This window comes from Botrytis porri, assembly GCF_014898465.1.
Source record: "Botrytis porri strain MUCL 3234 chromosome Unknown BPOR_005, whole genome shotgun sequence".
NCBI lineage: Eukaryota > Fungi > Ascomycota > Leotiomycetes > Helotiales > Sclerotiniaceae > Botrytis > Botrytis porri.
The window spans coordinates 467,238-755,595 of NW_024066079.1; the positions used below are offsets into that span (position 1 = coordinate 467,238).

Sequence of the window (288,358 nt, forward strand, 5' to 3'; positions counted from 1 at the left end):
ACAGAGATTCGTAGAATCTTCGGGAACTCCAATGAGCTAGAGGGTAGCGGAAGATAAGATCTTCAACCTCAAGCAGACAGGATCAGCATTGAAGTTATACTACGGAATTTCGAAGATATGCTGGAACAACCAAGTGGGACGAAACCGCCATTATGAGTCACTATCGTAAAGGACTCAAACCGAAGTCAGACTGGAGTTAGAAAGATCTGCCGAGAGTGTAGACTTGAACGACCTAATCCAGGACTCCATCGAATCAGATGATCGTCTTTACCGATATCGACAAAGTCAAAGATCATACAAACCCCAGGGAAATCAAAAGCAAGAGCGTTACCGCAAGAATGAGGGAAGACCACGTTACAATCCACAGAGATATGGAGACCCTATGGAACTCGACGCTACGCACCACAAAGGTGGGAATGATGATCCGGAAAAGAAACGAAGACGAGAAAATAACTTATGCTTTGAATGTGGGAAAGCAGGGCATCGGGCAGCAGAATGTCGAAGCAAGAGAACAGGGGGTAAGAAGGGCAACTTTAGAATAAGTTCGGCAAGGGCCAACTTAATGCCACCTTCACGCCACAATTGTGTGCTGTTAGCATGACAGGGCTAGCCACGCCACCACCAGCTTACGAAGAAGAAGAAGAGGTCGAAGGCCTCTCATGGGTAAACAAAGACCCGCAGTTAGGAGAATCATGGTCTATTCGGGAAATTGACCAATGGAACCGTCGTATCTGGAAATTTGGAGATACAGACGAAGGAACTATGAACGAGGACCTCAGCGTAACAGACGCTGAAGAGGGCGAATCGTATGAGGTTCGGTACGTCGATCAGCATCGAATTCTATGGTTTGGAATCACTACGAACACATCATTCATAGAAAGGATCAGTACCGATCACCTCCAGTGGCCAGACAGAGGAGAGCTATGGGAAGTGTTTTATCACCACACATCTGAAAGAAATGAGAATCAGGTTCTATTTTTATGCAGAAGAGTAGGGGAAGAACACCGGGTCCAGGCTCAAGCCATATTACCACACCACCAGTTGTGGGTACGATAATGAAAGTCACTCAAGGGAACTACCGGTACACCCTATGGAGGGATTTACTTGATGACAGAGCTAGATCAGGGACAAGCGCTGTCTATCTAGAAGAGAAAGAGCCTCGACGTGTAACATTTGCCGATGAAAGCATCCAGGAAAACGGAGATGAGCAAATTACACCACAGCTAAATGCTACAGAACAAGCAGGACAAATATACTGCAGAGTCAAGATAAATGGACAAAACACAGCCCAGCCCATGATAGATTTCAGGGGCTACAGGAAATTTATTGCACCAGAAGCTGCAAAGTACCTGGGAATCCCACTCCAGAAGAAACAAAACCCCTACCAATTGCAGTTAGTTGACGGACAGCTAGCAGGATCTGACGGGAACGTTTCAACAAGAGACACGACCAGTTACGAATGAGCATAACCCAACATTCGGAGGTTATACAGCTTGACGTTGTGCCATTGGGCCAACAACAGATCATCTTAGGGATGCCATGGTTGAAGGCACACAACCCAAGAATAGATTGGTCACAAGAAACAGTGACATTTGATCAGTGCAAGAACGGTCACGATGACACGTTCAAGGCGTCCGCGAGACGTAAACACGCGCCAAGGAGAGTTGTGAACGCGAACAAACACCGGCGACGTAGGACACCCAGTCCAGGGTCCTCCATTAAGAGCGAAGGGACAGTACACCTCTCTACAAATGCAGAAAGCCAACGACACGGCATGAATCGCAATCAAGGCAAAGGAGCCTATGATACCCGAACAGTACAAAAAATATAAACATGTTTTTAGAGAACCAGAGAACCATGAGGCCTTTACCAGAACACAAGGCCATGGGATCACGAGATAATATTGGAGGAGGCAAGATGCCTGTGCACACCCCAATTTACTCAATGTCAGCCGATGAGCTAAAGACGCTCAAAGAATATATCGCCGACAACTCAGCCAAGGATGGATCAGAGAATCCACGTCCCAAGTGCAAGTCCAACTATGTGGGTACCAAGAAGGATGGTACTAAGAGACTAGTTGTGGACTACAGAAAGCTCAACACGCCTTACCAAAAGGATCGATATCCACTTCCATTAGCTACGGAACTAAGAGATCGATTAGGCGGAGCAACGATATTCACCAAGATGGACCTACGAAACGGGTACCACTTGATTAGAAATGAAGAAAGGCGAGAATGGAAAAACCGCTTTTTAAGACAAGATACGGGCTATACGCATATCAAGTTATGCCATTCGGGCTAACTAACGCACCAGCTACTTTCATGAGACTTATGAACAATGTGCTGTCACAATACTTGGACACCTGTTGTATATGCTACTTGGACGATATTCCTAGTATATTCAAACGACGAGGTCCAACACATCAAAGATGTCAGCAACATTCTTGAAAGTTTAGCCAAAGCGATTTGCTATGTAAACCAAGCAAATGTGAATTCCACGTTACAGAAACAGAGTTCCTAGGATTCACCGTGTCAAGCCAAGGGCTCAAGATGAGCAAAGATAAGGTCCAAGGCAGTGCTTGAATGGAAGCAGCCAAACACCATTAATGGAAGTACAATCCTTTTTGGGATTTGTCAACTTCTACCGAAGATTTATCAAGGGTTATTCAGGAATACTACAACACACCCTTGACCACGTTAACCAGAAAAGAATCAGGAAGCTTCGAATGAACCGCCAAGGCGCAGGGAGTCCTTCGAAACGCTCAAACAGGCAAGTGGCCGAGGAGCCAATACTGTTGACATTCGACCCTGATAAGCAAATCATAGTGGAGACGGACTCCTCAGATTTCGCTATAGGGGCAGTTCTGAGCCAACCAGGTCAAAATGAGAAATAGCAACCAATCGCATTCTACTCTCGAAAGCTATCACCAGCCGAATTGAACCTACGAAAATAATGACAAAGAATTACTAGCAATAGTCGACGCATTTAGAGAATGGCGAGTATATTTGGAAGGATCAAAATACACAGTACAGGTGTATACGATCATAAGAACTTGGTTACTTCACCACAACGAAGCAGTTAAACAGACGACAGGTCAGATGGTCGGAAACCATGGCCAACTACAATTTTAAGATTTCATATGTCAAAGGATCAGAAAACGCTAGAGCGACGCTCTTAGCCTGAAAACCAGAATATCAAGAAAATAAGTCGTACGAATCGTACGCTATATTCAAGAAAGAAGGCGAATCACTGGTTTACAATGCACCACAGCTCGCAGCTACTCATATATTGGAAGAACACCATCTCAGGAGTCAAATCCAATCACATTACGACAAGGATGCTACAGCCTATACGCATACGCAAGACAATAGAACCAGGATTCACGATAGAAAACGAAAACCATATACTTTCATGGGAAAGTATACATTCCGAGTCAAATGACCAAGGAATTTGTGACGGAACAACATGGGTTACCGGCACACGGACATCAAGGAATTGCAAGGACGTTTGCAAGATTACGGGAAATCAGTTACTTCCCCACGAATGAGAACGATAGTTGAAGAAGTTGTTGGAAATTGCGATACCTGCATACGGAATAAGTCCTCTAGACACGCTCCGTATGGTCAGCTCCCAGACCCCAGACATGCCTTCTCAGCAATGGAAGTCCATTACATGGACTTTGTGGTCAACTACCACTCTCGAAAGACCCTACTACAGGAATCGAGTACGACGCTATACTCAACGTAGTAGACAGATTAACAAAATTCGCATACATGATACATGCAAAGAAACATGGACTGCTGAACAACTAGCATATGTATTCTTCAGGGTCATAGTAAGCATACATTGGAGTACCAGAGAGAGATAATCTCGGATAGAGACAAGCTCTTTACCTCGAAATTCTGGACTACCCTATTAGCACTAATGGGTATTAAAAGAAAGCTGTCGACAGCTTTCCACCCACAGACAGACGGTCAAACAGAAAGGACCAATCAGACAATGGAAGCATATCTTAGATGCTATGTAAATTATCGACAAGACAATTGGGTAGAACTATTACCTATGGCACAGTTCGCATATAACACATCGGAAACGGAAAACCACAAAGATAACACCAGCACGCGCTAACTTTGGGTTTATCCTAAAGCATATCAAACACCGATACCACAAGAAGTCAATGCCGAATCAGCAATAATACAAGTCGAACAGTTAAAAGATTTACAAGAACAGCTTGCTCTTGATCTAAGATTCATATCATCCAGAACAGCAGCGTACTACAATACGAAACGTAGTATGGAACCTACGCTTAAAGAGGGGGATAAAGTTTACTTGCTACGACGAAACATTGAAACCAAAAGACCAAGCAATAAACTCGACCACAGGAAACTAGGACCATTCAAGATTGATAAAGTAATAGGAACGGTTAACTATCGATTGAAATTACCAGACACAATGAATATTCACCCAGTATTCCATATATCCTTGCTCGAACCAGCACCACCAGGAGCGCCGAATGCGCCATTAACGGAAATCGAACCAGTTAACCCGAACGCCATATACGATGTCGAAACAATACTAGATTGTAAATACGTCAGAGGCACAATCAAATATTTAATCAAATGGTTAGATTATCCACACACCGAAAATTCATGGGAACCAAGAACAAACCTCAACTGCCCTGAGAAGTTGGAGGCGTTCCACCAGCAATACCCGGGTCTGCCCAGAAGGAGGGAGAATCCATTGAAGCAAGGATCGAAGGATCCAAAGAAGAAGGGTCGAAAACGAAGGAATTATCACTGAGACCAGCGACAGAGGCAGACGCCATTTCCTTTTCTTTTTCCACACGCTCATTCTCCAACTTTTCTCTTCCCTCTACTTCTTCCAACTCATCCATTGTTTTCAGACCTCGGCGAATTATTTCAGAGGCGCGATGCGAAGGAAGCGCTGTTGTTTGTCCAAACGAAGGAGTTTAGATAAAGTAGCCTCGCGCTCTTGATCTAATCGTTCTTGCTCACGAATAATACTCATCATATCGCCAGCAGAGGGACCAGCTATGTCGCACTTCTGCCCACGACGAATACATTCGCTACAGCGAATAGAATTTTCCTTGGAAATTATACAACGACGAGAATGTTTGTCGCAATAAGTACACGAAGGCATAGTGATGCCACAAGCTTCAATCAGTAAAGCTAATTCAACACGTTCTTATACTTTCGGGATCGAATAGGTGGCATAATGAGAAGGAAAAGGAACAAAAGCCATATAGGAGGCTATAATCCCAAGTGGGGGTAAATTAGTACTATATAACGCTTGGGGGCAAGCGCTAGGATAGGAAGGGGATAGTGTTACGCCGGTCCATCCTCGGTACCGCGTCACATGACTCTTAGCACGTGATGGACCCTGCATGACAGGCATAACGGAATGTAGGTCCATACAGACCAAAGGTCCAGGACCTCTCTAGGTCCTGAACGCTCCAGTACAGTACGAAGGTCTATATAAGGGAATGGGATTTCATTACAATGTAGAGCTTCGTGCTCAAGAACAATCATTAGTTTCATTACTATAGTTACGAGAATTGCAACCAGTTACCAACCTTATTGAATTCCTACTTGAAGTTTAGTCTAAACCACCTCGAGAGAACTCTAGACACTTCCACGTGACCCTAGAGGCAGCTCCCGTAACATTTGTAGAGAGCTTTTTGAAAGTTATAAATACGATTAAAACATGTTTTTAATTTGATTCGATACTTTACAAATCGATGTGCTTAGAGCTTTCCAATATGCTTTGCACTTTTCGATTCGAGAATAGGATTTGCTATATCTTTTATATTTTTAATTTAAATGAAAATGGAAAATCCTTTTATATCTATATTGATTATATATTCAGAAATGATATTCTTTTCTAATTCTAAAAGATTATTAGATTAGATCGATATTTTGAAATGAGGAATAGAATTATTGATTTTATACTGTAGTATTATATTCAGGATATTATACCTCTTTGTAGCTTTTCGAATACTTATTTTTTGTCTTTTTGAATAGCTTCAATAATAAGGAGTATATAGGCTTTTGAGTATTCGAATTTATTATAAGTTGTTGATTAAAACGTATGTGAAAGAAAAGAGAATGAATTGAGATGAAAGTGATTTATTATTGATATAACCCCCTCACTGATAAACACGTTAAATTTATTAATAATTTAAGAATAGATTTAAATAAAAAAGTTTTAAACATATTACTATCAATCAAGGAATTTCTTGAGAAAGCTTATTAATTATTATATATAAAAGATTAGTTTAAAAAGGATAAAGAATATAAGTTTTTACTAATAAAACAAATTAGATATTAAAGTAATATTTATATCGAATATAAATTATTATTATATAAAAAGTTATAACAAAAGTTTTTTATATATAAGCTTAGATAATAAACAACCTTTTAAATATATATATAGTTTTAATAAAAAAAATGACCAATTAATATAAATAACAAATTAATTTAAATGTAATTATCTTTATTAAGCTTAAACATAAAGAATATTTATTAATTATAAACCTTAAATTTTATTTCTTTTTATTAATAGAATAATATTTGTATAATAAGAATTACTTAGAATAAACTTAATTAGATAGTAGAATATTAAATCATAAATAATAGGAAATTTCTTATATAATTATTTTATTATAAACACTTCAATTTTAATAAAGAAAAATATAAAATATTCTATTCAATAAAAAAAATCTAATTAAAACTCTATTTTAATTATTATTATACTTATAAAATTTTGTTTATAATTGTTATAAGCTAATTTATTTATATAAGATCTTAAAAATAAATATCTCTAAGTTTTTAATTAAAAAATCTGAACTTAATAATATGGAGATTCAATAAAAACTTTCTCTCTAATTATAAAATAAGTTACTTACATTCTTTTCATATTATATAAATACTTTACTATTATATTAAATATAAAATCATAAGATTAAGCTGATACCTAAAAAGAAGTCATTATACTTTAAAAACCACCCGTTATTATTATTAAAGCTTAAAGTTATATATAAATAAATTAATAATAATCTTAATAAAGATTTCATTTAGGAATCAAGATTATATTGTTACGACGGTATTCAACATACCGCGTCACATGGCCAAACGGTCACGTGATGGACCTAGAGGATCTAGGGGATCGAAGAATAAATGTTTAGATCTATAAGATCTAAAGGATTCAAGTAGAATAAAGTCTTATGGTTTTGTAGAGAATGAAGGTCTATATAAGGAATAGGGTTTCTTTATATATAAAGCTTTATACTTAAGAATAATTATTAGTTTTATTACTATAGTTACAAGAATTATAATTAATTATAATCTTATTGAATTCCTATTTGAAGTTTAGATTAAATTATCTAGAGAGAACTCTAGACACTTCCACATAACTCTAGAGGCAGCTCTCATAACATATATAATACTATACTCTTACTTTTAGCTATTAAGTTAAAGGGCGGTATACGTATATATTAAGATTATTAAGAATTAAATAATATTATAATAAAAAATCATTATTTACTTTATATTATTCACGAAATTCTAAATATTCTTTATAATACTATAATATATATAAAATTAAATATTATTATTACTTTTAATAAACTTTATATTATAAAAAGTAATGAATAAAAAATAATTTTTATTATTCATTTTAGTCTTTTAGAGTTATTTGTTATACTCTTTAATCTTTATAATATATTAATATTCTTTTAACATTATATTAATTATTGTGGCGGGCATCTTAATGATTATGGTAAAGCTGTTCTATTCTTCTTATCAAGGCTACGCTATTATATACACACTTGCTTAGGTAAGCGACGCTACCGGGTAGCGTGCTACAATTATACTCTATTTAATAAATTGAATAAATATTACATAGTATATTTAAATAATATTTTTATATATTTAATAGATAAATTGGAATATAAAAATTAATAGATATTAAATTATAAATTGATATAAACAAGTACAAACTTAAAAATTGTTTTTATTTATTATTTAGAATTAATAATTATAATTAAAGGTATATAAATAGATTCTGAAAAAGTTATTGTAATTATATTCTAGGAATAATTATTTTAATGAAAAATCTATAATACTTTTTAAGATTTGTTAATTCTATTAATAATTTATAAAGGACTTTTTAAAGATTTATCAGCCTTTTTATAATTTATTATAAAAGAATATTAGTTAATCTTGAAATATATTGTATAAAAATACTTTCATTATATTTAAGAATGTATTCATAATAGTATTAATTTTTATATATTTTAATTATAATAAGCAAACGATCTTGAAAATAAATACTTTAAATTAAGTATTGGGGGAAATACTTTTTTAATATAATTCTAATAGTTTTTTATAATTAATAACTTATTTCTTAATAAAATATTTTATAATAGAATATAATTATAGGATTTATAATAAAAGCTTTTTATAATTATTAAGTTTATGGAGAAATAATAATTAAAACTTTAAAGTTTGTAATAGAAATTTAAGATTCTTATTAATTATAAAAACCTAAAGTATTTTATTATAATAAAAAGTTTAAATTAACAATAAATCTATTAATTTAAATTCCTCTTTTATTATAATTTTTATATAGTTTATTAATCAGGGTTTAAAATTATTCAATTAGATATTTTAAGTTGAAAAAATAAGAATAAATCAAACTTTATAATTAAAGATAATAAATATTTAAAAAATAAAAAATATATAATTTATTAGTAAACAAATTCAATATTAATCTTTATAATAAATTAAAAGCTAATATTTACTTAATTTTAATAGACCTTATAATATTTATAGAGAATAAATTAATTAATGAATTAATTAATAATGTTTATAAAAGATTAAATATAATTCATTAATTTATTATAGTAATTGAGGATTAGTATATATGTAAATAATTAGTAGAATTTAGGAAAATACTTTGAATTATTATGTAAGATTGTTATGTAATAAATAATAAAATATATTATTGAGAGAGATTATGGATTTTATTAAATAATAAATTAAAAATACAAATCATTTATAGAATATATTTATTTAATTCAGCTGGGCATTTAGGTTGAATTAAAACAATCGATTTTATTTTTCATATATATTAATAATTATAAATATATTAGAAGATTATTTTATATATATAAATATATGATTTTTATATATATATAAAATTATTAAAATTAATTCCAATTAAATTCCTATATTTATTATTAATTCTCTTTCAACCTAATGTAATATATTAATAAATTATATTATATTACTTTTAGATTATATTTATTATAATTTTATATATAAGTATATTTTAATTATTTTTTATCAATTAACTAAAATAAAACACTTTATAAAAATTAGAGTGTTTATAATAAAAAAACTTATTGATATTTTTATTAATTATATTTATATTTTATATAATCTATTAGATAATATTATTTTTAATTATAATATATAGTTTATATTTGATTTTTGGTTTTAATTAATTAAACAATTAATTATAACTTTTTAACACTTTTTAATATTTTATTTATAAATAGATAGATAAATCGAATAAATAAATTTTGTTTTTAAGTAATATTTATAAGTATTTTTAAATTTTTATTAGAATAATTAAATATAGTGGTTATCTTTTATTAAATTCACATTGAATAATATAATTTTGAAGATTATTAACTATTGTTATTCTTTATTAATTATAAATTTAATTCATATATTAGTATAAACCTAATAAATCTTACTCATCAAATATAACTATAATATAAAAATGAGAGTTTTTTAAGGATAATAAAATAATGAATAGAATAAAAAGAATTCTATTATAACTATAAGCTTTTGCTAGGCAAATAATTATAATATATAAAGAAAATGTAAATCAGCATTATATTAACTCATCATATTATTATATAAACCAAAAAATGTTTATAAATATTAAGAATATAAAAACCTTTTGAAAAGCAAAGAAATTAATAATTAATAAATAAAACCATATAAGATTATAAAAGTTTATCCTCATTTTTATCTTATTCAATTATTAAACAATATTTAAATATTTCTTGCTTTTCATTATTCATTATTTATTTTTATAATTAACAAAATATATTTTTTAATATAAATTATAATCAATAAATTAAAATCAATTATTATTAAAAAAAAAAATTTAAAAAAAAATAATAACGAAAATAAATTAGTATAAAAATAGATCTTTAAAGAAGTTATAGATAATTATAATAAAAATGATCATTATTATTTAATCAAATAAAATTATTATACTTTTATTTAATAATTAATAGTAAATTTGAAAGAAAATAAAAATTATTAGTAAAATATTATTATATATACCCTAAAAAGTCTGATTTATTAAAATAAATATTGAATAATTCTAAAATTAAGGTAATTTTATTATCTATATTAAAATACTTAGAGAAGGTATAGAAAGCTTAAAGATCAATTTATAAAAGAAAAGTTAAATTAATATAAAATATTTAAGCTATTAATTTAACAAATTTAATTATTTATTTAATTTATATATAATAGTAAACTATATAATGATTTAATTTGCTTAGAATAAATAAGTCCTTAAAAGAAGGTACTATTATAGAATTAATATATAATTATATAAATATCTAAGATATTTATTCTTTATATAATCGGCATCTCTTTATCTTTTTCTTTACTCTTTATAGAATATTATATATTTTATCTAGTACCTATCTCTTATATTGTGATATTATATAAAAAGTTTTTGAAGAATTATATTAACTAATAAAGAAAGTGTATGGTTATACATAGACGAATTCTATATATAAAATAAAATGACTCATATAGTAATATAGTCTATATACTAATGAACTAAGTTAAGTTCTTTAATTAGAATCTATTAAAAATTACTAACTAATCTTTTTATTATATTTCTATCTTAAATCCTTTATTAAATTTGAATTCGAATTCTTATTTGAATTTATTTATGTATAGATTAAAAACAAACTGAATTCCTATTTATTAATATATTTAATATTTATAGTATAATAACAAAGCTTGAAAACCTTAGTGACCGTTGTTGACAGAATCGGTAGACGAGATCAACAAGTAGAAATGAAGTATAGACAATGAGTACGCCAATGACAGTGAAAGAGGCATAGAAAGTTCGGAAATATCATTCTATTATATCATGTTATTATAAAACATCTGATCTTATCCTTGATAATCATTCCATCCAATCGTGGCGTGTCATGAGCCCAAAACTGCGATACGTAAATTGACAGTATCCTGCCCATTTTTGTTATTTCTTGAGGTGAAGTTCTAAACATCTCTCTAATTGTTCTTGACGATCAATTTATGATCTTCTCAATGGCAATCCACGAATTATATGCCTCACTGGCCACTATAGATGCCATTCTTAATTCTAACTTAGGTGTATCTACCACCTAATACTTTAACCCATCACCAGAATTTAAGACCCACCAACAACGGCTTCAAGGCTCCAAACGTCAGCAACATATCTTCCCTCCGCATAGTTCTTGCAAATTGAAAAACCCAAACGGGACTAGACCAACAAATGAACACCAATACCCAAATAAAACCAATTATCTTCCCCAACAAAGTATTCTTCTTTCCGCCCATAAGTCTCCAAATTTCCTGAACCTCATCTTCAATCATGATACCTAGGGACTGTGCACAGAAAAATGACATTGCACCGGATTGTGCTGGGCAGATACCACTTCCATAATCTGCGGCTACATGTGTTGCGCCTGAGACTGCAAATGTAAGGAATATCTTGAGGTAGCGAGCGATGAGGGTTGATCGAGGAATATGGAGGATGGTGTGAGTGATAAACTCGGCGGGACCTTTGATGGTGAGTTGGATATTTTGGTGCCAGGATTTGCTGCATGAATGTTAGTTTGTTTTCTCAGTATTGGAACTTCATCAAACAAATCAGAAAACTTACGCCCAGAATCCTCTAATCGTGTAAGCATGTCTGGCTTCCCCAAAGAAAGGTCTCCACTGCCTTACCTCTCCACCACCAAGTCCAACATCCAATAACGCAGCGACCGAGAAGAAAAACTGAAGATAACAAAACTGGCACACCCAGTAAAGAATACTGATGGTGACTCTGGTGATAATCTGGTCTCGAAGATTGTGGATACCGTCACCAAACATTTTTCCAAACCATGGAATATTTTCATCGCTCATCCATTTCTGATTTACATTTAGTTGTCCATCAATAGCAGCCGTATTCAAAAAATACAGGGCGACGATTACAGTAGTATGATGTAAACAAAATCTCCATCTAGTCGGGCCAAGAATAGTATCCTTTGCATTGAAAAACGGGACATTGGAAACCTCCAGCGAAGTGCCGATATATCTAGTATTTCCGACTACCATTTATCCCCATTTCGATTTTGTTTGTTTCTTCTCTTTCCCTTTCATTTTCTCCTCCGATGCTCTTGCGTCTCAAGTCGTCTTTTCCATATTGCCAGTTTCGAATAATAAACCGATCGAATATAACATTGGGCATATTAAAAGAACCACTGGCTAGAAAGCGACCGGCCCAGCCTGTTGTATTGACATGTTCATTCCAGTTTGACAGTGCGATGTAAGAGAGGAATACGCTCAGCGCGAAAGCTAGAAGGCGTTCACTGCGAGTTGTGGTATGGACTGCGGTCAGGTTGGCGAGAAGAATGTTAGCAAAGAAGAGGGGAAGAGGATGAGTGAGGAGTGTTACGATAGTCATGATGGGATCTGACAAAGTTCGAACTTTTTTTTGAGAAGGAAATTGTAAGAGTGTCGCAAGGCAAACTTGATCAATAAATGAGTATATGCTATACGCTTAGCTATCACGTGAAATGTATGTGGTGATCATTTTCGGGACGAGAATACTGCATTTCTGCTACGAACCCTAATATTCAAACGTAATCGTCCCATTTTGCTGTGCCAAAAGTCACTTCAATCTTTCAAACTCATGCTACAAAATCCAAGACGAAATTCAAGGGCAAAGCTTTCTCTGTTTTTCACAAGCGAGTTACGTCATGGTAGTACCAACGCCCCTTAGCTCTGATCCTTAACAGACGATGTACGTGATCTCACATGTAGGAATTTCGGTTTATTTAAAGGTTAATCCGTGATTATATATAAGATCTAGAGCTTCTCATTTCGCACGATACAAAGTATAAGTGACTGAGCTTAATGATTGGTGAAATCAAGAACAACTACTTTCTAGCTGACAACGTAACTCATTGGTGCCTTATTATTCTTAAGCTTCACTTGTATTCCCTTAGAGCATTTCTCCTTGCATATTCGGTGAGTGGTTTTGCAACGAATAGTTCACTTTCTATAAGATTCCACGACCCCGAAAAAACATTCTAACATTATATGGAGTTAGATGGTTTAATATTATTAAACAAAATCGAACTCTGCTTTTCTTATTCGTCACTCATATCTCTCTCATTTCTTCCCCTCAAACTCCAACCTCGCCCAAAAATCCTTTACTAATTCCTCCTCATCAATCCATTCATCACCCGCTCAAATATAAAAGCTCGGCAAATTAGCCACTATATAATCAAAGCTCGTACTCCTGAAATTATCACTTATGAATCCCCCGAAAGTCGCATACAAATTTAGCAACTTTGCTCCATTGCTATATTGCGGCCAATTCGCATATGCACTACTCGTCCCATTGTTTGGGTTCAAAGTATTTACAAAACTCAAATAATATGCTTTACTAGCACTAGCCGCATAATTTGGGTTGATACCGTTGTAGACCTGTAAAATATCTGAGCCGTGGAAGGTGCCGAGAACAGGGGTTCCGTAATCATAGGATGAGAGATAAGACCAGGAGGGAACAGTTGGTGCGACTTTCAGTGCGGTTTGAAGAAATACACGACGAGTGAGAGTGAACGTGAGATCTCCGAGGATGGCGGCTAGACGTTTGAATTGGGGATACCAATTGTTCAACAGGAAGGTTCGGAAAGGGGAACCAGAAATCAAGTCATTGGGGTATGTGTTGAGAAGCCCGGTGATAACGGAGGTAGGTGCGTTATGGAAAAAGAAATCGGAGAAATAGGTTGTAAGTTGAGCGGTTGTGGAGATGTTACTCTGGAAAAGAGCAAAGATTGTTCCTTCATCCTCTTGGTCGCCAATTATAAAAGGGACCTTTGCCCAGTTTCCTGACGCGAGGAGAAGGTCGGGGGATTTGGTGAGAGCGGTACCGTCTGGACGAGGAAGATATGATAGTGCGATAGACGAGTAACTAAGGAGGCCAGGAACAGAGTTTGTAGCATTGAGAAGTGTGGAATAGGGCACGCCTCGTAAGCAAGTTAGAGTATCGGCTGCAGCTGAACATCCTGCTGAGGCTACGACATTATCGTAGATGATTTGTCCCTTTGGACAATCGACTGGGTCTGCTGGGACGATACTTCCTGAATTCATAATTGCTCCGCGGAATAATGATTTGCCCTTGTATGTGTTGTCACCTCCATATAAAGCCATTTGATCAAAGACTGAGATTGCACCAGCTGATTCTCCCCAGATAGTTACCTTAGATGGATCACCACCGAATGAAGCAATATTATCAGCCACCCTTTAGAGTCTTCGTTAGTATGAATCTAAGACTCTTCAACAGAACAACATACCATTGCAATCCCAATCTCTGATCCAACAATCCCAAATTCGCACTACCATCCGCCAAAATCTCCGCTCCAGGCAAAAATCCAAATCCACCGACCCTATATGCCACTTGGACGAAAATAATCGGTTTGCCCTCCGCAATACTTTCGGCTACCCATGAAGATCCATCGTACATCCCTGTTCCTCCCAATTCGAATCCTCCTCCAAAAATCCAAAACAAGACTGGTAATTGAGATGAAGCGGTTGTACCAACTGGTCTTTGAATATTCAGATACAGACAATCTTCTCCAGCATTGAGAACTTCTTGGAAGACTGGTGTATTAAGGAGAAGGCCTAGTGCTGATGTAGGAATTGCATCGTTAATAGTAGTACTAAAGAAGAATTGAGGACAAGAAGCTGCTTGGGCTGTTGCTTTGACTGTGCCCAACGCAGAGGTGATGGGTTGAGGTGGTTTAAGTCGAAGTGCACCAATGGGAGGTTTGGCAAATGGAATACCAGCAAAGGTTTCGACAGTTACGCCAGCACCTCCAATGATTGTAGCTGCTGGTGATGCAATTGTTACTGTTGGAGCTGCAGCTCTTTCTTCAATTGGTACATCCCGCTCGACATTTTCGACTGGAAGAGCAAATGCGGTTGACATAAGAGCATAAATTGATACCAGCGAGAGCTTCATGATGATTGATGAATTGGAATATGGCTCTACCGGAAAGAAAATAGGATAATGAGTGAAGACAACCGAGAATGGAAGGCCACCACTGCGATCCTCCCTCGAATTATAACAAACATCAGAGTTCCATTATTTCTCATTTTCAGAAGGAAATCTAGTAAATTTTTTATCTCTTCAACATGTGCTTCCTCGGTCAGTGACTACAGGATCATCCACCTGACCACTTTCTTTTCTTTTAACTTGATCTCTCATAGCTTGACATCTCGAATCCATCGCCGAATGGCCATAAGAATGGTGCCTTACTTGATGGCACACAACCTTTTTGCATTTGCCGGCGCCAAAGAGATAAGCTGGCCAAATCCGAAATAGATTGGTCAATGTTCTAAAATTGAACTTTAGAGTGGATGGGAAAGTTTAATAGTGGTCTTGGATTAGTCGGGTCCTGAGGTCGTGTGAGAGATCATTTCCTGTTATGAAAATGAACCCCTGGTACCTATATGCGTGTACGACCGAATATATTCCCATTACGGGAGCAAGTGTGATTGAAAGGTATGGAAGTGTGGGGATGCGGGGTGAGGCTAAATTGACATACCGTTCTAATAACTCAAATCCCATCCATCAAAGTCCGAATAGAGCGTAAGTACGAACTTATGCGAGCCCTACATTGTATATTTCACATGTCTGAGGACCAAAATAAATTTAATGGCCTTTGATCTCATTCAGGTCGTGTAATACAGAAATCGCCAAGCAATGTTTACCAAAACGGTCATCAACCGAGGCCAAATACAAGTACAAGGTTCCCCGCATCAACACAGAAGGATCTTACAATCAAGAAATCCTTCAATAATTAATTTATTCCTTGCTTATGCGTATAAGGAGTGGATTATGTGAGTATGTGGTGGTACCTTCGTACCATGAATGTAGAATTATTTTTCCGTGTGATCTTGGCAACTTTGCTTAATGAGGATTTTGTCCCGAGAAATGCCTTGTAGATGCCTACAACGTGACTATCTCAATTTTGTTTGAGAGCTCCAAGGAAATGATAAGAACTTCAGCCCAGCAGTCGCTAGTTCTCGGCAGATTCTTGGAGAATGAAGCCCAGCATGCGAGGGCTTTCAAATCAAGTATCACGAAAAAAAAAACGAGCAAATAAAACACGCGGCAGTTATAACCCGAAAATTGTTCAGTTCGTTGAAGTCAAAGATACTAATCTTCGTTTGCTAAAGTGGACAAATATGGATCAACTTCGGTATAACGGAATGCCGAAGCTTCAACGAAGTCCTAACCTACCCTACGTTCAAAAGTCGGGGATCAATTTTGAACTTGAACAAAGAATGTTATCGGTGTGCATTTAAAGCAGCGCAATACTGCTAATGATACCAGTCACTTCTATATCTCATTTGTGTCCCCAAATTCTTCATGCCGATTCACACTTCTTTCTTTATCTTTTGCAGCCTTAGAGGCGTTGCATTTCTTCAAGTAGTGGCGTTTATCACCAAATACCACAAGGAAAATCATACCTACCATTGCACTCGCAATAATACAGGCCTTCTTCGAACCGTCCATGTAAGACTTGAAAATGGCTGGTAATTGTTCAGCAGTGAAAACATTTCTCCATTCCCTGGCACCAGTTGAGACAACCTTCATTGGTGACACCATTGAATCATAGACTGTGACGCTTTTGATCAGAATTTCAGCAAAAGCAGGTTCAGCGGCAAGGTCTTCCTGGGGTCCATGAGAAAAGAATCATTGCTATTGCCGGATAATATTTCATTTGAAGACGTCAATGCCTGCACTGCAATTGTGGACACTTGAATACCAAAGCCATAGCTACGCCCGCAAGAGGTTGATATTAGATCTACTTCGAGCTGTGGGTACCGATGCCTTGGGTGTAAAAGAGAGCGGCGGTGATAGGGCTCAGAGCACTACTAAGAGCATGAAAGCAATGCCACCGCAAACCGTCCTGTCTTTCAACAAACCATTGCCTAACATCGCACGTCCCCCCAGCCAGATCCGGACAATCATGAAGATAATGAAGAGAAGGATCGAGCCACGAGAAGTCCATTTACCACGGGTGACTACCAGGGGTATGTAATTTTGGTTTTCTGAAGAGTAAGTAGATATTATATGACGGAACAGATGATCGCGATAAATTCGATCATATTCGTATTGGGGGTCTTTTCGCGAAATGTTGCTTTCACTGCTTTTGCTGTATCGGGAGCAATAAAGACAAGTGCATTTATTACCACCGAGGCTCCACCAAAAGAAAGATTTATAACTAAGCCTAGACAAGATCGGTTATTCCTTGGCCTTTTGAAATTCAGAAATATCTAACATACACCATCGTCACAATACATGTGATATGTGTTGGCCTTCTACCAAAAGGCCAATCACACTAGCAACACCCCACGCAGAACCAGCAAGTCCAGTATATGCAGCTCCTCTCTCAGGAATTGCAATAGATACAATTACGGTGAATGAGCCGGGAATAAAATCGCCAACTGCTAGACCAGCCCGTGGATGACGAGCGATAAATATGGTAGTGTCTCGAGGAACACCTAAACACGATACTTAACGCTCCATTTGTCAAATCTGGTCGTTAAGGACCTGGATGTCATAAAGTGTACGGAGAGGGGAGCATACCGCAAATGAAACTGCCGCACTTAAAAATAACAATTGATACCAAGGTATGTTCATTTCAACAGAAAACATTTGTACGCCTCGCCCCAGGCGGACTGAAAGTTGGACAAGGCGAGGAGAAAGCCACTTCAATACTATCCGACGACCCAGGTGCCATGAAAATTATCATGTTGGGTACCTATAGCTTGTGATGTGGCGTTCCGCGAATATAGGAATGTTAATATACCCAGTGTAATATCTAGAGCGCAAAGGAATTCTATCGTAATAGATCAAGGCATTTCAACCAACAACTTCGATACTTGACGTGAAATTCAGTGCCTGGCTTTGCATTCTATCGCCAACAACATCAAGAAGATTGCCAAGCATAGCGAGTCGAGAATAAGAGCCAGTCTTGCGCCTGTGGGATACTCGTCTCTTCGAACAGCAGCACGTACATTCTTTGGTGTCACGGTTGACTTTTCACCATTATCGCTGATTGTTCTGTTGTACTTGGTATTCTGCCTGCAACTTTAAATCCGTTCTTGGTCGTTTTGCGTATAATGCTCATATCATGAATAGACCTGGAGAGAGCTGGGAGGACGATTTTGAAACGTGGGGATGTATTGTAGTGTTCTGTAGAGACGACGGATGACTTGCTTGGTGTGAAACCCTGCGAATACCAAAATGCTTTCGGGGAGCAGATGATTATTGAAACACAAATAGCGACTATTTCCAGCCAAAAGGTTGGTGATACGCCATCCCAGACCATGGCAAGGTTGCCGAGTACTCGGTAGGATTATCTTTCTGATGAACATTTCTGAGCCACATGGCATTTTCTTTAGATGGGTTTTCCATCTACGATAAACGCTCACGTTGGCAAGTATTAGGAGCGCATTTTCCCGTCATATTTCAACAATACCACAAGGATTGATGCATCGGGAGGTTTATCTATCTGCTCCATTCCAACATGCTGTATATGTTGTATGTTTTTTGATTGTGATATAAAAGGGGACGAAACAGATGCAAATGCATGTAAGAATGACGCATGAAAGAGAGATCGAACGCACGTGCACGTGCATACCCAGTTTATTTTGTTGCGCTTGATATTTCATTGGTTAATTGAGTATCACATGTGGTGGCGGGGGATAGGACCCTTGAAAACAAACATCGTATGTATCTGCCAATTCCCTGGATACCTGTTTTGAGTGACGGATTTGATCCTTTCCATTGTTGACCTATCTTTTATGTTACTAACTGCGAGTGGTGCTTATACTCCCTCGACACTTCGTAGATTGAATTTCCTAGCACTCAGACCCGATCCTCTAATAATTCGCACAATTCACTTACTTCTATCTATTTCTTTGCATCCACCAACCCACATCACATCTACTTCCAAGGTTCGTAAAGAAGAAGCAAGAGAAGACTAATACGGCTAGGAGACAATCAAGAATCTTCTGCGATCCACATCCACAATAGCTAATAAAAGTGGCATTCAGCTCCTCGAAGGTGGGGTAGTGCTTTATCCCACAATACATGTGAGAGAGAAAAGCGAGAGCTTGGGATTTGGAGATATTGATCGACGAGCGATTCAAAGCGCCAAACTTCAAATAATCCTCCCTTACACAAATCGAATATTCCATTGATTTCATAATAATTACTCGTATCAGCATCATCATCCAGCAAGATGAATTCACCCCCAGATGTCAATAGTCCGACGGTGCCTCGCAGACCAGCATTGAGAGCAGATACAGATGACATTCATAGCCCCAAGAGTGGACCAACTAAAGGTTAGCAATTGCAATTATTTCTCACAATTATTCAATACTTTCATTGACCCTAGCCTTTCGCTAACCTCTTATCTTTTTAACTTCTCAGTCGTCTCAATTGCGGAGCCAGAACCAGAAGACATACAAGAATTCGAACTTCCTCCTACCGACGAATCTTCAAGAATAAAACATTTCAGTGCCGGTGTTGCAAAAAGAATGACAGGCCGACCAAACATGCCTTCTGCCAGTTCCTCCAAACTATCTCTCCGAAGTCAGAACAGCCTAGAAGAACCAAGTCGAGATGTTCCTTCCCCAGAAGTCTCAAAATCCAATGATGAATCAAAGCATCATCATCACCGCGATAAACTTCTTTCTCAAGTTGCAGAATGGCTTCACTCAGAGAAGGCGAAGAGAACTTCCCGAAAAGCAAGCAAAAGGGAATCCAGAGAGAACGAGGCTCAGGCTGAGAATTTGCCCAATAGAGAAACAACGTCAAAAACAAGAACAATGTCTGATAGTTCCACTTCAAGCGCTCTTTCTTTAGAAAAATTGCAAAGGATCCTGGAGGATAACATGCTAGATTTTGGCCACAATCAACTCCCGCACCTTAGTTCCCCCAAGCGACAATCGAGAAAACGGTCCCTCGTTCGTCCTTCATTGAAACCTTCTCCATCATCTGATACCGAATATAATGAAGGAGATATTGTGGTTCCATCTTGTGATGTGATTCTTGATAATTCAAAAACCCTTGCATATAGTGGTGGCGCTGGATCTTCCATGGAAACAACCACATTAAGCAATGCGAAACGTGTGGAAAAGGAAAGAAAGGCATGGATCCAATTTAAGAATGAAATTGTGAGATTGGCGCACACACTCAGATTGAAAGGATGGAGAAGAGTGCCATTGGATCAAGGTCATGAGATTGAAGTGGAAAGATTAAGTGGTGCTCTCACAAACGCAGTTTATGTTGTTACTCCACCTGCAAATTTACCACCTTCTGCGAGCAGTACGAACATTTCAACCAAGAGTCAAAAACCTCCCCCAAAGTTATTGCTTCGAATATACGGTCCTCAAGTTGAGCATTTGATTGATAGAGAAGCGGAATTGAGTATCTTGAGAAGATTGGCCAGAAAGAAGATTGGACCTAGAATGCTGGGAACTTTCAGAAATGGTCGATTTGAAGAATTCTTCAATGCTCAGACTCTGACAGCTCAAGATCTCAGAATCCCTGAAACTAGCAAGAAAATTGCGAAACGTATGAGAGAATTGCACGATGGTGTTGAATTGCTTCAAGAAGAAAGAGATGATGGTCCATTTGTGTTCAGAAATTGGGATAAATGGGTTGATAGATGTGAGAAGATTATCACATATCTTGACAAACAGATTCTGGAAGGAGATTCTAGTAAAAGTATCAGAGGCGAAGGTTGGAGAGATAGAGGATTAGTTTGTGGTGTCGAATGGCCTGTTTTCAGAACTGCTGTTGAAAAATACAGACAATGGTTAGAGGAGAGTTATGGAGGAAAAGAAGGGCTAAGTCGTAGATTGGTATTTGCCCATAATGATGTATGTTCTTCACTTGATTCTTTACGGTTCCGAACTAATCCCGTTTTCTAGACGCAATATGGCAATATTCTACGCTTGGTACCCGAGCCACCTGTCAATGGATCAGCCCCCTCCCCTCTCCTCCTTCCAATGAATCACCACAAACAGCTGGTAGTCATCGATTTCGAATACGCAAGTGCAAATACCCCTGGCTTAGAATTTGCCAATCATTTTACAGAATGGTGTTACAATTACCACGCGCCTGCTCCAATGACTTGGACTTGTGATACTAGGAACTATCCAACAGTCGAAGAGCAGAAGAGATTCGTCAGAGCATATCTCAACCATCGTCCACATTTCAATCCTCACGCCAACTTGACTCCAAAGATGGAAGGCAAAGATGCACCACCAGGCAGTATCAAAGAATTCATGTTGGATAGTCGAACACCAGGTGGCGAGAAGGATACCCCACCTAGCAGTAAAAGTCTATATGCAGAAGAAGAAGCAAGAAGAGAGCAAGAGACAGAAAAACAAGTCGAGGAGATGTTGAAAGAGATTCGGATGTGGAGGTTGGCCAATAGTGCGCAATGGGTTGCATGGGGAATCGTACAAGCTAAAGTTCCCGAGTTGGATGATGCGCCGCCGTTTGTTGTGACGCCGGATGAAATTGACGGGCCTCAGGATGGGATTCTTGAACATGCGAATCCTGAGGATATGAAGATGAAAATGGAAGATGAGAGGGAAATTAAGATAGAAGAACAGGTCGAGGAGGAAGAAGATGAATTCGACTATCTAGGGTATGCGCAAAGTAGAGCCCTTTTCTTCTGGGGAGATGTAGTTGGATTGGGCATTATGAAGAAAGAGGAACTACCTGAGGGGTTGGCAGAGAGGATTAAGCTTTTGGAATGTTAGAAATAGTATATGGGGTGACCAGAAGCTCAGGGATGATTGTACAATTTGACTCCAAGCAGGTGAGGGTGAGGATGGGAGTGGGGGACGGGAGCTGCTTCTGAAGATCAATGTGTGTGGGAGTTTCACCATGTGAACGAGCGAGATTCACACATAACGAGCTACGATACCTATATATTTGAAACTTAGACATAACAAAGAATTTGGGATGTATTAGATTTGACGAGCGATTGTCATATCGGAGTTGGAGCGATGTATGCTATTTGGGTACAGATAGATAGTGAATAGAAAATGTACTATGCCATAAGGAAATTGAGGGTCTTCATCTATTCGTCTTCCCAATTAATCTTTCATTCTGTATCTCCATTACTACGCTTGGAAGTCCAAGGTAACAATCATTTCTTTCAACCGTGAACCATTTTTTCCGTTCATTGATTAGTATTCTTCTATTTGTATAAATCGATGCTTCTACTTATTGTGTAAAATGCCAAGATATATGTAAGCATCGGATTTAGCATTCATTACCGATTGTTTATTGGCTAATAATATATGCTGTGGTGATGCAACTTTTCAAATCATGTCAGCTGAGAAGCCTGTTCCAAAACAACACCTCAAATATATTTTTCATTCGGCATTTTCGCTTCTCATGATTGCCTCGAGATCTAAAATTCCTAAAGCCCGCTATGTTTCAATTGCTCGAACTTAGATCTTGATCATATAGCATGTCCTTACTTCCCCGAGTCTGGAGCCTATTGAGAGGGGTCAAAGTGCGATGGAATTGACACTTTCCATTCCTAACGGCAATCCAAACCCAAGTATCGAGACCTATAAACTTGCCTTGCGACATCTCGAAAACGCCATTTCGAAGCGATCTCTTAACAATTACTCTTCAAATTCCTCAGGCGGTGGTGGTAGTGCGCTCTGCAATCATTGCGTTACAGTAGACGAGCGACTGAAAGGCGTATGTTATAATGATGATACAGCTCAAAAATTCGAGTTCGACGTGAGCGCCAGAGATGCTTCTGATAATCTACATCTGGGTAGTTTGAATGAAATATTCGCTGAGCAAAATTGCTCTTTTTGTTCTTTACTTGCAAGACAATTTTTGCGGAAGAAACGAAGAGAGATTTATATGAATGCAGGATCGAGGGGGATAGATCTTCATAGTTTGCCTCTGACTGGGCTCCTTGAATTGGCTTTTACGGAGGAGCTCGCCGGAAGTGGGGATGGGGTAGAGTGGATCATTGATCCGTTCTTCGAATCCCTTCAACTTTCTCTTAGTACTATTATAAGTGATGGAATGTTATCGATCTGGTGGCCTGAAAATACAGTGGAAGATATCAATGATGAGCCTACCCAGCTTCCAATGCTCGCCGCTGATCACGAAGCTATATTCACCGGTGTAAAAAGACCCTGGATCCCTTTGCCGAGTGGTGAAATGAGTAGTGAAAGAGATCTTGGCATGTTCTCAGACTGTTTAAATTCTTGTTTACAAAATCATGAGAAATGCCGAGCAACACAAATGACCGGAGCCCTTTGTTTAGGCTTTGGACCAAGTCGATTGATCGATATCGTGGATATGAAGATTGTGAAATTGGGGATCCATGAGGTTCCAAAGTATTTCATTTTGAGTTATGTATGGGGGCATCCACCATTTCTTCTTCTCGAGAAGAAAAATGAGAATGAGTTCTCCACACCAGGTTCTCTTGGAGCCCAAAGAATACCGCAAACGATTTTAGATGCAATTGAAATTACTCGACGCTTTGAAGTACGGTACCTGTGGGTCGACGCCCTTTGTATAGTGCAAGATGATTTCGAAAGCAAAATGCATGAGATTGATCGAATGCATACTATCTATGCACAAGCGGAAATGACCATCGTAGCAGCCACAGGCGATGGTGCAAATTTTGGATTACTGGATCTCGTTCCAATATTCACAGACGCAGAAACGCACTTGATAAACAACATCAGATTCACAGTTGACTCAATGGAACTCCGTGAAGTGATAGAGTTTTCAACATGGTTTACCCGCGGGTGGACATTTCAGGAATTAGTATTTTCAAAACGAATTCTTTGTTTCACAACGGAAAGAACTTATTATTCGTGTGAGGAAGGGAGTTGGAGTGAAGATTTTCCACTGTTGACTCGGGCTGTCAATGAGAATGGAGATACGGATGAGATTGAAAACATATTCTATGATGAGAGTCTCAAAACGGGCTTCGATTTTCGGAATAAACTGGATCCATTCGAAAATTACATGGAAATGGTGTCGAAAATGTCTACAAGACAATTTACCCAAGAAAGCGATTGTCTAAATGCTTGTCGGGGGTTTTACACAGGTCTTCTTTTGAAAGGTCTAGGGGGCTCAGTATGTGGAATACCGGCTATCTGTTTTGAGTTCGCTCTGGCTTGGCAACCGGAGGGGATCCTCACGCGCAGAGGATGTCAAGATTTGAGCTCTGGGAACTTTCAATTTCCGACTTGGTCGTGGGCAGGTTGGAAGGGACATATTGAATATCCACTCCTTGGAAGTCCGGAGAAGTGTGGGGTAAAAGGGGAGGTGAGGTGGGCGGTCTATGAAGCTTATAAGCCAATTTCCGGCGCAGATGGTGAAGTAAGAATAAGACAAGCGAAAAGATACAAACAGGTCGTCCCCACAATCAAAGTACACACCTCGCCATCACAAACACATCAAAGTATGAGTTCATGGTGTACGCATTCTTATTCACCCACACTAGGATCAAAATCTCCCAAGCAGAAGTTTAAGGCTCTACTTGATGTAGAGGGCGACCCGGACGCGAGCTCCCGGAAAATTATGTCAAGTAACTTCATCGGTCCAAGTATTTTGTTGTTCCAAACGTATTCTATTACATGTCAAATTGATATGAATGAAATCTCACAACCGCCACTTGCGAGACACAAAGACTTGAGATTCTTCGCCGTCTCTTCTCTTGCGAAGACTGAAATGATCGGAGAATTAAAAATCGATTCCGCCACTTTGAATACTTTTCTCGAGTCACACATTCCCTCAGACTCGACAAGTACAACTCTACAAATAGAACTTATTTCCCTGTTTGAAATCGATTTTGGGAGCTCGTCAGTACAGAATTTGATGTGGATGAATGGGCATAGTTCGAGAGGTACGTTTTCGAAAGACTTTATGCAGATGGTGGAGAAGAGGGAGAGTAGGAGAATGAAATGTGTTATGTGGATTGTGTGGGATGAAGAGGAGGGGTTAGCGATGAGGGTTGCGGTAGGATGGGTGAGCGTTGAGGGGTGGCAGAGAGAGGGTCCGAGGTGGAAGGAGGTGGTGCTCGCGTGAATAGGTACAGAAGAAGATATTTGCGAGAGAATCAGATGGACGTGCTACAGAGGGAGTATTAGGGCAGTAATCGCGGCGGTGCAGTGGATTGGGATCGAAAATGAGTAGTTTCGTGGACCAAACTGACCAGTTATGTTGATCATTCGTACCATTCTATCTCATTGAGTATTCAACAACTTATTCATGTATACACTATCAAGAATAAGTATTAAAGCTCAAAATTCGATATCTTTCAGAAACACAAACGTTTCAAGCCTTAATTCTACCGTGAGATCGGCCATGCATACTCAGATAAAATAGGGAGACGAGCCGCTAAACGCTGTCTTTTTGTGGCGTAAGTGCACGTGTAAGATTAATGAGGGGCAGTCGGATGCAAGAGTTTGCATAGATGGGAGCGGAGGGACTTTACTCGAAGATTCACGAGTTTCAAAGGTGCGAGTGCACTGGTATACCTCAGGCTTGCAGATCCTTTTGAGTCTCATTTGATATTTCTGCTAGAAAATCTTCAAGGCAGACATTTGACATACTAGTATTACCGCAGCTTATTCTAGCTCGCATTCTCGGTTCTGAATTGAATAAGTCAAAGTGCCAAAACCACATATTAAGGTTTCTTGCAAAGGTATCTCTGTAGAGACCGCTCACCCCCAGAAGCACACAACAGAATGTCATGTACAAGACAACTATACCATCCGCTAAAAGATGGTGGAACCAGAGTTCTCGGAATAGAGCCGGGCACCTTCAACGAACCTATTCACTGTACTCTATCTCCACATCTACTTAATGAGAATCCTACATACCAAGCACTTTCCTACACATGGGGAGATCCATCAATTCGTGCTCCGATTAAAGTAGATGTTCATCTATTCACAGCGACCACGAATTTAGAAAGTGCGCTGAGATATCTTCGGGATTCCAAAATCCCTCGCGTTTTCTGGGTCGACGCGGTCTGTATCAACTAGGGAGATATTCCCGAGCGGGGTATGCAGGTACAGCAGATGCGTCGCATCTATAAGGACGCTAGAGATCTGATAATATGGCTCGGTGCACCGGAGCTTCCAACTAGAGAAATGTGGGGTGATGAACATCTTGATGTGGAGACTGAGGATGCTTCTTCTAGCACTTCGAATCAATTTGATGCCTTGAGGTTACTTGCTAGTCGGTTTCAAAGCGTCGAACGTGGTGAAACAAAATGGCCTCACCTAGATTTGGAGAACAAAGATAAATGGCGAGATGCATTGCAAAACGAGTTCTGGACACTATCGAAGAATCTTTACTGAAGCAGGTTATGGATTATCCAAGAAGTTGCTCTGGCGAAGAATCCCATCGTTCATTGTGGTTCACATTCAATCTTATTTGATGATTTAATTTTTGCCATTCATTATGTTTCTTCTTGTGGGACGCATTATGCTGTGTCAAGTGGCGAAAATCACTGGTTGTATGAGTATTCGTATGGTATCAAAGGACTTGTTCATTCTAGATTCAACGTTGCCACGAATAAGTCACTTCTACTCAGTGAAGTTTTGGAGATAATTGGTCCTCAAATTGCAGTCACAGATCCCCGCGACGGAATCTATGGTCTGCTTGGACTTGCAGATAGCTACAATATCATACCAGATTACACATTATCGAAGACTGAGGTCTACACGCAAGTTTCGAAGAACCTACTTAGCAAGGGCAATTTTAATTATCTGGAAGTTTAGCGGATAAAAAGATAGCTCCAGCAATGAATCAACATCCTGGGCCACAGATTTGGACATCATAGCAAAGCATTCTTTTGGGGTCAGACCGCTTGCAATATACGACAACGGTGTATATTATTATAAAGTTGCAACCGATCTGACTTTATTTTTGAATTTCATGACAACAATCGTGTTCTGAACGTCAAAGGCGTGTTAATAAGTGACATCGACAGATGCGGTCAAGTCATGGACGCAGATACGTACTCGCATTTCGGAATTCTAAGTCAGTGGAAAGATATTATGATACGCCAATTTCGATGCGATCACCAAGTAACATCTGCATTCGACAAATCAGGTACGATTATGGATGTGTGGGATTCCTGGAAGACCAAGAATTTGCAGTGCGAATTTTTCATGGCCAAATAATCGGGGACCAATCAGCGATAAAACTTTAGGTGGTTGGAGCGAGGGAACCATAGACACAGATGATTGCAAACTTCTATCTTGATTCCACGTCAAGCGAGAGCATCAATGAAGCACCAAGAATTTTACAAGGCAGGGGGTACTTTAATGGAAACATATTGTCGCACCTTATTGATGAATAAGATTTTGTCCAAATCAGATACCCTCGAAAGGTTCCACGACGAACATGTTTCCGAATACAATGAAGATATGGGTAGACCAACACCAACAGAGCTAGAGGAAATGTCTATGCTTCGTGAAAGTAGAATGTTTGACAAGTATCTTGAAGAAGTGACTAGAAACCGAAGACTCTTTATCACTTCAGACGGATATATTGGGTGGGGCCACCAACAGGTAGAGAAATGTGATAAACTGTATATTTTGCATGGGTCACCGGTGCCTTTTGTTTTGAGACCATGTGGTGATTTTTGGATTGTGGTTGGTCAATGTTATGCACATGGTCTTATGAACGGGGAGATTGGAAAGGCTTTGGAGCGTGAGGAAGTGACCTCACAGATGTTTGAGGTTAGATGATTTAGGATTGATAGGAATACATTTCGCTAGATTGACACTAAGTTATCTTTACAATAACTACACCAGCGAGCGATGAATTTACATGCGTCTCCAATCTCGCCTCTTTTCTACCGTTGGTGGTCGACTTCCACTCAGTCTCTAATAGCTCCGCTTTGCACGTTGCAATTGTATGAGATTACTACTAGTTCCCTAGAATGATAATAAACACCAATCAATATTTGATAGTGAGCGTTTCCAATAAAAACGAATCAAAAACTCTACTGCCAAAATGCGATTCTTTTTGGCCCAGTGACAGCAATTCCAAATCTTCAATGGCGTTAAAAGGGTCGACGGAAATTTTTCTTTGGTTTCATTGGCGACCGTGACTTTACCATCAATTTCGATTAATTCATAGAACTCGGAGCTCAAATGTACGAAATAATTCTCCCTAACTCACTTCGAATAAACAATACACACTCTCTCAGATCGTCCCCAACATGTGAGGCACTATAACACAGGTGTTTCCAGATTACAGAGGAGCAAAAAAGAAGAAGAGCAAAGGTCTCCTTTATACATCGAGAATAAACCAGTGAGCAGTGAATATCTTATGAAATCAACCCGATGCTTGGTGTTCGTGTTCGTGTTCGTGTTCATACTTTCACTGTCAATTTTAGTGATATCATAGCAATCGGTTTGGCTTCGTCATTTTGATCCTCATTACCAGCTGATAAGTTTGACCTCATCCGGCGTGCCATATCAAAGCCGAATTTGTATCAATACGAAGCCATCTCTTTCACAAATTTCGCATCCTAGCCTTTTCGAACGAACTAACTAGTCGATTTCTCGCAACTGAGCAAAAGGAACGAAAATCCGAAACCCCCCGGAGTTGAGTCGACGTGAAGATGATGATTACTTCTCAAAAGAAACTGCTACCTCTCCTAACCGGCTCTAATTAAGTGCTTTATATTCTGAGTATAAAGTCTGGTCACTCTTTCCAGGTATTGCTCGCTGTATCCACAACCTTTGAATGATACCATTTTCCTACAGGGAGCATTGCACATAGGAGTTCGGTTTGTTATACAGCCTGCAAGACTGACATATTATCTTTACATCAAGCCTTTATCTCATTATCTAATAGTTCTCGTTGTACACCACACCCGCCGCTCAAGTTGGATGTCGATACTGTTCTCGTTGTCACGAAATGTATTGCTGCTCAAAAATCTTCAAAGCGACATTTTTCTCGGCATGTAGTTCTCGTTGGTATTTCAAATGAATCGCTCTGAGGGAATGCCTCGATTAGAAGTACGATATCGAATGATAGTAGTACATAGGTAGTCACCGAAGGATTTATGGCACACTGTAGAAGGCTTCAGGTATATGTGCTCTCTGCCTTCTCTCGAAGATTCACCCTAGTGAAAATTGGTCTAGAACCTGACTATTGAGCGTTTCTTGATTCAAGATCAAACCGTGACCTATTTTTTGTCACTGATTCCGTAAATGAAGTACATAAACACCTATCTCATCGAAACTTTTTCACAATACCAAAGCAAAATAATTTGGAGTTGTTCCAAGGGAGCATGTAAATTGATATTTGATATTGAAATGAGAATTGTGGTGCATTGAGTATTCCATACAACACTCATGGTTCATCAATGTCTACAGCAAGGAATGCTGAAGATAGTAGAGCTTATGGAGTTCTTGCTGTCATGTATACCTGTCGTTAACTGTCTCCATATCCGTCTCCTCATCACTGTTTAGGAAAGTATTCGCATCGTCACCGTATATCTCCCGCTATCAATATCCCACCCAAAATCAATCCAACATGCCTTCAAAAATTTACGAATATATTATTTCACAAATATATGCTAGGACATTCCTCAAAAAATCAGTAAGATCAAGTTTTCGGGTTCAAGATCTCCTGATCACCTGCTTAGGGGCTTCTAAACGCAGTACCTGAGGAGGAGAGGAAAGGAGGGAGAGGGTGTTGAATTTATACCACTCGAGTCTAAAAAAGTGAGGTATTACATCATTTTCGACTATTGTTGAGACCACTGAATTTGATCCCATCAGATCTTTGAGCAGTCAAGAGTCTCTAATTATGGAAAGCCATGAGCCATCGGAAGAATCTTTGATGCTGCTCCCCTCAATTCATTCCGCTCTTCTCCTTTCACTTTGTCAATCTCGACTATCTTACAAAACATGAAAGAAACCTCATCATTTACTCCGTTATTGCCATAATACACGCAAAGTCCACCAACTGTGTTTTGTGACACAAGTTACCTAGGAATTCCGCATTTTATCGTCACCATGTTATTGCATTGCTCCAGCGAAAGAAGGCGGAGGATAAAAATATATGAAAACTATTTTCACCAGGCGTCTCCTCTTTCTAAGGAGTAATAGCAGAGTCTAGAATGACAATAGCACAATTTCCCACAATAACCGGGAGATTTTGACAATCAACGTATCGAGAAGTTGTTAATATAGTGGAAGATGAAAGCGGACACTCATATCAAGCATTACTCGTTCAAGCCCCGAAACTGAGAGGATTTGAGCATATGAATTTTTGTCATTAACGGGAAATCAAATAGGTACCCTTCAGAATGGACACTCATACCATTAAGAAGTTGGGAATAATTTCAACGACCTGCCAAACCTTCAGACGTAACTGAGGGTCCCGTACCCCCAATCAAAGAACCATAGGTTTTGTTCCGGCCCCATCCATAACTTCTATTTGTCTCTCGACACCTGATTGTTAAGCCATGAAATGCGCATGGCGACTGAACCATAATCATTTCTTTCAAATAGACCTGACGCGAAATCAACGATCAAATCAATGCTCACAGAAATTATAACCCGAATTATGCCATTCCTCTCCAGCCGTTCTCACAAACGCGCCACGTTCCTCCATTAGTTTGAGCCTATGCTCCTTGGCCTCTTCAACCCCCATAAGTAATGGATCACCACCGGTTCTAAAGTGCTCTCGCACCATTTCCATCAACTCCGGTGAGAGTTTCATATCTTTTGTCGAAGTATCCGCATTTAAGCCATTCTCATTCAACAGGATTACTAACTCCGCAGGAAGCTTCGAAATAGCTACTCTGCGAGCCTCGGGGGTATTTCCAAACACGGATTCGACCCACCAATCCAATCGTTGCGGTGGAACGTTGGCGGTGGAAATGATACGTAAGGTTGGGTCTACGAGCCATAGGGCGATGAATCGTCGACAGCCTGGTTTGGTCGGATCTTCTAAGCGAAAAGATGAAACTTTGTGTTGACTTTTATGCGTTAGCACCCAACGAACAAAGAATCGAGTGATTAACTTACAAGACGTTAGGAAAAGCAAGTAGTCTTCCCTGACGTGTTTCCACACTATCATAATTTTGAAGACACGGAGAATTCCCTTGTTTCAGACTTGTTCCAAAGACCTGCTCTAGCCAACAATAGGAATCTTGCCTAGCTCCGAGGTCATCGTCATTTTCCTCCGGTGTCTGCATACGGAATGAAAGGTCATTCGAAGTGATATTCTCACTACCAAGATAGTAGAGCGCAGTACCGGCAATGTGCTCATTCATGTGTCCCTCAATCTTGAGTTTTGTTAGCGTTAGACTCTTTTCGGATAAGAGTTTTTCACTCACATGCCAATTGCCCGCCGGAAATTCAGGCTTTTCCGGAGTAAGTTCAATGGATGCCATCTTAATGATGATTTGGAGACCTGACTCTTGAAACTGGTGTTCAAGGCGAAGCTTGATTGAATAGTCAACATCTTAGAAGAAAGGCTCTGGAATGACGGGTTCGCCCGTCTCGGTCCATTTTTCTTCAGCTTCTCTCTCTTCTATTTTCAATTTCATCTTCATCACCAGTGTCAAAATCGAATTTATCTTGGTCAACTACTTGCTCAGGGCTCGGAGAATTCCATAGCTCCGTATTTTCGCCGCTGGAATCTAGTCAGACTTAAGATACTTATCCCGAAATGATTGGGGGAGACACCTACTCCTGGTCATCAGGGTATGGGAACCGAGGCTCTAGTCTTCCCGCACCATATTTTTTTATCGTAGTCGATATCAATAGCAAGACATTGATTCCATAAGGGAAGAGTGGTCTCGACTAACTTTTCAATTGTGCGGTAAATCTCAGGGTACTTGGTTGGATGAATGTTGTTGATGTAACTGGTAAATTTGACTGTTCCATTTTCTTGGAAGGCTAAATTTGCAGGCAACCATTGATACTTGTTTGACCAGTAATGCTTTTGTCCTGCGCCCCAACTTTGATATCCCTTAGTGGCACTTGTTTGCTCGTAGCTTGCCCCTCCCAACGGGATGATTTCACCTTTTCCTGCCCATTTCTCGATGGCGTCATTGACTCCAACGACTTCATCCTTCATGACTCGACTACGACCGTAGATTAAAGGGTACATTGAAGGATGTACGAGATCTTGAACCATGTCACTCGAGTTGGGATGCCAGTCAAGTGATGAATATTGATCCCTCTTAAGCGTATCAAACGCCTCGCGCAGAGATCCATGGAGCTCAGTAGAGACCAAATGATCGGATTTGGCAACAGATGCACAGGCGTCAAGAGTTGGAATGACACTGGTTTTTTCATAATATTTGGCCTTACTTCGAAGTTCTTCGATACACTTTTCAACATCAGATTAGTAGCAAAAGCCATTATGCGGAGAGGCACTTACACAATCAAAAGTACTGGTGTCCATGATATCCTCTATTTTTCTGTCAAGGTTATCATGACTCAAGTGAATCATGCCGTCGTAGTTCCGAGTTTGTTGCTTATCACGAATTGCCATCATCCAAAATTGTTCGTCTGGGATGTCTAGAGCTTCTGCACGCCACTTGGACACAATGTACTCGTTGAAGATTTTCTTATGCCACTCTTCCTTATCCGTGAGACGTTCCATAATGCTCATCATGGCAAGCTCTCGGACATGAATTAGTTTCGAATTTGCACCCCAACAGCCTTGATGGGCACCAATCGGATAATGACTTGTGTTGTCGGAGACTCTCTGTGGATCATAGTGTAGGGGAAGGCCGAGACCTGGATAATCTGGCATGGTGAAAAGTTTTCGACAATCTCTTTGCTTTTTCTCGTTTTGATGGTTGTAGGTGTGTGTAGAGATAATGAATCCAATGAATGTGTTTGATGTTTAATATGAGAATGGTCGTCAGAATTTATATCTCATTGCTCAGATTATGTGTTCAAACGAGATGAAATGTCTGATTGATAATTATTTAATCCTAGAACGCTCTACCTATTCTGTCTAAGAAAGAACCAGAGAAAACATTATAAGATTAGTCAAGATTGTTCAAGATTGTTCAAGATTTAATATTATTAATATAAAATCTAGATATAACGTGGTTTATCATTGAATAGCCTATATCATTAAGTGGCCCACTTTTATTTCAATTTATACTTTCAAATTCATATTATTCAATAATAATTGAATCAATTAATTAAAACTATTAAGAATCTAATAATCTAGAATTTATTATATTATTTTAATAGATTCTTATATTATATTCTATCTTTCTATATTTATTATAATATCAATTAAAAAATACTTTCTTATTAAAATTCCCCTCTTTTTGATACTTATTATATCAAATCTGAATATCAATTTTTTATTGAAATAATATATTAAAAGCCTTTTGTTTAATAAACACTCCTTTTTAATATAATTAAGTTTTTTATATATATCGATGTTTACTTAATACCTTATTTATTGTTTAAAGTATACAATTCTTTATATTTAAAAGTGTGTTCTTATGAACTAATCTCTCTATACTTTTAGTTAAAATTAGTACAATTTCGAATATAAATATAGGAGAGCTTAATTAATAACAAGTTATTTAAGATTTAATTAATATTGATTAAAAAAGAGCTTCTATTAGATTACAAGGGATTTGAAAGATTTATTGATTTAGATTAAAAAAGAGAAGGGTAGGTATACGAATTTGAATATCTAATTTCGAGAGTATAGCTTTAGGATTAAATAGGATTAAATTTATTCCTCGAAATCTTGATTTCATATTCTGAAAGGTGATTGATTCCTTATATATAGCTTTCAAAGCTATAAAGAATTTAATCTTTGAAATATAATTAATATATACCTTGATAAATTCATCAATTTGATTATTATATAAATATTTTAAATTACTAAAACAGTTAATATCAAATAATTAAATTAAATGACTTGAATACAATAGTAAATATAAATATATAATATTATTCTCTTTATAGTATATTTGAAAAGCTATTGATTTATGGTTTTCATGTTTATCCAATACTAATATTCGATATTTACCCTTTCTTCAATTCTTAATATATTTATTAAAGTATTTCAACCATTCTAAACCCGTATTATTATACATTCACCCATTAAATATAAGTTTAATAGCTCATTCTATAAGAAGATTTATTTCAATATACCAATTAAAAAAATGAATTTGTTCTTAAACTACTAAAAATAAGGGAATAATTTCATCCTTTTCATTTTCATATATTATTACTATAACCCATTTTTGATTACTTAACTATATTGTCTTACTTTTATTATTTCGTTCAATACTAATTATTATCATTGCTACACATATAATCCCCATTATAAAGTCTGTTTTATCGAAATTATAAAAATCTTTATTCAAAATATTATATTTCGCTTATATATTCACAACTAGTCGAAACTATTCTTCAAAAAGCTTAAGATTTTTATAAAGAGCTTTTTGAAAATTATAAATATAATTAAAATATATCTTTAATTTGATTTGACACTTTACAACTCAATACATTTAAAACTTTTCAATACATTTTACACCCTTCAATTTGAGAATATCATTCATTATATTTTCTATATTTTTTAATTTAAATGAAAATCCTTTTAAATTTATATTAAATATATATTAAATAATTATTTTTTCTTCTAATTCTATAATTTTATAATAATTTATTCAAGTTTTTATATAAAGAAATAAACCTTTCATTTTATATTGAAAAGTTGTATAAAGAATATTATAAAATATAATAACCTTTGAAATACTTAATTTTTTATTTTTATAAATAGTTTTAATAATAAGAAGTATATAAGCTTTTTAATTATTTGAATTTATTATAGGTTGTTAATAAAATATATATTGAAAGAGATAGGTGTAAATTGAGATGAAAGTGGGCTACTTGATGATATAGGCTATTCAATAATAAACCATGTTATCTAATATTGAATAATTAAAGCTAATTATATTCGAATTAGTTTAGACAGACCTTAGGAACTAGACCTTTATCTTCATTCTATAATTTCTTAAATAGGAAGAAGTGAATATCAATGAACAATTTATCTGATATTAATTACTTAGGTTAAATGATTCCTCTAATGTCAATCTTTCATTTCAATCGAATATGAATATGATGCCTGGAATTAGGAAGTGATCACGTGGCGATATTATCACGAGATCACTCAGGGCATGATATTGAGACCGGCAACGAGCATTTCACCGAGGTGCTTCGCCATCAGGGCCAGTCCAATGGTGAAATGCTGGATATGAATCTCGAAGCGTTTGCTTGCATGATCCAAAATGTCCCTGCCAGGAGAGTTTAGTGAGTCTAGCCGGTCTTTCTGTATATTTGAGACTTCTCTTTTCGAAGATGATACCTAGGTGATTAGTAGGTAGTGTCACAATATATGTATGTATCAACGACATACAGAAGTTGTTCTTAATCGCTCATATCAGCGATGATCAGCACTTCTTTTCCATTCTTTTCCAAACCCTTCTTCTATTGTCGTCGCCAGATCTTCCGTAATCGTGGTACACGTGTTTGCACCTCGTTCCTCAAGTAACGAAATCACTACCCCCCTCCGAACTTAATTGCTATCATCTTCGCTACCATTCACCTCTACTCAAACACTTATACCCTCAGTCATCTTGAATCTAACTTGCGTTCAAGCAACACTGCATGGATTATAGGCATCTTACCATCACGCCCACAGGAAAGCGTATATCTCATTACCATCAAATTTCAATGCAACCTCGAGATCGAAGCTTCCTGCCCTTTTCACCTGAAAATTCTCGCTGTCACTTTCTCAACCGTTACATAATAAAATTGTTCGTGGCCGCTTAGAGATATACAGAATTGTGTAAGTATTGCTTCTAACTGATCATTACTCGCAGTAAATGGGAACATGCGTGCCATGAAACCCTACTCTATCTCCCCTTGATGCTGCCCCCACCACTTATATGTGCAACCTATACACACCTACTCTTAGGTTGAGGGACGATGCTTTATATAACCCGCTTGGATTCTCACTTGCTAGCGATCACAATGTACCATGTAAGATCTTACATCCGATTCTATACCCCTACCTTATTCCCTAGCCTCAAATGTCAACACTCGAAAGACGGACACATGTCATATAATAAATTTCCTTGATTATTTCTCCTACTTGTGCTTTTCTAATTCAATATTTCGCTGTCATTCCATTTCTCTCCTCCCAATTATACCCACACCCCATTAAAGTCCACGAGATGTGAACTTCTCATAAGCCTTGTTTATGAGGCCAATAACGAAAACTATTTGTTTCCAATGCATCGCTAATTCACCTTCCATCAAGCCAGGCTTTTCTCCTCTTGATCCACAACTCTAAAATCTCTTCCCCGGCTTCTGCAAATCCCCCCAAGCAGTATTGACTTGTTTCTTAAGCTCCTTGAAACTAACAATAAAGCAATTTTCTCCATCTCTACTTGTCAATTGAATCTTCTCATCACTCCCTGCATCTAATTTATTCAAACACCTTAAAATCCACGCCATATCCGTAACTGGTCTTCCTTCCGGATCGACTGAATGAAACACATAATCTCTGAAAAGTTTTAAAGTATATTGATTTCCGGTTTCGCTCCATTGGGGATTATTTTCATATTCTGGTCTTTCATTAATATTGCCGAGTTTAGCCATTAGGCGAACGAGTCGACCATTCTCGAGCTCACGACAAAGGTCCGAGGTTAATTCGTCCTTCGCTTGGAGGGAGCTATCGAAGGCAGTGGCCATACGGCCGGAGATTCCTCGCATGAAAGTTTGTAAGTCTTTCGTTTCCGGGGAAGAAGGCGTCGAGAGAAGCCATGCTATTGTATCGACAAGTTCTGCAGAGTAAATTCGGCTAAGACTATCAATGTTGGTTTGCAGAATTTGAGGGTTGGTTTGAGGTGTAATTGATGAATTGACTGTGGCCAAGGATAACATAAGTATTCCGAATAGATGTAAATCTTCATATTGAAGTTCCTTGATATCCCGACGTTGATCGTAATGTAAGATGTCGAAGATAGGGCATGCATTAAGACGAATTCGATTTTTGTCTGTGAGAATAACTTTACTCAAATGCATACATCGTACAGCAAAATTGGCCTGATGAACAGCCTTAATTGCAACTGTGATCTGTACTATATATGCCCAAAGAACATCTTCAGATATCCGAGTAAGTTGATTTCTATAACGGCTTGAAGTTGTGGTAGAAAAGTGAAGCTCTAGAAGAGTTTTTGAAAGTGGGTGGTAATTGGTGACAATGATCAATGAACTACCATCTTTGAATTGTCGTGTAGTAAAAGCATCAATAAATGATACTACACCCGCACTATTGACTTCACTCCATTTCTTGATTGCTCGAATGGCTTTATCATTGGCAAGAGTGTAACCTATCATTCGTTAGTCCTCGTTCACAGGAAGGAATGTATTTAGCTGTCTCACCTTCTAGTCGTCTCAAGCAATAATAGTTGCCATTCTTTTCTGCACGCGCTTTGTATACCCAACTTGTGCAACCAAAAACAGCGATGCTCCTATTCTGAGTTGTGTCTAGAGCGACGAGAGAATGGTATGAATTCGGTGATGTACCAATGTTCGGAAGGGCATCTAGTTTGATTAGTAATGAAACCATCAAAATTTTTCTCATGCTTACTTGGCATTACTTGAAGAACAGCTTCAGACTTTCTTTGAAGGTCTTCACGAAGCCGGTCGGATAGGAAAAGATCATGGATAGATTTTTGATAAGGCATCAAATTATCCGTATGTGGACCAATCGGGGCATACAAGTGGTAATTTATAGGCTGGACATTATAGCTTTGTTGTCCTTGAAAGTAGGTTCCACCTGTTCCTCCACCTGCTACACCTGCTCCTGCTAAAATGCCAAGGTCTTCAGAATAGTGGTTCTGAAAAGTGGTGGGAATCGCTTGAGAGACATTTCCCATCGAGAAAGGATCATAAGTAGCTTCAGGTGTGGCACCGTTGGTGGGTAGCTTATTTTACATCAGTACTTGATTCAGTATAACTAGTAAATACTCTCCTGCCTAAGTCGGACATAGAGATAATAATCAAGGATAGCTGAAGTAGTGCGCTTACAGTCTGAGAGAGATCATAGTTCTGTGGAGCAAAGTCTCTTTGTGTTGGATTAAATTGAGGTATCTCTGGGTCAAGTGGTGCATTTGGTGTAGCAGTCCCACTTGTGAGTCCTCGAGGAGTGAATGGAGCCGCATTTGCAGCTTGTGAAGTGATTGAAGATGCTCCTTTATTGGATGAGGATATGGTTGCTGGTGTGAAAGAAGGCGAATCTACGTTCAATACTTTCTTTGGCCTGTCATCGTTAAAGTTAGTATTTGACAATGGAAGTCTTTGTCCTGGTCTCTCATTCGATCTTAAATCTCCACGATGATAAGGTATTGCAAAACATCTCGGTTGTTGCGGATTGATTGAAGAATAATTGAATTCTGTCTGACTGCTAGTTGGGGAATAGTCTGTCGAATCCGAAGTGTTCCTATCTTTCCGAACTCTTTTGCGAGGACTTTTCATGGGGCTAACGCGTTGTTTTTGAAACCCTATATTTTTCTTTTGGTCTTTGACCAACCGTGTCTTCTGCCATGGATTATCCATCCTTCGTGATCAATTTAGATTTGGCAATATATCGAGTCCGCACAATCCATACCTGTAGGAGGTGATCTTGGGGCTGCTTTCCTGAGATTTTCACTGACTAAAACCTGCATCTCAATAACATTTGGTGTTCTTGATGTTACAAGAGATGGTTGTGCAATGAGGAGTAGAAAGATCGTATCTGGTATCATAATGATCTGCGATTCGAATAGAGTCGTGATGAAGACAGGATAGGCAAGTAGCAGCCCCATGAAGACCCAATCACAGCAGGAGCCAACCACAAGACTGGGTAAATTGCCAAAAATGAGTAACCATGGTTCAATACCCCCGAAGTCAGACAGTTTTTGCACAGTGGATAAGAAGTATGACCAATTGCAAAATCAAGTATAAATACGGAGATAGGCGTTGCGTAATATTCGAACCGACGAAAGCGAACTTCGGGGGACTCTCACAGCTCTAGATCATTTCTCTCTCTTACTGAAAAACAGCGACTGCCACAATTTGCAAAGTATATTGTGTCAACGACTTGAAAATCATTTAACAGTCCGCTTGTTCAAGGGCAACACATAACTTTCCCAATAAAGGGTCGAAATGATATTTTTCACGGTTGCCATCGAAATACATCTCAGATTTAGCTGGAATGGGGCTCCGCTGGCTGTACAAAGGCCACTGCTGTGGAGGCAGACTAATTCGAGGAAAGGGATCATATCCAGCGCAGCGAGTCATGGGATTTAGGCGCTTGGCCCCATGGTAGTGAACAGAGCGCCAATTCACTCGGAATTCAAGTCCATTGAATTCCAATACCGATGGCGATCATTCCAAAGTCCAAGGCGAAATTTATCTGGAAGTCCAAATATTTGGCGAGATCGAAATTGAAGAGGAGCGTATCCTTTATTTAAATCCGAAGAAACTGAAATCAACTCACTGATCGATTATTCCTCCAAATCCCTTGTTAGGATCATGATTAAAAGCACAACCTTGATCCTCATAACGGCAATGCCCATATATCAGAACATTTCGGCATAGTGTATCCTTTGCGTTTTCTAGGACAGCTTCATCAATATCCGTTTTCATTTCCTATGTATATCAACCAAAGAATGCGCCTAAAACATACCACGTCCTTTCGGCCTCGGAGAACTCGTCGGTCTGCGAAGTTCGGGTTGATTGAATCTTGTAGCCGCCATTGTATTATATTATATCTTATATTCTTGCTTCACGGTGAATAGAACTATCTGCCGGACCCCAATGACACTTTAGGAAGCCTAGTGAAAAGAAATCATGTTAGCTCGGTTCAATTCAACTCATGAGGTAGAGTTTCAAGTATTATCTAGCGTTTTCAAAACAGTATTGACCGCAGTGACGCGTAAAAGGGATAAAATGAAGGGGGTAAGTGATGGATACACTTTCTGCTCACTTGAATCTGGCTGACATTTCCTAAAATCCAACAAAACGAAGATTGGCCCTTGTATGAAGTTTAATAAGTAGAAATGATTTTCAGCATGAGAGCTACACAAAGAATCCTGCCAAGGAACAGACAGATCAAAAACAATGTGACGACTAGCACATTCAATGAAAGTTTAGACTAATAGTCGTGTTGAGGCTGAAGATATCAATAATATATATGACGCGGGGTGGAGGTTCCTTTGGAGGTGGGAACACTGGCTGGCTGGTGGTGATGCACTAGAAGTTAATGCGATCCGATAAAGAGGTGGATCCAGATTTTCAGCCTTGTTGTGGCTTGAACGGAATCCCAGTTTATCCGATACCGATATGTGGCTCAATCATTGAACGATCATCATTAATTCTAGAACTGTAACTTATCCGTAGTTCTGAGCTAATACCTACCTAGTGAATCGTGAAATCCCACCAACTCGAATCTGAATACAAAGAACAATTTACTATTATCTGGCCATTACTACGGCATTCTTCATTTCCCCCGAATATGCAAATATACTTCAACTAACTTCTGTCTTTTGGACAACACGACAAACAAACCGACAACAATGGCTACTCCAGATACCGATATTAGCCAGCTGTCCGAAACACAGCAGGCAGCTTTACAACAATTACTTGCGGTAACTGGTCAAGAAGTAGATCAAGCAGTCCCTCTATTGCAGAGATCACAATGGAGTGTTGAGGTAAGAATCCGAGCTTTACCCTTCAATGATCCCATGTCCATCTGTGTATTAATCTATAATAGATTGCAATCGCAAAGTTCTTTGACGGCGAAGATGATTCTTTAACAGCAGCAGGACTAGCAGCTCAAAACTTTCCACCTCCTCGAGCTTCGAGACAAGAAAATCTTCAATATAGTCTTCTCAATGAATCCTCAAATCGATCGAGAGCTCAAAATGTGGACTCGGCTCCAAGAATTGTTCCTCAACCGGAGGATCAAGTAATTCGAAGGCCAAATCTTATTTTCGCCATACTTTTCGCACCATTCAGTGTACTCTATAAAATTTTCTCGATGGGATATAGAGCCTTTGCATTTTTGTTTCCTTTCCTGCCAAGGTTCACACCTACCAGCGCATCAAACACAATGGGACGGAGGTCACTCAAACCGAGAGATGCAGCAACACGCACAAAGCGGGAATTCGAGGAAGAATACGGACCGAATAATATACCATTTTTCGATGGGGGATATGCACAAGCATTGGATCTTGCGAAGAAAGACTTAAAATTCCTTATTGTTCATTTAATGTCTCCGGAACATGATGATACATCCGATTTCGTGCATCAAACTTTACTCTCCGAAGAAGTCACCTCATTTCTGGGGGATGAAACCAATGATATAATATTTTGGATGGGAGATGTACGCGATTCAGAAGCATATCAAGTCTCTGCAGCTTTGAGATGTACCAAATTTCCATTCACAGCCCTAATTACCCATACACCCGACCAAGGAGCTACATCAATGTCGGTTATTGCTAGAATTTCTGGACAAGAGGCACCTGGCGCATTCGTGGCGAAATTACAAAGCGCAATGGGACAGCATTCCGAGAAATTAGCTGCAGTTCGTGCACAACGTTCAGCGCAAAACTTCGAGCGCACATTAAGAGAAGAACAAGATTCTGCTTATGAGCAATCTTTAGCACAAGATAGAGAACGTGCTAGACAGAGAAAGGAAGCAGAAGCCGCGGCTGCAGCAGAAGAGAAGAGGAGGAAGGAAGAAGAAGAAGCTGCTGCCAAATTAGCCGAAAATCGAAAACAATGGAAACAATGGCGAGTACAAACTATTCAACCGGAGCCTGGGCCAGGAACCAACGTTGTTCGAGTTGCATTGAGAATGCCAGAAGGTGCTAGAATTACTCGACGTTTCGAAGCCAATTCAGGATTCGAAGAACTTTACGCATTTGTTGAATGCCATGATTTACTTGAAACTGGCAAGGAATACAATAGGCAAAAGCCGGAAGGATACGAACACAAATTCAATTTCAGATTAGTGCAAAGCATACCAAGAGAAGTGTATGAAATTGAAGGGGGAGGAACAATTGGGGAGAGGGTTGGCAAGAGTGCGAACTTGATTGTAGAATCTATTGATGATGATGATGAGGATGATAATGAATAAATTGGGGCGGTAATTTAGTTAATGCTGGTATACTATGGTATATTATACCTTTGGCGTTTGGATTGACTCCGGCTAGAGTTTTATATCTATAGTAGTATTAAAGCATCACTGCGTGGGTGGCATAGACTCTTTACAAATAAATTCATCTATCATCAAGGATAATTCTCTCTGGAAAAGCATGATTTGAAGCTTCCAAACATAGAGACCTCGTTAACCATCATATCGCTGCTCACCAGTCAACTTTATGCCCATTCGTTATCTGTTCGTTCAACTCCTGTTTGAAAGTCGACACCCTTCCTGTAGCTCTCTGATGTTTTCCCCCATTACCTAAGATTTCCAACAAACTCAAAAGACGTTATCTAGTATTAAAATCCACCCCCCGTCCTTTCCCCTTTTCGCATTTCCCACATCATAATAAGTCTGCATCTCCCTCTGATCTCAATTTTTAGGGGAAGAAAGCGAAGCGAACACTTCAGTAAGATGGGTATTGAAAACTAGGAACTTCCGAGCATACTGTAAGGTATATCAGTATACTGGATGAGCTTCATGAGTTCGAACTATGCTTTCACGTGTATAACGATTGAAATCTTAAGGCGTTGGTTGTTTGAGGCGGATATGGTTGTGCTTTGTACTTTTGTGTTTGAGAGATTGGTGTTAATAGATGAGTAGAGATTATATCAAAAGAAACATACTTAATTTAATTCAGCCTATTCCTCTTCCTTCCCCTTTTTCCACATTTCGATATCTCGCATCAGTCGTTTCCCAACATCGAGTACCTAATATCGCACCACTTTCTTCCTTCTCTTCCCTTCTCCTCCTTTCACCCGGATCCTCGAAAGCTCCGTCCATGTGAAGTTTAGACTACGCTTTCTTCTTTCTGCCTTACACTTAAGTCTTCACAATTTTCATCACTCCTTTCGCTCAGCGTCTTACGCTTTCTATTCTCATAGAAAGATTCACTATCCTCCCGAGTTTCCCACAAGGTTCTCTATCGAAGAATGAATTATCTATACACCATTTCCCCCTAGAATTCTACATTTCAATCAAATACAGCCTCAACAGTGTAAGAGAGACTTTACAAAACCGCAACTACAAAAGATATCTAAATAGTCACTCCCAGAAGAAACTCAGATTGAGGTCTATCAGAGACGGGAGGAAGGACAAACTTTAAAATGAGGCATGTGCTGTATAAGACTACATAATAATAGCTAGCCGAAAGATATAGCAGCAAAGAAACAACTCAAGCTGGGGCGAGAAGCTCGTTTACTGTGACTTTTGATTGATTCTTGGTAACCCATGTGTGTGGTTATGTGCTTGCGATGTGTATTTTGTGAGGATGGGAAAATTAGACGTTTGAAACTGAAAGAATTATTAATGTATATATGTATAATTGAGTCATACAGGATCGCCCAGGGGCTCTTAATCCTAACAAAACAACATTTTTACATGCCTACTACACTAAAGGGGATAGAAAGCAATAACCGAGATAATCAGTTTTTAGTCGTGAATCTGCCCATGTAGTCTAATACTCAGAAATCATTCCCAACCTAAATTCTTACTTTATCAACCTACAAGGTTAATTCTGTGGTCATTTCTACGCCATCTATCGATATAATGAAATAGAAATATACACATTAAATATTCCCTCGCTTCTCCTCACATCAACCCCACATTCTTCCATCTGACCTTAGCGAACAGGCTACTATACACTTATTAGTTTTCAGCTAAACAATCAAGATGTATTAGACATGGCTAAATTGACAAGTGACAAGTCACACATGTCATCCTAATGCTGCTTTTGATCATTGATTACCTTGTATTGCTTTAGATATATATACAAGAATCAGAGCAAGGTGAGGTTTAAAAGTTATTCTCGAAGTTCCAATAATCAACCAATGGATCTACTATTTAAGTTTGTGTAAATAAAATATTGGAGGACAGACATCCCTAGCGTGGCTTTTTCAAAGATCCAAGACCTTTCCTTTCTGCATCTTGTGATCAATATGCTCCGCTAGTATCCTTCTCACGCTGTGGTTCATATACATATTCTCTCGACTCGGGCAGCGTATAAAACTTGTGTGTATTTTTTGATTCTCGAAGCACATCTTGACTATCCAGTCTGTAAACATCAGATCGATCCATAATATACCTAAGTCGTTTCATTTCATCATATCATCGTCTGATGCTGCGTATTTGGAGAAGTTGAGAAAAAGAATCGAGGTGGAGAAACGGGACTAAATGAGGAATAGAAACAAAAGAAGACATGGAGAGGTATTTTTTAAGTGATATGAGAAATCAAGAGAAAATAGATAAAACAGCTGAGTGGAAGCAGATAGAGAAGGATGATCAATGTGAAATAGCCATTCAATAACAAATTTGGGATGAATGTAACCTATACAAAATACACCTTCTTGAAACCATTCCTAGAAACAGAAGGAAACTCAAAGCAAACACTCTTTTCCTCATACAGACCCCCTTACTTTCATCATAACCATCTTGATCTCCATCTCCACCTCCTATTTTCCCCATTCCCGTTGACCCCCTCCTCAATACATCCCCCCCTCCCATCCACTCCGTCTCGCTTCATCCCATAACCTCGCATCTCCTATTCCCCCTCCATATGCATACCCCGTTCCATAAGCTGTTCCGTTACTACATACGGATTGTTGTTAGCTCTGAAAGCGACAGTACGAGTAAGTGAAAGGGAAAAGGGGGTTAAGGTTTTAGTACTAGGTGGGGGTAAGGGGAGTGTGAGGGGAAATAAGTAAGTGGGAAAGGGAGAGTAAAGGGGAGAAAGAGTGAAGTGAGAGATGGGAGAGAATGATATCAACTCTACAGAGCAGGAAAAGAAACAAGAAGGTGTTGAATCAAATTCACAACTCAAGAATGAAACGACGCAGACATCTCCATCCATCTCTCCATCCACATAACAAGTGTCCTCACTTCAACCCCCTGAATTAGACCCCCAAACAAAAATCTCGATACTCCTCCCACCATACATCATACATCAAATATCAAATTTCCCCTCCCCTATCCCAAGCCCTCAACCCCCAACTCACAAAACATGGCAAAACTCAAAACAAGAATAAAACCAAAAAAACAACTCACCCCACAAAACACCCAACCGGATCCTCAATCCACCCCACCAATCGAAATCCACTCCTCATACTAAAAGGATGAAGGCAATATTTCCTCAGAAAAGGTCTTACTCTTCTCTCCCGCCTTTCTTCTTCTTTCCCATCTCCCTTTCTTGATGCATTTCTCGCTTCCTCTCCCGCTACATCCTCATCTCCATCCCACGCCCTCCGACTCTTCCCCCCCAAAAATCCCCTCACCATCCCAAAACTTTTCCATCTCTGCATTCGTGAATTCGATACCGATACACCCGATTCCTCGTCGATTTTCCCCAGCGCATCCAAAAACGAAGTATCAGGATCAGAAACCGAAACCGCAGATGTTGATGTCGAGGTCAATGTCCCGAGCGAAAGTTCCGGAGTCGTCGGGAAAGAAGAACAAGAGGTATATGAACCATCCTCAGCATTTGTAGTTGGATATCCAAGAGTGCTGATAGAATATGCACTACTAGGATTTGGACTAATATCTCTTCCCTCGATCCCTCCTATTATATTTTCGCATCGGAGAACGTGAGATTGAGATCGCGATTGCGATTGGGACGTCTCTCCATCCCCATTTCTCGTCCCAGTCATCTCATCTCGACATATCGTCACCATAACCGTAGGATGAAAAGTAACAGAGTGTTTATCCGTATCCACATTTCGAATCGAAAAATTCTCTTTCTTCCATTCCAAGATTTCGGGATTTGATAACTGAGACTGATTAGTATGAAGAGGAGACTGGATCTCCGAAAATGATCTCAAAGAACTCGAACCCGATGATGTACGACGGAATGAAGTACGTTTGAACGGCGATCGACGATGTCGTTGATGAGAAGGTGGCATTCTCCTTTTATTTTAGCTTTTCCTTTTCCTTTAACAAGAGATGGAATGTATAAGTCTAAATCCTCCGTCTTCAATTTCTTCTCTGTAATCCCATCCGTATACTCACGCCTAGACCCAAAACCCGCGAGAGAAAAGTCCAGAGGATATATCACCATATCACCATATCATATCCCATCCCCCACATCAATCCAAAATACAAGCATGAAACCACAGATGGAAGCACCAAAAGTCTCATTTAATTTATCTCAACCCAAATCCAAATCTACCGTCCTTCACGCAAATATGAGTCTGCGTTCAAGACCTCGACTCAGACTCAGATTCAGACTCAGACTTCTATTTCATCCGAAACTAAAATTGGATCTCTGGAATTTGGTACAACAAGACGATGCGATACAATCCATCCATCCATTTCCTCATCCCCCCCCTTGCCTCCCCCCCTCTTTTTCTCAAATTTCAAGTGAAAACATACAATGCAACACACACACACCTCATCGATCCAAAGCTTTAAAAACTAATACCACTAGAGTAGGGTAGCAGCCAGCAAAGAAAAAAACAAAGAGAGGAAGAATGATACAACATCAAGAAAGCATACTCCAAGATTAAGAACATCCCTAAAAATACAAGAAACATGATAAACCAGACATTCAGACGAAATGGTATTTTTACGATTCACGCTGAGCAAAAAGAAAGAAAGAAAGAAAGAAAGAAAGAAAAGAAACGAAACGACGATTGAACAAATAAGAATGATCCAACCCAACAACAAAACAGACGACTAATTAATTCTTCAATTCCCCAAATCTTCAATCCCCCCCCCTCCTCCTCCACCCGCCCTCTTCAGCCGCAAACATCCCAAGAACCCCAAACACCCACCCCCCTACCGCACTATCTGAGTACCCACAAAGCAAACCCCATAAACCCCAGCCTTCCTAGTTTCTCATCTTCCATTTCCCATCTCTTATCTCTTCCCATCCACCCATCTTTCCGATTCATTCATTCTTACTTTCTTTCTTCTCTCCCCTCATCATCTTTCCACTCATCTCTCCAGACAAACAAGATATGCCAAAACATGAAACATATAATTTGCTTACTATACACTTACACGACCAATTCCATGCTCCACAACCTCGCTCCAAGGATTCACATCCACGTCCGCTCTCGCCTCCCACTGCTCACCAATCCCGAACTCAAACTATTGTACAATCCTTCATGAAAGTTCATCTCGGCTGGGGAAGAGAAGCAGGTATCACATAACACCACATCCCCGATATTGTGTTTTGTTTTGCGGGGATGTAACGACTATGTAGCTGTGCGAGTATGACAAGTACAACTATGTATCACATACCTACGCACAAGCACGACCACAAACAAAAACACAAGCACATACAACTCAAACCAATACCAAAAGTCATAAGTATAAGACAAAAGCACGTATTTTTTATTTACTCCTTCCACCTCCCCTACTATCACCACCAACTATCACTCATCCTGCATCCTCCACTTCCATCAAAAATCATCATAATTCATAAAACCACCTCTCATATCCATCTCCATACATACACACCTGCATCAATAAAGCAAGAGACGGGTATAATGCTCGCATATTTGCAAACAATGTAATGCAATGGAACATCGCAAAATATGTAATGCAAATCAAGCAAGAGCCACAGTAAATACAAATGCAAATGCAAATGCTCAAAAATATGATAGAAATGTATACAAAGTTTTGGTATCCATTAGACATGCTAGAAGACTATCCCCCCATTACATCATCATTATTAGCTCCTCCATTTAGTTGTCATTTTGTCCAGTATTAGTAGACATTCTTCACATTCATCCACTCGATTCTCCACCGTAATAAACCCTTCACTTATTCTCTCCTTGTTCATAAATATCCCCCAACTGCAACGACTCAAAATTAAAAGAGAATAATTAAGCCGCTTGTTCGTTCTCGGCTTCAGACTTAGCCTCAGGAGTAGCATTTCCTGATGCGGCCGCAGCGGCAGCAGCAGCAGCCGCCTTTCTCTTCTTCTTCTTAAGGGTAGACTTTGATGGGGATGTCGAAGATGATGGGGATCCTGGAGATGTTGGGGAGGTTGGAGTTGTTGGTGAGGTTGGTGTAGCTGGTGACTTCAACTCAATAGTCTTAACATTGTCCTGGATTTGAGCAAGTCCCTTCTCATTCAAAGAAACACCCTCCTGAGCAATCAACTCAACCTTGGTCAAAACTTCCTTGGTATCAAATTTCTCAGTTGTAGTCTTAATTTCAGTCAAGACACCATCTTGAGCAGAGATACTTGTGATTATTTCTTTGACGGAAGATTCAAGACCAGTGATGTCAGTTTCCTTGAAAGATGGAGCTGGGGTAGATTTAATTTCATCAACAGTAGTCTTGACAGATGCAATGGAGGATTCGATATTGGAGAGATCAACCTTTTCTGGTGCAGATGATGTCTTGACTTCTTCAATAGCTGCCTTAATTTCTAAGATGGATGATTCAATTGAGCTGAGATCAACCTTCTCTGGTGCTGGAGCAGCCTTGATCTCATCGATAGATGACTTGACGGCAGCAATAGATGATTCAATGTTAGAAAGGTCAGTAGCTTCATGAGTTGGGGCTGGGGTAGCCTTAATCTCATCCACTGTAGCCTTAACAGCTGCAATGGAAGACTCAATGTTGGAAAGATCAACTGCCTTTTGTTCTTGAGCTGGAGTAGCCTTGATTTCGTCAACAGTACTCTTGACTGAAGCAATGGATGCCTCAATTACACTCAAATCAATCTTTTCGTGAATTGGAGCCCCCTTGGCCTTGATTTCTTCAACGATGGACTTGACGGACTCGATGGAAGTTTCAATCTTACTCAAATCAACTGATTCTGGAACAGGTGATTCTTTAGCCTTGATTTCATCGACTGTGCTCTTCACAGAGGCAATTGATGCCTCAATAGCGCTTAAATCGATCTTTTCGGCAACTGGGGTCTCCTTAGTCTTGATTTCCTCAATGGATGCCTTGATAGACTCGATCGAAGACTCGATTTGACTCAAGTCAACCTTTTCGGCAGCTGGGGTCTCCTTGGCCTTGATGTCCTCGATGGATGCCTTGATAGACTCGATCGAAGACTCGATTTGACTCAAGTCAACCTTTTCGGCAGCTGGGGTCTCCTTAGCCTTGATGTCCTCGATGGATGCCTTGATAGATTCGATAGATGATTCAACGTGGCTTAAATCAACCCTCTCGGCAGCTGGATATTCCTTGGTCTTGATTTCCTCAACGGATGCCTTGATGGATTCAATTGAGGATTCAACATTGCTCAAATCAACCTTCTCAGCAGCTGGATATTCCTTGGTCTTGATTTCCTCAACAATGGTCTTAATCTCGTTAACGGAGCTCTCAATGGTAGAGAGATCAGTCTTTTCTGGTGCTGGAACTGACTTAATTTCGGTGAGAGTACCGGAATGAGATTCGAGAGCTGCCTTGATTTCGGCAATGGAGGATTCGAGAGAAGAAAGGTCGACTGGTCCAGAAGCGGAAGACTTGATCTCCTCGAGTGTGCTCTTGTGGGATTCGAGGGTAGATGTGATTGGAGAGAAGTCAACTTCCTTAGGAGCGGCGCTGGTAGAAGTCTTGATATCTTGGAGAGTAGCGATGATTTCCTTGACAGAAGATTCCAAGCCCGAGATATCAGTTGGTTCAGGAGTAGTAGCTGGTGTAGAGGTAGATTCTTTAATAGATGCAACGTTAGAAGCAACTTCCTTAAGTTGAGCATCAATTGGAGAGAGGTCGATGGTTTCGTGAGCTGGAGATGGAGTAGATTTGATCTCATTGACAGTAGCAGAGATTTCTTTGACGGAAGCTTCCAATCCAGAAATATCAGTCTTCTCAACAGCGGCAGCTGGAGCAGAAACAGTTTCCTTGACTTCACCCAAAGTGGAAAGAATTTCCTTAACAGATGATTCAAGACCAGAGATATCGACAGTGGTTGGTGCAGGGGCGGACTTGATTTCCTCAATGGAAGTAGCAATATCCTTGATGGAGTTCTCGAGACCAGAAATATCAGTTGGGGCAGAAGCAGGAGTAGATTTAATTTCTCCAAGAGTGGTAGCATGTCCTTCAGCAGCAGACTTAATTTCGTTCAAAACAGCAGCATGGGAAGCATGAGATTCGTTGGAAGAGTTAACAGCGGAGAGGATATCCTTGGAGGTAGCACTTGAATCGGATTCCTTGATAGCGGCAACATCACTCTTGATAATAGCAAGGTCGGATGTGATGGCATTGAATGCCTCCTCATTTGTAGTGCTCTTAAGAGCAGCAACCTCTGTAGCAATTCCATCCAACTTTGTAGTGTGCGATTCCAAAACCAATGTATCTTGAGGAGAGGAAGACTTCTCACTTAATCCCTCCAAAGAAGATGTGATCTTGGCAATAGCTTCTTCGATGGCAGCTAATTTGCTTGCAGTGTCTGCATTGCTAGCATCGATTTGTTGAGAAAGTTTGGTAGCTGTGGCAGCGAGTTTTGTATCGACAGCATCAACATTGAGGGAAACATTCTGAATGGCGGTAGGGATAGAACTGATGGATGATTCGAAGGCTGGTTTAATCTGCGAGAGCAAAGAGGTAGCGATGGCATTTGAAAATACATCCAAGTTCAAGGCCTTCTTCACAGCCTCCTCGATAGCAGCCTCGACGACTTCCTTATCCCTAGCATCACGCTCGGCAGATGTAGTTGAATCCTCTCCACCTGATGTAGTAGTAGTTGTGCGAGAAAGAGGAGCTCCAATAGCCCTTGGAGGGGAAGCGGTACGACCTAACAAACGACCGAACATGGTTGGATTGAAGATTGCGTATGGTAGGTGAGCAATGTATCGAAAAAGAGACATCCGAGAGAACCTGGATGTTTACTTTCTCTTCTACTCACTTTTTTCCTTCTTGTGAGATGGCAACACAAGGGGGGGGGGGGGGAAGAGGAGATGGAGTGAGGTTGACTTGCAGGTTGGGAGAAAAAAGTCGGAGAGACTTGTGATGTGGTAAGGCAACGAGTGTGAGCTCTTTTTCTTTTTCCCAATACGGTAGATGGGACCAACAATGAGCAGGGAAAAAAGACAGGGTTGGAAGAAATGGGTGGATTTGTATGGGTAGAATTGAGGGGTTGGTAGGACCGGACCGGAAGATGGATGAATGAATGAATGAATAGAATCAAAGAATTGGAGGGAAAAGGAAAAATCATCTATTGCATCCTTGAAAAGATTTACCTACCTGGGGTGTGGTCACTGTGGGTGGTGGTGGGTGTTGATTGACTTGATAGGTTGGTTGTATTGGAATATTTCCTATCCACACTTTGTGCAGTTTCCACCATTCAGCCAATGATTGTGAATGTATTCATTGAATTACGGTCGTGATTGAATCAATTATGATTATAATTACCGTATTGGGACATCAAGTGATTCAATTATAGACGAGTGACGAGTGAATAAATCCATCCATTTCTCCCAATGAAAGATTTTGATATTTTTTTCCGTCCAAAAATGAGGTTATCGATGAACATGAGGGGGTCCAGTATTGACTAAGCTTGATAGAGATTAGTCACAGCCGGGCCACTCAAAGTTGGGTACAATTGGTCCATTGGCGGATGCATTAGTGGATACATTGGATACATTGGACACATTGGACACATTGGACACATTGGATACATGGGATACATGGGATACATTGAATACATAGGATACATTAGTGGATTCTAACCTTCTCGAGACTTCTGTAAAGTCTTTGATGAATGATGGATGGTCTCAGGTCTGTCGCTCGGAGCTATCCTTGTCATTTGTGAAGAATTTGTTGTCACCGCATCTTCATCCAAAAAAAAAAAAAAAAAAGATTGCTAACGAAAATGAAGGTTGGAATGGGCTCTTTTTCATTAATGATTATTAATGATTCAAAAAAAGATGGAAAATTTTGCTTCTTCACATTCATGCTAAATGCTCAGAGTATCATCAGAGGGTTATCCAAGGGTCATAGATGTAACCTTTCAAAGGACAAGCTTCTCGGAATTGAAATTTCTCCAATGAATATCGTGCCCGCTTCCTGTATGGGGAGAGAATGGAATGATAAAATAGAATGTTGACGTGCTGGCGCCGCATGTCTGCCCTATGTGTTGTGTATGTGCACTGTGTCTCGTGAACGTACGAGAAAGGAAAGGAAAAGGGTCCCCACTAACGAGTGAATTCTCCTATCATCGGTGAACAGTTGTCTAGACAACTCATGAGCATTATTGGAACCCTTTTGAGTGGTTATGTTTAGCTTCATAGAATCTCTGGAAGCTTCAAAAGTCAAAAGAAGCTGGTGAATGATGCTTGTCATGGATGTGATGGGTCGGGTGAGATGCGGTCTTTGGAAGTTTCATTCTTCTGGAAGTTTGGAAAGAAGGTTGTGATCTGGTAGGAAATGATATTTGAAGGCAGGTACTGTACAGTTCAGTGGAACACTGAGCATTGGAATTGTCCATAGATTTTTCAGTATGAGCTGGGAACCTTGATTCGATCAATCTTTGGTCCGACTCTCGAGCTCCGTATGTATACAGAGTATGTCTCTACGATGATCTATCTGCAAGCCGACAATATCTGTACGGTTCAAGGTTCACTCCATGCCAACGATGATGTAGATCTTTCGTCAAACAGGAAGTTTTGCGGCTGAGCTATACTTCTAGGTCAGATCGTCAGGACAGCCTTTCACCTGCACAGTTGCTCGGACAATTGAATAGAATCCTGTTCTGTCTCCGGTATGTAACGGCGACGACAAATCGGTTCACGTGTACAAAGAGGTACACGGTAAAACTTCACGAGGTGACAAGAATATCTTGTCATTTGAAATCAGTGAAGCTTTTTTGGGCAACGGTGTCCGATACGTGCTCGAGCGAGTCCATCAATGTCTTGCTCACTGTTCCAGTGACATCAAGTCGTCTATTGTGAGTCTCATACGTGTATTTCGGGCTGAGTATCTTGGTGTATGTATCGATGATGTCGAAGACATCAGGAGATTCGAAGCTGGATAGCTATGTTTGTCCATTAAACTCATCATCAATGCCTCGCGACAATCATTCCTCGCAACAATCATTCCTTCCAGTCTTCATTTTCTATCTTTCATTTCTCTAGTTTGACCAAGGAGCCAGCCAACGTCTGGAAGTAAGTAATCTATATCCGTGTCAGGAGCAAGCGCACATCCTACCGCTGTACAATATTTGCCAATGATCTGGGCGATATATTTGAAGAATATGAATGAACGTGTCTGATTTTGGAGTGCTGGAGTCTAAAAATTGACTGCAACGATCGATGCTTTGACGTCGAGATGGTGGTGGAGTGGTGTTTCCAAAAGTGCTGGATTAGGGTGACCAGGATGGACTCTATGTGCATTTAAATTGATTGTGACTTCATTCGCATGGACCGACGATTTCTCATCCACAAACATACACTTTCACATCAACCCAAAAGAAATTTGGTCATTCTCAAGCTCGATTAAATATCGCTCTTCAATACTCGAAATCGTTCGGAATGCTCTCGCTCACACTAGCTACATGTCGATTCAACCTGACATTATGCATCTTCTTAGCCACCAATCGAAACTTCGGAGTCTCCCACAGGACCTTCGTGATGAGTAAATTCAGCCTTATCGCCGTCATATAATTTAGTCTTTGCAATTCAATGTCCCCCTTTAGAAAGCAAAAGGCACGAAATACTACTTCGCAAACTTCTAAGGAAGGTTGAAGCGCTGGCTGACGAAATTCTAACTACAAAGTTGTATTTGATGGATTTCACGTTCTTATTTTGAGTTTCCATTTATGTCTGGTAGCTGGCAGGCAGCTACGTGGACGATTTTACACATTGAGGGCTGTGATGATAACTCTCAGGCACAATGTGATGTAGCTCAACCTTGACATCTCAGCCTCTTTTGATTCATGCTTCATCTCAATCTCCTGATCTTTTTCAAAATTCTACATTCCACATTTTTCTCCTAGATTTTGATCATAAGATGGAAGTGTTAGCGGTTGCTGGTGAAGTCAATGCCGTGGTTAACAGGTCAAGTCATACAAGGCCGTGACTATCTACACACCATTCTTGAAGACAGAAGAGATGCTCCCATAGAACTCCGCTTGCTTATTGACGAGCTGTCTATCATAAAGAGAATTTCCGCCAAGTTTGCATCCTCAACACCTGAAAATCCTGAACTTATTGCCGCTTTGGACTTTTGCAATGAGTCAATTCACAAACTACGAGATGTGGTCGATAGATTCGGTTTCTTGACAGGCGTCGGAAAATATAAGAAGTGGGGACCAAGGCTCGCATTGGCTCTCAATTCCAGTAAGATCTTGAAGCGTTTGAACCGTCTAAGAGAAGCCAAAGGGCATCTTGAGCATTTGCAGAATGTGTGAGTACAAGGCATCTCATACTCTTGGTCCCTATTCTGATAGTTTACTAGTTTCAAACACGATGAAACAAAGTTGAAGATAGACAACCTACGCAATTCGATTAAGCAACTCAATTTATCCAATTCGCAGATTTCCGAAATTGTCAATTATTCACCCGCGAGGGTGGATGATATTGCTATTATGGCCAAGGAGACGAGATTTTTATTACAAAATATGGCAGATAAATTCGTAAAGCAAAGAGAGCGGAACCTCGAAAGCAATCGTCTCATTGAGAAACGTGTCGTGGATGCTATGGAAGTAATACTGGAATTTTATTTGAAGAAACATTTCCGAGAAACGAGAGACTCACAGTCGTCATCTTCTATCCAGTCGCTTCGCCAGGAAGCATGTAATGAGATACCACCAAGCAACGTTGAGTCCTGGAATACCGCTCTGGAAGACCCTCGTATACCCAGTGTGTCTTGGCAGAATTTTCAAGAGATATCAGAACTGTGAAACCTCCAGACTTTGAACGCACCTCAAACTATAGCACACAAATTGGCCAAGTTTTGATGAAGACCATATCAAGCACATACATGTCCCTCAATGAAATTGAGACAGAGCATTTAGAATATAATTCAACACCGATGTTGAATACACACGCGTTATCTTCTATCGAGGAGTTTCCTATTACGATTACGAGAACAGAAATTCTCTTACTTCCAGAATCTTGGGAAAAAGAGCGAGGTGCGATAATTATCGCAACTACCAAAAGACTTAAATGAAAGAGTAGCGGCTGGTAATATTCTTGACAATGGATTTACTGTATCACAATCCACTGGTGTCAAAGTCACTGCATCTCCGTCCCTGCTTTACATTGCATTCAAAGCTGTGTTCGTTGCTCAAGGAGTGCGTCACGGAAAGGCCAGGCGCAGGAAATTCCGAAAACCAAGACGTTCAACTTCTCTCCTTCGTCAATCCCCAGACAGTGAAGTAAACGATGTGGTAGAGCTTGTAACTCTTTGGTCGGCAGTGAATTGAGTCTAGAGTACCAGGACATGTTCATGAACGAGCCAAAGGGAACAGTAAATATACAGGAGTCTGTATCTCAACAGGCTGTCAATAGACTATCAAAAATTTCAAAGGCTGCGGCATGGTCACGTCTATGAATTAGTGATTGAAATATACAACGCATATGATGCAGGCATCTGTCAAACATGGCGCTCTCTAAACCCCCTTCATACAAAGTATGGGGCTCGATACTTAGATATAGCACCCCCAGCGCCTGTCAACATTTTTGGATATAAATTCATCCTTGATGAAAATGACCTTGAAGTACGCGACAATGAAGAGCTTTCACCATGGCAGATAAATTCGGTTCGGTATAAACAAATTATCTGTTAGTTCCTGATATCTCTATCGGACCTGAGTATGCTCGAATGCGACCTCTCAGATTATATCTTCCACCGGTCAGGATCTCATTATTTCACAGTTCGAGAAGTTTCCAAAAATGTTTGAGAACATGTGTGACTTTCCATACAGATTCTTGTTTCCCATGGTACAGGGTGGGCATTTCAACCTCTCTAAATTCTAGAATGATCTCCAAGAGCTATTGAGATGTCAATTTAGGATGCACTAGGTTAGTATTACATCTATTTCTTTGAGATTTGATCCATCTTGTGAGGAGTCTGTTGATCAATACATTATCAATGGTCTTGATCTCATTACGTAAACTTCTCTTCCTGCCACGTCCTGTATTCGTCCCTTCGTCCGATCAGTATTGACTGGCGATCAATCTGAGTAATTGGAATTTGACAGCTCGCAGAAGACAAACAGGACCATGTTTTTCGCCTGGAGAATATGTTGGAATTTGGAAGGAGTCTAATCACCATATCTTGGCGGGAGACAGGTAAAATTAGCACACCTATTCTCGGAGTAGATCAAGGGAACCCGCCTCAGTCTCTTGGCTCTGTATGAAATCAAGAGAAAGATAGCAAGAGCTTGACATCGATGATTGCACGTTCAAGTCCCTGGTATCCCTAGTCAACAGACCAACAATGTAATCGGATGACTGAAAAGGTTATCGAGGATGCCGCCGGATTTTTGATGATATTATAAAAACAAGGCTATGGTGTCGGAGCAGCGAGTTTGAGAAGTGTATTGAAAGAATTTGTCAAGCTCTGCAGAATGGTTTCCCACAACATTCTCTTGAATTTGGTCTAGGATTCATTCGATCGAATCTTCCAATGGCAGAACTTCCGGGAAGCGCTATGTTAATTTGCCACGCATCATTGTTGGCTCAAAGATATTGTGAATAAGATGCGAGGTGAAGATGTAAATCTCAATGCTTTGGGAAACCGTTTCGAGGGAGGGGTAATCACCCCGCGTAATACGACGATGCATAAACAAGTTTCTGTACTGAAAGGGATTCGTTCCAAGCGAATGGTTCCTCAAGCAGACTACAATGCAATGATACCCCCACGCACGAAATTCGTGGAGGTCGAGACGATCAAGCTGCTATTGGATCTCAAAATAAGAAAGCCGGTATCGGATGCTGGAATACTACATAACGGAGCACTGAACACTCAGAAGATTCTTTCTTAAAACTACTCAAATGACAAACTCGTGTGATTCTCAAAAGCCTCACTCGGCACAAGGATCCAGAAACAGTATCAAATGGGAGTATATCGTCACCTTCTTAAGAAAATCACATATGAGCCATGACACAATATATCGCAATTGTATCGCTTTCCGTCAATTAATATTAAAGATATCAAAATTGACATTTTCTTTTTCAAAACTAGCACTTTTAACATTTTAACTCTGAACACTTTTTTAAAAAATGATATTTTTGTTCTAAAATTTAACTTCTTAATGAATATTATTCTAGTTTTAAAATAAAGAAAATGTTATTTTAATCTCTATATTAGTAAGAGTTTAGGCCTCGTCTTATCGTATAGTAAGCGAAAACATGTCAAAACACCTCATTTCTTTAACTTTTAAACTATATATTAATTCAATTAATCTTTAAATTAAGTTTATAAAAATGATCATTGAAATGATTAAAAAAATGAATGAAATATTTTTAGTATTTTTTTTTATATAGTTATAGGTTCTTAAAGTTGAAATTATTAAAAAGCATGAAAAAAGTGATTTTTTTTTATGGAAAAAGTATTACATGTTATAAATTTTAAAAGATTTCAACTTTAAAAACCTATAAATTTATTAATCTTTAAAAATTCAAGAAACTATTTAAATCGAAGATCCTTTATATAAGTTTTTCTTCTATATATAATTTTTATATCAATTTTATAAATAGTTGAAGAATTATAAAAATAATTAATTTATATGAGGAAATAATATTTTTATAAGGATTTTGTTACGAAAAAGAGTAGTATACGATAAGCCGGGGCCTTAACTCTTACATAAAAAAAAAGGAATATTCTAATCGTAAAATAGAAAATCTAATTTTATCTTATAATTCTATATCTTATAATATATTATTATCTAGTTTTTCATCTTATAATTTCAATATAAAGAATATGATTTAAAATATACTTTTAATAATAAATTAGAAAAACTTTTATTGAATATAATTTCAATAATTTTAATAAAATTATTTTATTTTATTAATCCATTTAATGAAGAAATGTTTACTTTTTCAAATCGAGTTAATTCAAAAATAAATCTAGAATATTGTAACTTTAAATTTTAAGATTAAAATAACAAAAAAAAATAAACAATAAAAATATCATTTTTTTTAAAAGTATTTAGAGCAAAAATATCAGTAATACTAGTTAAAGAAAAAATGTTAATCATGAAATTTTTAGTATTAATACATAAAAAATTACTATTTCTAATATTTATCATAAAAATTCATCAAGAGATCTAGATTTTTCTTCTCAATCTCTCCACGGAATGATATTAACATGAAATCACGACCCTCAAGGATACGGTAGGCCAAATTAATCATATCCAAGTCGACATATATAGGAGTCAGATGATATACCGGCCTCATGCATAGGAATGTTAACACTGCACATTGTACTTTTTTCTTCTTTTGGATCGTGGTTGAGGATTTCTTTAACGGCAAAGTTGATGTCATTTGACCAATTACAGTTCATCCACATGATATTTCTCGTGACAGAAAGAATGAAAATATTCCCGTTGGATGTCTCATGAAATTGTTGATCACGTCACTCATCTCGATTTAAACTCAGTGTTGCATGTCTAGAATTCTACTCAATCACGTTACCCTTACCCATCTACCTCTAATTTTTCTTGTCGCTCGCTCATCTAGCAATTTTGTCGGTCGCGGTACTTTGTGCTTGTATTACAATTGCTCATGACGCCGGATAAAAGTCGATCGTTCTCGGAATGCTACCGGGGTTTCTTTAATTTTTAGATGGGGCTGAGTTCGCGAGTGTTTAGATTTACGGAGAGTTGTATTCGTTTCGTAGAAATTATTTTGGGAGGGAGGGGAGAGAGGGGTAAAGCCTGGAGAAATCAAACGTGGTTCGGATTGAATGGTTCTACCCATCATATTCACGATATAATTGTTTAACATACACTCTAGATTTGGAAGTGGAAAGCAAGCTAACTAGGTTCAGGTCTGGTCTTTTTATCCATCAGGGATTTACAAGCAAGTCATCAACGAGCAAAATCAATCTAGTCTGGTCTTCATCACATCACACCAATCATACTCTAATTTTTGGGGGTTTGAAACTTCTATCATTCCTAAACGCTAGTTTGTATGTGTAATAGAAAGACTACAAAAAGAGTCTTCTATTCAAAAAAAAAAAAAAGTATATTTACATTGAAAACCAAACTCTCATTTATCCATCCAAATCAATCTCCCGTGGTTTTGAGCAGCGGGCCAAAACGCTTATGCGTCACATGTCTCACCAGCATCAGAAGCAGCGGCGGAGGTAGCGGCTGGAGCAACGGATGTGATCATCGTGGTTGGAGCAGCGGTTGTGGAGATAATGGCACCGGCTGCGCTTGAAATGGCAACGGAGGAAACGGTGGAAGCGGCGGCAGAAGTCATAGAGCTAGCGGCGGCACTGGTGGCAACAGAAGCGGCGGAAGTAGCAACGCTAGCGGCGGCGGAGGTAGCGGATGCCACTCCGGATGCGGCTCCGGTGGCGGCTCCGGAAGCGTTGTACATAGCTGGGCCGGGAATAGTGTAGGTGAGGGGAGAGTAAATGTTGACCAAGATACCTGGGTCGGTAGGAGTGTAGAGAGCCTCACCGAGAGTTCCTGCAGGAGCCAGGGTACCGGAACCACTGACCTCGAAGTTGATACATTGAGGGTAGTTTTGAGCACCATCCGCGGAACCGGCACTGTGGAGAGCGATAATCTCATGACGAGCGACGTAGTTTCCAGGAGCGAGATCGGCTGGGATGGTAGTGGTCCAGGTGTTGTTGTTGGCAATCATTTTGTCGGAAGCCCAGGTTCCGGGAACGGTGGTGTCGTCTATCAAGCCAGCTTCGTCAATCTTGAAGAATTTAAGAGTAGTCTTGTCAACGGTAGCACAGTCTCCATTGCAGTTGGCAAGGTAGGTGATGACTGGACCGTGATGCGAATTAGGCCAGACAGTCCATTGGAAGTCAACGCTGTCACCAGCGGCAACTTTAGCTGAGAGAGCAGCGTTGGTAGCTTCTTTAGCACAGATGATATCACCAGTGGTATAAGCAGATGGTGATGTGAAACCGAGATCAAGATTGGTGTCAGCCCAACCGATGGATTCAGGTTGTGGGGTTTGGTATGCGTTGCTAACGAGCCATCCAGTGTAGCTATATTGAGTCAATACATTGGAGTTTTATGATGACGCGAGAAAGTTTAAACTTACTAGGTTCCACCAGCTACAATACCGGAAACATATCCGTGAGCGGAAACTGCGGCGACCATACTGGCGAAAGCGGTGAGCTTAGAGAAAGACATCTTGATTGATATTTTTTGAATTGGGGGGGGGAAAAGTGAGGTAGTTTGATAATCGAGTGATAAAAAAGTTCACAAAAGAATTTGAGATGTTAGACCAGCTGAATGAATGTAAGATGCGTAAAGCAAAAAAGAGAGTGTGATAGAGCGAGAAGAGAATGATAGAACTTGAATGTACAAAGGCTTGCTTTGATGTGGTTGAGAAATGAATCATTGGGGAGAAGGAGCCGACGGAATATATAAAATTTTGAATTTACACCCTTGTAATCCATTCACGCCATCGTGATATGAGTAGGCGCTCTACCACAATCTGTATGCATCTACTTCATACCTCATAGCCTTGTCATCTGGTCGACAACGAGTGCCAAGAAGTCGAGAATATATTGAATATGATGCTGTTTCCATACCACTTTCATCTCTTAATTCCAGGCGCTTCCAAAAGGGATCAAATATTGTTTGTAAATGGAGATGAAGATATTAATCCAATTGGTGGAAGGTGTTGAATTTGGAGAAAGAGGACTAGGATTACCCGCATTTCGAAACGCTTTGGGGCTCTTGGAGTGTTTTAGATTAACTGTAGGCGTGGCCGCAATCTCGTTGATCTAATGTTCCGATCTAGACGTGGTAATATTTTACTCCTGATGTTTCGAACGTAGCTATAATGCTGTTTCTTTTATCATCAACTCCATTGTTCAAGACCTCCTTGATTCATTGTTCATCTGGTTTTTCAATCAATCGAGATGTACTTCCGCATGCCAAGCATAATGCATTGGATGAAGCTTTGGAAGCCTTGGAATCTTATGACACACTTGTGGCTGTGTGGTAAAATATTCGCTAAATGTTCTATTGAAGGTCTAATTCCATAGTGTACCTACCTACTACATCAGTCTTTTGATAAAGAGTTTGATCTTCAATGGAATAAGATACGCAACTTTGCGAATCAGTGTTCCGATGGCATATAACGTATTGCACAGACAGGAAGACTGGAAGCCAAGGCTGTCGTATTAGCACCGACTCTTTCAATCCTTCCAAAAAAAGTCCAAATATACGATAAGAGGGAGTAAGCCTGCCAACCTAATCGCGGAAATGAAGTGGAATCAAATAGATTAGATGAGGATCAAGGTGGGTTGAAAAAGAAAAAATATGTGATGAAAGTTTATTAATAATCCAGGGGTACACCCAGGTTTCCATTTACCGCAAAACGTGTGCTCTCTGGCCAATAATGTCAACAAATAAGACCTTGGCGTACGGCTCTGGCGCCCTATTGATTGATTTTCTCCGATTGGTGGTTAAGTTGTTGGTGTTTCAAACGGAATTTATACTCGCCTAAGTTCTAACGTTAAACGTCAGTTCGTTGGTAGGAGGTAGGTAGGCAATCGATGTTTGTCCAAGTCTGATGAAATGAATAAATTGAATAGGATATAAACGTTGTGAAACTTTTGATAAAAACAAATGTCGTCTTTGAATGTTACCCTCCTATATGTAGAGTGACCTACTTGTCTCTTGGTAAGCGCTTAATCCAATACCAATTAGTAAAGGTCTCTCATTCCACCCTTCAAGTGTCCTCGAAACGCCCGTATAATGCGACAACATCAGATCGTAAGGAACGTCCCGCAGTGTTCCTGTAGGTATCGTTGATTGACAGCTCCAAAAAATGGCTCTTGGATTTCATCAACATATCTTTACAAATAATTCTTGGCTGCGATGGAAATGAGTGACCTTTTATACAAAACCCAACCCATACTGAATCTTGTGTTGTGGATCCAGTAGATTTATCTTGATTGAGAGTCGTAAACGCGTACGTAATCTCTTCGCCGAATAATATCATTGCCTGCTCATATGTGCTCATATCTGCTCTCCTCTTTCGTCCATCACATGACTACCTACGCGGATATGTCCCTCGATGTATAGGTCATATAAGTTCTATTGTCTCTGGGATGGCATCACACTGAAGAAGGCTTCAGTCTAATCGCTCTTCTATTTTTTCATTCTGCAATGTACGTATCACCGGGGATTGTTCTGTCCATAAATTTAAATTCGAGTGAAAGGTCTCTTCTCACAGTATTATAATCGGCTACCAGCAAGTGTCAAGAAGAGAATTTCAGTGGTCAAGTGAACCTGGCCATTGAGTCACTTGAGACCATTATCGCCTTTTCACGTTGGCTGGAAGAGCGGTGGATGGATAATGTGGCGCAAGTTTTCAAGATATCTGATGATAGGCATGAGAGACATTGTAAAACTTACTGCCCGATGCTGCATGAAAGCTACATTATTCCATTCTTGGATGATTTTGGTCGCTTTTCAGAACTTTGAGGATGAGGATCTGTAGACCGCTCAATGGCCTTACCGTGAAGTGATTATTTCACCCTGATATCTGGTCACTTTAAAAGTTTTGTACCCGCTTCGCCATGGACCTTATTGGAAGAAGTAGTTGTTAGGAAAGAAGTCTTTTAAAGCAACATAACTCAGAGAAAAAAATGTTATGATACAGGTACAGGTATCTATATAAAGAAATCTTTCCTTGAGAGATTTTTACCTTCACTTAGATCCAATTCATACTATTTTCATCTTCTCATGCACAAGTCTTTCATCGTTATCACTGCTTCTTGCCATAACCACGCCTATCATCTTCTATTAAATAGCTTATTGTTGGAAACTTTCATAGTAAAATCGAACAATGAGAACAAACAGCTCGGGTCTTCGGGAACAAAACGGAGCGAAAAGAGAGAGGCAGCGAGATGAACCTAGAGGGAGTGGATTAAGATATATTGAGAAACCAAAATATACATCAGCACGGGATCCAAAACTAGTTCTGGCACAACCGCAACCGGACTGGAATCGATACACAGTTGCTAAAATTCCTCAGAAGTTTGAACGTATGAATTCTGAAGTGCGCGGAGAGAATGAAGCTGATGGTCAATCGGGTGCAAACGAACACTCTGCTGCGGCCTCTCCTAAAAATCACAGTAACGGGAGAATTCCAAGAAAGCCAGTATCGAAAGAACCGGCTAAGAAAAGTGATCTTACACTCAGCCAGATTGAATATGAAATCTTCTTAGCAGCCGGTGCAAATCCCAGTTCCAGGCCTCCCCCAGAAGCTACGATACCCTCACAGTCTAGATCAAAGCAACACATTCCAAATCCAACACCGCACAAATCCAGACCTCATATTCCAAGACAAAGCCAAACAAATGATCTTCCTTCAGGTCAAAGACGCATGGGACGAGTCGACATTCCAAGAATGAGCTCAAGTTATCATGGAGCAGAGAGTGGTTTGGGGAGTGATTCCAGTAACAGTCGACCCCCAAACAGGAGAAGGACTCGTGCTGAAGATGAAAGGACAAACTCTACTCGGGGTCAAAATAAAGAAATCATTATTCCTAAAACAAGAGAAAATCCAGCTCTGCCGCCTCGTAATATGCACAAACAAGATCAATTGTCTACTCCTCAACAGTATCCACGACTGTCAGGGCATAGGGCTGTAGCGCGTGAGCATCATTGTCCCATCACCGCTGATTTGCAAGAATCTAGACAATTGCCAGATTCAGTGCCGAGATCTCATACAAATCAAAGAAATGGTAGTCAGATTCCCGCGAATTACAGCTATCCTTCTCACAGGGTCAGACCGTGAAATGGTAAATTGCATTTGCCGAAGCATGGTGAAAGGCGGCAGTGATACGACAATATCTTGAGATTTATTCCTGGGGCACATGGAAACGGAATTGAAGAGGGTGATAGACTGTAGTCTTATTGCATAATAGCAAACGGATCAAGTTCACATTTTAACATGACCAAAATATTATGATTGTAGATAACGATTTTGACTTCTGCACCTTTCATAGTAATTAATAGGAATTTATTAAAATTCAATGTAAATTCTCTATCACACAAATCGTGAACCACTACGATTTCCTACTCATTTCTACGTGGTATCTTCTTTTAATCTAAAAGCTAGGAAAGAACGATCAAAAGAGCTTGAAAGAGGCAATCTACAAGCTCAGAATCAGATTCACAGAAAAAGAGAGAAAAGTTCACGAAGGTATCGATGGTATCGATGGTAAATAGGGCAATGAATTCCATCGACAATGTCGTAATTATGGTCCATGTATCTTACTAGTACCTCCATCATCTTGAGGGATCATTATATTATATGCACTCCTCATAAAGTCAATCGAGGTGTAGTCGCAAACCAAATATTCCCCGCCAGCCTCTCGGGTATTGAAAAGTCAAATACGACCCAAGAAACTCAATATCACCAAGTGCAAGATCAACAAACTCACAATCGCATTTTAATGTTTAAACAACGGGGCCGTGAATGGCCAAGAAGTGGACAAAAAGCATAGGTAGCGCCAAGACCAAATCATCCTCATACGAAATGGACGACCATCCCCATAACAAGATCACCGACTTCAAAAAGTTCTTCGTGCCAGAATATTTTGAATTGAAACACAGACCGAAGACTCGTCACGATATCAACGTGGGCGACACCACACAACTCAAGACTGGCGTCGGGAGTAGCAACACAAAAGAAAATAACCCTACGGGAGAAATCTTTTACACCGCCAATACGAATGAAACAGTTGTATCCTCAATATTCGAAAGATGAGATGTTTCGAATTTGGGAAAATCTTTGTGGGAAGAAGGTTGTCGAAATCACAACGGGCAATCATTCACTACAATGACGAGATCGCTTCCATACTGACCTCTTGATACGAATCAATTGGACTTAAGTTGTTTTATGCGATGCAAAATGAGCCCAGGCACTCACGGCAATCTTGTCTTCCAAATCCGTAAAGTCTTACACGGTCGATGTGAGCTCCTTTAAGAAGTTGTCTGCATGTACTCGAGCGCCATGCATGCCGCAACATATGCTTCTCTTCTGATGCTTTGATGTCGACTGTTCCGAGGCAATGAGTGGTAGGAGATGACGTTAAAATCTAGAAGTGCGGCCGAGACTTTGCGCCAAATCCTTCCTCCCCGGTAGGTAGCTCATGTCTTGTATATGTTCTACGATGTGAAGAGGCTACAGATTGAACAAACCCTTCAAAAAGCTCGAGAGCCATTCACTAAAATTGACAAGCAATGGGATCATGCAGAAACAACCTTGAACCGTTTGCGAAATCACCACCCTTCCATATTTAAGGTTCTCTTCCCATGAATCCCAGTCAGGACCCAAGCAAGTTCTCAAGTGCTTTCGAGCTGCCGCAATTCCGAAAACAAATGAATTGTACATACTTGGAGGTTACTTTTGAATCCTGCCGCCAATCCTATTGATATTCAACGGCTCTAGCTTCCTGTTTCGAATCGATAATCGCTATTCAGTACCAAATATTACAGTCAGGTTCTACTCCAAGTATCTTTTTCGGAGTAGTTCAGAATCAATTTTCGAACGGGTGCCCGAAATTAATGAATAGCAAATGGCTACATCGAGTCTTTTGGACCTTCATTCGACATATGGAGCGAATACGATAATGATGAAGAAATTGGAGACCCTCAGTTTGCTACACTGGGACAGTCGCAGCTTCATTCGCATAGAAAATATTAATCTATCGGAAATCATGAACAACAAATTGCTTCTTTTGGCATTCCATCCTGGCGACAACAGCATCATAACCGCCAAAAACAAATAGGCACACAATGTAGAGTCGCCCCCTTTCAACTCAATTTATTTCCCCTTACCCTTCTCCAGGCGTGGTGAAATGATGGAATCTGGTCGACGGAGCCGAAAGTTTAATAAATCGAACGTCGTCGGTAGTTTCAAAGAATTGTTTTAACGAAGCATTATTGGTTATGCTATTGAATCTTTTCATCTAGACTGTTCTAGTGAACGTTTATTGGATGGGAACAATAGACAATTCCCATGCATTGGTAGCATTGCATGGTCGAAACGACGATATGTGACACAGACCAAGTCTGTCACTCTGTTAGTACAGAGTGAGCCTAGGATTTAATTACAGGGGGTAATTAAACGAGATCTATGTTTCATACCCTTGCCACAGCTTCAAGGTGGTAAAATCCCCAAAATTCATCCAATCTCCTCTCATTTTCATCTGAGGAATTCGGATATCGGTCAGAATGAAGTGGGGAGGCATATATTGGAAGGAATTGATTCATGTATGAGTCGTCACCCTTTTCAAATCAAAATATCCTTGCGAGCAACAAATATATTGCTAATTACCGCCTTGAATTACTTCTTTCGTTCACTCAAGCCATCCACAAGCAATTTTTATCCAATCTAGTTCAAGCTTTATGACGAGCATAAGCTTTTTGGACATGTTTCTAGCCCTTTTGCGAATCCCCCTTGACTGCCTTTGCAAGCAAAATCTTATCGTGCGATTCACGGATAACTGGGATATTCAGTTTGTTGTATACAGATTGAATCTCCACAACTGACCAGTTCATCTAATGATACAGGGCTATGTCCCATTCTCTAAAGTTTGTATAAGTATCTTTCCCTTGGCCAGCTTGACTTCGAATTCCTCATCGTTCAAGCAAACGTTTCTTTCTTTACCCATCACATTCATTTACACAGTCCTCGGCGACTATCTACACTCATTACTTCATTGATTGAAGCTTATCCAATTTTTTAAACCAAACGCTCATTTTTTCCACCTTGCGAAAAACTTTCGAAAACTTCCCCCATCAAAATCATCAATCTCAAGATTTCATCATCAAAAATGTCTTTCTCCAAGATCGCTGTTGTGGCTGGTGCCGCTTTTATCTCTGGTGTTGCTGCTCACGGACGTGTCCAAGGTATCACTGCTGATGGAGTTTGGTAAGTAACACTCAAATGGAGTTTTAGAAATAAACGCTCATTCAAATAGGTATGAGGGTTATAACCCAGCTTTCCAATACGAACAAGTTGCACCAGTTGTTGCTGGGTGGTCCGATCCAACTGATCAATCGAATGGTTTCATTGCACCAGATGCTTATGGTACATCCGACATCATTTGCCACTTGGCCGCTACCAACGCTCAAGGATACGTTAATGTTACTGCCGGAAGTGAGGTCAACTTGCAATGGACTGTCTGGCCTGATTCGCATCACGGTCCAGTCATTGGTATGTTCATGTCGATTCTTTTTGCATATTCTTTTTGCTAATTCGTCATTTAGACTACCTTGCTGCCTGTACCGGAAATGATTGTAAAACTGTCGACAAGACCACCCTTGGATTCTTCAAGATCGATGGTGTAGGACTTGTCAATGATGCCACCGTCCCAGGTACATGGGCATCTGATCAGCTCATCGCCAACAACAACTCCTGGTCTGTCACCATCCCAGAGTCCTTGGCACCAGGTGCCTACGTTCTCCGCCACGAGATCATCGCTCTCCACTCCGCTGAGCAAGCCAATGGAGCTCAAAACTACCCACAATGTGTTAACCTTTGGGTTTCCGGAACTGGATCCGCTGTCCCAGCTAGCGCAGATACCGTTCTTGGTACAGCTCTTTACACTGAGACTGATGCTGGTGTTAACGTCAACATCTATGCCTCCCTCGCTTCTTACGATGTTCCAGGTCCTACTCAATGGGCTTCTGCTACTGCCTCCGTTGCTCAAGGTAAGCTTTCTATTTCCTCCCCATACAAATCTTACTCCTTGAATCATAACATCTAACTCAATTTAGGTACTTCCGGAGCAGTTGCCACCGTTGCCGCTGTCGTTTCTTCCGCTGCTTCATCTGCTGCCGCTGTTGCAACCTCAAGCGCCGCTTCTTCAGCCGCTATCGTCGCCTCTTCTTCCGCTCAAACCACGGCCGCCGAAGTTGCCGCTACCAGTTCCGCTGCTAGCGTTGTCTCATCAGTCATTGCCAGTTCCGCAGCATCAGTTGTCACTTCTGCCCCAGCTGTTACTGCTGCCCCTTCAAGCGTTGTTACTGATATGATCACTGACTACGTTACCGTTACCGATGTCGTAACTGTTACCGTCACTGCATAAATATTCAACCTCTTGGTTGGTTGTTGAAACTCAGTACCTTCTTTGACCAAAAAGCTTTTTGATGATATTTTGATGGTTTGTTTTTGGATTTGATTCGGGCTATCAGGTATAGCTTGAATGGAAGATTTATGAATGAGCCGGAGGATGAGTTGAATGGGCTTCATGTCACTTTCTTGTATATATTATGTCTTGTATAAACAGAACTGAATATTTTTGAGCCTGAAAGTTTTTTTTTTGGGTGACTGTACTTGATTAGGAAGGCTTGAGAATTTGCTGTATACTTACCCCGTACTTATCTTTTAAATGAGATGTTTGATATACCAGGATCAAAATAGCCAAATTGTATAACGATTCTAGAAATCAAGAATCAGTGATTTCGATGTTCCATCACAAATTTTAAGATTGAGTGGTCGAAACTAAGATGCCTCGCATAATCTAGTGAATCCAGTCTAAATCAGGAATAAATCTGTCATCAAGTGTATATAACTCTCCATCACTTCTCTAATTTCTTCCATAAGATTTCCCGACAGCAATTGCTCGATGTTTTTCCATGCTCTTCTTAGAATCTTTATTCTACGTAATTGTTCTACGGAATTGATATCGTCCTCGGTGGGCATGATATTTTCGAGTGTGCGTGGTTTTTGTGATTTACATAGCTCTCCACGGGCAAGAAAGCTTTTTGACGACAGTCCTAGTTCGAATTCGAATTCGAATGAGATATTTGATTTAAGATAATGACGATTCTGTTAAATGACAACGATACCCCAACTCGCACGATATTGCCGGTGCTGAGCCTTGAATAAGTCGACTCGAACATGTGTCTACCTCCAGCTATATACTCTAACAAGGCATCCAAAAGCTTCTTCCATCTATCGCTTCCGCTTCCGACTAAATCATAGTATGCTGATTCCAGGTAAAGTGAACATAGCATGTCTTTTTATGCTTCAAACATATTTGTTACTCAACTGCACGAGGATCGGTTGCTCGAATTTGGCGTCTTCTTCATATATAGCACCCGAAGTACTTACTTACTCTACTCCAATACTTTCAATGCGGAATATAACATGGCATCACTTCATCTTCTAACTATGCATCAATATCCAGGTCTCACGTAACGCTATGCAAGTGTCATTTTGAGAAATTTATATTGATTTTGTGATTCAAGACCCGGTAGGAAAACTTCTTATAGTTGATTGTACTGGCGATGAGAGGGTTAGTGGACGGTAACAGTCAAGTATCTGCATACATTCACGAACACTTCTCGAGACAAACGACAGCGAGAAAGGGATTAAGATCTATAGAGCTTATGTGTGTCTCAAACGAGAATGAATATTTCTTGACTGGTTTGAATCTCGATCTTGTTTGGAGATAATAAGTACACTATAACTCGCGTGGACTTAGGATGCATCATTTTCTTCTATGTGTTCTTCGGACCAGAAGTTGCTTTGTGAAGGTTGAAGGGGAATGGGATATTCATACCCCAGAATTTATCATATTATTGTACGAGAAACAGCTATCGTCTGAGAGGGAAAGAGCATACCCGGCTCATCTTGATCACGTTGCAGAAATAGTCTTGGGGTTTTTGTCGAAAAATCTTAATACATTACAATGAATGATACCATTTTATAAGTTTCCCCATAAGATATTCCTCATCTTTCCTACCTTGGTAGCAAATAGAGAACACGCTTGATCTAGGTATTCAATTCAGAATATTTTCAACAGACTTCAATGCATGAACAAAAGATTCAGCACATCATTTTTACACTTAACGTCTTGTTGAATCCCCGTCAAATTGCTATTCAATGCATAAATTTTCGTCATGAATGATTATAGATTCAATGGAAGATATGATTTCATTTCCCACAAAATTTGATATTGATATTTGATCGGATTCTAGCCATGTAAACCTGTTCTCATATTTGGCTTTATCATCGTTGAGAAATCGAAAGTGTTCAGAACAGTTGTGACAATCGATAGCATGGGAAAGCTCGATCTTATCAGATTTCGAGTGGATAGATTCATATTTGTTGTAAAAAATGTTGGTACTGTTCCTAGCGGATTGGTGCTGTAAAGTTAGGTATAGGTGGTATTGTAAGAGTAAAGATCTGACTTTGAGTAGAGGGCTGAAAAGAGTTAATTCGAATAGACTTCCAGACTTTCTGGTCAAGATTATGTGTATGTATGTATTTTTGTGTCCTTGAAATTCCCTTGCAAGTTACGCGTTGCTTGAAATCTGGAATCTATCTCGATAGTATGCTTCAAAATATCCGTTCCGCCTTGTAAGATTCTGAATAAATGAGATGATCTTGCGTCTTTGGACGGAAATCATAAGGATTGGAATGCTCTTGGATTTTGATTTAATATTGTGGTTATAAAGGAGCAAGAGGGAGGCTTTGGAGGAAGCAAACTGTGAATCAATTTGCGAAGTCACAGCATATATGGTGTGATTGAAACCTGCGTTTCTTAAAACAAGAGAAATTTCGGGGGTTTCTGGTGCTTTCTATTGAAATACTATACATATCAACTTTGCTATGTAGATTGACAAATGTGACGTAGCTCAGGGTGAGTGGCAGCAATTAATTGCAGTTGATATATAAAACAGTGATATCAATTGGTTGAGAGAAACGACAATAAAACCCAGGGTCTGTGGTAACTACGCACCCACAGACAGATCCAGGAATAAGTATGATGACGGGCTTCCCATATGCGGATGACTTTCAATCACTGGGTCCAAAATAGTCCAGCACCCTTATTTCTCGGCTTTCAACGAAGGAAAAGGTATGTGGCCTCTCAGCGTGCGAGTAGCGGAGGTTTTGTTTGGGAAACAAACGACCAAGACGCTTAAGCTTATACTTATGCTGCATTATGTCTTACTCGCTGTCTCTGCATTACAGGAAACTGGAAACGGTACTGTAGTCTGTAGATGACTGAGATTCGAGGTTTCCGAAACGAAGTTGACTATAAAAACCCGAAGTGATAATCATTCTCTCATCTTATAATTCACATCAGGATTCTGCTGACTGTGTATGGCTGTTCAAAGAAGCAATGGCCCTGTATAGGAGCTAAAATAACAAAGAATCTAGTCCGTCGAAACGTACATTGAATCTTTTTTGGGGGTGGGAAAGGAGGGGACAGATTTCACGTCGTTAAGATTTAACAATAAGATGAATAAAACGATAGCGAGAACTGTACACCCTTCATGAATTCAATAGAAAAATGTGATCGTCGTTAATATCTCTGTCTCTATCTCAATCATGGTCTAAAGAATCGGACTTTGAGAGAAGCAAGAGACATTGCTTTTGGACATCAACTATGGTGCTCGTGGGAATATATCTGGGTGTCAAGTAGATCCTCAGTCATCATTGTATCGACCGCTCCATACAACAGAAAGATTTTTGAGAAATTTGTTCATTTTATTCATTCTGTTAATCACAAGAAATAAATCCTCCATCTCATTTCTAGGATTCGAGATCCGCCAACCGGGAAATGTATTCTGTGAACAATAATAAGATATATTTCGACCATGCATTGGATAAAATACACCGTATCATTTAACCTTTAAACGTCAAAACCTTGAGGACTTCCCTATTAGTAAGTAACACATCACAAAGGATTCTTGATAACGAATACTTTCCAGAGTTCCAGAAGTATAAACACGAATACGAGAAGCAATCTGGAGCTGTGTAGAACAAACATACGTAAGATGGTTTCCATGTACGATGAGATAAGTCTACTGTTACGGCTCACAAATATTGGAGGGATTGTCCACTGAGTGGAGTTCGAGGTGTGGTACGATATATTGTGAGTGATAAAGAATGAAAAGAAAAAAAAGGAAGGGAAGAAAAACAATTAAAATTATGAAAAATTACAGATGATAAGAAGAGTGTGAATATGACAATATGATTGTAGAAATTGCTCGGGTGAAAGCAGTTATTTCCGTTTTCGAGATCCGGAAAATAGATAGATTTGTGATATATGTTATATGAGATTGAGAGGTAAGAATAATCAGATAATATTCCTCACATAATCCCAATGGAGAAAGGTTTATTTATTTATGAGAAGGGAAAAATTTGGAAAGTTTCTAGGGTGTTATATAGTTCAGAAACCTAGGGCGAAACTGGGCAAAGGTAGACAAGTGTAAGTTTGAGTGAATTATGGTGTGGAGGAATAGCTTACAATGATACATCAAGAGATCTGGAAAATGAGATTGCATTCTTTCTGACCGTGCAATGTACATGCGAAGGGAGGATATAAAAGGTACTACTTTCTCTGAGGTGAGAGAAATATAGAATTTGCACAGTAAATATCGAGAGCGTGTCAGATGGAGGGAGGGAAGGTTGGGTAGATCTCTTGAGTATACCACCCCTTGAAACCTGTATCACAAGAGAGAATTGTAATGAGAAATTTGTAGTATTTCACAGCTTGAGCCAACTGACAATGAAATTAATGTGAATGATAAAACATGATGTAGATAGATAGCGAAGCTGCACTCGCAAGTGATAATAATTCTGAACTTTCGATGAGGAGAAGAAGATTAAAAAACCTGCATGGCTCGAAGTAAACTCGATTTGATCACGGATTTCGTTGCAACCAAGAGACGAGTCAAAGCCTAAACCATTCGTACTAAATGCGTGGAGATACATCGTGATACACATAGTTAAGAGAAAAGACGAATCTTTTATACCTTTACAATCAAATAATTACAATGTATATATATCCCTCCCATCTCTTACAAAAACGTCTTCTTACCCCGTACATAAGGCAATCAAACTCTCTTCTCCCATTTCAAGAACATTCTTTCGGGATGTAACAACTGCAACAGCAATCTAAACCCAGTATCCTCCTTAATCAACAACTTCAACCTCTCAATTGCATCCTCCTCACTCTCACCCTCAAGCTGTACAGACTTAACCTTATAATCTTTGAAAAGACCCACCAAGACACCAACAAACTCAACTTGGGAGAACTTTCTCCCGGGACAAACTCTCACACCACCAGACCAGGCAATAAACGGATTATTTGCCTTTGGAAACTCCAAAAAGGATTCAGTGGCTGGGTTAGAAGATGATGTTGAAGCGGGGATGATCCAGCGAGAAGGCTCCCACGCAAGAGAATTGGAACCCCAATGACGGGGATGAGTATGCATGGCTGAGTAACTGGGGATAATCATGGTATGGGGTGGAAGAATGTGAGTTGAGTCGTTGACTTTGAGTTCTCGGGGCTCGGGGCCGCTTGTTTTGACAATGGCTACGGGGGTGAAGAGACGGACTGTTTCGTACTATTGGATTGTCAGTGTCAGTTGAACGGCCATGAGTCCAGTGAATTGATTGTAAAAATTGACTTACAGTAACAGCCAAGCAACGCTTCAGACGAGGGAATATTTCTGCATAGTTCGAAGTTTCCGGATCTTGATCACCCAATACTTCGTTGATTTCCTCGGCGATCCAATCTTGAACATCAGGACGAGTAGCGATTGAAGCAATACCAAAAGCCAATGTATTAGCCGTGGTATCATGACCAGCGAAATTGAAAACGAAGATATTTCCGTAGATTTCTTGTTCCGTCAAACCACCTTGGCTCGACGCTTCCTTGCTCTCCGCTTGAGATGCACGTACAAGTGAATTCATCAAATTGTTTCCATGTGTGTTTCCGTCCGCGGCGGCTTTCTTTCCTTCTTCATATGCATTTGTCATATAGTTTTGGAATGTGACGGTTGCTTCATGAAGTGGCTTCCAACTTTTTGGTAACCACCATTTATCCAAATTCTTTGGACCCAATGCAACCAAAGCGATACAATTATCCAGAATCAATTTCAACGCATCTCTGATATTAGCAGAGCCTTGAGTGTCAGATTCTTCTTCTGCTCCTTGATATGGATATGATTTTCCAAAACCTGCACTAGACATCACGTGTAATGACAATGTCCGCACATCATCGCCAATGGTATTGATGGAGGATTTTGATGACCAGTATTTCCGCATTCCGGTAGCTTGACGAATGACTTCCGACCAAACAATTTCATTATTGTTCTCGTTGAAACAAGTGGCTGTAATTTTGCGATGACGCTGCCATTGTGTTCCCTCGGTCGTCCCAAGGTTAGGTCCATACACGTTTAACATCGCCAGCATCTCCGTTGGTCTGGTAAATTCTTTACCCCGTGCATTGATATCAATCAAAGTCTCTGCATTGCAAAGTTGCAACCAATTTTTGCCCGGAGTCACGAGAATGAAGGCATCGCCTATCTCCTGGTGAGCTTTGTATCGATCGTGAATTTCCCATCCTCGATAATTGAAACGAGTAAAGTTTTTGGTGAAGGGTAGATTTTTGAAGTATGGTAAGATCCTGGTATCAACGGCCATCCATAAAGGATTACCGGAATCAATAGGTAGGATAACGATGGGTAGACCGGTTGTCTTCGCTTTATTGTAGTTGACAGCTAAAGAATACAGGACGTATAAAATCCATCCTGCCACTGGGATGATGAAACCTAAGAATAACGAAAAACCAGCCATGATTGTCGACTGAACAGCAACAAAAAAGCAGCAACTTTGAGTGAAAAGGACAGAAGATACTCACAAAGCAGAAGACAATAATTGCAAAGCTGTTGGTGTTGATGACAATTGTTCGGGCCCATTGTCCGAAAATGGAAAAATGGGACTTTTCATATGGGAGTATCCACAATTGATGAATTGAAATGATATTGAAAGCAGTCAAGAGGCACAGCGCTTAAAACAAATTACATGAAGATCATTGGATAGTCAAGACTGAAGAAAAATCAACCTCGCGTCTGTCTAGACTTGTGAGGGATCAGGAAAGCTACTCAGCATCTTACTTGTGATGATTATTCGCGAGCCTTCATCTATTAAACCTTTTCTACCCAAGTGTATAATTAGATATTGATAGACTAAATCGATCTGGTCCTAATAAAGTAACATAAGGAAGTACCCGTCAATAATAAATATCCAACACAAGATCTTTTATATCTCACATAAGAAGAGGCACAAGCACAAGCTTGGTAAGCCGTTGCATAGCCGATACATGTATTTGCAGCCCCCAAATCACAAACAGAAACCGGAGCAAATCACCATTCAGGAAGTTACGCAACTAGATACCTTGTATGCAGTTTACCGATACCAGTTATTCAACACTGGTATTCAATAATGGGGTAGAAGGTTCAAGGTTATTACGCCCACGCTGTGAACGATGGTCAGTAATGGCGCAGAATCAAAGTTGGGGGCCTGATATTTACTGGGACATTCACTGTGATGCGATTTAGTCACTGTAAGGCGATTTATCCACTGTGCCGGGGCTATATACCAAGGCCCATTTGAATCATTTTGCCAATACCTGAAAATTTAGGTTTTACATAAGCTAAAAGCGTATTTAGAATTTAATGGTATATTTATATTAATAAGAATATTTAATTTAATATATAACCTTAAAAAATATATAAAATAAAAAGAAAAGAGATATTAATATGAATTAGAATTCAAGGAATCAATTGATATAAAAAAATTCGAATTATCTCAAAATTGAAATTTATATTCAATATAAAAGTATTCAAATAAGAAAAGATTAAATATTGAAACTGTATTATTATTCAAGTTTATTTAAATAATTTTATATTGAATATAAATTTCAATTTTTGAGATAATTCGAATTTTTTTATATCAATTGATTCCTTGAATTCTAATTCATATTAATATCTCTTTTCTTTTCTTTTTATCAATCTCTTAAGGTTTTATACCGAATAAAAGAATTCTATAATTTCTATAACATAGTTTATCAATATATACACTATATCAATACGTACATCACTTTTACTTCAATTTATACTTTCAAACTTATATTATTCAATAACAATTAAATTAATTAATTAAAACTATTCAGAATCTGATAATTTAGAATCTATTATATTATTTTGATAGATTCTTATATTATAACCTATCTTTTTATATTTATTATAATATCAAATAGAAAATACTTCCTTATTAGATTTATCCTTTTCTTAATATTTATTATATCGAATTTGAATATCAACCTTTTATTGAGATAATATATTAAAAGTTTTTTATTTAATGAGTACTCTTTTTTAATATACTTAAGTTTTTTTATATATTAATATTTACTTAATATCTTATTTGTTATTTAAAGTATACAAATCTTTATATTCAAAAGTGTATTCTTATAAACTAATTATTTTATATTTTTAACTAGAATTGATATAATCTCAAATATAAATATAAATAAGCTTAATTAATAACAAATTATTTGAGATTTAATTAATATTAATTAAAAAAGAATTTCAATTGAATTATAAAGGGTTTAAGAGATTTATTAATTTAGATTGAAAAAAGAAAGAGTAGATATACGAATTCAAATATCTAATTTCGAGAATATAGCTTTAGAATTAAATAGGATTAAATCTATTCTTTAGAATCTTAATTTTATATTCTGAAGATAATTGATTTCTTATATATAGTTTTAAAAGCTATAAAGAATTCAATCTTTAAAATATAATTAATATATATCTTAATAAATTCATTAATTTGATTATTATATAAATATTTTAGATTATTAAAATAATTAATATTAAATAGTTAAATTAAATAATTTGAATATAATAATAAACATAAATATATAATATTATTCTCTTTATAATATATTTAAGAAACTATTAATTTATAGTTTTCATATTTATTTAGTATTAATATTCAATATTTGCTTTTTCTTTAATTCTTAATATATTTATTAAAATATTTTAATTATTTTATATCTATTTTATTATTTGTTTATTCATTAAATATAGATTTAATAATTTAGTTTATAGGAAGATTAGTTTTAATATATTAATTGAAGAAATGAATCTGTTATTAAACTATTAGAAATAAGGAAATAATTTCATTCTCTTTATTCCTATATATTATTATTATAACGTGATTCATCACCGAGTGGATCATATCACCGAGTAGATCACTTTCACCTCAATTGACATATTTAAATTCATATTATTCAACAACCATTGATTTAATTGATTAAAGCTATTAAGAATCTAATAATTTAGGATTTATTATATCAATTTAATAAGTTCTTATATTATAACCTGTTTTTCTATAATTATTATAATATCGATTAGAAAATGCTTTCTTATTAGAATTCCTCTTATTTTGATGCTTGTTATGTCAAATTTGAATATCAACTTTTTGCTGAGATAATATATCCATAGCCTTTTGTCCAATAAGTATTCCTTTTTGATATATTTATATCTTTTTTGTACATTGATATTGGTTTAATACTTTATTAACTTTTCAAAATGTATGGTTTTTTATACTTAAAAGTATATTCTCATATACTAGTCTCTTTATACTCTTAGCTAAAGTTAATATAATCTCAAATAAAAATATAGGAAAGCTTGATTAATAACAAGTTATTCGAGATTTAATTAATGTTGATTGAGAAAGAGCTTTTATAGGATTATAAGGAGTTTAAGAAACCTAAAGATCTAAATTGAAAGAGAAAGGAGTAGACATATAGATTCGAATATCTAATTTGAAAAGTATTGCTTTAGAATCAAATGAAATTAATCCTACTCTTCGAAATCCAGCTTTTATATTCTGATTTGTAATTGATCATTAATATGTAGTTTTGAAAGCTATAAAGAATTCAACCTTTGAGATATAATTGATATATATTCTTATAAACTCTTCAATTTGAGTACTATATTCTCGTTTTAAAGTACTAAAATATCCAATATTAAAAGGCTGAATTAAATGACTTGAATACAATAATAAACATACACATTTAATATCATTCTCTTTACAATAGTTCTGAAATAATATTGATTTGTAGCTCTCATACTCATTTAGTATTAGCATTCTATATTTACCCTTAATTCAATTCCTTGTATATTTATCGAAGTATTTCAACCATTCTAATCCTATTTCATTATTCATCCATCCATTAAAAGTAGGTTTAATAGCCCAATCTACAGGAAGATTGGTTTTCGTATATCAATTGGAAAGATACATCTATCCTTAAACTATTAGAAATAAAGGTATAGTGTTCCCCTTATTATTGTCATATATAATCGCTATTGCTTATTCTCAATTGCCTGGTTGTATAGCTTTACTCCTATCAGATCTTTTAGAGCTAGTAATAACCATACTAGCATTTATAATTCTCATTATAAAGCCTGTTTCATCGAAATTCCATAAATCACAATCGAGAATATCAAATTTGTCTTGTATATTCGATATAAATCGGAACTAATCTTCAATAAGCTTAGAATCTTCACAAAAAGCTTTTTGAAAGTTATAAATATAAGTAAAACATATCCTTAACTCTTTATTATATTTTACAAATCAATACGCTCATTACTTTCCAACTCTTTTTACTTCTTTTGATGTAAGAATATAATTCGTTATATCTTCCACCCCTTTATATTTAAATATAAAACCTTTTATATTCATATCAATTATATATTAAATAATGATTTCCTTTTTTAATTTCGAAAGGTTATTATTATTTAATAAAGATTTGGTATAAGGAATAAAATCATTCATTTTATAATATAGTGTTATATATAATATATTATATAGCTTGACAGATCATTAAATACTAAGTTTTTTATCTTTTCGAATAACCTCGATAGCTAAGAATATTCGAGCTTTATTATTATTCGATTATATAATAATTGATTAATAAAACGTATGTTGAATTAAGATATAAATATTTGAAATGAAAGTAATCCACTTGATGATATGATCCACTCGGTGATGAATCACGTTAGTTCATTCTCGATTATCTAATTATACTGATTTGCTTCTACTATATCTCTTAATATTAATAATAATTATTATTATATATATAATTCTCATTATAAAATCTATTTTATTAAAATTATAGAAATCTCTATTCAAAATACTATATTTTGCTTATATATTTATAACTAATCAAAATCATTTTTTAAAAAACTTAGAATTCTTATAAAAAGCTTTTTGAAAGTTATAAATATAATTAAAATATATCTTTAATTCTTTATATCGTTTTACAAATCAATATGTTTAAAGCTTTTTAATAACTTTTCTTTTTTTTAATTCAAGAATATAATTTGTTATATCTTTTATTTCTTTAAATTTAAAAGGAAAACCTTTTAGATTTATATTAAAAATATATGAAATAGTTATTTACTTTTTTACTTTAATAAGTTTTAAATTTTATAATTGAAATTTAATTATGAAAATTGTTTTATTTATTCTTTAAATAAGTATTATATATATAATATTATATAATATAATAATTTTTCAAATCAAGAGTTTTTTATCTTTTTTAATAGTTTTAATAATTAAGAGTATTTTCCCTTCTTTATTATTCGATTATATAATAAATGATTAATAAATCGCATATTGAAATTGAAGAGTATAAATTGAAGTAAAAGTAGTACACATATTAATATAATGTATATACTAATAAACTACATTATGCTAATTAAGGGAAGCTTGATTAGTTGTATGTCCTAATATTTAAGGCATGAATAAAAATAGCTTAGTTATTATAATTAAATTAATTATAATTTTATTAAATTGAATTAGAATTTCAGTTTTCGATATAATTTAAATGTAATTATATTAATCGATTTGTTGAATTTGAATTAATAATTTTTTTTTTCTTTTTTTCATTTTTTTTTCATTTATTCTTTTAAAGTTGTATAACATAGTTTATCAGTACATACACTATATTAATATATGTATTACTTTTATCTTAATTTATATTCTTTAATTTCAACATATGATTTATCAATTATTTATTATATAATCAAATAATAAAAAAAGAAAAATACTTTTAATTATTAAAACTATTAAAAAAGATAAAAAACTTTTAATTCAAAAGATCATTAAATTATATAATATTTATTTGAAGAATAAGTAAAACAATTCTTATAATTAAATTTCAATTATAAAATCTGAAATTTATTAAAATAAAAGAATAAATAATTATTTTATATATTCTTGGTATAAATTTAAAAAAATAAAAAATATAATGAAATATATTTTCAAATCGAAAAAAGGAAAAGTTATTAGAAAGCTTTAAGTATATTAATTTATAAAACAATATAAAGAATTAAAGATACATTTTAATTATATTTATAACTTTTAAAAAGCTTTTTATAAAGATTTTAAACTTTTTAAAGAATAATTTTGATTAATTACAAATATATAAATGAAATATAATATTTTAAATAAAGATTTCTATGATTTTAATAAAACAGGTTTTATAATAAAAATTATATATATAGTAATAGTTATTATTAATATTAAGAAATACAATAGAAATAAATTAGTATAATTAAGTAATTAAGAATAAACTATAATAATAATATGCGGAAATAAAGAAAATAGAATTATTCTTTTATTTCTAATAGTTTAAGAATAGGTTTATTTTTTTAATTAATATATTAAAATTAATCTTTTTATGAATTAGATTATTAAACTTATATTTAATAAATAAATAAATAATAAAATAGATTTAAAATAATTAAAATATTTTAATAAATATATTAAAAATCGAAAAAAGCAAATATTGAATATTAATACTAAATAAATATGAAAACTATAAATTAATAGTTTTTTAAATATATTATAAAAAAAATAATATATATATTTTTATTTATTATTATATTCAAATTATTTAATTTAACTATTTAATATTAATTATTTTAATAATCTAAAATATTTATATAATAATCAAATTATTAAATTTATTAAGATATATATTAATTATATTTTAAAGATTGAATTCTTTATAGCTTTTAAAACTATATATAAAAAATCAATTATTTTTTAGAATATAAAATTAAGATTTTAAAAAATAAATTTAATTCTATTTAATTCTAAAACTATATTCTCAAAATTAGATATTTGAATTCGTATATCTACTTTTTCTTTTTTCAATCTAAATTAATAAATCTCTTAAACCCTTTATAATTCAATTGAAATTCTTTTTTAATTAATATTAATTAAATCTCAAATAATTTGTTATTAATTAAGCTTACTTATATTTATATTTAAAATTATATTAATTTTAACTAAAGATATAAAACAATTAGTTTATAAAAATATATTTTTAAATATAGAGATTTATATATTTTAAATAGTAAATAAAATATTAAGTAAATGTTAATATATATAAAAATCTAATTATATTAAGGAAAAGTATTTACTAAATAAGAAGTTTTTAATATATTATTTTAATAAAAGATTGATATTTAAATTTAATATAATAAATATTTTTTATTTAATATTATAATAAATATAGAAAGACAAATTATAATATAAAAACCTATCAAAATAATATAATAAATTCTAAATTGTTAAATTCTAAATAATTTTAATTAATTAATTTAATTGTTATTAAATAATATGGATTTAAAAGTATAAATTGAAATAAAAGTAGTATACATACTAATATAATATACGCATTAATAAACTATATTATAGAAACTAATTCTTAATTTGAAATAAACGAGATAAAGAATTCTTATTGAAATGCTCTTATTTATTAGTAATTGATTTATATATAAAAAGAAAACTATTTAAAAAAGATTATATATTAGAATTTGAATATTAGTATATTTCTTATAGAAAATTCTGAAATAAATTCTAAAATTATATTAATAATATTAATAATAAAAGCTTTCTAATAATATAATTTTTGTTTATAAAATTATTATTTATTATATAATTCTATATAATACAATTTTCTTTCTAAGATTTCTATATATACATCATATAAATTTTAGAAATTCTTTTTGAATTATACAAAACCTAACTTTTCAGGTATTAGTAAAATGATTCAAATGAGCCTCGGTACTATATCTGCTACCCACTACTCCGTCCCCTCAGTTATCCATGGATGCTAGGCTACCCGCCCCCGCCCACATATGTGGCTTCGCTAAATTTACCATCCATACGCCAATTCTCTCGATCCGTGCTCAGCCGTGTGCAAAGATGATCGGATCTGATACCAACTAGGTAGGCTGCACTTGTACCTGTTTGTGACTAGGTATCTACATGATATCACCAGAACGCCACGCTAAGCTTCTATTCGAAACGCCCTTTCTAACTCTGAGGAAACCTTAAAAAAGCCAGAGGCATATAACAATAGATCAAATGCTTAAATAGTGCTTTGCAATCATATTATCTGAAAAGGGTATTCTTTCCTGAACCCCATCCATACGCACGTAATCATACTCCAAAATGCACTTCCCCGCTCTCCTCGCCGATGAGCGTCTCACTCAACTTCAACACTCAACTGCTACTTCACAATACTCTGCTAGCTCCAAAGCCACACATAATTCTCCCATTCAGATATCGTACATCGTTTTAATTATTCTCGGAATAACTGCAAAGGCGGCGTTTGCTGTTGAAAGTTTGGACTGGTTAGATTGTGAGTTTGTGATTTTTTATATGTCTAGTGATAGAATTTTTGACTAACTGGAGTCTCTTAGATACTATTCTTTGTGTTTTGGTATGCATTATGGCGATGAAAGTTATCATAGACATTTAAAGCTAATACAAGTATCAGACGGGAATTTGGTATTCCCGAAGACGACCAACCACATATGTAGTTTTATGAGTTTAGAACTAGGAGGTCTTGACGATGGCTTGGCGTTGGTGGGGGCAGAAGGGAATATGAGATACACTTACGGTCATGGCTACGGTTTGGGTTTGGGTTTGGGATAGGGTTTTGGTTACATTCTGATTCTTTGTGGGCTAGGTGGGCTGGATAGTGATGGGTCATAGGAACTGGAAGGTCAGATTTGCATTTCGGATGGCGCATCAGAAATTACGAATTATGAAACTACATATCAACTACATCACTTTAGAGCAACACATAGATTGAAATAGGAACCTTTGCTCATGATTTTGGAATTCATCTGGTGAAATTGGTCAAGGCAAAATGAATGTTTCTAGCTGAAGTTTCGCTCAAGGAAGGGAATAGTAGAATCAATATATTACATTATTCTATTCTATATCTGGCTATTCATACAATTCAAACTTTCTCAGATCCAATTGCACTGTCCATCATGACTGAACTTTCTAGCCCAACCGACTTCCCCTCGCCTTTCTCTCTTCTTCTCTCCTCTGCAACCTTTTTGAGGTTGAACCATTGCATTCCGCAAGCAAATGGTAAAGACAAACATGCCGCAGCCAAAGCATAATACATTGCATCTCTAATAGCAACGGTGTATGCTTCTCTCAAGGCAGTTAATACAATTTCCGAACCACCAGCTAGATCCTTTAAGCCACCGGCGCCAACTTTAATAACCGTTTCTGCTGATACAGCAGTGGTGTAAGCTGGTACACTTTTCTGTAACCTTGACAAAAAGAGAGATTGTGCGATGGAGACAGAGACAGAAGAACCAATCTGATACATGAATACCGCAATGGCATTTCCGGTAGGAGCGTCTTCTTCACTCAACACAATTTGTAGTGCGGTATATGGAAGCTGTTGTGCCATTCCAGTTCCCCATCCATTAATTACCATATATGCAGCCCACTTGGCCGTGGAGGTGTTGGTATCAATGGTAGTAAGAAGACCGGCACCGACCATTGCTATAATCGTTCCAAGAATCATATAGGGGACGTAATATCCCCACTTTGTAACCATAACTCCAGTAAGTGACAGGCCAATGATTTGAGGAAGGACTATCGCAATGAATCTGGTACCACTTTGGATTGCCGTCACGCCTTGAATGGATTGGAAGTAAATGGGTAGATAATAAGCATAGACAAAACTCATCATGCCGAATGTCATGAGAAATATGCTGCCCATTAGAATTGATCTTTGTCGTAGAATTCGCAAGGGGATGGTGGCATTTTCGCCTTGTTTCCATTGTAGGATACCGAATGATATTATGAGTAGGCCAAAGCCAACGAATAATCCAATGACTTTAGATGATTCCCAAGGCGCAGTCTGTCCGCCCCATTGTAATGCTAGAAGAAGACAATATATGGCTCCGAGAAATAGCAGGACTCCGCCAATATCCATACGTCTCAATTTTGTTGAAAGATTCAAGGCACGGTTCGAGTTTCGTACACCTTTGATTCGAAAGAATAGTATGATGAAGACAAGTACAACAGCGCCCATAGGTACATTACTATATTTTTGTCAGTTTATGTTGAATTTCAAGCAGGAAAGAATCCATTACATCCAGAAGCACCATCTCCAGGAGGCTTTATCGGTGAACACACCACCAAGCACAGGACCAATACACACGCTAATAGCAAAAGAGCTGATGACTATGCCTTGGTACATAGGTCTCTTTTCGAGTTCTACCACGAAGTTGACAATGGCTAAACTTCCCTGATAGATTCCAGCTGCTCCGAAACCAAGAACAGATCGGCCTCCGATGAGAACACTGGAGGAAGGGGCTGCCGCACATAATATAGAACCCACTATGTCATGTCAGATACAACTAAATTGTTTCGTAAAGTGAAGAGACTTACATTCAAATAAAGCTATTGATCCCATATAAACGATCTTAGGGTCAAAGTATTTGTACAGGTTACCAAACAAAGGCTGGAATGCCGTAACGGTAAGAAGATATGCTGAACCATACCAGGCCACATCATTCAATGCATGAAAATCGGATGTGATTCTGGGAATCGCAACAGCGATAATATTCATATCCAATGCTAGAAGAAAGATTCCCAAGCATAAAGACCCGATGACAGCCGCCAGACGCCATGAGTGAAGAAAGAGCTCATCGGTCTCGAATGTTTGAAGGCTTGCGGGGCTTGAAACATCCGTAATGGCCACAGCGCCCATATCTTTATCGATAGAGATAGTGTCCTTGCTGGACAGAGCTTCGTCGTGATTCAATGTCATGGTCGGTAGATGATTGTGAAGCACTTGAAGTCTTCAATCTTTTGTCTGGTGGCGTAAAATGCTTTTTGTATATGAAACCGAAGCTAGACGTAGAACTTCAGCAACTTAGACCTCATGAATTTTATCAACCCCCTACCCACCATTCTCCATTCTTGGTCGAAAAGAAATTACATGGCATGGCAGGTGTGACAAATAGCCTTCACTGTTTGCTCAGCGGAGGCATTTTGCTGGATATCATGATTACTCTCCAAAATGTATACTCGAGTAAGGCTTGACTAACTGGAGATAGTATCGCTTCTAGTTGATCTCAGCACAAGAGGCGAAGTTATGCTGAAGCCTGAGGGTAAACGATGCATATCCAGCTTGGTACATTTTGATACGCAAGTTATCTACGGGACTAGAATCATGCACTGTGGACACAGAATTCGACAAGGGGGGCATTTTTAGAACCCCTGTCACCTGATGTGATACTAAAATTTAGTGCGCAGATTTTAGCTTCCAATATAAATTTGATGTGAAGAGGTGGTCCCTGCAGACAACCTTGATCTTGTAAAAGTATCAACCGTCGGGAAATGTCCCATTTGGGTAATATCGCATATCATGATAGTTCGTGATAGTGATTTGTGATTGAGTCTCAAGGCAGAATCTCAACATCAATTGACGCCTAGGTGATGGACCAATCTGGGGGTCGCGCATCTGGAAATTTGAACGGGAACCCCATAGCACAATCAGCACCATGCGACTAGTATCGGCGAAGTTCTGTCTTGGGGGCTAAATCTATCATGTTCAACAGTGGAGGAGGCAAAAGTGAGAAAGTATATCTACTTATGTCGATCCTCTTAGATCTCCAATTGAAGAGATCATCAAGCACTTCTTTCGTTCTCACACGCATATTGTCTTTGCTCCAGATATCCTCAAGTCCACATAGCTTTTCAGAGAGTAGACTATCTCACAATGTTTCTCGGCGCAGCTTGGAGATTTGTATCCACAAGCGAGTATTCACAGCACTTCCTCGCAGCAGCACTATTCGGCACTTGGCTTCTCTCATGGCGTTTGTGGAGATTCACCATTCGGCCATACCTTAGACCACAAGACCCAGTCGAACTTCCATATTGGATCCCAAGTAGGCGATCCTCTAATAGTTTACTTCAACTTCTACTTACACTATCTAGTTCTAGGACACAGTCTTAGTTTCTTCCAGAATTCTGATAGCTTGATCGAGCGTGGCTTGTACGTTGACCTTTTCATTTTCCTCTTCTCACTCCTCTTCATGTATTCATTCCTTCTGAAATATCATACTTATAATGGCGCCTCAGAGATTACACTGGCAGAACTCACGAGCCTTTCGCACTTCAGGTGGCTTCGCAATTATTCTATATTGTCACAGGACCTAAGGATGTTGCAGAAGTCTACAGAAATGTAGCCACTCTGAGTTGGGATGGTCACTTGTCTCAAATTCTTTCCAACTTTGGCTTCACTGGCAAAGCATTGAAGTTGGCATGGCATGTACCCATTCCGGGAGACAAATGCTATATGCACAAGAATCCAGTCAACCCAAAGCAGTTATCTCTTGTCAAGCTCATTGAGGAAGTCTACATCGCGCAATTACTTCCTGGTGTGAACATGACCGAAATGTCGGAGAAATTCATCGTCTCACTCAAAGACTCCCTCCAACCACCAAAGATGGACTTCTGTACCTTGAGCAGGAATGGTCTCACTCGCCGGGTCTCATTGAAAGCTCTTTGTCGATCTACCCTTGTGGAAGCTGCAACCTTTTCCATGTTCGACAAAGCTCTCCATAAGCTCAATCCAGATATTGTACAACACATGTTGGACTTTAATGATAGTGCTTGGATGGTTTTCTTCGGTCTTCCCGAGATATTTTCAGCCAAGGTAGCTAAAGCCCGCAAAACAATGCAAAAGACAATGGCCGAATTTGCACGTCTTCCAGAAAGGGAGCGCGAGGGTCAAGCCTGGGGAATTGGAACGATTCTTAAGGCACAGGAAATTGTTGGTATTGATATCGAGAGTAGAGCTTGTATGCTTTTATTGATCTACTGGGCGTAAGTTTCATTGATTCCTATATGAAAGGATAAGTTCCTAACAATGTATAGTGCAAACTCAAATGAGTACAACATCTCCTTTTGGCTTATTGCTCATCTTGTTTACAACGTCCCTCTTATGGAGCGAGTTCGCGACGAGTTGGAAGCAGGCTGGAAAGACGGCGAACTTGACATCAAATATCTATGTGCTAATTCTCCCAATCTTGATGGTGCATTCCAGGAATCACTACGCTTGAATGGCGGTGCAATGATGAGTCGTCAAGTCAAGCAGCCAACTATGATCGGTAACAAGCTAATGCAGCCTGGGTCTAATGTTCTCATGCCTTCCCGACAACTACATATGAATGAGAATGTCTGGGGTCAAGATTACAAGAACTTTGATGCAGAGAGATTTGTCAGAGATAAGGGCATGCTGAAACATTCTTCTTACCGCCCATTTGGTGGTGGAATCAGTTACTGCCCTGGGCGTGTTATGGCTAAGGAGCAGGTTTACGCTTTTGTTGCTATTATTTTCAGAAGATTTGATGTTAAGCTGGCACCTGGGATAAATGGAAAGTTTCCGGTGTTGGATGAGAGCACACCTTCGCTCGGAATTACAGGCCCAGTGAAAAACATGGATGTGTTCATGGATTTGACCGAGAGGGAGAAGTATAACCTATATTGAGAGGGAAGGATAGGAATGATTCAATAAAGGGGTTTCATAAGATGCTTTGTTACAGCTTCGTCTCTATTTTTATGTACATATTTTTGTTTAACTATTTTTTGAGCGCCGAGAGGAACAATTGAATTTCATCAAACATTTAACATTCAATTCCGATTTCATACTGGTACCGAGATTATTGTATTGTGCTTGACTAATTGAGTTTTCCTGCGTCACTGAAATGCAATGACCATTCATCCACAATAGGACATTGCTATAGTTTAACATGGAGTGACGCAGCACGCAAGAGGTTCAGGAGGTCATTGTTCTTTGTGTCCACCAGTGGGTGTATGAATTGCCGCGACACTTCTCAATTTCCAAACAATCTAGCAAATTCATTCTTCAATTGTTTGATATCAAATTTAAAATTGGATTGTTCTATTTCTAATCAATGATTTTAGTAACCGCTAAGATTTCCAAATTAATATATCAAGAAATATTCACAAGTCATTTTTTTTGCAGTGTCCTGTCAGTCCGTACACCCACTGGTGGTCTCTTTTTGATGTCATTCTAGACCTTGGTATCAAGGTTAAGCGATTGAATATTATTAGTCAGGGACTCTGCCAGACGAACAGGCCGCTCAAGTGTCGACATCATCCACACACATGGCGAGTAGGATTGTAAACCCAAGACAACGGTTCCTTCAAAGCCTTGGTACCTTAAACCCAAAACTTGGGTCTTCACAGTCACACTTGCACAAAGATAGTTCAATCTTCACAAAACGTGTTATATCGCCGACTAAAATTCTTCCCCGCATGCGAGATATGCGACAAAGACCATGGTATCAAGCTCAGCCATGCTGGAATGGAGCTAGACCCATATTAGGCAGGTGGACTTTTTGGCCTATGTGATTGCACAAATTACACGCACTGGCCACAAGGCACACGCCGATCTCACATCCAGGCGGTTGGAAATGAGATTTCGACACGCTTCCTCCGTGACTCCTCCTGTCACAAAATTTCGATAAGCATATAAATGAAGAATCGGCAAAATAATACTGTGTGACGGTAATTTTTTGGAGTTTGTGACTAGTGAAACCAAGGATCTGGAGGGGTACTCACAAATATACAGGGTAATGAACTCGGCGGCTAACGCAATTGGGGTCTCCATAAGCTTTGGACATGAGATAAACGACTGACCATGAGATTCTTGCAGAAATCGTGGCAGAATGTTTCGCGAGAATTATGACCTGACTAATTTAGGGCTTACATTGCAGTAGTAAACGCATGGCACAGTGGGTTCATCGATCACAGTAGGCAGTTTCAATAGAACTCACCGAGACCTTATCCCAAAAAGCTGTGATGAAAGAGACCCCACCTCTAGGCCCCATTCTTGCTTGATTTCCATATGGCATCTCTGTAACCAGTGGCAGTAGATAAGCACCACGTTCTCTCCGTGTTCGAGAGTCTAAACCGCAAGCTTTCTTCTTTGTGCTGTGGACGATCATCCTCGACTGGTCCAGTTTAGACAACCAAGTTACTCAAGGTTGATTCATTATACACCATGTCTACTTCTACTTCGGGTTCAGTGGCTACTGTTGAGCCAACAAAGGTTGATATGAAAACCTTTCTGGTACGTGCACTTGTTTTATCCATGGACACTCGGAAAGCCTCAACTAACAATCATTCAGGGTGTCATCTGGGGAGGTTTCGCCATAGCTGCAATTTGCATGGCTTTACGGACATTCTCTAGAATTAAGACCTTCAAAAGTCTATACACCGACGATATATTTGCCTTTTTAGCGTTGGCTCTTGCGCTTGCCAGTGCAATACTATGGCAGATTCATGCCCAAGCGATGTTCGACCTCATGGCCGTGTCAGCTGGAATCAAAATGCCTGGAGCGGATTTCGTTACCAACAGTGAGGCTTATTCCGAAGCATCCGGAGTCGTCATCATCCTCTTTTACTCCACTTTGTGGTCTGTCAAGTTCTCTTTCTTGCTCTTCATTCGACGACTTGGATCGCATGTGGCAAAGGTTGAATTCCTATGGTGGCCAATCACTGTTTTCACTATCTGCACCTACTTTGCTTGCATTGGGACAATTCAATATCATTGTTTGTTTGTTCCATTGACTACAATCGAAACAAAATGTACAACGGACTCTGCGGTAAACTTCCAACAAATTACCTTGAAGTTAAACTGTGCTTGGGATGTGGTTTCCGATGCTTTGAGTAAGTTTTCTTCTCTTTTTCTCGCGTTAGACTTAACTAACTTGCATGCGTAGTTATGGTCATTCCAATCAGTATGTTGTGGGGTACGCAAATGAAGATGAAGAGAAAGATTACTTTCGGTATCATCTTCTCTCTAGCTCTCATCACAGTCACCTTCGCCATCGTGCGAACTACAGTCGTCAGTTCGTTGACTCGCATGCCTGATACTTCATGGCTCTACATGTGGTCTGCTATTGAGACTACAATTGGTAAGTTAATACTCCGAATCAACGTATTTCTGAACTGTTAATCTAATTCATGTTTCTCTTTAGCTATTGTAGTTGTCTGCCTTGCCTCTATTCGCGGTCTCTTCTCCAAGGAAGAAAATGTCAAATTATCCAAATATACTCCACCAAAGAGTTCCGAAATCTACCCCAAGAACAACAGAAGAAATAGATTGAGAGTAACGCTTGATACATTTACCGGTCAAGACAGCTATATGCGAACAGCGGACTCGAAGAACAGCCAAAGTCCTACCGATGGAGGAAGCAGTGTAACAAGCGAGCAAAGCATTCTTCCATTGGATAATGTCAGGGTCAAGCAACGATATGAGGTTACTCATGAGCTTGCGACGACACTAGAGCGTGAGAGAACTTATTATGAAAACGTGTAGTTTGATTGCAATCTTGTATATATTGTTTGGTTCGTGGGTTACGTGGGAATGGTTGGAACTTTCGAGGAAAGGATTTTAACATGCGTAACGGATTTATTACGATTTTCTTAGGGGCTTAGGTTGTCCTATATTCATTCTAAATTTTGTATAGCAAATACCCAGAATTTTTACTCTTTTACATATGCCTTTTATCTTGGTCCCTAGGTTTCAAAATGTCACTATTGTCATATTACCCTTTGGTCTTTTCATGGATGAGTAATCACACCACAATTTGCCTCAGAATCTGGAATAAACCTCCGTCGAAGGTTTACATTTTGCAGGAAAAATCTCTTGTGGAAGTCTTCTCGAAAGAAAATCTAACTTCATTCCGTGCTTGGTATCATTTCAAGTAATGCTGTCGGAGAATATCCGTACCCTACGAAGAAATCCCAGGCGCATAGAGGGACGAGATATGCATAAGTGTATACCCCGCATACCCTGGTTTAACCCCTGACCTGACCTAGGCTCGATGCTTGCTCAGCGACTTCAGGTCGGCTAAATACCTACACAGCACAATAACATAGAACCGCTTTTCTAAACGTTCGCTGAACTGAGCTGATCGAGATGTTTACAAGGGCTGATTAAACCAAAGTGCAAGGAATTGCTGATTTTGCTGATCAATGATCAGCAATTCAAACTTAAAAGCTGATTTTAGAAATTAATCCCTTCAATGTTACTTCAAATGTTCTATGTATAGTTGAGCTATCAAAGCAATGCAACTATGCAATGCAACCACGCCGCCACGCCACGCCTGGCCTGATATCCCACTCTTATATAACATGTACGCTGCAAATTAATGTCTGCATTGTAAGAAATAATATCAAATGCACCATACTGTAATACCAGTGTCCAGTCCCTGTCCCCCACGCTATGTCGATGTACATTATAGCATTGCAACCATACATCAATATCTCAAAGGGGATTGGATCAGATAAGAGCGCTAGGTACTGATAATTGCGACGCTGACATATTCTTCACCATGCGTAATTCGAGTTCCTTGAAGAATATCGTTTCCCCCCCCCCTGATTATGAAAACCCAGTGCCATGTTCTCCACCACACTTTTTTATTACCCCTGAACGTCAAAAAACGCATTAACCACACGTAGCACTACACAAAAATATTCCGTTGGATATTTAATCCGACCAACGATATTTCATCCTACTGTGATGACATCCGAAGTGACGGGTTTCACGGTACATGCTCTCACCAGGTTAGAATCCTCCGGTAGAAGAAAGATGTGCGCAATTTTCCAGGAACATGGTCGAGATAAATCGATCGCGCTTAATTGATGCGCACACACACTAAAGCAAACGTTTTTCACACGCCCAGACTGATTTATCGCACTATCGTAGGCTTCAACTTACTTCATGCACCACGGATCAAATTGATCCCAATGGTACGAACTATTTCTCCACTACAAGTTCGCGAATTTCTTAAAACGGGCTGACTACCGAAGCTATATTTCATACTTTAAATAATCTGCCCCGCTCATCATATTGCCATGCCTGCTTGGGGTGAAGGAACGATCAAGTTTGAATGAACTATCTAGTGGAGTGTTTCGGAGTTGATGGTCCTTCCGGCACTTATGTGACTTAATATCACAATCGGTTCACCACTTGTGAAAGTTGGCAGCGGCTATTTCTATTTCACTACCGTCGATTGTATGTCTGCTATCGCGGCACGGCTTAGAGTACGATATGGTAATTTCATCTTTTCTGCCTGATGTGAAGTCACAATTTTCCGCCCCCACCCTTCCCAAGTAGGAAATTAGTTCTCCAAGAATGAGATTCGGACATTTGCCACGCAGTATACATCTGGTGCTCTTCTCGTGATCCTTCGTGTCGGCCATCTTCAAACCTCGATTTGTATCATCACAATGCTTCAGGAATTTTTTGACGTAGTTCGCTCTCAAGCGGGTGCTTGGAGGATAACCTCAGAGGTGGTGTTTGATACTTGTGTAATTTTGATCATTCTCAATAGACTTTATGTCACAGCATCTATTTACCGCAACCGTCCTGTAAGTCCTCCTTCACCTTCTCACCATATCAACAATCACTAACTTTGACAGCGTAACATACTCATTTCTGGACCTAAGTTGCGTTGGGGAAAATGGTTGAGCAGCATAAAATATGTTCTTGGTGCTCCAGATATCATCCAGAAAGCATATGATCAGGTACTGCACTCTGATATCTCAATGACAAGTCTATATCTGATCCTAAGCTAATTGGGTTGTAGGCGAAAGGAGAACCATTTGCTATTCCAGCCCTCGATGAGTATCAAGTCTTTGTTTCGTCTGAGGCGCACATTGCAGAAGTGAACGAGAGTTCCCAAGATCATTTGTCTCTGCATGATGCTATGGAAGATGTATGTCTTCTCCGTCACTTTTGGAAAGAAATCTCTTGTGCCATGGGGTATGAGCTAATGTGATGTACAGCGAGTCAAAGCAAAATACACATTCTATGGATTTGAGACTGGAGAAATTGATCCTCATGATACTATACCAGGGCGTGTTCTCAAGTTCCTTTTGAGAACAAATCAACCAGCCCTGAGACCCAGAATTCAGCAGAAAATTGAGGAAGCATTTAACAAAGTTTTGTCAAAAGGAAAATCTGTTAATGGTAATAAACTTACTGCGAAACTACTTATGAAAAATTGCTCTGCTAACTTGACGTAGATTGGACTTCAGTTTCTGTCTTAGGCCTATCTGAGGCTATCGGTTTGAGAATCAATTGTCAAGTGCTTGTTGGAGATGAACTTGGTGCGTCTATATGCCACGGTTTTGCTTGATTGTAGTTTCACTAACAGATGCATAGCCAATGACCAAGATTATGTTGATGCCGTGTTACGATACTCGAACGATGTTATTCTCTCTATGGAATTTTGTCGTTACATGCCTGCATTCATCATTCCGTGAGCAACCCAATATCTGCACTCTTAAATATCCAATTCTGATCTTTTTTTAGATACGCTTGTCCCGCTATTATGGCCTGGAGTGGTGCAATGAAAAAGGTAGCCGGGCACATCAGACCTTTGGTTATCCAACGTCTTAGAGATATCGAGGAGAAGAAATCTTTACCCGTAAGCTATCAAAGAGAATCTTCAAGAATTGCTTGCTAACCTTATCATCACAGTCTGATTGTATAACTTGGGTCATTGTAAGAATATCAATTTCCACACTGTCTGGCCGAAGAATATTAACCTTGTCTAGGAATCATCCACAACGCCCCGCCAACGTACCGTAGAGCGTATTGTCCAACAAATGATTGCCCTCACTTTCGCCTCCGCTCATCAACTCCCCCTAGTTCTTACTTTCACAATTTACAATCTCTGTCTTCATCCAGAATACATTGAACCACTCACTGAAGAAATCCACACCATGCTATCCTTACCCGAAGAAATGCAGTACAAGAACATGCCTTTAATGGAATCTTTCCTCCGCGAATCAGCTCGCGTGAATCCATTAGATGCACTTTCCATTCAACGTAAAGTTATGAAACCATTCACATTCTCGAGTGGCGAAACCATTCCAGTTGGTAACATTATTGCGGTGCCTCAAGATGCGTTGATGAAAAGTCCGAGGTATTACAATAATCCGGAAACTTTTGATGGTTTTAGATTTGTGTTACCGGAGGATAGAGGGAGAGAAGAACCAAGGATGAAGTATACGGATGTCAGTAGTGGATTTCCATTTTGGGGGGCTAGTAAGAAAGCTTGGTGAGTATATCCCTTTGTTTAATACATGGTGCAAAAACTAACACCTGCTCAGTCCTGGCCGTTGGTACGTCAGCGCATCATTGAAACAAATTTTGGCGCACTTGATGACCAACTACGAATTCAAATTGGCGGATGAAAATCAATCACTTACCATGGGATATACCACAATGGTTATCCCAAGACATGGAACGAGAGTTTTGTTGAGGAAGCTTGAGAAGAGTGGGTAGATGGTGATGAAGAATACGCATGGAAATGTATTGATACTTGGCTGGATTCACTTCTTTGTATATATTTTAGAATAGAAATTTATTTAATCTGGCAAGTTGTTTCTCAATAACTGTGACTCGGCTCTCCAGACTGTAATCTTACATCGTTAGAAGATATTGAAGAAATCATCTTACATTCAATGACAGAGGAGTTGAAGAAAATACAGAATTAATCAGTCTTACAGCTGGGATTCCATATATATCCCTGTGTTCCCATTTATCAGAAGATAGAAAGTAATTGATCTTAGTTTTACTTCGATGTTCAAGATAAATACAAGATACAAATCCGTGATTTAATTTTCCTTTTGCAAGATATTTCCTATATCCGACATTCAATTACATACAATCAAAACTCTAGATTGTCTCTTTTTGGCTCCTACTTTTTCAAAAATTTCATATATCAGACCCAACTGAGGTCTTCAACGAGGAGAAACTGCGCAATCCATAAACTACACACCTACCCATCGATCAACTATCATTCGCAATTTTCAAGGACTCAATGTCTACAAAGAATCACAATTTACCATCCAACCTAGGTCTAGCCCCATTATCAAGCTGTCCTCTACCGCAATTTCCATTTTCTGCTACATTAGGAGAAAGAGTATTACGCTTCAAATCTGCACGGAAAACATACCGAATCCCAGAGAGATCGCAAACACCATCTGTTGCTTCATGCGTGTAGCAAGTGACAGCAGGACCAGGATTGGCGGTTGTATCGATATTGTAGAAACATCCAACACATGTAGATGATTGTGCACATATGGCACAGCAATTATATGGTTCCACATAGGGATCGGCTATATATGTCCAGTGGAGTTGGAGGCTGGATGGACCGTAACTAGGTAGGGAATAGTCGATGGTAGCTCCTCCCACGGCTGCTACTATTTTGTTCTCCTGGCACATATCATACGGTGTAGCTTGCGGTGGGAACGTTGTTGTTGTGCTTGGAGAGCTGTGAGTAATCACATCCTTCTCGGTGCCTATCGACGTTACATTTTCAATTTGGACAACTGTAGTAGTAGCAGTCGTAGATGGTGCCGATGTGATGATTTGAGTTGATGTTGATAATATGATGGAAGTTGCAACTTCCGGAGGCAAAGTTGTGGTACTTTCTCCTTGTGCCTGAAGAGTGATCATTTGAGTGTGGACAACCCTGACGATTTTTCGACAATATATCAAGGAAGGATATTTGGTGTTTTTTCACCATGAATCAAACCACCATCTCTTTGGCTTGGCTTCCACATCGGAATCTCTAGGACCAGAAGCTAAAGAATCAATCAGCTCTGGGCTAGCAGCTTGGTGGGGATGATGACAGGGTAAGCGGCCGCTGTTGAAGCTGGTTGGCTTAGAGACTGTATTTTTGGTTAGTTCATTTATTTTTTGATAATTTTCATCCAAGTACTGACTTCTGAGTGGATGTTAACCTATCCGCGCTTCTTGTTGGCCCCTCCAGCCCCTCCATTAGCTATAACATAAGGGTCATTCGCCAAAGGAAGAGATCCAGAAGATGCGGGGACAGTTGAAGTTGACTGTGCGGCTGCTATGGTGACAGTAGAACCAATTTCAGTTGTTTAAAATAAGTTTGTTGTCTGGATAACCATGCCAGTTGAAACAACATTGCTTGTGATAGTTTTGGTAGCTTCTCCATCATAATTCAGGCAAACAGCCTTGGATTCGTAATTCCATTAATCGTAGTCAAAGGCGCTCTGATCTCTTATTGCATAAAATCTTCATGTAATATAAACGGAATTGGCCTTTACTCACTCTCTCCTACAATTGTCTTTTTTGGTGTTTATGGTGTCTCCCCGTGGAAAAGGACGTCTAAAATACATGGAAAGTTACGCGAGGTCGAGTTAAATCTAGGCCAGAACGTTCGGATGCTACCAATCACGCGAAGTAAAATCATCAGTAAGAACTCTATCACAAATCACGGGAGATTCCAAAAGGGCGTGCTCTCTGATGTATCGACAATTCACAGTCGTCGCACCCCTCATGTGAATGTTAAGTTATAACCAGAGATAGAAAGCCGAAGAACAAGAAAAAGGGGAAAAGTTTTAAGCACGTGGCGAACAAAAAATCATATATAAATTTATGGCATGTTCCGATGAATCTTTGCCCCTGATCCTTTGACTCAACTTTTCTTATCACGATCTAGACCATGACTCTCGTACGAGCAAGTTACATCAACCATAAGCCACTTCTTAAGTCCACGAAATACATGACTTCTATAAGCAAGTCCACAAAGATTTGCGAATTTCGATCAAGAATAGTTTTCTCAACTGCTACTTCTATAGCCTGAGTTATCCAGACTTGGAAGAAGCTCCTTTAGGCTTTGGCTGAATTCTATATGTAGATGAAGTTGATTGACGATCACGTAACGAATAGTAGCCGAAGTCAAACAAGCAGCAGAGTTTAGCAGATCCAGTGATGAAGCTCTCGATACTGGCTCGCTTCGTCGAGGTCCTAGAATTGAATACTTGTTCTGTCAATCGCAGCTGAAAGTCAGGAAAACACGTAGATATAGCCGGAATTTCACTCTCTTTGAGAAAAAACAACCCATGATCACGAAACCATATAGAATAATTAGACCAATTCTAATGATAGCAAGAGCTCTTAGATTAACAGTGAGGAAAAACAAAATGGTAGTATTGATCAACAATCAACGAACGTTCTTTGAATCAACGACGATAACAATTTCCGTACTTCTGAATTTCCTCGATAATCACTCTCAGTGTATTTAACAGGTTCACCTCCTAATTTTAAGAAGCAAAGCTAACATCTGCACCGCCTTATCAAGGATTCATGAATGCTTTGTATTTGTATAGAAGTTACTAGAAGTCTGGTTACTTAAATACACCCAGAAGTATCAAAGTCTAACAGGAGATGTGGATCCCCTAGTCGATGGAGGGATGATAGGAATCAAGAATCTCTCGATCCATTCGCATCTAGATTCTATAATCATATTAGAAGGCAAAGGAAATATTTTTGTCACAAACTTCTGCCATTCAATCTTGCCTCTCTGGGGAGATCAACTTCTCTACTTCGTGAAATTCTTAATCAATTCCCTTTTCTGTCTGGTCTACATGGAAACACAATTCAGATGATCGGGGCAGTATGAATCTTAAACAACATAAAGTTTTGATTAAATGACACACTATATTGACATTTATCCTGCTCGACACACACACACACGCAAGTCTCGACAAGAAGAAAATGGGTAGACATGACAGCAATCAATTTCATAATCCTAAGAATAAAACGAAAACGAGTCCTCCAACTCATATTCGACAATAACAAGTTTGGTATTTTCTTCAACCGCGTAAATGTGCAAAGATTTATTCATCAAATAGGAGAAAATGAGTTTCTGGCTCCATCAAAAAAGTGGTGCTATTCAGAGACCGACTTCCGCTGAGACTATGCCCTCACGCCTCGCAGCAGCACTTGAAAAGAATATTGTGAGATTGAAGGCCAAACGGAACCTCAACATTTATACACTTGAGAGATAACAAGATATGTGATGGGGATAAAACTTTCTATACCTTGTCTACCAAGTCTCATCCCTCGATCCATGGAGTGTAACTGAGGGCTCACTCATCATAAAATCACCGTTCTGCTATGGCGCGAAATTTCCCTAGTCCAAGATGTGGAATTTTTTCAACGCAATAGTATAAAAAAGCTCATAGTATCCCTATTGCTTAATCGTTATACCAGTAAAGCGAGATAGAAATCCTCCGCATGGTTGACTACTATCGCAATTGAAACTCAAGATGCGTATGATAAGAAGCTTCGTAGACATCCATCAACGACTCTACTAGAAACTTAGTTAGAGAACCAAGTAAAGATGACTGTGAGAATCAACGATGAAAACAAAGATTGATAGTCGACCAAATAAACGACGATGAAATTTCATCTTGACTGAACCTCGTTCTATTTCTGTTAGAGCTTTGATGTAATCCCATCCATAGCCGCGTGTATAATCTCATTATAGTGACGCAAATATCAATACTGCCTGCCTCCTGTATGCCAAGTGTTGTTGGTGTAAAAAATGCCATGGAGCTGGGAATTGTCAAAGTAGTGGTACGCCTTAAATACATCCATAGGAAATTTAGAAATAGGATCGCTTGAGGACTACCACAATCTGATTCCACTTCTAGTAAATAATTTGACAGTTCGAAGCAGAAACGGGAAATGTCTGCTCCTCACGCCACATCTCAATACAGCACAAAAGGGATTCAAGCTGAAGACAATATTACTAATCTTATCGCCCTCTCCCTGTTGCATACAACCCATCGCATATAATTCCAGCCTCCTGTAAGATCTGATATATCTTAAGAACTACTCCCCCTCACTTCAATTTACAAAAGAAAAAGATAACTTGCCCCCTCAAAATAGGAACAGTCAGCAAGAACCCAACGCCAGCGTCTGAAGCCTCATCTACATCCAACCGTTAAGCCGAAAATTTGAGCTCGCAAAATAACAATTTTCTCTGTGTAGCTCCTGAGACAAAAACCAATAATCAAGGAACGACAACGAAAATACACTGCAAACCCTCAAAACATGGTAGTAACAAGATCAATGTCGGCACCATCGGAATTCCAAGTCTGCCTGTATCTCCACGGCCAATTTCTCTCTTGCTCTCTCACTCTCTCACTCTTTCGAGTTATCTCCAAACATCCACAAATGAACTCACAAAGAAGTCATCAGTCCTTGAATGTGTACATGCACCTTGCTAAAGGATTCATGAGAGTATAAATTTACTAAAGAAGAGGTACTTATATACCACTTCCCTGCTCCCCAAAAAGTAAGATATAAAAATGACTATCTAAACTCTATTCTCTTCTCTCTCCCCTTGATTCCTTCACTCTCTCCACTCCATAGCTTTGAATCATACTTTAAACCCTTTTCCTCTCGATCCTGATTCTCGAATTTCCACATATTCCTATAAATTACCCCGTTACACACCTGGGTATCCCTTTCTGTACAAAAACACAACAAAAACGAGTCAAAAGAGCATAGGGAAAAAAGCACAGATTCATTACCATATTGCTTATCTTCAGATTTGCTCGAGAAGATGTACACACTATATTCCTAGACTCAAGAGTTATATTGGTTGAAAATGGGGATGTGATAGAGACAGCAGTGGTGTAAAGAAGGGTGACATTGGCAAATGAGGATAGCGAATAGAGTGTTAATGATTGACTACAAGAATTAACGCCGAGTCAAGAAGTGAAAACAACAACAGTAACAATGCCAAAAATAGCAAATTTAACTATATTAATGTCGATATCCATGCGCGTCCCTCACTCTTATAGCTCTCATCGCCCACGTGAATACTTACTCATCTTCTGTTCTCCCAAGTCCATCTCAAAATAACACCACACCATAATTACCACACCACACCACAACAGAGAAAACCGCCTTCTTCTCCTTTACAGCAGCTTCGAGCACGACCCAATTACAGAATCTCAACATACAAGTTATGAGCTGCTTTTATAGACAACCAGGTGAAACTTCCTGGGTTCTATGTATCTACCACGTAGCATCTACAGCATATATACGAATCCAAAATATAATATATTCCAAATCCAAAGTCACGGATTATAACCAGAACGACAGGGGATATTTTGCAGACAGTGAGGCTGTACTTATTAATCCCTTATCATGCACCATAATATTACTACCAATACAACCCACCAAGACGAGTTTTCCAAAGAAGAAGAAGAAGAAGAAGAACAAACATTTATCCCCCAATCCCCTCAATAATAAATCCTACTCCACAATCAATTCTCCTGAAAACTTCCTCATAAATATCCAGAACTGTAACATGACCCACCCCCCAAGAACTTAACCTCTTACTAAAACGTCACTTACCTACCTATCCTATAAAATCACCTCCAATTTCTTTCCTCCTACTTCCTACAACTTCTCAACACACACTATGAACATCAACATTAAGATACTAAATAAGTTCTTCAATATCTCAATGCAAACTTCTCCGCACTCTCAATCCATACTAACCGTGATGATCCTCAGCCTGGAGCACTGAGTTAAAGAGAAATGGGAATTCAAAAAGTAATACGCAATAGCGATGATAAGACATGAATCCACAAGAACAGTAGCATAAAAAACTTCACAAAGCAAAAGATAAAGAATGAACAGCGACAATGTCAACATCGTATCACAACGAGAATAAAGGAATCAATAAGACTCACTCACTCATCACAATCCCCATCCTCCATCCCATCTCATCTCATCTCCCGCAATCCGCAAACTATACCACAAAATTCCCCGATTCCCATCAAATGCTCAAACACTAGAGTACTCCCGTCATTCACCTCTCCGAGACCTCATCAACCTAGGGTAATTTCCTCTTCATCCCAGCCACCAGAATATTGAAGAAGAGTAGAAAACATACAGTGAACGTATTTATATCTCTCCCTTCCCGTCTCACCCCCTCTTCACAAATCCCCCCAAAGAACAAGAGAACCCCCGCCACTCCGCAATAAGATACACAAAACCACTATACGGTAAACAACCGAGAGTCTCATTCCCAAAGTCCACTTCCACACCTCCTCCTCTCCTCTCCCATTCCTCAACCCATCTAGACTTATTACAGAACATCTCGGTTCAATCATGAACCTCGCGCAACCCCCACCGCGGGTACAAAGTCTTTTAATACACGCAGGTATGTATATATATACCCCCCCCCCCCTCCCCAAACAACCAGAACAGCACGCAGCACGCCACTATGACAGAAGCAGCGACTATGATACGTGGAAACCCCCATCCATTCCAGTACTTCCACGATGTTGCTTAACACGAGAAGAAAGAAAGGGATAAGACTGCAATGTAATGCAACACACCTGCGAGATACTGAAGCAGATTTGTAGATGCGATACTAACACCCTTCGACGAGAACGCGGTCGACAACGAGATTGAGTACAAGAGTGTAAGAGCGAGAAAGAAACTATAATGCTAATGATAATCACGACAGTGATGTTGATAAAAGTGACACTTTCGAAAGAAACTCACTGATTGATTGATGTATTGAAAGAGGTAACCCCCGCCCCCCCATCTCTTCCTACCTTGCTCTTCCACCTCCCCTTCCACCCGCCCCTCAACCCTCAATAACTTCCCCACAACACAGCAAACAACCTCTCAAACCCTTTCAAACCCTTTCAAACTCCAGCCCCTCCTCACACACTCTCACCCTTGCCCACCCCTCATTTTCCAACCCACCTTCCCGCCCGTCCACCCCCCCGAAAGTAGTCAGCCACTCAGCCACTCATACTCCATCCCTATCATTAGGTCCCTAGGTAGTCCCTGCATTCCCATAATAACTCGAATACAAAATCAAGATACAAAATCAAATCACCAGATCACATACAGATGAATCTTTGCATCCATCTATACACGTACACATACAAATATACATACATACCCTCGCTCACGCATACATTCTCTCTTGACACATAAGCACTTGCTTGTATATACACTTGCCTATCACACAGAGCAAACATCCAACTCAAAACACGTCAACCTCTTGCTCTCATACAGCCATTCAATTCCCCATCCATATTTCACAATCCCATAATACCATGACCCTCATTATCACAACCTCTCCATTGCAAGTCATTCCTCCTCAAAGCACAGCTCATCACAGCAGATCACGAGCCAGCCACACTCACAAGTAAAGTATATTGTATTATATTCCCCATCCTTTCCTTACTAATGGGTATCATCCCCTCCTTCCCCACTCCCACATCCCATCCACCAATTCATCAATCCTTTCCCATCATAAATACAAAGAAGTCGTCCGAGACGAAATAAAAAACGAAAAACAAGGTAATGCAACGCCAAATGTATACCCCTAATGCATTCCCGATACATTTCGGCACCGGTAGCAATGTAAACACCATACCTCAAGTATATTCTTCCCCCGAAACGTTTGTGTATATGCATATTTGAATGCCGAACATAAAAGTAAGAAGTGAGAAATGAACGCCAGCCATATGCATGTATGTTACCCATTGGAATCCTGTTCCCCATCAATGCCTTTCAAATGTTCATTCCACCATGGTCTTACACTAAGGAACTCATGAGTTCTCTTTTCTCTCTATTGTAACCTATCCCTAACCACTCGTTGAATTTGAAATCAACGCCCCCCACACACCTTTCCCCTCCAGTTCACAACCTCCTCAATTTGGACTAGACAAAGTCTGACTACTCTCAGATTTCTCATCCGCACCCCAATCCCTATCTCTCTCTCTCTCTCTTTCTCTCTCTCTGTCTCTCTTATGAGCACTCAAAGTTCCACTTCCATTTCCATTCTTGATCTTCTTTCTTTCCCTCTCTCGATCCTCATCCATTGGTAACGAACCTGGTTTCAGGACTGGTGTTGAACTGCCACTCCCCGGTCTGCCCAATAATAATTTCTTTTTCTTTTTATCGCTCAACCCAGCAATACCAAGACCACCACCGTCCTTATTCTTCTTGACTATCCCAGCCCCCGTCTTATTAACCAACATTTTCTTCTTCGGCTCAATACTAGTCCTCCTTCCATATTCACCATCTCGATCATCATCTCCTGAATCATTATCATCATCACTATCCGGTCTTTTGTGTTCGAAACTAAGATTTGATGAGGAAAGTTGTGAAGGTGTTTTTGCCATTTTCGGAGCTTTGAGTTTATTCTTCAGAATAATTCCACCCGAGCTACCTGGTTTCTTCAATAACTTCTTTTTCTTTTGTGGAGAATCGGATTCGAAATCTGGATCATCGGGAGCTTCGCGTTTATGAGGACTACCTCTCTTTCCTCCATGGGGTTGTGGTGTTGCTTGTCGACTTAAAGGTGGTGTACCATTTTGACTGTTATTTCCTGTACCCAATCCATTTCCATTAATTTTGAAGGCAGCTGCTCTTGCAGAATCTCTTCCTCCACCTCCAATACATTTCACCATATGATTGTTCATTCGCTTAATCGGTAGAAATGTGTTACAATTGTGACATTTGGCGTGAGGGAAAGAAATTGGTTTCGCCGGTCCTTCGTCTTCACCATCCTGACTATTTGGTGTTCCTTCTTTCTGTTGTTGTAGTAAAGGATTGATCATATCCTTCTTCTTCTTTCCTCTACCTGGTCCTTCTGGCACATAAGTTTGACCATACACATCATGCCATGGTTTCTCAATGAAAGGCTTCTTCTTGCAGAACTCCTTTCCTGGAGGAGGTTTCTTTGCTCCCACTCCGTCTGTAGGTTGTAAAAGTCGAGGTAAACCACACTTTGCGCAGATAATCTCATCGACCAATTCTAATGGATTGCCTTTTAAGAAAACTTCTTTATTTTCCCACTTCGCCGCATCGGTTTCTATAATTTGATTTGTGTTCCAAGAAGTAGGATCGTCTATTGAATCAGGATTGGTTTCTGCGACTTTTTGTTCAATGGCAATAGCAGCCGAACATGCCTTTGCTATTTTCTCTTCACGATGAGTTTGTAATACTATATCATGAATGATGTTGTAGAAGATATCATCAAGTACCGAATTTGTCTATTGTAAAATGTCAGTAAATTGGCAAGTAAGCAAGGCAACACACAAGTTTTGCTTGTAAAAAGGTGAGGTAAAGTCAGGCAAGGAAAGTCAGGCAAGGAAAGGCAGGCAAGGGAAAGGCATGAAAAAGGATAATTACAAGTTTCTCCATAGTATCAATTTCTTCATCTTGACCAGCAGTTATTATACCAGTCTGAGGAAACTGATCGTTGGCAGACATTTTGAGGATCTATTTGCCAGTTGGTGGTAAGATTTTCCTTGAAATAAATTGAGTTTCTTGGAAAACCCCAAGGCTGAGGGAATTGTTGAATTCGGGGGAGGGAACTTGGGAGAGGGTTAGGAACTATGGATGGAAAGAAATGATTGGAAGATCTTCCTGTCTCTCCCTCTCTCTCTCTCTCTCTCTATCTCTCCTTCTTTCTTAAGAAATGATAAAAGGGATTTGAAATGAATAAAAGATCATTTTATAGTTGAGATTGAATTTCCACCCGAGGTAGAGAAAATAGAAGAAGAGAAGTATTGTGTCGTCGTTGTCTGAATACCTTCAATTTCTTTTCCCCAAGATTCCAAGATAGAAAATTGGTTGATATTAATTAACTTGTTTTCCCTTGAACCTCTTCTTTCTCACACTTTGGGCAATTTGGTGCTGTATGTACTGATTTCCTGTACTGGACTAGGTACTTTGGGGTTTCATACCCAGAGCTCAATGATGTTCGAAATTATTGCCAGTTCATGTTTAACTTGCTTGGGATTAGTAAGGGCGGTGAAGGTCAATCAATACTGATGACCAATTGGCTATTTACCTAATACGGGCGAAGAAGCAAGCTTCACTCTTTGCTAGCTATTTATTACTAGGTACAGAGGGAGGAAAAGAAAACAGTTTGGAGTGAAGGGATAGAGAAGATAAAAATGGAAACTCGTGGCTGATGAAAAAAGGTACAGAGTGGAAATGATATCCTTGAACCTTGATATAATTCCATATGTCATTTATATACTCTCCTCCACGAAATGCTAGTAGGAAACGTCCAAGAAGACACATCTCTTTTCTCATACATGTCGAGTCGAATTACAGTACAATACATACAAAGCACTCAGAGCACGCACATCTTCTCTCTTCCTCCAAGCAGTTTTGTCTCTCCTTAAACATCAGATCAAACCATACCCAAGCAAAGTAAATTGAACAATGAACACAACAGACATCATGTCAAACAATACCCCTCCACCACCGCGTCCTCAACAACCAACCATTCGATCATTCTTTCAACCAAAACAACCTACATACAGTCCACCACCAGGAAATACACCAATCACAACTTCAGATGCTCATGAGAATAGAACTGGAAATGCAAGTCAAGAAGTACCTCCACCTCAACCTGCATCGGGTCCACCAAGCTCTACAAATGCCCCTCTACTACCGGTAACCAATGCAACTACTGCTACCCCAGATTCTTTAGAGCCATTACCTGCATCATCACAGAAACTTCCCCAGGGTTATAAAATCGAAATACCGCAAGATCACCACATTCAACCCTTACGCCGTATTAATGCTCTCCTCCTTCCAATTCCATACCCAGATGCTTTCTACCACGCTATTACTTCTCCTCCGTCTCCTTCGATCCCAATCTCTCTCTCTTTCTCAAGAGTAGTTACATATACTCCAGACTCCAACTCCGAACCCAAAGTCATCGGTTCTCTAATCTGTCGAATCGATCCCTCTCCTCCGTCTTCTCCACATGCTCAACCTCCCGCAAATACGTATAGTATATATCTACAATCTCTCACTCTACTGTCTCCCTACCGAACCATCGGGCTCGCAACCGCACTATTAAACTCGGTCATCGAATCTGCTACATCTTCTCGCATACCCATTGGAGTCAAAATAGAAGGATTATACGCGCACGTTTGGGTCGATAATCAAGAAGCATCAGATTGGTATACCAAGCGCGGATTCGAAAAGGGGGAATTAGTCGAAGGATATTACAGACGTCTACGACCACAAGACGCATTTGTTTTTAGACGAAGATTTTCGGTTCAAGATCACATTCCTAGACAACCACAGTCAAATCCTACTCCCATATTAGACTCGATCCAAAATGCGGCTGCGAAATCAACTCCTCCTCCTCCTCCTAAAATGAGCACAACAAGACCACCCCCATCAAAACATACAACATCATTTCAAGATCGTAGACCCGAAAGAGAATGGAATGATTTGCCCGAAGACGTATTTTTACGTCCAAGAGCACAAGGAGATGAACAAAGTAAAGAAAGTTCAAGAAGTAGTAGTCGGAGTGGAGCTTCAGGAAGTGGTGGAAAGAAAAAGAGAAGTTATCCTGCTGCTGCATTCGGAGCTTAGATGATCCGGAGGAGAAGGGGAGTTGCTTTCTTGAAATGCGTGGAATTTGTGAATTGGAAGTTGGTAGGTGGGAGTTGAAAAAATAGAGGAGATGGAATAGAAGGTTTCAGAGAGGGATAGATAGAAAGAAAGAGTGAGCAGATTTGACCCTTGGGAGTTGCGGATGGATTTATCAATAGATAATAGATACTAAATAGATAGGGAAGAAGGGAGGACGTACCATTTCATTTCACTCTATCTAAATACAACAACAAAACGGAACCGGTTCAGAAATCGGGAAAAAGAATATGGCCAGATACCTAGCTAGAAAGTTATAATTAAGCACAATACCTAACCGAACACACACACACACACACACACAAAGACAGACAGATAGAGAGAAGTCAGAAGAGAGGAGAAATAGGGGAGAGAAAGAGAATCCGCAAAATCTCATCACAACAGTATCCTAACCCCAAACTATCAATTCATTGCATATGATCCCATTATATTAACACTAACCGTGTCCTCAAAACCCTAGATTGTAATTCGCAAAAGTCGGCAATCCCTCAGCTTAAATACATCACGTACTCCAAAGTCCTAACATGAAATCCTTAACTCGCAACAACGCTCCGCTGGCCCTCCGGGGGCCACTGCCGTGGGGGCAGGCTAGGTTGTTTTGTTGTGGATGGATGGATGGGTGTGTGGATGAATAGATAACTGCATGATTATGTATCTAACAATTTCCATCTTTTTCGAATTCGGTGTACGAGAGAGGAGGAAGGGGGGTTTGGGGTACGCGAAGCGATGTAGTTTTATTTATTTGAGATTTCTTATTCCCTATTCCTTTTTTCAGATGCGATGTTCAATATGATGTGATATGATATGTAGCTATACATCTATTGATTTGTTTCATGTATTATCTGCATCTTTCTCTTTTCTAGTTTTTCATCCCATGCTGTGCTGGACTTACTATGGCAAAGAAGATAGATACCTATGTATTTTTCATTCCTGCTCTCTGAGTACCAGACACTCGTGGTCATTTTGATTTCTCTCGGTACTGACTCCTCTGCCCTCCACAATTTCTCATCTATCCTTCTTGCCTTCTCCCTTTCCATCCATCCCCATTTTCTCTCCTTTCGTCTCAGCACTCCTCGATCCCGGTCCCATGATAGAAAAGAGGAAAATTTGATCTTTCATTTCCTTCTCTATCTTCCTCTTCTTCTTCTCCTTCGCCTTCAGTCCCTTCCTCGCCATTTTCTCAATCCTCTCTTGTTTTTCCTTCTCCGACCTATCATAGACCAATTCATCATCCGCTTCACTCGCATTTCCATTTCCATTATCTTCCGGCCAGGAAATCGACCCATCAGATAGTATCGAGCTTGCATCTGAATTGTCCATTAGCGTACCAATCGCTTCTGCGAGTTTGGTTTTGATTTCTTCGTGTTGATTCTCCCTCTCTGTTACTTCTCCTATTGAGATTCGCTTTTCCTTCGCTTTTTCATCCTTCTTCTCGTTCTGCTCATCTACTTCCCCCTTTTCGCCCCCTTCAATCTTATTGCCATTCTCGTCTTTCTTCCCCTCATCCTCTAAACTCCCATCCTCAGTAAATTCCCACATAACTCTTAATTCTCCCCTCACAGCCGCCGTTCCCCACAAGCTGAATACAACACCAGGAACCAAATACAAGAGAGCTGGCTGTGCATGTTTCCATACATTCATAACGAATAATGTTACGAGCATTCCAATGATGTATCCCGCAAGAGCGGCTTTGAAGTAAGGTTTTGGAAAACGAGTTCCTTCGACGCCTGTTTTCATGGAGGAAGAGGAGAGAGGTGAGAAAGAAGAAGTCCAGAAACGTTCGCCCCAGAGGCCGGTCGCTGGTGTGTAGGCTGGTTTTTGGGATGTGGGGTGGGGGGTTGTTGAGGTTCCTGCGAGGACTTTCTTCGAGGTTGTGGAAGGAGAAACAAGAGGAGAGGTTGATTTCTGTAAATACAAATAATGCAAATACAAATCGAATCTCAAAGCCAACGCAACCAAGATTCCTGGTAGAACGATATCTCCTAATCCTAACATACTACCTCTTCCACTTTCACCTGCCGGAAACACAAGTTTGATTGGGACATCCAGAGTTGTAGCCACGGTGACCATTAAAGGTGTATAAAACACCATGATTATATCGTAAAAGAACAATCCAAAGAGAACTAATGATCCAGTGAAGAATGTAGTCAAGGACATGAGTTGGAGAGATCCATAGCAAAACCCGAATCCCATAAGATTTGTAAGATACCATGGTGCATTCATCAGATTGTAAGCTGTGATTGTGGCAATCCCTATCAAGAGACCGAGAAGTGATGTAAACTTGATGGGAGACTTTTGATGAGGAAGTATAGTCTTAATGTGAAGATGAAGCGTATAATTTGTTCTTAAAAGACCACGAACATTCCACAACGCATTCGTAACTCCTGTTGGTAGATTGATCTTTGAAAGTCGCCCAGGAAGAGGGCTCGTGATTCCAACACTGACCAATTTCCCCTGTCCATCTTCAGAAACTTGTTGTCTCGCTTTCTGATCGACATGAAAAACATTATTTCCCCCCGTCCACACGTTTGGAAAAATAAATCCCACTCCCACATCCAATGAATCCTTTGCCAATCTCCCTACTCCGAAAATCCCCAGAGCAGAAAAATACCATCCCAATATTTTATTAAGAATAGCTGGATCATCCAACCATTTTATAATAAAATAGAGACTTCCCAACGCCACAGCAGCTAAAAGTGGAAAGATAATAGCATCAGAAGGCGTCATACCTTCCATTTGAGCTCTTGATTCTTCTTCATCTTCTTCATCTGAAGTCTGGAGACGATTAGAAGAAGAGGATTTGCGAGGTGGTGAGGCAGAAGGAGGGCGTTGGAGTGATGCATGTGATCCGATGTAGATGGGGAAGAGAGCAGCGAGGATAACATGGATTTCCAATTTAATCATCTCTCGATGTGTATAGATCATAGAGCCACATTTGGCTAGCAAATCTTTGAAGTTGTCCATTTTCTGTGGTTGACTTATCTGGTGTTGGTATGCAGTAAATCGTGACCACTATGAGATTGACAGGTTGGAGGTTAAGTTGTGAGGTATTGAGAGTATTTCACAATTGAAGCCAGTTCATTGTGGTAACTTTGAATTGGAGTTTTTTCGTCTCCAGCCAGCTACACCTTTTCACTTCCAGAAATAACAAGTTTAATTTCAAGTGAATGTAGTCTTCAAATATTAGCTAGGAAACACCTTCTCCAAAAAATGAAGTTGGTTGTAGATGTTGTCCTTCCCAAAGGAACAAACAAACAGCAGGGATCTGACAAGGCTGATGGGCGACAAACTTTCTTTCAGCCTTGCAAAAAGTAAACAATAAATTGAAGCCTTCTCGAATATTGAACATAATACTCTCTCCTCACTCTGAATGGACTTCATAGTTTCTATATTATCAATTGGTCACTTCGATTGATTATAAATATACAAACATACAAAATGGCAGTCAATATCGCCCTAGAAACCACAATGGTATGTACAGATTTCCCAATTACTTTCCTGCCCTCAACAATCTGCCTCCACGGCAGTGGCCCCCGGAGGGCCAGCGGAGCGTCAATCGTATGGCAGACGGCTATGGGGAGTAGTTAATTTAAAAAGATAACATCTGCCATCATTTTCCCACCCACCAATCCTAAAACCCGCAGATGGCCAGCAGAGCATTATTCATTTAGCAAGTAGCTATTGATAGTCTCCGACTTCCAATCAATAATATAACGAATATCTGGAGGGCCCGCGGAGCGTCGTTCACACGGCAGAGAGCAATAGAGATTTCTGAGCATAGTTTTTGCCTCCATCTTCTCCAACCAACTTCCCCAACTTCCCCAAAACCCTTAAAGAGCCAACACATCATCCCTCAACCCACCCACCTAACACTCCCTCCTCTCTAGGGCACCATAACCCTCGAACTCTACACCTCCCACGCCCCCAAAACCTGCACCAACTTCGAGACACTCATCCGCCGGGGCTACTACGACTCCATCATCTTCCACCGCATAATCCCGAACTTCATGCTCCAAACCGGAGATCCCACCGGTACCGGCCGGGGCGGAACCTCGATCTACGGGGAAAAATTCGAAGACGAACTTACCCCTCCTGCGGGGTCCAATCTCCCGGTACTAAAACACACAGGCGCAGGAATATTGTCGATGGCGAATTCGGGCCCGAATACAAATGGATCGCAATTTTTTATCACGTTGGCGCCGACGCCGTGGTTGGATGGGAAACATACGATTTTTGGACGGGTGACGAGGGGGATGGGGACGGTGAAGAGAATGGGGCTTGTGAAGACGGGAGCGGAAGATAGACCGGTGGAGGAGGTGAGGATTTTGAGGGGGAGGGTTTTGGAGGGGGAGGAGGGGGTGGGTGGGGAGGTTTAGTGGTGGAGGATCGGTTATGTGACGAGCGTTGATGGTAGATGAGGGGGAGGTGCATAAGAGGTGCATGGCAAAAGTTTGGTTCTTTGGATGAAGAGGATCTCAAAACCTGTGGATTTGGATGTGATTTGGATGCGGATATGAGTATGGGTGTTAAACAGAACCTATTTCACAATTGGGTCAAAGACTCTATCAAGAGTCAATCATACCAATCTGGAGACATATCTTCTGCACTTTATTCTATGCCCTATCTAGCATATAGAAATGGCATAACTGCACACCACACATCTCAAAAACAAAAAGGTTGTAAGCGGGAAGATATAGATGAGAAGAAAGGAAGAAGAAGCGAAGCGAGGCGTTTAGGAGTTTGATATGAGATACCTACTTACATATCTCAATCAAGATCAATGCATAATTTCTGCTTAGCAGAGGTACATGAACAGGAAGATACCATAGACGAGAAGAAAACAGAAATTTATAAATTAACGCAATTAAAAATCTATGATAAAACCAACTAATCTTTTTCCTTGAGTTTTCATCCGCCTATCCATCCGCCCATCCATCCATGATGTTATGCTTCTCCCATGTTTCTTAGCTATGCCCCAGCCAGAAATCCCATAAACTCCATGTATACGCAAGCCCAAACAGAAGCCAGCCTATTCTTTTTCGCCATCCAATATACAACCCAGTCCAATCCACCATCTATCTATACACAAGCCCTCCTTCCCTCCATATCCATATCCATAACCATACCCGTCTAAGAAACCTCCCCTGGTAATTTCCACGCCACCAAATCCTCTCTCATATCAAACTCATCCACTTCCCTCGGCCTCACATATCCATGATGATTCCCCGGAATATGGCCCAAACCCCTCCCCTGTCTTCCCCTCTCTCCACTCCCCATGATCGAAATCTCATCATCTCTATCCCCCATACTCGAGAGTCCCGATTGTGCACTCACGCTCCTGCCTCCACTTGATGAAACTCCGCTTCGCGTGGTATCCGTACTTCTCTTATATCGATGGCCTCTCCCGTCTGATCTTCCCATTTTTCCACCTCCCCCAGGAACAGAAGATGAGGTGGTGAGATTACTCTTCTGACTCGCATCACTATGACTTCTCCTATGTCTTCTCAAATCCTCTCCGCTTCCCCCACTTGCGCTCAATTCCCTATCATCATGTACTATTCGAGGTGTGTCTCGCAGATAGTCACTGTGATCGAAAGTGGAAGATGTATGAGAATCCGGATCGCGTTTCCAGCCATCTCCTCCGGCGAATATATCTTCGACACATTCATCTGCGGGCATTTCGGCGGGGGAACAAGTCCAAGAGGCAGCGAGGGCGCGTCGATACATATCGTGCAAATCGGATTTATCGGAGGATTTTTGAAGTTGTGGCATGTCTTAATGAAAGTATTAGTGTTGTACCTCGGATCCAATCCGCGCATTGTGAAATCGGTGGAAAGCTGGAGAAAAGATTGTATACTCACTCCCAATATCATCACCATTATCCACCGTCTCTCCCTTCATAATTCCCGCGATCCCTCCAAAAACAGGCGCACTCTTCAATATTGGCGCTACGAAATTTCTCTCCCCTTCTACTTGTCGCATACTAATCCCAATCTTCGCCGTACTGTTAATCTTACTATCCTGCATTAAATATCTCCTCACGACTCCCTCCTCTCCCTCAACTTCACTCTCTTCCACATATTCCGCCAAATTCAACGTGATGTGTCCTAGAGTGACTCGTTCTCCTTTCGAGGTAGCCCCAGAAGTATAATCTTGGATGACTTCGAAATGGATCAGACATTCCGAGAGATGGTTGGATTTATCGATGGTGAGACGCACGGGAATGGATCGAGTGTAATCCCAATGGACTTTGTGTTCTTTGATAGGGGAACGAGGTGTTTGTCCTGAATGTTCGGAGGCTACAGAGGAAGAGATGTGCCATTTTATGTATGCGGTTCCACTGGTTAGAGGGACGTTGTTGAGATCTATTAACTGAGGAGGGGAGGTTAGTTTGGGTTGGGAATGAAGAGGTGTGAGTGTGTTTGAGGCTATGGAAGGAGAACTTACTCTGAGGACTAGATCGAATTTTGGCTGGAGAGATGATAGTTAGTTTATGTGTGTATGAATGATGTAGCTCTGTATCTTCGTTTTCATCTTCCTCTCCTTTTCCTCATCGATTGAATCTTCATCTGCCCACCTGCACAGCTTTCAAATTGATATATATATTTCTCCTCGCTCTCTCCTTATCTAGCATTTGCCATTTGCCATTTGCCATTCACCATCCATAACCCGTTATCCATCTTCAAATCACATCCAAGCAAACGAAACATAGTAGTAAACACATACCTTTCTAGCCTTGGAGACTAATCGTTTGGTAAAACCAACCATGATCAGCAAATCAATTCCAAGAATTCCACAATCAATCAATCAATCATCAATCTCGCCTTTCTCCTCGATGATTTCTTTCCCTTTCAAGATATTCATATCATATCATATCATATTCATCCATTCATCCATTCATCCTCTTCGATCCAAACCACCCCCCAAAAGAACTATAAGAAACTCACCCAAAAGTGTACTCATCCCATCCAATTCCTCTAAAATCGGTAGACGCACTAGATTCAACGATAGTCGTCTTAGTCTTGATTTACGTGATGGTGGTTGATAACTATTGATCAGAATGGAATCTTTTGCTAAGACCAGATTGAGGCTGAAATGACGCAGTGGAGATGGAGAGAGGTGTGAAGCTTGGGCGTGTCTTTGGGGTAATGGGAGAGGGAATGGGAGAGGTAATGGTAAAGGGGTCATTTTTTTGGTGTTATGGTTATGTATGGATGGGGTTGTTTTGTGCTTTGTTTCATTTGATGATTCATATAATCATGAAATTAATATAACGTTAATGTGAAGCAAATTGGAAGAAGAGGATGAAATGAAGTTGTTGTGTATTAACAGATAGATAAATACTTGGATATAATATTCATCTTTCCAAGAAGTACGTATATATATATGTATGTATGTATGTATGTATGTATGTATGTATGTACTAGTGAGTAAATGTATATAATCTTTACAGTTAGTTATCAAAGTGGTTAGTATCTCTCGTACGTACGTATCTGTATATAATTGAATTAAACTATATACTAGGTACATATATACATACATATATACATACATACATACTTATCGTGCGTAGGATTCCTTCTGTTCGTTTTCAGTCATGATTACCTAGGGACCCCCCCAACTCCGTAAAAAAAAAACTTACTTATCGCTTGGATGGCTGCTTTGGGAAGGAGTGAACTCTAGATACGGACTTCGTATTTGGAATTGCAAACGGAGGGAAAGTAGAGATGACTTTTGGATGAAGAGGGTTTGGTGAATTTGGGAGTGGAATGTGTTGAATGGTTTGGGGTGAATGCTTAGGTATCAATCAATATGCTTGTTTGGGAGAGTGTCGTTTGATCGTTTGTGAAGAGTATAGTATTGAGGTATACAAGTACTAACTTACTGTATGTAGGAATACTTCGAAGAATCAAGTTATGTCTTCATTCAATATCCGCTCTTGTTCCGCTGCGTGATTACATCTCACTACTTGACACCTACATCTTCTTCCCATTCTGACATTGTATTCTCCATGTATTCTCCACCCTCTCCATTCTTCCCCGTCTTTTCCGTCGTCGTCCTCGTCATCACGCATTTTACCTCCACCTCAACTAAGCAGATTGGGGTATTCAATACGTTGGATACGTATTGGACCTAAATCATGAGGAGATTAAGAATGGTCTGATGTTGTCAATGTGATTATTCAATATCAAACAATTTTCTATCAAGGCTATTCGTGGATTTTTCTCTCATTACACCTGTCAAATAAGTCATGTAAGATCTTATAATGTGGCTCCCTGGAGATATATGGCCTATGTTTCCGCAAACACCACATTTGACTAGACAGAAAAACCGCAGATGAATCCTGATCGTTTTGAAGAATCATCCTTATTCATTCAACTACATAAAACAATACCATTGCATAAATTTGTATTTTTTACAATTCATTCACCTATTGATCATCTTCCAAACTCATGAATCATCCAGATTCAATATTCAATTGAATCTCGAATGTCCACATACCCCTGAGTAAATTCGCTTGTCCAAACTAGGAGACGTAGTACACGTATAGAAAAGCATGAGATTACTTGCTCTGGGTATCAACATTATACGAGACTGAGACAAGACCAACAAGGCTAGGGAATCCGCAAAGCTAAGTCTCTGGTCTGGATAAATACTAAATAGACAGCAATTTGTATCGGACTCGCTCTTGTAAGTTGGGAATGCAAGTGCAGACTTCTTTATCTTTTGATATTATGGAGAGTTCGTTTTCGTCAAATATTTCAATTAATCACCACCATTACCATGAGTTTCTCATCGTCCATCTAGATTCTCACTTTCGAATACACTATACACTTATCATATTCCCCAGTAGATCAAATACCCTGGAGTTTCTGCGGCTGCCTTCTATAACCTCTACACTGTAATATCGATATTGGAGTGACAGTTCGATAATCCCCATGTTGTTCTGACTGGGTATCTGTTATGTATCAGGTTGACGATGTGAAGTCTACATCTCAGCGATTCTTGATATACATGCAGTCAAACAACTTGGATATGAGAATGTAATATACAACTACCATTTTAATCCGCCCTTGATGCTTGGATGGTGTAGAGAATCTAGCACCTTGAGAGATCTGGCAAAATTTCAAGCTCGGGTATAAAAGATTCTTCTATGAAGATAGTTTACACAGCGTCATGCATACTTTTGAAATCCAACGACCATATCATAGCTGTGACTGCTTTACTTCACCATTCTGCGGTTGGTTATATTTTCCTTGCTTGTGGTCTCTTGCGATAAATGAGAGAAATTGTGTTGGTTGTGAGGGGCAGTTTTGTTGTCGTTCTGGATATTTAAGTTGAACCCCTCATTTTCTGACCACCCCTCTTTTGAGCCATCTATTCACATTAAAAATCGTTTTTTTAGCTTATTGATATCTTTTTTAAAATTTAATATAATTTACTGAAAAATTTTATATAGATAACTCAGATTGTTTTAAACTTATTCTAAAGATTTCAGATTTTTAAGATTTTTCTAAATAGAAATCTAAAGCTTCAAAATATAGATTTTTTATTTTTTATAGAAATTATATACAAATTTAAAACTCATTTTAAATCTTTAATAACTTTTTAATTATAATTAATAAAAAGAAACTAATTACTTTCCAAAGGTTTTATACTTAAATTTACATAAAGAAAAAAAGAAAAAAATAATTCCTACAATTTCAAAAGTATTCCTACAAATACTTATTAATTAAAGTTTTTTCAAAGAATTTAAATTCTCTATATTATAAATAATATAAATTTATAATAAAAGTTTATAATGTAACTTATGGTGAACCGGGTTATATGAGGAATTGGGTCACAAAATTCAATTCTCTTTATATGATCTTGTTTTATAAGCTATATATTCATTTAATTTCAATTTTAAATTATTTGAATTACCTTTTGGTTCTTTTTCTTTAATCTCCTTTTTTAATTCTTCAATTGAATATTTACATAATTATCCTTATAGCTTTTTCTTTTTAGGTTTTTCCTTTGCTTTATATATTATTTTTAATACTTTTTTATTACTAAAGACAAATTGATTTTATAATTTAATTCTTTTATTTTTAATTCTCTTCTTTCGAGTTTTAATTACTTTCTAAGTATTAGCGAGCTGTTTTCGAAATAGGGCTATTTTAGTATTTTGAGATTCTACAAGTTTAATCATTTTTTTAGTATATTAATAAATTAATGATATAAAAGAATTATTATTTATTAGAGCTTTATTAAAGGTCTAATTTATTTGCCTTAATTTTGTCCTATTTAAAGAAGAGCTTCTAAGTATAAATAAATCTAGATCTTGATTGAAGGTTCTCATTTATAAAGTGGAAAATTATTAGAAAGAGTTAAATGGTAATAAATTAAATACTTTTTGTGGGGTAAAAAATATTAAACTAACTTTTCTCCAATTAGTTTTAATATTAGAAGAATTCAATACTTTTTTTTTAATATTTTAAAAGAGTTCTATTTATTTAGTTTTTTGGATTTGCTTTATATTAGCTCGAGAATATCGATCAACCTTTAAAATATAATATCATTTCATTAGTCTATATATTATAATATTAAATAATTAAAGTAAATAGAAGTAATGAGAAGGTAATATAAGTAAATCAATATCCTTCTTTATATAGAAAGCAATAAAGCTATCTGTAATATAACTTAAATGATTATTTATAATTAAAAGTTGAGATTAGTTATCTAACACTTTCTTGAATTTTAATTCAAAAACTCTTTTTAGCCATTCTAATCCATAACTGTTTGAAATTCATTCATTTGTATTAATAAAGAATTGCTAACTTTAAGGTATATTTTTTAGAATTTATATAGAATTTATATTTTAAGCCTTGAAAATGATTATAGATAATAAAACCTTTTTAATTATATTAATATATTCAAATATAGTTATTTATTCTTATTTATTAATTATAACTTTTCAATTCAATTTTTAAATAGAATTGACTATAATATATATACTTTAAATACTTCTAATTCTAAATCCGATTTTGTTTATATTATATATATTATTTAATTTATATTTTCATTTAATAAAACAAATACGAAATATATTAAACCAAGTTTAAATATTCTTTAGTATTATCTTTTTAGTTCGATTAGACTCTAATTAATGTAAGTAGCATATCTTAAGTTCTAGATGTCGTTTTTGGAATCTATAAATCCATTCATAATCTATAAGTGGAATTTCTATCGAAATAGAAATTCGAGATAATATGACCTAAATATATTAAAGACGAATTTCATTGGCCATTTTCTTTATCAATATAAATGTAATAGGGAATTTAATGATAATAAGTTGTAAAATCCATTATACAAGAGTATTTTCTTCTACATTTGAAAGAATTTGAGCCATTTCATAGAATTAAATACATGATTTCCTTCTAGCGATTCTAATTATAAGAGTTAACTTAGAAACTTCAAAATATTCTACAGTCTTTTTAATTAATTTAAATTCCTTTAATTGAAATGTAATAATAGTATTCTATATCTTCTTTTTAATTTGAGAAGGTGTAAAAGGTAATTCGATATATATAGCAAAATTTGTTAGGGTTTGAAGTTAGTAATAGACTAAATGTGACCCGGTTCCCCATATGACCCGGTTCACTATAAGTTACGTTACTTGAAAATAATAAAGTTGAATTTCGAAAGAATTCAATAATAATCTAAATTTTAATTAAATTATTAAAATCGCTTTTTTTGATGTAAAATCGTACTTTCTTTTTGAGTGTCATGTGAATCTATACACCCATTGGTGGTCCAACTTATCATCTCATCATCTTGATATTGTAGGCAGTGGATAACAATGACAACATCAATAATCAAGCGAGAACAACCATCGAAACCAAAACCGTATTTCCCCGGCTTATCGGAGAAGGGCATCCAAACCTGAAATCTGCCCGACTTCGTGGTAGCTGCAGACAAGAATACCACATCTACATGCGAAGCCGCATTTGAACATGTATCTTTGCTTGGACAATTTGAGTGTACCTCATAGCCAATACAAACCTTCACTTATTTATACACCTCGTCTATATTCGACGAGCAACTCTATACACACATTCATCGAAAACGTCCATGATTCAATAAATTCTATATCGCACAGTGGGCGAAGAAAAAGTTTCATGGTCAATTCGTGACCGAGTATAAAAATCAGCACACTGATATTCTTCCAGTATCAAACATGTACTCTAAAAAAATACCAAAAGGTACTAAGGCCATGTGGAATCTCCGTCGCGTTATACTGCCTGGAATTTCGGTCTCTATTTCTGTCTCTATTTCTCAAACTTCCCGACTTGGTATAGGCACCCGCTGACAGGGTATTCTTGAGTCTCGAGATACTTTGAGAGCTTGCAGTTGTATTGTCATGCGTAGATTGCGCTATCATTTTTGAATCCTCGCTATCGAAACGATAAACTCGGGAATCGACAAGAATGAGAAATCCATCAACCCCGATCTTTTCTTCCCTCTTACCTCGAATCCACTGGTCATTGGCAATCTCGATGTTGATATCTGGTGCTTAGTTGAATCTCTCCCCTATACCTTCGCTGCAAAATATTACTATTGCCCATATGGTTCTAGATAGATAGACACTTCTTTATATGCTTTGAACCAAGAGCTAGATGATCGTGTCCATGAGCACGGTGTTAAACTAATCAGCTATAAGAGGACAAAGATGTCTTTTATTCGCTTGTAACGAAATACTGGAAGGGAGTTTATGCTGAGTTTAGAAGCACAGGATTGATCAGAGGCATGTGATAAATAATAAGTCGGGTACCCTACTTTCAAGTCACTCCTGTTTTGAGCCACTCTTTACCACCAAAAATCTTAAAAAATGGAATTTTTAACTTTCTTATTTATAAATAGAATTTATTGAAAATTTGTATATATATATTTCAGATTGTTTTGAATCTAATCTGAAAATTTTAGATTTTTAGGATTTTTCTATATTGAAATCTAAAGCTTTAAAATATCGATTTTTTAATTTATCTAAGAATCACATACAAATTTAAAACTTTTATAAAATCTTTAATAACTTTTTAATAATAATTATTAAAAGAAAACTATATATCTTTTTAAAAGTTTTGAACTTAAATCTATATAGAAATTTAAAAAAAAAATTAAAAAAAATTAACAAATATAAAGATATAGTATATAATGAGTTTAAAGTAATATAAATAATCTCTATAATTTTGAGGGTATTCTTTTAAATATCTATTTATAGAAATTTTTCTTTTTTTTTTAAATCTTTTAAAATAAATATATTATAAATTTATAATAAAATTTTATAGTTTATTTTTAATAATTTTTAATAAAAAGTTTTTAAAGATTTTATAAAAGTTTCAAATTTATATATAATTCTTATACAAATTTAAAAATCGATATTTTGAAGCTCTAGATCTCAATGTAGAAAATTCCTAAAAATCTGAAATTTTCAATAAATTCTATTCATAAATAAGAAAGTTAAAAATTCCATTTTTGGTGTAAAAAGTGGCCTAAAAGGAGGGTGGCCCGAAAGTAGGGTACCCGACTTATGAGTTTTAGTGTTCGAAAGCGCGAGACAAGGAGCTAGTGATCTGAGATCTTCTGCCATATACTTTCACTACTACCCCGAAGATCTGAGCACTTCGTGTCATGATTTGTTGGAGCATATCCTCGCTGTCGTTTTAGTGTTCATCCTCTACTTGCTACGGGATGACAGCTGCACATAAAAACCAACAATACAAGCTTGAACACAGAAAACCACGTTTTAAGAACGAACCCCAACCTCGATATCGTAAAAACTAAAAGATATGTACTCATATCTCTTCATCATCTCTGACTCCCTTTTCTCGATAGTGGGTTTTCTTTTTCCTGCTATACTGCGCCACTAGGTTGGCCACTCTATCTCTTATATACCCCTAGATCGCAAATACAAAGCCATAACAGTGAGCTTCACTACGACTAAATGAGCTTGTTGCTTTCATACGGAGAGTAGTGATCTACAGCAAGTTGGGTAGATTTGTAATCTGGATGAACTATAAAACAGATTGGTATAATTCTCGAGTCTGCTTTGCTACAAGTCATCTTGCCCGCGGAGCTAATAATAGAATCTAGGATTCTTGGGGAAGTTCTTGAGACTTTTGCTTGGGATGTGTATTTTTGCTACGAAGAATCTGCTTGGGGCGCTTGTAGTTTCTTTCGTTGGGGATTTGGTCTTCACGACGGACTTTTGCTTTCGATTATGGGTTTTTGTCATTCGTCGCCGTGAGGATGAGAGTTAGAAAAAATCGATGACAGGTTTCTCAACAACGACAGTGATGCACTTACGACAAACTAGATACAACGTGATTCTACTTCCTATGAGCTGAGAGATATTTCCCCGAATTCATTCATTAGAAAACATCATTATTGAATTGTCGACGGCCCCATGACTGTAGAGCAAATGTTAAAATTTCTTGTTTGTACGATACATTGCTGATCCGAGATCATATCTGTTAATACATCCGCTACTTTGGATTCAGTAATGCAGACATTGACGATGTTATGGAAGAAACTTGTCACAACCTCGTCGCTTTGTTAGTAGCTGATTTCATATTTCCATTCCCCACAGGTATCCGCTCAAACCAGATGAGAAATATCCCTAGGATTGATAGTAAAACACTCCCCTGGAAGAATTAGAGGTTATGCCCAAACCAAAGGGAAGTTCAACATCACGATCTTAAGCTTCGCCGAAATCTGTTCTCTATCAGACTCAACTGCAATTCTGACAAGTGCGGGTCATGAGTCAAAGGTATATATGCTACCTCACGGGAATATTTCAGAGGGCAATGTTTATTGTCGAAGAGTCTTTTGTCTTTTTCCATCATATGTATATATCTTGCTGTCATTTCTAAAAGCACGATTTCATATCTAACACCCAAGGTCAATTCGCACATATTCTAGTGTGTAATCAGTACTCCGTTACTCCTGGACTTCAAAAATGTAATCTGAATATCGTCCTCTAACTTCGCTCCATTTTTTAGGGTAGCCTAGGAAAAAATGATACCGAAGCTCAACGTCTTTATACTGCCCGAAATGAATCTACCACCCACATCCGAGGAGGAATCTATGAATTCACTTGAAACTTGGAACTCGGATGAAACCCACCTTGTAACCCCGAAATTCTCAAAAGAGCGGTATAAATAAGATCACATACTTTCCCTCCAAAATCCACAAAGGATTCTCGAATTCACGTTCAGGATTTTTCAAGGCCTTGATGCTTGATCGTTTCAGGAAAGGTATTATTATGACAGTTTGATAAAACTGCAGGCTCTGTAGATGATTTAAGCTCGCATTGATTTGTGTATACCTGTTGTCAGTTTTAAATCTTCATTGCTGCCGTTGCCATAATGAGAGGAATGAGAGGCGAGTTTCGAACAGCTCGAGAGTTACAAATAATCACCTCGCCACTTTCGGGACATTACTACAACAGTTTATGAAACCCATAACATGAGTATTAGCCTTTGAAAACATTTATTTGACAACTTCTAGATTCATTTGCAAGATTTAGTGAGTCCAGATACTATTTACATAGTTCGGTGTGATACATTTACCTGTAGCGACACTAATCCCAAGCTCTAGTGCAACGGCTTACGGTTATCTGAGCCTCGTTCTACTCTTACTCATATCCTGATGGTCTAGGTATAAATTGAATGTCGAACCACTTGGATGAAACCTCAAATTATACGCTACTTGGCGACGGTCACGTCCTACGCTTTCTGGTAAAAAAAACTAGAGAAGACCACGGTGTTTACTACGGCAAACACTAGACTTGATTGACGGACAGTTCCTTGTGATGATGTCGTCAATATCATGTAATATCGTGCTCTCGCTGTCACGTACATTCAGAATGGCAATTGAGATACATTTCCTTACAACCCATAGAACCAGCGGGCACAACAACGCACGTTAAGTGAGTTCTTACAATCTTGATGCAAGATCTACGTCTATCATTGCAGCGCTTGTCCATCTCTGCATCATCAGCAAATACTTTCGAAGTGTGGAAATAATTTCAGTAAGATTTTATATCATTAGATGATCTCAGAGTCACCGTCTATTCCGGAAATCAATTTGAAGTGTTTCTCGAATCATCAAAATCTTGACTACAAATCCTTGTTATAAATAAGACACGGGTGTGCTTAGAAGTCAGTAGAAATGTCTTTGAGGACATAGAGCATAAGTGAGAGTTTTGGTAAGTTTCTTTTTATTCGAACATACTTCCTGGGGATTGAAATTGATAGGATGATAAAGCTACAGGCCAAATTTGAGGTTGAGTCTATACACTTACTTTGAAATGGCGGTTATTACTCTTGTTGTCATTTTGAAGATTCCACCATTAGACTGAAGATACATCGCTAAACGGACGTGAAGGTTGGCAATGAAAATGACATATATTGCATAGATAGACCATGGATTAAGATCCTAGAAATAGTGATTGACGCATACCATATGCTACTGATTTTCAGTCCACAGTCGAATTTCCTACTTCTCATAATCTAAAAACCTAGCTCTAATTGTTTGCAACATCAGAAGAATTCCAAGGGACTTTCTAAAAATCGAATTTTATACTCGGTTAGAACCCCCAAGTTTCCGGGAAAGTTGGAGGTCTCTCTGACAATAACTACCACTCGGAAGTTAATTCAACTCGTCTCCATCACCTGATTGCAATTTTCTTCGATAGTTCTTTACTTGAAATTCCACATTTCTAGATATACACTTAATATGATGCTTTCTGCATCAAAAAATCGTCCCCCCCTCACGCTTTTGGCTTCTCCTTCAAATACCCTACACACCACTCCACCGCTGCTCTATACCCATAAACGCCTAGTCCACAAATAACCGCTTCCGCCTTATCACTCAAAAAGCTCTTATGACGAAAGGCCTCCCTCTTATGCACGTTACTAACATGCACCTCCACAAATGGAATGTCAACACCAGCTAATGCATCTCGCAGCGCTATACTATAGTGTGTGAAAGCACCAGGATTTATAACAATGGCATCGGTGCCATCAGTACGTGCTTCGTGAATACGATCGATGAGGACTCCTTCCCAATTAGTTTGGAAGGATAGAAGAGTGACGGAGGGTGTTAGGGAAGAGAGATAGGTGGTGAGTGAGGATTCGATGGAAGCGAGGGTGTCATAACCATAGATGTGGGGTTCGCGAGTCCCAAGAAAGTTGAGATTTAGACCGTTGAGGTGGAGGATCTTTTTAACAGCCATTGTGGTGGTCAATGATGTGAGGTGTTTCAATTGATGGTTTGCGGTTGTTTATTTGTTTGTATGATGGTGAGCATGAAGTGGAATTGAGATAGATGCATGGAGAAAAGAACCACAGATTACTTAACCTACGCTTTTCAACGGAGTTGCTTTCATCCATTCTTGAAGCTCGGATTACTATGCCGACAGTAGTGACTTGTGTTTCTACTGCTTGAGGTTTGGGTATTTTGGTGGAGGGTTTGCACAGAGGTTGATTGCGAGGAATTAAAATGGGTCTCGGATAAGAACTTACCCCTCGCCTCAACATTGTGGGGGTGGAGAATACAACCTTTGTGATTTGTAAAGTCAACCTCATTTAGACAAAGTTATTGCAGTCGAGTATGCCTTCTTTGGTAAACAAGAAACTTGCGGAAGTTCACCATCCTGTTCCTGGAGAGAGCATAATTCACCCCCTGACACGACAAACGACGATCAACGGTTCTTGTGGTATCAGCCGGACATGCCCATGAGTGAATACACTATTCGCTCACGTAGCAAATCAAGAATGTTCCCTTTCTTTTAATACTTAAGGCATGGCTCTTACAACAGATTGAGACATTAATCTTCAACTACTTCTTAGCCGGTCTAAATAAGGGTGCGTCCAAAGCTCGAAGGTCAGGTACTCCTTCTTCGTTCTTCGCGCTGCGCCTTCCGATTCTTGATATTGCATATCTCACGGCTCAAGTGAGCTTCATCTGATACTGGATCCAGAAAATGACAGCAGGATTATCTTATTCGTCTGAAATCCATGATAATTGTAGCGACAAAAGTTGCAATTTGACAATGCTCGTATTCCCCAGCGTTTGATCTTCTTTGTCATTCTCTTCCGAAGTAATCTTTATCGAAATTTCAAAGTTGGAGATGAAAAGACGGAAGAGTGTGACACTTATCTCCTCTCTTTCTTGGAACTCTTTGGTTGGGTCATTCTTTAAGTTTTGGGTTGAAGGACTATTTATGCTGCTCTTCTACAAATCATTTACGCGAGAGAACAAGCTCATATGCTCTAGTAGGACAACTTGGTCTAGCTTATTAAGGTGTTGACTCCGCATATACTACGTGTCTGGTCTTCTGTCACTTAGTGAATCGCATCTTGAAAAGCTCCAATCAAAGAAATTCGACACAAATATTCCACATGGAAGTGTGGCTACTATCAAGAAAATATCGTACTCGATACAGAAAAATTCGATGGCTATCTAGGTAAGCTAGACTATCCATTCAGAATCGCTATCCTAAGACGAAGGGTTAAGTCGGGAGCGAATGAAGAGCCTATAGAACTTAAGTGAATCTGCTTAGAGATTGAGTATGAAGTGACAATGACAATTGCACTTTTTATCATCTGGTAACTTTGCGATCAATCCCATTTTGCTGTCTCTTATTACAACACTTTCTCGGTTGATATAGACAACACTTTTCTGATAACATGTTGGATTAAGATCAACCCTGGTACACTTTCTCATTCATTAATACCAGGTCGAATCACACCATCTCATCCGCGCACCAGTGGCTGGACAGTGCCATCCTTTTCAGTGTTCGCAAATGGACAATCGTTCTCAATCAATGAACAAACAATCTGAACCCCGAAGTTTATATAATTAGCTAGTCCTGGAGCAGAAAGGCAAGGAGAAATACCCTAGCCTCAACGGTTGAAGTATGCTCCACATAAGTGCATGATTTACTTCTAGTAGAATTATTAGTGAATCACTAAAAGTGACAATTACCATCTGCGCATTTTGCGAGCTAAGAATCAAGCGCAAGCATGATAAAAGCTTCCAGCCAAGACGGAAAATGCAACATGTCACTTATCTTTTCATATGCTGTGAGTGGTGGTGCAAGTCTGAATCATAGGTGTATAATGATATTGATAATCACCAAACTGGTTGATGATGGTAGTCTTGCCGCTATCAAGTTATATGATGATAAAACTCCTCACCTCAGGAGTTCGTGTAGATGATGTGAGAGCGACACCACAAGCCGAGTTGGGACGGCGATAAAAGTATATCTTCCCATTACTGTCTTGCATTCATGCGATACAGCTTTTTGTATCGTTGATAAAAGCCAATGCTCGGATTCGAGTCCAAGATTTTCTAGTATCTTTCTGATGGCACTAAGTTTTATCTCGGAGAAAATTGGAATATTGGTTGGGATGATATCTAAAATACAAGTTATTCATCACTACGGTCGATTTTGATATGGTAAATAAGTGATTTCCTTCTTGACGATACAACTAATTAGTTAGGAATGTAGAAGGTTGAAGCAGTGACTAGAGAGTTGTATAGAGGATAATACATAAGCTTCCAAATACGACTTTCCACATTTAGCAAGTACCTGAGAGTATTTGGATAAGCCGGTCACATCTGGATTCCAAGAGATATCGAGCAGCTAGTGATTAGATCACAACTGTGAGAATATGGCAGTACCAATATACAATAGCAAATCGACGATAAAAACAAGAATAAAGACAGCAAGTATATTTTTATTCCCAGAAGGGATGTCCATCCACCATTTCACAATACAAAATTCTCTCCTTTTGATCCCTCACACCACATCTCATGGGGTCTGAAAGAAGCTGTTCTTGTTATGTATGTCAGGAAATATGAATCTCATCCCAGCTTGACCAGTTTTAAATCATCGAGGTAAGTAAGTTGGAAGCGAGAACCACTGCTACTATGTAAATGAACTCCGCATTTGGCCCAAGACAGAGGCCCCCAGTCCTCGAAACTTATGTCGGCTTTGAACAAACGCCACCGTGTGGCTACACAGAAGACTTAGATATGCATGTGTGATCGCGGGAATCGCGTGGGATCATATCTCCTGCGGACATCCAGTGTTCTCTACAAGGGTCTTCTCGACAAAGTAATTGTCCACGATCTAGAGACCAAAATATGATATTTCTCATTACCGGGGACTTTTATGAATTATTGACACAGCCAGAAATGAGTATTGAGCTTGCTACTCCGACCAGCACGCCAGATGATTCGAGTTCAATAGGTGGTACTCTTTGAAACTCTCCATGCTCGGAAGAGAATAGAATTCTAGAAATCAAAATCACCATCGTTATGGATTCACTTTTGAAGCCCCTCTTATCTTGAATAGGTAATCTATACCCCAGAATTTCTGCTCATTATTCATACACCATAACTTGAAAAAAAAAAAAACGATCTTATAAAATCTGGTATCCTGCCCTCATTTTCCTGTTCCTTCCTCCCTAACAACCAACCCAACCCAACCCAACCGAAAGTGAAATAAAATGAAATAAAATATCTAATAAAACTACAAAGTATCTTTGTTCAGCGTTCACTATACTACGAGACGCTCAATCAATAAGCCTTCCCAATCGAAAATCTAAAAGGTCCCTTCCCTTTCCCTTTCCCAGGCTTCGCCCCCTTCTTACTCGCACCCCCATCATACACACTCGGACTCAGCGTCATAATACTCGTATCACTATTCGTATACGTATGCGTTGGTCTCGTTACGGCCGCGGGGTTTGATTTCGATAACGGCGGGGGTCTCTCATCCAGCGTGAAGATAATTTCCTCTCCTTCCTCTAAATCTCTCTCGGTTATTTCTCTCGACGAATTTCGCGTGTTATCTTTTGAGTAGTCTTTCGTTTCGTAAGAGGAAGAAGCAAAAGAGGAAGAAACCTGCGATTGTCGATATGAAGGCATTATGCTTCTCAATCTCTCGCCGATCCCCATACTCACAATACTCCTCGCGCCGCTTCCTCTCCTTTCTCCCGCCTTCTGAGGTAAATTTCTAGGAGTGAATAGAACACTAATACTCTTACTACTCCTGCTTAATCCACTCTCACTTGCTCGGAAAGATCGTTCTCTGTCTCTTCGCTCTAATTCCGCTTCGGCCATTTTCATCTGGTAATCCATTTCTGCGATCTCTTTTTCAATGTCGATGATATCGTGTGTGGAATAATTATCTTCATCGCCTCTTTCATAATTTCCTTCTACATAATCTCTGTTGATGACTTCTTCTTCCGGGCTGGGAGTATATTGTGAGATATATTTCTCGTTCGGGGGTGAGGTGGAGACTGAGGGGTGTTGAGTAGCGGGATAATTGTATGATGGCCCCAGATTTGGAGCTCTATAACTTCTTGAACCCTTTTCCATTCCTCCAGCACCATAGTATCCATGTTGATTCCTACTCTGTGCATCTCTCATATCATCCTCGTTTTCCTTTTCCTTCTTTATCCTCCTCTTGGAAATAAATCGATAAACCAAAACACTCACAACACTACTCGCGAAACTCGTTCCAAGAATCAATACGACCGCAACCGTCATCGGCAAAGTCGTCGCCCTCGAGAACTGCACCGCCGACGTTGCATCAGCCAATTGACTAGAGATAGCCCACGCACTCTCCGTCGCCGCAGCACCTTTAGCTAATGCCGCTGCTTGAGCACTATATGTTGCCAGAGCTGCCGCAGAAATAAGAGATGCCGATACTGCTGCGAGCTCTGAGCTGGCGCTTGCTTGGGCGTTTATCACTTCCGAACTCGCGCTTGCTAATGCTGCCGAGGCGGATGATTGAACCAAGGCGATGGCACTAGAGGCACTGGCATCAGCCGCGAAGATGCTGGCTTGTGCAATGGAGATACTGTTTGCAGCGGCTGTGCTAAGAAATATTAGTTGGTCGGAAACGTTTGATGCGACGTTTGAGGAGACAGCGCTGGAGACAACGCTGGAGGCTGAGAGGATGTAGCGATTGCATTCTGGAAGGATTGTGAGAATGCCTGCAATTTGAGCGAGTTTAAGACCCGGCGGTGTTGTAACTTCGGGTTGAGTTGGAGAAGTAGGTGATGATGTGACGGTTTGAAGAGTTGTTGAAGCTGTAGATATTGGGGCGGGTTGTGGGGTTCGTCGAAGAATAGAAGCATTGCATAGTCCTGTTCCTGTCGCGAAGACTAAGAGGGAAAATTGAGTAAGGTGCATGACGCCCTCGAGTGGTCTGAATTGTCAGTCAGTATTGATACTCCAACATTTTGACGTGAGGATAGAACAGGAATGAGATCTTACGTTGGTATACTAAGATTCAACTACATATGTGACCAGCACCATTCCAATCCATCTAATCTAATCCACTCATTAATTCCTTTTTTCTGTCCCGCAGTTCTCGATTTCAATACTCCATTAACATGTATACCATCCATCAAAATATCACAACCACATCAACCAAAGTGACAGAAATCGCGGGGGGAGGACAAAGCATACAGTAGTTGAGGCCGCGTTCAACCTCCACACCTACGAGTAATTCTTTCGACATGCATAACGTACACGGTTGGATTTTCCTACCCGCGATCTTCTAAGGCTAGATCGCGCGTTTCACACCAACGGTATTCACAGAATTTGCCTTGTCAAATGGTTGCAAAAATGCAAATATGCAATGGTGATGTGAGAATTTCGCATCGTGGTTACCACTAGTCTGTGCGCGAAGTGTTTGGGAATATCATCCAATCGGGACTCGGGATAGAATCTGATGAAGAACTATCTCATATGATTATAATTCGTTTATATCTTGTATCAAGCCTACTTTTCATGATTATCGAGGAAACCATCATTGAGAGCTCGTTGTGGACCTTGGAAAGAAGACTTCACTAGAAGTAAAATTCCCATCGCTCAAAATGACAAAATCCAAGCAAACAAATATTCAGAATCTTTGCAACCAAACCCCAACCCAAGTTTTAGCCTATTACGAACCTTAATCCCCAACCAGTTCCCAATCCACATTTCTTTTCTCCTTATGCACAATAAAGTCACAATGGATGTATGAAGTTTCGGGGTCAAGGTTCACAAAGGAAGTAGAAACACGCACGGAACTCACTAGTGCGACGTTGTCTCATCGCGAAGCGAATCATCATGTCCAAGCCCCTGGGACTAGGCTAAACCACAAACCCAGTAATCATTCGATGTTCCTTTACTACTTATGGAAAGAAAGTTGAGTTTCTTTCTCGGATTATTGTGCCGATATTCTTCTTGCTTTCTTGGGATGGAGAGACATGTGAACTCCATAGTGAACAAGATTGGATAAATACTTTACCTGCCCAGTTGCTTGACGGATTTTAATTGCATGATTTGAAAAGCTTAGGGTATCCCTTATTCCATTATTTCAAAATGAATTTGAGAGTTGGGTAAGGGTGGAAGTGCGTTCTTCGATTGCCAAGGAGGCCTTAAGATCGCGTTGTCGCCGCAGTCTTTGTCTGAAGTGTTTACAGTCATCTCACATCTGCACAGCCCCTAATGATGGTAGTAATGATATGCATTATATCTATCTATCTTGTAAGTTCTTGACTAAATTCATTGAGAAGAGTCTGCGATTGTGATAGTAGTAACACTATGTATGTATCGTCTCTCCTGGAACTTTAACGCGCATTAAAACTCACTGAGAAAAGCCATCGATTGCAATAGTGATAATACCATGCATTATCTCTCCTAATACTTCAAATGACACTAAAACCCACCAAAAAAAGTTCATCAGTCAAAGTGGTGATAATAGGTAAAATCCGTATCTCTATTAAAACCCTTCCAAAAATCCAACGAAAAAAAGTCATGCAGGAGTTTCGATCTCCGAATAACAGTGCACTTGTAGCAATAGCAGAAAGCAGAGATGTGAAGCAAATTATATGATAGTGGCTTACTCCTCTCGGGGCCTCTTCAATGAATTTGACAGGCTCATTCCTAATGCTTTTGTCAAATCCGTTTGTTTCAAAGACCTCACTGGCTCTTGAGGTTGATTGCGCCCCTTCAACTCTTCTTTGATATTTGGCTCCAATAAATGTTTAACATCATTCGAAGCTCTCAGCTGAAATGACTGCATTCCATTTGCGGTAGCGGACATCCCATCCGCTGCCTCAGATGATACGATTGGTGGATGTGAATGTTTCACGTCCTCCGAAATAGCGGGATTACGTGTTGCCCCCGAAGACATTGGAAGATCTACATCTTTCGATTCCTTCGGTTCCTGCAAAATATCTGGTTCTTTTGGTGCCGGTCCAACATCGGTCTTCTTGAAATTTTCCGCTTGTTTTGATTTCTTCGGCTTTTTCGCCTCCTTCGATTTCTCGGCAGCAGGTCCACGTCTTCTACCATGTCGAGGAATACCATTTTCATTCTTCGTATGCCAGCGACAGTCTTCCCCATGGTGATCATTACCTCGTTTCCTTATGATACTCCAATCTGCATAACAAGAATAGCAGAATGTGAAGTTGCAATAATCACCTATTATCCAATCAGCCATATGCTCAGTTTGGGGTATTCGAATGTGCAGCAAGGTGGTATATAAGGTAAACTCACATCTCACTCTATCGCAGCCATGTTCCAATTCTATTCTCATATGACAATTCGGATTTGGACAAACCTTGGCGTTCTCTGCAATGAATGCTGCAGAACTCGCTTCGTCACGAACTCGGTCTTGATTGGAAATGTCGAATTCTGCGCATGTCAAATCGTTGTGCCATGGAAGTTTGTGAGCTGCACATGTCTTGAAACCACATGTGGAACATGTCATCATTGGTTGATCGGGTTCTGTGTGTATCTGACCTGAGTCGCAGCTAGGATTACCAACACACCATGTGAAGTTTGAATGGCTTTGAAGAGACATGATGAATTCTTTTCTGCGAACTCTGGCAGATAAATTAGTTATTGCAGCCAGAGCGAAGAAAAATGAAATTACCTTTTCAAAATCTCAGGCGATGCATACTGCTCTATCTCTGCATCAGAAAATTTTTCCGGGCACCCAGGGCATGAAATTTGATCTAATGCCTTCGTCTGAATATGATAATTGAGATGATCAGTCACGCAATGACTGCAAATCGTTGGATCATGTGCACATGTGCTCGTTATACGAGTTTGTGGGAATTTCTCCGGTGCTAGCTTTTCCAAGCAAACCGTACATTTATCAACTGCGGCGAAGATGATATCATCATTAGTTTCTTCAAGCTTCACCTTTTTGGCCGCCGGTCCATCAACTCTTCTTGGTGCGATCTCTGGCTAGAGTAGCAAATCAATAAAGGACTTTGTAACATTGACATTATATAAGTCCTCGAATCAAATGGGAACAAATACCTTCCAAGCATCATTCAACAAAGCTGCCAAAGCTCTAAAACTACGTTCACCAGCGAACCATTTGACAAGTGCTTCCTTTTCCCTCTCTCCGATAGATCTCTCGAGTTCGATAAGTTTAAGAAGAGTGTCCTTTTTCTTATCGCTACTCTTTACTTGAACGTGAAAACGACCAAGTGGAATTTTCATGAAGGCTTTCGAATGCTTGGAAGGGGAGCAGCCAAATATTAAACCAGGAAGGTCTGGATAATTGGGGTCTTTTGGAATATCCATTGTTTCGAAATCTCTGCAACAAAAAGGAAGAGTTACTGCTGGATAGTGCAGGTGAAGCTTCAGTGTAAGAACGACGACGACTAATGATGTGAGAGTAAGTCAAAGAATCTAAGAGCGCGTTTGTATTTAAGTAAAGGATAAAGTGTCGAAGGAGACAAGCGATAATGTGAATGGAGACAGAGTAGAGAACTTGTTGAAGAAGTATCTGCAGATATGAGTGAATATATAGAGGGGTCATGGTCATCTACGATCACATTCTTCAAATGCCTCATGCAGTCTGCCGCTGCTGGAGGGTTGAGGTGAGAAAATTGGGTATAGTATGCCTTCCAAAACTCAACAGATCCCGTACATTACCAGCGACTTTTGTGGATAAAGAAAAAGAGGGTGAAAAGGAAGGTCACATTGCAGCCCTATAAGCTGGCGAGTGAATGATATATCTGAAGTTTAAGACATATCACATATATTTCGTCAGCAAAAAAAGAAACCAATCTTCAGCACAAACGATCCTCGAAAGCTTTTCGAGTCCACTGCCCCGGGGCAGAGCAATTCACCTCTAACAACATATTCATAGATGAAAGCCAAGATATCAAAGAATGATGTCAAGGTCTAAAAATGCAAACTTCCGTTTACCATTTTACACATGCTTTTCAAGAGACAAAAAATTATGGCGCAAAGCTCAAGCAGACACTTTCCGATTTCCACATCAACTGGGCTTAATCACCTCACGTCACTTGACAATTCAATGGAGAGAAGAAGATAACAACGATGAAAATGTCGGCGATCACTCTAGTGTCGACGACGACGAGTGTAGAGTCGTGACTTTCGACTTCTAAGCGAAAACAACAGCAGCAGCAATAGCAATTAAAAATACCAACAACAACCTTCGAATGAATAATAATTCACTCTCATTTCTACTTACTCATCGATCGGACTTCTCAATGGAATACAATAGATACCATTGATCTATCCGTTTGCTTGACAACAAATATGCATCCAAGAACAATAAATCCAAACAAAACAACAGCAAGCAAACGAACGGAAGAAATTAAGCAAACCCAACACCTCGATTATACCATCCAAGACTCGTTAAAACCCACAAACAAAAGAAATAAGGCAAGCACGTCCGTACAATACGAATAGTTCTAGAGGGCCACTTTATTGAAAAATTTGAAGGATATTCCGTTTGTCATGATGTTATCTTGATATTAAATAATTGGCCAGATTATGAATTTGATAGAAGTAGAGTTACACAAGAAAAAAAGGAAAGAAAAGGTTGGCTGTACAATCACTCGATCTTCAATCTTAGCGGCCGAGCCGAATACGCCACCTGGCTAATCCGACTGTGAATCAAACGGTCGACTCTGAATAGGTACCAGTACCTACCTGGCAGGTCTCTGTTTCTTTTCATTCGTTACGTCTTCTACGTGAGTGGGTAGGGAATCTTACTTTGTATTTGATGCTTAACTAGACTTCCTTTCATCCCCCCTTCTTCATATGTATCATAACATACAACATCATCATTCATCATTCCGATTCCGCAGATGCATTGCAATGCAATGCCTAGGTTATGCTATTACCTAAAAACAAAGAGGACCTATTCCTTGCCTTTCCTTGGATATCCTACTTCATCTCACTAACCCTCAACATATCAAAACTCTCTCCACTCTCACTTCCCTCTCCTTCATCCTCCTCATCTTTAAATCCCCCAACCACACCCTCAACCAAGATACCCCCCTTTCTAAACCTCTTTCTTCCAGTTTCCACCTCTTCAAGTGCTAGTCTAGGTCCATTGCCCAAAATGAATCTTCTATGCCATTCTCCTACAAACATGCCTTCTGGATCCGCATCATTTCTGATCCTTCTCCAGCTCTCCAAATCCTCTCCATACATCTCTTCAATATCTTCGCCTGTGGTTTCGAAATTCTTAGCCCAATGAGGTTTGCCTCCTAATTCTCGCATCAAAAACTCAAATCCTTGGTAATATCTTGCATGGCATGGTGGATCCATGTCATATGGACGGTAGAGAGTTGCGTTGAGGTAGAGAGTTGCTTCTTCTGTACATGTAGGATCGAGATGTGGACGAGGGGTAAGAGTATTGCTTGTTTCTGTGACACGAACTTCAACAGGTGCGTGAACGTATAGACCTTCTGCTGAATAAGGAATGCCATGCGCAACGTAATCTGGATCATCTGGGGTAAGATGATTAAGCCACGAACTTAGTCTCTTTAAAGCTTCTGGACCTTTGGAAATTGGAATTGCCCATTCGTTGACGAATTGCGAGTAAAGACAATTCATAAGAAGTGCTTGACGAGATGGTTGAATGGCGGAACTCTTGGAACCATTTGCAAATCCATATTGCATACCAAAGACAAACCATTCTACCCATGGAAGAATACGTGGAACGTAATGTCCTAGAGCAAGAAGATTATGATAGACGTGATATCCTAACCAAGCATCATAATAAGATTTTGGAGGAGGCATGGGGGCCAAATCTGTCTTTTCAGCAGCCCAAACAACTGCTCTTCTCGTATAAGGAAACCACCAGACTCGAACAAATTCGGTTTGTGTCCAAAGAATTTTATCCCAATTATTCATCATTCGAAGATCGGTATCCACTGTTTGTTCCCATGAAAGGGTGAAAGCTGGTACGGCTTGGAAAGTAATTTCTGTAATGATACCGATTGCTCCCAAAGAAATGAGAGAAGCGCGAAAGAGTTCCTCATTTTCATCTGGTGAACAAGTTTCCGTTCTACCATTCGAGAGAGTAATCTTCAATGCCAAAATTGAACTCGACAAGATACCATGTCGTAAAGTACTTCCATGAGTTCCTGTCGAAATTGCCCCAGCAATCGATTGATGATTGATGCTACCCAAATTGGGCATCGCCAAACCGACAGCATCAAGTTGTTCACCCACGGAATATAATCGAATGCCACTTTGCATAACCACCACACCTGTTTCCCGATCCGCAGATAGAATTTTATTGAAATTATCCAGATTAATGAGCCAGCTCGATGTGCAAGTAATATTTGAAGGAGAATGGCCACATCCTACAGTGGTAATTCTGCGTCGACATCTTCGCGCAAGGTTGACCACCTTTTCGACTTCGGCGATAGATTGTGGTTGAATGAATAATTCAGGAGATGAATGAAATGTTCTTGCCCACGTTGATTGTGTATGATTTGTTACGGCGCGAAATGGAATATCGTCGCCATATTTTTCCAATTCGGATTTGATTGCGGGGTCCATCTTTGCGCCCAGATCGACCTAGGTTTATTATTATTTCTTTAAATGCTGTCAGTGAGTTGTAGATGGATTTTATTAGAATGTTGATTAAAACTTACTAGGTAATCTCACTCGATACCTAGGTATATAAGTTGAGTTGTGAGAAATATTATATTCTCATCTGATAGTCCAGAGAGAAGTGAAGGAAAGGAAAGATTCTTCCATTTTTGTCGCCTCTTATCTTCGAAGGAGGATTGATACTTTATTTTTATTTTTAGGCGGGGTGGTTTGGAGGATGAAACTAAAATGGCTGTAGATGATGAGTACATAAAATAATAAAAATAAGCCGACGCCGACAATACAGTAATACCGACTGATAATTACGTCCAATAGTTACAAAATCCCAGTGAGATCTTTCAATGGTCTGATGAAAGTAGACCACGAATGGGCTCATCATTTACAATCATCGACCAAAGACCAACGAATATACACGGAAGTCATTGGAATGATTGATATATATATATGAGGGTGGTTCATTAGTATGTGGGCTATATCATTCTATGAGCCACTTTAAAAATGTATATTTTAATAATTAATTATTATTTTTTAAAAGGAAAAATTATAAAAGAAAAAATACGTTTTAGTTTGAAATTGTTATACTTTATATTACAAAAACTCTTTTTCTTTAATAACTTTAATAATAATTAAAAATAATTGAAAAATTAGGTTTTGTATAGGAAATTTTCGAGTAATTTAATTAGTTAATAAAGGAAGTATATAATGAGTTATATATAGACGAATTTTAAATATAAAATGGAGTAGTCTAACGTGGTTTATTAGTGAGTGGGTCATATTAGTGGATGGGTCACCCATTTTACATACAAAATTCGTCTGTGCGTAACCGTGCACTTTCTTTATCTGATAATATAATTTGAAAAAATCTGAAAATATTGAAATTCAACTATATAAATATTATAAAAATTTAATCATTTATTAAAAATTTGAATTATTATAGTTATTATAAAAATAATTTTTTTGTAACGAAAATCGTGACAATTTTCACTTTTTTTAGAATATAATATAAATATTTATATAAAGAATAGATTTATAAAAAGTTGATTTTTTATTATTATTGAAAATTCTTTTCTTTTTTTAAAATAATAATTAGTTATTAAAATAAGAATATTTAAAAATACCTAATTTTGATGTATTTTCAAATGACCCATTCACTAATATGACCTACTCACTGATAAACCACGTTATATAATAATATGACTTATATACTAATGAACTACGTTATACATATATAAATATATATACGAATACATATACATATACATATAACATATACTGAGTAATATTATAGATGAATGGTTTGTTTATTTGTTCCTGTTGATCTACTATCACCATCTCTATCAATCTACTAAATACCATGCCAGCCAGATTGGATCTAGACAATTGAATGACGCTCCGCTGGCCCTTCGGGGACCACTGCCGTGGAGGCAGACTATCTGGAATGGGAATCTTCATTACTTCTTTATATCTTTTAAATTTTAAATTTCGAGCGCAGCGAGCTATGGGGGTTTGGGGGCTTGCCCCCATCAATAAACTCAGAATATGAATACAGTTACTCTGGATACATGAAGAGACTACGAACGATAAAGTTTCTACAAAATCTCGAAATTCATTCGATTTTGCTCGTAGCAAGGATATACATGGACAATTAATATACAAGTCATATCATTTATCATTCCGAATATGCAAGGCGACCTGTCAAAGATCTTGATCACCAGTCATTCAAGATCTACAAAAGGGTTATTTAATATGTTTTATGTATCCACCGATATAGCAACGATCCTATTGATTCATATTGGTAAATCCTTCAAAATCTTTTTATATCTCGTGAGCCTCACATCTTGTTCAATGTACATCACATCATATGAAGTATAATATCTATGATCTTTAAATATATCATATGTCGTATATGTCATGTTTGTTCTTCTATTCATATGAATGAAAATCGAGATGGAAGATTTCCCAGAGTTCCCCAAAAACCTCGATCCCTAACTTTTCATCTCTTTTGCCATTCTTACCAATTCTTTGCATGAACTTCATCTGAACTCTTATTTCATGGAGTCCTAGTTTTGGCCTCACTCGAGTCGACCGTTCGTATGCAGAACATCCAGACCCCTCTCTTCTCAATCAAATGAGGTAAACGTTTAGAGATTGTATTCAAATTAACATAGGGGAGAAATCTCTATTGCATTGTCTTGCTTTTGGAAGTGTAACTAAGATCTAGGCATTCGAGTAGAGATTTGGAACCTACAGACCAGACAGCAATAGCTACAATAGCTACAACATCTACAATTTCTACAATATCTACAATATTCTTCTATCGGTCTGGTCCCCTCTCTATATACAAAAGTACTTGTTGATTTATTTCATTCTCCCTTCCTCTCTCTCTCTATATATACACTACATCTACATCTACATCTACATCTACTCTACATCTACATCTACTCTACATATACATCTCCATATACTCTCTTCCCAAATTTACTGTACATCATATCATCTGTATCTACACTGTTCACATCCTTTGGTTCTTTTATTATTTCATTCTCTAATTCTATTGTCTTATTGTCCAATAAAATGAAATAATGGTTAATGTCGCCCTCTCACTCACCTTATCAGCTGGAATGTCTCCTACACCAACCAGTACATTTTGCGGTCTTCATCGTCCCTCACATTCTCACTCCAATTTAAAGAAAGACGCCGCCCAACAAGATACTTCCGACGCAGTTTCCACGACTTCCTCTAAACATCGCAAACAATTAGTAGCAAACGCACGACCTCTTCTTCTACGCCGTCGCGATAACTCAAACACAACTCGAAGTCTCCCAAATTTGAGTTCCAAATCAAAGTCCAGTCTTCAAGATAAAGATAAATCTAGCAGCGACGACAAGTCACATTCCTCAAGTTCAGTACCAACCGGTCGAAATCTCAAGTTAAAAAAATCACAACCACCTGGTTCGACTTCGCCCAATTTTTCTTTTCCACTCAATAATAATAATAATCCTAAACGTCCATCCGCCGATTTTCAATGGGCGCGTGAAGATCAATTGAGTGTTATTCTAGAATATTTGGAAGAAACTACACGTAGCGGGAGTACCCCCAATTCAGAGACGGCCGATCCATTAAATCAATCCAATCCAGCAACTCCGCTCACATTACCGCAACAACTCCCCCAAACAAAACCCCCACCTCTCGCAATCCCCGAAACAATAAGAGAAAACTTGTCTCCGACACCTACATCATCACCTCGCACATCAAAGTTCAATAAAATCGGTGTTCGTGAACGCGCCAGCAATTCGAAGCTTCCAAGTTATTCTTTTTCGAGAACTCCTTCTACACCTTCGACTCTCAATACCGCTTTTACAAGTCCATCATCACCTTCTAGACCCCCAAATCTGATAAGAAGAAGTGAACAACGCAATCTGGAGGATAAACTTAGAGACATAAGAGAAGGGTTGAGAGATCAAGATCGTGCGGATCCAGTCGATTTTTCAAGTAGCGCATTGGGAATCAGAATGGCTAGCAGCATTGGTAGTGAGAGGGGAACACCGGAGGTGATACCTAGACCCATTGCGCATCCGCCAAAAGATGTAAGTATCTTCTTGTTTTAATTTCCCGTTTTGAAGATGAGATGGCAGAAGGGGAAGTTGGATGAGAGAGATCGGATGGAGTCTTCCATTCTAGTCTATCTTCTTCATGGGGGCCAGCCCCCAAACCCCCTTTTGCTCGCTGCGCTCGATTATTTCATCTACGAAACTAGTCGGCCTCCACGGCAGTGGCCCTCGGAGAGCCAGCGGAGCGTCGTTCATTAAGTTTCATCATAGCAGGCAGTGCCCCATCAAACCGAAACTTTTACCTCATATCTCAATCCTATTAATTCATTCCACTAAACTACACTAACATCACCTCTCCCATAGCTCGAATCCATAGCCCGCATAGACTCCTCCCTAATCTTTGAACATTTCACCACTTCCGACGCCTGGGTTCTCGGATCCGCTCTTCGCGAGCGTCTCCTTCCTCATCCAACTCCTGTCGTTATTTCCATCTCCCTTTCAAATGCCAATCAAGTCCTTTTCCACTGCTGTACCCATTCTGGAACCATGCCCGATAATGATTCCTGGGTCTCGCGAAAGAGAAAGACGGTTTTGAGATGGGGTGTTTCAACATGGTATATGTGGTGTAAATTTGAAGGGGATGAGAGTGCTTTTGCGCGCAAGTATGGGTTGGGCAATGAAGCGGGAGATTATGCGATTCATGGAGGCGGAGTACCGATTAGAGTCACGGGTGTGGAGGGTGTGGTGGCTTGTGTGGTTGTCAGTGGGTTGAAACAGTGGGAGGATCATGGGGTTATCGTGGAGGTTATTAGAGATTTGTATTATTGAGCGATTTGCGGGTTTGTGCATGAATAAATGAATGAGGACGTCCAGGCGCGATTGAAGAAGTGAGGAAGAAAGCGGTGTTTTTATTTCCCGCGACTTGCATATAAAGGATGGATGCATGCATGTGCATGCATGGAATTACTCTACTGGATGTTTTAAACTTGGCTTGGATGATTCGGTATGGTTTGCTTGAATGATTCGCATTGTCTACGCGCGTTAATGAATGTGCATATGGTATGTGTTGAAAGGAGAAGTTAAGGGAAGCAAAGCGAAGGGAAGAGAAGAGATACGATGCGATGATTCATGATAAAAAAGAGGAATACGGACTGGGATGGAGAAAAGGGTGTTTATCTATGTATGTTATGTAAATAAGTATACCCAAGCCTATCAGTGGCTATGGCGATGAATTGAATTGAATTTCTATAGAATGATAGATTATGATGCTTTGTGTGGAATGGGATAATGTGTGATGGATGTTGTGGAAGGGAAGGGAAATGGGAATGGAAATGAAAGTAAATATATCTATCTATCTATCCAACCAACTAATCGTCCATTCAAACCCTATCTCATCCCATCATGAAGATATCTCGAGTAGATATCTCTGTGTCTGTGTGTTCAGGCATCATTTATCTAGATAACTCGTTGTTAATCACTCTAGTATCTCTGAGTAAAGTATACTCGGAAAGGATATCATAATATCATTCTGAAGCGGGAAAGTTAACTTATAAAGTTGAGTTAGAAAGTTGAGTTAAAAAATTAATTGAATATTTATTAATCTATTTAACGAAATAATTGAAGATATAATATAATTCATTAGTATATAGACTATATCATCTTATAGACCATTCTATTCTATATATAAATTTCGTCTATATATAATCATATACTTTCTTTATTAGCTTATAGAATTCTATAAAGGTTTAATATATAAATCTAAATTATATTAATAATATAAATAAAAAATTTAAAAAAAGAATTCTAATTATTAGTATATTTATTAAATAAAAAGAGCTTTTATAATATAAAATATAATAATTTCAAGCTAAAATGAATGATTTAGAAAAAACCCTAAATATTATAAATATTTCATTTTTACTATGATTTTTCATGATTTTTTCTTTCAAAAATAAGAATTAATCATTAGAATACTATTAGTATCATCATGAGGATGATGAAGTCAATATAGTACTATAGTTTATATTATTGTTATATTACTTAAGGTTCTAAAAGCTAGGGCTACGAAACGTATTACTATAGTGTCGGAAGACGCTAGCGTCAACGCTAGCGTAGTCACATGATCCCTGTCCCAACAAATACAAATATTAAAAAAGCTCGATTTTAGTAAACTCAGCGAAATAATTAAAGATGTATAGTATAAACTAAAAACATTTATAACCTCAACGTTTTTAAATAAAATAAGCTAAGTGTTACAATGGGTAACAGAATGCCATGTGACCAATGTCACGTGGTGGAGTCCCCAGGAGCCAGGGCTCCAAGGAGGTCCTTGGGAGCCAGGACTCCAAGAAACTCCAACCAACATCAGAGTACGAAGATCTATATAAGGGAACAGGATTTCATTACAATGTAGAGCTTCATACTCAAGAACAATCATTAATTTTATTACTATAGTTATGAGAATTGTAATCAATTATAACCTTATTAAATTCCTATTTAAAGTTTAATTTAAACTATTTCGAAAGATTTCTAAACACTTCCACATGATTCTAGAGGCAGCTTCCGTAACACTATAATTGCTATATATAATTAATCAATATAATAATTATATTAGTGAAAAGTTTCTAAGAGATGAAAATTAAAATAATTGAAATAAAAGTAATTAAATCTATTAAATTAATTTAAAAAATGCTTATTTTTAAATGCTTTTTTAATCTTTAATAATTTAATTCATTTAATACTTTTCATATCGAAATTTAAATATATTATTAAATAAAAATCTTGTTTTTCAATGTATATATATTTATAAAAATTCATTTATAATCGGAAAAGTTATTTATATTTGAAATAGAAAAAAGATTAAAATTATTATTTTTGAAGGGGTGAATTCACTTATTTTCAAGGATATTAAGTATAAAAATTAGAAATTTTAATTTACTTGTTTAATTTCAAACTTTAATAACTTTTTTATTCTATGAAATTAAAAGGGAAACTCTATTTGTAATAAAACATTACTTAATTTTCAATTAAATGATAAAATATAAAAACAAAATATTGAAAATTGATAGAAATAAATAGAATCTAAAATATATTATGAAATTGTACTTATTTTTATCAACTTATTATTTTTAATATATTATATTTCTTTTATTTCTTATTTAAATTCTATAAAACTTTATTTCTATATAGAAAATATATTTATAAATTACTTTACAAAATTTTATTAGGTTAAAATAGAATTTATAGAATTTAAATTCAATTTTAGTTTATACTATATATCTTTAATTATTTCGCTGAGTATTTTTAAAATGATTTATATGATAATATGACTTCTATACTAATAAACTGAGAAGAGAGAACATGAAAAAAGTTAAAAAGAATTTTTTCGAAATAACTCTCTGATTCATATTATATTCGAAGTAGAAAACTATTTTACATCCTCTTTCGTAACTATTAAATTAAGATCTATTTGAGTTAAATAATCATCATTATTATGTTACGAACGACGCAACATAGGCACGGGACTGGGGCACTAAGTCACGTGGTTGGCTCAGTCTGCCTCAGTGGGATAGACACTGAGCCATAAAAGTATAAACAAACTAGTACTAAGTTATACTGATTATATTGAGTAAGAAGGTCTATATAAGGAAATGGTTTTTATTATAATATAGAGCTTTGTGTTTAAGAATAATTATTAGTTTCATTATTATAATTACGAGAATTGTAATTAATTATAATTTTATTGAATTCCTACTTGAAGTTTAATTTAAACTATTTCAAGAGATTTCTAGACACTTTTACATGATCTTAGAGGCAGCTCCCGTAACATATTAATATAAAAAGGAAATATATTAAACGTTTTTAGAACATTAAAAAAAATTAATACTATTATTATATAGAGTAATTATATTATATAAATTAATAAAAAAGCTTTTTAAAGATTTCTATAATAATTAAAACCTTATAGTACTTAATAATTTTATTAAAAAGACTTTGTATATAAAAAAGAAGATTTTTGAGTATAGAAAAATAAAAAAGGAAAATCTTTTTAAAAAGTTTTATTTATTTTGAAAAATATCCTTAATAAGTGTCGGAACACATGACTAAGGGCATAACATATAATATTATACTTTACCCTATATACATACGAAGTATATAAGTAGAGATAGTATATATATATAGATATAGTAATTCTCTTTTTTGTGTAAAAATAATAGATAGAAATAAACAACCCTTTTACCTATGCATATTATATATACATATCTTATTAAGTCTGCTCAATAATAAGATTATTAATATATAGAAATAAAATTTTCTATAATATTCATAATCATCTTATATAGGAAAATGATATTCTTTAAATCTTAATATGATATATATTTAAGAACAATCCTGAATTATAATAGAAATTATAATATATTATTATCAATTATAATTTTCTTATAATATATAATATATTATTAATTACTTAAAAAGAGAATAATGATTTTTAATAATAAAAAGTATATATTATATTTAAAATCGATATTATAATTTGTTTTATGTTTATCATATGATTTGTTTTAGATTATTAATATACTAAACGTAAATTAAAATCAGCTATATAATTATTAATTTTCTTTATTATAGAGCTTAATCTCCCTCTATTAGAGGAATAATATCAGTATAATAAAATAGAAATAAAAATAATAGGTTTCGAATAGAATCTAATTTGATTAAAGAATTAAAAAGAAAGATTAGAAATAAAATATTCTATATTATAGAATTGAAATTGAATAATCTATATTACCAATAGAATTTGAAAAATCTAAGAATTGAGATATTTTTATAATAAGGTAGTAATTTATTAATGATAGGATTTGATATATTAAAAGAAATTAAATAGAATAGAAAAGAAGAACAAAAATAAATATAAAAAGTAAAAGATTATAAAAGTTATAGAAAGATAAACGAAAAGATTATAAAGATTTTATAATACAATAGAATACTATAATAATAGATTTAAAAATTATTTAAAAGAGAATGAGATTTTCTTTTGTTTTTTATATCTACTTTATATAATTAATATAGTTTAGCTATAGATAGACTGAATCGATTAAGAATTTACTACTACTACTAATAAACTACGTTATGATATTAATTAAAAATAATTATAACTTTAATAATTCTCAATAAAATAAACTAGAATTAATACATATAATTAATTAATATAATAATTATCCTATGTTAAAGTTTCTAAAGAATTGAAATTAAAGTAATTAAAATAAAAGCAATTAAAAATATTAAATTAATTCGAAGAATGCTTATTTTTTAATATGTTTTTAATCTTTAATGATTATAATATTAAAATTTAAACACACTATTAAATAAAAGCTTTACTTTTAAATAAACATATTTTTTAAAAAGACTATTTATATTTGAAATAAAAAAAGAATTAGATTTATTACCTCTAAAAGAATAAATTTGTTTATTTTAGAGATTCGAAATATAAAAACTCGAAAATTTAAATCTCTTCTTTAATTTTCAATAATTTTTAATAATTTTCTAAAAATAAGAAATCATAGAAAATACTTTCTTTCTACATATATAATATATAAAAGACTCATTCTATTAAGTTTTATATAATTTAATTAGAGGTTATAAAAGTTATAGCTAATTCTAATATATACTATATATTTTCAATTGTTTTACTAAGTACTCGAGTATATATATAAGCTTGTATTATCATTCTATTACATCAATACATGTATTCCTCGCTTATCTTCCCTCTCCCTCTCCCTCTTTCTATCTTAGAGCCGTCTTTCCCCTTGCTAATATGTTCTTAACTGTACGAGTACTGATTAGGGATTTACATTTATTCGTTATACACTATCAACAAACTAAGGATTTTTCTCGGTTTCTTATCTGCTCGTTTCCTTCTGCTTCATTTTTCTTAGGTGTGGTGTCTAGAGAGGTTGGATTATGATGAGTGTACTATGGATAATAACTCTTGTACGATGGGGAATTCGGAAGAGAAATAAAGAAATTGTCGTTCCATCATCAAATCCATCTAAACATCTCTAAAATCTCTAAAATCTCTATAATAACTCTTCTAAAATTCAAAAACCAATAAAACCCCATCTACACCTCATGAAGTCCCCCATTTATTTCCCCTCCTTTTCCCTCTCATCCTCCACCGAATTCTCAATCACATCCACCATAAACGCACCACCTAGCAAAATAGCAGGTTCCTCCAAACTCTTATGTTCATAACTTAGCGTTCCTACTCCTCCGGCCTCGAGCAATAAAGTCGGTCCATCCTGTAACGTCTTGCTTACCCATCTCATCGCAAACGCTCTCAATATATGTCCATGCGCTACAATCAATACATCACCCGGTCCCGCTTCCTTTTTCTCTTTCCCAATGACAGGACCGTGGTATTTCTCTCGGATGTCTGAGATGAGGGCATCGATACGTTCGGTGACTTGTTCGGGGGATTCGCCATCCGGACAACCATCGCGCCAAATATCCCATTCGGGAAGTCCGGCGGCTTTGCGATCAGAGCGGATTTGGGCAGAGGTGATTCCTTCGTAAGAACCGTAGTCCCATTCTCGGATGTTTTCAGTGATTTCTACTTTGGCTGATGTGCGGATTCCTAGGGTTTGGGAATTAGCAAATGTTGATGTATATATTAGAAGTTGGGAAATATGATGCCCAGAATATAGAGGATCGAGGTAAGGGAATGAATATTCACCAGATTCAGCATGCTTTCGTCGCTCTTCCCATGGAAGTTTCTCGGCACATCCGACTTCGAGGAGTTCGAGAGTTTTCTGGGCACGTTTCCGTGGGGAGACATAGCTGGATAGTTGTTAGAATTGTGACCTGAGTTATCTCTCTGACAGGAAATAGAATATTCGAGCGCAGCGAGCAAATGGGGGTTTGGGGACGTGCCCCCATGAATAATAGTCCAATAGTTAATGAAAGACGCTCCGCTGGCCCTTCGGGGACCACTGCCGTGGAGGCAGACTAGGAGAAGATAAAAACATACATATGAGCCAAATTTCTAGGAACAATCAATCGATCATCACCAATTAATGCTCTTCCCGTTGCACGAATTCTCTTTTCTCCATTGGCAGTTAGAGGAAGTTCTGTGATGCCTGTATGGCGACCATTGAGAGACCATTCGGTTTCACCATGACGGATCACGAAGACTCGAGGGGTGGTCATTGTGAAGAAGGGTGTGATGTGATATTTGTTTATTTTTTAACTTTCGATTGAGGGGTAGAATGAATGCTTATATTGGCGTAAATTGTTGATTTAAGTTATGGGATAATGTATCCAAAAATCTATGACTCAATTAGTAAATATTTAATTTTTAAAAATTCCAACATCATTCCCAATCCTTCCGAGTCTTAAAATCAAACCTCTACTATCCTCTCCTATTCTCCCCCTCGGTGCGCAAATATAAGTAGCGACAGCGTGCAGGAAGCCAACATCATTGAGTCTACCTACCTGCCTAATTAACTGTGCCTCACTCCTTCGACGTTGAGAATCCAACAATAATTATCTCAAAAGGCCAAGTATTTTCCAAGAAAACAACATACATTCACAACAATACAAATCAAGAATGACAAAACTCGATCAATATGCAAGCAGCTTATTACACAAACCCAAACCCACACCAAAACTATGGGATTCCTGCCCCTCACTTACACGTCTACACACCAATGATGTCGATTTGAGCTCCGGGAGCTCCGTACACCGAACGCAAGTCGAAGGAGTGGAGTTAATTGGTGAGGAAATGGAAATGGAGATGACATTTAGATGGAAGGAGAGAGGAAATGAGATTGTGAAAGAGATGGAAAGGGAACAGAAAAAGGAAGATATTAAACTTACTAATACCGGAGAGAGAAGTAAGAAAGAAATGAAAGTAGAGAGAGAAAAATCCATGGATGAAATTTGGAAAGGAGTTTGGATTTAATTTTCTATTTCTCGACATATCATACAGTATCTTTCTATCTATCTATCTACTACTTATCGGGCAATCGGAAAAGTCCAAGATCTTCCGTCAGGTTTGAACCCGAGATTTTATTTTTCTGGAGCTGCACAGTATCAAATCACCAAACGATAAACTTTGCGACGACATACTTATAATTGCTGAGTACCCCAGCCAGCCTGAAAATGTCAACGGCACAACAAGTACTCAAATTGAAGAGAATAGTCTGGACGGGTGCAATTGCATCGGTTACAGTTGTGGGCACAATATACGGTGCTGGGTTGAAAACGCAGGGAGAACAAAAACAGGTACTTTCCTCTCACCAAGACCTAATTCCTTAGCTCCCCCCTACATCCTCAAAAACAGAAGCTAATCTTTCACCTTCCTTAAAGCAAATCCGCAAAGTCCGCGAAGCCCCAATTTCTGAACGAATTGCCCATCTCGAAGAACAACGAGGTGTATTGGTAGGTAAAAGAATGGGATTGCAAAAGAAGATTGAAGAATCACAACTGAGGAGGAATGGAGCGACAGTTGAAGAAAGTACCCGGGGAATGGAGAGGAAGAGGGGAGAAAATGTTGGGCTCACGATGGAGGGGGAGAGGAAGACGACGAGAGTGGATATGGAGGATAATTTGAGGGTGGTGGGGGTGGGGGTGGAGATTGAAGAGGGGAAGAAGGGAAGAGAGAGAAAGAGGACTTGGTGGTGATGGGATTGTATGCTCAGGAATTTGAGATATTGGAGAGAATAGGCAGCCTACATTTGCGGTAGCGAAGACTTTGACGATGGGGCTAGGCTTTGATCATAAGCATCGATACTTCCATGGACTCGAGAAGAGGGAGATCGACGATGGCGAATACATCACACGACTCAGGAGTGATAGATTTACAGTCAGGCCGAGATAGCTGTGCTACAGGGGTGGCAGCAAATTGCAAGTCGTCATCGAGAAAAGGAGGAAAAGAGAATCGGCGGCCGAATTTCGAGACCAGCAGTCTGCATCATAAACGTGAAGGATTGCAAGAAGATTCTCGTTCCGACCATTGGAAAAGGGATCACCTGGAACTTCCTCTGGCTGACTCACCACCCTGTATGAACCACCTACCTCGCACGCTCAAGCATTGGAAGATGAGCTTTGAATTTGGGGTCGAAGTACCTTCGTGTTTGGGGAAACTTACACGACAGAACATCTGGATCAGATACAAGCCATCATCACATATCAGCTCCGATAGATGGCAAATATGAAATTTATGTTAGCAGCTTCGATGTTTCTAGTATTCATAAGGAGGATGTAGATATCACTCCACAGCCAATGATACCTCCCGCGACAACATCATCAAATGATTTGTATGATGTCAATAAAACCCTTAAGATGATGCGAAGCTGTCTTCACAAATAACATCGTCTTAGATGATAAATGAGTTATTTGCAAGTTTGTTGCTAAGGTTTACATGCACACACTATACGATAGTTTGAGCAGTTCTATCGCAGTCCCTGACATCTTATTATGCAGCAAGTTGCTCATTCAACGTGCATTTCCATTAAATTTTATTTTCACATACGATAGTGATGTTATGGCCTAAGCAGATCCATCATTATCACTAGGCACATATATCTTGACAAAATGATTGATAAAATAAGACTTCACATTTGCAAATGCATTCATTCGTGCCTCGAACCTTTCTTACTGTATGCATGATTTAAGCATCACTGCTATAGTTTTGAGTAGAATTCTCCACCTGCCACAATCCGATATTAAGAAGAATCTGTCCATTTCTTTGGTATACTCCTCTTATGACTTGATCTTTTATCTCTAGAATCTGATGATATGAAAGCGCGAGAACAAAACATTGATAATGTGAGATTCTATAATAAGTATACTAAATCACTTATTAATATCTTACTAATTAAGCTATATATGTATTAATAATATAAGTATAATATGATTTTATATTATAAAATTATATTATTATATTATAATATAGCTATATCTCTTATCAAATTGATTTATAATGAAATAGAATGAGATGGAATCATATGGAAGATTGCTAATAAATTAACTAAATTGATTGATTATATTTTTTCTTTTATAATATAAAATGATTCTATAAGATTTGATTTAAATCGATCTTATTTATAAGTATAAAAACTACTAGAATTTCATTATAAACTATATAAACCTAGAATATTCTTTAAAAAAACCTAAAAAAAAACAAGCAAATTCAGCTTAATTAAGCTCTTTCTTATAATTTGTCTTCAATTCAACTTTTATATTATATTCAATTCGTTCTTCAAGCTAAAGTGACTAAGTCTTCCACTATTACTAGAATATTATTATTATTATATTCTGGAAAATTACCTCCAGCAGATAATAATGAGTACTATATCATATTTTCCTCGCATCTTACTTCTTACTGGGTAATGTAGCAGTTTCATCGTATTACTTCTATCTATCGTCCGTTATAATGAGGGGAAACTCGGTTATGTAACTATAGACTAAAGATGAGATATAACGATATACATGACTAGTTTCCCCAACTTTTTTTTTAATTAATACTTTCAAAAATAGTTTTATTAGTCTATAAATATTTGATTATATTATATCGAATTGATTTATTAGTAAATACATAAATTAATTAAATCAATTATATACATTTTAATAATAATAAAATCAGAGTTTTATTATACTTATGTTACGGGAGCTGTCTCTAGGGTTATATGGAAGTGTTTAGAGATCTCTCAAAATGGTTTAGATTAGACTTCAAATAGGAATTCAATAAGGTTATAACTAATTACAATTCTTATAATTATAATAATAAAACTAATGATTGTTCTTGAGCACAAAGCTCTATATTGTAATGAAACTCATTCCTTTATATAAACCTTCATTCCCTATCCTATTCCTTAAGATCTTTATATAGACTGGATCGCTATGGACCTCACTGCGCTCCAGAAGCGCTACAGCTCCTCGACGCTCCGTCACCTGTCCATAATCATGTGACGCGGTACTTCGTAAGGACCGTCGTAACAACTTATTTATTTAGAAATAATTATAAGTACATAAATCGAAAGTACATTTATTATTAGAGGGGTAAAGCTTTTCATATTTTTATTTTCTCAAATAGAGTAGATGAATAGTCACTATATATAGATAATAAGCGATCGTCTAAATTATACTAAAATTCATTCTTAAAACGAATAAATCTAAATATAATTGTATCTGAATTTTTTATATATATTTATAGAATTCTATTGAATTCTTGTTATAGACTTCAAAAAATGAATAGTTTAATTTTAGGATTTTTATTAATTGTATTATATAGTTTTAAAATATAGTAACTTGAAAATTCTAGAATTTACTAGTAAAATAAGCGAAATTTGAAGAACTTTTATAAGATTTTATTTTAATTATAAAATATTAATTTTCATAATTTATTTTTAAACTATAAAACTAAAACATATAAGTCTTTATTATATAAATAATTCGTTTGAAAAGTTTTAATAAAAAAACATGATTATAAATATTAATAAATTATTATACGAGATATATTAAATCGCTATTTTTTAGTATGATTAAAACAAGCGGTCATCTGTACCCTAGTACTATATAAAATGTTTAGAATATAATATAAATAAATCTCTTAAATTAGCTTTTTTATATTTCAAGCTTTGAGTTTTTATAGTATATATATAATATTAGGTTTCTAATTTATAAGATTTGAATATGTTATATCCCCTAGACTATTAACTAAAGATACTTTTGTTTAATAAAGACTTATTGATTAATTAGATTATATTAGGATTATCGAAATTTTGTTAAACGTTTACATTCAATCTTTAATATAAAATTCATTTTATAATATTTTTATTTTAAAATTTCAAGTATGATAACATCGATTGATTTTTAATCTTTCTTATTTTTATGATTCTAAGGAAATCAAGATTTAGAATCAAAATCCTATTTTATAAATAAAATGACTAAAAAGATATTAAAACTTTATTCTAATTAATCAGACTTTTTTACACAGATTATATTATAGGAATCATTTAAGCATTATAAGTTGACAGTCTAGGAGATAGTTGTAGAGTTATTAATATTTTGATTTTAAATTGAGCTGAAAATTGAAAGTTCTAAAACGCGTCGGCGAAAAAAAGTTGGGAAACTAGTTATGTATATCGTTGTACTATTGAATATACAATCATCTAGTCATCGGTTAATCTTTAAAAAAAAGAAATCATTCAACTACTGAAACGATCACGAATCAACTACATCTAAGGGCCTCACAGGAGGCTCCCCTATGCCGCTAGTGATGCGCGCCCCCGGCGCGCCGAGCGGCTCCCCAACCCAAGAGGTGATCCCCCCTCAATCAAGTACCATTACCCCAGGGGCAAGCATTGCCCCTCCACCAATTATAAGATCGCTCACAGGCTCTGCCCTTGGCGTAATTAAGGATCGATTCGAAAGGATCGATAAGACAGAACGGGAGAAGCGAGAGGTGATCGAGGCGTTCGCAGCACTAGCGGATAAGCTTGCACAAGGCTTCCAGGGTCAACAACATAGACTCGCAGTGAATATTAAAGGGACGATCATCTCCACACTGCTGGGAGCAGCAAAGGCTACTTCTGATCAATGGATAGGGCTCACAACAGAGCATTCACGAACAGAAAGCAATAAGCAGAAGACCTACACTGATGCACTGAAAACTCGGATAGTGCCTGAGGCAGAAAGCCCCACTAAGGCCCCCACCAACACAGGACGCCCTGCTCCTATTGGAGGAGCGAACACTGAGCGTATAGAAGCACGCAGACTCAAGAGGGAGAATGACCGGATCGAGAAAACGATCCTTATAATAGCTAATGGGGAAGCTCTGCTCTCAGAGACAAATCCCTTCCTACTAAGACTCAGAATAAAAGAGGCAGTTACTGGACTCACATTAGCAGAGATCCCCTTCCTTCAAAGGAATAATACGGGCTGGACTCTACGATGCAGCTCTAGCGCCAGCCGGGAGAAGATCATGAAAGCAGATAACTCTGAGCGGGTGCTTAAGACCCTCCATGCAACAAGCATGCGCAGACTAGAGAAGTGGTTCATGTATGCAGTCCCACAAGTACCTCACGATTTTTATCACATCGAAGGAGCTCCTGCTCCTATGCCTACTGAGCTTATCAAAGAAGAGATCACAGCTCAGACCGGCAAGCAGCCGGTCAACTACCGACTGGCACGTAGCGGGGTTAACCCGATCACTAAAAGAGCCACCTGGATCATTGGCTTCAATACTGCAGTATCGCGGTTCCGACTATTCAATAGTAGCTCCTACTCGGTTCTCCTAGACAAACCCCGGGAAATTCAACTTCACAGTACTGGCTGCCTAGGGTACTGCAACCCCTTCACCTGCAACAGAGCCTCACGATGCTCGACATGCGGTAAACTAAACACTGAGCACGAGGGTGCACTCGTACACCAACAATGTACTAGAGCAGCTCAATGCGCCAACTGCCACGGACCCTTCCGCGCTGGCCACTCCAACTGCCCAGCTGCCCCTAGGGTCTATGCTAAGCGACGGATCGTTCTGACCGCAAAGGAACTGGCCGCAGTCAGAGCTGTCGGCAGAAAAGACTACGAGACGCTGCACAGAGCAGATATAGACGAGGCAGAACATACCTCTGAATCACCTCTGTCTCCTATCGTAACAACCGCAGAAACCCCGATCACTTCGGGGGCGAGGATCATAGCATATGAGAATGAGCGCCTCAGCAAGCGCCCACGCAGGCTCAGTACAAGTCTGCCGATCGCACCAACCGGATTACGCACACGCTCAGCTCGTAACCAGAGCCAACGGAATCTCAATATAGAAGCGCTAGCAGAGAAAGCCTTCACTCCAATAGACCTGGAGATGATCGATACAGAAAACTCTATAACAGTTGCCACTGCACCTAGACCCTCTCTATGAGTGATGCAATCAATGGGTACACTCAAAGAAACAAAGGCCTCACTATCGCTTGGGCGAACGCAGGCCGGGGACACGCGAATCATATCACACTACTACAATTAGCAGCGGAGGCTCAATTAGATGTGATCTGTATACAGGAGCCAAGACTATACTGGAATTCAACAACACAAAATCACAACGCATACGATCGATATCAGCCGACCGACAACTGGAACCTCCGAGGAGACTTGGAGGAGAACGAGCAAGGCCCTAGGGTCATGACATATATACGAAAAAGCGCGAACCTGAAAGTAGAGCAAATGAGTCGACTCGGAAACAGAGACCTACTCTGGATACGAGTCAATGGATACTCGATCCTGAATGTCTATAGAGCTCCGTGCACTTTGGATATTATTAATTACATTACACACCTGGTTCCAAATGAGCGTACAGTCGTAGGAGGGGACTTTAATGCAAAGCACGATCTGTGGGAACCGGGGGTGATCACAGCCAACCAGGGGGCACAGCTCGCAACATGGGCAGACGAGCAGGGCATGGAGTTTATAGGTACTCCAGGCATACCCACTCACGCAAGAGGGCACGTGATAGACCTGACCTTCTCCAACATACCGTTCGCTTATACAGAGGTACTGGAAGAACTCCATTGTGGATCTGATCATGCTACCCAGGTCACTACTCTGACGAATCGTGGAACAACAGAGTGGGATCAGTATCGCTATCGGATAAAGGAAGTGGATCTGCCTAGATTAGATGGACTAATGGCCAACCAGCTAGCTCACCTCAATGATGTAGACATTCAGACTACAACTGAGATTGAAACCCACGTCAGTGAGCTGGCGAATGCGTTAGAAAAAGCGATCCGAGCAATCGGCAAGATTGATCGGAAGGTAGGAAAAGCCTCGCCGTGGTGGACGGACGAGTGCAGAGAAGCCCACCGAGCACACATAGAAGCACGGAGGGGATCAGACCCGGAAAGGAAGACTAATGCTACTCATCTCTTACAAAAGGTAGTGCGACAAGCCAAGAGATCCTACTGGGCAATGCGTCTCGACGGAGTCAAAGACGACAAAGAACTCTATCGGGTTATGGGATGGCACAAATTAACCCCCGAAAGTAATGCGAAATCCCCCTCCCTAATAATCGGCGAGCGGGTGATCTGCGATACAAAAGAGAAGGCAGATGCTTTATTCACAGCGGTTCTGGATCGTTTCAGGGCAGACGACGACCTACCAAACGATCCGCTGCTCAATCAAGCACACAAAGGGATACTCCCCTGGAAAAGAACGATCTCTGCAGAAGAAGTGGAAAAACATGTCATAGGAGCTACTTGCACTGCGCCTGGAGTGGATCGAGCCACTGTGCGCATCCTCAAGGCATGCTGGCCGAGCGTCAAATCACTGATCCGGGAGATATTTGCATCTTGCCTAGCTCTAAACTACTATCCAGAAGGTTGGAAGCTAGCGGAAGTAGTAATGATCCCTAAGGTGGGCAAGAAAGACAAAACGTCACCGCGGTCGTGGCGACCGATAGCCCTGATCTCCTGTATCGGTAAGGGGCTCGAACGGTATATAGCTAGTCAAATATCCTGGACAGCCCTGAGACACAAGGTAATCAGCCCGCAGCACTGCGGAGCGCTCCCCAGAAGATCAGGTACTGATCTAACGGCGGCTTTCACTCACGATGCGGAGCTTTCATTAGCAACGGGTAATGTGGTCTCGATTGTTACAATGGATGTTCAAGGAGCTTTTGACGCTCTCCTAAAGCGCCGACTCCTGAGCCGAATGATCAAGCAAGGATGGCCAACTCCGCTGCTCAAACTAATAGACTCGTTCCTTACAAATAGGAAAGTCAGAGTAAGACTCGAAGGCATCACAACAGAGGAATACCCAGTAGCATGTGGTACTCCTCAGGGGTCCCCCCTATCACCTATACTCTATATGCTATATCTCGCTGAGCTCCTCAACCGAGATACCAAATATCGCTTTGGCTACGCTGACGATATTGCGATCTATCACTCCTCCAAGCATCTCTCCACGAATGCCAGGATCCTTCAACGACGCGTTCGACAGATCATCCGATGGGGTAAGGAGAACAAAATCCTATTCGCCTCAGAGAAATTCGAGCTACTCCATATAACCAGACGACACGATACCACCAACCCACCACTAGTCGTTAACCCGGATCTGATAATCACTCCAGTACCGATTGTAACGAGTGGAAGCACTCAACCCACTCTAAGATGGCTTGGTGTCTTCTTCGATCGTCGGCTCTCGTTTCTACAACATGTCAAAACACGCACAGCGAAAGCCATGAAAGTAGCCTCGCACATCAGGTCGATCGCCCGCACTCTGCATGGGCCACCAGCTTCCTACTTGAGAAAAGCAGTGATCACCTGCGTCCTTCCAGTAGCACTATTCGGCACTGAAGTATGGTACGCTGGCAAACTCAAACCGAGCCTCGGTCAAAGCGAAGCAAGCACAGGCACAGGTATCAAAGGCCATCTCCGCTACATCAACAAAGTGATCAATACCGCCGCAAGAGGAGCGATCCCGGTATACAAAACTACACCGACCGCAGCTCTTATCAAAGAAGCCGGCCTGCCATCGGGGATAGTCGCATTAGAACACGCCAAGCTGCGATTCGCACTCCGCTTAAAAACGGTCGACAATCAGCACCTGCTAGTGAGCCGCCTGAAACCCACAGTACGAAAGCGCGGGCGAGGAGCAGGCACAGCTAGAAGGCCCCTTACAAGAATCCAACGGCTCGGCCTCCTCATCCCAGAGACCCAACGGCCGAAGTTACTTCGCCCGCACTTCTCGATAGGCTGCAGAACGGATCCGACGGAAGGGCTAACCAAAGAGGAAGCAGCTCAAGCCTTCAAAGAGTGGTGGCTGCAACTCCCACCTGAGGACTACACGATCTTCTCCGACGGATCAGAACAAACCATTGATCGTAAACACTGTGTCGGATACGGATATGTAATATATTACAATGGCACTCAATTAGCCTCCGGATCCAAGCAGATCCGGAGCGACTCACATGTGTTCGATGCAGAAGCGATCGGAGCGTGGCGAGGGCTGGAGCACCTGATCAGCACGTTTAAAGATCCCCCGAGTGGCCGGATCTGGATGTGTATTGACAGTACATCGGTCATCTGGGGTGTTCGCGGAAACGCGCCGCCCACAACGCAATGGGCCTTCCATAAGTGCCATAAGGCAATGAAACAACTTGACATTAGAGTGAAGTGGTCACCTGGTCACATGGAGATCGAAGGGAATGAGGAAGCAGACCGCCTAGCAAACGCAGGCGCAATTGGACCCATGGACCAGGCGATCGACAAGCTACCAACAATTAGCGGTGTCCGGACGATCGTTCGCCAAAAGCGCCTACGCGCAGAGACTGAGTGGTGGGAAGAGATGAATCCCTCTCTCTCTGCTAATTATAAAGAATGGTCTCCCAAGTACAACACAAAGGAGCCGAAGGAACTAACTCTGCCAAGAGCAGTCCTTCACCGACTACTAGCTATGAAAACAGGTCATGGCGACTACGCCGCTTACCATCAGCGATTTGGTCATCAAAACAACAAGCTGGACTGCTCATGCGGCAGCGCTAAGGAACCATATCACTTCTTTAAATGCACTATAAACAACCTAAAACGTTCAGACTGGCCCCTGGCCCCTGTAGAAATACAATCTAACAAACAGGCGATCACATATATCAAGAAACTCTTACACACACCTAGCAAGCTCACTCAGCTGATTACCGACTCAGAGTTCTACACTCAGATCTGTCCTAACTACTAAAGGACCCTTAGAAAGCGACCATCTTTTCAACAAAGCCCGCCGCCCCTTTTATAAACTTACCACTCAACTGATCACTCGAATATACCACACCCCTAAAAACCGCAAACCCAATATACAATATAAGAGCCTTGCCGCTCGGCTAAACAAATAGCAACCCACTCCCACTTCTTCTCCTTCACCATAGGGATCGGAGCCCACAACGAGCCTATCCACCCGGGAACCAAGCTCTACCCTAACAAGAACCCGGATCAGACGTACCCTTCTGGAAACAGAAGTGGATCGCACCTGCAGAGGAGCGAACAGCCCCTGGCATTGAAGTTAAATTGCTAAATTCGGTTGCGACGATCACGCCGCTCAAATAGTCCCTTATCTTAGCACGTCTAAATACCCTTAGGGAGGTTCAAGACAGACGTTAATTAATATAAATAAAAAAATAAATAAATACTATTGAATATATAAGATGTTCGATTCCCGTAAGCGAGGAAAGCCATAGGTCGTCATATAAAACTTTTGACAACTCATTGATCATTAGATGGGAATGCATAATGGCCTGTAAGCCAGAAGTAGAGTGACTATAATTATCATGATTTTTCGTGAGGCAATATGAAGGTGATATTTATATCTCATACAGCATTATGTTGTGCAGCGAGATAAAATGTGCCAAAATGCGATGAAATTGACGAGATTGGCATCATGCGGAAAGCGGAATGATGCACAGCTTGGAGATATAGGAGATATGGCTTGCGATAGTGAGATTTCAGTATTTGCTAGAAGAGGTGAAGGTGATGGTTTCTTTGTTACTGTGGCTGGGCAAAAAGAGTGTGATGACCCGGGATAGATTTGGCAAAGCAGGTACTAGAAGGGAAATTGTCGACTGAGATATGGAGTCTTGTTGTCCAACATTTGCGAATTCTATCATCGGGCCAGGGGCAGATTTGTATTTCGATACGCTGTCAGTGATAACTTGATGAGCTTCACAGTTGCTTGGGGTAATGAAGGGAGTGTTTTGTTATACGACTAAATTAGGCGAAGTAAGTTCCTTTGCAGCGCTTGTTGACTGTTTCGTATTGTGTATATAATTATATATGTATTGAGGCCTGTGTCAATACCCTAGTTGTGCGAGTTGTTTCAAGCCCCGCGAAAGCCCATCAAGTAGAATGTACTCACCATTCCGAGAGAAGATTGCATTCTGCCCAAAGCTTACCATCCAGTCACTAAGTTTCGGCCACTTGATCCAAGTCTGAATTCCCTTCCAAAAATCCTCCACTCTCCTAGCGTGTTCATCCGGGACACTTTCTCCTTCTTCCGCCATCGACCTATTAAACAATTCCATACTAACCCATCCTTGATACCCCAAACACTCAACAATAATCCGCGTAACCTTTTCAACCGGCAAATACGCCCCCCTCTCACTCTCTCCCGCAAACAACCTCGCATTCCTACTCCAACTCATTCGCGCAGGTTGTTCATCATCCCAAAATGCATGGCCCTTGACCAACGGCTCTTGCATCTTCTCCGCATCAACCACTTGAATATAAAAAACTTTCTTCACATCAACAATCTTTGCCAGTCTCTCCAATCTCTCATTCAAAGCTTTCTCTACATTTTCAGTTTTCCTATCACAAGAAGCTAAATCACTATATACTCTCCCCGCAATGTTAAAAGTATCGAGAACAAACCCGAAATGATGGTATCCATATCATCGGTTAATTTCTCTTTGGGTAAGAAGTTCGCGAGGATTTGGATGAGATCCGTTCCCAAGATCTTGACAATCTTGAACCAGAGTTTCATTTTCTCAATTTTCTCGTGGTGCTCGCTTCTATCTTTCAAACCCTCGTAGAAGTTAAACGGTTGCAGTCCGATGATAGTTATGTTTCGTTCATCGCATAGCGATTTTATGGTGGAAGCAGCGTGGAGAAGAGCTTCTGGAGAGGGCGTCTCGGTGTTTGATTCAGTCCGTGCGAGATATTTGAGATCTTCGTAGAATACTTCAAGACCAAGAATGTTGTGCTTAGAAGCGGCGGAGAGTTTGCTAGGCATAGAATGGACCCAGGCGCGGCCGAGAGACATGGAAGATATGGCTAGCTTGAGGCCGTCCATTTGTAATGGTGAAAGAAAGGAGCTTATTTTATGATTCTTGGGAGAAGATAGGAAAGGAAGAAGGGAGGACGTGGTTTTGGAGATAGTTCTTGAGGTTGATTGGATACGAAGTACTACTTCGATGTTATCCTAGCTTTGACTTGTAGAGCTGGACCCCACACATTGCTCTATGACGATACTCACTTAAGCATCTCCCCCACATATAAATCTGCTCGGATGACTTCTAAACATGAGTACCTATCTCGCCTATATAGAAAGAATATCCGTTCTCTATTTCGGAAATTCACTAGTGTTAGAGATAGAATCCATATAAACAAGAAGCGATGCGAAGTTATCAGCCAGAAGATCCCCTGAAATGCTATCATGTTTTAATGTAAAAGTTACGCTAGTATGTTGGGCGTATCGTGAATACTAGAAAAGGGGTCTTAGATATAGTTTATACTTATCGAGAGTCTATGGGCGAGTAACTTGATTATGTATGCAAAAGATCTATCTTTCATGTGCCCCTCCCCTTCTTTCAGATGCACGCTAGCCTCTCAACGCACCTCATCCAACCTCACCTCCGGTCTCAAAAGCTTCCAGCGATTCTATCCCCCCGTCTCCCATCTCAAAGACACCCCATCTCTGCTCCCTGTCTCCAAATTTCCTTCCCAATTTCCTATCTCTGCCCAAAACCGGACACTCATCCCTCAAAACCTCAAATACAAAACTATAAGCGACATCCTCATTCCCAAAATGAGATGTATCATCTCGACAATAAAGATTCTCAGCATCCTCTCTCTTCTTCGGGAGTTTCGAAATCATAATGTGGAGATTGAGGAAATCGTCAAAGATGCGTCCTAGTGATGGTTTTTGGGCTGTGGAGCTGAAGATCGAGTGGATGGTTGGAAGTGGGGGTGGAGGCGGAGGTTGACGAGAGGGCTGTTGGGTTGTGAAATTGGATTTGGTAGAAATAGTAGTGTTGTGGAGGATGGTGAGGATATTTTGAGTATGGGTTAGGGTGTGGAGAGTTCGTGATAGGAGGGAGAGAAGATTGTGTGCGGAGACTTTTTCGGAGTGGGTGAAGAGGTGGGATATTAGGTAGTGCATGCTGTCTATGATTAATATTTCGGGAGTGGTTGGTGTTGAGCTTGGGATTGATGTTGTGGGTTTGACTGGTGGTGGTGGTGTTAATTCGATGTCTTCCTCGTCGCTATCGCAGATCTCATCTGGGATTTTGTGTAATGGCTCTGTTTCCCTTTCAACGGGTTTGCTGGTCCGTGATGGTATGATGTTGGGTATTTTCTGATCGCCCCCGTTGTTTCCAGGCTGATCGTTTGGCCGTCCTAGCTCACTTAATACCTCCCATAACCCCTCAACATCAAAGACTCTACTAATGGCAACCAGCTCCAATAATGCATTCACTTCTTTTTGTATGTCGATCTCAGTACTTTCATCTGTATTCCGGCCATCGTTGAGATTCATAGTTATATCATTCCTACTTCTCATCTCAGATCTCCTCTTCAAAAGCCTTGATCTCAAAATTTTGACTAGAAGAGGAAGGTTAAAGGAACCTGTCGTATCTATTATCACAACTTTTGGCTTGCTTGTATTCCCCGATTCATTCTGGGACTTCTGAATGGCATCTAACAAATCGATATGTTGTAAGAGGACTGATGCTATGAGATTGAGAGATATCTAGATAGCGAATATATCAGAACCTTGTTCAATACATAATTTAATACACAATATTGCAAAAACTTACCTGTCGACTGCCTGTCGATTCATCCCCATCAGCAGCACTTAACCCTACTACGATTCCCCTTTCGAATCCTCCATCTGAATTATCCTTACCAGCGCAGAGAACATAATCATCAATCTCCTGACATCCCGTTCTGATTCGTGCCGGTCCATTAGCCTTCTCATTGAACAGCGTCCGTTGCCGCTCTTCCAAGTCAAGCAATTGATCTGCTGTTATTGGATGGGCTGATTCTGGAGGGTTCGAGACTTCTGTCTGAGCCGTATGATCTTTTCCAACCATTTTGAGAATTTTCGCAAGGTAAGTTGTCGCACATTGATAAGCGGGGAGTTATGAGACGTGTGGCCATCTTATGAAATCATGTTCTCACTTTGAATGCTCAGAATGCAAGGTCTTCGGAATCATAAATCATCATACTTGAATGAATTGTTTCCATAACTGATAAAGTATATGGCTTACTCTCATTCTCGGTGGTATTGTCGACGCGTTTGACAATCTCATAAGATCAAAGTCTCGAATCCCATCACGCCAGACAGGTAAGAGTTCGTGTTTGAAAAGTTCGCGAGGTCACGTGACTAACGTGATCTGATTTTCTCATAAGGTCACCCTCCGACATTTCCCAACGTTTCATCTACTCTACCAACTGTGAGTAACGTTCTTCAATTTCACCAAGACTTCAAATTCAACATCTACTGGTGGGAATAAAACAAAGGTAACAAGGGAACAAAGCATACACAACCTTAGTTCTACCACCAATCCATCTTAAAATAATTTTTTATACAAACAAAGCGTGCCAAGTTCCACCAATTCACATCGTCTAACTGCAAATCTAGCCCAGTAAGGAAAAGCAAAAAGCTGGGCAAATCTTCAGACTTGCAACAAAACACTTTTTTCTTCATTCTAGTTGGTTTGCAAAGTTCGTGTTTCCATTGTCACGGGTAAAGCTTACGACGACATTTTCCCGTGTGCAAGTGGCACGTCCTGGTACGGATGTATATTTCCGGTTGGGGAGGCTTGGTATGGATAATGAGACGAAAGGATTCGGGACCGAAGGTCTTGGGTATTTTGAAATTTTGAGAGGGTTCTTGCATAGCCTAACATTATGTTCTTGGGATTTGTTTTCAAAACTGTTCTCATATATTTTGGGATGAAAGAATGTCTTTCTATATAATGGTAGTTTTCATTACAAGTGTTTGAAAACTTTGATCTAGGAATCCTAAATCTTCGAGGATTCACAACATCACGATCTACGATGTGTACAACGGAAACATTCTCGTCTTTACTAGGCTACTCCGTATAGTAGACACAGGCCAAGTGCTCACTGCCTCTCGTGCCTTGTTCGTCTTATTCTGCCTGCCTTTTTGGTCGATTGTTGCAACATCCGATTATGTATCACCCTGTCTTCGCTACAGGTTCTGCAGGATGACCAAAGAAAGCAACATGAGTGAGGGGATAGCCAGAATCGTCGATTTTGAACAACATTTACTTTACCCTGGCCATTGTGTGGTTATCTCCGTCTTGGCCTGGATGTGATAGGGCAGTATCGCTTGCCTTCTACGGGCCTCACATCTCGAGACATCGTTCTCATTCTAATGTTTTTCGCCCCATTGTTTTCAGATGAAGCTGTAACGCATCACCTCCACACCAGCGGAGACAAGAACTCTTTACGCCGTTCAGGCTTGGTAGGTAGACTACATACGAGTTATCGATTCAATATATAAGCTTACCAAGACCACAGCATTTACATGGAGACATCATCTTGGAACTAGAATCGAGTTCTCCGGCATTCAGAGGAAGAAATGTGTCGCTCAGTTGAGATTACTCCCATATCAGCTTACAACTGAACTCGGCATTTAGCAATTTTTCTATAGAAAGGCCTTTCTTCTCCAACAAAAAAACACCCGGCTTTTCTAATCAAGAGAACAGCAAACGTATGAATTGCTAATTCAAGGTTCTGAGTTCCAATCAGCTTCATAGTATAGTAGATAGTACCGTAATAAAGCGTCGAACTTACTATGGTGCAAGCAGTTGTGAGCTGGGAGTAATGAGTGGTATCGATACACCAATCTTATCGACCTCTCGTCGCCCTTCGAATCAAACCCACGAGACTCCATCAAACATCATATCCAAATCGACCGGAGAATTGTGTATCAGGAAATCCGCAATTGGCCATTTCTGTGGTGCCTCAATAATGGTATGACTTAAGGCATTGAAGGTTGAAATACCAGCTAGCTTCCATTTTACAAGGCTACCAGTCTGACGCTGTTTGTCGATAGATCAAGTGCTGTCACGGAGCTCATATGCATGCTTCCACTATAGTATACTGAAAAGTCGAAGGATTCGCCCGTCATCAGTGAACGAAGCAGTGTCAAACACTCGAGCTGATACAGTTGCAGGCGTATTTTCTTCCCAGCAATCCATTCATAGCCGAGTGGGAGTTGACATGTGCGTATTGTTGTCGCCTCGATTTCTGCAGATTTCGTTTTCTCGGGTATTCCACTTTACTGCGGAAGCCGTATCTCATCACTGCTCAAGGCCATCCTCGACTTGATTAATTGTAGAAGGTGTTCTAATATCTATTTCTCTCCTGCTTCGACTCCCACGGCACAAACGAATTATACTATGGGTCACCCAGCTCCCATCCTTCAATGTCAGTGCTGAACAGGAGTAGTGATCTGATCTTAATCCGCACATCACGTTGCCAATAAGTGCGATTTGGGCTATCATAGAAGATGTTCGTCTTCATGTACCAACTCTGTTTATACGATTGCTAAATAGAGAATATGACATTCCGAACTAAAAGTCTATAAGTGGATGATCAACCACAAATGGCTTCCATAACTTTCCATTCTAGATAACGGTAAGTGCATTCAGGTGATGAAGCAATAGTGAAAGATTCTTTTCTCTCGTATCAAACTGTCGTAACTTGATAAATATAGGCCCCGAAGAGAACCACCAAGTCTTCATCTCACGAGCCTAAAGACCTTTCAATAAAGTCTGCCAGATATAATGATGCATATCAATGACCGAGGAGAATTTGAACTAATGTTGGCACCTCCTACAATCTATCGCTCTTGACGGTGGTGAAAGAGCAAATTTAATCGAATGATAATTCTGCTATCAGTATCTGTGGGTGTCCATCATCTGATACCCACAATATATCAGAGGCAGCGATTCCTCATCTCGTGGTATTCAAAGTATTCTATGAGCGGCTGTTAGCTTCAATTTCGGACGCTGAAAGTCTAGAAGAATTTATATATATATATATATATATATATATATCCAGCTCCTGATCTCTTCACTACACCGATACTACTCTCAGCAGGCGGTACTAAGCCATAATAACATCGCCTCTTGAGCCTTAATCAATCCCAAGATCTGGTCATCTGCACGATTGCACCACCTTCCTTACAGTCAAGAATAGCCACGAACGTGGTGCGCACACCACACACCACTTTGTTTGTATCTATTGTATCTTTCACACGTGGATTGTAGATAACAGCCTCTATCAACACATAGTGACACTATATTTAAATTTTCATATAATCTCGAAGTTTATCTTTGATTTTATCTACGAAAGTGGCATTATTCTCTTTTCATTTGTACAGAAAATGTTGTGAATCTAAGGGTCCATCACAAAGTTTGGAGCCTTTTTTAAGTTGTGCGTATAGTTTTTGAGCCCCTTCGTTTCTCTGTGGTCTAATTTTTTGAAGCACTTTTCCTCCTTCAGATATTGCAATGTCTTCAGGCATTTCTACAATACAGTTTCACGAGGAACAGACATTTTGTTCGCAACTCACATGCAATTTACTCAATGCTGGACGCCTGATCGATAAGTTTGTCCATCTTGACTCAGCTACTCGGGAAATGCTGGAACTTTATTTCTACTGGCCCTGCAAAACCACATATCTTCTTTGACCTGCCGCTACAACAAAGTAACATTATCTCTCAATACTTCAAACTACTTGATCTCTAAGAAATATGGAAGGTTTGGCGATAACGATTACATTTACTTGGTACTACATACTTGAAAAGTTATTAATCTCCATTGATAGTAACAAAATCTTTGCTCGAAGTCTGCCTCTAACAATACCGTCTGAGTATTGCCCACTCCCACGCCAAGCCGCGGTTAAAAATCTTACACTCTCATTAGATAACCTTGAAAGATTGTTCATTCCATCCATAAATCCTCTTCAATCGACTAGCAAACATAACCAACTTCCATCCTTCAATCTCCGACTTGTGGGGGCGGTGGAACGTGATGGACTTCTCACGGCCTACATCCTTCGCTGCTGGAGAGAAAGTGTATACCGATCCGAATTTTGGAATGACAGAGAACCCCAAATCGACCATTGCAGTTTCGAACGAAATCCAGCTGACTGAACCACGAGCTTCAGACTTGGAGAACATGGTGGAGAAGACTTGCGCCGTGTTCTTGTTGACTTTGAATACCCGAGGCAACTCCACAGTTCCTGCTTGTGCAGATTCAATAATTTCTTGGGTAAGATCATAAGGAGAGACACTTGTCGGTCAAGTCTTATCCTTTTGTCTTCGCTGCTGAATGAGGATATCTGGCCCCATAGTCTCGTAAGCGGGGTCTTCAAAAGTTTTGGGAGGCTTCTTCCCAATCTGTGCCACTCTGTCTTTCTGCTTTTCATAATGAGTTTGAACCTGGGAAACGCAATCGTCAACAAGATCCTGGTACAGAAACCCTGTCCTAGTGCCCATACGTTCCGCTGTAAGTTGATCAAGAGCATCAATAGCGCCTTCGGTCATTCCTGGCTCGAGAAGGTTTTCCATGGGTACTGCAAATTTCGAAAGATCAACCTCATGCTTTAATGGTTCAAGCTCGCCCAACAAGTTCTTGAGTCTTGATGCGTATACCTGTCCTCTTCTAGCATTTTTTTGTGGCAGAGTAACGGTTGCAGAAAGATTTTCGACAAATCTGACGATGACCGCCATATCACCAAAAGCGTCCAAAACACCATCGTGCACTTCAGATCGCTCGATGGGATGAAGACGATAAAGATTTTCTAATTTCTTGATCCAAGGAAGTGCATTGGTGACGTCGATTCCAGGGGAGCAGAGACGGAGCATATAGGAAAGTTGTGGGTTCTCCCTGGCTAAAAGCTCTGGATCTTGCTTGAGTGATACTCGTGCAAATCCATCATCATACTTTCCCGAGAAACGTTTGAAGTACTTTGCATCTGTTCCCAAGGCTGCATAGCGTTTGAAGACTTTCTGTACCCTATAGAACTCGAGATGAGCTACGTTTGATGCTTCCTGAAGCAAAATTGTACTGGCAATTTTATCGTCAGGCTTCTCTGCTAGAAGTTGAAGGAGGCGATGCATGTAATCCCAGGTTGCGGCTCCGGTCGCCATGTTATGTATCAACTCAAAGATCGATGTATTGATGTACTTATCGGCCAGCCAGGGGAGAATTCGTCCCTTCTCATCAGGTATAAGTTCCGGTCGACTAAAGTACCAGCCGTTGGCCATGTGTTCAAGAATAACTGATTCAGAGCAACACAAAACCAGATAATCGCTCACGGCGGTTTTTTGGTCGAATGAGTTGTTGATTATGTCGGCTAGCGAAAGCTTCTCTTGACAGTCTACGATGGAAAGGTTAGGAAGAGCAGAAATAACTGCCTTGTTTGATTTTTTTGGCCGGGGTTTTGTAGATTTGGTAGTAGATCCGACATCCAGAATGTCCGTAACTAATACATTCAGGTGTATTAGGGTATACAGTTGTCTAGTGAGAACGAGTTCGCCCACCTCTTTAGGAACAACAATTCTCCCTTCAAGCGCAGAGGCGAGTTTAGTTGTAATTTCGTGATAATTAGCAGTAGTGGTTGCTTTGAATGACTGACCATAGGTCCCTTCGTCGTAAAAACGAGTGAAACAGTGTTTGAAATCATGAATGTGGCGAAGGTTCTTATCGCGCATACTCTCCACGATGAACATACGGTCCCCTGGACCATCATGAACACCCGCTCTATATTGATGCAGAAGAGACGTTGTAGCTCGGTATCTCAGATGGTCAAGTAGATATTCAGGTTCTGTAGCTATGTCATGCAGATTCATCTCGGGAACTATCTTCCAAGGGGCGCCTATTGATTGATCTTTTGAGTGCTTCAAGTATCCGTCTTCTGCAACACCAACTTTAAAAACATTTACTCGCTGACTCTGATCAAAGCTTCGCCAAATCTGTTCAATTTTCGGTCCATGCAGCTTGTACTTTCTTGCAAGATCTACATGCTGAGTCTTGGTGACTTGAGCGTGGTCTGCCTCACTTTCCATGGTCGTAAATGCAAGAAAGCTCGGTTTCAGGTGGCTGATTGTCGAAATTGAAGTCGAGAGCAGAAACGAGTTACTTCCGTGTGTTCGTATGTAGTGTGGGGCATTGGACATGGGATAACCGTAGATATAGCAATTTCTCCAAATAGGGGAGGCACCCAATTAGTGGCAGGAGTGATTTGATTGTACTGCATCCATTCAAGACATTCTACAATTTGATGAGAAGTAGTGAAGTATAATTAACAAAGAAGCTTCTCTTGTACACCAAGATATATCTAGGAACTTACAGCAAATTCTCAATACAAGGAACTCACAATAATGAATTTATTTGCTTTCGAGGACGAATCACGGACTTATCCTCAACGAGAATTTAGGAATACTCGGGATAAACTTTCGACTCACCGTAATTATGCATCGAGCTCAGGTGCATACTTGGTTAGTCCTTGTGAGATTTTAAGCCTTGCCTCTTCCCTACGATATTTCGACAGGTTGTGGGCTCCGAAGCATCTCCATCTATGTTGTTGCAATGCCAACTTGTTTGGTTCGAAGCATTCCTACGCTCAATTTGCTCGTAGGGTCTCCAAAGAAAGATCGAAGACTCTGGATGATCGAATGAGGAAAGGACCAGGCAGGTTGGCTACCCAACTTTCGACCCAAATAGGGTGATCGTAAGACTCTCTCACGTGAAACTTCTGTAATACAGACACGTGATCGTCCATTGCTCACCAACTGTCTTGGTATAAGCCACCTTTATTATAAGGTAGAAGCAGGAGAGCAATGCAATGTACTTGATTCTGAGAATCCATAGACAATATTGTGTATGCGAGGTGCATATGAGTTCTCAGTGTCTCGCTTCCACTGTGGGAAGAGGGGGAAAAAGGGTGTGGCGCGGAGTTACCTCAGAGCAATCATATATATACTGATACCTATTGAGGTACTGGTCAATCTGCCGATTTTGTGACAAAAAATGAATAGCAATGATTGCTTTCAACTTCAAGAATCGATATATGTTTGATATACTTCCCTTGGAACATAAGAGCACTCACTGCCTATACGGATATCCTGGACTGTAATGTCTTACCGTTTCGGGTGGTAAGGATCAATCTGGCAGAGAATAGGTGAAGATGCCGCAGTTTCTCTGTGCAATAGGTCGAGACTGCAACTTCATTTCCCTCGCACACAGTTATCCGCAATCCCTTTCTCTTCATTTGTATAGATTAAATATTGTTGTTGTTGTTGTTGTTGTATGTCAAATTGTTGGTTTTGGCTGATGATTGACGAGGCTGTAGAATTTCCCCACACAAATGCTCGCTTAAAAATGGAAATTCTTGGCACACACAACGAGCGCTGAGGTCCTTCAACACACGACGACGAGTTTGATTACATAGGAAAGTCAAATCTTTACAACTGTACGTATAACATCAAAAGACACGCTCGATCGCTGCGAAACTTTCTGCCGGAAAGATACCTCGAATTGTTGACTGACGATTTTTGCTCGCCGTAGAACAACCTCCACTTCCTCAATTAATACCTCCCCTCACTTCTCGACGAAGGTCAAACTATAGCAATCATGGATATGGAAAAGTTGAAGAGAATGCAGGCCAGAGGTGGTGTCAGAACTGGTGAGTCTAATTCCAGCGAACACCGCAGAGGACGCGAATGGCAGGAAGATTGAAGAACTCGAGATGGGATTCCTTGAAGGATGGAGGGGTTGGAATGCCAGCTGGCTGTGCTATACAATCTTTACCGGTATCTGAACAATCAAAAGCTAACGTGTGACCGAAGGGTACGTGATAGAATCCTCATCCTCGTCCTCATGCGGTTTATGATCTACGAACGCGGTTTCAGAGCTCTACGACTCTTGAGGAAAGCGCATAGCGGGGTAGCATCGGCATGCTAACAAATACAATAGTGGAAAGGGTACACCAAGAAGAAAGGTTAAGAATGTTCACAAGAGCACCGGAATGGACGACAAGAAGTTACAGACCTCCCTCAAGAAGCTTAACGTCCAACCTATCCAAGCTATCGAGGAGGTAAACATGTTCAAGTCGGACGGAAATGTTATCCACTTCGCTGCACCAAAGGGTACTTTCACCTCACAATACGAGCTCTTAGAATCATACTAACCTTTCAATAAATAGTTCACGCCGCTGTTCCATCCAACACCTTCGCCATCTACGGTAACGGCGAAGACAAGGAGCTCACCGAGCTCGTCCCAGGTATCCTCAACCAACTCGGCCCGGATTCCCTTGCTTCCCTCCGCAAGCTTGCCGAGAGCTACCAATCCATGCAAAAGGCTGAGGGTGGTGAGGACAAGAAGGACGATGATGAGGATGATGATGATATCCCAGAATTGGTTGAGGGTGAGAACTTTGAGGACAAGGTCGAATAAATCTCCCGCACGCAAGGAAAAGTCAATTAGGAATGATATTAGAGGACTGGTGACAGCATTGATATGGAAATGATCACAATCCTCTCTTTGGCTATGTTACGGCACCTCGCTGCATGAACATAAAGTTTCAGGTAGTCCGAAGGTTACTTAGTTGTACAAAATCATACTACACATTAAGTCCTTCTATATTACAATATCTTTCCTATGGGACCAAAAGCGTCAAGATTCTAGCGTATTCATTTAATGGATGACAGAATCCAACTTTTTCTTCGGGTCAATAAACCACATTCAGACGACTGAACAGAGTAGGCACGTGTGGCTTTTAAATAAGTGATGCTTTATAATCTTTGGTGTTTCTACAAGGTATCTGAGCTACTTTCTGAGCTGTGCGACGCTGTTTCAAGGAAATGATCATCAAATTTCTCTAATATTATCATGTGGAAACTTGTGGTTGTAAAATCAACAAGATCACACTTGATTTTAGCTAATAATACACGCCAGCAATGAATGAATAGTGCCCCTTTTCAATACCTTCTTAAGTTTCTCATACCCTAGTCTACACTCTCCACATCTTCCCTTGCTTCATTGCCCCTATTTTCTTTTATGATCCTCCCATCCTTCTGATCGCCACTTTGAAATTTGCCATTTTCAGATCCATCCGAGACCTCGCTACTCGCTTCCGCGATCGTTATCGTCATTGGACCCGGATTATCACCTTCGTGAATTATTCTCGTACCTTCTGGATCTTGTTCCGATTTCTGCCCTCCCTCTCCCTTTCTATCCTTCTTAACTCTAGCTCCAAAGCTCAACTCACCCATCCTGTCTTGCCAGGTCGTTTCTCTTCTTCCCATGTTTCTCGGCTCTCCTTTCTCTCTCCTCTCTTCATCTTTTTCTCTCTCCTCCCCATCTTTCTCTCGCTCATGTCCCATCATCTCAGAAACCGTGATCCTCTTCACACCACTCCCTCCATACAATCCTGGCCCTAATGTAGTTCCATGCATATATCCCTTCATCAGATTAACAGTGCTACTCATATTACCGATTTCTTCTTCATTCTACTTGGTGCGTTTCTTCATGGCGCACACTTGGTAGGTACTGTTTAGACTGAGGATGAGGGAGAAGGAGGTTATGATCTTATGCGTGTTGCGGAGGATATGGGGGTAGCGGGAGAGGAGCTGGGTAGGTGAGGGCATGCTGCTTGGAGAGTGGAAAGTGGAATGTTTGAGGTGGGAGATAAGCCGTATTGCTAGATGGACTGAAGAGTGAGACGATGAGATATCGGGAGGTAGTCGATGGGGGTTTGAATTATTGGATGATCATAATTGAAGAGGGGGATTTAGTGATGGGCTGATATAAATACATCTGCTAATGAGGAGAAGGATATACAATCAAATCTCCTTTATTGTTGGGCAAAAGGCCATATTCTAGAGACACAATACCCCCCTTTTATTCCCCTTTTAAGTCGTTACATTTTCTCTTCTTGATTGCACCAGAGATCTTGGTCTTTCTTTCACCACCTTTTATTATCATGGCGCTAAAGGGGCTCATTATATCAAGGAGATAATCGAAAGAACAATAAATGCAACCAGTTTCCATCGGAAGACCTCATGATGTGTTCATGAATACAATGGTCTACAGTTCTCTTTGAAATTGTGCCAGCGCATCATCACCACATTTGACAAAAGAGCTTTCATTGACTTTCTGACTTGCTCTTTATGGTGTTTCAGCAAACACAGCAGGATTCCTCATACAGATTAGCTAGTAAGTTCGTGAATATAGAAGTACCCTTCTCGTGTCTTCTTTCTAAAGTTGTGATTGAACAGCATGCCATCAGGATGTAACGACTAAAGACTATTTCTATTTCTCATTCAGGACCTCAGGTAGCTTGTCATTGCAAATTCGTTGAGGCTAGCTGAAGCAAAGGGAAAGATAGAAACGATTTGAAAGATTACAGGTGTCTAAGATTCGAAAGTGCTTAGATATTGATCTTGGAAAATGCTCGAAACAATAAGCGCGTGAAATGGGTCCGATGCTCATCAATGAGACACGATTTTTGAGTATCAAAACTATTCAGATTGGATGACGTGCAGAGAATTGAATTTCTTAGATTCGAATTTCTTAGATTCGAAGGGCAAGAAAGTTTAGATAGTAAAAATAGTATTTGTTGTGACTTTTTGCACTGGCTTTTAGTTATGGACTTTGAGTTGGGCCAATATACGTGGTAAATGGGTATCTTAGACCGAATGACTCCTTTCGTTTGGCCCGTAAAATTAAGGTGTTGCTTCCTGAGCGTGAGTGAAAACGATGGTGTGTGAAGGTGGTGTCCCGTCCATTTCTGGGTTCGAGCAAGGGGTCTGTATTCTCTTGCGTGGGCGATATCCCTACTACTGCAAGATCGTAAAGTCAGTATTGCCTATCAAGAACAGAACGTGAAGGAAAATTAGAGCAGGGGGGTATTGATGCCATATAGGGAAGCAGAAAGAGTATGTAGGATATAACACAGAGGTAGAGAGTTGAGTTTGAAAATATACACGGGCAGTAAAGACAAAGGAATTGGTGAACTGTTCATAAAGACGGCACCGATGAGAAACTGTGACATTTAATCTGTTGGTATTGATTTTGAATACTTTGGTAGGGAAAATGAGACTTCGATGCAGCCAAAAACCCAGCATCTCCCATTTCCTGTTCCATTCTAACTCTCTCACCCGTACGCATTCCTCTGAATTTCGCCTCCACCTCGTACCCCCAGTGTTTTATGGCATTCAAGAGACCTTTTGACTCGTGGCATTTTCGGATTCTGGACCAAGGACTGGTATGTAGGGGCATATGTATCAGTATTTCCATGGGTGGTAAGATGACTTTGGGTGCTTCTTTTAGTGTTCTCAAGAGAAATATGATATCACATATCGACCGCATCTTTTCTTGTCTTTGAGATGTGGCACTTGAAGGCCGTATGTATGTGGTGTGCTGCTTGGCAGAATTGATGTGTAAGAAATGTCATAAATGACCTTCAATGATTCTTTGCCTTTCCCGTCACCAACTTTAATGCGTTCTCCTTCCAGCCTGCAGCTCCGCCATTTGCATCAACAAACTCTCGTACGTCGACATGTTCGTAAATAAATTTTCTTCTTCGTCCGATTAGAGCCGCATTTCTTGTACTCGGTATTCGTAGCCATTCCTTTTCCACTTCCCATCCACATCCTTCAGCGAGTCCCGCGACCCATGCAACAAGAGAAGCGTACGCCGAGGGTGTACCTCCAGATCCTTTGGGTGGTGGCGCCCGACATCTTGCACCACTGAGAGCATGACTACAACACGGAATCATCATGAATGGTGACTGGGAAATGTTTGCAAGGATAGGTGTCCATGGAGTTAGCTCATCAGCGTGATTTGAGATAATGAATGTTCCTTTGGGAAAAATTCCGTCGTGAACATCAGGTCCCAAAGTTTCATTTTCATTTGACTCTGAATATAGAATTGAAGGTATCAAAACAAGTTCTTGTAACTTCTCTCGTGTTTTTGGCCCGAACACACTCCATGATTTCCTTTCTCTTGCATCAAATCCCCATCCTTTGTAACCTTCTTCGGATAAAATATGAACAAGAAGTCCATTTCCACATCCAATGTCAATATAGCCTGGAAATTCGGTATCTTTATAAGTATCGGCCCAAAGTTCAATGAGAAACGCTGCAATGTTCAGATCTTCGAAAACATGCTTTTCTGGATCTGTGGCTTCGGCCCAATTCTCAATCAAAGTCTTTGCGTATTTGGCCTTGAGACGAGCATAAGTGTTCTGAACAGTAGCTTGAGGTATGATGGTGTCATGATGGACCTTTTTGACATATCCTGCAGCAGTTCCTTGCCCGTGCTTATATAGAGCAGCTAGTAAATGTTCAGCTGTTCTTTCAAGTTTCTGAGTACGAGGTTCGGAGTCGAAGAATGCATAATGTATTGCAATAGTTGCGTCCTGTGTCTCGGGATTGAATGTATGCTGGAAAGCAATTCCGTAAACTCCAGGGTGATAGAATGGTGATTCAACAGGTGATGATATATGAGGGAGATATATAACCAGGGATTGCACTTCCCCAGTATCGGTAGTGTTTGCATAGAAAAGACATGTTTGATCGAGTGGCTTATCTTTTAAGATGTTTCTAGGTATCATCGTTCTTACCATAACTTTCTTCAGAGTATAGTTGCGGAATTGAATAATCCTCGCAGGAATTGTAGTATCATTTTGGAAATTTTCATTGAATGGCTGCTCTAAAGAGATGTCGGCTCGAAACAGATGATTCGAGTTGATATTTGGATTTCGAATTAAATTTAGCATGACTTGCGAAAAGATCTCCGGTGGAAATGAACATTTATGCTGAAATAAAGGTGTCCAACCATGACTACCTTTTTGGGAAACGTCCTCAAGTATTTCCGAACCCCCAGGAGGGTACGGCTCTGGAGCAAATGGGACCTTCACGAGAGTCATGGCTACTGTTGATGATAGACTTGTAAGCTATGAAAGGAAAGATTAGTCCTCTTGACAGAGCGAGGATATGAATGATTGAGGTATGTCACGTGACAATGAGTCTCTGAGTTTCAGGTTGCTATATCTTTAAGTGGTCGACAAAACACTTCAATGGCAGATATGAAATTGTATGAGTACTCGAACTTTCTATCCCTTCTCTTCAAATTGGTTTGAATTTGCGTGAAGTCAAAATAAACGTCTTCATAAGGCAAGGCTGACAATAAAGTCGAGGCTGCGGACAAGGCTCAGAGCAATTTGACTAGGGCCAAATTAGCGAGATCTTAGCGCTCGCACGCAAATCGCAAACCAAAAAATTAAGAGTCTAACGAATTCGGTATTTTGCGATCTTATTGAATTTCCTGCCCACGACTCCGCAGGAAACAGCAAACACACGACAACCACGCCAAACCGTCGACATCATGCGTACTTACGAAGATTCCTTCTCCGGAGCCAAGATCTACCCTGGAAAGGTACGAGTGTTACCCCTTGAATGATTATGGATTGTGGTCGACAAATGGATGAATGGATTGAAGGGAGAGGAAGGCGAATTGTTGGATTGCGACTGCGCAGATTTGGGAATCACTTCAAAGGCGCACAAGGATTGCGTATCGAAGAACTCAATGCTAATAACTTTGGGAATTATATAGGGCAAGCTCTACGTCCGTGGAGACTCCAAGATCTTCCGTTTCCAAAACGGTAAATCCGAATCTTTGTTCTTGCAACGCAAGAACCCTCGCCGAATTGCATGGACCGTCCTCTTCAGAAGACAACACAAGAAGGGTATCTCCGAGGTACGATATTACAATTTACTTCGCGGCTTCTATCATATCGAGATGGAATAAATGACATCATGGGATACTCGGGAGAACAAAAATACTGATGCAGTTTTCACCATATAGGAAGTCGCCAAGAAGCGTTCCCGCAAGACCGTCAAGTCCCAAAGAGCCATCGTCGGTGCTTCCCTCGATGTCATCAAGGAGCGAAGAAACCAGAGACCAGAAGCCAGATCCGCTGCTCGTGAGTCCGCCATCAAGGCCGCTAAGGAGAAGCGTGCCGCAGAGCAAGCCGCCAAGAAGGCCACAAAGGCAAAGACCAATGTCTCCACCCAATCGAAAGTCAGCAAGCAAGGTTCCAAGGGTAAGGCACCAAAGCCAATGAACACCAGCCGTTAAATGTTTTGTTCATGGTTGTCGCGGTGCAATGGAAGGGAAATTGGGTTGTTGTTAATGAAATGAACGAATATTCTTCGAAAGTTTCGGGGAGATTATTCAATCAAGCATGGATGAGCAAAATGGGCTTTCTGCGTGATCTTGATCAATAGCATTTACAATGACAAGACTGGTACAAACAACGATGTTCAGGAAGGATATCCAACTTAGTGCAATGCGGTGCGATATTTGTGATGCATATGTATTCGCATTCTGCCAAGTTTCAGAACTTGGGAGATTCTTTTACGGACAAATGGAGTCATTTGGTTTTCTGGGCCTACGAAAGACCTAGCTTTTTTATAATACTACCAATTCCACCGGAAATGCATCGATCTGAGAGGATTCTTAATTGTGGTTTTCTTGTTTCCCTGTTGTTTCTCTTTTCCTCCAACAACCACCATCCTAACTATCTTTTTCCTCCATTGTTGAACACCAGGGGCTTTCGAATCTTCACGCAAAGCTTGATTCCAGTCTTTCATATGCTCACTACCACATCAAGACATTCCCAGTCAACGGTCGCAGAGTTCCCTGGATATTGCGTTTCTTTCAATTAAACTCTCCATTCATTCCCAGTTTTGACCATAGCCTGCTTCATGAAGTAGGGTATTTTACATAGCCTTACCCAAAGAACCTAATCGCAATGACGCATTTTATCTGATCTCGCTTACATTCCTATTTCCCTGGACTTTGTATCCCACATCATTAGCCCACGTTGCCTTTCACGAAAGATGTCGTGAATAGTTGAATTGAGTTTTCTTTGTTGTGATTATGCTGCTCGCTCAGTTGTCCTAGGCCGGGTGTGGGAAGTAAAGGAGCACATGAAGGTTATATTATGGGAGCATCGGTGGGTTTTGGTATTTAACTTAATGGAATGGCAAAACGATGGCAAGCATCAGCGCCAGTTTCGAGACTATCTTATTTGTGATTGAATATTCCTATTTAGCTCTGATCCCGGCGTCAAGTGTTGCTGTATGATAGTTGTTATTGGCTGGCCATTCTTGGCTAAATTGACTAGTGCAATCAACAAAGTCGATTATCCCCCTTTGACCTTGTGATATGAAGGTTGAAGGGGCTGGATTCTTCCAGCTTTTCAGCATCTGAGGAGCTCCTTCTAATTTTATCACCGTTATGCTCGTATTTTGGCCATGGACCTAGAGTTTGGGTAGCGAAGGTAGAAATATCGATATCAAGTCCCGGGGGATCCTCTTGTTTTTACGCTGGGCTAGACTAGACTAGATGATCCATGGTAAATGTATGCGTACCTGTTGTTGCACTGTCTTATTTCAATGTGTTGTAATGTGTGTTCTGTGCTAAATACAGACTTGAACTTGTAGAACCGGACTAGATATAATATAAGGGGAGTTCTTCGAGACAACGACAATAAACATTCGCTTGCTTAGAACAGGCATGAAAGGGTTTGGGTTTTGCGATCCAAAGGCCTGTGTAGTATTGTTAATGTTCATAATAGCAGAAGAGATGGACAGGCATTACCAACGTTCTGCACTTCGTCCACATATGACTAGTTGGGAACGGCAGGCTTTAGGCGTTGCTTGTTTCAATTGAGGTTCGCTTCTGTTTCGTGTGTTCGTTTGCGAAGGTGGTGACGCAGTATTGATCCATTGCGCTTATTTTCTCACACCAACCCCCTCCAACTGTATCTGAATATAGTTCCGAGCTCGTATAGTCATTGGATGACCGAGATAGTGATAGTGCGCGGGTGAGAACAGTTCGTGTTACTGGAGTACAAACGTCTGTTAGCCAAGAAAGACGAAGGTTGAATATTTGACAAAGAATTGATCATGTCTGGAACTATCTTCAAAACCTTAGAGAGTCATTGTATAAACGAACACGATTTAACCTAATGTTGACAACAAAGCGGGGGCGCAATTCTGCGAATACAACCTCGAACACGATGATCGAGATTGAAGAACGTAGGTACAAATACTCTTCTTTTCCTCGCTCAAAAAGCTTTGTCTCGCAAGGCATTGTTGAAAAGGTAGACTAACAATGCACAGAAATCACAACACTTGTTTCCTTCAGGTGAATGGGTACATTGTCGAGTAGCCAACTGAACGGAAGGCAGCAGAGCATTGTCTAGATTGCCCGTCCTCTGGTGGGGAAAATTACTTGGTGTCTGTTCGAACGAATCGTCGAGCTCCTGTGAATAGACTCCAAGCGTGTCGTGAGAATGCTCAGATATGGCGTTTGACAAATCGAAATGATCGAACCGACGAGCAACCTATATGGAATAATTCACGCTATATTCATGATTTCTAGCAATCCTCTTGCAATACGATGTTACTCTCCTAGCACCTTGTACAAAGAGGTCAGTATAAGTATATTATGAAGTGAGTGGGCTGGTATAAGAGACCTAAGAGGGGCTTCACTTGGCCTTACAGAAGATAATCATGATAGAGTGAGTCAAAATGAGGCAATTCCAGTGAATGTATTTTTCGATGGGTGGGTGTTGTCTCCAGATGCAGATTGAGCCCAGCATGTTCAATAGTTCATTTTAACACAAATTATCTTCATCGAGAACAAACCTACCTGCATCAAACAGTTTATGAGCTTTATGAGCTTTATTTTTCTTTAATTGTCTTGCAACTAGATTATTGAGACAGCACCCCTTTCTGCAGAGCTTCCTCGACTTTCAACCTTAAAGCCACCATCGAGAACGAGATCTTGACGATGGACGAAACCATAGACCACGAGTCTGTCCCTGTTGTCGCGGCTTTTTCCCTCAAGCACTTCAGCAGATTTGGCTACTATGAGCTGGTAACTATTATGGAGTCCGTCTGGGAGAACTGGGAAGCTTTATGCTTTCCCCTCGTTCCTAGTATTATTCGAGCCTTGCATAATGATAAAGACTCGAGAGCTTTTTGTTGTATGGTGGATATATATTTCAATTATATCCACAAAGCTATTCTCAATGCTGAAACCGCCCACATTTTTACTTTACACCGCAGACCGGCGCGAGCGAACGTGGGATTCTTCGGTGGATTTTGGAGAATGCAAACCCGGGAATTGAGAATTCGTACACTTAGTATATCTTTCATGTAAGGTTACCCAAGTTACTTTCAATTGGCACATCTCAAAGGCTAAATGTGATATAGAGGATGTGCGGAGATGCTACCAGTAAACCTAAAGGATTATATGACCCGTGGTTCACGATTTAAATTGACTGGGAATTTCGGCGAGCTCGTGGCTCGATTGGAAAACTTGACTATCAAGAGGGAAAAGTTTACACATTTAAGCAAGCAATTTCAATTTTGTTGCATTTTGAATATTTTGAGAAAGTATGGAAAACTTTACATCCCCCTTTGCGACACTTCAGGATCTAGGCTAACCGCAGGACTTATTGCTTCTAGGTCCGTCAATCTGCGACGATTTGTCATCGAATACATCTGGAATACTGCCGGGAACAGTGATTACCCATAGGATATGGATATGTCGCATCGTAGACTCATAAGGGGATTGGATAGACTTCTCGGAGTCGTCGGCGAAAGAACTGATGATCGAGAGCCGCTTACCCAAGACGGGGCCACGAGAGTAAAAGTTAGCCTCACATGAACAGCGATTGAGGGCGAGGTTTTGAGTGCAAGTAACGTCACTAAAAGCGACATGAAGAAATGGGTGTCCGATTTTACGCGTAAGAGGCCAGATGAGTGCTGTTCTGAGTTATAGATATTATGACTCTGCTAGCGTGGGAGTGACTCTGCGAGCAACATTTATTATTTGGTCAATAGGCTTTTCTTACAAGCAGCAAAACTTCCTATTTGCTGCTGTAACAGATCTGGAACCCAGGAAGGTCTCCTAAAATTATCAATTTCATAACCATATCATCTACGTCAACAAGACATGGATTCGTGTTTCTTCCAATTTTTAAATCTCATATCACTTAACCCTACCATCAATATCTAACAGAACACGTAATTTACTATCGCTCTTCTCTTGGTGATCTCCTTCCAAATGCTTATACTATCGGAATTCAAGTGGCCTTGACCTCCTCTTTTAACACGGGAAGTTGAGTGAAGTACCTTCCCTTGTAGGCCTAGTGTTTACTATTATGGTTGAATATGACAAGGGCTAGGAGACGATACTTCAATGAATATCAAGCTTATGTGTGTCCTCGGTTCAAAATCGTGGGTATAGACTCGATCCTAAGCCGCGAGGACTTCTTCCTACTATCACTGCGGCTGTAATTTTGAACTGATTAATAACTAATCATCTGAGACGTTTCGTGTGTTGGCCGTATTCATGATCTTTGAGGTATCCTTCCAAGCTCCTCCCTCATATTACCGTGTCTTTCGTCACTATACTCTCTACCACGTCATTGTTTTCTCATTTCTTTAGTCAAATGATGATTTATCTATTTGGAGTAATCTTCCCTATTCACTTCTTCAAATCTCCACACGTCTTGTCTGTCTAATATTCAAACTCACATTTTCTTTGAGTAACTAGTTTATATCTAATTCGGTCAATTCGGGGTACTGAAGTCCATAGGTAGATTTGAGAACTACCCGTCACATGTCAAGTCAATTGGGCATAGTCACGAGAAATGCAAGAATTCCCCTAGATACACTCTACTCCTATGATTTATGACGGTGTTCTAATTGCTTGTCTAATGGTTGCCAAGATATCATATTGAATGATGGAAGGGAAATCCCTCCCAATCTGATGAGCTTTTGTTATTGGGTCTCAACGGCTGGGAAACCGAGGCTGGTAGAAGATATTGATTAAAACAATGAAGTATCAGAGTGCTTTGACACATACCTCTATTAGGTTGGCTGAGTAAATTAGGCTTCATGAAAGAGTTGTAGTGAATAGTTTTGTTGTCAGAGCATGTGATTGGTTCGGATCTGAGCAAATTAATTCTAAAAGTGGTTTCTTGATCCAGGGGAGACCAGTTTCCCCTCACGAGACTTCAAAAATTGGCTGATTTGGTTTGTCTCTCTCCCTTCAACTCAAGGACTCGGCACGCTGACTTTATGTACCTACAGCCCTTCTTGAGCCTTGATATGGCAGCTACCACAAAGCCAAACAATGTCGTGATGGACGATCAAAGGAAAAATCTTATCCGTGACCTATTACTTGGTAATCTCAAGCCATCACGTCTTAGCAAGCTAACCCCCGAGCTGATCGTAATGATTATGGAGAGTCTTTTCAACAACGGTACGGTCTTCCCGGACTATCCCGACATTATCAAAGCTTTAGATGTAAAGTCAGAAGCGACAGCATTTCACTACACCCTGGAGACTTTCATCAGACATTCTAAAAGAGCTAGACTTGACCAGGGCTCTCTCAATCAATTCCCCAAGCTTCTTGAACCCGAGCATCATGTTGATGGCGAACTTAAGGTAGGTTTTATGGATAAATCTGGAACAAAAATTCAGCTACAGTCCATGTGCGAATCTTTCGGATTTCGCTTCTATGATTTATACATCACAGATCTTTGCTTGAACTTCAGGTAAGCATATTCATCATTAATCTGGTCTACTTTGATTTGCTCTATAGGCGCTCACAGGTGTCTAGTGATCTCAACGAAAGGAAGTCGGCTGAGTTTAAGGATACATAGACATCAGACCAAAACTTCAGCTTGAAAGCATATTTTGTGCATCTCGCAAGCCGGCTGAAGAGATTGTTTGTGAAAAGGAGGCAGTTTACTTATGGGACAACGATATTTCAAATCGCTTGCATCTTGCAATTCTTAAGATAGTAAACAAGCAAATGAATATCTTGGTTATTAAACTTACGATCTAGACTAACATCCAAACTTTCTACCTTAGTTCTAATCACCTCACCGAGTTCAGAACTATCGATACACTCTCCAATGATAAGAAGGCATATATGACGACCACGATGACTCCATGTGCGCACTTGTACGTGGCGTCAGCTTCATCTTCGATCTCAATTCTCGCAGAACGGAGGGCGTATATTATGAGCTTTCGGTAGACGATCCTGATATCTCTCAAAGCCTCAAGTCGTATGGATCACCGGCAGAAGATCCTCCCATTGTCCGCCAAGTAACCTTTTGGTGGATTGCGACTGAAGGTTTGAAGGCAGATGTTTCTAAAATTGATCAATTGGAGCCATTATTCAACGAGAGGAGCAGGAATATCATGGACACACCAAAGATACTTTGGTCACATGCCGACCATGCATCAAGAGAGAGTGTTTTGTTACAGAGAGTTCTTGAGTCTGGAAATTTATTTCCATTTTTGTCCCGGGTGTGGACCTAATGAAATAGTAGTACTATAAGTACACATCAGTGGAAACAAACTTCGAATGAGCCATTCCTTCAATGATTCTATGAGCTTTCAACCCATTCCTCTTCTACAACTTGTTGCTAGATTCATATTTACCGCGTTTTGCTTTTCGGAAAGACACTGCGTTGGCGATGAAAGTAATCTATTAAGTAGTTACATATGGGTTTCCCTTTAACTGAGTATGACTCTCAATTTTTGGGAGTTACTGTCATACCTAGCATCAATAATAATACTGTATATTACACATCCTGATGTCTTTATTTGATTAAATGGTATTCGTGAAGCTCCTAGCCCAAGTAAAAGCCTATAAATCACCACCTTACCTGTCTTAGATGATGTTTATAGTTTCATCTTTCTCCCTGTAAACAACCAAGGTCAAAGGAGGTGTCTAATGAGAGTTTATTGTATGAATTTGTGGCTGAAATGCCTCCATTTGATATCTATAAATTACAGAAAGTTGATGATAGCATCAAGTTATGAAACAAACATTCCCAATGTTGAGATATCTCGAACTCAGGCCATTCGACGATACTACCTATTGCTTTTTTGTCTTTGCTTTCAATTGCAACGTTATCATACAATATCTATCCTCTTTTAAGATAAGTCTGAATCAATAATCACTACCTTCCATAGACTTAACTGCTGTACCCAAGTCGAAACCCTGTTGTTGAAGGATATCAAATTGTCAACTTGCCACCTATCACCTGTTAAATGTGTATTTCTGAAATTTCTTCTATACTTCCTTTGTGTATCAAAAATGTTTATTTAACAGGCTAATCAGCTTCGAAAACGTGAATCTATGGCGCAAGGCTGTACTCTTGGCACCTAGAAGTCACAGAGACTTAACCACAGCAACAATTTCAGAAATCAACCTTTTATCACTTGCAGTGTCTTGAACAAGACTACCCGACGATATTGCCTACTTTTCAGAATTCAGGAAAAATGCACATCTAAATTCTCCCTGGTTAAAATGATGAGAATGAAGAAAGACTGGTTGTTTGGTACACTTTACATACATATACTTTGTCAGACCTCTCTTCTCCTCCTTAGACTTTTAACATTCATCCACAAGCATTCTTTGATACTGTGCTGAAGCACCTGCTAGACCTATATTATCGTTTCATTATCTCTCAAGACCTTGAGCCTGTCCTTCATACAACCGCCATGGTGTTTGTAAGCACGCGGGCACAACGAGGAAATCAGGAAGGCTCCTCGTCGCCCTCCTCCTCGGTTTTCAATATGCTAGACGCCAAATGCACTTTTTCCATGTAACCCAAATATTATGAGGTGCATTCTCACGGTGTTCCTACACGTACTAAATCTTGCTCGCCGTAGAAATTAAGCCTCATGCATGCTTTCCATGCGAGGTAAAGTTGGATTAACTATGTATCTGCGAAAATCTATAGAGACCACTACGCAAAGGTTGAGTTCGAACGATACGCTAATTGTGCCAGCTAACGTGATCGTTTCTTACTACTTCGATCATAATCTGAATCAGGTCGTCGTCAATTTGAAGTACCAATTTCTGGCGCATATATTTCGACAATTCAGTTGCCATGCTAGCTTTGCGGGCAAGGTCGTCGCTAACATTTGTCTTCCAAGCTTTTATCCATTTTGTCTGCATCCTCATACTCGCATTCTTTCCAGTCAAATTTCAGTGCAGTGTCCACCTGCCTAATACTCAATGAAGCTCTGTGGACACAGTGCAACTGTTTACATACTCAAATTAAAAAGCGGCGAGAACTTTATGAACCTCCCGCAAAGAATTAGTGACAAAGGTACTCAAAGAAATCTCCAGCTCCTATCATGAACAACTGGTCCAGTCCGTCGTCCATCTCAGGTCCCAAATTTCAACTCGCTCTAATTCGCTCTATGAGATGATTGACTCCATTCTTCCTGAACGTATACGGCGTCTTCCCCATCACATCTACTTAATTGGTATCCGCAGTTGCAGTCTCTTACTCTGCTAGTCTTTGAACCTGTGAATCACCTTCCATATTCTGAGCTAAGCTCAGGCTAGTCTTAAGAGTCTAGGAGGCTAGACAGAGCGCTAACAAGGCTGGACAAGACGGGAAGTATTATAGGCGACTCGGAGAGTATCCGAGGGGGAGTTCGATTCTGTAAAATTTTCCAATTTACATCATTTATTTGGACACATATAGAAATATCGTATGGTCAGTATAGCAATAGCTAGAGATAGACTGAATCGATTCAGATCCTACTACTACCACTATCCTGAGGTATCAGCCTCAAAGAATAATATGTCTTGACAATTTTCCTCCACAGACAACTTCAAGAGGAGCTAAACATATCGCAATTATCCTTCGGCGAAACCGATGAGGTCACTTTCTTCGGTAAATGTGTCTATCATCAGCAACGATGACACGTGGCGGTTGTTGATGAGCTTCGTTTTCTTCAAATCTCTTTGGTCACAAATGAGAGATAATGGGACTGCAGACTTGGGTACTATGAGAGCTTTCGCTGTAAAGGGGTTATCATGCTTTCCGAATTCCTACTGAGCGGGTCAAATAAATCGACATTAGTCCTCACCTCTAACATTCTTGCTGAACTGGGTAGCCCTTACGAAGCCATGTTTACGGACCATGGGTGCACACGCCGAGACCCCAATCACACCACAGTTAAATCCAGATTTATCAACTTAACAATTCCCCCACCAATGTGCCTTTTCCAGCTGAGAGCTTCGAATTCTAAGGCAGAGTTTTAAACCTCGCCAGATTACTGCAAAGACACACAATTCAACTGCAAATTCCCAGTCCCTGCACTTCAAAATCCCGACATCCCATTCACACCTTCAGATTCCCAAGACCCGGTCCCATATATCTTCAGCCATAATAATCTTACTCCCGTCACACTGAACCTTTCCAGAATACCCAAGCACCCTCGTATCCCTAACCCTGGTAGTGGCTAAACCTCCGGGAAGTAATCCGAGTTTCCAGAGCTCACAGATTTATTACGAGACACAAAACTATCTATCGGCATCTCCCTAGCATCGGTATTTAAACTAAACATTCTCCATACGCGTAATAAGACATTAAAGCCAGCAGATCAATAAGAATCCTATTTTAGCGTTTTCGTCTCTCCCATTTTAGTGGACTGAGAGATCGTACGAATCAAACTCAGTATCTCTTGATGATACCAAATAGCAAAGGACTTACGTAACGTAATCATTTACATACATTTCGATCATTGTGGTATGAACTCGACGTAGGCTAGAACAATGCGAGGTATGGATATAGCCTTATATCGTCGCTTACAACGACATCACTAAGACGCGACATTATCCACCTCTGAATTTAGAAACGCACGCGTGTCATCCTCTTCACGATTGAAAGTTTATAATTATAAGCCGGGCTTCTGGATATTTGGAAAGAATTTATACTCTAGAAGCTCAATCCCCGGAAACTATTCACAGAATAAGACTCCAGCGTCCGAAAGTAATCCTTGGACTAGACACTCAATCCTCACAAGCGATATATGTATATACATAACAAGAAACGACCCTCCACGCTCAACACTTCCCCAATCTTCCTACCCTAATCTCACAAGAATGCAAGATCAGCCATGAGAGAAACAGAATCACGATTTTCAATCACATCTAGCAACTTTTGAAAAGGCTCACCTGTATCTAGATTAACTTCAAACTTTAAAAATAAGTGCAGTGCAGCATAAACATCGTATAGCATCCACGCAGACAATATCATACCCGAATTCACTAGTTGTCAATCTGTTATGCATCGCTTCCCGAATTCTTAAAGAATTCTGACAACCTCGTGGATCTAGGTCATCAATACCGTAACTTCTCTCCAGAGGAGACACATGAATATTCCGACCGACAAGCCTTCGCTTCTCCTAAGCTCCCCTCAAAGTCCCCCATCACCCTCAACGAGACTGATATCTGCGTGCGTTCTACAAACTGCCTTTCGAATCCTCCTATGCAATCAAATCCCCCACTTAACTGATAATATACACTGCGTTCTCATTCATCTACCAAGTATCTAACACCCTGCCAACCTGCCCCTTGTAGCCCCAGAATATCAGTTCAACGCTCCGACACAAAGAGAGCCATCAAGCACCCCAATTTTCCTTCCCCTATCAAAGCTGATCATTTGAAAACCAAATAAAGTTGTCATGAGTTACAAAAGCGAGACGAGGCTAGCAGAAGAAGCAAGACTTGATGTAAAATTTCATTGATTTGCTTCGGAATGAAATACATTCAAAGATTGCAAATTGAGTTTCGGGAATGGGGTGGGTCGTAGAGAACCCCTTTACATCCCTCTCTCATCTTTACTGCTCCTTTGTCCTCGAAGTACCCGCCTCAGAGATCATCATTCTCGTTCCAACACTAGCACAAGTGCTTCGGTTCGCAATTCCACTCCCGAACCCATGTCGATCACTTTAACCTCTCACACTAAAATGCTTCTCATTTACAGCTCATATAAAACGATATCCGATAACACAATAAAACACCACAATCACAATCACAATCCAGTTCACTTCGAAAATATGGCAGACAAATCCATTCATGTCATGTCGGCGACTTCGCCTTTCTGACCTAGGTATCTATCTATCTATTTCTTTCAGTTACGAGTTGTCAATCAAACCAACTTAACTTACTGACGATATAGCCATTGTTCGAATCACTTGATTCCCATCTCTTCCTCCACCATCCCATGTACCCAACCCCGGGCATGCCTTCTGCATTTCCTCTTATGATGATGGTCAAAAGCTCACCACTAAGACAAAGGACCCAAATCGGTCGATCATTGTCAAAGCTTTACATGTTATAAAACTCCTCCATCCTTCCACCCACCATCCAGCCGTCACGTTCGTTAATTGCGTCCGGCATCCACCCATTTCCATTACCCAACAATCCCACCCACCCATCCTCCTACCCCCACAATACAAGATTTTTCGGCGAAAGCAATTGATCCATCCCATGCACATCATATTTCTTCTTATCATCCATTCCATCGTCAATGTCGTCATCCATCAGAAACCTTAGAAATAAATCAAAAACCCGGCATGCATTCTTCGCTCAAAACCAGCAGAAAAGGCGCGACAGAAACGTGATGATGTAGAGGGTATTGGCGCGAGATAAGGGGACAAAGTTATTCTGTTAGGAATAAGTGAATCTATTTGTACAGAGTAATGTGCTGATAGTGCTGTGGTGGTGATGTTGGTGCTGAACAAATGGGGTGTGCAAATCAAAGGTTCCTCTTTTATCATATCGAGTTACATAGGTTTCCGTTGTCGCTAGAGGTAAATTTGAATATGGCAGAGGAAACATTCGACGATTGATAGACGAACGAATGGACAGACAGGTTCTGTGGATTCGAAGCGATGTAAAAAATATGATGGAACAAACAGATCGACGTAGGCCGAGGACAATACCCCTCTGTAATGACCACACGTTGCAAAAAAAAAGGAGAAATCAGAAAGAAAAAAGAATGAGGAACACATTCGTTGAGCTCTATCAAAAATTCATGCGCCGGCCCTAGGAACGGACATTAAAAGTTGTAAAGGGACGCGCTTGACCGTTCAGAGATTCGGTCAAGTTTGAATGGTCCCTGAGCTACCACCTGTTTGGCGCTTAACTTGCTCACGAGCCCAACGTGCGGTATCGATGGTTCTGGTTTGGAACTCTCTGTTTGATTTGGTCTCCTTGATCATTGACATGACCCAGTCAGCACGGTAATACGAGGCATATTCTCCATTTGGGAAAGCATCGGCAAGATCACTAAGTCCGTTAGTACACGTGAATTGAATAAAAGGAATGTAGTTTTGAGCACGTACCCAATGACACCCATAGCTGATCTCATTAGAGCATCACTTCGGTGTTGATCGACCCAGATGGTATTGAGAAGGCCGAAAATTGATTCAACGTAAGGGCGTAGCTGGTCATCTACATTGTCTTAGTTAGGTAATTCAATACTGTGGATGCTATGACTTACTCTTGTTATCCATCTTCATAGCACCAATAATGCCACCCCAAGCATCCATGATACCTTCTCTCAATGAAATGACATAATCGAACATCTCATATGTTCCGTCAGGGCTAGCTTGAACATTGGCAGCTTGTTGAAGAACTTGTGCAACAACAGACAAGTATGTCTCAAAGTGACCACCAATGGCACCTGCGATATCTCCAAAGCATTGAAGGATGGCAGGCTTGAATTGGTTGGCGAGTGCTGTACTCTGTTTATTTGTTAGATTTGCTATTGCAGTAGAATGATAGGGGGATGGACGCCAATCTATGGTAGGCAAGACTATTGATTCTTCAAAACATACCCTTAAATTGCTCAATAAATAGTTCATAAATGCGTCACAATATGGTTGGCATGGTGGGCCCATTGAGCGAGTAATATCACTGACGAGACCAATAGCCATGGAGCACAAACTTGGCTCTTCCTGATTACCGAGAGCATTGTAAAGGAAGGGAGCAAAATGTTCCATGTAATTGGCGAAGCCTTCTTCGAGTGCATTGGCCAAACTGCTGACAGTGGCGAAAACTGCATCAGGCACAATGGATTTAGGTGTGGCTGCGGTAAGGATTTGAAGCAAGACAGTCATGATTCTGTCAGCTTGAGGAGTGACCTCCTTCTCGAGACGTTGAATGATAGCCAACAAGACAGTGCACAAGCTGACTTGCATCTCCTCGAGAGTGATTCTGTCTTCAACACTGACCACTTGAGATTGAAGAGGAAGGGTGTTTTCCAATCTCTTGATGATAACCTCGGAGAGTTGACCCACGGATGGAAGACTGTCATTTGCAGCATTCATGACGAAGGTGTTAAGAACTTCATATGCAGCAGTTCTCAAAGCGTTGTCAGCGTCGGTTCTCTCGGTAACTTGAAGAAGTCTGGAGATGCTCTCGTTGAAGTGAGGAGAGATAGGGTTTTCCTGGCATCCAATGTCCCCGGAGAAGCGCTCAGCAAGGTTCATCAATGCCCAACAGCACGAACCTGCCATCTTGGGACTGCTGACAAGACCTTCGAACAAGGATGCAATCAATTTTGGTAAATGGTTGGTTGGATCGATGGCCTCTGTGCAAGCTTCAGTGATACGACCAAGAGCATAAGCTGCTGAGTCTTTGACGTGAATAGACTTATCATCCATCATGCTGATGATGACTGGCAGTGCTTGCTTGACGATTGGCTCGAGTGTCTGCTCATCCGGACCTTCCATAATGGCACCAAAGGCGGAGACAGCAGCATCACGATCATGCCAGTCCTCTCCACGAAGCTTTTGTTCAACGAAGCTCAAAACCGGTTGAATGATCAAACCACCAACAGCTTGTGCATAAAGTTGTAAACATTGGTATGCGGCACGGGAGATGTTGTATTCATCATCAGCAGCATCCTCGTCTTGCTTTGTCAAAAGCATCAAGAGAACAGGTACAACCTCATTAGTTGCAACCTTGCTAAAATTGTAGAATGGGCGCATCAAAGAAACCTCTTCGACCTGTTTGTGTTGTCAGTAGCACTCTTTTTGTTAAGATTTTAGTGTCGAATCTTACCTGAGCATTGTCGTCTTCAATGGCGATTTCCTCCTCGCAAACTGTGCTCCAGAATTCAACAGCAAGCTTGGCCACGTCTTCCTCTTCACTCTTCATTCCCATGATTGTAAGTCCGAAGAGAGCCTTCTCCATGTAGAAGCGCATCAAGTCATAGTACAAAGACATGATTCTGTTCAGACATCCAAAAGCTCCCTGTTGTATCCTAGAGTCGGTTGCTTGTGTGGCCTCGCAGATAACCTGCATAATGTAATTTCGCTCGCCTTCATTCTTGAAGTTGCTATCCACAAACTCCAATGAATTGCCAAGAGCGTCGATAGCTGCTAGTCGTACTTCCAAATTTGCTTCTTCCTTTCGGGCACCTTGGACGACTGCTGTTAAGATAGCATTGGAATGTTGTACGAGACTCTGTCTCAATTCTGCATCTTGAGTTTCGCAAATGAATCCGAGAGTAGTCAAGGAAGCCTGCTTAAGATGATCGGTACCCTCTCCCACATTTCGCACTAAAGCGGGCATAAGCTCTGGCCATTGATCTCTGGGCAGTTCAATGGTTGCTATTGAGGATATGACTTGCGCAGCTGTTTGACCAGCTTGGTTGTTGTTTGAGGATAAGGCCTGAAGGGTCAAGTCCTTCACACGCTTCCTGGTATCTGGGTCGACCTGTAGCCATTTCTCTTGTAATTCTCGTTGCAGAGCATATTCGCGGGCTGTGAAGGCGTTCTTAAGGGCGATACCAGCAGCAGCTCGAATGGAACCCTGTGATTCTTCATTTGCCAACTGCTCTACGAGTGTGACAAGATATCCTGACTACATTGACGCAAGAAAAAGTCAGTAAAAAGAATGCCACAGAAGCTCATCGACAGTGCGGTCAAGGCTGTGTGGGGGAACTCACAAAGTTGGCTTCGGCAGCTTGGGTAAGCTGTTGTTCGGCAGCAATACGAGTAGCATTGTCTAATGATAGTTAATACCATGAGAGTTAAAGGTCTGTTCACCCTTGAGGCAAGTTTGGTGAATAGAGGGGAAGTACTGACCTGCTGCCAAGGAATTGAGCAAGACAGAACCAACGTCCATCTTTGCGATATTCCCGAGTTTAAAAGGGTATTTGTAGATGTTCGTATTATTGCAGAAGAGTTATTTCTATCTCTCTACAATATGGCTGGTTGTGTGATGTGCGAAAAGGCGGTTGAAGGAATTCAACTGGGGGGGTTTGTTGGTCGCAGGTGGAATTTGCGGTTGTTGAAGAAAGCGATGTTGACTTGCTTGGGGTGTAATATTGACAAGGCCGATTCTTTGCTAGATACCTAGACTCCAGAACTGTAGTCACTGGAACTCTCTAAAGAAGAAAGATTATTAAATTTTGAAGAGCTTGATAGCCTCTCTTTGATCTTGTTTGTATTATTGAGTAAATGAATGTAAAGAATCAATAGTTCTTGTCAATAGAGAGAATTTTTCAAATGGTCTCTGGATTGTTTAGAAATTGATGTCCAAAGTCAACAAAGTCAAATTTCATACTTGATCATTAATGGAGCGGTGTCCCCGCCATGAGTGGTATCATTGGTTCGTTTAGGTCGTTAATCAGCAATTCACGTGATTTGGTCAATCTCACATGGAAATCTCCGTACGTGGATAAGAAAATCATCAATTCAATAATAAATAGACCCAGTAGATATAAATAAAATTTAATACACAAAGCAACTTGTAACTTGCTCGATTTATTCCTTTAAGTATAAGATGGGCAGCTCCATGTCTACGTGTAAGGAGGCATATATTATAGAAAGAACTCCATTTTATTGAGATAGCTATCCTTTTGGATAATCATCATTTTTGTTTACAAATTTTTCATAATTTCAAATTTCAAATGCACTTTTTGATCGCTTTTCCAGATGATATATCCCCTCCATGAACCCCATCCCAAAAGAAGACGCGCTAAAAGCTACCCCTCATTTTTACTACGAAAGCAGCTGTAAGAGAGACCCGAGAACAACGAAAAAACCAAATAGTAAACAATTTATTCTTCATTGACCTTAGCCTCCAAGACACTCACTGCATCCGGTCCACTCTTGGCTGCGGTGGTGGGTTTAGGAATTGCAAGGCCGCCGTTCTCTTTTTGTGAGTCATCGAAATTAACCTCACGGCTGGTACTAACACCATTTTTACCCTTGAGGCGTAATGGTGTTGTAGGTCTGCTTGCCATGAACTGTAATTGCGTTAGATATTTTCGAATCGAGTAATGATGCTAGATGACTTACGTTTGAAGCTGCACTCAAAAGAGCAATCAAAGACGATTGAACAACATCCTCGTGAACCCCAACACCCCATACTTTCTGCTTAGAGCCTGTAGCTGTACATTCAATGTAAGACGCAGCCTTGACATTTGTACCAGCACCAACTGCATGCTCCTTGTAATCTGCTACTTCGAGATCAATACCTAAGCTCTTCAAAGCATTTGCCAAACTAGAAATGGGTCCATTGCCTAATCCTTTCAATTCGTGTTCCTCTCCGTCAATCGAAATGACACCCTCGAATCGACGCTTCAAATTCGTCGTATCTTGTGTCTTGCCTGGAGCGGGTGGCACGGGCGAGGCACTTCGGTCGGTACTGATAGAGTAATCAACAAGGCTGAATCTTGGATTGTGCTTGAGGTAGTAGGTTTGCTCGAACAGGTCTTGAATTTCGCGTGAAAGAAGCTCACGACTAAGTTCATCCGCACGCTTTTGAACCACTTTGCTGAAAGCAACTTGTAATCCTCTTGGAAGATCAAGCTCAAGATTCCTTAAGATAATCCATGCAGCTCCGCCCTTACCACTCTGTGAATTGACGCGGATGACAGCTTCGTAAGTACGTCCAATATCCTGAGGATCGAGTGGAAGATATGGTACTTCCCAGCGGTTCTCATCTCCGTGATCTCCCTTCTTTCGGAGTTGGAAACCCTTCTTGATTGCGTCTTGGTGAGAGCCACTGAACGCACACACGACCAAGGAACCACCGTAAGGAGCTCTTGGGTGAACTGGAATCTTATTGCTAATCTCCACAACATCAATGACCCGCTCAAGATCCGAGAAATCAATACCAGGGTTGATGCCTTGAGTGTAGAGGTTCAAAGCCAAAGTGACCAAATCCACATTTCCTGTTCTCTCTCCGTTTCCGAATAAACATCCCTCAACTCTGTCAGCACCAGCCATTTGTGCCAACTCTGCAGCTGCAACAGCACATCCTCGGTCATTATGTGGATGTAAGCTGACGCAAATCTTTTCTCTCTCTGTAATATTTCTGCAGAAGTATTCGATCTGATCTGCGTAGACATTTGGAGTTGACATTTCGACTGTGGCGGGGAGATTGAAGATGATTGGATTCTCTACTGTAGGACCCCATGCCTCCTTGACTGCCTCACACACCCGGATCGCATAGTCTGGATTAGTATCCGAAAAGGTTTCAGGACTGAATTCGAAAGCCCACTCAGTACCGGCGTGTTCGGGATCGTCTTTTGTGATGGATCGAGCATATTTCGCGCACTTGACTGCCAATGCCAGACCTTCTTCCTCGCTCAGGCCAAACACAATTCTCTGGAAGCATTCGCTGGTAGCAAGGTAAATATGTAAGATAGCCTTCTTGGCGCCCTTAAGGGAGTCAACCGTTCGCTTCATGAATTCTTCACGACATGGTGAGAGAACTTGGAGCCAGACATCATCTGGTACGACCCCGGGAGTTTCAACAAGACGTCTGGTGAAATCGAAATCTGTTTGCGAAGCAGAAGGGAATGAAACTTCGATTTCCTTGTAACCAAGCTCTACCAACATCTTGAAGAATTTCCATTTTTGTTCACCATCCATAGGGTCGACTAAACTTTGGTTGCCATCTCGTAAATCTGTGCTGAGCCATCTTGGAGATTTATCGATAGTTTTGGAAGGCCATTGTCTATCCGCCAATTGGATGGGAGGAAATCTCTTGTATTTTGTTGAGGGATCTTTAAGCCTACGAAGAATGCAAAAATTAGAGTTATATTTGGGACATTGAAGAGTTCACTGTGACTTGTATGAAGTAATAACTTACATGGGCATTTTGACAAAATCGCGGGGTTATTTGATGGATTAACTTTTACTTTCAAGAAGCTTCCGCTTTGTGATTGAAAATTGGTTGAATCTTGCAGATTTGAAAGAGCAATCAAAAAGTAGTATTAAAGAGAAGAGATGATTTGATACAGAGAATAAATCAGAAGAGAGGAATGGAAATTTATAAGAACTGTCAACGTAAATAATTGAGTCACCAATCATAGAATTATCAAGAGTCACTCAAACCAATTGAAAGTGACGCTATTTCGAGTAAATTTTATTAAGCCGATCGCGGGGCGGCATGGGAATTCTGTGATTCAGCCAATCAATTCTACGCCCATAATTATACCAAGATTTAGCCGTGGCTCTTTGTTACTTGCAGACCCAGTGTTACACGGAAAGTCTCGGTTCTTGATTCGATATGTTATATCATTGTATATCCATTAATAACGACAGCTCTACTCAACTCCCTAGCGATCTATACGACTGACTATCTACCGATCAATAGAGATAGCCAAAGTTTTGAGGATATATCTGTGAATTTCCAAAAGAGTTAAGTTGGCCTCCATGGCAATGGCACCCGGTAGACCAGCGGAGCTTCATCTAACCGACTAATACTCCTAGTATCTAGACTTGCTCTATGCATGTATAACATGACTTCATTCTCGCAGGGCATGGATGCACAACGCCAATCAGCCATAGGAATATAGTTAGCACGCAGGAGCTACCACCCACGATAAATATCTGGTATCACAACATCATATAACACAACAGCAAAATCATAATCACCAATCACTAATGTCAAAACACAAAACTCAATATCTTGAATAGTTCAGATAATCCTATTAAATCAAAAAGACAACCACCTCTAACCGACTACCTTTCTTATCCTATGAACGAGTAGTCCAATCCCTTAATATCAATTCTGGATATCCCGATGCAGCAAACTCCCCGCTAAAAGCGAATCCAGTCTTCCGTCTACCAACTCTCTCCTCTCTCATGCAATCATAATATGATCTATATACAAAGCGCAGTCGTGGTCTGGTCCGGTAGTATAATACAAAGCTCTCTCCCATAAAAACTATTAATTATGTCTGAGAATCGAAGAAGAAAATAATTGTGACCATCCACTCATTCTGCACCACTCGACTTGCCATCTCTTGGGTTCTGTAATCCTTTCTTGAATTGCTCTTCTTGGCATCTTTAAAACGTATGTGGGGATGCGTCCCTAAAGATTATTCTCCACATCACCAAGTGAAACTCTCCTCGATGAAATCCACCACCCCATGTTCTTGAACTTCTCTCACTGCTTCTCTGATGCTGTCTTGCAATGCTCCTGGTCCACAGACGGTGACGCACATGGCGCCTACTTGTTCCTTAACTTCAGTCTGTAACAACAGGTTGATATTAGGTCTACCAGGCAACATCTGGACTGTCGCGCTCGGGGAATGGATCTCCTTTGGATTCTTAGGTTTCGTGACAAACAATTTGATGGTGAGAATGTCGCGACGTCCTTGCATGCGAAGGATTTCGTCCATCCAAGGTCGTACCCATTCAAGATGTTCGACGTCACGGATGATCCAAACAAGCAGGACCTTTTTGGTGGCGATGGTACCATCGTTGTAGCCTTGGATGAGGTGTTGAACGTAGGGAATTTGATGGGTGATTCCGGAGGATCCGGCGAAGAGGACTGCGTGGCCGTAAGAATCGAGAGAGTGGTGTCCAGCATAGGGTCCTTCGAATGCAGCCTTGAGTGTCAGAACACGTGGACTGGCAACTTTGGCCGCGTCGAAGAGACGGCGGGTCAAACCAGTTTGCGCGTGGATAACAAAGCTGATATCGGTTGTTTGTTCTTCGGAAACCATTCGCTTTTCATTGAGTGGGAGTTCGGGGGAGAACTTCGGTCGATGGGCAACCCAGGCGATGGAGAATGGATGCGACTCCCAGAAGTTGAGTTTGGCGAAACGTAGATAGGCGTGAGATCCAGGTTTGACATCGAGTTTCTTGGGCAGATGCATGGTGACACGGCAAGCATCTCCGGGCATGGCTTCGATGGAGGCGGTAGTCCATCCCTTGGTGCTGTAATTACACCAGATAAGACGAGCCATTCTGAAAACGCGATCAGCAACCCAGAGGAAAGCGACGGCGCGGATGTAAGGTTTCTGGGGAAGACTTGGGATGTCGCAATGGATCCAGACACCGGCGATGGCTACGGCAGCGAAGATGATGTGAAGATTGAGGAAGGTTTCGTAAAAGGCGTGACGAATTGGGGATGGGGATGTGAGGAGAATGAGGACAAAGGAAACGGTGCCCATCATTCCGTAAGAACAGAACGGATCGTGCATAAGCATTTCCCAAACACCAGAGAAACCGGTATCTGCATGTTGTACATATGCCCAACATGACGTATGTACAAGAGCCTCCAAGACGACTATCCTTCCCATCCATCGATGCAATAAGTTGTAGGTATCAAAACTGATTTGAAGCCATCCGATGAGGGGGTTGTTGCGTCCGGCAAGAATGATGAGCGCGATCATGTTACACACAGCGAGAACACCGGATCTTCCTCGTAGCTCAGCTACAATAGAGAATTTGTTTTCTCTGCTGTAATCAAGAACAAGGGTATAGGCAACGTTCATTGAAAGGTACACGATCAAGAGTAGTGCATGCCATCTTGATGGGAGGGTTCCCATATTGACAGCTGATGACAACTTGAACTCTCTGTTGTGACGCTTATTCCATAGCGGCGCATACAATAAATGCTTCTTGACTTTCCACCAACTCGATCTATTTTGCTGGAAGTATCGTTGTTGATTCGCGTTACTATTCATCCCTGTCATGTGTCGCAAATGTGACTTTGCTCGATGCATCATTCTAAATACAAGGATGATCAAAGCCATTATTCCTAAGCACCACCACAAAACATCTCGTAGAAGATTGTTGATAGATTGATTTACTCCATTCAAATCGGTGGCGTACATTCCTATAGTGTTACTTGGTGTTGCAGCTGCTTCTGTCGTGGTTGCATCTTGTAAATTTGTGGTGGTTGCGGTGGTCGCTTCAGCTGCGGCCCTGCGCAGAAGATCGAGGGAGTCCATCTCGATATACTTTATTTCGTTATTTTGCTGTATATGAAACAAATGTAAAAGATGGCTTTATTGCTGGTTTGAAATAATGTAGAGGTCTTTCTACGTAGATCTCTGTGGAAGCTGTTGGTTGGCAAGTAAGTCGGGTTGGTATGTGGTCGCTGGGTCTATGGGATTCGAGATTCGATATTTGAAGGTCCCATCCAGGTGCGAGAGGACGTTACTTACGATAAAAATCGGGATTTATTGTCTGATGGTTCCTCTGCTATTGTGTCGCGACTCTTTGTCTATTGTTCTTGATCTGGGAACAAAGTAATGTAATTTTCAACAAGGGACATGCTGCGAGGGTCGAAATGCTGCTTTGTTCTTGAATATAAAAAGAATGATTCAAGATCCAAAATAGAAATGAACGAGTGAATGAATGAATGAAGGGCGGAATGGCGGAATTTGATCGATTGATTTGATTGTAATAATGAATGTGAATGGAGAATGATTGGTAAATCAAAGAATTAGTCTCCAGGACTTATGAAAGCAATATCTCCAAATAGATTCGAGAGTGAAAGAGTGAAAGAGTGAATAAAATCAAAAGAGAACTTTGTTCAAGTGACAAACGAAGATCTCGAGAAAGGTAATAAGACCAAGACGATCAAGACAAACCAAAGATTGCGGCGACAAAGAGTTGATGTACTATTATGAATTTATGTATTGTGCTGGGTATATTGTTTTTGGCTGGAGTCTTGGTGGTGTGCGCTGCGGGGATCCCTTTTTTCGAAGGGTTTTTGGTGGATCGACCATAACCAGTCTAGACAAAAGACCAAGTTGACAAGTTGAGATGATGTTGGTACCGATGAATTTAAATTATGGATGTATGGTGGAAAGGGTGGATGGAAAAGTAGGTAGAGAGTGGATCCCTTCTTTCGATTGAGCGCGAAAGTTATGAATAATGAATCAGATAAATTGCAATCAATATAAAATTCCATCCAAAGAGGAAACGAGGCCTCCTCGTGAGTAAAACGGAGTCAGTATCGCTGCAGGGTTCATCAGGACTTTTCTGTGAATAGCTTCGAGTTTTGAAACGAAAAGCCCTGCTGTCGTATATTGTATGAGGAGATAAGGAAGAGAGAGGAATTGAACCCTCTTCGTCAACGAAGGGGGGAATGGCGGTGGTGAAACAAAGACTAAGTGAAGGGGGAGCATGAGCTGCTAAGTAAAGTAAGGAATGGGTTACAGATGAAGAGAAAGATAGATTCCAGGTGAATATCATCAAATTCCGACCGGTACGAATATCAAAAATGGAGCATGTGATGAATCCGTAGAAAATTTCATCAATACTATACACCAGAGTCTGTGTGTGTGAGGGAGGGAAGGATGCTAAGAGAGATCTAGAATGAAAAAGGAAAATAGATGGTGGCTGCGGACACAGCTATACGAAATGCGAGTATGGATACAACAATGCTAACAATACGAACAATACCAACAACACCAACATCTGCCTTCTCCCACTGTCGTATCGATCTTCCTTTATTTTACTCTGGATAAAAATTCTACAAAAATTCTCTAAAAATCTTACCCAGTAATCTCGTTCTTGAGTCCTGACAAGCCAAAACTGCCAAAGGAATCCAAAAAAGAGTGGTCCATTCACACCCAATCCCTGAATCATCATCCATCAGCCGTCACAACCACTTTCAGCCATCACACAGCATTGGGAATATAAGATGAGATAGCCGCAGCATATCATGCCAGTTGAATCCATAATGGCGCTGAAAATAGTTCTTGGGCAGTTCGGAATGGGACCGACTCGACTCTGGGCCTGTCATTCCAAGCATTATCTCTCTCGTGGTTTTAAGTGGAAATTGATCAAGTTGTTCGGATATGCACGTTGGAGGCTTGGAGCTGACCAAAAGCAAGTGATGGTTCAAGGTTTGCTTTTTCGAAAAAGAAGAACATTGGGGGATGCTTTGATGCTTTGATCTCCAATTGATTGTGGCTGGTGACAATGGCCAAGAATCATTGGATGATAGAAAGAAATGGCTCGAGGACAAGAAGTGACTAAGGTAGAGAATAGTAACATAACCGATGGCACAGCCAGTCACAGTTGATTCCACTTGGTTCCAGTGTTTTGAAACCAAAGACGCACCGTTGTCCGTGATCCACTCAGGGGTTTCTGTCAGGGGTAGAGAAGCAGAAAGGATGGATGCATAGAGATGAGATGGTCGGATTTATATCATTTATATATCACGATTCACGATGGATCTTTGCGAATCCTAGTGACTGGTAAGAGGGCCCACGGAGATGTCGCCGTTGTCAGAGAAGAGACGAAAGATAAAATGAAAGGCCAAGACGAAACACTTCACACTTCCAGGGGGAAAGATTGCACGACGTCTAAGCTTGAAGTAGGTAGATGTATACCACCGATAGGATAGCCGCTGGTTGTCATCGATGCATACATGCTTGAACGCCCTTCTTCCATGGCATGGGACCAACGAGTTCTTATGTCTGTGAGTGCTTTCGTCCGTGAAAAGTTATTAGCAGCCGTTGGTTGAAGTGTTCGAAGCTTCCATGAAATTCGTAATTCGGTTCGTAGTCGAGACTGTGTTGAATACGCCACATGCTTTAGTTGACACTCGCTCGGGTGTTCATCAAATGTCGTTCTGCATAGAGCATTCGGGTCGTCATGGCTGTCATCAATTGGAAACTGGTTCATGCACCATAATATCATCATAGTCAAAAAGGTCATATCAGATCGAGCCTTCCGAGAACAGTGAAGTAACCGAGTCTGCATTGAATTATTCCTTGCTGGCGACGGAATACGGAAAGAATCCTTGACTACATCTACTCTATTGGATCCTCCTCTTCAATTGAAAGGTTGGTGCATGTAAGGGTAAAGTAGTATCGCAGTGAGATCCCTGACTGTTTCGATGGATACCCCCCAAGAAGATGGTTGATCGAACCCCCGAGCAAGCGACAGTAAGAAATGTAAAAGAAAACCCTTGAATCATTCAACTTGCAATATCATATAAAACCACCACTTATCAATTCCGCAGCCGCCGACCGAAAACCCGAGCATCCGAGTATCTCAAAGTATCTCAAAGTAGATACTAGGATGCGCCAAGCCTATCAAACAGAAACGTCCGTTAGATAATATTAATATTAAGATCTAGAATACAGAAAATTTTATTAAATATTGAATTTCTAGTTTTAGCTCTGTACTTGTTATTAAAATGTTTTTTCATTATTCTAATATTGTAATCTTAAATAGAAAGAGATAATAAATAATTATAAATTCTATTTCTATTAGTATATTTCTAGTAGAACTCCTTCTTAAAGTATAATTTGTTATTAATGATATATAATAGTAATAGTAAGGTCTTAATTAATTCAGTCTATCTATAGCTAAGTTATCTTAACTATATAATATATCTATATATTTCTAATGATATAAAGCAAGTAGGGAAAAATAATAATAAACTATTCTTTTTTAAAGCCTGTTTAAATTTATTATTATAAAATCTCATTATATTATAAAACCTCTTAATCTTCTCATTTGCTTCCTTATAATTCTTATAATTCTTATAATTCTTATAATTCTTATAATTCTTATAATTCTTATAATTCTTTACTTTTTATATCTGTCTCTTTTATCCCTTTTTATTCTATTCGATTCCTTTTAATATTCTAAATCTTATAATTAATATATTATTACTTTATTATAAAGATATTTTCATTTTTGAATTATTAACTCTTGAGTATCTTTACTCCTATTTATAATATTAATAATTCTGATTTCAATTATATATTATAAAATACTTCATTTCTAATCTTTTTCTTTTAATACTTTAATTAAATTGAGTTCTATTTAAAATCTATTATCTTTATTCTCATTTCGTTTTATTAATATTATTCTTTTATTAGGAATATTTTAAAGTCTTATAATAAAGAAGATTAATAATCATATTGCTAATTTTAACTTATATTTAATATACTAATAATCTGAAACAAATTATATATTAAATGTAAAATAAATTATAATATTAATCTTTAATATATATTCTATATTATTAGGAATTATTATTTCCTTTTCAAATGATTGATAATATACTATGTATTATGAGGAGGTATAGTCGATATTGATATATGTTACAGGAGCTGCCTCTAGGGTCATGTAGAAGTGTCTAGAGTTCTCTCGAAATGGTTTAGATTAAACTTCAAATAGGAATTCAATAAGATTGTAATTGGTTACAATTCTCGTAATTATAATAATAAAACTAATAATTGTTTTTAAGTATAAAGCTTTATATTATAATAAGACTTGTTCTCTTTATATAGATCTTCCTATTCTACAAAACCCATAATTCTGTTCTATTTGGATCCCTTAAATTCTAAGTTTTAAAAGCTTCTGGCTCCTTGAATCCTAAACTCTAAAGGCTCTAACGTCCTATTATATAACACTTATCACGTGATCCAATATTACCCGTCGTAACAATATATTACAATTTCTATTATGCTATAAGATTACGCTTATGAATTTTATTATATCGAAGTATTAAAGATATTGTTTTCTCATATAAGATAATTATAAATATTATATAAGAATTTCATTTTTATATATTGATAATTTTATTAAGAATATTTCTTGAAATAAATAAAACTTCTTGAAAAGATTTTATATTTTTATTTTTTATATATAAAATCTTTTTATAAGATTGTTAGATACTAAAAAGTCTATATTATTATAGAATTCTTTAAGAAATTCTTTTTATTAATTTATTTGATATAATTATTTTGTATAATAATAATATTGATTTTTTTGTATATTTTAAATAAGTATAATTTATCTCCTTCTTTGTATTAATAATAATGATTATTACATTCAAATAAATATTAACTTAATAATTAAAGAAAATGATATAGAATGATTTTCTAATCTAAATGTAATATAAATTAGAAAGTTATTTCGAAAAAGCTTTTCTTAGTTTTTTTCATGTTCCTTCTATTAATGATATATATATATAGTTTTATAATTGTTCATTAATATAAAATGATATAATAAATGAACTATTATATTGAATGTAGAATATACATTTGTTATAGTATTATCTCTTTCGAAACGATCCGAATTAATAATAATTAAGAGTATATCGAGATTAAATTTCCTAATATATTCTATTACTTATTCTTTTGCTTGTCATTTTATTCGATTTCTTTAAAGTATAATAGAAATTATAATATATTAATATCAATTATAATTCTTTTATAATATATAATATATTATTATAACGAACCTAATACACGTTTAAAGATTAATCTTAGAACTAAAAGCTATAGAATTAAAGAGAGTATATTATAGAGTTATATATATAATTAATTTGAAGTTTAATATTATATTGACTTGATTGGATATGATTATATATATATATTGTAATACTACTTTCCCTTTTTGAAGAATTTATCTTGAATTTATTTTAAATAAATAATCTAAGTATAAAGTATGATTAATAATATTCTTTTGTATTATTATTGTTATTATTTTCTTTATTGATTTTTTATAAAACATCTTGAAAGGTTAGATGTATTATCATTAAATAGAAAATATTGATAAAAGCTTTTTTTTTTAAGTAATTTTTGAAATATTAATTGTTAATTATTTTATTTAGGTATTTTTATTATTATTATTTTTATAATTAATAAAAGTGGATATAATAATTGAAATGGGGGGTTTTTTTTTTTTAAATATTTTGATATAAATTAAATGAATAAATTTGTATTTAATAAAAAGTATTTTTATATTAAATATATTTATTTTGTTTACAAAAAAGAGTTCTTTTAATAATAATAAACTTGAGTGTTTTAAAGTAGGATGGAATTGAAGTATAATTAGTTTTGTTTAATAAAGTATTAAAAGAATTGAAGGTATTAAGAATATTAAGATTATTAATATTTATGGAATTATAGTTTTGAAAATGGAATAGATTTTATAATATATATAGGATTTTAGATTTATTAGAGTAAAATAATATAAGGAATTTATTTACTATATATATGATTAGTTGTTATATAATTTAAATAAAGTTAGAATATAAATAGAATAATAAAAGTTATTAAGAAAGATAATTTTAAAAAATAGTATCAAGTTTATTATAAAAGATTAAGATTTTATTTGAATCAAATTAATTCTAATCTTTTGCTTTATAAAGAGTTCTTTTGAACTTTGTAATATAGATATATAAAGAATTAGTTTTTTGTTTGAAATTGAATAATTTATTTTTAATTTTCTAAATTTCATTTAGATTGTTACAAATATATATAAATTGATTTAGAATTGTTATATAATTTAAGGAAATGTTTTAATTAAGAAAAGAAAGTTGAGATAATATTATAATTTATATATAAAATTCGAAATTGAAATAAATATAGTAAAATTGAATAGTAGAGTTGTTAATTATAATATTATTTATTTATAATTTTATTTAAATTAAGAGTAATTATGTATTAAATTTTTGAGAGTTATTATTAAAATTTTTAAGATTAAAGAGAAAGAGTTTTAGTTAAGAAGGTATATAAATAATAAAAGTGTATTTGAGGATTAGAAAGTAAAGGAATGAGATTTTATGTTGTTAATGAATTATTTTATTATAAAGTTTTATAATTATAAGATTTATTGAATTGTAATTTATAATTAAGAAATTAAAAATAAGAAAAGAGATAATATTCTTAAATAGTATTAAGAAGATTTGTATATAAGTGAGAAAGTAAAAGTAATATATATAAATAGAAGTAAATAGAATATTCATAAAAGCTTTATTTATAAGTATATATTAATATTATTTCCTTTTTTATTTAAAAGAGTTTTTAATAATATAATGAATTTAATAAATATTTGAGAATCAATCTTAAAATTAAAAATTATAGAGTTAAAGAAAGCATACTATAGAGTTATATATATAATTGATTTGAAGCTTAGTATTATACCAATTCGATCGAATACAATCATGTATATATCGTGACAATTATTAATTATTTGAAGGAGAAATAATAATCTTTAATAATATAGAGTATATATTATATTAAAGATCAATATTAGAATTCGTTTAATATTTATTATATAATTTGTTTTAGATTATTAATATATTAAATATAAATTAAGATTAATTATATAATTATTGATCTTCTTTATTATAAGATTTAATCTTTCTTTATTAAAGAAATAATATTAATAAAATGAAATAAAAATAAAAATAATAGGTTTCGAATAAAATTTAATTTGAATAAAGTATTAAAAGGAAAAGATTAAAAATAGATTATTCTATAATTTAGAATTAAAGTTGGAATTATTAATATCATAAATAATATTTGAAGAATTCAAGGATTAAGGATTTAAAAATGAAGGTGTTCTTATAATAAAATAATAATATATTAATTACTCGACAAAATAAGTAAAGATGTATAGTATAAATTAAAATCGAACATAACTTCTACAAATATTATTTTAATCAATAAAATTTTGTAAAGCAATTTATATATACATTTTCTATATAGAAATGAAGTTTTATAGGATTTTAATGGAAAGTAAAAGAGATGTAGTATATCAAAGTTAATAAGTTGATAAAAATAAGTACAATTTCATAATACATTTTAGAGTTTACATAGTTTTATTAATTTTGAATCTTTTATTTTTATATTTTAAATTCTAATTGAAAATTGAATAATATTTTATTAAAGAGAGAGTTTTCTTTTTGATTTCTTAAAATAGAAAAGTTGTTAAAGATTGAAATTAAATAAATGAATTAAATTTTCTGATGTTTATACTTAATGTTCTTAATATTTTTGAAAATAAGCGAATTTACCCCTTCAAAAATAATCGGTTTTCTATTTCAAATAGATATAATATTTCTAATTATAAATAAATCTCTATAAAAGTATATATATTAGAGATTAAGATTTTTACTCACTAATATATTGATATCGCGATAACGTAGTTTAATAGTGGCTCGACTATATCAGTGGGTCGGCCACTTCAAAATACATATAAAATCAGCCTTTTTCAATATTCATATTTTAATAATTAATTATTATTTTTGAAAAAGAAAAGAATATTAAATAATAACAAAAAATCAATTATTCAAAATATAATTTTTATTTAAATAATTCTTTTCAATTTTAAAAAAAAATCAAAATTATTACGATTTTCGTTACAAAAAAGCTTTTTTTATAATAACTATTTTAAAAATTGTAATTTATTAAAACTAGTTAGATTTTTGTAATCTATATATAATTAAATATTTGATATTAGATTTTTAGGAAATTATATCAATAAATGAGAAAAATACACAATTATATACAAACATATTTTGTATGTAAAAATGATAACCGACTTACTAGTATAACCGAGCCACTGTTAAACCACGTTATTGAAAATATCAAATCAAATGAATTATTAAAAATCGAAAAAGTGTTCAAAAATAAGTACTTTTTGAATCAATTTAATAGATATAATTACTTTTATTTCGATCATTTTTTCGGGGGGGGGGGATGGGTTTTTATTTCCTTTTCCCATCTACCTTATTCAATTAGAACCATATACAGGCGCATCGCATGGTCTTAGCATAGCTATATAGACCGAATCGATTATGAATTTACTACTACTACTTTCGATCATTTTGATTTTGATTTCTTAGAAACTTCTACATAATATGATAATTATATTAATCATAGCTTATTTTAACGAGAAATGTTAAAGTTTTAAATGTTTTTAGTTCATATTATACATCTTTCATTATTTCGTCGAGTATAGGATTTGATACATTGAAAAGATTTGAATAAAATAAAAAGAAATAATATAGATAGATATAATAAGTAAAGGATTATAAGAATTATAAAGAAATAAATAAAAAGATTATAAAGGTTTTATAATATAATAGGATTTTATAATAATAAATTTAGAGATCATTTGAAAAGGAGTAGGTCTTTCTTTCTATTATTTTATTGATTTTATATAATTAGTACTATATAAATATATTACATAGTCAGTATAGCTTAATTATCAGATCGATATAAAATTCTAAAATCGAGGTATCTTTGTATTTCAATTTTGTTATACAGAATTAACTCTTTATATCCTTTATAAACCCTTTTACTTATTATAATAATTACTCTTATAGTAATGTCATTAAGTAATGGATTTATAACACTGGATCATTTCTCTCAACTACTAAATCTTAGATTTATATGCCTATTAAATCCACAATCTCTAACTAATTTTAATAAACTATTTATAATTAAGAAATAGAAAAGGAAAATGAATACTTTTATATTTCTTTTTAAAACTAATCATTATAAATGAAATATTATCTCAAATATATTAGATATTATTAAAAAGTAATTCAATATTTTTGAATGATATTTAATATCAGAAATATAAATTACCTATTGTCGGAATGTATGATCACATGCTTAAGCGAATTACATGATTCTTCTTACTATATATATATTGAGAAGAATTATACTTTATTCTAGATCATTTTAATTTATATTATTCATTTTATATAGGCTATATAGTGCTGTATATAATGATTTGAGTTAACAACTCCCCCTTTTTAAGTGATTTTAATACTAATTGGTGTTTACCTTTTTATTAAAGATATTTATAAATTAGATTACTTTCTAAGGTTTCGTACAAAGGCATTTGTATGAAAATAAAGAGAATGGTTTAGGTTATTTAATAAAATATTTTTTAAAAAGACGAATAAGATTATATTAGATTATATTTATATATAATTTGTATAAAGAATTAGAATATTATTTTCTTTATATTATTTTCTTCAATCAATATATTAAGAAGGGATTTCTAACTATAATTTATTTCTTTAGGATTGAATGGATTGATTGATTTATAAACTAAACTATTATATTTATATAATTCAATAAATCAATAGTTCAATTCGCATTCACTACATCTTATTCAAAGCTCAGTATACTTTTCGAATTCAAAACCTCTTTCCTCTTTGTACGAAAAGAACTACTTTATTACCCCTCTTTTATTAGAAACCTTTTATTAAACCTTTTTCCTTTACTTTATAGTACAAAACACTCTCCTTTATATAATTATTAAATTAGAGAAAAAAGGCCTATCTATTATTTTTAGTAGATTTAGTTCGTTTGAGTCGAAAGAGTAAAGTATTACGGGAGCTGCCTCTAGAGTCATGTGGAAATGTCTAGAGATCTCTTGAAGTAATTTAAATTAAACTTTAAATAGGAATTCAATAAAATTATAACTAATTACAATTCTTGTAATTATAATAATAAAACTAATAATTATTCTTAAATATAAAGCTTTATATTATAATAAAATTTGTTCTTTTTATATAAACCTTTCTACTCCACAAACCCTATAATTCTGTTCTACTTGAATCTCTTGAATTCTAAGCTTTAAAAGCTTCTGGCTCCTTAAATCCCAAGCTCCAAAGACTCCAACGTCCTATCACATAACACTTATCACATAATCCAATGTTACCCGTCGTCACATAAAGGAAAAAGATTATAAAGTTGAAAAGCTTATTATAATACAAATAATTATTTAATAAAATAGCTTCAAGAAAATCTATATGAATTTAATCTTTATTTATATCTTTAGGAAATATACTAAATTAAAGTCTTATAAGCTTTAAATTGTTATTCCCTTATTAAAAAGATTTAATTTCTTATATTTCAAGTTTTATAAAGGAATAAAAGAATAATCTACTTCTATTCATTCTTATATAATAATTAAATCCTCTTTATTTTTAGTTCTTTTAAATTCAATTGAATACAAATACCCTACTTAATCAAATTGATTCAATATCCCTCCCTTTAATTGCTTCACTTTAGTAAATAAAGCTTTTCTCTACTTATATATAACTTTCAATTCGATTCATTTTTTCCTTACTTTCTTTAGCTTGATTATAGAATAAAGGAGATAAAAAAAAAAGAATAATCTTTAATTAAATTGATTTTAGATTTTAAGGGATTTAGTTAGTACAATTCGCTTTTTATATTATATATTCTAGGTTTTTATTATAAATAGAAATTCTATTTATATTAGAATATATAATTATATGCTTAAATGAATCATATAATTCTTCTCATTATATATATATTGAAAAGAATCATACCTTATTCTAAATCATTTCAATTTGTATTATTCATTTTATATAGGCTATACAGTACTATATATAATGATTTGAGTTGACGACTCCCCCCCCTCAAGTAATCTCAACACCTATTAAATATAAACTCTTTATTCTATTCATTTAACTTTTTGTTTTTACTTTTTAATAATAATTTATAAAAATTATGAAAAATCTCTTTTTAATTAATATTCTAGCAATCTTATTTATAGTTATGAATTAGATTATTATTTTTATGAATAATAATATTTATAATCTGTTTTATAATAAGTATAATTAATTAAAGGTTTTATAAATATTAAAGACTATATTCCTAATTATTCTTAAAATTTGATTTAATTATATAGTTATGAATATCTCTATTTCCTTAATGAATCTGAACAATAAGGTAATTATAATAGATAAGATTTTTATTCTTAATAAAGTTTTTATATAAATAAAGAAGTATTCAATTATTATTAAATCCTTTAGTTATAAAATCAATAAGCTTTTTAATAGAATTATCTGAATTATTTTATTTATTAAGATAATCTATTTCTTTATACTTTTTAATATTAATAATCCTTTTAGGCTTATTAAGAAGAAATATATTATAAGTTAATATATTATAAGTTAATATAATTCAAATTGTTAGAATATTACTTTTTTTTAAATATAATCAGCTTCCTTTTTATATTTATTATAATTATTAAATAGATATATATAAAAGACTAGTAGATATTAATTATATATTAATTACTATAAACTATTTAAAACTATTTAAAACTAATTATAACAGATATTTTATTATTTTTTAGTATAAAAATAATGTTATAATACTCCTTATTAAAAGTAAGCTTAAAGTTATTTAAAAGATGAAAAAGATTCAATATAAAATGATTAATATAATTATTGAAATTCTCAAAATAGAAATATTCAACATTCTTATAACTATAATATTTTTTAATAAATGTAAATATGATAATATAATTATTTAATATAAATAAGTTGAATTTCCTTCATTATTAATTAGATCTTAGTTTAAAATTAAATATAAGCTTTTATAGCTTTAACCTAAATATTCATTCTTCTTTAAAATAAAAGCTTTAGATTATATTTGAAATCAAAAAAGAAAACAATAAGAATTTCTTTTTTTATGTATATAATCTTAATAAACTTAATATATTTTATTTCAGAAAAATAATTTATTAATATTAATATAACGTTATAGGCTTTATAATAAAATCCATATTGAATTGATTTAATAATATAATTTTTAGGTATATTAAATTAATATTAATAAAAGTCTATTTATATATATATTAATTCTTATAATTTTAAATATTCAATAAGTTGATATTATTTATATTCAAAAATTCTAATTCTAAATTATTACTAATACATAAATACAAAACCATTCATGTTATGATTACTATGCTTCAATGGATTTCTAAAACCTTATAAATCCTAAAGAATTAAATTACTTTTGAGTTATAATATATGTATATAAAAGCATTGGTTTATATATATGATAATGCTACCCCATTTATAATAGAGATTCTCTCTAGGTTAATATGAATAAAAATACTATACTTAATTTATATTATTAGCTGAGTAATAATAGAATAATAAATTACATATCTTATTTTATTTCATTATTTCAATATTAAATAAAAGGCGACTTTAATATTAAGTATTACATATTTAAATTAGAAGTATAATTCAGGCATAAGGGTTTGGATTTGATATACTAATCTAATAATAATAATATAAATTTCATTAATATTCCTAACAAATATATATATAAAACTAATCATATCATTAACCTTACCTTCTTGAATATCCTCTTTATTAATATTATTATTAGGGAAGATATATATAATGACTTAAATTACAAGATATAATTAATTATTATTTCAGAATGGAGAATATAATCTTTTTAAAAACTAAAGTGAATTAAATATTTCAGAGTAATTTCAATCTATCTTAATAAAAAAGATTAAATGTAATATTATTAGAATTTCTAGTATCTTATTAAATATAGATTATATCACAATATAAATACTTAAAAGCTACTAATTAACAATAAACTATTCTCTTTATAGATTTTACAATTAATATCTAATATTCAGTTTCTTTTTATAAGCCTAAAAGCTTATTAAAATAATTATACTATTTAAAATTAATAAGAAAAATAGAGTTTCTATTTATTCCTAATAATTAATTATGTTTATTTTCTATATTTCAAAAGGTTTAACGTGGTTTAACACCAAGTGCATTATATTACCAAGTGTACTACGAATTTTATATACAAAATATATCTATGTGTAATCATACATTTCCTTTATTTATTAATATAATCTGATTTTTTTAAAGAAATTATTATATTTGTTTATATAAATAATATAAAAATCGAATTATTTTTTTAAAAATCTAAATCAAAATAAAAGTTATTATTAAAATAGTTTTTTTGTAATAAAAATCGTAACAATTTCAATTTTTTTAAAAATATAATAGAAATATTTATATAAAAATTAGATTTATGAATATCTTATTTTTTCTTATTATTCAATATATATTTTTTTCAATCAGAATAACAATTAGTTATTAAAATACAAATATTGAAAAAAGGTTAATTTAAATGTATTTTGAAGTAGTACACTTAGTGATATAATGTACTCAATATTAAACCACCTTAAAAAAAAATAACTTATTAACTTATTGAATATAGATTTTATTAACTAATAATATTCTCAACTTATAATATAAAGAAGCTTTTCTTAAAAGAGCTATTATAAACCTAATAACCTAGTTTATTTATATTATAAAAACTATCTATATCTATACATCAAAGTTATTATAATTATTATAAATAATCTTCAATATATTTTTAAAATAAAGATTATTAAAACGAATAATTGAATAAATTTAATCCTTAATCCTTCTGAAATTAATTAAATCTTTTTTTATTAATTAAATCTTTTAAATATAATTAAAAAGCTTAATTATATTTAATTATAAAGTTGAATATAGAATGTCTTGAAGCTTTTCTTTCTTCTTAATTTTATATAGTAGTAGTAGTAAATTCATAATCGATTCGGTCTATATAGCTATACTAAGATCATGCGATACACTTGTATAAAATTCTAATTAAATAAAATAGATAAAAAAAAGAAATAAAAACCTATTTTTTTTTTCAAACTTTTCTATTAAGACTTTTAAATAATCTTTTAAGTAATTCTTTCAAATCTTTTAAGTTATTTATATTGTATACCTATTCTATTCAAAAACTTTTTATTTATAAATCCTTTAATATATTCATAAAAACTTTGTGTTTTCTATTCTATTATAATAATTTTTTTTTCTTTTTGTTTGACTCTTTTTAAAATATTATAAAAACTATAGTTAATTATAATACTATATTCTTTTTGAAGGATTGTTTTTGTTTTTTAATACTTCGAATTCTTTAAAGATTATTTTATTATAATTTTTAATTTATTACTTATAAGCCTTATATTCACCTTCTCTTATAATATATTGATAATATATAATTTCTTTTTAAAATCTAATATCTTCTATTCCCTTTTCTTCTATTAGGTTATTCTATCGATATAGAATGCATTATATTAGGACTTATTGAACCACTTTATTAATATAGAGAATAAGATTGTATTATAGAGCTAGATAATTAGATAAGATCGAAATAATAAATATAATAATATTGAGATATTGTTATTCTAATAATATATACTTTAAATTAAAGGGTTATTACTTCTTTAATTATAATTAATAATGTGTTATATACTATACAAAATAACAGTACTATAATTAGTATTTTGTAATAATATTATATACTAATATGAAGTATTGTATATCTAAATCAGATATATTATAAATGTTTTTTGAAAGGTTTAGCTTTTCTTTTTATCTATATAGAATAACTATAAGCATATTAACAGAATATTAAATATTATATTAATTTATTTTTTATAAAATATTTCTTGAAAAAAGTAAAACCTTTTGAAAATTTTTCATTCTTTATTTTCCTATACTTAAAACCCTTTTTTTATAATTAAAATCTTTTCATAAAATCTCTAAATATTGAAAAGTTTGAATTATTATAAGAATCTATAATTTAAACTTTTTTATTAATTATATTCAATATAATAAATCTATTATTAATAATATTAATATTAATAATATTAATATTAATAATATTAATATTAATAATACTAATATAAATATACTAAATCCTTCTTCTTGATATTAATAATAATATCTCCTTAATCTGAATAGATATCGACTTAGCAACTATAAGAAGAAGTATTAGAAGGTTTCCTATTTCAAATACAATAAAGATTAATGGGTTTTTCCAAGAAAATTTTTCCTTGGTTTTTTTGTGTTTTTCATTTGATTTTATATATATTATAGCTAATAAAGCTTATATTATAAAATATAAAGTTATACTTTTGTCACGGCGTCAACTATATAATCTATAGTTGTCTTTATGCCTTAAATATAAACCATTAATATACTTTACTTTCTATAAGTAGAATCTTACCTTTTTATGATCCTTTTATTCTTATAATATAATATAAGTTTTTATTTATACTTTAATAATTTATACTATTTTTATAAAAACTATTATATCTTTATTTTAATTAAATTCCCTTGATATTATATTTCAATTATATTAATTATATTCATCATTAATTTATTATATATTCTAGTTATTGTTATTTGAAAGTTGAATAAAATTGTTTTATAATTATAAGAATATCCTAAAGATAATTAATCAAATATTTATATCTAATTTACCCTTATAATTCCATTCCTTAAAACATATTATTAACTTTATTAAAACTAATACCTTTTTGTTTATAAATTTGTTCAATAAATCGAACATTATATATTTCATAATTATACAAGTTGTATTTGAGTTAAATAAATTGATTATAAGTTTATTATAAGCTCAAATCATTATAGCAAAAGTATAAGCTATTAATATCTAATTAAAGATTATCAAATTGAAAAATACAATTGAGATATTGAAAATTGTTATTTATAATAACCTATAAGCTTTATTCTATTAAAAATACCTTATTATTTCTAAGAAGTTTAAGAATAAAGAATAAAATATTATTAGATATTAAAATCAATATATAATATTCTATAATATTATTAATTATTATTTAATTATAAAATATAAAATAAATCAAAGTTGTAAAAGATTATATTTCTTATTAACTTACTTTTTGAACTTATTTATATAAACAATTGGATAGTAGTAATAGTAGTAGATTTATAATCGATTTGATCTATATAGCTATACTAAGATCATACGATACGCCTATATTTATATCTAATTGAATAAAGTAGATAGAAAAAAGTTATAAAAACCTATTCTTTTCTAATATTCTATTGAATTACTTATATTATATATTTATTCTGTTTAACATTTATAGCTTATAATATTTATACTTTCAAAGATAATATTGTTATAATTACTTTGATTCTATTTTATAAATTAATAATATATAATTTATTTCCATTCAATATAATAATATAAGCTTTTTCTTCTCTTTTTTACAATATAATAATTTTTATTATTATTAATATTATTATTGTAATAATATAATCTTATAATTATTTGTCTTTATTTTATAATAATTATATTTCTTTATTTGCTTTTTATTTTTCTTATTCTTTTCCTCTTCCTTTATTTATTTTATTTAATTCCTCATTTATTATTTATTTTGTTCTTTATAGTAGAATATAAATCCCTTTATATTCCTTTAAATATTCTATTATATTTTGTTTTGTGTTTACTTTATCATCCTTTTATCCCTATTAACTCGAATATCATTCTATTGTTTTCGAAATAGTACTCCTTCAAAATACCTCTCAAGAAAAGAGTAGGTGCTTAGAGGCTCCCTCCCCGCTCTCGTCCTATCATGCGCCCGCTCCGTGGCTGTTGTGTCAAATACCTGTCTGTATCAACTCACTTATAATCTCGTCAAGAAACAATTAGATATACTTTAATATAATCATTAATAATCTATATAATTTTAACCTTTAATTTCTTAAATAATATATTATAATAAGTATTTGATATGAATTAAACAAATAATATTAAATGCTTAATCTTTTATATAAGGTTTTTATTAATTATAATAAATATAAGATAAAAAAGATTCTATTTAATAATAAGTTGTTGATTTTAAGCTTAAGGTTTTACAAGGATTAATTAATACTTCGATTAATTATTCTAATAAGCTTTTTATTATTAATATTAATATATGAATAATTTAATAACAAGATATTTATAATGATTTGAAAGAAAAGATTTATTTTGATAATTAATATAAGAATCAAAATACTAATTTCAGTTATAATTAATCAAAATCTTATAATAAAAAACAGATTATTATTAAAACTCCTTCTATATTAAACATTTTTAATAATCCTATATAATTAAATATCATTTGTTAAGATTAGTATTCTTTATTTCATTATATTTAAAAGTAATATATTGATTTCAGCCTTTATCTTTATTATAAAAAGCCTAATCATATTAAGAATAATTACAAGAAAAAATAAGCTAATAATATAAAATATAATATTAATATTAATATTAATATACTATATACTCTTGATATTAATTGCTTTCTTATAATTAATTAATATTAAAGCCTTAAACTTTATTACAATACCTTTATTCCTTTATATTAGAATTCATTTCTATTTGTTAATCGTTTTTTAACTATATTATTACATTTTATCTTCTCAATTCTTTTTAATTTTATTTAAAAGATCAATCTAAAAGAATATATGAAAGAATCTATTCACTTAAAGAAAAGTAAAAAATCAATCCTTTAATCAAATATATTAAAAGATTAATCTCAATTTATAATAATAAATCAAAATTCTTTATAAGAAATTTATCTTTATAAATTAAAAGAACAATTATATTTCAGAATTCTTTATATTTTCGATTAATAAATAATAAATCTTTTAAAATTTTGATAGAAATTTCCTGTATATTTAATATGATTATTTTGCTTATTAATCTTATAGATAATAGAATTATAAATTATAAATTTATTAATAAAAAAGTTGTTTTCAAATTCCATATATCAATATAGTCTTTTCTCAATATTTATTTTTTATTTTTAATTAATAAAAAACTTTTCAATATTCTTTTTTATAATATACTTTTGAAAATATTAATTAATAATTATAAAGAAATCGACTTATTCAATATGATTATTTTATTAATTATACATTTTGTAATCTTTAGTTTTTTATGACTTTAATATGATAATCAGATTATTAATTAATTGATAATAATATTAAAATTTATATTTATATATTGCTTAAAATATTATTATTTTATTAACTCTATAATAATCATTGTTCTTGATATTATTAATAATTATAAAATAACTTTGTTAGAAAGTAACAAAGTTGTATTAATTAACTTTATATTATTCTTATAGAAACTTATCTCGAAATTAGTTTCGATAAAGGAAATCGTTAATAAAAACTTTGAAAATATTTTGATATTATTTAAAACCCAATTCTTAAATCTTAAATCTATTTAAATCTTAAATATTTATAAAGGAATTAATATTATCAATCTTAAAGCTTTATTTAAATTAAATTTATACTATATTTACTATATCAATAATAAAAGATACTATTCAATTATATTATAATTTAATTAATAATAATATTAACAAGTTTATAAAGAAAACGAATTAATTTATTTATTTTATAATAAAAATTCAGGATAAGCTTTCTCTTTAGTTTTATAATCTATATTTAGGATTTCTATTTTTTTTTTTTAACAAACTTTCATTATAAGACTTTTAAAATCATAAAATCGAAATTATATTAGATAAAGAATCATTATATAATAAAGATTATTTAATATTCTTAATCAAACTTCAAATTGCTTATTAATAACTTAATAATAATTTAAACAAAGAATTTATTTAAAAAATTTATTTCTAATTAATCATGTCATTTCTTCGAATTATCAAACCCAAAAAAAATATTCGAATTTGTTAGGACTATTGAGGACTAAATAATATTACTATTAAGAATTAATACTCCTTATTATTAATTAAAGAAACCTTTAATATCATTATTACCTTCAACAAATTATAAATTATAAAAAATTATAAATAGAAAACAACTTTTATTACTTGTTTTGATTGACTTAGATTATTAATAATATTCTTAGACTTTGTAATATATTAGCTTTATTTTAAAATTATATTAATTATATCCTTTTTCATTCTCTAAATAAAACTTATATAATATATTTGAATAATATTCTAATTTATTTTAAGAATATCACAGATTATAGAAAATATATCTATAAAGTTATTTAATAATTAATTAATATTGAATTACAAATTGATATCAATAAGTACAAATTTAAAACAAAAAGAACAAAGTATCTTAACTTAATTATTATTTTAAAAGATATAAAAATAAATTTAGAAAGATTAATATCGTATTTGACTAAAAATCACTAGCTAAGTTCAAAAATCTTGAATATTTCTTCAAATTTACTAATTTTTATTAATACTTTATTCACAACTTTTTCAAGATTATAAAATTCTTTAATTACCTTTTAAAAAGGAAAAGATATTAAACTAAATTTTTAATCAAAAAAATATTTTCAGAATATTAAAATGTTACGGAGGTACCCGCACCGCAACATGGATTATAAGATAAACCTAAGGCCTTGGTGTTGGGACCTACGAAAACAGCACTGTAGGGACAGTTGAATTAAAGGGTAACTAAAGATAGCGGTAACCGAATAAATAAGCAGTGATTAAAAGATAGGTACCTATCTTTTATTGGCACCTACCCCACAGTAGGCACAGGTTGCACAACGGTTACAGATTAGCTAGTAAGCACAGGTTAAATAAGCGGTAGCCTTACCAGGTCACGAGGACAAGTGTCACGTGAAGGAAAGTCGATTCGACTTGTCGACTCGAGTAGTCGAGTAGACTTGACGATTCGATCAAAGTACGAAGGTCTATATAAGGGAATGGGTTTCATTACAATGTAGAGCTTCGTGCTCAAGAACAATCATTAGTTTCATTACTATAGTTACGAGAATTGCAACCAGTTACAACCTTATTGAATTCCTACTTGAAGTCTAGTCTAAACCACCTCGAGAGATCTCTAGCCACTTCCACGTGACCCTAGAGGCAGCTCCCGTAACATAAAAATCATTTTCTTTTTTACCTTAATTCTTATTATATTTAATCATTATCATTACATAATTATAAAGATTAATATTTCCAACTAAACCATAAATAATATCCTTTTATAATATAATAATAATATTTAAGTCTGATAATATATTTCTTATTAAAATATAATACTATTAAATATATCTATAAGATTTATAACAAGGAATTCCTAATTATTATAAAATCATTGATAAATTGAAAATCAAAATTAGATAGAATTTCAAAGTTATTTAAGATTATTATTAATTATAAAAACCTTAAATATTTTATATTAATAAAGATATTAAATTAATAATAAATGAAATAAACTAAATTCTTATTCGAATTCAATTTTTATATTATATATCAACCTAATTATAAAACTTTTCGCCCAATACTTTAAACTATAAAACAAAAGATTGTCTAATCTATACTAATTCTAACAGTAATTAAATCAAAAAATATTTATAAATAATCTTTTAAAAAAAAAATTGATATTATTATATTTAAGAATATTATTTGATAAGTAAATAATAAGTTAAATCTAATTATAGTTCTAATAAGCATAGTTATTCTCAATATTAATAAATTAATTAATAATTTTATTAATAAAGTATACAAATTATTCAAACTAATTAATACTATATATATAATATTTCAAAACCTTTATACTTATTATTAACTATTAAACATTTGAAAAAACCTTTAAATTGTTTTATAAGATTATAAACTTATAAATAATAAGATCTTTTATTATTATTACTTTTTTATTCTTTTCTTTATCAAACTTTATATATAGATTAAATATTAAACATATTCAATCACATTAATCGAATATTTCAACTATATCAAAATTATTAATCTTATCTCTTGTATATATTAATAATCTAATATGTTAAAGGAAATCAAGATATTTATATAATCTATTAACTTTATTTTCGAATAAAAGCTTTTTATTTTAATATATTCGGATTTCTTGAATTTTTATTAATACTATTTTATGTTTAATTCAATATTTCTATTAATTATATTATATTATTATTAGTTAATAAATATTATAAGAAAAGTATTAATATATCATTATAATTATTTGTTATTTAATTAAAATGTATCATTTTATATTGATTATAAAACTATTTATAAAAACGCTTATAGATTAATTTATTAAGAAAGTTTATTATTTATATAATATATTTGATAATATTATATTCGATAGAGGTTTACAATTTTCCTTTGAATTTTGAAAACATTTATTCAATTATTTATCAATTATTTTAAAACACTCTTTTTGATTTTATTTCAAATTCAATAATTAAATAAAAAGAATTAATATTTTAATCGAGTAATACCTTCAAGTTTTCATGAATTTCTTTTAGAATGATTAGTTTAATTAGTTTTTACTTATAGAATTCATATTGAATAGTATTATATTGAAAACCATTAATATTTCTTTATTTTTTATTAACTATAATTTCTATTTATATTTTAGTATTAAGCTTTTTACATCTATCTTATTAAATCTATTCTATTAAAGAAAACAAGAGTTCCTTAAAGTTAATAAGATTATAGATTAATTTGATCTTATTTTAATTAAATTAATTTAGAGATATAAAAACAATATTAATAAAACCTATATTAATACCCCTTTTTATAAAAAAAAGTATAAAAGTATAAATAAATATGAAGAAAATAAGAACTAAATGTTTAATAAGAAATAATAATAATAAATAAAATGATTCCCATAAAATTCTCAAGGTTTATAAATATACTTACCTATTTTAACTTCCAATCAGTTTTAAGATCTTTTTAATATTTTATAACTTATTATTTCGATTACTTTATAATTTACTAGAATTATTAGATTAAGATATTATTAGTATTACCGAATTATATAGAAATCAAGATCGAATTTTCAGAAAGAATAATAAAATATATACAGAAATTAAATAATAAAAGTTCAAAGAAATCCTTAATTATTATAATAAAAACAAATTTTATTATCAAATCAAAGAAAAACATTATTTAGTATGTTAACAATTTATTAAAAACTTTTATAATTAGGAAAATGTAATTGCTATTTTTTATCTAATAAATTTAGGTAAGCTGAATCCATTTATTTAAATTAATTTCAAAAGATCTATTATTTTCAATTTTATTAAGCTTTTATTAATATTTATATTAAATATAATCTTAAAATAAGATTGAGGTAAATCTCAAAAGCTTTATTAATTAATCATTAATTCTAGGAATATTCATTTTAATTTCATATTAGAAATCAGAGTATCTTAATAATTTATATAATAATTATAAGTTAATTGTTTCAAATAGAAAGTATTGTTATAGTATTAATTATATAATTTATGATTGTCTTTATATCTTAAATATAAATTATTAGTATACACTATTTTTTATAAATAGGGTTTCATTCTTTTGTAGTTTTTCTATCTTTATAATGCAATATAAGTCTTTACCTATACCTTAATAACTTTAAATATACTAATAATCTTTATCTATATTAAACCTTTTAGTCTCTAAATTCTAATATTCTTATTCTAATCAATAATATAAGGAAAATCCTTAAATAAAATAATATTAATAAGATTATCTTTATTCTTAAGAAATTCAAAATAATCTATTCAATTAGAAAGAGAAAGGATTATATTTTTTATTTTTTATTAATAAAAAATTTATTATTATACCCATCACTATAATCAAAAACAAAGTAGAATTTATTCAAAAAGAATTAAGAATTTGATTTAATAAAAGACTTATTTTCAAAAATTATATAGTTATAAGGATTATTAAAGTTTAAATAATAATATATTATATTTATAGCTTTGTAAAGATGATTAGTAACCCTTCATTTTTAGCTTTATATAAAGCTATTATTATCTATATTATTCTCCTTTTTATATATGAAATCAAAATATAATTTAATAATAGAATAAAATTAATTTATATTCAATATATTAGCTATGGTCTAATCAGTTTCTTCTAAATAATTAAATATATCAATTTACTCGAATAAATACTTACTTTAATATTTAAAAGTATATTTCCTATTGAAAAGATTATCCTAATTATTACTTTTTTTTGAAAATATAAATATTTTATTTATGAATACTATATTAAACAAAGCCAAACTCTGTTTTACTATATATATATAATTAATAAATACCTTTCATTTTATAATCCATTAAATTATATTCTCATTTATTATCAAAAGTAAAAATACTAATGAATAATAAAAACCTAAAATCAAAATTCAATATTTAAACATAATCCTTCCTAATATTATACATTTTATATTATAATTCTTATACTTCTCTTCAAAATATTAAATAAACTTAATTAAAAATATAAATAAAGAAATTATAATTACTAATTTCAAAAAGTAATAGTCTCATTTTCCTTCTAATTAGATTTTAATCCTCTCGAACAGCTTTGAATAAGTCATTAATAAAAAAAAGACTTATTAAATATAAATATATAATATATTAGAATGAAAAGTAAATAGTTATTAAATCTAAACCTGATTAATAATACCTTATATATCTTTGACTTAAAGATAATTAAAGTTTCTATAAATCTTAAATATAGTTTAAGAATCCTTTTACTTAATAAAGAATACCTTTAACTTTATATCAATAATATATTAATAATTTAATATCTATATAATAATATATTTAATTTCTTTTAATAGACTTTTTACACTTATTAAAATGCTATATAGATCTTTAATATTAGGATTCATTAATTCCCTAAGTATATGAGTATTAAGGAAAACAAGATTATTAATAAGCTTATCAACCTTAACATTTCTAAGTTTATTTGAAATTTAAGATCTATATTAAAATCTATTATTAATAAAATAGATCTTATTATTAAAATACCTTATAATTAAATAGAACAATTCTAATAAAATAAATAATAATTATACTTTCAAAAATATATAATTAATGAAACCTTATTTATATAATAAAGCTTTCTTTTAAATTAGATTTGTTAAGAAAAATGTTATATTATATTCTAATTATATATATAAAATAAAAAGATTTTATATAATATTATAAAAAGTTTAAGTATCAAGATATCAATTTGGAATACTTTTATAATTATTAAAAGATTCTTAAGCATTTAATATTATATCAGAAATCATTAATTGAATTTAAAAAATAACCTAAATAATTACTTTTACTTTCTTTTTTATTAATAATAGAAGGTTTTAGCTAATTTTTATTTTTAATATTATAATTATTAATACTAATCAAGTTCCACAAGATTATTCGATTCTATATTAGTTTTTGTTCTTATTAAAAACACCTGTTTTTTCTTTTTTTCTTTTATTTTTTTTTATTTTTAATAGAACCTTATTCCTTTTAAATCTAATTTAAATAATAATTAGAAATAAAACAATAATCTATTCAATACTAATATATCTTATATAAATACATACTTATATAGCTTTACATTTATTATTCTTAAAAACTATATTTAATTTTTTAAAGTCTTGAATACTATTAATCTTATTTCAATAAGTAAAAAAGGAATTATTCAAACAAGTTTTAATCTCTATATATATAAATTACTTTTTAAGGCATTAAACAAGTTTATAGCTTAATATGTTTTTATACTCTTTAAGAACTTCCTAGGGTTAGCTTTATACCAGCTTAATGAATATTAATAAATACTACTACTACTACTATTATAGCTTAATAATAAATAGATTGAATCGATTAAAAATTTACCATTACTACTACTAAAGCAACTCTATTATAAAAAAGATATCTATTATAGATCTATTTTATTACTAATAATTATTGAAATTATTTTCAAATAATCGAGAATATTGAGTTTTATAACATCAGAAAGATTAAGGGAATTCCTTTAATATAGTAGTAGTAAATTCTTAATCGATTTAGTCTATCTATAGCTATTCTTTAATATGAATAAAGAAATTTTTCTCTAATAAAATTAAACAAAATTTATTAAAGACTTAAAGAATTTATAAAAGAGCTAAAATCGTTTGGAATATTAGAAAAATTTAAGTAGAGAGATTATTATAATTGAGATAATAATATATAAAATAATGTTATTTGAAAATATTATTATTTATAATATAATAGAGATTTCTTTTCTCTAAAATCTAGAAACATATTAGTATATAATTAATTTTTTTTGAAAAAGTTAAGATATATAAAGATATTTTATTATAGTGTAAAAATCCATTATAAATTTATCTTATTATTCAAGGTTATAATAACTATTATGAGATTCTTAAGAATATTAAATCCTTTTTTGATATAATGATTGAAGATTTACCTCCTTGATAATTTTATTATTTGTAAGGATCGAAGTACTATATACATATTAAAAAGTTGATTCGTTAAGTCTCAAACCTAATTCAAGCGATGTAATTAATGTAAACTTATATATATATAATATTCTTGATGTTGTAATATTATAGTTTAAAGTGATTTTTTTGTTAGAATTCATTTAAATCATTTTATTAAAATCCATTTCAATTTAAAAAAAAGATGACCGTATAGAATAAAGTAAGGGCTTTCGAATTAATTCTATTTTTATAATATTGATTTCAATATTAAGGTTTATATAATGAGTTGAAGTTAAATTCTTTTAAGAGATTTGAAGCTTATATGATTAATATAAAAGGGAATATATTGAATATAATGAGGTCTATAATAATAATAAAAATTTAGACTTAAAGCTTTCGTGGTCTAATAATATGATTATCGATTCGACTGGAAAAAGTAAAATATAATCCTGAAAGATAATTTACAAAGCTCATATAATAATATGTGACTTAAAATAAAATGATTAAATCATAATTCTAAAGAAAACGAAAATTGTGAAAATTGTGAAAAACAAAATTAAAAATGATTTAAAAGTAAACCGATTTCGTTTATAATAGTAGTAGTAATAGTGGTAGTAATAGTAGTAGTAATAATAGTAGTAATAGTAGTGATATTTATTAGTGTTTAGTGAATTAGTATAAGACTGACTTTAGGAATCTTTTAAGAGGTATAAGAATATATTAAGTTATAAACTTATTTAATATTATAAAAAGCAGATTTGTGTATACAAGTAGAAAAGCTTATTTGAATGACTTTTTCTTTATTAGTTAAAGTAGAACTAATATTTTTCTAAAACTTTAAAAAGTTAGATATAGTTTTAAAGAATACATAATTATATATCTTAAAGGTAGGTGTTATAGATATAAATAAGATTAAGTATATAGGTATAGAAAAAAGGTTTTATTATATTCTTAATCATTGTTTTATAAAGTATAAAAAGAATGAGGCTTTGTTCGAAAAAGGAAAAAGAAAAAAAGAAAAGAAAAAAAAAGTAGGGAGATATCTTTAGTATGAATGATATTAGAATAGAACTAAATAATTCTAAGAAATGTAATTAGTATTAACAATCATAATATGAAAAACAAGAGATCCTGGAAACCTTTTATTATTAATAAGAATAAAAATAAAAATAAAAGTAATTGTTTAGATTATCTTTTGAATTGAGCTAACGATTTGTAATATAATGTTAAATGCTTAAGGATCTTTTAGTAATTATAAAAGTATTTCAAATTAATGTTTTAATATTTGAATCTTTTATAATATTCTTGAAAAGGTAAATTGTTATTTTAATTATTAAATTTACTTTGAATAAAACTAAATTCTTTGACAATAATGTTGACTTTATTGATAATAGGTTTTATTATAGGTTTTAAATTCCAAATAGATTTGTAAGAATTGAGATTTGTAAATCTATTAATTATTTTATTTCCCTTGATTCTAATATATTTAAAGAATTAATAGATTTTAATATCAAAGATTTATATAATGTTTTAATAAATATGAAAAGTGTATTGAAATGAGTTTGATATTAGATATTAGATTATTAAGTTATTATTAATATAAAGTTATAAATAATAATAATTAAATAAAGAGATTCTGAGAATATATTGAAGATCTATTTAATCTTTAATTGCTTTTATATTGAAAATATAGGAAATACGATTAATTGAATTAAAACATAAAATTAATTGAATTTTGTTTTAATATATTATATATTTATGTTCAAAAAGTTTCTTTTTGTTTTCAACTTTTTCAAAGCTATTTAAGAAAATAAAAACCTTATTAAAAGGAAGTTGAAATTATTATTCTTTAAAGTTAATTATAATAATTTTTCTATTAATATTATCTATTATATTGATTTTATATTCTAAGGAAAAATGAGAAGATTTCAATATAGTTTGAATAATATTTGAAAGAAAAGTTTTAAGATGTTGAAGTTTTGTTTTAAGGATTTATTAAAAATTACCCTTGTTATTTTTATTAATAAATTAGAATTGTATTTAATAGATTATTGAATAATCAATATTTATTATTTAAATATACATAATAAAATTGAGTTTTATTGTGTTCAATATAATACTAATTAAGAGAAGATTAAAAATTTCAAAGAGGATAATAATAAAAATGATTCTTTATATAAAAAGTATTTTTTTATTTATAAGTATAAGTAATTGTGTAAGTAAATTAATATATTAATTGATTTATATGGAAATAATAAAGTAATAATTTATATATTGAATATCAAAGGTTTAGTCTTTTTATTGTATTATATTTTCGTTGTATAAATAAAAAAGAGTATAATATAGATAATAATACTTTTATATAATATTAAAGTTAGAGGGTTATGAATTGTTTTTATAAGATTATAAATATAATATATAATTATTCTAAGTTTAACAACACCAACAGCCACATACACCTCCCAAAAATAAAGTAATAATTAAATTAGATAATGAATTATTACAAAGTTAATTATACTTTTTTTGAATTATAATAATTAATATAATAATAAGATTCTTATTATTAATAATATAAAGGAAAGTATATTTACTTATTTTTTGAATAAAATAAATCATTTCAAGTTTTTCAAAAACAAAAACTATTTTACTATTATAATTCTATTTAAAAATCTTTTATATATTGTTTATTATAATAAAGATATTAAAATTAAAGAGTTGAAATATTTAATATAAATAAAAAGTATTTATATAATTAAAATAAAGCTTGATATTTTAAAATATTAATTTAATTAAATATAATATATATAATATTAATAAGAAAAAAAAGCTTTATAATATTTTATATTATATTTTATAATTAAAAGTAATTAAGTTTTTTTTATTATATTTAAATAATCAATTAATAAGAAAGAAATCTATTAGTTTTAAAAGGATTAGAAGTTAATCTTAAACAGTTATTCTTTTAAGAAATCATTATTTTAAAAGATTATTGAATACTTTTGAATACTTTTGAATATTTATAATAATTATGATAATCTTAAATCCTTGAAAGGAATACTTTTGATATTATAAGTAAAATAGACTATTAAATTCATAAGAATCTTTTTAGAGAAAGCTTCTTTATATTATAGACTAAGGACTTCATTAATTAATATGATTTATATCAAATAATAAGTTATTATTCTTTTTAAGCTTTTAAAAATATAAGAAATAATTATAATTGATTTTCAAAAGCAAATAAAGGATATGTTCTTCTTATTAATCTTAAATAATATAATCATTTTGATAAGCTTTCAAAGTTGTAGAAAAAAGTTAAATACTATATATTAATTATATAGATTATAGAGAGAATTGTTTATTATTAATTAATAAGCTTTTAAGTATATATATTATAAGATAATTCATTTTTAATAAAGTATTAAAGATTTTGACAATGTTGTGTTTAATCTTTTTGATTGAAAAAAATTATAATTAGTTTAAGATATTTGTTCCATTTTAATTTTTTAGGCGATTATATTCTAAATTATTAATAGCATTAAAATAATTAAGAACTTTCTTATATAGTAATAATAGTAGTAATATAAATTTTCGTCTGAAGAGACCTTTCGAAGGGTATTGAGATATGCTAAGTTAAGGATTTAAAATAATATATTATATATTAAAGAATCTAAAAATTATAAAAGGAAAAAGGAATTCTTTAATATATAATTCTAGGTTTTTGATTCTATAATATCGTAATTCTATTATAAACCCTAAAAAGTATTTCGAGCTATATTGTATATAACTTTATAATTACTTTTCATATATAATCACAATTATTGTCTATATAATGCTTCTATTTTATTTAAAATGGAGATATATTGGTGTAAATAATATAAGGTTTCAAATAATCAAAATATTTTTTAAATAAATCTTAAATCTTTACTCTAATGTTTTTACAAATTACAAATCCTAAAAATTCAAAAAATCCTTTCTTATTCCTTTAGGAGATTTCTTTTTATTCCTTTTTAAGTATTCCTTTTTTTTCTTTTCTTAATTAATAAGATTAGTTTTGTATTATATAAAAATATTAAAGAGATTAATAAAGGAGTAATCAGGTCTTTAAAAGGGAATAATTCGAAGAAATAGAATTAATATAATTTACAAATTATTAAAAAGTTGATAATTTAATTTTAACTTTATAGATTTTAGTACAAGAACTATAGATTTATAAAAGGTATTATGTATAAGTATTAAATCTTCGTCCTCCAACTTTTTTATATAGAATCTTAATCTTTTTCATTATAATTTCTATTAGAATATTATCAATATATAAAGATAATAATTTCAGATTAATCTTCTATTTATACTAATTGTAAATATAAAAGGTCTGGATTATTAATAAGATTTCTTTTTCAAAGTATATTTATGGAAATAATTCCAATAGGTTTTCATTTATTTAAGGGTTTATTATAATATAGCTTTATTATTTTTCTAATAAGTTTATTAATTATACAAATAGCAAAATCTAATATTATAATAAAGTTAAATACATATATCTTGATTATATTCTTATTTATTAAAAAAGAAAGAATTAAGGGAACGAATCATACTAATTTGTATTAATATAAATAATCAACCTAACTTTATGTTTAGGATTTTATAATGATACTATTTAAATAAAATTATATTTCATTCTAAAATAGTAATAACTTATATCTTATGATCTGAAACGTTATATATATCATTTTTAATAATAATCCTAATGAAAAGAATATTCAAGAAAATCAAGTTGATAGTATAACCAGCTTTATATACAAACTTGCTAAAAACATTTATAAAAATTATATTATTATTATTAAATCAATATATAAAGTTGAAATCCTTATATTTAGATTGAACTTTTGATTCAAATATATAATATTGAATATTAAAGTTGTCTTCCATTAGACATAATATTAATAACTTGAAATAGAATATATAATCCATTATCTTATTTATACTTAATTTAATAATATAAATTGAATATAAAATTATTATTTACATCAATTCAAAAAAGATTTTTATTGTAAACAAATCAACATTGTTGTATATATAAGCCTATATTTTTATATAGTAGTAATAGTAAATTCATAATCGATTCAGTTTATATAGCTATATTAAGATCATACAATGTGTTTTTATATGGTTCTAATTGAATAAGGTAAATAGAAAAAGGAAATAAAAACTTACTTCCTCTTAAACTTTCTTATTAAAATCTATAGACAATCTTTTGAGCAATCTTTTTAAGTTCTTCAAGTTATTTATATTGTAAACCTATTATATTCAAAAACCTTTCTTTTATTAAATTTCTTAATATATTTATAGAAATTTTATACTTTTTATTTTATTATAATAATCCTTTTCTTTTTATTCAATTCTTTTTAAAATATTATAAAAATTATGATTAATTATAATGTTATATTTTTTTAAAAAGATTATCTTTACTCTCTAATATTTCAAGTTCTTCAAGAATTCTATTATAATTTCTAATCCATTATTTATAAGCTTTATATCCACCTTCTCTTATAATATATCAATAATATATAATTTCTTTTTAAAGCCTAATATCTCTTATTCCCTTTTCTCCTACTAAATTATTTTATTAATATAGAACATAATATATTAGGGTCTATCAGACCATCTTATTAATATAGAGAACAAAACTATATTATAGAACTAAATGATTGAATAAGATCGAAATAATAGATATAATAGTATTGGAATATTATTACTTTAATAATATATACTCTACATTGAAGGATTACTATTTTTTCAATTATAATTAATAATATATTATTTATTATATAAGGTAATATTGAAATTGATATTTTGTAATAATATTGTATATTAATATAAAGTATTGTACATTTAAATCAATATATTATAAATATTTTTCGAAAGGTTTGGCGTTTCTTTTTATTGTATAGAGTAGTTATAGGTATATCAATAGAATATCAAATATTATATTAGTATATCTCTTATAAAATATTTCTTAAAAAAAGTAGGAGTCTTTAAAGAGTTTTCATTTTTCATTTTTCTATACTCAAAAACCTTCTTTTTTATAATTGAAATCCCTTTATAAAATCTTTAAATATTAAAAAGTCTAAATTATTATAAAAATTTATAATTTAATCTTTTTTATTGATTATATTCAATATAATAAGCTTATTATTAATAATATTAATTTTAATAATTTTAATATAAGTATATTAAACCCCCCTCCTTAATACTAATAACAATATTTTCTTAACCCAAATAGATATTAATTTAATAACTTTAAGAAAAAATAGAAAGTAATATTTTGATTCGAATGTAATAAAGATTAATAGGTTTTTTTAAGAAAATCTTTCCTTAGTTTTTTCGTGTTTTTTTCTATATCTTTATATATATATATTATAATCTAAAAGTAATTGAATTCCTTAGGATTTACTAAATCTTAAAAGTTAATAAAAATATAACAATTATAATTCAATTAGTTATATATATATATATATATATATTAGCGATTCTTTAAAATTTCTAAATATATATAATATTTATTTATTAAAGATTACTATATAAATAAAGATATTTTGACTGATATTAATTTAATAAATCGAAAGAATATATTATTAAGTAAGTTGAATATAAATTCTATTATAAAATCCGAGATATTATATTAGTATTAATAAGTAGTATGTTTAATAATTAAAGTATTGAATTTATTAAGGTTAAATATAAGGAAAATTTGCCTTTTGTTTTTTTATCAAATAATTCTTATTCAATTCTTAACCAAAGAATGAATTTTTAAATCAATATTATAGAAACTTATATTCAATTCCAAGTTAATATTCAATTAATAGAATTAGATTCAATTTGTTTATATATATTGATATCTTTATTATATTGATATTCGTTGAAGAATGACATTGTTGTAAAAAATATTAAATATTTTTATTTTAGAACTTTAATAATTATATTAGTTATTTTATATTAAGTTTCTTTTGTTTTGTTTTGTAAATAGTTTTAAGTTTATTCTTAGTAAATAGTATTATAATAATGTTTGTATATTATAGAGTAGTAAAATAATTATTATAATTTATTTTGAATACGTTATAATAATTAGTATATTATAATAATACCTTATAAGTAGTTTCAATTAGGCTTTCATTTTTATTTATTCTATTATCAAAATAAATGTAATGAGAAATGTATGTATATTGAATTAAAAAGTGATAATTCTAATATTTTAAATAATACGAAATAATGATAAAATTTTGCTTAATAAGTTTGAAAGGATTATTAATATTGAAAAATATAAAGAAACGAATTTTTTAATAATAATAACATTTGAATGATTGTGTTTTAGTAACATATTTATTGATATTATAACTAGAGAACTTAGTATATATTAAATATTTTTGGATTTATATAAAGACTTTATTATAAATGAAAGCTTTATTTATTATTATTATCTCATTATTTAGATTTATAAAGGAAATAGAAACTTTTTCGATTATATAGTTATATTAAATCTCAAGTATAATTAGGAATATAATTCCTGATATTTATAAAATCTTTTATCGATTGTACTTGTTGAAAAGTAAATTCTAAATATTATTATTAATAAAAATAGAGATTTAGTTTATAATAATAAATATAATATTTAAAATATTATTTAAAAAAAGTTTTTAGATGATTTTTATAAGTCTTTGTTGAAGAATAAAAATAGAAAATCTATTGAATAAAATAGCTAATTTATATCTCATAAATGATCTTTAATTTTAATATTAAATACAAACTAAATTATAACTTTTATTCAACATATAATTATAAAAGGTTTTCTAAAAACAATGATTTTAGATTTTATAAAGATTATAATACTTTTAAAGTTGTTTATTTTATTAAATTTTATTGTTTTTATAAAAATATTAAAATTAATAATAAAAATAAAAATAATAAAAACAAAAGATTGTGTATAAATATTAAATGGAATGAATAGAATGATAATATTGATGAAGATTGTTATAATTAAAAGATAATTATGAGATTTATAAATTCCTTTATGAAATTAATATTGAAGATATTTATATAATATACTATAAAGAAATCAAACAATATTATAACTTTTATAATAATTATATATTTATTTTTAATATTATATTCAAAAATATCAAATGACTTTTTGAAGATATTTAATATATTTAAAATAATATTTATTAATGTTAATTATAATAATTAATTAAAAAAAAGAAAATATAAAAGTATTTATTTTATTTTTGTATTTCTTGATTATATATAATTTATTAAAATCGACTAAGAATTATGAGTTTTTTGAGTATGTAAAGTTGAAGATTTATAATTAGAAAAAATAACCTAGAATCTCAGATTTATTATTTAATAATAATATTATAAGAGTAGTTATTGAATTAAATAAACAAATATAAGGATCTATTTCTATATATGTAAAATAAAAAATCTGAAGATATCTTAATTTTGAAATGTTTTATCGATCTGTCGACTTTTTTGTCAGTATTCAATAAATCTATTTTGAAATTTTTATAATAATAAGAATTTTATATTGTACTTTCTCAAGAGCAAGGGGGCCGGGGGCTCACAGGCCCCAGGTTTTTTTATAGTATAAACTCTTTTCTTAAATATATAAATCAATTAATATCATTTTATATAAATACAAAAAGTTTAAGATAACTTCAAGGTATTAAGATTATATAAATAGTATTTTATCATTGAAAATATCATTAAAATCAAAGAATTATTATTTTATAAGTATCTTATGAATGAATTATCAAATATCTATATATATTCAATTAAGATCATGATTTTTTATCTAATTTCTTTATTAAATCGAATAAACTTTGTTTATATAAACATAAATATGTTGATTAAATAAAGATGATTGGAAGAGTTTCTAGTGATATATTAGATAAGAATAATTTAATTATAGACTGAAAACTATTTATCGTTCGATTTGATTATATTTTATTGTTCTTCAGATTATAGTTCTTAAATATTTCTTTCTTTCTATATTTTAATGCAAATCAATCAAATACTTGGATGGATATGAAGTCTTAAATAATCGAATTTAACAAATTATTGTTATGTTATTAAAGCCTTGAATTACTATTCCCACATTTTTTTAAATTGATTTAAATTGATTTATATATATTTAGATTAGATTTTATTTGAATCAGAACTTAGAATAATATTTTATCGATAATAGAACATTGAAAATAAGAGTAATTTATATTTGAAATGAGAATGTATGATTAAAATTGATAATTTAAAGTTAAAAATGTAAAATTAAAAATAATGCTTGGATATTAAGAATTAAAATAGGATCAAAAAACGATTCACCTAATTATATTAAAATAATCTCTCAAGTTTGTTACTAATTTTTTTAATCATAATACTTGATATCAAATAAATTTAATTCTACTTGTAAACTGAGATTTCGAAGTGAAAGTTATGTTCATTATAGATAATTTATTTCAATTGATTTTGATTAGATGTTCAAAATTAAAATCTCAATATATTGATTTCGAGCTCTTTTAATTATAATTGAAAACACTTAAACTCAAAAGTAATATAGAATTAAAAATGAATTTCAATATTCAAAAGTTTTATTAGATTTATAAATCTAATATGAAAGTTTTGTAGATTGATATTATAGAAGGAAAAATGATTTCATGAAACGGAAATACATCGATGATATGATTTTTGTTTATTCGAATATTGAAGAATCTATATAACGAATTGAATATTAAAAGGGTAAGATGAAATATTATAGATTTGGTTGAATATTCAGAAATAAGACGGTTCAGATTAAAAGTATAAGATATATTTGAGGGAATTATCTATAATGATATTCAAAAGCTGTATATTTATGAATTGTTGGATTTGTACTTTTGTTATTAGTGAATCAATTACAATATTCATTCAAAAGTCCCTCTCAAGTTTAGATTTTTTAGATTTTTTAGATTTGTTAGATTTATTAAATTTATTAAATTTATTAGATTTATTTGTTAGATTTATTACATTTATTACATTTGTTACATTTATTACATTTATTACATTTATTACATTTATTAGATTTGTTAGATTTGTTAGATTTGTTAGATTTGTTAGATTTGTTAGATTTGTTAGATTTGTTAGATTAGATTTATTATAGTCCAAGAGGCTATCTAGTAATAATATAAATAGCAATCTACAGAGTATTGAAATTTTGAATCGAAAAGTTCATAAATATCTTAATTATATGTGGAAATTAAGTATAAGTAGTAATAAAATCAGTTTTCATTGATATTCAACGGAGTTTGAGCTTAATACCTATATTCTGTAATCTTTATACAAGTATAAGAATGTATCAAGCGAAAGTTTCAAATATATTAATATGTATTATAAAAAGTAAATCTAATTTGAGAAGAGCTTAATAATTGATATACGGATTCTCTTTCCTTTTATTTGAAATGAGAACATGGAGTTTAAAAGTTTATATAAGCTAAATGTATTGTTTATAAATATCTATAATTATAAAGATTTAAGATTTAATCTAATTAAAACGTATATTTAAATGAGTTAGGAAAAAGAAAGACAAAGGATACAGTAGTAGTAGTAATATTTATTAATGTCCATCGAGCCGGCATAAGGCCGACCCTGGAAACCTTACGAGGGGTATGGGGACGTGCTAAGCTATGGACTTATCTAAATGCCTCAGAAAGCAGTTCGTATATACAGGGGTCAGGGCCTATTTGAGTGACTCCTCCTCCGGTAGATCTATATATAAGAGTAGGAAAGCTTTTTTGAGTGACTCCTTCTTTATTAATTGAGATAAGAGCAATTTTCTTTTAAAATATCCAAGAATTAGATATAATTTTGAGGAATAAATAAATATATATCTTAAGAATAAATGTTTATAAATAAAGCTAAGGCTAAACATATATACAAAAAAGGAATATTTATTATATTCCTAATTATCATTTTATAAGATTTGAGAAAAGTAGAGCCTTATTAGAAAAAGGAAAAGAAAAAGGAAAAGAAAAAAAGAAGAAGAAAAAGAAAAGAGAGGGGAATATCTTTAGTATGAATAGATATTAAAATAAAATTTAATAACTTCAAGGAATTCGATTAACATTAATAATTGTAATATTAGAAACGAAAAGTAATTAAAAGTTTTTCAAATTAAATTAGTGATTTATAATATTATAACAAATTCTTAAAGATTTTCTAATGATTATTGAAGTATTCTAAATTAATGTTTTGATATTAAAACCTTTTGTGAACTTTTATAAAAAAATTATATTTTAAGTATATAATAAAATATAATATAATATTAATCTTAATAGATTCAATTTAGAAAATAGTTTAATTATGTAAATAAGATTCCATTTATTATTTATGCTTAAGAGAATAGATTATCATTACTATTATCTAAGTTACTTTAAATAAAAGTTAAATTCTCTAACAATAATATCAATTTTATTAATGATGGATTTTACTATAAATTCTAAATTCTAAATAGGTTTATAGAAACCGAGATTTATAAATTTATTAGATGTCTTATTTCCCTTGATTCTAATATAATCTGAAGATTAATGGATTTTAATATTAAAGATTTATATGACATTTTGACAGGTAAGTCGAGTACCCTACTTTCTGGCCACCCCTCTTTTGAGCCACTCATTTACATTAAAAAACGCTTTTTTAGCTTATTAATAACTTTTTTATTCATGGATAGAATTTATTGAAAAGTTACATATATATAATTCATATTATTTTGAGTTAATTCTTAGAATTTGAGATTCTTAGGATTTTTCTAATTAAAGATCTGAACCTTTAAAAAATTTATTTTTTCATTTATAGAAAAATTACATATAAATTTTACTATTTTTCAAAAGTCTTTAATAACTTTTTAATCAAAGTGATTAAGATAAATTTTAACTTTTATTATAAACTTTTACTATTTATAGTATAAGAAATTCAAAAGAATCAGAAAAATTCCAATTTATAAGTATTTATAAAAATAGTTTTGAAATTACAAGAACTGTTCTTCCTTGCTTAAGTTATATTTTTATAATTTTATAATGTTCTGGATTATTTTTTAAATTTCCATATGAATTCAAACTTAAAGCCTTCAAAAAAGTAATTAGTTTCTTTTCATTAATTATAATCAAAAAGTTATTAGAGATTTAAAACTGATTTTGTTTATATATAATTCTTATACAAATTAAAAAAACGAAGTTTTAAAGTTTCAAATCTTTATTCAAAAAAATCCTGAAAATCTAAGAATTTCGATATATATTTGAAATAATTTGAATTCTACATATATAAATTCTTGAAGAATTATATCATATTAAAACACAAAAAAGTGAGCATTCTAAAATTTTCAAATTCAAGCTATAAATATTATATAAAATATAAATAATACTCCTACAACTATTATATAAAGATTTCCTAATTGATTTAAGTCGTTATAGACTTACTATTACTATTAGAAGATTATAGATTACTCTTAAAAGATATTCTTATGATGGAAATAGTATTTAGAATACTTGAAATAAGGATTTTTATTATATAATATAAAAAGAAGATCAAGAAATCAATATTTACATTTTCAAAGATAATTATATAATCTTCAGATTACTAATTAAATAGATTAAATTCTTTTAAAAAGAAGATTAGAAAAGTCTTTAATATTTAAATTATACAGAAATATATTAATAAGAATTCTCTAAGATAATTTATAATATTAATAAAAGGATTTAAAAAGAAGTTTAAGATGAAAATAGACTGTATTATTACTAAGCTTGATATAAAAATATATATTAATATATCAGACTCAGGAATAGTATTTATCCAATATATTGATATTAATAGATTTATAAGAAAACCTATATTAGTATATATTTTATATAATATAAGGATTATATTAAACCCTGTAAAAGTAAAGAAATATGAATATATTCATAATTAAGGAATTTTGAAATACATTAATTAAATGGTAAAGAATATATACACTATAAAAATTAATAAAATCAATAATACAAAATTCATTATTATAATCAAAATGTGAGATAGATATAATAGGCTTATAAGCAATATAATATAGGTTGAAGTGGTTTTCTTTGATATAAAAATAAAATATTCTACAAATCAAGTTATAAAATATAGAATAAGAATTAAGAAAATAAAGTTGAAAGAGTAGGATAAATATCAGGCCTTTAAGGCTTCTTTTCTAATAAACAACTCGAAAATTAAATTGAATATAAATTATACTTTTTAACTAACTTATAAAAAAGAAATATAATAAAAAAGGAAATATTATCTTTAATAATAGTTATATTAATATTAAAAACTATAAACATAATATTAACAAACAGATTATTTTATAATAATATTTAGCTTAAAACAAATCTATATAATATTATTTATTCATTAAATAAATATTTCAATTACTAAAAACTAGATAATAATAGATTAACAATATATATTAAACAGATTAAATATAAGAGTTACCCAAAGTTTTATTATGTTAAGGCCTATAAAAGTAAAGATATAGAAAACAAAGAAAAATGTATAAATCATAAGAACAATTATTATATATATAATAAATATAACTATTACCAATTAATAGAGAAATTCAAATATATATGTAAAATTATTTCTAATAAATATATTATAGATGATTATAATAATAATTCAATATTTCTAATATATACTTTTAATAATTAATTTATATTTATTAATATATTAAGAATACTTCATAAATAATTCATTATTATATAATAATAAAAGATTGCTTAGAATAAAAGTTTTAGAATCTTATTTCTAGAATACTTTCATAGTATACTCTTCTTAAATCTAAGTTAAATTCTTAAGCTATTTGATTAGTCATTCTATAATATATATTAATAATATTATAATGTATATTATTAAATTTTAAAGAATCTGGTGAAAAATATATTATATCAATTTAAATCTAAAGCTAAAAATATATATATTGAAATTCAAATCAATAATATATATAATTCTATCCTACTTATTAAATATAGAACAATTAATCCTTTAATTATACCCGCTTTTGAAAAACAATCAGAAAAATTAAATCATTGATATATTTTAATAAGGAATATCAATCTGTATGATCATTACTAAAGTAGATTAGAGATATAATATATAAAAGTATGTATTTCCTATCGTTTCAATCTATTTAATAGAATTAATTATAAGCTTATTATTTTATATAAAACAATAATCTAAGGCAAAAGTATTCGAGAATTTGTTATTAATCTTATTTGAATTATGAAAGAATTATAACTATATATTCTATAAAATGAAAAAGTTGATGAATTAAACTTTGAGTCGAACTACTTTCTATCATTAATCATAACTATAATAATAATATATACTCATATTCTTTTAATAAGGTCTTTATGGAAAGAAATTAGTATAGAATAATTCAAGAATAATATCCTTAAAAACCAATCTAACATATATATTCTTAATATCAAAAAGGATATAAATATTTTTATAATAGATCTAAGCTATTATTATATCAAAATAATCTTTGATAATATTCCCCTTTTTCATTTCTATTCATATTTTAGATTATATTAAATGAACAAATATTTAGTCTTACTAAAATGTATATAATTATTTCATTAAGATTATATTACTAATCTATAGTACTAGGGCACAGTCGTTTGTCGAATACTAAAATTACATGAAAACTCATATCAATTGTTTCTATTTTATTAAATAAATATATAATATATATTAATAAGTTTTATATTAGTTGACTCAATTTCATTTGAAATTTAAGAAAGGAATATTGTTTATTTTTAAACCTTTTATTTATTAAAAAATATATATAGAAAGTTTAGAGAAATTGAAAATTTTGAGATTTACTAATAAAATAAATGAAAATCAAAAACTTTTCTTTTGATATTAATTCAATCTTATAAATATTAATATATATTTATTTTAAAATGATGAAAATTTGAATAATAAATTCTTTGTTATATAATAAAATTCTATTCAAAATTTCGATTAAATTTAATAATTTTATATATCTCTTTTTTAAAATTATGAATAGGGCAACATGCCTGCTTTTGATGTGATTTTTGAAACCGATGAACAGTTGTATACGATTACTATATTGTCATAATTCTAATAGATACTCAATAAAGTTCGAAAATTTAAGAAAAAGATAATTAATAACAAAATAATAGAATACTTTTGAGAAAGAATTAATAAAATAATAAAGAAGAAGAATAAAATATAAAAGTTAAAGAGATAAATGAAAAATAGAAATTACCGTCTAAAAGTAATTTTAAAATTCTCTAATCTTTAGGTTAATAATAACATAGTTATAATTGAAAAATATAGGATAAAGATTTCAGGTAATTTTTCTCCTTTTTCTCCTTTTTCTCCTTTTTTAAAATAAATCTATTAAATATTTAATCTTTTCTTATAAATTCTAGATAATACTTTTCTATAATAAATCGACTTTTTGTTATTGAAGAAGTAGAACTAAAAAGTATAATAATCAGATTAGATTTATATAAAGTCTTAAAACCCTTAGGATTATTCAAGTTTAATATTAAATTATCCTTTAAACTTAAGCTTTTAAGTTTTTATCTAATTTAACTATTTAATATATATATGATTTAAAACTATTATTCAAAGTTCTTTAAATAAATAAAAACCATCTTTTTTTTTCAATTCAAAAAAAGATAAATAATAAACTAAATTCTATTATTTAATAACCTCATTTAATATTCTAGAAAAGTTTCTCAAAAAGGTTATTTCATTTTGCTTATCTAATAGAGTAAGGCAAAACGATTTCCTTTCAAAATTCTAAATAAGAGTGACATCTTATTGCGATATTATTATAGTTCTTAGATTTCTTATAAAACAAATATATATAATATAGAACACAAGTATAAAAAAGATAATTAATATCTTCAGTCTTAATATATTAAGTATATTTAATAATATATTACACTTTAGACTTATGTATATCTTATAAAAGAAGGGGTTTTAATTATAAATAACTCGATTTATAAATAGCTTTCTTTATAACAGAAGAAAGAATATTCAAATCGATAGTTAAAGAATCCTATAATAACTTATTCTTAATGGAATTCTATAAGAATTTCTTTTAAGTTTTATTCTTTTTTTCCTATAATAATAAACTTATAAATATATATAACGTAGTTTATTAGTGCGTACACTATATCAGTACATACACCACTCATTTTATATACAAAATTTGTTTGTGTATAATTGTGCACTTTCTTTATTTATTAATATAATTTAATTTTTCCTAAAAAACTTTATAGTTATTTATATAAATAATAAGAATTTCTAATCAATTATTAAAAATATGATTTAATATAATAGTTTATTTAAAGAAAGTTTTTTTGTAATGAAAATCGTAACAATTTCAATCTTTTTTAAAATATAATGAAAATATTTATATAAAAATTATAATTTTTATTATACATTTTATTTTTTCAAAAAATAATAATTAATTATTAAAATACAAATATTAAAAAACCCTGATTTTAGTATAATTTTGAAGTGGTGCACGTACTGATATAATGCACGCACTGATAAACTACGTTATAAGAACAAAAAGATATATTGATATAATGATTTTTATAGAAATATTAATATTTTTATATAAAATAAATCTATAATAGAGAACTATTATATTCTTATTAACATGTATAAGAAATATCAATAAAAATATATTAATATATTACTCAATTTGCTTTAGCAAAATACTAATTACTTTACTTTATTAAGAAACCAAGAGATTATAATATAGATGTAGGCCTTAGCTTTAACATAATCGAAGTGAAGCCATTATTTAATATAAAGATATAAGAGTTATATATTAATATAAGACTCAAATGAAAGAAATACTTATAATAAGTTAGAAACAAATCTGTAACTTAAATATTAGTTCTATAGTATATTACTATTTCTATTTAGAGATTCAATCTTCAATTCTTGAGATAAATCTATAAAGCTATGATTTTATTGACTATTATATATATATTACCTATATAGTATACTCTCTTGTCCTATTAACTCTTTATTGAAGTAATGATTTTAAACCTTTAAAAAGAATGAAACACCTGTCTTTAAATAGTTATAGGAGTCTACAAGGCTACTCCCTTTCTTATATAGATCAACACAACATTCCAAAATCGAAGTATCTTTGTATTTTCGACTTTATTATACAGAATTAATTCTTTATATTCTCTATAAATCTTTTTATTTATTATAATAATTACTTTTATAATAATATTATTGAATAATAGATTTATAATTTCGAATTATTCTTTTCAGTTATTAAACTTTAAATTTATATATTTATTAGATTTATAATCCCTAATCAATCTTAAGTATATCAACTATTATCAAAAAGTAATTTGATATTTTCAAATATAATATAAAAAATAAATATATAATTATTATAGACCTTACAATTTTATTCAACTTCCTTATAACATTCTATATAAATATATCTAATATAATCTTTATAAAGAAACTTATAGATTCAATAATTAATTTTGTAATTATTATTGTTTTTATAGATATTATACTTCTTTTTATATTTTTTAATATTTATATTTAATTTCTAATTTATATTGTATTGATTATTAATCCTAAATTTTTTATAGGAATGATTAAGTTTGATAGTATAAATAATATCAAAAACATTATATTCTTTAAGTTTAAAAACATATAATTCAAGAAAATCTTTTATAGTTTTATATTAGAAAAAAGCTTTATTTTGAATTATATTTAATATTAGAATTATAAGTTGCTTATTAAATATAAACCCTTTATTCTATTTAATCAATTCTTTATTTTTACATTTTAATTATAATTTATAGAAATTATTAAAGACCTTTTTTTAATTGATATCCTAACGATCTTATTCATGATTATAAATTGGATTATTATTCTTATAAATTACAATATTTACAATCTATTTTATAATAGATTTAATTAATAAAAAGTTTTATAAATATTAAATATTATATTTCTAATTATTTTTAAGATTTGATATAATTATATAATCATAAAAATCCTTACCTTCTTTTGAAATCTAAATAATAATATAATTATAATGAATAAAGCCTTTATTCTTAATAAAACCTTTATATAAATAAATAAACGCTCAATCGCAATTAAATCCTTTAGTTATAAAATTAACAAATATTCTAATAGAATCATTTAAGTTATTTTATTTATTAAAATAATTTATTTTTTATTTATTTCAATATTAATAATTCTTTTAGGTTTATTAAGAAGAAGTATATTATAATTTAATACAATTCAAACTATTAAGGATATTACTTCTCTTTTAGATATTATTAATTCCCTCTTTATATTTATTATAATTATTGAATGAATATATATAAAGGATTAATAGAAGTTAATTACATAGTATTTTTCGAATATATTAATTGCTATAGACCTTTTAAAATAGAATATAATAAATGTCTTGTTATTCCTTAATATAAGAAGAATATTACAATACTTTTTATTAAGAATAAGTTTAAGATTATTCAAAAGATAAACAAGGTTCAATATAAAGTAGTCAATATAATTATTGAAGGTTTTGAAATGAAGATATTAAATACTCTTATAAATATAATACTTTTTAATAAATATAAATATAGGGAGATTATTATTTAATATAAATAAGCTGGATCTTTCTTTATTATTAATTAGATTCTAGTTTAAAATTAGATATAAATTTTTATAATTATAATCTAGATATTTATCCTTCTTTAAGATTAAGACTTTAAATTATATTCGAAATTAAAAAAAGAATGTGATAAGAATGTTTTCTATAATATATATAGTCTTAATGAATTAAATATATTCGATTTTTAAAAAACGATTTGTTAATATTAGTACAATATTACAGGCTTTATGATGGAATCCGTATTCGACTAATTCAATAATATAATCTTTAGATATATTAAGTCGATATTAGCAGAAATACTTTTGTATATATGATAATCCTTATAGTCTTTGATATTTAATGAGTCGATATTATTTATGTTCAGGAATTCTCGATAGTTATTAATATATATATATAAAACCATCTGAATTATGATTATTATATTCCTATGAATTCTTAGGACCTTGTGAATCCTGAAAAACTAGATTGCTTTTGTATCATAATATATATATAATAATGTTATTCTATTCATAATAAAAACCTTTTTTGGATTAATATGAATGGGAATATTATACTCAATTTATATTAATAATTGGGTAATGATGAGATAATAAATTATATATTTCATTTTATTTTATTATTTTGATATTTGATAAAGAGTAATTTCAATGTTTAATATTATATATTTGAATTAGGGGTATAATCCAGATATAGAAGCTTAAATCTAGTATATAGGTTTAGTAATAATAATATAAACTTTATTAATATTCTTAATAACTTTATATATAAAGCCGATTATATTATTGATCTTATTTTCTTAAATATTCTTTTTCTTAATAATATTATTAGGAAAGATATATATAATAATTTGGATTATAAGATATAAATAGTTATTGTTTTAGGATAAGGTATAATCTTATTAGAATAATATTATTATAGAATTTTGGAAATAGAATTAAATAAATTCTTCGATTTAGTATATATTGATATGACTTATTTCTTTAATGTTTTTTCTTTATAAATGAAATGATAATTAAAGTGTATATAATTAATTTCATTTCAATAATGGATTTTGTTATTTGTATAATTGATAAGCCTAATAAAGGAAATAGTAAAGTAGTATTATATTGAATTCTTGAATGTAAAAAGGCATATCAAGCTTATCTTTATAAATATAATATCGTAGGAAAGGATATTCTCTAAATAATATAAACCTTTTATAGAGTAATTTGATATGCAAAATATAATTGTTAAAAAAATATTATAAATAAACTGAAAAATGATAAGAAGCTTTATAAAGTTATTAATTGATATAAATTAGAGTTTAGTTTAGAGTCTTCTTTATTATATATTAATAAAAACCTTATAGAAGATATTATAAAGAAGATTAAGGTTTTAGATAAGAAGGTTCTTAGTTGTTTTAATATCTTAGATAATTTTAAATATAATTCTTTTGAAAACTAAATTAAATTAAATACTTTAAGGGAATTCTAATTTATTTTAATAAAAAAAGTCGAATAAAATATTATTAAAATCTTGAATATTTTATTAAATATAGATTATATTATAATACAAATATTCAAGGTTTATTGATTAATAATAGATTATTCTTTATATAGATTCTATAATTAAAATTTAAAATTTAATTTCTTCTTATAAGCCTGGAAACTTATTAAAATGATTATACTATTTAAGATTAATAAAGAGAATAGACTCTTGATTTATTTCTAATAATCTATTATATTTATTTTTTATATTTCAAAAGGCTTAAAGAGAATTATGGTTTATTATTTAATATAAATTGTTCTAATTAATAATATTCTTAATCTATAATATAAGGAAGCTCTTTTCAAAAGAATCATTATAAATCTAATAGCCTGTTTTACTTATAATATAAAAATAGCTTTTATTTATAAATTAAAGATCATTATAATTATTATAAATATTTAAAAGATTTTTCATATATTTTTGAAATAGAAATTATTAAAAAGAATAATTAAATAAAATTAATCTTTAACTTTTCTAAAACTAATTGAATTCTTTCTTATTAATTGATTTATTTAAGTATAATTAAAGAATTCAATTATATTTAATTATAACGTTGATTGTAGAATATTCTAGAACTCCAATTTTTTTTTAATTCTATATATATCATATCTAATAGAGTTTATATTATAAGATATAGTATTATACTTTGAATATATTAATAACCTTTGTTTATATTAGACCTTTTAGTCCCTGAATTCTAATAAATAACATAGAAAAGATTCTTAAATAAAATAATAATAATAAAATTACCTTTATTCCTTAAAAACTCAAAATAATTCATTTAAAAAAAAAGGGATTTATACTTTTCCCTATATTATTAATTTTAAAATAAATAAAAATGAAATAGATATTAAATGAAATACATTTTGATGGGGTAATAAATACTATCGATTTATATTATAAGTTCAAAGATAATAATGAGATTATATTGTATCAAATATATATAATAATATAATAATGAAAGTATGATTATTTAGATTTAAAGAAAAAGTAGTAGAAGAAACTTTATAATTATAAAGAACCTAGAATACTAATCATATTTGAGTTTAGAATTATTAGAATTTGATTTAAAATATATAATAAAGTAAAGAAAGGGGTTAATTTGATAATATTAGATATAAGAATCAACATTCTTAATCTACAAGGGTTTTTAGTTAAATAAAGAATACTTGAATATAAGTCGGGATATCTTTTATATAATTAAAAAATTAGATAAATAATTATATTATCTTTTATTATAAAGGTACAATTAAAAAAAGAAAATTATTAAATATTAAAGTTAAAAAAGGTAAGAATCTGATATAGAATATAGGGAGCCTTAACCTAATAATAAAATGACTTATAAAAACAATTTTTTTACCTCAGTAAAATTTATTATTAAATATAATTAATAACTATTTATATAATAAAAGTGATAATCAATAAACATATTATATCTCAACAATTCATTCATATTAGATCTTATTATGAAAATAGATAGCCATTTCAGTATTAATCTTATTTATATTATCGATATTATTTTCTTAGTACTTATATTGAAAAGATTAATAAGCAATTATAACTTTCTAAATATTATATATATAGAAATATAATAGATATTAATAAGAATAATAAACAAGTTAATAATGATCTTTAAAAACTTAATCTGATAATTATAAATAGCGGTCTTGATGATAGTAGAACTTTATTAAAGGTTCTCTATTATTATATATATAACAATAACAAAAGTATTATAGAAATCTTAATATTCAAAAGAAGCTTTTACAAGCTAGTCGATATTAATAATATTAATAATTATAAAAAGCTTCTGTTATATATAAAGTCTATATTGAGTAATACAAACGATAAGATTTTAATTTATATTATATTCATTTACCTTATTAATAACCTTTTGAAACCTCTCAATGTAGGTCTTAATAGCTTTTAATATGATTATAATAATATCTATATAACTTATAGGTATCTATTCTTATAAACAAATCATTATCAATATAAAAACGAATTTCAAAATGAATATAACATTTTCTATATATATTATAATATATATATTCCTATTAATACGATAGTAGATACATTTTTTATATTTATTAATATAGGTTATATAAGGGCTTTAAAATAATCAATATAAATATTTTATATAATATTTAAACAATGAATATATAATAGAATGAAAGTAAGAGGGTAATCTCTAAACTTTAATCTTTTTTTTGGGAGGTATAATGAAGGAATATAAACGATTTTATTAATAGAAAAGGAAAATGTTGAATTAAAACAAAAAAATTCAAAAGGATATTAATAATTAGAAGAAAGAGCTTGAAAGAAAGAAATACTTGAGGAATATAAAATTCATCATTGATATATATAATATAAAGAATAAACAAATTATATATAAAGATTCAAAAAAAAATATATTGTAAAAGAAAACAATGAGAAAGAAAAGAAGTAAACAAAATTATCATTGTTATAAGGTAATAATAAATGATAATAGAATCATATAAAAAAGGGAAGTAATATATAACAATACAATAATAAAAGAAAAAGGGAATTTTTAAGAATATTTATAATGTATATATTATTCATTTATAAATTGGAAATAGAGTATTATATTAATTTTTTTTGAAAATACAGATATTGTACACTATATACATAATTAATATAATATAACTTGATTATAGTATATTTAAATAGATTTTTGAAAAGAATAGATTTCTATTATTTTTCACTACTTATTTTATATAATTAAATATACTTAAATATATTATATAATTAAAATAGCTTATTTATAGATAGATTAGATCGATTAAGAGTTTACTACTACTAATATTATATTTTAATAAAGATGTTAATAAGCTGAAAAAGTACTTTTTGATGTACAGCGACCGTGTACAGATAGTAGTCGAAACGTGTGAAATAAATTTATTTATATATATTCCCCTCAATATCAACAATTTATTTAATTAAATATATTATTAATATATATTTCATTAAGATTAATTAATAATAATGATATTATTGAAAAGTATTTCAATCTATATAATAGAAGGAAAATATTAGAAATAGTCTTAGTAAGTATCACTCTCATAAAGATTGTAAATACTCTGAAAGTTATTCATATAATAATACATTATGTTGGAAGTTGTGGCACGTGCTCTAAGCTACTGTGCATATATCACTTCCACTTCGTAGTTAGATTTTACCTTAGTACAATTAATCTACATAGTCAATAATACATGCATTCCACTGGCCTGCTCCTTTATTGTGAACAGGTTATGAGCCCGGTAGCTCTGCAGTAAGACTAAGGCCGAAAGCTCTTTGAATAGCTTACGTTGCCAAAGGAGAGGTTGACGACGAGAAGCTCCTACGCAACGCGACGTCAACATACGAGGTGCGCACAGCAAACAGATTGCTGAGCAGCGACAGCGAAGTAACCACTTACATCGCGCCTTTTCCTCAAGTAAGAAAACTACGAGTTATTACTGAAAAGACCATTCATTCCAGCTTAACGCTGAAGAGCATCACCTGCTACATAGTGTTCGATATCACTTCAAAAATCATTATCTACAAATCAAAATTCACTATTCTTAATTACCCCGCCTTGAAGAGAATTTCTCCCTTCAAACACTAGTACATCCCAATCGGGACAGCGCAGTCTTAAACAGTTCCTCTTCCACTCTTTCATTCCACCATCAATCACGCCTAGGTCATCGACGCAAGCTTTCTACTTGCAGAACCTTCAAAATGAACGAAGACACTGGATCCAAGGATTACTCCAAGCGCATCCCTCCTCTCACTCAAGAGAATCACGAACGCTGGACTCGTCAAATAAGAATTCAACTTCGAGGAAAAGGTTGGTTCTATACATGCGAAAAGACATTGCATGAATATGCACGGATTGCAGCAGCCGACAACTTAATCCAGGATTTCGAAGAACTTCAAGTCTCCAGCGGCAGCGGCAGTACCACTACAAAGATTCGACTCAATATCGACAAAAAGGCCACCTTTCTTAAGGACGACGCTAGTGCATTATCTTACATCTGTCGCTCATTATCTGACGATGATGAGGCTTTAGTGGACGAATATGATACAGCAAAGAAACTTTGGGATTATCTAGCCGTCAAATACTCCAGAATCGATGATATCGCAGCAGACGAGTACCTCCTCAAGATCAAGACCTTCTCTTTCGACGATACCCCTGATATGACTATTATAGGTGCATGGGATAAGCTCAAGGATCTTCGACGAAAGCTCTTATCTGCGGATGCTTCAGCCGGTGCTTTGTGTACAGATAAATCACTCTTTCAAAGCCTGACCTTGTCTCTCCCTGATGAGTACAAAGTCATCATTGATATGATCCGTGTCGTCAGTTCTACTCTAAGCATTGACGATAAGATCAAGCATCTACAGGTCAAAGAGGCAGAGATCCAGACCTCTGGAGACTCGGCACACCTTGCAAAAGGAAAGAAATATGTCCCACCTCATCGCCAGCGTAAGGCTAGCACAAGCTCGGAGACCGACACATCCATCATCACTTGCGAACTCTGCGACAAACCTGGCCACTCAGTCCTAAAATGCTTCCAGCTCCGTCGCGCCAAGCGTCTCTTGAAATCCGATTCAAAGCACAAACAGAAGAGAAGACAATCCACCTCTCCAGTGCGAAAAGACAAAAAACGCAGGGAGCACAAGGCTCATATCGCCGAATCAAGCTCCGATGCTACTGAAAGTGTCGTCGATAGTGAGTCTGATTCTGAGCATTGTCATCTCACCAAAGAAAGTATTAGTAAGGCATCCCCATCGCAATGGTACGCTGATACCGGCGCCACTTCACACATGTCTGACCAACGTTCTCTATTCAGAAGTCTAATTCGTACTCCGCGACGAAGGATAACGGTTGGTGGGGGAGCTATGTACTCGGATGAGCGAGGAACAGTGGACATGGTGTGCAAGGATGGAACAAGGACATCATTAGCTGGTGTGCTATATGTACCTGGATTGGGGGTCAACCTGCTCTCAGCCAAGAGAATTTGTGAGGCAGGACTCAAGGGTACATTCAGTCTCAAGAAGATGTATTTCACACCAGAAAACGATAAGAATAATAAGATCATCAAAGCAACAATGAAAGATGGGATGTATATCATCTCGCATGTGAAACCAGGATACGAAGATTCTGCATTCTTTGCGCTCTCTGCAGAGATCATTGATGGTACAAAAGGGGAAGTCGAAGAATTAACCATGACGGAGAAGGAAAGATACCTTATCTGGCATAGACGCTTCAATCATCTCGGCCCTGACAAAATCAGGAATCTGCACAAAGTCACTACACTCCAGAGACCGATCAAGGTCCCTTCAACTCTTGATGTCTGTGAAGTGTGCGCTCTCACAAAGATGACTAACAGAATCCCAAGTCAACTAAGTGCACGAAAATCCAAAAGGCTAGAATTGATCCATTTCGATGTTGCTGGCCCTTTCCCAAGGACCATTCGAGGGCACAGATACTTTCTCCTTATTATCGATAGCGCCACAAGGGTAAATTGGGTCATCCTATTGAAACAGAAGAGCGATGCAATACCCTTACTGAAAGCCTGGAAGCAAGAAATTGAACTTGCTACAGGAGTAGCTGTAATTGCTGCCAGAACCGACAATGCACCAGAGCTTCTTCAAGCCGTCCGGGAATGGAAGACTGGTGTGCGATCAGAGGTTACAGTGGTTGTATCGTCTCACCAAAATGGTCCAGCTGAACGCAATATACGCACCGCAGAAACCGACATGAGAGCAATGTTGAAAGAAGCTCATTTACCATTAGAATTTTGGGACGAAGCTGTCGAGCACGACGTATACATTCGAAACCGCACTAGTATTGGCCCAGATGCAAATGGAATCGATCGAAGCCCACTCGAAGCATTTACAGGCACATTACCAGATATCGATACATGCAAGGTCTGGGGGAGTCGATGTTACGCCTATATCAACCCCAAAACCATCCCAAAAGGACAAAGGCATGATAAACTTCGCGACACAGCAAGGGTTGGGATATTCCTGGGATACTCAAAAGACACCACCAAGCATATAAAGGTTTATTCACCAGAGCTAGGTTATACTTACCGCTCTTATCGTGTTACAATCGACGAAAGCTACAAAGGAGGGGATCTGGATCTCAAACTCAGAAACTGTGTAGCTGGATCACAAGGTACCAAGAATATAGAACCTGATCGCAGGCCTCGCGGCAGACCTAAGAATGTCCCTGAATCATCGTCTATTCCAGTCGATCCACCAATATCACCAAATGAAATAATCACAGACTCGATAGAGGTGCGCTTGCCAATACCAAAACGAACAAAGACTGAAATACCACGCTTTGATGAAGATGAATATGGAAATATCCGACAAGTGGCTGATGATTTAACAAGACCGGCAGGGGAAAACAACAAAGAAAGTGATGTTACTTTACCTGATATAACTTCACCACCTGATCATACACCACCGAAGTCAAGGGCACCTGAGGATATAACTTTACCACTTGATCATACACCATCGAATTCGAGTACATTACCTGAGAGTGTATTACCTGATATTGCACTACCTAATGAAACTTTACCACCTACTGCATCTACATCTGCATCTACTTCCACACCACCTTTGAGATACAATCTTAGGAAGAGAAAGAGAAGCGATGACGACGATATAGAAGAACAGAGAGACTCCAAAATCATTCGGGCCTTACTTGCTTCCTTAAATAAGCCAGGATCAGAATCAATTGAGCACGCCATGATTGCCATTCCAAATATTCATCAATTCGAACAGGAGACGAATAATGAAATTGCTTCGAAGATCTTGACTATTTTAGCAGATGCACCAGCAGAAGCTGAGACCGCTCTACCAGCAACGGAAATACTCGGGATCAAGATACCGAATACATATAAAGAAGCAATGGCAGACAAAAAGCACGCGAAAGACTGGCAAGCTGCAATTCAAGAAGAAGTAGACTCATTGGTCAAGAATGGCACTTGGGAAGAGTTCATTTTACCACAAGGGAGCAATCTAGTTTCAACGAAATGGGTATTTGTTGTTAAGACGAAGGATAATAAGGTAGAGCGATTCAAGGCCAGATTAGTGGCTAGAGGGTTCAGCCAAGTTTTAGGTAAAGATTACAACGAAACCTTCGCCCCCACTGTTCGACTCGATACTCTTCGCCTTTTCCTTGCAATTGTTGCAAGAGAGGACCTCGAGTGTTCCCATTTCGATATCAAAAATGCGTTCACCGAATCACACTTGAAAGAAGAAATCTATTTAGCACCCCCTCAAGGTGTTCATGTTCGTCGCGGCCGCGTTCTACATGCACTTCGGAGTCTTTATGGGCTAAAGCAAGCTGGTAGAGATTGGAGCCTTCTTCTGAAAGGAGAGTTAACCAAGATGGGTTTCGTACAAAGCCTTGCGGATCCGTGTTTATACACCAATCACCCGCGCCAGCTAATTCTCCTAGTGTATGTAGATGATATTGTTACTGCTGCTGCACAAAAACGAGATATTCAATGGTTTTATCACAACCTTTCTGCTCGATTCAACACCAAAGACCTGGGGGAGATTAGTAAGATCTTAGGAGTGCGCATCATTCGTAACAGATCAGAGAGAGTGTTAACTATGGATCAAGAAGAGTATCTGGATGCAATGCTTACCCGATTCGGGATCTCCCATGGTCAACACACTCCAAGGAAGATACCAATCTCGGATTACAACCAACTACGACCAACGCTCCCAGACGACGAGCTCACTGATGTAAACGAATACCAGCAAGCAATCGGCAGTACGATCCACCCTATGGTTTACACTAGACCGGACATCGCATTCGGTCTCGGGAGATTAGCACAAGCTATGTCTAACCCTGCCAAACATCACAGCGTTGCACTCAAAAACCTTATGAGATATTTGAGGTCAACTATTAAACAGAAACTACGTTTTGGGCCTGGGGGAGTTCAATCAGATATTTGCAAAGAATATGACCTCCTACAACGCACCATCAAAGTATACACCGACGCAGACTGGGCAAGCGATAGAACCGATCGAAAAAGCATCTCTGGTGGGGTAGTAATGTTCTATGGTGGACCAATCTCATGGGCAAGCAAGAAGCAGACATCTGTAGCTACATCTAGTACAGAAGCTGAGTACATTTCCATGGCGATGTTCACCAAACAAGGGCAATGGGTAGCCCAACTCTTGAGGGACTTAGAGCGACCACAGTATATCGGGAGCAACAGCGGAGTTCAAATGCTCGGAGACAACCAAGGAGCGCTAGCGTTAACCAAGAACCCACATCTACACGAGCGATCAAAGCATATTGACATATGTCACCACTTCATTCGAGATCTCACAGAAAAACATCTAGTCAATACCAGCTATGTCAATACAAGTGATATGGCTGCAGATGGATTAACAAAACCATGCGCAAGGGTGATATTTGAGAGATTCAAGAACATGCTGGGGTTTCAAAGAGAGTAAGCTCTTTGGGAGAGTATTGGAAGTTGTGGTATGTGCTCCAAAATCGACTAAATCGACCAAATTGACCAAATCGACCAAAATCACTGAATCCACCCATTTCACCTATTTCATCAGATTCATTGGATTCATCTTACGTCGAATTTATCAAAAAAAAAAAAAAAAAAAAAAAAAAAAAAAAAAAATTAATGATTTCAAGAAAATCACGTGGAATAACAGATAAGCTTAAGGTCTGTTCGCATACGATCGGATTTTGATGGTCTACCATATTAAAACAGTAACCCTACGATCAAGGAATAACGAATTTCGAAGCAATCAGTTATTGGGCGTATAAAAGGAATTTTAAAGAAACTAACTACTGAAGCTGAGAGAGTAAGCTCTCTGGGGGAGTGTTGGAAGTTGTGGCACGTGCTCTAAGCTACTGTGCATATATCACTTCCACTTCGTAGTTAGATTTTACCTTAGTACAATTAATCTACATAGTCAATAATACATGCATTCCACTGGCCTGCTCCTTTATTGTGAACACATTATATTATTAAAAAAGATAAATTCTATAACAACACAAAAAATTTATTTAAAAAGTATAAGTATAGGTTTTATATAAATAAAAACGAATATAAAATAATATAATATGTATATTTATAGTTTAAATCGATTTATTAAAAAACAATTAAAGCTTACAGACTGAAAATTGAGAGGAATATTATTAAAAGGATTCTTAAGATATATAAAATAATTAATCAAAAAGCTAAAAAGAGATTTGAACTTATAAAAATATTTATAATCAAAAGGCTAATTTGATGTTCAAATTATAAAGAGTGGATAGTAAAGAAATAGGAATTAGTTTTTTAATTAAATAAATACTTTGTAAAGTGAAGAAAAGGAAAAAATCAAGATTGAATGTTTTACTTTTTAAATCAAAAATGAAAATGGAATATAATTTAAATTTATAATATATATAAAAATGGAAAGATTATAATATAAAAAGGTCTTTATAATATTGAGAAAAGTAAATTATATATTATAAATAGGGATTTCGAGATTAAAAAGTTTAGATATAATATTAATTTTTATTTTAAGGTTTTTAATAAGGAAGTAGCTTTTTATTGGAAGGAATTGAATAAAGAATATTAATTTATATAGAATAATGCTTTTATATATTAAGCTTATAAGATATTAGTTTAATTTTAGGAAAAGGGTATTCTTTTAGTTAATCTCTAGCTTCTTTATAATTCTAATCTTAATTTCATAGAGTATATTTAATAATATCTAAAAGTATATATTTTCAAGATGTTTTCGAATATTACAATAAACAAAAGTCAATCAGATTATACTAAATAAAAGCTAAAGAATAATCTATAAACAGTTTGGAATATAATAAATAATAAATTATTTTTAAATTTGAAAATTAAAATAAAAAGTAGAATTTAAATTTGTATGACAATAAAGAATTGATATACGAAATATTAAAAGATCTAATTAAACCATTTTTATAGAATTTTATTATATTAATATTGATATATAATTAAGAGATTATTAAAGATTTAAAGTATAATATTGAATATTTGATTTAATAATAAAGATTGAATAATTTATAATTGAGACTGAAATCCTGTAAAATTCCGGGCGGCTACTATCTGTGCCCTAGTACTATAAAAGAATGATTTAAAATAGGGGTGGTTACAAAGTCGAGTACTCGACTTATTTAAAGTCAATATAAAGAGAATTAACAATTGGTTTCATAATTGAGTTTTAAAAGATTTGATCTATATAATATTTATGTTAATATTTAATAGTTTTTTCAATAGAACTAATTTATTTAATAACAATTAAATAGAGAAAATAATTCTAATTTATTAAGAAATAAGAATTCGATAAAAATAGTTTATTCGATTCATTATTCAAGATTATTAAATATAAAAATAAAGAGGATTTAAATTATTTTCTATTTAATATCAATTTGATAGATTTTAAAAATTTGAAATATTACTCATTTACATTTCTGACGAAGAGTAATAATATTCAATTGTATATATTATTTTCTTTATGGGAATGCGAAAAAGATTAAGAAGAGTTTTTTTTTAAATAACTCTCTAATTCAGATCATATTCAAATTGGAGATCTGTTCTATACTTTTTTCTATATTTATCAAATGAATATTCATTTAAATAGAATAATTATTATTATTAATATATATAAAAAGTATATACTGACAAATGTCTTATTAGCTGGGAACTCTCAAAGTCAAGATCCGGGGATAAGATATTCATATTACAGTACATATCTTTCTTAATATAATAATAAGAGCACCTCCTATAAATATAAACACAAATTATAACAAAATTATAAATAAGTTGATATAAATATTTGATATAATAATTATAAAATGAGTGTATAATAGAACAAAAACAGAAAGGAAGCTTTTATATATTAATCCTTTTTTAAAAAAATATTTTGAAAAGGTATTATTTCGAAAATAATAGAGTAATATTTAAATTGATAGGGATAAAAGAGATGATAAGGTAGATATAGAATAAAGTATAATAAGATATCTAAAGGAATACAAAAGGATTTATACTTTATTATAAAGAATAAAACAAATAATAAATAAGAGATTAAATAAGGTAAATAAAAAGAAAAAGAGTAAGGAAGATAAAAAGCAAATAAAGGTATATAATTACTATAGAATAGAGGTAAATAACCGCAGGGTTACACCATTATAATAATAATATTAACAATAATAAAAGAAAAAAAGAAAAAAATCATTACATTACAAAAGAGGGGAGAAAAGGGTCTACAATATTATATTAAATGGAAATAGTGTTACGGGAGCTGCCTCTAGGGTTACGTGGAAGTGTCTAGAGATCTCTCGAGGTGGTTTAGACTAGACTTCAAGTAGGAATTCAATAAGGTTGTAACTGGTTGCAATTCTCGTAACTATAGTAATGAAACTAATGATTATTCTTGAGCACGAAGCTCTACATTGTAATGAAATCCCATTCCCTTATATAGACCTTCGTACTGTACTGGAGCGTTCAGGACCTAGAGAGGTCCTGGACCTTTGGTCTGTATGAACCTACATTCCGTTATGCCTGTCATGCAGGGTCCATCACGTGCTAAGAGTCATGTGACGCGGTACCGAGGATGGACCGGCGTAACAAATAGGTTATATATTACTAATTCATAAAATAGAACTGAAACAATCATAATAACATTATCTTCAAAAGTATAGATATCATAGGTTATAAATATTAGATAAAACAAATAAACAATATAGACGATTTAATAGTAGTAGTAATAATAGTATTTGTTAATGTTCATTGAGCCGGCATAAAGCCAACCTTAAAAACCTTCTAAGAAATATGGGGATATATTAAACTATGGATTTATTTAAATGCTTTAGAAAGTAGTTTATATATATAAAAGTTAGAGTTCATTTAAATAACTTCTATTTTATTGATTGAAATAAAATTAATAATATTTAGAAGAATATATTTAGTATTATAAGTCCTTTACTTTATCCTTAATCATTATTTTAAATTAAATATAAGGAGAAGTAGGGTTCTATTAAAAAAAAAAGGAAAAAAAAAGAAAGAATTAAAAAAAAAATGTTTTTAATAAGAATAGATATTAATATAGAACTAAATGATTTAGAGGAATTTGATTAATATTAATAATTATAATATTAAAAACAAGAGATAATTAAGGCCTTTTATTGTTAATAAGGAGGAAAGTAAAAGCGATTGTTTAGACCATTTTCTAAATTGAGCTAGCGATTTTTAGTATAGCATCAAATGTTTTAGAGTCTTTTAATAATTATAGAAGCATTTTAAGTTAATATTTTAATACTTAAACTTTTTATAATATTATACAAAATCTCTATATTCTATATATAAAATTAGAATATAATATAATATATTTCTTAATAAATTTAATTCAAAAGAAAGCTTTATTATATAAATAAGATTCTATTTATTATAAATATTTAAAAGTATAAATTATTATTTATTCGATTAGAATTATTTCATTTAATTATAAAACCCTTTAATAATAATATCTACTTTATTGATAATAAATTTCAAAGCAGATTCTAAATTTTATATAGATTTGTAAACACTAAGGTTAACAAGCTTATTAATAACCTTGTTCCCCTTTATGCTTAACTTATATGCTTAGAGGATTAATGAATCTTAATATTGAAGATTTATATAATATCTTAATAAATATAAAAAGTCTATTGGAAAAAGTTAAATATGTTTTTATATAGATATTAGATTATCGATATATTATTAATATAGAATTATAAATATTGTTTATTAAATAAAAGGGTCCTTAAAATATATTTGAGATTTATATAGATTTTAATTACTTTTAAATCGAAGATATATAAGATGCTATTGATTGAGCTTAAGCTAATAGTTATTTGCTTTTTGTTTTAATATATTATATATTTATATTCAATAATTCTTTTTTCATTAACAATTTGTTCTAAGTTATTCGAGAAAATTGAAATCTTATTGGGGAGGAAACAGAATTATTACTCCTTAAAGCTAATAACTATAATTTCTTTGTTTATATTTCTTATTAAATTTGTTTAGCATTTTAAAAAGAAATATAAGAATTATAATATAAAGCGAGTAATATAAGAAAGGATTGTTCCTAAATATTGAATTTTAATTTTAGATCTTTATTATTGATCAGCACTTTTACCTTTAATAATAAATAGGGGTGAGATCTAACGAATTATAGAATAAAAAATATTTATTGATTATATATATATAGCGAAATAGAGTATAGTTTTGTTTAATATAACTTTAATAAATAGAATACCTATATTTCTGAAGAAAGTAATAATCAGAATGGTTTTTTATATAGGAAGTACACCTTAAAGAATTAAAGTAAATATTTGTTCAAATAGATTAATATACTAATTTATTTAAAAGGAAATAACAAGGTTATAATTAATATATTAAATATAAAGTAACTTTATTCTACCATCAAATTATACTTTAGTTTTATATATAAAAAAGAGAATAATATAAATAATTATAGCTTTTTGTAAAACTGAAATTAAAGAATTATTAATTATTTTTATAAAATTATAAATATAATATATTATTATTTGAGCTTTAATAATTCTTATAATTATATATCTTTTGAAGATTAGCTTTCTATTGAATTAGATTTCAATTATCTTAGAGTAGATTGAGCTTTATTTTCGATTGTAATAATTGATATAATAATAAGCTTCTTATTGATAATATAAAAAAGAGTATAAACCTCTTTTTTTTTTAATTAAATAAATTATTTCGAGTTTTTTAAGAATAAAGATAATCTTATTATTATTATTTTATTTAAGGATTTTCTTTTTATTATTTATTAGGATAAGGATCTTGAAATTTAGGAACTAAAAGGTTTAATATAAATAGAAATTATTAATATATTTGAAGTATAATGTTATATTTTGTGATATAAGTTTGACTAGATATAGTATATATAATATTAGGAAAAGGGGGAAACCTTAGGAAATTTTGTAATCAACTTTGTAATTGGACATAATCAAGTTCTCTAATTGTATTCAAACGGATCGATTAGTAAGGAAGGATTTGATTAATCTTAAAAGAGTTGAAGGCTAATTTTATTCAATTATTCTTTTTAATAGTCTTTGTTTTAAAAATATATTAAAGATTTCTTAAATATCTATAATAATTATAATAATCTTTAGTTTATAGATAAAAATTATTTTTATATTATAAATAAAGTAGGCTATTAGGTTTATAGCGATTTTCTTGGGAAAAGCTCTCCTATATTATAGGCTGAGAATATTATTAATTAATATGATTTATACTAAATAATAAATTATAATTCTCTTTAAGTCTTTTAAAATATAAGAAATAAATGTGATAGATTGTTAAGAGTAGATTAAAGATTGATTCTTCTTATTAATCTTAAATAATATAACTATTTTGATAAGCTTTTAAGTTTATAAGAAAAAGCTAAGTATTAAACATTAATTGTAGAGCCTGTATAAAAAGCGATCTATTACTAATTAATAGGCCTTAAATGTTCATATTATAATGTGATTTGTATTTAATAAGATATTAAAGACTTTAATAATATGTTATTTGATTCTTTCTATTAAAATAGATTAGAATTATTTTAGAGTATTTAGTTTGATTTGGTTTTTAAAGGTATTATGTTTAAAATTGTTTAAAGTATCAAAGTAATTAAGAATATTTTTATATAAAACTTTAGTTTTCTTTATAATATTTTTTATAAGGATTTTATTAATATATGATAAAAGAGATTTCAAATTGAATTCTAATTTATATTGATTAATAATCCTATAGAACTCCTTATTATTTTTAATTCTATTTATAATATTCTTTTAATAATTATATTTTATATATCAAACTATTTTATAAAAAATTTATATTATTTAGAAAATATTTTCTTTTAAGATATTATATTTATAAAGATAAGCCTAATATATTTCTTTATATTTAAAAGTTTATAATAATATTACTTTACTATTTTCTCTATTAGGCTTATCAATTATATAAATAATAAAGTTTATTATTAAAATAAAATTAATTATATACACCTCAATTATCATTTTGTTTATAAGGGAGAAAGCACTAAGAAAATAGGCCATACTAATATATACTAGGTTAGAGAGTTTATTTAATTTTGTTTTTAGAATTCTATAATAATATTGTTCTAATAAGGTTATATCTTATTCTAAAATAATAATAATTTATATTTTATAATCCGAATTATTATATATATTTATTTTAATAATAATATTAATAAAAAGGATATTTAAGAAGGTAAGATTAATAATATAATTGGTCCTATATATAAAGTTGTTAAAAATACTAATAAAGTTTATATTATTATTATTAAACTAATATACTAAATCCAAGCCTCTATATCTGAATTACACCTTTAATTTAAATATATAATGCTAAACATTGAAATCACCACCTACTAAATATTAAAATAATAGGATCAAATAGGATATATAATTTATTACCTTATTATTACTCAATTATTAATATAAATTAAATATAATATTCCTATTTATATTAATTTAAAAAAGATCTTTATTATAAACAGAGTAGTATTATTATATACATAAACTAATACTCTTATATATATATATTATAACCCAAAAGTAATCTAGTTCTTTAAGATTTATAAAATATTAAGAATTCGTAGAACTATAATAATTATAACTCAAATGGTTTTATATATATATATTAATAGTAATTCAGAATTCCTAAATATAAATAATATCGACTCACTGAATATTAAAGATTATAAGGATTATTATATATATAGAAATACTTTTGTCAATATTAATCTAATATATTTGAAAATTATATTATTAAATTAATCAAATGTAGATTTTATTACAAAGTTTATAATATTATATTAATATTAACAAATTGTTTTTTTAAAGTTAAATACATTTAGCTTATTAGAATTATATATATTATGGGAAATATCTTTATTACTTTCTCTTTTTAGTTTCGAATATAATCTAAGATTTTTATCTTAAAGAAAGATGAGTGTTTGAATTATAATTATAAGAGCTTATATTTGATTTCAAGCTAAGGTTTAATTAATAATAAAAAAGAATTTTATTTATTTATATTAAATAATAACCTTTTTATATTTATATTTATTAAAGAATATTATATTTATAAGGGTATTTAATATCTTTACTTCGAAAGCTTTAATAGTTGTATTAATCATTTTATATTGAATCTTATTTATCTTCTAAATGGCCTTAAGTTTATTCTTAATAGGAAGTATTATAATACTCTCCTTTTATTAAAAAATAGTAGAGTATTTATTATATTCTATTTTAAAAGATCTATAGCAATTAGTATATTTAAAAAGTATTATATAATTAGCTTTTATTAATCCCTCATATATATCTGTTTAATGATTATAATAAATATAAAGGAAAAATCGATAATACTTAAAGGAGGAGTAATATTCTTAACAATCTGGATTATATTAAGTTATAATATACTTCTTTTTAATAAGTCTAAAAAGATTATTAATATTGAAAAAAGTAAAGAAGTAAATTATTTTAATAAATAAAATAATTTAAATAATTCTGTTAAAGTATTTATTAACTTTATAATTACAGAATTTAATTATAATTAAGTATTTCTTTATTTATATAAAGGTTTTACTAAGAATAAGAGTTTTATTTATTATAATTATATTATTATTTAGATTTATAAAAGAAATACGGACTTTTGTAATTATATAATTATATTAAACCTTAAGAATAATTAGAGATATAGTGTTTAACATTTATAAAACTTTTTATTAATTATATTTATTATAGAGTAGATTATAAATATCATTATTCATTAGAATAATAACCTAGCCTATAGTTATAAACAAGATCATTAGAATATCAACTAAAAAAAGATCTTCAATAATTTCCACAAATCACTATCGAAGGGTGAAGATAGAGGGTCGATTAAGTAAAATAAAAGGTTCATACTTGATAAATAGTCTACAATTTTAATACTAAATATAATTTAAGGTGGAATTTCTTTCTAATATAGAGCCGTAAAAGGTTTTCTTGGATTATATATTTCTAGACTTAAAGAATATAATGTTTTTAGTGCTGTTTGTACTGTCGAATTTGATCGCCTTTATAAAAGTTTTAGGGCTAGTAGTTAATATAATATAGGCCGAAAATTAAATATAGATACCAAGAGATATAAAGAAAGTTGTAGTGTTTATAAAAACGATAGTAATTATAAAATTAATTATTAAACTTGTAAATTTCTTTACAAGAGTTATATTAAATATATTTATATAAAATATTATAAAGAAATTGAATAAAGTTATAAAACCTATAACAATTATATATTTGTTTTTCATATTATATTTAAAAATATTAAACTACTTTTTGATAATATTTAATATACTTAAAATAATATTATAATTATAATAATTAGTTTTAATAGAAGATATATAAATATTCATTTTGCTTTTCTATTTCTTAATTATAAGTAATATATTAAAGTTAATTAGAAATTATAGATTTAATAGGCATATAAATCTAGAGTTTAATAATATTATTATAGAAACAATTATTATAATAAATGAAAGGATTTATAAAAAATATAAAGAGTTGATTCTGTATAATAAAGTCGAAAATACAAAGATATTTCGATTTTGGAATGTTGTGTTGATCTATAGGCGATTTAATAGAACATTGAAAGGGAATAGATTTTTATATCTTTTTCTTATTTACTTTATTCAATTAGATATATATATAAACGTATTACATGGTTTTAGTATAGCTATATAGATCAAATTGATTATGAATCTACTAATACTACTATATAAAAAGTAAATTATATTTATTTAGAATATTCAAAATCATTAATATTATTATTATACAAATTAATCATATCAAATGAATTAATAATAAATATTCTTTAAAGAATTCTATAATAATCTATGCCTTTTAATATTCAACAATTTTAAAGAAAGATCTTATATATAAAGAAAAGGGGTTTTGAATAACTTATAAGAAAATAAAAAAGGAAAATGTTTTTAAAAAGTTTTATTTATTTCGAGAAATACTTTCAATAAGATTATTCATATATCAAAATAAAACCTTTATATGATATTTATAATTATTTTATTTAAAAAACAGTATTTTTGATATTTTGATATAATATAATAAGATTCATAAGAGTAATTCTAAAGTATAATAGAAATTATAATATATTGATATCGATTATATTTTCTTATAATTTATAATATATTATTGATTATTTGAAAAGGAAATAATGATTTTTAATAATATAAAGTATATATTTTATCAAAAATCGGTATTATAATTTATTTTATATTTTTTATATAACTCGTTTGAGACTATTGATATATTAAATATAAGTTACAATTATTTATATAATTATTAATCTCTTTTATTATAAAGCTTTAACATCCTTTTATTAAAGAAATAATATTTAAAAAAAAAACAATAGATTTCGAATAAAACCTAATTTAATTGAAGTATTAAAAAGAAAAGGTTAAAAATAGTATATTCTATAAAATAGGGTTGAAATTGGAATTGTTAATATTATAAATGGAGGATAATAAATTTGAGAGTTAAGATATTTTTATGATAACATAGTAATATATTAATTATAAAATTTAATACATTAACAAATATTAAATAAAATAGAAAGGAATAATAAATATAAAAATAAAAAGCAGGAGATTGTAAAGATTACAAGAAAGTAAATGAAAAGATCAAAAGGGTTTATAATATAATGAGATTTTATAATAATATAACGTGTTTTATCACCGAGTGGATTATATCACTGAATGGATTATTTTTACCTTAATTCTTGATTTCTTATTTCAATATATATTTTATTAATCAATTAAAATGTAACTGAATAATAAAGAAGCTCGAATATTCTTAGCTATTGAAATTATTCAAAAAGATAAAAAACTTAGTATTCGAAAAGCTGTTAAGCTATATAATTTACTATATATAATATTTAATTACAAAATAAATAGTTTTACTCTTTATATTAAAACTCGAGTGAATTATTATAATCTTATAGCATTAAAAGAGAAAATGATTATTTAATATATATTTGATATAAATTCAAGAGGATTTTCATTTAAACTTAAAATAGTGGAAGATATAGCGAACTATATTTTTAAATTAAGGGGTACAAAGTATGTTGGAAAACTTTAGATGTATTGATTTGTAAAGCATTGAATTGAATTAAAGATATATTTTAATTATATTTCTAACTTTTAAAGGGTTTTTTATAAAGATTCTAAACTTATTGAAAAATGGTTTCAATTAGTTTCGAATATATAAGCGAAATATAATATTTTTAATTACAGTTTCTACAATTTTGATAAAACAGGCTTTATAATGGGTATAATATGCTCTAGAATAATGATAATTAACACTAAACGAAATAGAAGAAGCAAGGTAATATAATCAGATAATAGGGAATAAGTTATAGTGATTATATATAGTAATAAGGAGGGTGAAACTATACTCTTATTTCTAATGGTTTAAGGATAGGTTTATCTTTCTAATTGGTATATTGAAATCGATTTTTCTGTGGATTAGGCTATTAAATCTATATCTAATGGATAAACAAATAATGAGCTGGGTTTAAAATGGTTGAAATACTTTGATAAGTATATTAAGAATTAAAGAGAGAGCAAATATCGAATATTGGTATTAGATAGATATGAAAATTATAAATCAAAAGCTTTTCAAGTATATTGTAAAGAGAATAATATTAAATGTATATGTTTACTATTATATTCAAGTCATTTAATTCAATTACTTGATATAGATTGTTTTAGTAATTTGAAATGTTTATATGGTATTTAGATTAATGAATTTATTAAGGTATATATTAATTGTATTTCGAAAGTTAAATTCTTTATAATTTTCAAAGTTGTATATAAAGAATCAATCATCTTTTAGAATATAATATCAGAATTTTAAAGAATAAGTTTAATTCTATTTAATCTTAAAACTGTACTCTTGAAATTAGATATTCAAATTTATATATCTACCCTTTTTCCTTTTGATCTAAATTAATAGATCTCTTAAACCCCTTATAATCTAACTAAAGCTCTTTCTCAATTAATATTAATTAAATCTTGAATAACTTATTATCAATTAAGCTCTCCTATATCTATATTTGAGATTATATTAGTTCTAGCTAAAGGTATAGAGAGATTAGCTTATAAAAATACACTTTTAAATATAAAGATTCATATATTTTGAGCAGCAAATAAGATATTAAATAAATATCAATGCACAAAAAAAACTCGGTTATATCAAAAAGGAGTATTTATTAAATAAAAGGTTTTTGATATATTATCTTAATAAAAGATTATCATATTCAGATTTAATGTAACGAGCGTTAAAATAAGGGAAATCCTATTAAAGAAGTATTTTCTAATAAGTGTTATAATAAGTATGGAAAATTAGATTATAATTCAAAAATTCGTCAAAACAATATAATAGATTTTAGATTATTAAATTCTTAATAGTTTTAATTAATTAATTCAATTATTGTTGAATAATATAAGTTTAAAGTGGTAAATTGAGGTGGAAGTGATCCACTCGGTGATAAAACATGTTATTTGAATATGTTTTGAAAGAAAAAAGATTTTCTTTTTCTGTTTATTTTATGAAATTGAAAATATATAAATGTACTACATAGTTGGTATAGCTTAATTGTCAATAGATTGAATCAATTATGAATTTACTATTATTCTTATAGTATTCTGTTGATAACATTATATACTATAAAAAATACTATTAAGTCAAAGAACTTTATAAAAGGATATAAATTTTAATTATCCCCCTTTCCTCATGATTTCTTTAATATAAATTTCAAAAGAAAAACAAATAATAACAGTTGAAAAATTCAACTGATGATTGATAAATTCAAAACAAGATATACAAAATTATTGAAATAAAAATAAAAATAAATATACTATATCTATAAGTAACAGAATGAATATAATTACTAGATAGGATTTAAAATAGATAAAAAAAAAATAGAATAAAAGATAACAACGATAGAATTTCGAAAAGCTAAGAAATTAATAATCATTATCAATAAAATCTTTTGATTAGAAGTAAAAAAAATACAAAAGAAAAAAGAGAAAACTAAAAGAAACAAACAAGAGTATTTAAAATATTTACCAAAAAAACTAAAAAGACATCAAAAGCGATGAATACAGTCATTATAAATATATGAAACCCCATAAAAAGTGAAGTAGAGAAAACAGAAAAAGAAATAAAATAGAATCTAATTATTGTTGATTAGATTTCATAAAAAGATGTCTATAGTTACATTACCTTTTTTCCTTCGAAGTCTTTTGTGTAGAAAAAGACTAGAGTTTATAAGTTTGAGCTAGATTCTATAGAGAATCTATGACAAATTACTTATTTATCCCCTCAAAGCCATTTAATTACTTTCATACTTTTATACTCTTGAGAATCTATAATAGATTGTACATAAAATCTATAACAAATTACTTTCATACTTCCTCAAAGCTATTACATGATTTTCATATCTCAAAATTCAATACATTTTTACTTTTATATTTTTCAAAATGTATAACAGATTCTATATAAAACATATTTCAATTTTAAAACTTCTAGTCCTTTACTTGAAAAAAGAAAGTTGAAAGGAAAAGAAGTAATATATCTATAAAAGCTATTCACTTTTTATGAAATCCAATCTAAAATAATTAGAATCTATTTTTTTTCAATACAATCTAGTTTAAAGTTATTAGAATCTATTATTTTATTATAAAATCTATATGTCTTTTCATTAAAGAATCTATTCTGTATAAAAAAACTTTATTATTTCTAACTGAATTCTATTATTAATTCTGAAAAGTATTAAGATAAAAAGATGTATGAATCTTGAGAAAAAAAAGCAATTAAATAGCTTAACTTACTATAAAACTTATTATAGAGTTTAAGAGATATAAAAGTAAAGGGAAATTTTAATTTTAGAATATAAAAGTGATTGGATGGATTTTAAGGGGGATAAGAGTAATACGCTGTATATTCAAAAAAGATGTAGAAAGAAATTCAAGAACAGATTCAGATACAATGTTTATTTGAACATTTGTTCAATGGTTTATTGAAGAATTCAGAAGGAATTATGAAACAAAAGTTTTAGATCGTTGAAAAGATATTGAATTTATTACATATGTGAGATTTATCAGACTCCAATAATGATTGAAATGCATATGAATTGAAATCCCAGAGATAATTAAAATAAGCATATTGGTTTTTCTACAAGATCTCTTACACATCTACACAACATCTCAATTTCGTGATTATTTTGATTTATAGATTTATAATAAGTTGAATTACATACATCAAGAGCTATTTATATAATCATTAGGTATCTTAATAATAACAATATTATATAATACAATAGATTTTCTATCCCTAATTGTTCTTTATTTATACAAAATCCCACTTTTATATAATTAAAGAATTCTTAATTATTCACTCACCTTTTATAAAATATTATAAAAAGATAATAAGAAAATATAAATACTAATCCTCCTTCTATTCTTATCACAATATTAGTTTTTTTTAAAGTAATATTGGCAATAAATATTGGTAATGAACATTATCATATAATATTATTTTCGTTTCCATGCAAATACTCAACTTATTTATTATTTGTGATTCTGATGATTAATAATAAAGGATTTGCTTTTGAATTATCGAATTTGATCATTAATTATCTTTTTATGTTCATTTTTGTTGAAGTAATTATAGCTCTTATTTTACGCAACTTTTATGATTAACATTTTATCAATAGTATTCTATTCTCAGGAATCAAGTCTCTTTTAGATATAATATACTTAGCCTATATATTGATAATCCATAATATTTAAATTATAATCTTCGGAATTAAGAGTATTTTCTTCAATTAGCGTCATATTACTTCAATAAATAATAAGATCTTTGAATATTTCATATTTACTCTATATAATTAAAATAAAAGATCATTTATTAAATGTGATTTTCAAACTCTATTTGATTAATGAGATCTTTTAGCTTTTTAATGGAATTTTGTTGATAATATAAACAGAATCGTTTTCTAGTTAATTCTTACTATCATATTTATAGTAACAAAACAATCAATTATCTTAGTAGATTTAATTATATATAATAATAAAAATTTAATCCTTTATTATACACTTAGCATTTGAATTTTTAAAAAAGCTAAGTTCCTATGAATCATAGATCATTCTATTATTAAATTAATATAAAGACTAAAAAGAATATATAAATTATATCCTTTAAATAATCTATTCACTCCTTTCATCTTTTTAGCTTTAATAATTCTATTAAACCTATAAGAAAAAGAAATATAATTTACTACTACTTTAATTACTGGATATTTTTGAGCATAGTAGTAGTAGTAGTAGTAATAGTATTTATTAACTTTCAACGAGTCAGTATAAGGCCGATTCTGGGAATTTCTTAAAAGGTACAAAAATATATTAAATTATAGATTTATTTAATATTGTAAAAAGTAAATCTGTATATAAAAATAAGAAAGTTTGTACAAAAGATTTCTTTATTATTGATTGAAATAAGATTAATATTTTTTTAAATATTTTGAAAAGTTTGATATGGTTTTGAGGAATAATTAAGTGTATATCTTCAAGAACTGATTTTTGTAAATATAATTGAAGTTAAATGTATATATATAAAAAGAAGATATTTATTGTACTCCTAATCATTATTTTAATAAGGTATAAAAAGAAATAGGGTTTTATTAGAGAAAAAAAGAAAAAGAAAAAGAAAAAGAAGGGAATATTCTTTAATATGCATAAATATTAGAATAAAATATTAATAATTGTAATATTGAAACGAAAAATAACTACAAAAAAATTGTTATTAATAAGAATGAAAATAAAGGTAATTATTTAAATAATTTTCCTAATTGAACTGATGATTAATAATATAATATTGAATACTTAGGAATCTTTCAGTAATTATAGAAGCATTTCAGATCAATATCTTAATATTCAGAATCTTTTATAATATTATATAAAGTTCTTATATTCTAGATATATAATAAGAATATAATATAATATTGTTCTTAATAAATTTAGTTTAAAGTGAAATTTTATTGTATAAAGAAGCTTAAAGTTATTATATATCTTGAAAAAAAAATTATTTCTATTAGTATTAGATTTACTTTAAATAAAAAATAAGTTTTTTAATAATAATACTTATTTTATTAATAATAGATTTCATTATAAGTTTAAGACTTCAAATAAACTCATAAAAACTAAGATTTATAAGTTTATTAACTTTCTTATTTTCCTTAACTCTATTATTATATAGATACCGAATTCCTAAAATAATCTTAATATAAAACCATAAATAATATCAATTAAGTAAAGAAATTCTGAGAATATATTAGAGATTTATTTAGATTCTAATTACTTCTATCTTGAAGATGCAAAAGGTATAAATAAATGGGCTAGAGTTTATAGTTAATCACTTTCTATTTTGATATTCTATATATTTATATCTAATAAGTTTCGGTTTGTTTTTGATTTTTTAATTTTTTTTAAAAAATATTAAAATTTTATCAACAAGAAATTAAAATTATTATTTTTTAAAGTTAATTTTAATACTTTCTTTATTAATATTATTTATCAAATTAACTTTATATTTTAAAAAGCAATAAAAAGGTTTTAATATAGATTAAATAATATTTAAAAAAAGAATCCTAAGATATTGAATTTTTGTTTTGAGAATCTGTTAATAATCTGTTTCCTTATTTTTATTTATCAGTAAACATTATATTTAATAAATTATTAAACAATCAATATTCATTATCTAAATATATATAACAAAATAGAATTTAGTTTTGTTTAATATAACATTAATTAAGGGAATATTAAAGTTTTTAAAAAGAATAATAATAAAAGTAATTTTTTGTCTAAAGAGTACTTCTTCAATTATAAATATTAGTACTTATTTAAATATATTAATATATTTAGTCAATTTATATAGAAATAACAAAATAATAATTTATATATAAAATATAAAAAGGTTTCATTTTTTTATTAAGTATACCTTTATTTTATAAATGAATGAAAGTATGATATGGATAATAATAGCTTTATATAATGTTGAAATTTAAGAACCATTAGTTATCTTACAAAACTATAAATATAGTATATAATAACCCTAGCTTTTATAGTTCCAACAATTATATACTTCTTCAAGATAAGAAAATAATTTAATTAGATATTAAATTATTATAAAACTAATTGTATTTCCTTTTTAATTATTATATTTAATATAATAATAAAATTCTTATTAATAATATAAAGGAAAAATATGGTTATCTACTTTCTGAATAAAATAAATTATTTCGAGTTTTTTAAGAATAAAAGTAATCTTATTACTATTATTTTATTCAGAAATCTTTTCTATATTATCTATTAGAATAAAAATCTTACAATCTAGAAATCAAAATATCTAATATGAATAAAAATTATTTATATAATCAAAATAAAGTTTAATATTTTAAGATATTAATTTGGTTGAATATAATATACGGTAAAAACCCCGAATGTCATTATTCTATGTATTAATACCTCAAATGTTAGATTTATAATTAAAGTGATTTTAATTAGTATTTTGTAATATTTTTTAATTTTTTAATTTAATATATAATCTTTTAGGAATTAATAAAATAAAAAGAAAAGATATAAAATTATTAATTAGAATTCAAGAAATTCAATAAAATAAATTATTTTATATTATTTTCAAAATTGAAATTAAAATTTAATTTAATAGTATTTCAATAGTAAAGGGGTTAATATTAAAGCTTGATTATTATGACAAAATCAATTAAAAAACTATTAAATCAAATTTCAATTTCAATTTTGAAAATAATCTAAAATAATTTATTTTATTGAATTTCTTGAATTCTAATTAATAATTTTATATCTTTTCTTTTTATTTTATTAATTACTAAAAGATTGTATATTAAATTCGAAACTTGCTAGCCTATAAATTTAGTAATGGTGTAACGAAATGATAATATTTCGCTCTATTATATGCTAATTGAGGTATCAATACATGAAATGATGACATTCGGGGTTTTTACCGTATAATATTAATAAGAGGGGGAAGCTTTTTAACATCTTATATTCTACCCTATAATTAAAAGTAATCGAATTTTCTAATTATATTTGAACAAATTAATTGATACAAAAGAGATCTATTGATTTTAGAAGGATTAATGATTATTTTTAAATAATGATTCTTTCAAAAAATTATTATTTTAGAAATGTATTGACTATTCTTTGAATATTTATAATAATTATGATAATTTTGAAATGTAAACAAAAAGTAGTTTTAATATTATAAATAAAATGGGTTATCAAATTTATGGTAGTTCTTTTAAGAAAAACTTCTTTATATTATAAGTTAAGGATTTTATTAGTTAGTATAATTTATATTAGATAATAAGTTACTATTCTCTTTAAGTCTTTAAAGATATAAGAACTAAATATAATTGATTTTTAGGAATAAATGAACGATTTATCCTTTTTATTAATTTTAAATAGTGTAATTATTTTAATAAGCTTTTAGATTTACAAGAAGAAATTAAGTAGTATACATTAGTTATATAGACTATAAAGAAGGTAATTCATTATTAACTAATAGACTTTAAGTATATACATTATAATACGGTTTATTTCTAATAAAATACTAAGAACTTTAATAATATTATATTTCATTTCTTTAATTGAAATAGATTATAATTAATCTAGAGTATCTAATTCGATTTAAATTTCGAAAGAATTATATTTCAGATAATTTACAATATTAAAGTAATTAAGAACTTTTTCACATAAAATCTCGACTTTTTTTTATTATATCCTCAGTTAGGATACTATTAAAATACAAAAAAAACAATTTTAAATTAATTTTTAGTTTATACTAATTAATAACCCTATATAATTTCTTATTGTTTTTAATCTCATTTATAATATTCTTGTAATAATCACATTTCACTTATTATACTATAATATAAAAAGCTCAGATTATTAATAAGATTTCCTTCTTCGAAACATATTTATAAACATAATTCTAATAAATTTCCTTATATTTGAGAGTGCATTATAATATAGTTTTATTATTTTTTCTATTAAATTTACTAATTATATAAATAATAGAGTTTATTATTATAATAAAGTTAAATATATATACTTTAATTATGTCTTTATCTATTAGGATAAGGCAATTGAAGAATTGAACTATATTAATTTATAATAATGTAAATAATTAATCTAGCTTCATTTCTAAAATTCTATAATAATACTACTGAAATAGAATTATATTTTGTTCTAAGATAATAATAACTTATGTCTCATAATCTGAATCATTATATATATCTTCCTTGATAATAATTCTAATAAAAAGGATATTTGAGAAGATATAATTAATGATATAATTAGTTTTGTATATAAATTTGTCAGAGATATTTATAAAGTTTATATCATTATTACTAGATCAATATATAAGGTTCAGACCTTTATATTTGAATTGAATCTTTGATTTGAATATATAATGCTAACCGTCGAAATTGCTTTTTATGAGATATTATATTAATAGCTTAAGATTGGATATTTAATCTATCATTTTATTTATATTTGACTAATAATAGAGATTGAATATAAATTTTTTATTTATATTGATTTAAAGAAGATTCTTATTACAAGTAGATCAATATCATTATATATGTAAGCCTATACTCTTATATATATATATCATAATCTAAAAGCAATCAAATTCCTTAGAATTTGTTAGATCCTAGGAATCAATAGGAACATAGTAATATAATTCAAATTGTTATATATATATATATATATATATTAGTAATCATTTCGAATTTTTAAATATGTATAATAGCTATTTACTAAAGATCAAAAACTATAAGAAATATTATATACATAGAGATACTTCTATCAATACTAATTTAATAAATCTGAAAGTTATATTATGAAGTAAATTGAATATGGATTTTATTATAGTGCTTGAAATACTATATTAATATTAATAAGTAACATTTTTAATGATTAAAGTATTAAATTCATTAGGGTTGAATATAAAAAGAGATTTCTTTTTATTCTTCTATTGAAACCTTTTCATTTGATTCTTAAATAAAAGAATAAATATTTAAATCAATATTACAAAAATTTGTGTTTAATTTTGAATTCATATTTGATTAGTAGAATTAGATTTGATTTATTTATATATATTAATGTTCTTATTATATTTACACTTATTAAAGAGTTTTATTACTATAGGGACATAAGATATTTTTATCTTCAGAACTTTGATAATTATATTAATTGTTTTATATTAAATTTATGCTATTTTATAAAAAGCCTTAAGTATATTCTTAATAATGAGTATCAGATCGACACAACATTTCAAAATCGAAATATCTTTACATTTTCAATTTTGTTGTATAAAATTAATTTTTTATATTCTTTATAAATTCTTTTATTTATTATAATAATTGTTTTTATAATAATATTATTGAGTAATAGGTTTATAACTTTAAATTGTCCTTTTCAGCTATTAAATCTTAAATTTATATATTTATTAAATTTATAATCTCTAATTAATTTTAATATATTATTTATGATTAAAAAGCAAAAAAATAAAATAAATACTTATATATCTCTTTTCGAATATATTAAATATTATTAAAAAGTAATTTAATACTTTCAAATATAATATAAAAAACAAGTATATAATTATTACAAATCTTATAATCTTATTCAATTTCTTTATAATATTTTGTATAAATATATTTAATATAGTCTTTATAAAGGAACTTATAAACTCAATAATCAATCTTGTAATTATTATTATCTTTATAGATATTATAGATTTTTTTATACCTTTTAATACTTATATTTAACTTTTTGTTTATATTATATTAATTATTAACTTTAACATTTTTATAAAAATAATCAAGTTTAATAAAATAAATAATATTAAGAATATTATATTTTTTAAATTTAAAAATATATAATTCAAAAAAACCTTTTATAATTTTATATTAAGAAAAAGTTATATTTTGAATTATATTTAATACTAAAATTATAAACTATTTATTAAATATAAACTCTTTATTCTTTTCAATTAATTTTTTATCTTTATCTTTTGATAATAATTTATAGAAATTATTAAAAATCTTTTTTTAATTAATATTCTAATAATCTTGTTTATAATTATAAATTAGATCATTATCTTCATAAATAATAATATTTACAATCTACTTTATAATAAATATAATCAATAAAAGGTTTCATAAATATTAAATATTATATTCTTAATTATTCTTGAAATCTAATATAATTATATAATTATAAAAATCCTTATTTCCTTTATAAATCTAAATAATAAGATAATTATATTAAATAAAACCCTTATTATTAATAAAACCTTTATATAAACAAAAAAGTACTCAATTATAATCAAATCCCTCAATCATAAAGTTAACAAACATTTTCATAAAATTATCTAGATTATTTTATTTACTAAAATAATTCGTTTCTTTACTTTTTTCAATATTAATAGCTCTTTTAAGCTTATTAAAAAGAAATCTATTATGACTTGATATAATCCAAACTATCAAGAATATTGCTCCTCTTCTAAATACTATCAATTCTCTCTTTATACTTATTATAATTATTAAACAAATATATATAAGGAATTAATAAGTATTAATTATATAATATTTTTTAAGTATATTAATCATTATAAATCTTTTAAAATAGAATATAACATATACCCTATTACTTTTAATACAAAAATAATATTATAATACTTTCTTTTCAAAACAAGCTTAAAACTATTTAAAAGATAAATAAGGTTTAATATAAAATAATTAATATAATTATTGAAATCCCTGAAGCAAAGATATTGAATATTCTTATAAATAGAATACTTTTTAATAAATATAAATATAAGGAGATCATTACTCAATATAAACAAATTAAATTCCTTTTTATTATTCACTAAATCCCAACTTGAAACCAAATATAAGCTTTTATAACTATAACTTAAATACTTATTCTTTTTCAAAACAAAGATTTTAAATTATATTCGACATCAAAAAAAGAAAACAATTAAAATGTTTTTTATAATATATATAATTTTAATGAACTAAATATATTCGATTTTAAAAAAACAATTTATGAATATTAGTATAATATCATAAGCTTTATAATAAAATCCATACTCAATTAATTTAATAATATAATCTTTAGATATATTAAACTAATATTAATAGAAGTACTTCTATATATATAATAATTTTTATAATCTCAAACATTTAACGAAGTAATATTATTTATATTTAGGAACTTTAAATTATGATTAATATATATATGTAAAACTATTCGAATTATAATCACTACATTTCAATGAACTTCTAGGATCTTATAAATCCCGAAAAGTTAGATCGCCCTTAGGCTATAATATATATATACAAAAACATTCATTTATATATACAATAATATTACCTTATTTATAATAGAGATCTTCTTTAAATCAATATAAATAGAAATATTATACTTAATCTATATTAATAGTTAAATAATAATAAAATAATAAATTATACATTTTATTTTATTCTATTATCTTAATACTTAATAAAAAGCAACTTCAATGTTCAACATTATATATTTGAATTAAAAACATAATTCAGATATAAGAGCTTGAATCTAGTATATTGATTAAGTAATAATAGTATAGACTTTATTAATATCTTTAATAACCCTATATATAGAGTTAGTTATATTATTAATCTTATTTTCTTAAACATTCTTTTTATTAATATTATTATTAGAGAAGATATATATAATAACTTGAATTATAAGATATAGATAAATATTATTCTAAAACAAAATATAACTTTATTAGAATAACATTATTATAAAATTTTAAAAATAAAATTAAATAAACTCTTTGATTTAGTATATATTGATATAGTTTATTTCCCTTATATTCATTTTCGTATGAATAATGTAGTAATTGAGGTATATATAATTTATTTCATTTTAATAATAAATTCTACTATTTGTATAATTAGTAAATCTGATAGAGGAAATAATAAAATTGTATTATAATGAATCTTTAAATATAAAAAAGTATATTGAATTTATTTCTATAAATATAATACTTTAGAAAAGGTTATTCTTTAAATAATAAAAATGTTTTATAAAATAATTCGATAAGTAAAATATAATAATTAAAAGAATATTATAAATAAAGTTAAAGATAATAAAAAGCTTTATAGAATTATTAATCAATATAAATTAAAGCTTAATTTAAAGTTTTCTTTATTATATATTAATGGAAATCTTATGAAAAATATTATAGAGAAAATCAAAACCTTATATAAAAAGATCCTTAATTACTTTAATATCTTTAATAATCTTAAATATAATTTTTTAAAAATTAAATCGAGTTAAACATTCTAAAATAATCCTAACCTATTTTGATACAAAAAATCGAACAAAATGTTATTAGGGTTTTCAGTATTTTATTAAGTATAAATTATATTATGATATAAATATTTAAGATTTATTAATTAATAATGAATCACTCTTTTTATAAGCTTTATAATTAATATTTAATATTCATTTTCTTTTCATAAGCCTAAAAGCTTATTAAAATAATTATATCATTTAAGATTCATAAAAAGAATAGATTCTTAATTTATTCTTAATTATTAGTTATATTCATTTCCTATATTTTAAAAAATCTAAAAAGAATTGTAATCTGTTATTTAATATAAACCATATTAATTAATAATATCCTTGCCTTATCATATAAAAAAGCTTTTTTTAGAAGAATTATTATAAGTTTAATAGTTTATTTATTTATAATATAAAAATAGTATTTACTTATAAACTAGAGATTATTATAATCATTATAAATATTTAAAAAACCTGTAATATATTTTTAGAATAAAAACTATTCAAAATAATAATTAAATAAAATTAATCTTTAATCCTTTTAAAAATAATCAAAATGTTTTTTATTAATTGATTTATTTAAATATAATTAAAAAACTTAATTATACTTAATTATAAAATTAATTATTATATTAATTGGTATAGTTTTAATATGAAAGAAGGATAAAGTTCTTATTATATTATGTAGAAGCTATCTATATATACCTTGATATTCTAATACATTAGTATTAATATATTAAATACCTTTCTTAAAAAATATTCTTTATATCCTTATAAAAAAGCTATAAATTAAAGCTAAAAAAAGGAAAATAAACTAAGCAAATATAAAACAATTATTAACCTTTATCAAATTCCCTTGATTTCTTATTGATTTTCATTCCATTAATTAAATTGTTTTAACAAATCTGATAAACAATCCTCATTATAATTATACTCTAAAAACCATATTTATATCATAATAACAAACTGATTTTAATTATTAATATTAACTTAAAACTAATAAGCATTTGATTAGAACTATTCTTACTATTGAAATTATATTTGAAATTATTGAAACTATATTTGATTCTTACCAAATCCTATATTACTTCCAAACTCTACATTCTTATCTCTAAAATCCATATTATTCTGATAAATATTATAATTTTAATTTTGATATAGAATTAGAAATATAAAATACTATTTAAATATTTATATTAGATTTCTGAATACTTAAAAATAAAAAATAAAAAACATTTACATAGAATTAATATCATAACTTCAATTCGATTTATTATACTTTATATATAAAATCTCGAATATATTTATTTGGAACTATTAAAAACTTATTCCTTATTGACTAATCTGTACTAATACTAGTTATATATAAACAGGATTTATAGCTTAACTGAATTGAACAAACTATATAAAATGAAAAAATTGAATTAATTTGACCAATAAAGAAAAAGATGAAGTTAAAGTTTTATATCAATTTCAAATTAAAAGACTAAACTAATCTATAGAGGAATTATTCTTGAGTTCTATATTCTATATATTCATTTCAACTTTTAAAAATCTTATGAAATCTATTAGATACTTTAGCTTATTTATATTCCTTAGAAATCTATTCTATTAAATATATTAATATATAATTCGCTATTTTGTTGACAATAAATTATTAATCATTACAACTTAGATATTTTGTATATTATTCTATTTTCTAATTTTATCCTTAGCTTTAATAATCATTTGGTATTGGTATTCCCACAACTCTTTCTCTCATTTAGACCATCTGGTGAATGATGCCGTTGTGACAATCATTACAGGAGCCGAAGAAGCAATGCACGGTGGGACAGTAGCTGCTGAGGATCCCTATTTGAGATGATACCCTATATAATATTCCCTAATTGCATAGTATAAGTATAACGTGAATAATATTAACCCAGTTTACTACTATATAAATAATATATCTTGAAATCAAAAATGATTCTTTCGAAAACTTATAGATTATAATAATTATGGAATCGAAAAACTTATAACCTTCTACTAATTATAATAATATCGTCTTTACCTTCAATAAATCTATTATAAAGTTTATAATAATTATATAATATAGTCTAGAAGATATCCGAATAAGCTATAATTAATCATTAGATTTCTATCAAAATATAAAGTTTGCTTTATAATTTAAATAAAACTTTATATATTCTGTAAATCGTTTTATAAATTTAGGAATACAAAAATCTTATAGCTCGAATTTAATTTGTTTAAGTTTCAGATAATAGTTCTTATTATATACTATTTCGAAAATATCCTTAATCATACTATTAAATATTATCAATTTTATTTATTTATTAATAAAATAATATTATAAAAGATCTTTATTAAAAGAAAACAGGATCTTATTTATAATTGGTTGGTTTGAAATTGGATTATCTAATATAATTCCTAATAAATGTAGGGTTTTTCGAAAGTAAGTATTTTTATAATTTTCCTTAATGAATTTTAATTTAATATTATCAACTATATAAACTTCTATTATTATTCAAATGTTATCCATTTTGTTATCTTCTATCATATTCTTTATAAATATAGTTAATAAATGGAATAGAGTATTAAAAACAATATTAATTTGACCTGGAATATGATAAATCTCGAGATTATATTATAATAAATACTAAGATATTATAATCAATCTTTAATTCGTTTTTATAATATTTAAAGTTTTAAATGAACTATTTTTATAAATCCTTTTAACTATAATATAATTTATAAGAATAATAATGAATAACCTGAATAATTAAAATATAACTCTTAATTATTCATATACATAAACTAAATATATTATTTTTAATTCTATTAAATAGTAACATTTTTCCACCATTTCAAATAACTTATTAAAAAACAGAATGAATTAAACCATTATACACAAAATCTTCGAAAAATCCTTAAATAATTTATAACCCTCTTTTAAATAGAATATTATAATTCTAAAACTTTATTTTAGAGATTTATTAATTTTAATGAATAAACAACAGAAAGAATCTATATAGATAAACAATCTTTTAAAAGAAAAGTAGTCTTTAATTAATTAGAATGCTTTTATTTCAACAAATATAAAATCCTAATATATATATTTACAAAAGTCCCTTCATTTTCCGTTTACAATTCCCTACTCTCAATCTTGAATTAACAATTCAATCTTACAATCTTAAAGCAATCCAATCATTTTTATATAATAAAAAACAAACTATTTAAGATATTTAATTATTTTAAAGAAATATTTAAGGTTTTATAGATTTGATAAAAAAATTAAATTCTTTATAATTATTATTCTTTTCATTATTATAAAAAGTTTAAGATTATTGATTTATATTTGAATAAGATTATTAAAGAATATATCAGAAAAGATTTTTTGGATATTAAAATAAGATTTATAATTCTAAAAAGAATAAAAATATTATAAAGATATTATAAATATTCCTTTATTATTTTTAAAAAAAACAATAATATTGTTAATGAAAATATAAATATATTATCTATATAAGAATAGCTTTTTATTAAGAACTTTTTATATATATATCAATAAATTTTTAATATTTTAAATATTATTTTAAAATGTTCTTATTTTTAATAACTTATAATAATAAACTTCTTTCTATCTTCTTCTTTAATTATAAATTAGTAGAAAAAGATTAATATATTAATAATTGTAATAGAAAATGTACCTCTTAAAGCTTCGATTACATTCAACTATAATAATATTAAATAGATATTCAAAACTAAAGCTTTATTAATCAATTATAAAAAAATAATAATACAATCTTTATATTTGCCTTTAATTATTCATTATATCATAAATAATATATATCTAAAGGATGTAGGTATTATAATTCATTCTATATAATCTATCTTATATAGCTTATTGAATATAATATTAATAATCTCTTAATCTTTTTTATTGATTAAATACATATAAGTTGTTATTTTAATATTCTGTAATTTGTTAATCAAAATAATTAATATTTCTTTATTATATAGAAGATTAATAGATTTGTTATTAATCTATATATTTTTAAATTTTTAAATCAATTGTTCAAGGTATTTAGTAAGTTTATAATCTTTGGAGTATATATATATATCATTATATATTACGATTTAAGCTATATTTACTAGCTTTATAATACCCATGGAAACTGTCTTTTAGATTATGTTTAAAAATAATACTAGACTTTTAGTGGAAATAATAAGTTTTAAAGAGAATATAGATTCAAGAATTAGGATTTTATCTCTTTTAAATAATAAAATAACCCTTTCATATTTTGTTAATAACAATACTTATAAATTATATTCTTTGCCTTCAAAATTATACTCAAAACTATTAAGATTTATCTCCTAAGAATTGTCTTTAATTAGATATTCTTCATGCTCTTGATAATCCTTAATAATACTTATATATATCTTTACTTAAATAATTATCAATAAACTCAAAATGTTTATAAATATTATAAAGTTATTATAATTTATAATAATATTATTAACTTTTAAGATTATATTTTCAAAAAGATAATTCTTATTTTTAAAGAGAAGGTAATACTTAATAGAAATAAAGATTATTGATTTAAAAGATATCATTATCTTTATTATAGATATAACCTTTTGAATTATAAATTTAGTTTTAATATAAACCTTTAATAATATAATTAGATTTCTATATAAATATATAATAAATATTTTTCTTTCTAGATTTATATAAATTTTATATAATATTAAGAATTCGTTTCTCAATAGAATAATAAAATTGTTTAAACCATCAAATCTCTTTTTCATTTAGATCTTGATATTAATTTAATTAAAAGTTTATTTATTATTAAATAGATTTGATAGAAAGATATTAAATTTTATTAATTAATCTAAACAAAAGTAATTATTAATATTAAGAATATTAATATACAAATCCTTTTCGATTTATTCTATATCAATTAATAGATAGGAATATTTATTATTGGTATAGATCTTAAAATCTTAATTGTTAATTGATTCATATATTATTATAATTATATAAGTGAATTGATATTCGGGATTATATACTTTATTGATTATCGATATTATAATATCAATAATATATAATATAAATAGGATTTTAGGTTTGGATATGGATTTTGATTCTTTATTTAAAAACGTTTAGAAAATCTAAAAGTTTTATTCATTTTTATTTGAAATATTAATAATAATTCCGAAGTCTATATAATGAACCCCTTTTTGAATTAAATTCTCAATAATATTAATCCCTGGTATATACTAGGTTTTTGTAATCTTTGGTTCTATAATGTCAAAACAATAATTTAATATAAACTATAGATTCTTTATATAACAATTTATATAAATATGCTTGAGAAGCTTGTTTCTGATTGTAAATATTTTATTATATTTCTTATATTTCTTACAACTTTAAATATTATTTAATATAAAATATTCATTTTTATTTAAATTATATTCGATATTATTATTCTTATCTTTTTGAAAGAAAGCTTCCTTGTAAATGATTTCTTCTATTATAATATAGTTTTGCTCTTCTAATTTCTTATTGTAAATAGATCTATATTCTTCGAATATATTTAAGAAGTTGTTATCAATATAATTTGTATTATTATATTTATAAAAATGTTTATATACTAATTATTCATTTCCTTTAGAAAAGCTATTTATATAGAAGTATCTATTTCTTTTATTTATATTAAGGCTTTTTTGTTACGATGGGTAACAGAATGCCATGTGACAAGTGTCACGTGGTGGAGTCCCCAGGAGCCAGGGCTCCAAGGAGGTCCTTGGGAGCCAGGACTCCAAGAAACTCCAACCAACATCAGAGTACGAAGATCTATATAAGGGAATGGGATTTCATTACAATGTAGAGCTTCGTGCTCAAGAACAATCATTAGTTTCATTACTATAGTTACGAGAATTGCAACCAGTTACAACCTTATTGAATTCCTACTTGAAGTTTAGTTTAAACTATCTCGAGAGATCTCTAGACACTTCCACGTGACCCTAGAGGCAGCTCCCGTAACATTTTTAATAATTAGAAGCCTTTCATAAATTGTAATCTGGACTTTTGTAAAGAGACTAGAAGAATAGATTTAAGCTTTATATATTTTCCTTTATTAATATAATTTTGATAAATAAGTTGACAATCTTTAAATAAAGTAAAAGAATAAAAAGAAATAAATAAATAAAATAAGGAGTAAGTATTGTTATAATAATTATTATGAAAATTATCTTGTCAATAATTGTTTTTATATTCTTTAAAATTAAAACGAGATTATACTCTGATTTTATTACAAAACATTTCTTACTTTAAAGCTAATATCTTTATGGATTAAGCCATTATTTAGATATCTATAGAACAATCAATATAGAAATATAAATAGGAATTAAGGTTATTATAAATTGAATTATTATATTGAATATCTTTATTCATTCCCATTATCTTATTATAAAATATAATTATAACTATAAAGAATCGAATGCTTCTATTCTCATAAGCATTATAAATTATATACTTTTCTTATTAGAGCTTTTTTAAAGCTTTCAATATTAAGTTTTTGAAACATATAATAAGTAGTTTGTATTATTGCTCAACATTATCTAATATATATATTAAATTATACTTAACTAATAGATTTAACTCTTCAATAAACCAAAGTAAAGCCTTACCTTTAAAATATATATATATGTTTATATATATTATTAATATTCAATCTTTCAATATATATTCCTTAATATAATTTGTAAATAAATATATATTATATTATACTATATCTTTTCTTATAATAGTATAATCTTTATCACCAAATTCTTTTAATAAATTAAAATCAAAATAACTAATATCTTAAGGATATTATTTATTATTAATTATTTATATATACTAATCATTTCCCTTATTAAACTATTTAAAGAAATTATTGAATATATTTTAGCCTTATTCGTTTCTTTTTGTTTATAATTTTATATTTAGTATTTCTATTATTATAATCCGAATTTCGTTTATTAAATTTAAAAAGTATAAAAAAGAAGGGGATGATATAAATGAAACTCTTCATTTTTCTTTTTAATCGCTTAATATTCCTTATATATTATAAAATGAAAAGATATTAGGTATTGAATATATATAAGAGATTTCTTTTATAACTTTATTATATGAAATCAATCTATATAACTTGATGAATCCCGATTAGTTCTGGTGAACGAAATCCAATTAGTTTAAATAAATAAAACCCAATTAACTTTAATATATAGAACTCGATTTATAAAAAGGTCCTACTTTTTGAAATAAATTCAACATTGTATTTTCAATAATGTTTATTATTATAACAAATTATTAAAGTATAATAAGAAAACATGATTTAAAGTTTTATTTGAATAGAATATTGAAAAAATCATTTAAAAATTTTGAGTATATATTATAAAACTTAAATATATTGTTTTTTTATACTAAATGCTTAATCAATAATTAATTAATTATATCTAAAATATTTAAGGAAATCTTATTTATAAACTTATAATTTATATTGTAGATTAGACGAAACAATTGCGCTGTTCGAATGATTTCTTCTAAAATGTTTATTATAAGAAAGAACAAATGGGATTTAGCTACAAAGTGTAATATATATATAAATTAATAAAATAATGTTTCATATACTTTAAGGATATTGATAAGTATGGCGAATGTATAAGAACTCACTTCTAAAAGTATAATTATATTCTAATATGTATATATACTTCGAATAAATCATTATAAAAAACTTACTACTAATTAATATAGTTTTAATATGAAAAAAGAATAAAGTTCTTATTATACTATATAGAAGTTATTTATATGTACCTCGGTACTCTAGTGCGCTAGTATTAGCGTACCATTAATTATTATAATTAAAAATAAAACTTAATTTAGTTTAAGATGATTAAACATTTAATTTCATAAAAAAACTTATTTTAAAGAAATATATATTTATAAAAACTATTAAAGCTTGAATCATGATATATTATATTCATAGTTTTATAAAATCAATCAATAACCTTTTAGGCTTAACTTTATAAAAAGCTATAATTATTTATATTATTCTTTTTCTTATATATAAAATTGGAGTATAATTTAATAATAGAACGAAATTATTTTAAATTCAATATATTAATTACAACCTTGTTATTTCCTTTTAGATAGATCAATACATTAATCTATTTGAATAAATATTTACTTTAGTTCTTAAAAATATAGTTTTTATATAAAAGATTATTCTAATTATTATTCTCTTTAAAAAATATAGGCATTTTATTTATTAAGATTATATTAAAAGAATATTATATATTTTTTTATTTATATAATCAATGAATACCTTTTATTTTATAATCTATTAGATCTTATTCTCATTTATTATTGAAAACAAAAATACTAATTAACAACAAAAACCTAAAACCAAAATCTAATACTCAAGAATAATCCTCCTTTATATAATTCATTCTATATTATAACCCCTATATTTCTTTTTAGAACATTAAATAAATTCAATAAGAAATATAAATAAAGAAACTATAACTGTTAATTTTAAGAAATAATAATTCAATTTCCCTCTTAATAAGGTTTCAATCCTTTCGAACAATTCTAAATAAATTATTAATAAAGAAAGAATTGTTAAATATAAATATATAATATACTAGAATAAAAAGTAAATAGTTATTAATTTAAATTCAATTAATAATATCTTATATATCTTCGATTTAAAATAAGTAGAATTTAAATAAATCTTAAATATATTTTAAGAATTCTTTTATTTAATCAACAATATTTATAATTTTATATCAATAATATATTAATAATCTAGTATTTATATAAAAACATATTCAATTCTTTTCAATAGATCTTTTTTATTTATTAAAATATTATATAAATTATTAATATTAGAGAGTTTATTAATCCTCTAAATACATAAATATAAAGGAGAATAAGGCTATTAATAAGCTTGTTAATTTTAATATCTATAAACTTGTTTAGGATTTAAAGCTCATTTTAGAATTTATTATTAATAAAGTAAATATTATTATTAAAAGACTTTATAATTAAATGAAATTATTCTAATAGAATAAATAATAATTTATATTTTTAAATATTTATAATAAATAAAATCTTACTTATATAATAAAACTTTCTTTCAAATTAGATTTATTAAAAAACATACTATATTATATTCTAAGTATATATCTAAAATATAAAGATCTTATATAATATTATAAAAAGTTTAAATATTAAAATGCTAATCTAAAATGTTCTTATAATTATTAAGAGATTTTATAACATTTAGTATTATATTGAAAATCGTTAGTTCAATTTAGAAAATAGTTTAAATATTTTTTCTTATTTTTTTTTTCTTATTAATAATAAAAGATTTTAGCTACCTTTCAATTTTAATATTATAATTATTTTATTAATATAATATATATATATTAATATTAAGATTGAAATCAAAAATATATTAATAAAGACTTTTTCTTATTTTAAATATTATAAATAAATTAGAGATCAATTTTCTATAAATATCAAATTAATAAAATATAATCTTTTGTATTTACAAAATGAACTATTTTTCTTATTGGATTTAACTCGACATTATAAGCTAATAACCCTTAGAATTATAAGAATATTATGAATTTTTTCAATAAACACTTTAAATATGGTTTTAAGAATATGTATCTTATTATTCCAGAAAAAACGTTACAATCAAAGAATTTATAAAGATTTAAATTAATAAGAAAACATAGTACAATTTTATTGAAATCTAGTAAAACTATGTTATTGAATTTAGGCGATTCATTTAAGAATAATAATTCTAATGATTTTGATAATAATTATGAAAATTATTGAGAAAGCAATAAAAATAATTATAATAATAAAGATAATAAAAATTACAATCCATATTTCAATTATAATGAAAACATAATTGATTATTGTAATTAAAGTTTTTATTTTATAAATCTTTTAAAGATTTATAAAGATAATAATCTATATAAAAACATTAACAATTTGTTTAATTTGAAAATCTATATATTTAAGAAATATTATTGTAAAGTATTTGTATTAATTGAAATAAATATAATTACTCTTTTCAATTATATTTTCAAATATAATTAAAGATTATTATTAAACGAATTTCAATAATCTTTTTGATTTATATTAAGATTTATATAATATAATGATTAACAATTTTAAGGAATTAAAATATTAATAAAATATATTCTTGGAATGAAATAATATTTTATTTAAGATATATATTAAGAAGAATTTCAATATAAATCTCTAGAAAATATTTAATATTATAATTACAAACCTCTATTTTCTTTAATATATTATTTCTACAATAATATATAACTTTTGATTATATTGTATTAAGATTTTATCTATATATAATAATATCTTAAAATACTACAATATTATTTACAATACTTATCTTAATATTATTGATTTTATAAATTAGCTTAAGTAAACTATTTACTCTAATTAAAAGACGTTTTCAAAACAATATATATTAACAATCAAAACTCTTCTTATAGATTAACATTTATATAATAACAATTCTTTTCTTTTTTCTTTTTTAAAACCTTATAATAGATATAATAAAAGATAATCCTCAATTATATTATTAAATAAGAGTAAGGATAAATATTACTTTCTTAATTATAAGAAGAAGGGTTATCAATATTATAAGTATAATTAAGAAGAGAAAGATTAACTTAAATCGAATTATTATATTAAATATAATAATCTTAATAATAAAGACTTTAAGAAACAATATAATTAATTTATTATGGATATCGAACAAAATAGTAATTAAAAGAATAATAGTAATAATAAAAATTAGTGTATTAATTATTATTTCATTAACAATAATAATATTAAAAAAGTCTTTAAAATAATTTTTGTATTAATAAAAATCTATCATAATTCTTTAGCAGTAATTATCCTTAATAATATAGTAATTGCTTATATATTGATAATTAAAACATATATGAATAACGAAAGATATGATATAAATGAATCTTTTAGAATTAAAATTGATATAAATATAGCTTAAAGATTTATTATTAAGTATAATTAATATTCATTATAAAAGAAGATGAAGAATATTAAACATAATTAAATTATTATTAGTTAAGTAATAGTTTAATATGATATTAAAGTAATTACTTTTATTAATTTCTTCTGAATAAAGTTTTCATTTGATTCTGTAAAATAGAATTTAATAAAAACAAATATATTATTTATATTTTACTTAATAAATATAAATGAACTTAAGTTTAAATATAATAATCTTAATAATATCATTGTTATATCTAAAGATATTGATTCCATTTATTGATGATTTAATTATATATTTTTATTTTGAAATATTAATATTTAAGGATTAATCAATGATTTTATAAATAATAAAGAATACTATCTTATGAAATCGACCTACAATATATATATTAATAGTTCAATCATTTATTTATTTGTAAGTTCTATAAAGTACTTAAACACTTTGGATATTATAAAGATTTTAAGATAATCAAAAAATTTATTAAGTTTTATTATTATTATTAGATTGTTAGTAAATCTTTTAGTAGAATTAAGTTTTCTCTTTTCAATAGAAATTAGTAATTTAATTATATAATACTTATAGATATTTTTTATATTAATAATAATTTTATTTTATATATTATCAATAAAGCAATATACTTTTAAAGTATTAAAAAATTAAGTAATATATTTGTAAAGTATATATAGAATAAACTTTATAAATGTTGAATTGACATATACATTAATTTATTATAGTATATTATTTATAATATGAATATTAACTTTATTAAAGAAGTATTTTAATATCATACTATATTTATATCTATTAAAATAAAGATAATTCCAATGAAAATATATTATTTGATTAATACTATTAAGAGACTTTATATTATTATATAAATTTTATAAAATTATTCATAATGCAATTTATAGTTTAAATATTAGTTAAACTATTATATTATAAAAAATTATAAAAGCTATTGATAATATTATTAAATTGAATGATGTAATATCTACTTTGTTTGTTTTTAATATTTTTCTCTATATAATTAAGATCGACCCTTTAACTCTTATTATTTAATGACAAGTTACTATAATTTCTAAAGCTATAATAAAGATTTGAAAATTATATAGTTTTATAAAAATATGAGAATTAATGAATATATATAACAACCCTTTAATTATTATATTTTATAATTTGTTATTAAATAATACTATTTTAATATAGAAAGAAAATAATAGCATTATATCTAATAAATAAAGAAAATCTTTTTCACCTCTTAATATAACTAAGAAGATATATCTACTTGATCTACCTTATGAATTCATAAGATTTCGATTCATATTAATAAAACAATATTATGAAAATACTAATGATAAATATATTAAGGTTGTAAATTAAGATTTTGATTATAATCCTGTTAGTTCTATTATTCTTAATGATCATATTGATTATATTCCTAATCGATTTGGAAGATATAAGATAATTTTACCATAATTTAATAAAATGGATTACTTATCTCTAATAAAATTATTATACAAGCTATAAATTCTAAAAAACCTTTTTTGAATTTATTTAAAAACAATTAGATATTTATAGTAACAAATTTCCTTTAAGTAATATTATTTTAGATTTATATCTAAGTTATATATAAGATTAATACTTTAATTATTTTGTTATTGATCTTTTAGATTTAATTATATATAAGGGATTTAGAAAAAAGAAGATTAATGGTTTAATAGTTAAGAGTATATTCAAGGTTGTATTATTATTTGATATTCCTTTTGATATATGTATCTTTAAATTATGTTTTATTAATGAAATTAAAATTGAAAAGATAGATATTAAATTTTGTAAATTACAGTTTATTATTTAAGTATATAATAATATTGATAAAATTACTGTTTTAATATAATCACTAATAATCTAATGATTATATTAATATATTTTAATCTCTTGAATTATTTATTTTCGAAAAAATAATAAAACAAATATATATATTCAAAATATTATTTAAGTATATACTTAATCGACTTCAAATCTATATTATATTTTCTATGTATATACTTTAAAAGAAATGAATTTATTAACTAATATGATTTTACTTATTATAAAATTATTATATAATATTTCAAAAACAAGAAATTATTAATTTAAGATATATTATAATTATTATTATAAGAAATTTGGGATATAACAATTTATATATAACTCTTACTTTTTGTATACTAATGATTAAGGTATTGGATTTGATATCATAGATTTTTAAACAAATAATATATTTATTATGAAAGATAATAAGTTTATTTAAGTTAAGAACAAACAATTTAAATAAGTCAGTTTTATAATTAAAGATTATTAAAAACTTATTTTCAATTATTCATTAAAATTTGATACTATTGTTTTTATATTTAAAGATAATAATATTTATTTTAATTAGAAAAAATAATATAAGAATTTAAAGTTTATTTTAAAGAAGTTAATAAATATTTATAATATATATAATAAGATTTGAAAGTATATTTTCATATATAATCAACATATAACATAAAAAACTTGTAATATATATATTCTGATTATATATTAACCTAAAGTATCTTTTGATTGATTAATAATAATATAAATAATATAATTTAAAAAAAACAATATTATAACATCAATAAATATATCAAATGGTAAAAAGATTATTCTATTAAAGGACCTAATTATATATTATTTGATTTAAACCCATTTAAGATTGTTATCTTTATTAATGTCTCTTTTATTAATAATAAGAATCATTTATTCTAAATAGATTATATTATTATTATAATAGATAAATATAATAATGTCAATATCATTTATTAGTTATCTATTAAATATAAAAGAGTTATATATAACATTTTAGTTTCAGAATTATATAAATTAATTTAAGAATTCAACATTAATATAACCATT

At 33.2% G+C, this 288,358-nt stretch overlaps 50 protein-coding genes across 50 annotated transcripts; 19 read left to right on the forward strand and 31 right to left on the reverse strand.

Annotated features, from left to right (window-relative positions):
- Nucleotides 1-11,483: 11,483 nt before the first annotated feature.
- On the reverse strand, nucleotides 11,484-12,425 carry EAF01_003900 (uncharacterized protein; the record flags this gene model as incomplete). The annotated part of the gene is made up of 2 exons (XM_038912154.1): nucleotides 11,484-11,925; nucleotides 11,989-12,425. 2 exons carry the CDS (start codon nucleotides 12,423-12,425, stop codon nucleotides 11,484-11,486), a joined length of 879 nt encoding a protein of 292 aa, XP_038771838.1.
- Nucleotides 12,426-13,562: 1,137 nt separating this feature from the next.
- On the reverse strand, nucleotides 13,563-15,339 carry EAF01_003901 (uncharacterized protein; the record flags this gene model as incomplete). Its single annotated transcript, XM_038912155.1, has 2 exons — nucleotides 13,563-14,619; nucleotides 14,672-15,339. The coding sequence occupies 2 exons, from the start codon at nucleotides 15,337-15,339 to the stop codon at nucleotides 13,563-13,565; spliced, it is 1,725 nt and encodes a 574-aa protein (XP_038771839.1).
- Nucleotides 15,340-16,722: 1,383 nt separating this feature from the next.
- Nucleotides 16,723-17,161, reverse strand: EAF01_003902 (uncharacterized protein; the record flags this gene model as incomplete). The annotated part of the gene is made up of 2 exons (XM_038912156.1): nucleotides 16,723-17,058; nucleotides 17,153-17,161. 2 exons carry the CDS (start codon nucleotides 17,159-17,161, stop codon nucleotides 16,723-16,725), a joined length of 345 nt encoding a protein of 114 aa, XP_038771840.1.
- A 518-nt stretch (nucleotides 17,162-17,679) lies between these two features.
- Nucleotides 17,680-18,130, reverse strand: EAF01_003903 (uncharacterized protein; the record flags this gene model as incomplete). The annotated part of the gene is made up of 2 exons (XM_038912157.1): nucleotides 17,680-17,891; nucleotides 18,052-18,130. 2 exons carry the CDS (start codon nucleotides 18,128-18,130, stop codon nucleotides 17,680-17,682), a joined length of 291 nt encoding a protein of 96 aa, XP_038771841.1.
- Nucleotides 18,131-18,418: 288 nt separating this feature from the next.
- EAF01_003904 (uncharacterized protein) lies at nucleotides 18,419-18,721 on the reverse strand (the record flags this gene model as incomplete). Its single annotated transcript, XM_038912158.1, has 1 exon — nucleotides 18,419-18,721. One exon carries the CDS (start codon nucleotides 18,719-18,721, stop codon nucleotides 18,419-18,421), a length of 303 nt encoding a protein of 100 aa, XP_038771842.1.
- Nucleotides 18,722-19,636: 915 nt separating this feature from the next.
- On the forward strand, nucleotides 19,637-22,172 carry EAF01_003905 (uncharacterized protein; the record flags this gene model as incomplete). Its single annotated transcript, XM_038912159.1, has 3 exons — nucleotides 19,637-19,739; nucleotides 19,828-21,281; nucleotides 21,333-22,172. 3 exons carry the CDS (start codon nucleotides 19,637-19,639, stop codon nucleotides 22,170-22,172), a joined length of 2,397 nt encoding a protein of 798 aa, XP_038771843.1.
- A 769-nt stretch (nucleotides 22,173-22,941) lies between these two features.
- Nucleotides 22,942-25,491, forward strand: EAF01_003906 (uncharacterized protein; the record flags this gene model as incomplete). Its single annotated transcript, XM_038912160.1, has 1 exon — nucleotides 22,942-25,491. One exon carries the CDS (start codon nucleotides 22,942-22,944, stop codon nucleotides 25,489-25,491), a length of 2,550 nt encoding a protein of 849 aa, XP_038771844.1.
- Nucleotides 25,492-26,153: 662 nt separating this feature from the next.
- On the forward strand, nucleotides 26,154-26,768 carry EAF01_003907 (uncharacterized protein; the record flags this gene model as incomplete). The annotated part of the gene is given in 2 exon segments (XM_038912161.1): nucleotides 26,154-26,435; nucleotides 26,451-26,768. 2 exon segments carry the CDS (start codon nucleotides 26,154-26,156, stop codon nucleotides 26,766-26,768), a joined length of 600 nt encoding a protein of 199 aa, XP_038771845.1.
- Nucleotides 26,769-27,701: 933 nt separating this feature from the next.
- Nucleotides 27,702-28,166, forward strand: EAF01_003908 (uncharacterized protein; the record flags this gene model as incomplete). Its single annotated transcript, XM_038912162.1, has 1 exon — nucleotides 27,702-28,166. One exon carries the CDS (start codon nucleotides 27,702-27,704, stop codon nucleotides 28,164-28,166), a length of 465 nt encoding a protein of 154 aa, XP_038771846.1.
- Nucleotides 28,167-30,975: 2,809 nt separating this feature from the next.
- On the reverse strand, nucleotides 30,976-31,837 carry EAF01_003909 (uncharacterized protein; the record flags this gene model as incomplete). Its single annotated transcript, XM_038912163.1, has 3 exons — nucleotides 30,976-31,420; nucleotides 31,470-31,729; nucleotides 31,781-31,837. The coding sequence occupies 3 exons, from the start codon at nucleotides 31,835-31,837 to the stop codon at nucleotides 30,976-30,978; spliced, it is 762 nt and encodes a 253-aa protein (XP_038771847.1).
- A 308-nt stretch (nucleotides 31,838-32,145) lies between these two features.
- On the reverse strand, nucleotides 32,146-33,210 carry EAF01_003910 (uncharacterized protein; the record flags this gene model as incomplete). The annotated part of the gene is made up of 2 exons (XM_038912164.1): nucleotides 32,146-32,781; nucleotides 32,833-33,210. 2 exons carry the CDS (start codon nucleotides 33,208-33,210, stop codon nucleotides 32,146-32,148), a joined length of 1,014 nt encoding a protein of 337 aa, XP_038771848.1.
- Nucleotides 33,211-36,788: 3,578 nt separating this feature from the next.
- Nucleotides 36,789-40,243, reverse strand: EAF01_003911 (uncharacterized protein; the record flags this gene model as incomplete). Its single annotated transcript, XM_038912165.1, has 6 exons — nucleotides 36,789-37,834; nucleotides 37,887-38,048; nucleotides 38,095-38,431; nucleotides 38,535-38,766; nucleotides 39,985-40,102; nucleotides 40,174-40,243. The coding sequence occupies 6 exons, from the start codon at nucleotides 40,241-40,243 to the stop codon at nucleotides 36,789-36,791; spliced, it is 1,965 nt and encodes a 654-aa protein (XP_038771849.1).
- Nucleotides 40,244-41,062: 819 nt separating this feature from the next.
- On the forward strand, nucleotides 41,063-42,627 carry EAF01_003912 (uncharacterized protein; the record flags this gene model as incomplete). The annotated part of the gene is made up of 2 exons (XM_038912166.1): nucleotides 41,063-41,197; nucleotides 41,260-42,627. 2 exons carry the CDS (start codon nucleotides 41,063-41,065, stop codon nucleotides 42,625-42,627), a joined length of 1,503 nt encoding a protein of 500 aa, XP_038771850.1.
- Nucleotides 42,628-45,173: 2,546 nt separating this feature from the next.
- Nucleotides 45,174-46,586, reverse strand: EAF01_003913 (uncharacterized protein; the record flags this gene model as incomplete). Its single annotated transcript, XM_038912167.1, has 2 exons — nucleotides 45,174-45,279; nucleotides 45,736-46,586. The coding sequence occupies 2 exons, from the start codon at nucleotides 46,584-46,586 to the stop codon at nucleotides 45,174-45,176; spliced, it is 957 nt and encodes a 318-aa protein (XP_038771851.1).
- A 1,929-nt stretch (nucleotides 46,587-48,515) lies between these two features.
- On the reverse strand, nucleotides 48,516-51,407 carry EAF01_003914 (uncharacterized protein; the record flags this gene model as incomplete). Its single annotated transcript, XM_038912168.1, has 1 exon — nucleotides 48,516-51,407. One exon carries the CDS (start codon nucleotides 51,405-51,407, stop codon nucleotides 48,516-48,518), a length of 2,892 nt encoding a protein of 963 aa, XP_038771852.1.
- A 3,224-nt stretch (nucleotides 51,408-54,631) lies between these two features.
- Nucleotides 54,632-56,017, forward strand: EAF01_003915 (uncharacterized protein; the record flags this gene model as incomplete). Its single annotated transcript, XM_038912169.1, has 4 exons — nucleotides 54,632-54,996; nucleotides 55,048-55,451; nucleotides 55,502-55,723; nucleotides 55,770-56,017. The coding sequence occupies 4 exons, from the start codon at nucleotides 54,632-54,634 to the stop codon at nucleotides 56,015-56,017; spliced, it is 1,239 nt and encodes a 412-aa protein (XP_038771853.1).
- A 3,667-nt stretch (nucleotides 56,018-59,684) lies between these two features.
- Nucleotides 59,685-61,166, reverse strand: EAF01_003916 (uncharacterized protein). The gene is made up of 2 exons (XM_038912170.1): nucleotides 60,828-61,166; nucleotides 59,685-60,771 (listed from the first exon to the last, which is right to left on the reverse strand). The coding sequence occupies exons 1-2, from the start codon at nucleotides 60,917-60,919 to the stop codon at nucleotides 59,862-59,864; spliced, it is 1,002 nt and encodes a 333-aa protein (XP_038771854.1). The 5' UTR covers nucleotides 60,920-61,166; the 3' UTR covers nucleotides 59,685-59,861.
- A 2,427-nt stretch (nucleotides 61,167-63,593) lies between these two features.
- On the forward strand, nucleotides 63,594-64,547 carry EAF01_003917 (uncharacterized protein; the record flags this gene model as incomplete). The annotated part of the gene is made up of 1 exon (XM_038912171.1): nucleotides 63,594-64,547. The coding sequence occupies one exon, from the start codon at nucleotides 63,594-63,596 to the stop codon at nucleotides 64,545-64,547; it is 954 nt and encodes a 317-aa protein (XP_038771855.1).
- A 3,046-nt stretch (nucleotides 64,548-67,593) lies between these two features.
- On the forward strand, nucleotides 67,594-68,850 carry EAF01_003918 (uncharacterized protein; the record flags this gene model as incomplete). The annotated part of the gene is made up of 4 exons (XM_038912172.1): nucleotides 67,594-67,691; nucleotides 67,741-67,976; nucleotides 68,030-68,473; nucleotides 68,540-68,850. The coding sequence occupies 4 exons, from the start codon at nucleotides 67,594-67,596 to the stop codon at nucleotides 68,848-68,850; spliced, it is 1,089 nt and encodes a 362-aa protein (XP_038771856.1).
- Nucleotides 68,851-73,464: 4,614 nt separating this feature from the next.
- Nucleotides 73,465-75,515, reverse strand: EAF01_003919 (uncharacterized protein; the record flags this gene model as incomplete). Its single annotated transcript, XM_038912173.1, has 3 exons — nucleotides 73,465-74,128; nucleotides 74,196-75,396; nucleotides 75,427-75,515. The coding sequence occupies 3 exons, from the start codon at nucleotides 75,513-75,515 to the stop codon at nucleotides 73,616-73,618; spliced, it is 1,803 nt and encodes a 600-aa protein (XP_038771857.1). The 3' UTR covers nucleotides 73,465-73,615.
- Nucleotides 75,516-83,105: 7,590 nt separating this feature from the next.
- EAF01_003920 (uncharacterized protein) lies at nucleotides 83,106-83,484 on the forward strand (the record flags this gene model as incomplete). Its single annotated transcript, XM_038912174.1, has 3 exons — nucleotides 83,106-83,295; nucleotides 83,357-83,376; nucleotides 83,434-83,484. The coding sequence occupies 3 exons, from the start codon at nucleotides 83,106-83,108 to the stop codon at nucleotides 83,482-83,484; spliced, it is 261 nt and encodes an 86-aa protein (XP_038771858.1).
- Nucleotides 83,485-83,901: 417 nt separating this feature from the next.
- Nucleotides 83,902-85,740, reverse strand: EAF01_003921 (uncharacterized protein; the record flags this gene model as incomplete). Its single annotated transcript, XM_038912175.1, has 3 exons — nucleotides 83,902-85,009; nucleotides 85,061-85,307; nucleotides 85,359-85,740. 3 exons carry the CDS (start codon nucleotides 85,738-85,740, stop codon nucleotides 83,902-83,904), a joined length of 1,737 nt encoding a protein of 578 aa, XP_038771859.1.
- Nucleotides 85,741-86,389: 649 nt separating this feature from the next.
- On the forward strand, nucleotides 86,390-88,602 carry EAF01_003922 (uncharacterized protein). Its single transcript, XM_038912176.1, has 4 exons — nucleotides 86,390-86,863; nucleotides 86,913-86,970; nucleotides 87,057-87,803; nucleotides 87,855-88,602. Exons 1-4 carry the CDS (start codon nucleotides 86,695-86,697, stop codon nucleotides 88,465-88,467), a joined length of 1,587 nt encoding a protein of 528 aa, XP_038771860.1. The 5' UTR covers nucleotides 86,390-86,694; the 3' UTR covers nucleotides 88,468-88,602.
- A 1,404-nt stretch (nucleotides 88,603-90,006) lies between these two features.
- EAF01_003923 (uncharacterized protein) lies at nucleotides 90,007-91,326 on the forward strand (the record flags this gene model as incomplete). The annotated part of the gene is made up of 4 exons (XM_038912177.1): nucleotides 90,007-90,075; nucleotides 90,134-90,674; nucleotides 90,728-90,922; nucleotides 90,986-91,326. 4 exons carry the CDS (start codon nucleotides 90,007-90,009, stop codon nucleotides 91,324-91,326), a joined length of 1,146 nt encoding a protein of 381 aa, XP_038771861.1.
- A 1,916-nt stretch (nucleotides 91,327-93,242) lies between these two features.
- EAF01_003924 (uncharacterized protein) lies at nucleotides 93,243-95,307 on the forward strand (the record flags this gene model as incomplete). Its single annotated transcript, XM_038912178.1, has 10 exons — nucleotides 93,243-93,383; nucleotides 93,435-93,539; nucleotides 93,602-93,730; nucleotides 93,801-93,984; nucleotides 94,041-94,124; nucleotides 94,180-94,276; nucleotides 94,330-94,444; nucleotides 94,498-94,521; nucleotides 94,575-95,080; nucleotides 95,133-95,307. The coding sequence occupies 10 exons, from the start codon at nucleotides 93,243-93,245 to the stop codon at nucleotides 95,305-95,307; spliced, it is 1,560 nt and encodes a 519-aa protein (XP_038771862.1).
- Nucleotides 95,308-95,859: 552 nt separating this feature from the next.
- Nucleotides 95,860-96,483, reverse strand: EAF01_003925 (uncharacterized protein; the record flags this gene model as incomplete). Its single annotated transcript, XM_038912179.1, has 1 exon — nucleotides 95,860-96,483. The coding sequence occupies one exon, from the start codon at nucleotides 96,481-96,483 to the stop codon at nucleotides 95,860-95,862; it is 624 nt and encodes a 207-aa protein (XP_038771863.1).
- A 7,061-nt stretch (nucleotides 96,484-103,544) lies between these two features.
- EAF01_003926 (uncharacterized protein) lies at nucleotides 103,545-105,111 on the reverse strand (the record flags this gene model as incomplete). Its single annotated transcript, XM_038912180.1, has 2 exons — nucleotides 103,545-104,891; nucleotides 105,031-105,111. 2 exons carry the CDS (start codon nucleotides 105,109-105,111, stop codon nucleotides 103,545-103,547), a joined length of 1,428 nt encoding a protein of 475 aa, XP_038771864.1.
- A 981-nt stretch (nucleotides 105,112-106,092) lies between these two features.
- EAF01_003927 (uncharacterized protein) lies at nucleotides 106,093-107,244 on the forward strand (the record flags this gene model as incomplete). The annotated part of the gene is made up of 1 exon (XM_038912181.1): nucleotides 106,093-107,244. The coding sequence occupies one exon, from the start codon at nucleotides 106,093-106,095 to the stop codon at nucleotides 107,242-107,244; it is 1,152 nt and encodes a 383-aa protein (XP_038771865.1).
- A 1,062-nt stretch (nucleotides 107,245-108,306) lies between these two features.
- EAF01_003928 (uncharacterized protein) lies at nucleotides 108,307-110,265 on the reverse strand (the record flags this gene model as incomplete). Its single annotated transcript, XM_038912182.1, has 1 exon — nucleotides 108,307-110,265. One exon carries the CDS (start codon nucleotides 110,263-110,265, stop codon nucleotides 108,307-108,309), a length of 1,959 nt encoding a protein of 652 aa, XP_038771866.1.
- A 379-nt stretch (nucleotides 110,266-110,644) lies between these two features.
- On the forward strand, nucleotides 110,645-111,677 carry EAF01_003929 (uncharacterized protein; the record flags this gene model as incomplete). Its single annotated transcript, XM_038912183.1, has 2 exons — nucleotides 110,645-110,772; nucleotides 111,189-111,677. The coding sequence occupies exons 1-2, from the start codon at nucleotides 110,740-110,742 to the stop codon at nucleotides 111,675-111,677; spliced, it is 522 nt and encodes a 173-aa protein (XP_038771867.1). The 5' UTR covers nucleotides 110,645-110,739.
- A 754-nt stretch (nucleotides 111,678-112,431) lies between these two features.
- Nucleotides 112,432-114,646, reverse strand: EAF01_003930 (uncharacterized protein; the record flags this gene model as incomplete). The annotated part of the gene is made up of 5 exons (XM_038912184.1): nucleotides 114,249-114,646; nucleotides 114,028-114,044; nucleotides 113,749-113,772; nucleotides 113,163-113,673; nucleotides 112,432-113,075 (listed from the first exon to the last, which is right to left on the reverse strand). The coding sequence occupies exons 1-5, from the start codon at nucleotides 114,487-114,489 to the stop codon at nucleotides 112,432-112,434; spliced, it is 1,437 nt and encodes a 478-aa protein (XP_038771868.1). The 5' UTR covers nucleotides 114,490-114,646.
- Nucleotides 114,647-124,114: 9,468 nt separating this feature from the next.
- EAF01_003931 (uncharacterized protein) lies at nucleotides 124,115-124,579 on the reverse strand (the record flags this gene model as incomplete). The annotated part of the gene is made up of 1 exon (XM_038912185.1): nucleotides 124,115-124,579. One exon carries the CDS (start codon nucleotides 124,577-124,579, stop codon nucleotides 124,115-124,117), a length of 465 nt encoding a protein of 154 aa, XP_038771869.1.
- Nucleotides 124,580-127,932: 3,353 nt separating this feature from the next.
- EAF01_003932 (uncharacterized protein) lies at nucleotides 127,933-129,883 on the reverse strand (the record flags this gene model as incomplete). The annotated part of the gene is made up of 3 exons (XM_038912186.1): nucleotides 127,933-129,568; nucleotides 129,637-129,656; nucleotides 129,866-129,883. 3 exons carry the CDS (start codon nucleotides 129,881-129,883, stop codon nucleotides 127,933-127,935), a joined length of 1,674 nt encoding a protein of 557 aa, XP_038771870.1.
- Nucleotides 129,884-131,251: 1,368 nt separating this feature from the next.
- Nucleotides 131,252-132,951, reverse strand: EAF01_003933 (uncharacterized protein; the record flags this gene model as incomplete). The annotated part of the gene is made up of 4 exons (XM_038912187.1): nucleotides 131,252-131,835; nucleotides 131,911-132,239; nucleotides 132,290-132,606; nucleotides 132,682-132,951. 4 exons carry the CDS (start codon nucleotides 132,949-132,951, stop codon nucleotides 131,252-131,254), a joined length of 1,500 nt encoding a protein of 499 aa, XP_038771871.1.
- Nucleotides 132,952-134,571: 1,620 nt separating this feature from the next.
- On the reverse strand, nucleotides 134,572-136,200 carry EAF01_003934 (uncharacterized protein; the record flags this gene model as incomplete). Its single annotated transcript, XM_038912188.1, has 1 exon — nucleotides 134,572-136,200. The coding sequence occupies one exon, from the start codon at nucleotides 136,198-136,200 to the stop codon at nucleotides 134,572-134,574; it is 1,629 nt and encodes a 542-aa protein (XP_038771872.1).
- A 2,636-nt stretch (nucleotides 136,201-138,836) lies between these two features.
- Nucleotides 138,837-140,633, forward strand: EAF01_003935 (uncharacterized protein; the record flags this gene model as incomplete). Its single annotated transcript, XM_038912189.1, has 2 exons — nucleotides 138,837-139,841; nucleotides 140,169-140,633. The coding sequence occupies 2 exons, from the start codon at nucleotides 138,837-138,839 to the stop codon at nucleotides 140,631-140,633; spliced, it is 1,470 nt and encodes a 489-aa protein (XP_038771873.1).
- Nucleotides 140,634-145,806: 5,173 nt separating this feature from the next.
- Nucleotides 145,807-147,432, reverse strand: EAF01_003936 (uncharacterized protein). The gene is made up of 4 exons (XM_038912190.1): nucleotides 147,297-147,432; nucleotides 146,833-147,130; nucleotides 146,539-146,642; nucleotides 145,807-146,439 (listed from the first exon to the last, which is right to left on the reverse strand). The coding sequence occupies exons 2-4, from the start codon at nucleotides 147,009-147,011 to the stop codon at nucleotides 145,949-145,951; spliced, it is 774 nt and encodes a 257-aa protein (XP_038771874.1). The 5' UTR covers nucleotides 147,012-147,130; nucleotides 147,297-147,432; the 3' UTR covers nucleotides 145,807-145,948.
- A 533-nt stretch (nucleotides 147,433-147,965) lies between these two features.
- Nucleotides 147,966-148,487, forward strand: EAF01_003937 (uncharacterized protein; the record flags this gene model as incomplete). The annotated part of the gene is made up of 2 exons (XM_038912191.1): nucleotides 147,966-148,088; nucleotides 148,173-148,487. 2 exons carry the CDS (start codon nucleotides 147,966-147,968, stop codon nucleotides 148,485-148,487), a joined length of 438 nt encoding a protein of 145 aa, XP_038771875.1.
- Nucleotides 148,488-158,538: 10,051 nt separating this feature from the next.
- Nucleotides 158,539-159,629, reverse strand: EAF01_003938 (uncharacterized protein; the record flags this gene model as incomplete). The annotated part of the gene is made up of 3 exons (XM_038912192.1): nucleotides 158,539-158,586; nucleotides 158,734-159,158; nucleotides 159,209-159,629. 3 exons carry the CDS (start codon nucleotides 159,627-159,629, stop codon nucleotides 158,539-158,541), a joined length of 894 nt encoding a protein of 297 aa, XP_038771876.1.
- Nucleotides 159,630-160,175: 546 nt separating this feature from the next.
- On the reverse strand, nucleotides 160,176-161,649 carry EAF01_003939 (uncharacterized protein; the record flags this gene model as incomplete). Its single annotated transcript, XM_038912193.1, has 2 exons — nucleotides 160,176-161,306; nucleotides 161,374-161,649. 2 exons carry the CDS (start codon nucleotides 161,647-161,649, stop codon nucleotides 160,176-160,178), a joined length of 1,407 nt encoding a protein of 468 aa, XP_038771877.1.
- A 3,867-nt stretch (nucleotides 161,650-165,516) lies between these two features.
- Nucleotides 165,517-165,777, reverse strand: EAF01_003940 (uncharacterized protein; the record flags this gene model as incomplete). The annotated part of the gene is made up of 1 exon (XM_038912194.1): nucleotides 165,517-165,777. The coding sequence occupies one exon, from the start codon at nucleotides 165,775-165,777 to the stop codon at nucleotides 165,517-165,519; it is 261 nt and encodes an 86-aa protein (XP_038771878.1).
- Nucleotides 165,778-165,897: 120 nt separating this feature from the next.
- Nucleotides 165,898-167,667, reverse strand: EAF01_003941 (uncharacterized protein; the record flags this gene model as incomplete). The annotated part of the gene is made up of 1 exon (XM_038912195.1): nucleotides 165,898-167,667. One exon carries the CDS (start codon nucleotides 167,665-167,667, stop codon nucleotides 165,898-165,900), a length of 1,770 nt encoding a protein of 589 aa, XP_038771879.1.
- A 1,567-nt stretch (nucleotides 167,668-169,234) lies between these two features.
- Nucleotides 169,235-170,056, forward strand: EAF01_003942 (uncharacterized protein; the record flags this gene model as incomplete). The annotated part of the gene is made up of 3 exons (XM_038912196.1): nucleotides 169,235-169,290; nucleotides 169,577-169,749; nucleotides 169,806-170,056. 3 exons carry the CDS (start codon nucleotides 169,235-169,237, stop codon nucleotides 170,054-170,056), a joined length of 480 nt encoding a protein of 159 aa, XP_038771880.1.
- A 551-nt stretch (nucleotides 170,057-170,607) lies between these two features.
- Nucleotides 170,608-171,090, reverse strand: EAF01_003943 (uncharacterized protein; the record flags this gene model as incomplete). The annotated part of the gene is made up of 1 exon (XM_038912197.1): nucleotides 170,608-171,090. The coding sequence occupies one exon, from the start codon at nucleotides 171,088-171,090 to the stop codon at nucleotides 170,608-170,610; it is 483 nt and encodes a 160-aa protein (XP_038771881.1).
- A 1,976-nt stretch (nucleotides 171,091-173,066) lies between these two features.
- Nucleotides 173,067-174,533, reverse strand: EAF01_003944 (uncharacterized protein; the record flags this gene model as incomplete). Its single annotated transcript, XM_038912198.1, has 1 exon — nucleotides 173,067-174,533. The coding sequence occupies one exon, from the start codon at nucleotides 174,531-174,533 to the stop codon at nucleotides 173,067-173,069; it is 1,467 nt and encodes a 488-aa protein (XP_038771882.1).
- A 258-nt stretch (nucleotides 174,534-174,791) lies between these two features.
- On the forward strand, nucleotides 174,792-176,625 carry EAF01_003945 (uncharacterized protein). The gene is made up of 3 exons (XM_038912199.1): nucleotides 174,792-175,042; nucleotides 175,220-175,363; nucleotides 175,472-176,625. Exons 1-3 carry the CDS (start codon nucleotides 174,992-174,994, stop codon nucleotides 175,742-175,744), a joined length of 468 nt encoding a protein of 155 aa, XP_038771883.1. The 5' UTR covers nucleotides 174,792-174,991; the 3' UTR covers nucleotides 175,745-176,625.
- A 4,173-nt stretch (nucleotides 176,626-180,798) lies between these two features.
- EAF01_003946 (uncharacterized protein) lies at nucleotides 180,799-182,019 on the forward strand (the record flags this gene model as incomplete). Its single annotated transcript, XM_038912200.1, has 4 exons — nucleotides 180,799-181,247; nucleotides 181,363-181,519; nucleotides 181,541-181,659; nucleotides 181,701-182,019. The coding sequence occupies 4 exons, from the start codon at nucleotides 180,799-180,801 to the stop codon at nucleotides 182,017-182,019; spliced, it is 1,044 nt and encodes a 347-aa protein (XP_038771884.1).
- A 4,935-nt stretch (nucleotides 182,020-186,954) lies between these two features.
- On the reverse strand, nucleotides 186,955-191,031 carry EAF01_003947 (uncharacterized protein). The gene is made up of 7 exons (XM_038912201.1): nucleotides 190,612-191,031; nucleotides 190,473-190,531; nucleotides 189,584-190,387; nucleotides 188,356-189,528; nucleotides 188,019-188,262; nucleotides 187,861-187,969; nucleotides 186,955-187,804 (listed from the first exon to the last, which is right to left on the reverse strand). The coding sequence occupies exons 1-7, from the start codon at nucleotides 190,649-190,651 to the stop codon at nucleotides 187,618-187,620; spliced, it is 2,616 nt and encodes an 871-aa protein (XP_038771885.1). The 5' UTR covers nucleotides 190,652-191,031; the 3' UTR covers nucleotides 186,955-187,617.
- A 557-nt stretch (nucleotides 191,032-191,588) lies between these two features.
- On the reverse strand, nucleotides 191,589-193,638 carry EAF01_003948 (uncharacterized protein; the record flags this gene model as incomplete). The annotated part of the gene is made up of 3 exons (XM_038912202.1): nucleotides 191,589-191,777; nucleotides 191,830-193,552; nucleotides 193,631-193,638. 3 exons carry the CDS (start codon nucleotides 193,636-193,638, stop codon nucleotides 191,589-191,591), a joined length of 1,920 nt encoding a protein of 639 aa, XP_038771886.1.
- Nucleotides 193,639-194,876: 1,238 nt separating this feature from the next.
- Nucleotides 194,877-196,727, reverse strand: EAF01_003949 (uncharacterized protein; the record flags this gene model as incomplete). The annotated part of the gene is made up of 1 exon (XM_038912203.1): nucleotides 194,877-196,727. The coding sequence occupies one exon, from the start codon at nucleotides 196,725-196,727 to the stop codon at nucleotides 194,877-194,879; it is 1,851 nt and encodes a 616-aa protein (XP_038771887.1).
- Between the last annotated feature and the right edge of the window lie 91,631 nt (nucleotides 196,728-288,358).

Coding starts and splice junctions, on each gene's coding strand:
- EAF01_003916 (XM_038912170.1), bottom strand. CDS start 60,919: ATGTCTTTCTCTAAGCTCACCGCTTTCGCCAGTATGGTCGCCGCAGTT. Junction 60,772..60,827: donor ATTGTAGCTGGTGGAACCTA/GTAAGTTTAAAC, acceptor GACTCAATATAG/CTACACTGGATGGCTCGTTA.
- EAF01_003922 (XM_038912176.1), top strand. CDS start 86,695: ATGTTTCTCGGCGCAGCTTGGAGATTTGTATCCACAAGCGAGTATTCA. Junction 86,864..86,912: donor ACTTCCATATTGGATCCCAA/GTAGGCGATCCT, acceptor TACACTATCTAG/TTCTAGGACACAGTCTTAGT. Junction 86,971..87,056: donor AGCTTGATCGAGCGTGGCTT/GTACGTTGACCT, acceptor ATGGCGCCTCAG/AGATTACACTGGCAGAACTC.
- EAF01_003936 (XM_038912190.1), bottom strand. CDS start 147,011: ATGACCACCCCTCGAGTCTTCGTGATCCGTCATGGTGAAACCGAATGG. Junction 146,643..146,832: donor CCTAGAAATTTGGCTCATAT/GTATGTTTTTAT, acceptor ACAACTATCCAG/CTATGTCTCCCCACGGAAAC. Junction 146,440..146,538: donor ACGAAAGCATGCTGAATCTG/GTGAATATTCAT, acceptor CCCAAACCCTAG/GAATCCGCACATCAGCCAAA.
- EAF01_003945 (XM_038912199.1), top strand. CDS start 174,992: ATGCGTACTTACGAAGATTCCTTCTCCGGAGCCAAGATCTACCCTGGA. Junction 175,043..175,219: donor CCAAGATCTACCCTGGAAAG/GTACGAGTGTTA, acceptor GGAATTATATAG/GGCAAGCTCTACGTCCGTGG. Junction 175,364..175,471: donor ACAAGAAGGGTATCTCCGAG/GTACGATATTAC, acceptor TTCACCATATAG/GAAGTCGCCAAGAAGCGTTC.
- EAF01_003947 (XM_038912201.1), bottom strand. CDS start 190,651: ATGGACGTTGGTTCTGTCTTGCTCAATTCCTTGGCAGCAG. Junction 189,529..189,583: donor TTGAAGACGACAATGCTCAG/GTAAGATTCGAC, acceptor CAACACAAACAG/GTCGAAGAGGTTTCTTTGAT. Junction 187,970..188,018: donor TATGAAGATGGATAACAAGA/GTAAGTCATAGC, acceptor AAGACAATGTAG/ATGACCAGCTACGCCCTTAC.